Source organism: Squalius cephalus (assembly GCF_949319135.1).
Source record: "Squalius cephalus genome assembly, chromosome: 17".
NCBI classification, from domain to species: domain Eukaryota; kingdom Metazoa; phylum Chordata; class Actinopteri; order Cypriniformes; family Leuciscidae; genus Squalius; species Squalius cephalus.
Window position 1 is genome coordinate 8934151 of NC_137138.1, and position 268699 is coordinate 9202849.

Consider the following 268699-nt stretch of genomic DNA (forward strand, 5'->3'; position numbering starts at 1 on the left):
CGTTGGAGAGGTTAGTGAGCTCCATATCAACCTTTCTCTCTCGTTGTGACAACTTAGATGCCACTCCAACAACATTCACGCGTCTAAATAGCCGGAGCAACTTTTCTGTTTTTACCTATGGTTTTTACCGACGTGACGAGACACGCACGGGCGAGTGACGTATGAACGCAATTTCCTGCGAAAACCGTCCTGTCAGGTCTAAAATAGAAACCCTTATAATAGGCTTACCATGGTGAATCAGGGTAAGACAAACACACGCTTTGGAAAAAGGATTGATGATGTATTGACTCAATGTTTATTTTGTGTTAATTTAAAACAAAAAAAGTTTCATAGTGTACCTCTAAGTCAGGTGTCACCAACCCTGCTCCTGGAGGGCTACAGTCCTGCAGATTTCAGCTCCAACCCCAATCAAACACACCTGGACCAGCTAATCAAGCTGTTCAGGGTTGCTTGATAATTACAGGCAGGTGTGTTGGAACAGGGTTGGACCTAAAGTCTGCAGGACAGTAGCCCTCCAGGAGCAGGGTTGGTGACACCTGCTCTAAGTACATCCAGACGTTCAATTGAAGTTTTATTTCTTTTATGACAGTCACATGCATATGACATCAAGTATCAACCCTATATCACATATTCTAGCCTTCCGTCTGACACTTTCAGAGCTGAATATGAAATCATGTTCAAACATAAAACCTCAGAATTTTGATATTGAAATCCATTTAAATTCCCATTTTATTTGCCTGAGCATTATCAGAAGTTTCCCAACCTAATCAGACATTTCCACTATAATAATCAACATAAAAAATTCTCACGTCACCTTATATTGTACAAAGTAAAACATATCATCTCTAGAGGACAGAGAGGGTTCTGGGAGGTCTCCGTTCTCTGGAAAATATTTCAATATGGCTGCTGCTGATTTTACAACAGGGTGGACACGTATACAGTAGCTTTTGTATTTCAACTGTTAGAATTCAATACTAATTGTAAACCGTTGCGTATCCAATCTGTTGATTGCATTTCATTTAGGAATAGACGGATAGCAATGTTGTGTGGCATCTTGCATTTTATACAGGTTATTTTTCGACGAAAGGCCCTCGTATCTGTCGGGTCACTCACAGGGTTCATTTATACGACTCCATCGTCTCATTCATCCATTTTGAAACTCAACTTAAACCAGTTGTTATGAAATCAAGCTCAAAACGTTAACCTGAAATATGAACTCAAACTACAAGGCTTCCTCATGTAAGAGGTTGAAATGTGTGTAATGTCAGCCCAGGAGTGTGTGTTTCTCCCATGGTGCTTGAAATAAAAACATTGATGTCTCAGAATGGCTTCTGATCAAAGTAGGTGTCAACATTGAATGTGTGTACTTTTCAGAATGATATAATGCTGCTTCTGAAACCATTATAAGCCTGTGAGAGCAGTGATGTACTTGGGAAGCCACTACTGTTGCATTGTGGGTAAAGTATTGAGTGTTAAAGCTGAAAGAACGTGGCAGGTGTGCTGTACGTGCTGTATTGTAGAGTTTGATTTGTCTCGTAACAGTGGCGGTGCAGTGTGTGAGCACGGAGCGAAAGGTTGGAAATTATGTTACTTAACAATGTGCTATTATGATGTCATCATTTAAACTCAAACTGATTGGTCGAGATGGTGGCCTTAACAGAATTGTAAAATATTCCCTGGTTTTGTTTTAATCTGTTAATTAGTCCAATTCAAAAAACTGTTCATTATCCAGTCCTGAATGTTCATCATAATTAATGCATGTTCACTAGATGAAAGCGTTCAGCAGCTCCCAGACAACACATCTGTCATGTTATGTTTGCAATGAAGGTATATTTAATGTAATATTTTCATATGAATTACATGCTTCCATCCAAACAATCTGCACAACAATGTACCGTTGATGAATCTGTGTCACTGCAATCAAAGGAAACACTCAGAGCAATACTGACCATCCATTACCATTGACTTCATTCACTTTCTTTCTGTTCTCTTACCCTTTTTTCTTTCCTTTTTCAGTTCCCTCTTGTTTCTTTTCTTTCCTAGCTATTAGTTTTTCCTGCTTTCACTGTTCTTCTTAGTTACCTTTTGTTCCTTTCTTCCTGTTTCTGTTCCCTCCTTCCTAATTTCCTTTTATTCGTTTACTATCATCTTCATTTTGCTTCCATCCTTTCCTTTTTCCCCTTCTTCCTTCCTCAGTTCCTTATCGTTTACTTTCCTCACTTCCTTTTTTTCTCCCCCATTTTTCTTTTTTCCTTCCTTGTTGCTTTTTGTTAACTTTCAATTCCATTCTTGGTTTTTTTCTCTTCATTTTTGCCTTCCTTTCTACCTATTTACCTTCCTTCCCTTATTATTTTTCTTCCTTTCCTTTCCCTTCCTTTTCTTTCCTTCTTTTATGCATTATTTTCTCCATCTTTTCTATCTTACTTTTCTTTCTGTTTACATTCCTTTCTTTGCCTTTTTTAAATTGTCCTTTCCTTGTTTTTCCATTAATTTTCTTTCTTTCTTCCTTTTTGCCTTTCTGTCCTTCATTCCTTTCTTTTTCCGTTTTCCCTTTTTTCCTTCTTCCTTTTGTTTCTCTTCCTCCTGCTTGTTTGTTTTTTCTTTCCTTTTATTTGAATGTCTTTCTAAGGTTAATCAATGTCAGAGATCACAATTTGTGCAATAACAAAACTCTTTAAGTGTGGATGAACAATGGATTGTTTTTCATGAATTCACACTGTATTAATACGAGTAATGTTCAGAGTCTCATGGTGATGTTCAACTCAATCAAGTCTTTATGGTTTCATTTGGACTCAGATGGTATTTTAAAGCCTCTTTCTCTCTCCGTCTATCTCTTTCTGTGCTGTCAGTGAGCCATCTGTTGAGAGTTTAAGATGGAGGCTGTGGTTCTTTTTGACATCTAACGCCATTTTCACACCACCTGCTCCAGGCTTTTTATTCAATTATTCAAATGCAAGATAAAAATAGATGGTTTGGGGAAAAAAAAAAAAAATTAAAATAAAACTTAAAGATTTAAACAGCACTATGAATTGCTGTTAGCACCCGGCATTTTAAAGGTACTGTGTATGTAATATAAATATCTGTATGTGACTGAAAATAAACTCCTTTGACCTTGAAATGAATTGTCATCTGTTCTTGAATTCGCATGCCTTTATAGGCCTTTTAATTTAAGCTAGGCATAGACATGGTGAATGGTAGCTATTTATATGGGTTGTTTTTTTAGTTTTTAATTAGCTTTGTGACATTCATTTAGAATCTTCCTGAGGTGAGAAAAGGGATTTTTAAAAAGTATGAATATTCTATGTAGTTGATCAATTAATATGAGGTCATAAACACTGCTTGCATAATAACTGCATTAACAGCAATGAGCTGTCTAAATTATTATTAGATAGAGATTAGCAGATCAACACCACATGACCTGTTAATGAATTAATAGTTAAAGTGAATAACTGAACATCATTACAATCTCTTTATAACTGAAATATTTGGACATGATATAACATAATTTAACACATTATTACATTAAAGATGATTGTGGTGCAATACGTGTATGCTATCAGGCTAATTGGGTATCTGTACGCTATGCTAGTACATGAGCTAAACCAGACATTAACAGTCATTAGAACATAGTTCAAACAGCACTACCATAACATGATCTTGTAGGAATTGTAATCAGGACAGTGCCTATTAAAAAGAGTATACCTATTAAAAGTAATGGGATCGCTTGGGGTCCGAATGGAGACGCGGTTTCGAGGGAGGACCTGATTCCTCCCCACATCTGCTCGACCGGTTACTTCCTGAGAACCTGCTCAAACGAACGATTCATTCAAGAATCGGACATCACTAGGAATCACTAAGGAATGAGTGGGATTATTGAGAGAGAGAGTGTGTTCAGAATGTGGGGTTTTAAAAGAGTGAGGAATAAAGCAAGGTTTGGTTTTTCAATTCAAAGCAAGGAGGTAGAGAGAGGCTTCTCTCATCTCTTTTGTTCTTTCGGGTTTTGTTTTTCTTTTTACCGTTTTCACAGAATCCAGAGAGCCAGATTTTGAAGAAGTGCTGTCTTTCTATTAGGGTCATTTTTGAGATCTGTGCTTTCGGTCCTTCTCAAAGCCGGCCTTGAAGAGTCCTCAATTTAGGATTCCTGAATATAAATGAGTTCTTCAACACAGAGGCTTCACCATAATATCTGCTTATTTTAATACCTTACCAATGCATGCTTCTTCTCAGACCGTCTATGAGCCAACCAGGGAGTTTATAACATGGCACAAGCTCAGGTTTCCAAATAGGGTTCCTGTAGTCACGGAAAACCTGGAAATATCAGAGATGTTTTCAAAGCAGTTTCATGAGACCTTGAAATTAGTTATAGAGGTTGAAATGATGAGGAAATCAAAGTTGGGTTGTAAAAAAAAAGAGTGTGACCCACACCTGACCATGATGACTGTAATGAGAAAAAAACATAAACATAAGTTATGCTTTTTTAAATCACAATTGTTATCAGATTGTTTTCATTTGTTTTCCAGGAATGAAACTCCTGGAGTTTCTGTAATAAATCCACATTTTTTAACCACATTGAGCTCAAAAATAATTCTTCAGATAGACATGTGGAGTTAAACTTAATGTAAGCCATAGTGATGTCTAATTCATGAGGACAGGAACTCAGTTTGGAACGTTTCAAGCTAAACATTTCAAAAAATGATTTAATGTTTTGAATGATAAAATAATTGTGCTTGAACACCTGTGTGAACCTCAGCTGAACTGACTATATCTACATCCTATAAATCACCTTGACACCCAGATGATTTAAAAGTGACTGCAAAAAATGAAAAGAGAGATTCATTGTGAGAAAAACTCACAGCTTTTGTTTGCGAAAACATCTTTTTTTTTAAGACAGTTTAACCCTGACCTGAAATAATAGTATGAAAAAAAATAATTTAGAAGTTAAAAGTTTGCATGTGTTTTTTGTTGAGTATCATATTTGATACATCATGGCTCATACTGTATTGTAGCCAAAAAGATGACATTCTGATTCTTGTAATATAAATCAATAAGATCTTAATACCAGTATAGGAGACTACTTACATAAAATGAATATAAATATCAGTTGTCATTCTATATCTCCCAATAATATGTCTTAGAAATATATTTAAAGGCTTAAATCTCCATAGTTTCTTTTTTGGGGGGGTGGGGGGTGGGGGGGCATGTAATGCAATGCAATACAAGAATGATTGAGAGATGAACAAATAAACGTTCCTCAAAAGCCTGATGCATCATATTTGATACCCACATTTTAACATCATTTTTTGAAACAATTATGTATAATCAAGGACATTCCATAGACGTAATAGTTTTTATACTGTACAAACATTCTGTCCCCTACCCCTAAACCTACCTATCACTGACAACTTTCTGCATTTTTAGATTTTCAAAAAGTAGAATTCTGTCTGATTAATAAGCTTGTTTCCTCCTGGGGACCAACACATGTCCCCATAAGGTCAAAATTTACTAGTATTATACTTGTGGGGACATCTGGTACCCATAACGTAGGGAATACCAGGATCACACACACACACACACTTGACTGAAGCATATTTATCATCTCAATAGCTCTGTTACCTACAGTGGACTTCCATCTCATTTGGTTTAGTTCTATAAAATGGAACAAAACCTGACTCGCCAACAAAGGCCGATCCCTGCATGAGAAGCACTCTATTATCTGTGCTTCTCTCCAGCTTCCAGAGGTTCGTATTCTTCAGATCAAGCTTGGCGTGAAAATATTCCTGGATCCCTCTCCTCTCTGTCATCTGTAGCTCAGAATGGAATTTGCGGGCTGCGTTTACTTTGTCCGGCTGCTATAAGCCTATTATGCAGTGAAGAAAGGTGCGGAGTGTGTGAGCCAGACTCCCTCTATGTGCTGCTGGTGTGAGGATGGAGACCGCAGGCCCCCTGGTGTGTCTTCTAATAGGTTCAGGCTGAAATACATTATGGGATCTTTAAATTCAAGCAGACCCTTACTGGGGAAAAATGATGAGGATGTTAATCCCCAGAGTGCACCGGGGCAGCGTTACAGGTCTGTAGCAAAGTTAAAGGATTAGTTAATGGCCCACCGAAGTGCCTTGATTATTCAATGTGTTGACGTAATTTACACTGAAACAGGAAGACATATCAAACAGCTCCTCCCCTTTTTAAAAATAGGCAATAGCGTAATGTGAAACCAGACTTCATTCGCCCCAATGGAAAGCATATTTACTGAATAGTCTGATCGTTCCCCACTAGTTCACCATGTAGAAAATAGTAAATGTGTGAACAAGTGACCGATTTTAGCCGCAGCTTCAGCGTCTATTTATAATATAGGGGGCGGGACGCTTTAGATTCTAGAGAGCATTTGATTGGACAGAAAATCTGCTCACAGTAGCGTTGAACTGCATCTGGATGTTCGTTAAAAGTAGGCCTAAATCGCTGCAAATGTATTTCCTGCCAGTAGCGAAGACCATAACAGAACTTCACACGGGCCTTGACACGTTCAGTCTCTTGTACGTTACGTCTGCGCGAACGCGAGCAATAAGTTTCTTAATGCAGTTCACTTACCGGCCACCGGTGTCGCTATATCAAGGGTTCCTGAATTCCACACATACCTCTTGTCATTCCAACCAATGTTGTTATCATTAACTATAATTATTAAAGATATATTTTTGGTAATTAAATAAAGCTGAAATAAAAGATGTTGGTAAAGAATGACTTGGAATATAACCAAATGGAACACACTTTTGATGCTTTCGTTCATCTTTTGAGTTCTATGGGTTGAGTAAATGATGTCCGAAATTATTTTTTGCATCTTTTAGTGAGAGATTGCAACACTGTGCTGAGAAATGTTCTGCCTAATTGAACATCAACACCAGCAAATACATGATGAAAAAGATGAAAGCCCACCCAGCGTACAGTAAGAACAACAAGATCGGGTCAATATCCCCATGATTTTGTTGCATTCTGCGTCATTCTGTGTGTTTTATGTCGCATTTAAGAATTATAACAATTGGATATTTCAAAGCAAATCACAATTTTTCACTATAAGGGATATTGATTTTTCATAGTCAATGGCCAGAATTTGTTTGGGAGTATGCTGTAGTGATTCATAATGTTCATTTTGTGGTTGTACACATCAGACCACCCACGGATTTCATGTGTGGTCGGCCCCAGCGACTGATACAATAACACCAGACAATTTAAGACAGTTTAAATGAGGTCACATAATTTAATTTCATTGCATTTCACTGAATGCATCAAGCTACAGTAGAAGCATGGACAGCTGTGACAACGCAAATGACCGCAAACGCACAGACACGTGGTCCGAGAGATGAACAAACCCCATCGGGTTTGAATCGTCAAGTCTTTAGTCTTCATTTTAACAGACTTCCTCTCGTCTAGCACCGCTGAAAGCAAATGATGTGCGACAGGCACAAATGACAAAGACAGGCTGAGCGTTTGCCCTGTTTTCCCAGTATTTTGCCCAGTATTTACAGGTTTCCTTGTTTAATTGGTTTTGGTCATATCGGGATGCACTGCAAAAAAAAGCATGTTCTCCATCAGTATTTTTGTCTTTTCCCAATAAAAATACATTAAAACCCTTACAATTTATCTGAGACATTATTCAAAGTATATATATATATTATTTTCTGGCCACAAGTTGCATTTTGTACCTCTCTAAATTGTTAGATTTATGCTTCAAAAATGATTATTTTTAATACTGATGAAGAAAATGTTTCTTTGCAGTGGTAAATTTATGCAAAAAAGCACCAGGAAAGACTGAATGATATTCAAAATGTTTGCCACATCTCATATTCGTACCATACTGAAAACAACAGCAACTCGTATGCTTACGGTAAGTGCAAGGAAAAGCCTTGATATAAAATGTATACGTAACATTGAGAATTCTGTTTAAATATCAGTACTGTACGTACATTAAACATTAATTTGCATTTATACAGACATTTGTTTTTCACCGTGGAATTGTTAACATCGTTTCGCCTTTATATACACAAGAGGACACACGACAGCTCAAGGACACGTTTGGTTGGATCACAAGAGGAAATACGAGTGACATTCCTGGTTCTGTCGTCCTTCAGGAATTTCCCATCATCTAAGACTCATTGTTCATTCTCATAATTCATTCGTTTTCTCACATTCAACTGTTACAGCCAAGAGTTCATCTTACCATTCGCTTTCAGAGCAAAGGTTTCCTGTCATTATTTAGTCAGAATCCACTTCTTTCTGTTTGACACTCATTTTCTGTCATATCCCCTTCTTTAGGTTTCATCATGACATCTTTCACCTTAGCCAAGCTGCATCATCCCATCATCTGTCTTTATGAATTCAATCCAACAGCAATCCCACAACTGGTCCGCAATCAGCTCTGAAAATTTGGCTCAAAGGGCTTCGCTCAGCCGCGTCGAAACCTTTGAATCGAACGGACTGAGGAGATGCCGTGAAGGCTGATTTAGTCCCGTTCTGTCTGAGAACAGCCCACACAGTGTAATGTTAATAATAGACTGTCCTCAACACAAGCGTGGGTGAAAAGACTCACTGGATCCAGATGGTGTTGGCTCTGTCGGGCCGTCGCGGGTCTGCGGTCAGGTCTCCGAAGGTGGAGAAGAACTGCTCCATCTCTTTCTGCAACATCTCGTTTCTCTTTTCTGCATCGTCCTTGGCTCGCTCAGCGTTCCTCAGCTTGATCTCCACCATGGTGTATTTCTTCTTCTCTTGGTCCAGCTCTTCATGTAGATTCGCCATCACTGTCTCCAACTCTAGATTCCGATGCTCCAGACTACAGAGAGGATGGGAAAGGGTGGGTGAATACACTATTAGTACTGTGATAGTTTAATAGAACACCTAAAAGGTTTATTTAGGTGAAAGTTAATTCTATCATGAAGCACAGTTTTTTTGTTGTTTTTTTAACTTCAAAAAGAACAAACATCGTGAATTTAGACATTAATCCATAAATCCAAGTGAATGCAAATATGTTGCATCTAGACGCATCACATCAGGCTTGACATCAGATCAGTTATATTTCCATTCAAGAGAACTTTAAGTTATGCAAAAGACCCACCTGTGTGTTCAAGAGAACAAAACAATGACAGTGAAAAAGTCACTTTTCAAATGTATTTTCCCACTTAATAAAACAAAAGTAAATGTGTAATTAAACATGTATTTTTTATTGTTAATACAATAACATCATAATATTTTTTTATTTTATATATATTATTATTATATAAAATTATTATTGTTATTGTAATAACAATAAAAAATACATGTTTAAATACATTTACTTTTGTTTTATTAAGTGGGAAAACACATTTGAAAAGTGACTTTTTCACACACACACACACACACACACACATATATATATATATATTTTTTTTTTTCTGCTGTTGTGGTTTTTCCATCCCATTGGCAAATAGTATTTTTTTTCTTGTTTTAAGCAAAATCCTCCTTAACTTGCTTTAAAAAAATGCAAAACATTTTTTTGCAGTGATAAATTATGCAAAAAAAGCAACAGGGAAAATATTTCAAATATTTGACATCTCATATACTGTATATATATATGTGTGTGTGTGTGTGTGTGTGTGTGTGTGTGTGTGTGTATGTGTGGACATGTTTTTCTACACCGATGGGGACTTAAACCTGAATGCACACAGACTCATGGGGACTCGTGTCACCGTGGGGACCTAAATTGAGGTCCCCATGGGTACAAAAGCTTATAAATCATACAGAATTAGTTTTTTTGAAAATGTAAAAATGCAGAATGTCTCCTGTGATGGGTAGGTTTAGGGGCAGGGGCAGTGTAAGGGGATAGAATATACAGTTTGTACAGTATAAAAACCATTACGTCTATGGAGAGTCCTCACAAAGATAGTGCACCAGACATGTGTGTGTGTGTGTGTGTGTGTGTGTTTTGTTTTTTGGTGATTATTGGTGTTTTCCCATTGTTGTGGGAAAAAATGTAAAAAATGTAGTAGATGGAAACACTCATCACTGACACTGATCCACAAAAGAAAGAGAGGCATGCAGGTTGGAAACAACCAGGGTGAAAAATTAAATCAGATTTTCATTTGTTTTCTATACATTTTCAATTTCATTAAAACTATGAAAAACTTATTTGAGTACTCTCCTACCAAAGACAAGGACAAAGGCAAACAGTAGCCTGGTACCATTAGTTTTAAGTCAAAAAAAAGTTCATTTTATGGTTAAACATGGCTCTCACCTCTTGACCCTGGCTTCGTATTCATTCTTCTGCTTGAGCATTTCCTGTTTGAGGCTGGCCACCAGGCTGTGTAGTGCACTGTGGTTGGTCGGTCCATTTGTGATGGCAAACGTTTCACTGTTGTCGCTGCTGCTGGTTCCTCTGCTTCCCCGGCCTCCTCCAACACTGGTCCGCTGCTCCTTGTCGTCCGCCACCAGTCTGTTGTCCTCCTGTACTGGCCCGTCCAACAAAGGGTCCTCGAAGTTGTTACCAAAGAAGTCCTGCTCTGGGCACGTGGTCGTGGAGGAGCGGCAGGAGGTTGAGTTTTCCGGTAGGGAGATCTCGCAAGACGAGGTGGACCATGTGGCGCTGTCCACACTCTGTTTGTCCTCACAGCTGCTGCTCAGACTGGGCTGTGTCGTCTGCTGCTGATGGATGTGGACGTTGTCGTATGTGGACAGGCGGTTCTGCTGATGCTCGGCGTCTCGACTTTTAACCTCACGCATTGTAACGTGACCATTGGGCACCCAGAGTCCATTCCGCCCATTCAGAGTCCCAATCGTCACGTCAGTGCTGGATATGCCCATTCGAACGACACCATTCTGGACACCCATTTTAGTGCCCGAGCCCTTTATCGCACCCGTCCGACGGGCATGCAGGGTGCCTATAGTAGGTAGAGTCTGACTCTTTTCCTGATTGGCGTCACATGAGGATGATGACGACGAGCTGAACGATCCGTTAGTGACAATCCCGCTGCCTTTGCTGAAAGCCGGGTTCTTTTTTACCGCCAGTGGCGGACTGCGGGTCACCTCGAATCGCTGTCCGGTGAAACCGTTACGCGGGCTGCCCGAGCGGGGAGAGCCATTGTCCAGAGGAGCCCGGGTGGGTGACTCGGGTGCGTCCCAGGTGCATTGTCGCACCCCACTGGTGTTATTGTTCTCTTTGTTTTGTAGCTGACCATTTGTAGGCCGTTTCTGTGTCTCATTGTTGTTATTATTAACCAGTTCCAGGGTGCAAGTATGGTCCTCTTCGGGTGGGAAAAGAACATCATGCCGGCCAATCAGAACGGCCATCAATTGCTGGACCAGTACTGTGCCTGAACACATGACAGATTGCTCAAACACTAAAATAATCACGATTTAGAGCTGTCTGGAGTGAGAGATAAGGACAAAAAGACCTACCTTCCATTATAGTCACCGGGTCCTCAATCTTTGGCCTCAGAATATTTGGCCCAAAGACCGTAGCCAGATTTTGTACGCTCATTTTATTCACACCTGAGTAAGACTGAACTTCATCCAAAAACCTAAATCCAAAGAAAGAAGGGTCTTAACTTTACAACTGAGATTTCTGCAACTGAATGTACAAATCTAAATGTGTAACATAGGACATAAATAAAAAGAAATAAATATGTAAATACATTAAAATGTAAGAGTAACTGAAAATGAAGTGGTGAGCAGTATGACCTAAATTTTATATCATGGCATATTTAAAAAAAAAAAAATGTTTACACTATTTAAAAATAGCCATTATCACATGGTTAACTTAATATAAAATAGCCATGTAGTAATATTTACTTATTTGTTGGTTGGTTTATTGGATGGAACTTGATTGTGGCAAAAAAAAAAAAAAAAAAAAAGATTATATTTTATATTTTATACGGAACCCAGCACATGACGTGGAAAAAATATATACATTGTGTCCACAAGTTAATAATCCATTCCCTCATTTTACTAAATCGTGGCCACATTGTAATAATTTGTTCCTTTGTTTCAGGTCAGTCAAAACTGTACTGTACAACATGACCATGATTTACTAAAAAGAGGGAACAAATTCTTAATATGTGGTCAGATTTATATATGTGTATGTATGTATATATATATATATGTATGTATATATATATATATATATATATATATATATGTATGTATGTATATATATTTATTTATTTATTTATTTTTTAAGCATGTCATAGGGCTCCTTAAAATATAATATAATATATAACAAGCAAGAGTGCTGTTGCTCCTTTATTTTTTTGCTGTTGAGTGAGTTAATGTTGCCATATATAGCCATCTAAGGCATTACAGTGTAACCTGCAGAATCATGTAACCTGAGAAATTCACAACATTAATGCATAATGTGATGAGCCACAAAGGAATAAAATAAATCAAATCACTTACTTGCATATGTATTTAAGCAGATTGTAGTTCACCAGAGGTAGACCTTCTACTTGCCCTCTTAATTCCTTCATTCCCTGTATAAAGACAAAGGGAAAGGCATATATAAAAAGGAAATATATGCATTTGTCGACTTCTGTAATTCAATTTGAAATGAACTGGACTAATATACATAATTTAAAGACTTACTAAATCAAAATACATTTTAACCTATCCAATTGCTTTTAAAACTCTTCCTAATTGACTTTAAATATTCATAATGCAATTTATTTTTGTTATAACTATGCTATTCGTCTAGGCATGGGTCAATGAGTTTAACAATTGATGACTGTCTAGATTTAATGATGCGCTCCATCCCAGATCTGTTTTTATCATGGTTGATATGTCTTTTCCCTGCAGGCTCTCTCTGAGGAAAATGACTTTGTTGCACCACATGAGAAAGCTATTTCTCAAAAACAAATGGATCCAGTACAGCCTTCAGCTTCATTTGACATCGTACCAAGATTCTTTGTGTGTACCGTACTCGAGGGATTCTCACAGGTACGAATCTCGTTCAAAACCTTGGGCCAGTAAATTAAATTCAATCTTGCAAAACCCCATTGTGCACTTTGATTCTATCCTGAAAAGCCTCTGGCTGGACACACTGGTGATTTATGCAAGGTAAAAGTTGAACATTAAAGTCAGAATGAGGCTGTTTCCGTTCCTCAGGGTCGACCCGTTCTTCTTCGGGCTCAGCGAAAATAAAGAATGGATACATGCAAGATGAAAGACGACTGCAGGAGAATAATGTGATGAGTCATATGCCATTCTCTCAGCCTGCTGGTGGGAACCAAACTCAAACAGAAATGAGAAATAGCGCGAGGAATGGCACCAAAGAGGTCAACAATACCTTGAGTCTACAGTAGACGCATTATGAAAAAGATAACATCCTTTACTTTTATTCAGTCTGTTAAACCAAGTGTTGTAAAACACTAAATTACAAACAACTGCAGGATCAGTGCTAAACTCCCTTAGTTTAGGCCTCATTTTAATTTACCTAAGTTGATCGAATAGTATAACAAGTAAGCAAGACAAACAAAAAAATCCCTATTTAAACAGTAAAGAGTGAATTATACATGTCCAACATGTGGCTAAATGAAATTCATATCACAATGCATACACACATTGTATTCTTAATGTTTCCAACAATTTGATCTACACTTGCTGAGAAAGTTAAACTGTCAGTAGTTTTTAAAATGTAAACTTTTATTTAGCAAGGATACATTAAACTGATCAAAAGTGACAATATTACAAAAGATTATTTTAACTAGGCCTAAATTATGTTCTTTTGAACTTTCTTGTTTTCTTCATCTAAGAATCCTGAAAAACAGTTTCCGCAAAAATATTAAGCAGTACAACTGTATTCATGATAATAATTAAATATTATTCTTGATCAGCAAATCAGCATATCAGAATGATTTCTGAAGGATCATGTGACACTGAAGACTGGAGTAATGATGCTGACAATTCAGCTTTCCCATCACAGGAATAAATTACATAAATTATTTTAAAATGTAATAATCTTTCAATATTAAAAAAAGTAGCGTATATAGTATCTGGCAACCTGCATCATTAATGGCACTCATGACAGTCGCATGCTTGCAATGTGATGGTCAACCATTCATGCCTTCATTTTTTTTATTAAATGTGTTATGAGGCGACTCACTTCATCCTGGTCTTTGCTGAGGAGTTTGGTGCAGGCCAGAAACTCTTCATATTTACAGAACGGGATGACCGGCTCAGGCAGCTCTCTCAAGTACAGCTTCAACAAGGATGCCACGGTGTGAACGTCTGTGTTACTGCAGAGAAAAGATGGAAAGTGTAGACATATTAATGTTAAAGTGACCAATGAAAAGCTAGAAGCATCCAGTGTTTTAAACATTACAGAAGAGATAAAGCATGTAAAAGAGTACAGGACACTTTAAGGATGTGTTCACACTTCAAAACAAACTTTGGTGCAATTGCTCTAATAGTGTGGTTCATCCAGACCCATGAAAATGTGGGTCTCGGTTCGCTTAAAAATGAACTTGTTTTGTTTTGTATCTTTAGGTTCGGTGTTAAAAATGACAGTGTGAACGCCAAGCGAACCAGGACTAAATGTATCATTTTCTTTTTTTGGCCCGGACCAAAAGAACCAAGAAAACTGAACTACAAGTGTGAACACACCCTATAGAGAGATTGTGGGCCATGTGGACATCCCTGTGTCGGTATCCCAGTGTATCTAATGATGAGTAACAGGAAGCTGGTACTAAATCAAAGCAAGTACTAGCCCGTCACTGATCAGCCCTATAACAGCCCCGTAGAGGACTTGGGCTTGTGGTGACGCCGTAACATCCTGGATTTATTGTCACTTCCTGGGTGGGCTGTACAGGAATAGCTGGCACATGTATAATGTAACCGCCAAATGTATTTTCTGAGCAATGACCCTTTATAATTATCACCTTTGCTTCAGACACCAACGAGATCTAAATACGAACGGTGTTAAATATGCAGTGTGCTTTTCCTGGTGTCTCCTCCTGTGTGGAGCTCTGACAGCCATCGCTAAAATCACAGACTGTAAATCAACTGGAAAACAGCTGCTGGTGTTATCTGCAGCATTTGGTATCATGGAAGTACAGAGAAAGCTCCTCCCGAAAGAGAAAGTGTCCACGTCTACATTTTAATGTAATGTAACGAGGAGACATTCCATTAAAATGGACAAAATACTGCACTTTCAGTCTAATACTGGATAAACATCTATACTAAATGGAAAATAGGTCATTTGGGGAACGTCATAATTATAAAGGAAGAAAAAGACAAAATAAAAACCTGGTGTTGTTAAATTTTGTCTTGGTAATTCATAAATGCAAATGTGTGGATAAATATTCCAGATTTAGGTTCTGCTTAATTGTAATGGCAGACATCTTAGAAGAAAGCAAATAAATTTGATCAAGCAAAAAGATGGCACACTAATGGGTTTAGTTATGAAGTGAAAGTATGTTGAACAAGCTTCCTAGGCTCTAAACAGAGCTGTCAACTGCGTCTTTTCACTTTGATTTGTCACTGGAGCCAGAGTAAACTAAAATCTTTCGTAATGCATTTAATTAGGACTCAGTTCAGGCATTATTTAAATGCTATGGTATTTGAAAAGAGCAAGATGTTGCAGGTCACCATGTACAGTATGCATTTAGCAGATATGCTTATCCAAAGCATATCTGAATGTTTAAAAAAAAATCTTCTATGGCATTGCTGCAAAAACCCCTTTTGGGAACCTTAATTTTGCACGAAAACTTCTTCATAGTGGAGAAAGATTCTTTAGACTTTCAAAATGCTCTTCATACCAAGTAAAATAAGTCCACGTCTTTTAAGAACTGATCACTGAAAGGTTCTTTGGGGGACCAAAATTGGTTCTTTATGGCATCGCTGTGAAAACCACCTTTTGAAATAATTCCTACAGAGACTATAAGTGTATTTAGAGCAAGTACCAGTCGAAAGACGGCTTCTCTCCACAGTCGAAAGCATCCTGAAGCTCTTTGACGAGGTTGGCTTGTCCAGGCAGACGGAAGAGCCCTTCCTCTCGTAGACCCCAGCAGCGGATGAAGTCCACGCACTGCTCCACCAGCATGGGAGCCATTTTGTTGCCATAACGTCGTTCGTATCGAACTGTCTCTTCCAACTTCTGACCAAAGATTCCTGAAACACAAGCCAACATAAAGGAAAATTCGGAAACACAAGCTAACATATAGGAAACTTCTGCTGATTTTACACAATAACCTTGACACACCCCTGCTGATTTTTTTTTTCTTTGTTAATACATATACTATATATAGATTCAATATAGATTTATATTTATATAGATTCAACTTTATATAGATTCAATAATCAAATTATTTACATATGCCCATTAATCAAATGATTCTCATAAATCAATATTTAGACATCAAAATGAGCATTATTAAAAGACGTTGCAAAGTTTCAGTTAAAATAAATTTATGCTCTGCAGTTAATCTTTAAAAATTTTGAATCTTTATTTATTTTTCCTTAATAATGCTTTGAATTTACAGGCCTAAATTAAATGTGAATATTTTCAGTTAGTGTGCTATTGTAATATTATTATGGAAAATAAGTCTTGAGCTATTTGACAGATCTTTTAGAGCGCTAAAAATGAGTTTTAGCTGAAGTGGAAATATAGATTGATCCCTGTTCTCCTGTATCAGAGACAAAAAAAGCCCCATAACAGTGAGGAGAGAGCTGCTAAAGAAGCCTGATTTAAGCTATTCTTTCATGTCATGCCCTCTGAGGAGAAAATCGCACACTTCCTCTCCTGTCCTGTTCTTTTGTCTGCATCAGTCAGGCTGAAAACAAGCGTGAATCACATGTGGCATGCATATGAGCGGGATTAGGCCAGACTTCCTGGAAGCTTTGGATCGGTGGCGCTTTCCGGGTCTCCGGACTCAAACGAGGGTACAAGATGGTACAAATTCAACTAAACCTAGAAGACAGGAAGGGATTTACTGCCCTTTCCTGACTGAGCTGATTGAGGAAACAATGTTTCACATTTTCTTTGCTTTTTCACATTGAAAAGAATGTCTGACTCACCATGTTTGAAGCTGACGCAACTTTTAATTTTACGGAAGACGCTTCTGTGCATGAAACTATAGTAAAATAAAGGATGCAAGAAAGTGCATCCGAACTGTCTTCCCCCGAGCATCTTCAACAATAAGTCCGATGTGGCCTGCAGTCACACTATATCCGTACAAAAACACAACGGCACAAGAATATCATCCAAAACGTTAAGTCCCGGCTAGTACTTTTAGAGTCTCCTTCAACCGAAATCTTGGGAAAAAGCTTTGGGAACATTGTAACTCTGAGAATATCCACACTTGGACCGCAACTGGAACTCAAAATGCTGACAGAAAAAGGATTTGCTTTGTATAGTTCCTTTTACTACATAGATCCTTTCTGGATGAATAAACACCGAAATTTCCAACGATGCATCTCTTGACAAGCAATGTCTGTTATTACGGTGACCACACAGGTGTGAGATAGTGATCTGCCTAAAACACAGTAGGAACTAAAGTAAATAAACTGAATGTAGACATTCACTTGGCTTCAACTCTTAATGATTTATGCAGAAGCTCTTGCACGAGTTTCTAGTTTCCCATGAAGAGTTTGATGAATCAGACTTGTGCTTCCAGCCAAAGGTAATCTCCTGATGGATTTTCTCTCCCTTCGGTGAGTTCTCCTGGCTTTCACCTTGGTTTCTCATGACTGGATCTCCTGTAAGCACTCTGTTTGTGAATCCTCGGCTCAGCGCTTTAATATCACATTCGGGTTAAGATGTCTTTTGTCATGTTGACTTTGACTTCACAATAGCAGTAGGCAATTATCAGCGCTGTACAAACACACACACTTAACTTCATGCCATCTTCAAGCTGTCCAGGGCTTTTCTGCTGACCTCATGTATCCGCACACACAAGGCTCTTTGTGCTGCTCTGCGACTCTTATCCTACAGAAGATCAAATATGAGCAGCTGGCAGACCGGCTCTCCCTGCAAACTATCTTCTCCTCTCATTACGCTCTTGCACCTTTTAGGTCTTCATGTCTCATCTCATACCTTTGAGGATGTCTCTTCTTTTTTTTTGATGGTCTTTTCTCATCTCTTTTTATCCCTCGTTACGGTTTCACACCCTTTGAGCTCTTCCCTCGCAGTTTCTTTGGTCTCCCCTCCACTCCTCTCCTCTCATCCTCCCTCTCTTCGTCTCATCTTGTCTCCTTTTCGTCCACAGATTGGTCAGATTGCCCTAAGGCCATTCCTTGTATTTTAACGGTTCCCTTCTCCTGTATGTCTGGAAGTAGAGTGCTTTCCCTCCTTTAAGGAGGTTTGGATTCAAAGGGGAGGAGACGAACCGCTCCATCCATCCAAAGCTCAGACCTGACCTGTACTCGGGTACGACAGGGCCAAAACAACCCCCCTCCATTCCACCCCTTATAGGTTAGTGTTTAAAAAAAAAAGTTGCTAAGCTCTTAGCTGTGTAATCGTCTGTTGTGGCTGTTCCCAGCCTTCTGCCCTCATTCCTGCTGTTCACACCGCCGTGTTTTTTGGTAGACGTTTGAACAACGGTGCTCCGCACAAAGCTCCACAATGGCTGTGGGCAAATCACACTCAGCCTAGAAGGTCTTCCAGTTCATTGGCGGAAAAGATTAAACACAGACAGATTGTTTCTTTGATCTTCCTGAATGAAGAATAAAAACATTCTCTCTCTAAGCCTTTAGGGCAGGATTAACATCTCAAACACTATAACGAGTACAGTAAAATGAGCATTTAAATTTTATTTGAACTTTTAGTATTCTTATGTGCTTTTGCCTTTTGTTATAAGGTTATTTTAATATTCATACATACTGTAGCTTCTTCACATTCTAATTTTTGTAATATTTTATTTAAGCTTTATTAGTTTTAGTTCTAACCAACATTTACCAATAATGTTTTCTATTTTTATCACATCATGCTGGGTAGCTCCGCCCACAACAAAATCTCATCGTCTTAAAGTTCTGATTTACAAACCTTACTACAAAATGAAAGTCCCCTTGTGTTGAAAATCAAGTTTTTAATGTTGTGTATATGTCTATGTGGTGTTTTTAATATGCTTTAAGACAAACCATGTGTAAATTCATAAGTCAACACCATTGCTGAGTCTTTTTCTCCTTAAAACTGCAGTGTACCTAAGATAGTCTCAAAAACGCGGTATGAAATCGCTGGTGTTTCTGACGTCACAAACTACCTTGTAACCAATTACGTCAGCGAGTGGATCTCTGAGCTGGTGTGAGTGAGTGGAAGCGGGGCTAATTTGCATATTCATAGAACCGCGTACATTAAATGAGGCAAGGGTGTAGTGTTACATTCAAGCTATTTTAAAGCATGAAGAATTTTTTTTCAAGGAAAAAACTTTTAAATATGTCATTTTGGTGATCAAAGATTAGTTTTAAATGGATAACATTATTGACTACAGGGGGACTTTAACCTTTATTATGAAATGACACTGGACACTGGATGTTCTGATAAGGTGATAGTTTGGCATTTTTGTAATTTATACATCTTGCATTATGGGTCTAATAGGTCACAAGTAAGTTGGCAAAGTTCCTTGTTTAGTCAAAGTAAACTTTTAACTAACAAGTGATCCCTCTTGAACCCCACTGGAAGTGTCATCCTCAGAGAGTCAATACTCCATTAACTACAAATACACTTAAATGTCACTTCTGAAAGCCGATAAAGTCTTTGACAGAAGGGTAATCACACTGCAAAAGCCAAATAACATTTAACAAGTCAAAATCTAATTACATCTGATAATGATTATAAACAACGACTGCGATCTAATGAATTATCAACTTGTTGCAGCTGCACACACATGCTCAAATCAAATCTGAGACGGAGATGTCAAAGGTCAAGGAGAGGAGACTAGAACACACGCACTGCAACTGGGTGGTCGTGAAACCCCACAGAACCCCTACAGTGGGATATTGAACACTGTTTGACTCAGTGACCTTTGACCTATCAGGTAAATCAATGGGAGGGAATGTCACTTTCACAACTACAAATGTAAATACTAAATGCATTCCTAAGGAATCTTAATTATTTTGGCTATGAGATTTGAATGGCTCTGTACACAGAAATGCCACCAAAATCGTAACAAAGTCTCCATTTGTCAAAGTCCAGTGAACCAATTGAGTTCACACAGAAATATAGATTAAAACAAACTGAGAGATTAAAGAGATTACAAAACGGTCACAAAAACACAAAAGCACTGTGCTGGCCCCAGGTATTACAAATAACTGAACTTTTGAGTAATTAAACAAATGATGTATGAAACACTTTTTTTTTTATGCGAAAAATGTAGGATATCATGTAGGACAAGTTGTAAAATCCACAACATGCCTCTCCAAGTTCAATGCTGTCAGTATGCAGTCTGTCTGGTCAGTCTGGCTTGGTACCCTCAACCCTGAGGCCGGGTCACATTTCTGCCCACACAGAGTGGGATCATTCAGACGTATGAGCCATTCTTGCAGGCTGGTGAACAAACCTTTTAAGCCGAAATTGGAAAGTGGGCAGTCTAATGATGTTGATGCTGTATGTGAGATTGAAAAAAATAGCACACATTTAAACACACCCACACAGCAACAAACAAGATCACTCGTTACCACGCTCATAGAGAGACATGGATAACCCAACAGCAATTACACCACTCACATCGAGAGTCAATTAAACTGACAACTATCTCAAAGGCCTAATGGCAATTTTTTTTTGTATAAATGAAATCTATATTGAGTCTTTAAATATATGCAACCTGTTCCAACTTTGACCCAGAGATACAACTTGAGTAAAAACTACAGAAAATCATTAAGCTTCTAATGATATAATTGTTTCTAGTCCAAACCATTGCTAAAACGTAATCATTTAAAAAAGTTCAATAGAATTTTAGACACTGACAGAATTAAAATAGAATAAAAGTCCAAATGAATGAATGAATGAGGACATTTTAATTTAGGTTCTTTAAAAGACTGCTACATTTATGTATTAAAGCAAAAAAAAGAAAGAATCATATTTTTTAATATTTGTTTTGCATTACAATATTGAAAGTTGTCATGAAAATAGCAAAAAATGCAATGCAAAAATCCAAATGGATGTAAGGACTTCATTTTATCTAAAGCAATACTTGTATAACTTTAAACAGGCAATCAAACAAACAAATAAATGAGTAAGTCATTGATTCATTCACTCAACTGATTTGTTCATAACGCTGATTCAATCTACTTCATGTTGCTCGATTTTTTATTTATTTATTTATTTTTTTGATAGTGTAGACCTGCGTTGTACTATGTACAGCACTTTGGATCAATCTATATTGTGTTTAAATGTGCTTTATAAATAAATGTTGTTGTTGTTGGATGATTCTATTGGGGCTTCATTTGCATATTTTAGACCTTATATTATATTAGGCCTTTTTTTTTTAGCCCTTTTATTGTACTATGCCTTAGTTCAATTAGAGCATTTAAGTAGCTTTAATAAACATGCCTTAGAAAAAAAACATTACTGGTGTGAATCTTGAGACAAAACAATGGCACTGACATCTTTTAAGATATAGCCTATCAGTGCAAGTTGTTTTCAGTTAAAACAGCTCAAACTTGCATTTTAGTCTGGGACTAGCTTAAAGGTGCTCTAAGTAACTTTTTTACCTTAACTGAACAGCTTCGGAGTCATTGGAATGGTTATATTACTTATTTCGGGTTGAATGGTGGTCGTTTCGCACCCCCCTGGTGCCCGTGAGCGGAAAATCCGCACTTGCAACTTTGAGCCGGCGGGCCGGCGGCCGCCGCGTCAGGAAGTATCGCGTGATATCAGGTCTCGTGATGTAAACAATTGCTTTACGGCCAAAAGAAATCTGCTCAAATACTGTCATTATTGCGCTCCCTCACGCTGTCCGAACCCGAATGAAGAAGACGTTTTAAAGAATGTCCCATCTGCTTTGATGTCGTTGATTTACTAGCCTCTGGTGTCTGAGAATCACCAACGAGTTTTTACAACAGTGTTGTCAAATATCTATTCCGAAGCTGTGGGGGGAGCTCTAGAGAGAAACCTGCGAGCAAAAAGCGAGAATACAGCGAATAAATCCCGAAGCTACTGAGTGCTGCTTTAAGCCTTGTCTGTGAAACCAGGGGATAAAGTAGTATAATATATAGCAAAGCTGAGCTGTGTAAGTAAAGCAAAGTTAAACTGTGACCAGCCTGTTCATAGCCATTAACCAACGCTGATTTATTCAGACCAACTGGTTGCAGAAGCTCACCTCCTCCAAACGGAGCCCATATCACCCTGCGGATGGTCTTCACCCAATCCTCCATGTCATTCTGTGTGCTGGCCATAAGAAGGTACGTCTCATGGTTGGATGTCATTCGCTCCCTGTCGCCCCCTAAAGAGAGAAAATTGAAATAATGGTCAGATGTTTGTTGATTTAAGATGTTAACATTTTTTGCCCATTTAAAAATAAATAAAATACAATTTGACATGAAATTTTTAAATCATTCATATACAGTTTCAATTGCAAGAGCCAGGTAAATCTCATTCGCTTCCTTCACATTCAGCCCCCAAAAGTTTCCTTTCAACAAACCACGACAACAACCAATTAGGTCTCCGTCATGAAAGATGACATGAACATGCCTTTGTGTACTAAACCTCACTGACACTTCTGTGATCTGTCATTAACCCCTGACTCAAAGCCGTTATTTACAAATGTACAGGTGTGTTGACATCTGTGAAAGGGAGCTGAGCCAAAGACTTTTGAGCACGGGTTTGTCACGGTGGATGTGAGGTGACGTCACATGTTTAGTCTGCTGGGGAATGAAGTGTCTGTCTTGTTTTTGAGAACAGCATGCATGGGCCGTTTGATGAATTAAAATGACAACTTTGATAGAAAAAGTGTTCAAAAAATGACTTTTTACTTTAGGTTAAAACTGCTACATTTCTATATTACAGCAGCAAAAAAAAAAAAAAAAAAAAGTCTTAACAATAGACTTTTTTCTCCATTCTGCCAGCTGATGGAGGTTTGGTTCCTTGCCAGTGTCGCCTTTTTCACCTTTGTTGCCATTGGCTTGGCTTGCTAAGTTGGGGACATTAAATTTAACATTTAATTTAATATTCAACAATAATATTGATCTGCCTGCATTGACACTATTATATGAGAACTGAAACATCACGGTTTTCTCCAGAGCGACTAAATTAATAACTTTTTTACAACAAAAATGAAACATCACTGAACTAACTTACAGTAAGCTGGACTGTGACGCTATTTTGGAAACAATCTTTTTTGCATTATTTTTCCCGTTATCTCTGTAAAGCTGCTTTGAAACAATCTGTATTGTAAAAAGCGCTATAAAAATAAATGTGACTTGACTTGTATACATTTTAAATGATAGATAGATAGATAGATAGATAGATAGATAGATAGATAGATAGATAGATAGATAGATAGATAGATAGATAGATAGATAGATAGATAGATAGATAGATAGATAGATAGATAGATAGATAGATAAGATAGATAGATTTACAGAAAGAAAATGCAAGGGAAAATCTGATCAATACCGGATCCATCTTGTTTTGTCCCTCATCCATATGGAGAGAGATGATTACCAATCTTTAAAAGCATGTCTGACATGTCCGATCCATGTGCTGAGGGAGATTTTTAAGAGTTAATGGAGATATGATTTGAGTGAAAGACTAAATTATTTATTGTATACATTTGTGTAGTTCTCCGGGGAGTCGCCGCTGTCTTGATTATCGATTTTCATCTGCAACAAGATCAGTTTGGCGACCATTAAAAATGTATTTATAGACTGTCGAGAAGCAAAGCAGATGGAAATCACAGAAGGAACAATGACAGCGGTGATTCCATTGACTTCTGCACACCACCCCTGGAAACGGAGCGATTGATTCTTCGGAAATAGCTTTCGTGCTACAACCGAGTGTGTTGTGGCCTATTTTTGTGAGATTTGTTTTTGCTTGTCATATTTGCGTTAGTTTTATGTATGTAAAACGACTGCCTTAATTCATTTGGGAAACCAAACAGGGGGTTCAATTTACAAACTCTGCCTATTTTATCTTTATCTTAAAGATTTACCTAAGTGACATGGCAATGGATTATTTGACCAAAAAACATTTAAGCAAACGTTTTTCAGAAGAAACAAGAATGGTCAGGCCATTTTATAGTTTAGTCAAATTTTATTGCACCAAAACATATTACTTTTTCATGGCAATTTTGCCACATTTTGGACCTTTTGTCACTACCTTTAAAAACTTGTAAATGACTTTCATTATGACATAGTAGTTTTACCTACCATGTCACCTATTAAGATTCATTTTTGTTTACTAAAACAACACAAAACCATTCAAAGAAAAATCTTAAAAGTCAGCACAACCCATCTCATTTACATTACGTAAACTTGCTCTGGTGTTTCGGCATCCACACCTGTTTTACAAATGGAAATGAAGTAGACAAAAGCTGGAATGCTGAGCAGCAGCCCACCGCCTGAGGCCGCAGATGAATGGAGAGTAAGATAACGGCAACCTAAGCCAAGACTAAAGTGTCATGGCATATGCACCGACCCGCTCACATAGGAATGCATGCGCGCAACAAAGGGCAGACTCGACAGGGGTCCGGCTAGAACACAGTTTACACACCATCTGCTGCGGTCTCATCTTCCTACCACTTGAGCACATATAACACATGCACACTCACACAAGAGACCTGAACAGACCGTCTGAGGACCAAGAGGAGTCTAAATGAATCGTAAATGAGTATATCTAGCAGTAAACAAGGCCTCTTCCCCAATTAACACGACACCTGTTTCATCCAAGAGAGAACGAATGGATAGAAGTGCTAGCCAGCTCATTCCTCTCAGCTGCAATGCATGGCTGCTTTATCACTGAGGCCAAAGATCTAGAAATGAAAGGACAGACACTGGTGAACAGTCACTGCTATAGAGAGGGATCTGAAATTACATTTCACACTTCACAATTGGTTCATTAAAACCATTGGACATTTAAAAATAGGTCAATTTCTCCAATTCAATTGTTAGAGAATAGAGAGGGCATGATAAATAAAGACCTGAATTTTAGCTCCAATTGGTATCACAGGTTAAAAGACATACACTACCGTTAAACATTTTGGGCAAGATTTTTTAAAATGTTTTTGAAGGAAGTCTGTTATGCTCATCAAGGCCTTTGAAAGGCTAATATTTCAATTTAAAAATTACTGTTTTCCATTTTAGTATATTTTGCATCACACAATTCACAAGATGAATTTTCAGCATCATTTCTCCAGTCTACAGTGTCACATGATCCTTCAGAAATTATTCTGATATGCTCATTTGGTAAACAAGAAACATTTCTTACTATTATCAATGTTTTCCAGGATTCGTTGATGTTCAGAAAGTTCAAAATAACAGAATGTATTTGAAATAGAAGACATTATACATTTAATGCATTCTTGCTCAATAATAGTATTAGGCCTAATTTATTTAAAACAACAAATCTTACTGACCCCAAACTTGTGTACAGTATAGTGTACTGTAGTTCATAATTATATGGCTTATGAAGACTTGTATTACACCATAAAGCTAGTCTGAACTATTTTTATAGTGCTTTTGTTGATATTTTTGGAATTCATCCCCATTCACTTTCACTGCATGGATTAAAATGGATTTAATTGCTAAACAATGAAAAAAATGGTACAGGTACAATGAGCTGTACAGCAAAAAAAAAAAACACAAAAAAAAAAAAAACAAGGGATTGGGAAGGGCTGGAATCCATTCAAAAACTAAGACTCTCTAATCTAGAACAGCGTCTTAAATGGAACCAATGTACCGAACAATGGCATGAAAACAAATACCACCAGCCTAACTATACTGCATTTTCTTATAACAAACATCAACACTGCTTCAACTACCCCATGATTCATTCTTCAACCATTTTACCAGCTCTAATCAGCCCTTCAGTTCACTCCAGAGACCCATGAACCCCACACTTACTACCGACAGATACTCTAATAGATTACCTTCCTCTCCAAATGAACTCAACGATCTATGACCCATACGCTCTCTCCCCTCCCCTCAATCACCTGGCTGTACATTAACCTTAATGTGCCTCTTTAAACTAGACTTTTCCCATGAGTATAGATCCATAGAGGCGACCCATAAAGCTGTTCTAGGATCAGCACCCCTTTGTAAACAGTAGCTTTAAAGATCTGAGATCGCCGTCCATCTTTCGGCTCCTCTCTACTTCGCAGCGGGTGAGTGACAAGTTCTCAAGGGTTCATAATGAACCAGCTTTTCACAAGCCCGCTGCCATTGATCCCGGTGCCAGTTCACACACTCAGGAGGCTAACGAGAGCCCTTTGTGCCCGCTGAGCGTTCAACAATCACCCATCTTCATGACCAGGGCACGGCTGAGCCAGTTAGCAAACCATAATGTGCCAAGCACGATGTCACCGCTGACAGATCTACTCCAGCGATCTTCAATAAATAAGGCTAATATGCAAATGGGAGAGCTAATTACATTTAAAATAACATCATTATGCCTCTGAAATGCATCATTGCATACTTTTTGTTGTGCTTGTTTTTCCAGACGCATTGCTTACACATCGAAAAGCACTTATGCAGTTGAGAAATGAATTATAGAATGAGTTATACTTGCAAAGCACATCATTTTGAGGATATAGTCTAAGTTCTTTTTGGATATATAATGCCACCAACTAATATGCAAATGCCAAGGTTATGATGTTTATTGGCACCATTAACTGGGAATTCATACAAGGACATAACACTTGAGTAAGCATACACCACATAAAGCAATATATTTTTATATAGAGAGCTATTTGACAGTGTGTTTAAGAACTAGAGAGAAGGTTTACATAGTGTAATGTATAGGCATGGACCATCAGTGCATGATGTGTGTGTGTGTGTGTGTGTGTGTGTGTGTGTGTAATAAACAACATTAGAATGATCTGTAGACACACATTCCTCTTGTGCTCTGTATGTTTATCTGCATGCGCTGCTCCTATGGAATTCTCACATATGAAACAATCCATCACATGCGCAAACCCTTAAACATCCCAGAAAGACAAACAAAAATGCTTCAGTTTTAACATCTGTCAAGATAATGTCATAATACAGCTAGAGACATAACAGCGCCCTTATAATCTAAAGTCTCAGGATGCATTCTTGCATTGCATATGTGATTACTTTTAATGGTTGATGTATGTATATATGAATCAGACGAGCAGACAAGTGTTGCATTTTTAAGATAGTTTCACATTTTAACCTTCTATTGCACAGTGGATGCAATGAGTACTCACTATTAATGACCAACCATTTAATTATTTAGATAATTAGTTTTCTCAATATTTCACAGTTATTAACTGTATGTCAATGCATCATGTAATGTTAATACACAAGCCTATCTGAGCTAATAAAATCCGTTTCTTACTGTAAATTGAGCTTATAATAACACATGTGGAAAGCCAAACTTCAAGTTCACCAAATTGGTGCTTCCAGCAACTGTGGTCAATAATACTATAAAAATAGAGCACAGTGTTACCCACAAAAACACCATCACTACATGACACAACTAGGCTAAATAACACAAGTGTCATATAACTTAACATAATGCAAAATTTCAATATACAAACTAATAACAAAAAGGAACTAATGTTTTAATTAAAACCTAAACAAATGTAATTAGCCTATTGGAATGTCATTTTCGTCATAAATAATGAGGCGATTCATAAATTTCACAGTAAAATATTGTAAAACTGATACACATTTGATGTTTCATTTTAGGAACGAGGTCAAATCCATTCTCAAAAAACAAAACTATTTGTTTAACATTACTTTCGTAATGCATGCAACATGCGGTAGAGTGTTAAAAATAGTTCAACTTTTAAAACGCGTCTCGAGAGGCTTGCGTTACGTCTATTTTTTAAACGCAAGAACAAACACGTTCTATTAGATTCCCCCCTTGTGTATATTCAACATGCAAATGCCCAGAGTTGCGATTTCAGTACATAAATCCAGTCTTGTTTACACTCTCTGTAAAATCACACACGCAACATTTACAGAGTCCAGGATTTTGCGCGCTTCAAAATGAAACCACCACACAAACCAAAACTATAAAATAACGCCTCAGTATGCATACTAACCCTTAGGCTTCCAGGTGCGGGTAGTTGTTACATACGTATGGACTCAAAGCACTGCAGAAATAAATCCATTTATGTTCCAAACGGCCGCGCGCACTGCTCCACACACCAGCACCTCGCGCACCGGCAGCGCGAGACACAATAGGATTACCAGCGCTGTCAGTCCCTCCCCTCACGCGCTCGCTGCCACTACGCTGTTTGTTTGGCGTTTACAGCTGCGTGACGTCATACAAACTGATATTTGAGTTGAGCTACTTGGTTTATATTTTGTTCATCGTTTTCTTGATATCATAGTTTGCTTTCACATTTGTCATAGTTTACACTTTGCTGAAAAGCTGATATGATGTTTAATGGCACATTCCCAATGTGATAACTTACCCCATGTGTCCATGTCTGGGTTTTTTTACCTCAGAAATAATGGTGGAAATTTTCAATTGCTTTTTTATTACCATTATTTGAAGCCAAGCCTTCAAGGTATAAAGAAACCTCATTCATATTAATAGCTATATGATTGTATTATTATTACTGGGAAATGTTTTATTAATGCACTAAAATAATGAGGGAATAATAAAAGCTTACCACAATACTGTGGTTACCATAGTAATTTTTATAAGGGCAAAAAAGACCTACTGCACACTATAAATCAGTTAAATGGAGCATTCATTTCTTTTCATGATGCAAAACATATAAAACTGTCTAGTCTAGTCATCCTGACCTTCTGACACGCACACACACACCCAAGCATTATCTGTCCTGACCGACTCCCTGTTCAGTCATCTATGCAGAATTCCCTGCATTTTTCCTGTTTCCCTGATTTAGAAACGCACACCCTCCTTCCTCAGGAAGTCCTGAACAACCGCTCCAGTGTTTCTGAACTTACTCATCTTTGCATTCACCATGAGTAAACCGATTAGCAATATCTTTCCTCCTTGAACAGTGTGTACCATGTGTCCGTCCAGTAAGTCGGTTAGTAGCAGGTGACCCACAAACTCTTATTCATCTCATTAAAATAAATGAGATCTTCAAGATAGTGGTTTTATAGTACAGTAAATCTTCGAGCTAACGTCCGTCACGCATGCTTGTGGGTTTAACAGCAACTGCGCTGACATAATCAACTGAAGGTCTTTATTCAGATGTCACTGGTGTTTAGGACGCAGCTGTCCGAGGCATTCGCAGGCCGCGCTGTGTGAACGGATTGTTATGCAAACATACTTTGACTCCTGAAGGAGTTTGACTTCGACTCTTTCTGTTTCTTTCCTCAGAGCCCATATAACATTTACAGACATGAGTAACAGGAAGAAGTGACTTGCCTCCCTTTAATGCAACAAACCCAGTGACCTCCTTTTTCCTGTTTATTCCTTCATAACATCCAGGACGAACCAGCATTTTATGGTGACTGCCAGAGTGCAAATAATTAAAAAGAAAATACACTCAAACTTATGAGTCAAAAGTGAGTAAAGAGATCTTAAAGTCACCATGAAATCAAAATGGACAATTGTTTGTTATGGAATTTTGCAATATTTATTAAGTCATTATTTATTTATTTTTTAATCCATGAAATTCAAAATAACTTCCCATCCCTCTTGCAGCAACATCAATTCTCTTCTCTGATGACATGCTTACCGGTGCGAGGGCGGGGCAACCTGTCACTCACATGACATCACAGCAATAGCACACCACAACCATCCAACCAATTCCCATTGGACAAAATCAAGCCCCGCCCTACATTTTGTTCTTCTTGTCCGAGAAGCCGTTTCACTCAGATATCCGTCACAGTAGGGAAGAAAAGACTATCGCAACTTCTGTTTCATGCCGACTTTAACTAGTCCACACATTCACAGCCAATCAGAACACATTTGATGTTTAATTTACTGCTATATAAGATCAAGACTTTCAACCAATGGGATTTCACTGCGGACGGGACTACCTAGAGTAATGCTGCAAAGTTCTGTCACGATCATGGCTTCTTAGGACAACAACTTAGATTATCATGAAAGAGAAGTGATTTATTGCTTCCTGTTTGGAACATGGTGTTAGCCTCCTCTGATCTAATGACCCGGTCATGAAACAAGTATTATATAACCCATTATATTGTGTAAGATAGCCACAATGGAAAGGAAATACAAACTAAAAGCGCTTTTCACACTATGCTTAACCCTTGCATTCCTATGCACTATGTTTGCATTGTTTTTCTATGTAAATATGAGCTAAATGCATGTCTTTAACCATTGAGCTCATCTTTTGCAGAGCCTTTCGCATGACACAGCATTGTAAGAATTGTGACAGTCAAGTTCAAATAAGTTCAACTTTGAGACCTTTTTTTCAAATTCAACTTTTCAACCCAGAAATTAGTTCTGTATGAATGGCCCCTTAATTGCCACTTTAACTCTGGGTTCATCAATGTCTCACACTTGTATTTTTTCAATGCACATCAACATAAATGCAGGCAAATCACAATCACAGAAAAGCATTAATCATTTATCTTTAATGTATCCCACCACGTTCACAATTTCTACATGACTAAAATTGACTGAGAGGGTTAACAGCTTATAACATCACACTACCTCTATCAGCGATACTATGTCAATATTAGCATTGTGATATCACCAAGGCATGCTGGAATACAACAGTGAGTAATTAGCGACAGATGAAAACGACAAAAAAACTTTAGTTTTTGCATCGCAAAAATTGTAGGTTTAAATTGTAAGTGACTGTTTTCACAAATAAATCATGATTTGCCAATAACTTTTGTTATTCTAAAAGTACAACAACTGAAACCACACACACAAAAAAATCTTCTAATTGAGTTAAGATGAAATAGTTTGAGTTGTACATGTTTAGAGAGCGTCATCTTTTTGCTGAGAGTACTGAAAGGCTATGAGGGAAAAGAAGTGTGGAAAGTCCTTATATGGAGATGGTTTTGGCGTGTCTTGTGCGAGAACACTCATTTAGAACACTCCAAAATCATCAGAACGAGGTTCAGAACAAATTCTTGTGCGTACGCAGATGTGTTGAGAAATTACAAGTACAAATAATCTGTTATTATTAGTGAATGAGACCTATCAGTGGTTTACCACATAAATATGCAAATAAGAACTTTTAACTCTGAGTAAAAAGTTCTTATTTGCATGTTTACGATGTACGAGCCTTAACAATTTCAAGTAATAAAAACCCAAAACATTGACTTTTGGCCACAGAATATAGGCCTATACACTCTCAGGGGGGAAAAAAAAGGAGCAAAAGCTGTCACTGGGGCGGTACCTTTTCAAAAGATGCACCTTTGTACCTAAAGAGTGCATATTAGATCCTCAAAGGTACTTATTGGTACTACAAGTGCACATATTAGTACCTAAATGGTAAATAGTAGAACCTTTTTAAGGGTACAATCCCACTGACAGCCTTTGAACCATTTTGTTCTGAGAGTGTATGATGATTGGCTAAAATGAGCCCGAAAGCGACTGGTTCTCCCTAATTTTAAGATGCATTCAGTCATTATAGTTCTGCAGGGGGTTGCCTGATCGCTGTTTACTGTTGTCTGTTGTCAGGGAATCACCATGGTGTTGCACCTCTGTTGCCATGGCAAAGGAATGAGGTGGAATGTTTACAGTAATCTCCAGCTAGCATGTTCCATTAAATTAGCAAGCTGCAGTTCCATGACTCCTGCAAACAAAACATATTTCACCTTCTCTATTCTGTCCTTTCTTTCCAAGTCTCAGTAATACAGCCATGCTTACGAGCTCTCGGGGACGAACTCTGTCTCCTAGCGCTAATGTGGCATGAATGATTGATGTTGTTGCACGGAAAGCTGCACTCTGAGTCCAGTGACATACTGAATCAATTCTTGTAGCTGTCATACCGCTATCATAATGCTCTACTGCACATCGCAATAGATTATTCAGCATTACGTCATTTAGATTACTGCTTCTGCAATTGCATATCGTGACCCTCGTAAAACAGTCTTGATAAGGAGTGTGGCCTGAAGGATTAGACAAACTCACAAACAGTCTGTTGTGTTTGGGCCTAATAATCTTAACTTGGATTGGATTTACAACCCATGGCAAGGCTTACGCAGTAAACATGTCTCCATTAGTCTAAGTACATAAAGTAAAACAATTTCATTATGTCCAGAGTGTAGAATGTCTAATAATAACCACATTTAATTATGTAAATAAACCAGGTAGTGATCTCTAAAGCTTATCATTTGCGCACAGAGACACCATTCTCCTTCGATAGCTGACGAAACCGAATAATGTAGAGATTTGGACTCACCGTCATGATAAATATGAAACATAATTGATGAGAATTTGATGGATTGCCTGCCCAAGCAGCTGTCAGAAGATATGTTTCCATTTAGAAACTAGATCTTAGAAAGTCATGGAATAAATCCAGCACTTGATTAACATGCAATCCATTTGACTCCGTGCATTTTATTACGGATGATCGAGAGACCAAGTTGAACAGATATGTGGCATAAACATAATCAGTTTACATAAAATTAATCATAGTTTTCGAATGAGGAAACTGCTTTTCTAAAAATGCTGTCACACTAGACTTCCATTAATATGGTTATTTTAATATTTTACAATGATTAAAAATGTATATTATTTAAATAAAGTATTATGTAATAATATTTAATATCAATATAAATAAATAACATAAATATGATTACATGATTATAATAAATATAATATGTATTTTATTAATTAAATTTAATTTAAAAATTTAACAATACAAAAAAAAATTTATTTAAGTATTTATTAAAAACAAAAGCACTACAGTACATTACATCTTGTTGCCCAAGTTTGTTGTCCTAAATAATTTTGCATGCTCAATTCAAAATTAATTAATATGAATATGATTAAAAATGTTTAAAAAAAAAAAAAAAAAAAAAAAATCCCTGCAGGTTTAAAGTAAATGTGCATGCTCAAATCCTCGAGTGACTACACCTTAAAACTTAATACTTCTTGAATTGACACTATGTGACAGATGGGTAATTTAGTTTTATCATAAAAGAAAATTGATTAGCCTAATCTGAAGCTACGTATACAGATAAAGTGAATCACTAATCATAGTCCCTGCTCTCAGTCTCTACCAATCTGATAACCCAGGCCATTGTTTCCGTCGGTAAATCCAATCAAAGGCACTATGTCAATCTCACACAGACGTTGTCTGGGAAAACATTGTATGAGATAAACCAAGTACTACAGTGGAAAGTGAAAGATAACAGGGAGACTTCATGCTTGTCAGGAGATTTGACCAATAAACAGGATTATATCTCCAAAGGTGGCCGTTTTCAGCAATCCCAAGTAAATGGCGCTATTCTCTGTTGTCCATTCCTGAGACTGTGAGAAGTTGCTCCATGCCCATTCCTAATCTATTGACCTTCATGACAAATAACATTTGTGATTTGGCTGAAGCCAGTGGAATCTTCTATTGTGACATTCCTGAACTACAGAAATAAGAGTTGTTGGCAGATTCAGATGGAAGTAGTGTTGTAAAGAGTACCAAGTCGGTACTGAAATTTAAAAAATGTGACAACACCAGCATTTCCCTCTAGCATTTTGAGCGCTGTTGAATGGATTACCTCTGATTGGCCATTGCATTCATGCGCTCAACATATGTCTCTGATTGGTCACTGTGTTCACGCGCTCAACATATATGTCTGTGATTGGCTACAATGATCAACGCTTCAAAAACATGTCGCTTTCGCCGAGCGCTTACACAGATACACATGGGAGCGTTGGAAAGCACAGGCACCTATCGGCGGGTAGGCGGCTACATTCCAACACTCCCGTGTGTTCAACAGCGCTCAAAATGCTAGAGGGAAATGCTGGTATCGTCACATTTTTTAAATTTCAGTGCTGTGGACAACACTAAATGGAAGAGACAAAAGTTAGCTTCTGCTAACTGCAACACACAGAGATTCATCTGTGGTGAAAAACATATCTAGTTCATTAATGAAACTCTAGAGGGCGCAGGCTAATAGGTCCTTTACATGCAATCCGCAGGCACATCATTACCTCATGGCACATGCTGATTGGCCTTTGCTAATCTTGCACCCAATGAGATTGCTTACTCACCATTTAAATAGACTGGTTCATTGTTTGCTGTAAGCTAGTAGTAGTGGGAAGTTCGGATCATTTTACGGACTCGGATCTTTGAATCTCGTTCAGCAAAATGAATGAATTTCGAGTCATTTCGGTCATTTCAGCAGAATATAATTAAAATGTCATGTTAAATAGCCCAACACATCTAGTACTTACGAAAATGTTGATTACATTTGAAAAAACAAAAATAAACTATAGGGTAAGGCAGCCAAATCCAAATTTTTAATTAATTTGATTAGTTGGGTCTAAAGTTCAGGCTAATGCAGTCTGTTTAGTTCACCTGACCTCACCTCCTGATCCGAGACGTTCTTTCTTATAAAACTTCACATTCATCACGTCTGTTCCCCGCCTCGTGTCTTAGAGTTCAACTTCGAGACGTACTGAAGCACCAGTTCATTTTGTGTTTAATAATATTTATTGCACATATATTTTGATAATTGTATGTTAATTCCTAAATATAAAACAATATACATTCAGACACACAATCAATAATACGAATCTAATGTTGTATTTGTAGCGAGATACCAGCGGTCACATGACAAAAGAACGAAGACTCAGACCCGAAAGACTCGATGAACTAATCATTTGTCTTTCCGGTACTGACAGCATAGTCTCTATGGGACTGATAGGAAGAACGAAAGACTCGGAGAACCCGGCCGAGCCGAACCCGAACTCCCGAAGACTCGAACTAATCATTTCTGTTTCATGTACAGAACCTGTGGGATGTTGCGCGCATGCGCGGTCAACACAAAATGAACGAATCACTCTCTGAGACAACTCTGTAGTCCCGAGTCATATTAAAGATTCGTTCAAAATGAACAAATCATTCATGAACGACACATCACTATAAGCTAGTCTTTGAAACCCTCCACCTCCCCCAGCTCCACCTGCCTAGATCTGCAATAGGATTTATGTACGTTTATTTATGCAGCAGCAGCATATCTTACATGCTCACAGCAGTGTGTCTGTATCTATTAGCAGTAGCAAGTCCATACTTGTTCTGAAGCAGCAGCAATAATCATCAGCAGCAGCACAGCATGGCAGATCTAGTCCTCCAAGACCAAATACATTAACATTGCCATCAATAACATGCTAAAACTATTCAGAGAGTTGTCATATACAATATATGGGCAGCAACAGTTTGAATGCGATATTAAGAAAAAGAGATAATATATGTTTTATGTTAATATAGGATCAAAGGAAAAGGGGACTCTTTCTTGACAGTCCTCTTATTAAAGTCTTAAAGTGTCTGTAACAGCTGCAGTCAGACACTGTCTGTTCAGACTTCCAGTCTCTGGGTCAGTGTCTGTGTTTGAGGTACCCTGAGATTTTAACAACTCAAAACTCACACCATCTGCCACTGATGGCACGGGGCGATGGGCAGACGGCTCTTCTGAACCGACTAGACAACCTGTCACGCCACAGGACTTTAAAAGTAAGCAGAGTGAACTGTCATGGGAATAACAAAACCAATGAGACCCAAGGCTTTAGACTCAGGATCTGTCACACAAATCTAGTAAATGCAAGAAAAGAAGCAAGTGGAAAAATCTATCCAAGAAGGCAGAAAATGTTGATTCTAAACATAATGTAATAACATAAGATATATATATATAATGTTTTTGTGCTGTATGTCTCTTCCTGTGCATGTGTCTCATCAAATATGAGCTTGGCTGCTCTTTAATGAGTGACCTGAGCTATAAGACGGCTCAAACCAGGTGGAACCAAACAAAAGGGTTATAGTGAGCAGCAATTACTGTCACATACCTTCTCCAGGAACGCCCCCTCACCCTTAAATGCTCCATTATGTGTGTTCCCATCATTGACTTCGCTAATCCCAAAGATCAACAGCCATTTTATTAACAACACAGCCACATAAATAAGCCCATTGTTACATGGGAATCGTTTTGTGGTCGTACCAACAATGCAGAGATATAGATAATGATTTTTTCTTATGTTCCTCTCAAAACAGTGTTGTGAAACACCACAAATATTTGATTTAGATGCTCACTGTACACTAAGGAAGCACCAGGAGTTGGCAGGAAAAAGGACAATTGCAGTATAGCATTGTTTGCCCAGGATAGACATAACATAATTCATACATCCTGGTTGAGCTTGAACTCCTCTCAGCTACTGCGAAGACTGTTTTTAAAAGCCTTAAGGGAGACGCAAAGAAATATGCATGGGGATATAATGCAAATATTAATGGCTTTGTATTATTTTAACAGGGACTTAGATGAGTTGCACAACACATGCTGTACAGAGATCATCTGAGGTACTCTGAGACAGCCGAGATCCATCAACACATCTGAGAATATCATGATGAAGAAACACAGAAACTAGGACTGTTTGGAGGAAAAAGTGAGAGTGGGAAGGAAAGCAAGAGACAGTTTGTTGTTCATGAAATGGTTTAAACTCATAAATAATGTTCGACTCAGACAGACGCAAGGGCCCAAACCTGCTTATTTCTACAAATACAACTATTCTGGCATCTGTGAGTGTTGATATTAATCTTCAGTTTACCCGAATGATTTATAGAAAATGACTGGTCTAAATTATTTCTTTCCACACATAATGTGACTATAATTGAATTATGAATCATATGAATAACAATACAAGCTGAAACAACAATTAGGCACACAAACTACTCGGAAAAATCTGACAAAATCAATACAACTGAACTTATAGCAAATCTAGCCAAAAACAAAAACAATTCTGTCATCTAAAAAGCTTCTCAGCTGCAGTGCTGAACGTTTAAGAGCAGAATTACCTGCAGATGCAGACAGACACTCGGATATCCCAAATGGAGATAGCTGATGTCCAACCTGTTGCACCACCTCCATTATGAAGCAGCACTCCTGCTCTACCTATCCCAGAAAAGAGGCCTCAGAAGTGGGGAAGAGCTGGAAGGAGAGTGGGTCTGTCAGGAGACTATGGGCCTGCAGACTTGAGGAGCGCTGACATGGGCCATAGTGAGGACCGAGGAGGAGGGAAGAAAGACCTGAAGGGGAGGGGGTCGGGGCGGGTACACCCACTTCTCTCTCTGTGACTCTACTCGGTGAACAATAGAGAGTTTCAACAGTCCCAGAATCTCTTTAAAGAGAAGAAGAGAAAACGGCCCCTTCTCCAGAGAGTCTGTCAGTCAAAGCTTTAAATAAACTGTTTCAGAGGATTTTTTTTTTTTCTGTATAAAGGCTGTCAGGGGTGGCTATTTATAGCATATCTTTTAAACTAGTTCTGATATGTATGGTGTGTGTATATATATATATATATATATATATATATATATATATATATATATTTTTTTTTTTTTTTATGATACCAGGGCTGTCAAGGTTAACACATGCGATTCAATCAAAATCCTTAACGCATTAAAATAATTTAAAATAAAATAATATATATGCGTTAAAATAATCCTGATCAGGTTATTAATAATGACCTCCTGACAGGTTTTGGAGGACTCAGGGGTTCAGGAGAATGTTCCTGGTCATCCCACACTGTTTGCAAACATCTGCATTTTTATTAGGGAATGCTGAAGTTTTCCTCAGAATTCAGGAGAGTACTACACAATCTTCGCCATTCTCATCATTAACCAGAAACATCAATGGAGAACTTTCTAATCTCACAGTTTGTTTAAGATAACATGAGGTTAAAAACCGAGGGCACCGATGAGTGTGATGAAGACCTATCTTCACACAACCTGATTAAATACTCAAGCAGACTCTCAGGTTTGAACCAACTTGGTCGCCATTCCAACTGCAGATAAATGCTTTAACTCTCTTTGAACAATGAACAATCTCCAGCTCCTCCGGTGCATGTCCGAGGGTCTGGTTTCAGTGCCCCCCAGAAGGGGAAAGTGGGAGACTGGGTTTATCTGATCCACAGACTCATATCAACAGGCTCCGCCCACATCTTGCGTCCACAAGCTCCCATCAGCCATTGTAAGAGGCCGAGCTCGACTCCAAGGGTGGAAGAGCCCCATCTAGCCCATTCGATATCCATTGAGACTGAGATTGAAAAGACCAGGTCAAGCCAAAGGTGAAAGGCAACTCTAGTTGTTCAACTCTATACATATCCACCGGAATAGTTACCACCCTAAAAGACAACCACAATGAACTAGCACTGACATTACAACATGACACCACTTAGAGCACTTCAATGTGTCTAAATGACAGGGGGAGTATGCTTTGCAGTGTATGGTTACGTGGTCGCTAGGTTCATGACTGTAACTCAGTATGTATGTGAAAGTAATCTCGGCTTGCATACGAACCACACTAAAGTGCACAGGAGACCAGACATACACACTCACCTGTGAGGACAGACGCCACATCTCTATTGTAAAGGATCTGAAGTAGACGTCCTGCTCATTTAGATGAAATTCGATGCAACTGTTCATCAGCATTCAACTTCTGAGCCATACTGATAATCTGTATCTAAAGTGCTTTAAAGTGTAGGTCACTTTTGTTATCTTTAAATACTTTTATTTGAGTGCATCGACAGCCAATGTGATTTTCCGGAGTTCTCAGAAGTGGAAGTCGTCATACACTCTTAAAAATAAAGGTTCTTTATTGGCATTGATTGTTTTGTGGCTTTTCAGAATGGAATGAAACCTCGGCTCACGGCAGCAGAAGGAATTGCTGGAGAATGTCTGAATGCCAACAGTATGGAGGCAAATGTAATCTTCCCATCAGGCAAAGAAACTCATAAGATAATTCTTTCCGATTTTGCCAAATGCACACACACTAATTACAATTCAGTGTTTTTATCAAGTAATCAAACAAGTTGGAAATCCATTAAATACATCCAATATACTGATTCAACTCTTTTGTTTCGTGAATTAAATATTCTTTCGAACTGGTTCTTTGATTCAGATGATTAAATCTGATTATAAATATCATATTCTTTGCAATAACATTAATAATAATAATAAGGAAATACTATGATTTATCACATAATTCACTGGACTTTAAATACCGTACTTTGGTAGCTGAAATATCTGATTCATTAACCCAAACATTTAATCAATGTAATGTAATCAAAGACAATCATATAAACTTCAGTATTTAATAAATATAAAATGTAACAGACCTTCTGTTTAGTGTATTAAATGAAACATTAAATCGATTCAAACAAAGCAATGAACCAATAAAAATGAATCGACACTAAAATTTTCAGAATTTTACCTCTTCGTCTCAAGTTTAAAAAAAAGTAATCTTGACAAAGGTCAAACAGCCTCTGTGTCTCAGTTCAGGATCAACTGAACATTAGTCTGCCTGTGAAGTGAGTCCCATTAAAATGCATAAAATGTATTATGCTATTACTGAGTACACTGAGTACTATCAATATTACGAAGGGTTGGTAGCACATACAGTAAGTAATGCTGAATTGCTCAAAGTCTGCTGATCCGTCAGATACAGACTACTAGGAAACACATAACGAGGAAGTAAATTAATCACATTGCTTAAGCTTGGGAAAACAACAAAAGTGGCAAATTTAATAGTAAAACAACCCTATAAAGGCTTAACATATTAATTGTATTGTATATGTTCAATAGTCATATGGATGCTTGCCAGAACAATAAAACAATAATTAATGTGATAGACTGATCGGTCTGCACAGCGTCGCTCTAGGTCAGTCCTAGAGCTCTTCCTGGTTGATTTTAGGTGAAAAACCTGATCTGGAGACATTCAATAGATTATTTAGGCGGCGAGAAAACACCGCAGGCACAGTTCAATCAATATGGGAAAATCTCAAAGTAAAACAAAGCAGTTGTGAAACTCTCTGACTCTTCCAACCAGATAGGCTGCTTTCATTGTTATTTTCATTTCTTATGCATTCCATTTTTATTACTATATTCTTTATTTGTATCCTTCTATGTACAACACTTTGAATTACCATTGTATGAAATGTGCTATATAAATAAACTTGCCTTGCCTTCAAGTCAAACACACCTTTAATCTGCAGTGGTCAGGTGGTACAGCGGCCACGTTGTAGCTCTCAGAAAATTACGAGTTTACACTTTGTAATTACAAGTTCTACACGCATGTGAAGGCTTTTTACAGCTCAGAATTGTTACGTAATTACGACATGGTGAACGAAACGCACCTTCACGCTCCTAGTACTGTGACTTCTTTATTTGAAGCTATTTGCCATTAATGAATGCTAATAAACCAGATAAAAGCTAACAGGGGAACAAACAACCAAAGCAACAGTCCACTTGATCAACTCTCTCAGCCAGGGTGCTTAAAGTTTTAGTGTTTAAAAAAAAAAAAAAAAATAAGATCGGTTTCTAAACCTGTCAGTAGATACGATATGGTGAATGTCAGACAGATCTGAGGAAGATCTCATGCAATGTAAGGTGGAGATGTCCCCTTGTCTTCTCTTTCTCACCTTGCCTCTCTTTTATATCCCTGTCTTTTATCTCTTGTCAGGTTTGTGATGTGAAGAGATGTTAAGGTACAAAGTCTGTAACCTCACACTTCTAAAGTCTCACTCTAAGTCAGAGTCAAGAGTCACAAGGTCACGTGGAGCCCTTGGCTGCTTCTGGTGTCATCATTTCACCTTAGCATCTGCACAGCTGGTTGGCCTGTGGCCCAGAATGATGAATGATGTCATAAATAAGATTTTAATCCTACGGTGTTTCTCTTTTAATTATCTTTTTTAATTATCTTTTAATGATCTTTTCTGTAAAATTAGGTGTACAGAATTTCATTAGAACAAACTATAATTTTTAAATGTCCAATACTCCTTGCACAACTTCATCGCAACTACATTGCAATGCTCTGAAAACCCCTTAGCAACCACCCACAACACTCTAATTGCAACATTTTAAAAACACTTAGCAGGCATATAGCAAACACATTACGTTGCTGTGAAAAACATATTCACAAAATACCCTAAACGTAATACAACCACACAAAGCACTTCGTGAACTGCTTAGCAACCCTCTGGGAACCACCCGCAACACCCTAATAGAAGAATGGCAACATTCTATATTTAGAACACCTCAGTACCAACCTAGCAATATTCTAGCAATCACATTACATTGCTTTAAAAAACACTCAAAACACCATAGCAACCACAGCAACGCCATAGCAACCACATCAGAATTTCTACATTCTAAAAACACACAACACCTTAGGAGCCACCTAGCAACCACATTACATTGTTGTACAAACAACCACCCACAATACACTAAAAGGCTTTCAATTGCAACCACTCAAAAACCAAGCAGCTGCATTGCAATGCTCTAAAAAACACTCTTAACAGTCACCTAGCAACATCTTAGCAACCACATTGCATACTGTAGCTGTACAAACTACTGTAAAAACCCTTAGCAACTGCGTAGCAGCCATCCACAACAACCAACTGCATTGCAATGCCCTAGTAAACACCAACAACACATCTAAAAAAAAATTATAGCAACCACATAGCAACACCATAGCAACCACATAGCAACACCCTGACAAGACCCTAGCATCTGCATTGTAATGTTCAGAACACATTAGCTTCACACGTTTCTAGAAAAAACTAGTTTCCCTGGAAATTTGTTGACCCCTCCAGCAGGTACACTGATGTTTAATCTGCAAAACTGTAATTTGCATGAAGCAAAAAATACAATGTGGAACACAAAGTGTGCTGTATGTTTGTGCATGGGGTGTTTTGGGGTGCATGTGTGCTTGTTTTTGCCTGGATTTTGCTGGGAGATAATGAGGTAATGGCATTACAGGGTGTTTCCTAAAGTCCTAAAGCCTAAATCTATGATCGTCAGCATTTTCTCACCAGCTCTATCTAAGCCCTATCTTACTGGAGATCTCAATCCCACAATCCCCTCTGTTCTCTGCAGGCTCTCCGTTCTGGCAGTTTGTATTGGCCAGCAGCTTTGCCAGAGCAAACAAGCTCGATCTGCGCTGGTGAAGCAGACGGGAGCACTCGGGGCTTACAATGCAAACATTCTTATCAGCTGTCTGAACGCTTTTGGGCCGGACGCTGCATATGGACTGTCATAATAATCCGAGCAGGCCCAGCCTCCTGCCAGAGTGTGTATGTAGGCCTACATATTCAGGTATTTTGTGGACATATTTGCCAAGTAAGACACCGATTAGTTGGTTCAGGTGCAGGACAGTGGCCCTCCAGGAGACCCCTGCCATAGACTGTAAAAAAAAGACACCACAGATCCCACAATATCCAAATGTTTTTGGAGCTTGCATGGTTAAATAATAATAATTATTATTTTTATGAGGTCTTTTTATGCTATGAAATTTGCTATTTGGTACAAATATCTCTTCTATATTAACAAATCAAGAAATATTAATTTCTCATGTCATGAACCGTTTATTAAATGAAGGAGGTTTTCGTTATATAAAACCTGGAAATATAACATCAAGATTTTGTTTATGTTTTTAAAAGAAGTCTCTCTCCAAAGCTGTGTTTATTTGATCGAAAATACAGTAAAACAATAATATTGTGAAACATTTTTTCAATTTAAAATAACTGTTTTCTATTTAAGTATATTTTAAAACGTAATTTAAATGACAAATCTGAATTTTCAGCCTCATTACAACAGTCTTCAGTGTCACATGATCCTTCAGAAATAATTTTAACGTGCTGATTTGGTGCTTAAAGGCATAGCGGAGGATTTTCTTTTTCCGGGTGGATCATCAAGACTATTGGTCCTCCTAAGTGTCAATCATTCTGGTGATATGTTTATGTAAGGCCGTCGTACGTGCTCGTGCACACGATGGCGTGCGCTCAAAACACAGGTTGGGCTTCCCACTGATGCATCAGTCGCGAAGTTTCTACTTGACAGGTAAAGTTTGGCATGCTATTTGGAGAAATCCATTTAAAATCACTGCTAGTAAAAGTTAATGTAAGCTATGATTAGCTCGTGCATGCTCTCTCGTGCACACGTTTAATAGGCGTTCCCTCTCGGGAGCAGGTGGAGTGTTGCGCATGTGCATTTTTTCAAAAAGTGGAGAGGGCGGTTCTTTTCTAAAATTCGGGAAAATCCTCCGCTATACCTTTAAGAAACTTTTGAAAATAAATAAATAAATAAATATATATATATGTATAAATATATATACATTTTTTTTCAAAATTTTCTTAAGCAACAAATCAGCACGTTAAAATTATTTGTTTACTGTTCACGGTGTTATTATTATACTAATACTATTATTATAGGACTATAAAAATAATTACTTTGCAAGTGCTAACTAAATCATTACAGAAATATTATTTATGGCTTGAATAATAAAGTTTGCTGCTTTGCCTAGGAGATATTGCTCAGTTTCATATTTCACTGGTTAATGTTCAAAAGATACCGTTGGCATTGATTGATATTGATATTCACCTTAATCTGTGTCTGTTGTCCGACAGCTGGAGATATTGAGCCCTGTTGATTCGATCAGGCTGTTAGCTCAAGGGATTCACACCAACACCAGTATGTACATTAACATTCAGTTCTGCCTTCAAGTGTCATGTTGACATTGATATATCATAAATTACAGATGTGATATCCGCATGCACAATGCATGCACGGCTGTCTTGCTTTTTATATCTGAGATATTTGTCTCTCATATTGATTTGACGTTGTATTTTCAGGGCAGGGACGCGGTGGAAACTGTCTGATAGATTGATGTGTGCGGTGTCAGATTGTTGCTCGAAGCTCTACGAAGGAATTTGATCTCGGATATGCAAATGTTGGAGCGCAGTGCAGAAATGAAATGTTTTATGATTGTGTGAATAATGATCTCTGGAGCTGCGCACAGGGGTTTAGGACAGCTTGTACTTTATTCGTCTCTGCCGATGGCGAATGAACAATGATAACTGGGACTTGCAGTTCCACACACTAACTTTTGCAATCATGTGTGTTTCTTAGATTTTGATTAAGCAAGCATCACTATTTCTACTTCAGGTATTCAAACTAAATATTAAACTTTTCCAAAGTGAGTTGAGCCTTAGCATTAGCTCTCTGGTTGTGTCTTGTGAATGGCATCTCAGGGGATCCATCAGTAACTGACACAACATGTGCTGTAACAGGTGTTTAGTGCGTTAGCATGTACAACTCAGCTCTGGGTTTCCTGTAGAAAGTCCCGTCTGTTATACAGGGATTATATTCAGTCTTCCTGTCAGTGGGAAACGGGAGTCTCTTCCGATAACCTAAAACAGGATAGCGCAAGCCAAGCTATAGCAATGTTTTACGTGCTGATGCAAACAAGTCTGCATTAAAAAGTATATTACCTGTCAAATGTTTATGCTTTAATCCTTGAAATGTGTTTTTCTAGACAAAATTAAATTGTGCCAGCCAGTGTTGGGTAAGTTACTGTAAAAAAGTAATTCATTAGCATTAGCTGCTAATTACATCTTCAACAGTGTAATTAGATTACTTTAATTACTCTCTTTAAAAGTATTGCATTACTTATTACTTTCTAAATCTCATATCAACCTCAGCCAGTTGAGGATAGACATGAAACTGCTTTTTTAATTCTTTCAAATAAATAATATAAAATTGGATCCATTATTTTTGAACTGACCAAAGTATTTAAAAGGAGATTACATTAAAAACATACGTTTTAACATTAGATGTTAGATAGGGAAAAGTAATTAAATTACATTCATTAATTACTTGGTAATCCATTACACCCAACACTGGTGGCAGCTTATGATTTCTTTAAAAACTATTATTTTATTGAAAATATGAATGTTTTATTCAAACTAATTAAAATAATTATTAAAAAAAAATATATATTTAAATTCTTAATTTCAAACAGTTTATTTTTGTCTACAAAACTCATTTAATTTTCATTTTATTGATTAATTCATTTCTATATGGATAAGTGTGACAGTGAAGTTTTTTTTTTGTTTGTCCCTACATATTATCCATACTTCCATGTGTGTTAAATCATAGTTTTGAAGATACATTTAAAAGTGGAAAAAATGTCATAATAAATAATTAAAACTGTCGCAGCATACGAATTCCTTAATAAACAATTTTATTTATTGTTTACTATTTTTATCTACATATTTTTAGAATTCATTAGTTGACACAAATTATTAAATATTAATTCATTCTTTTTTAAATGGATAGGTTGGATAGTGCAGGAAGGTTGGTCTCGACACATTTTCCATATGTTAATTCATGGTTTTACTATTATTTTAAAAAGGGGGAAATAGATATAATAAAGGAGTAGTAGTTGTGTCCAAACTTTTTAGTAGAGTAGTCAAGCTGGCAGTGAAGCTAATGCTGACAAATTACCTCTGCGTTTTTCAAGTAGTAAAAACTAATTCTCAACTTTATCTGTTATTCATTTGTGAATTGTTGTGGCGTAGTGTTTTTGTATTGGTAGCACCCATTTTCCACCAGTTTCATGAGTCAAGATCCCCAATTATCTGATTCCCCATCAGCAACTAGTGTACCGTATAAATCTTTCCCACAGGTGTGTCAGACTTCAAATAACATTAACCCTTTGTCTACCCCTTCAGGCAATGAAAAAGGGACATATAGTGTGGAAGATAGTCACTGATATTAAAGTCGGGCCTGTGGCCGTCTGACAGACAGACCTGGGGGGAAGAGATCTTTTAGTAATTTAATACATCATGGTTAGAAGTGCCAAATGGAGTAAATGTATTATTTGGTCCAATTACCTTTTCTCCCTTAACTAATGTGATTTACTACAACACTTGCGGCTGTGATGATAAGTCATTCCAGTGAGCCACAGACCTCCATTGCAACCTTGCGTCCTGCTATTCCAACCAGTGCAAGTGTCATCTGTGTACCAGCCTGGAAATAAACCATGGTGTCTGACCAGGGGTGTCCAAACTCGGTCCTGGAGGGCCATTGTCCTGCAGTTTAGCTCCAACTTGCCTCAACACACTGGCCTGGAAGTTTCTAGTATGCCTAGTAAGACCTTAGGCCTTTCTCAATTTGTGTTCTTGTCTGTACTTGTGTTCTTGTGAAACGTCATCAGTCGCTGCCCAAGTACAGTTCCAATTTAAAGTTCACATCTAGCCAAAGTTTAAATCCCCAGATGTGTTCTTGCTCTACCCCTTTTATCGAGGATGCATCAGGAGGTGACTTGTGCAAACTTAAAACAGCCAGGTATCCCAGAATGCATCTCGCACCAACTAGCAAGCGTCAATGGCGGAGGAGAAAACCCGCATAATTCAATAGCATCCAGCTGCAGCCCCGCAGACTCACCTCCGGCTAGACACCACTGGCTGGACACCAGTGGATGGACAGCCTACGTCATTTCCGTTTCCTCCGTCATTTCCGTTTCGCCGCTAATTTCCGGTTTCACCGCTGGATGGACAGCAATTTTATTTCCTATTTTCACCTCTGGATTGACATATACTTATTTTATATTTTCACCTCTGGATTGACATATACTTATTTTATATTTTCACCTCTGGATTGACATATACTTATTTTATATTTTCACCTCTGGATAGACTGCATATTTAGTTCTCACCTCTGGATGGACAGTATATTTATTGTATATTTTCACCTCTGGATAGACATATTTATTTTATATTTTCACCTCTGGATTGACATATATTTATTTTATATTTTCACCTATGGATAGACAGCATATTTATTTTCTGTTTTCACCAGTGGATAGACAGCATTCTGTGCAGGCTTAATTGCACACGTCTTTTCCGTATTGTCATTTTACTTTTATGACTTAAAATATATAATATAAAAGCTGTGTGCAAATTGAAATATGATCTTTATCATATCTCTTTACATAAAACAATTCTCAATAATATACTTAATATTATAACATATCAATAATTCATGCAAACTGCATTCACAAGAACCACCTTGAAAATATATATTGTTCAGATCATATCACTATTTTTTGTGACTTAAATTCAGCCTAGATCAACGGACTATAACGTTTTGTCAATACAACAGACTTGTACATGTTAATTGACCACAGTTTTTTGCCTTGCCCATTTGGATATTCAATTCTTATTTTTTTTTTGTAAATGTAACCACTTCTGTTTTTAAAATATACGTAGATTCACATGATCAGACAATTTACCAAACAATCCAGATCAAATTAACACCTCATGGTTTTGCAACAATTTATTGGAAATTACACATGGTACAAATGGTACAATCTTCACACATCCAAGTGAAAAAAAAACGTATTTACAATATTAAATCATACCACTCAAAGAACGATTTAATTGGAAAATCTATTGTAGCAACCTAGCTCTAGAATTGAGGCACAACAGAGTTCACTAATACCTTTAAAAAAACACGACACAGTACCTTGAAAACAAGACGATTTTTTTAACTAGCTAGTTTGTGCATTTGAATTCTGACATGACCTATAAATCATCGACAGTTTATTATTTTTTCTTACCGCTGACATCTGCATGGCGCGTCAAATTTGAATGACGATACGGAAATTACGTCAATTTGAAAAGTGAATGACGATACGGAAATGACGTCTGCTGTCCATCCACTGGTGTCCAGCCACTGGTGTCTAGCAAGAAGTGAGTCTGCGGGGCTGCAGCTGGATGCCTCTCGCATAATTTAAAAACTACTGCTGTTATTATGTCACAAAATGTAGGTTTAAGAGTTTTTCAGTGCTGATTTTCCCCTTTCTAATAATCCCACGCTGAGACTGCTTAAGTAAATGTCATGGTTTCTGTCTAGTTCTGCAGTTGATGGATGAACACTGCAATTTCAGCATTGCATGTCACTGCAACCGCTAAAACTGTAACTGGATGTTTTTGTTGAAGGCCTCACAAGGGTCGTTGACAGGGGAAGTAGTTGAACCTTATCTGAACCAATCACAGCCTCCGCTCTGACATTATGACAAATCCCATTCAGTCCTATACAAATACTTTCTCTCGTTCTGTCTCTCTATCTCTGTCTAACCAACTTTGACGGTTCGAAATGTGAGTAAAATCTCTGCAGTACAACGCAAACCCTCAAAAAAGTGTTGACAGCTTTCACTAGGAGATGAGAATCATGACATCTGCTAATCTAATAAAGACTGCGCAGTCTCTTGGGGACTGGATGTATAAGACAGGTCTGTCTTCAACAACGACCATGGGAAATGCAGCAGACATGCCATTGTCTCTCGCCTCACAACACTGAAATATCATCTTACATTCTCAACTACTTGTCCTCTGGACATAATATTCACCTTTGAGCTATTAGGAGCCAGATGATTTAACATCCTTGTGTAATAAAATGAGGTGAATAATGACATTGCTAGACCAGCATTATTGATAATCCAACTTCAGAGATTTGGGGAGGATCTATTATGTGGGCTGGGAATGCACAATTGTCCAGATGCATGCCTTGGAAAGTTATTTCTACTGGACCATATTCATGATGTCCAATTGATATACAAAGATAGAGAATGCAGATATGCAGACCAAGGAAGTGTCTCCTACAAATAGAGACCTAGAACTAACACTTTGACGCTATATATAGTAAAGTGTTAGTTGTGTAGACTGCTAATGGTAGCCAATTATAACAAAGGTAATTTACATTTTACCAAGGTTAATTCTAACAATTATGTAGCTGTACCTTTTCTGATTTACATATGTGAATTACCTTTGTTATGACTGGACATGGGAAATGAGTAATAATGCCTGGCCAGAATGCCTGAATACTGGTGTTTATATCTAAATGTGACAGTCACAAGATTGTGCCATCAGAATTGTTAATGGGATAGTTCACCCAAAAATGAAAATTCTGCCATCATTTACTCTCCCTCATGTCGTTTAAAACCCGTAAGACTTTCGTTCATCTTCGGAACACAAATGAAGATTCATTCTCATGTGTTACGCAGCACGTTTGAGCTTCTGCAAGAGCCAATGAGGTTCATTCTCGTGTGTTACGCAGCACGTTTGAGCTTCTGCAAGAGCCAATGAGATTCATTCTCGTGTTACGCAGCACGTTTGAGCTTCTGCAAGAGCCAATGAGGTTCATTCTCGTGTGTTACGCAGCACGTTTGAGCTTCTGCAAGAGCCAATGAGGTTCATTCTTGTGTGTTACGCAGCGCGTTTGAGCTTCTGCAAGAGCCAATGAGGTTCATTCTTGTGTGTTACGCAGCACGTTTGAGCTTCTGCAAGAGCCAATGAGGTTCATTCTCGTGTGTTACGCAGCACGTTTGAGCTTCTGCAAGAGCCAATGAGATTCATTCTCGTGTTACGCAGCACGTTTGAGCTTCTGCAAGAGCCAATGAGGTTCATTCTTGTGTTACGCAGCACGTTTGAGCTTCTGCAAGAGCCAATGAGGTTCATTCTTGTGTGTTACGCAGCACGTTTGAGCTTCTGCAAGAGCCAATGAGATTCATTCTCGTGTTACGCAGCACGTTTGAGCTTCTGCAAGAGCCAATGAGGTTCATTCTCGTGTGTTACGCAGCACGTTTGAGCTTCTGCAAGAGCCAATGAGGTTCATTCTCGTGTGTTACGCAGCGCGTTTGAGCTTCTGCAAGAGCCAATGAGGTTCATTATTGTGTGTTACGCAGCATGTTTGAGCTTCTGCAAGAGCCAATGAGGTTCATTCTCGTGTGTTACGCAGCGCGTTTGAGCTTCTGCAAGAGCCAATGAGGTTCATTCTTGTGTGTTACGCAGCACGTTTGAGCTTCAGCAAGAACCAATGAGGTTCATTCTCATGTGTTACGCAGCACGTTTGAGCTTCTGCAAGAGCCAATGAGGTTCATTCTCATGTGTTACGCAGCACGTTTGAGCTTCCTCAAGAACCAATGAGGTTCATTCTCATGTGTTACGCAGCAAGTTAGAGCTTCTACAAGAACCGATGAGGTTCATTCTCATGTGTTACGCAGCACGTTTGAGCTTCAGCAAGAACCAATGAGGTTCATTCTCATGTGTTACGCAGCACGTTTGAGCTTCTGCAAGAGCCAATGAGGTTCATTCTCATGTTACGCAGCGTGTTTGAGCTTCCTCAAGAACCGATGAGGTTCATTCTCATGTGTTACGCAGCACGTTTGAGTTTCTGCAAGAGCCAATGAGGTTCATTCTCATGTGTTACGCAGCAAGTTAGAGCTTCTGCAAGAACCGATGAGGTTCATTCTTGTGTTACGCAGCACGTTTGAGCTTCTGCAAGAACCATTGAGGTTCATTCTTATGTGTTACGCTGTGTGTTTGAGCTTCAGCAAGAACCAATGAGGTTCATTCTCCTGTTACGCAGCGCGTTTGAGCTTCCTCAAGAACCGATGAGGTTCATTCTCGTGTGTTACGCAGTGTGTTTGAGCTTCTGCAAGAACCAATGAGAAATTTGGATTAAACCGCTCAATTCATATGGATTAGTTTTACGATCTCTTTATGAACTTTTTGAAGCGTTTAAGTGGTTCTGGAAGTTGAGTTGTCTGTCAATGGAGGGATAGAAATCTCTTAGATTTCTTTAATAATATCTTCATTTGTGTTTTGAAGATGACCGAAAGTCTTATGGGTTTGGAATGACATGAGGGTGAGTAATTAATCACAGAATTTTCATATTTGGGTGAACTATACCTTTAAGATGAGCCATTTGTGAATTTTAGTTTTCATAAATAGTCTGGCTGGATATTGGAGTATTTCAACATAGTGATCTAATACCTATTTCAAAATGGTAAGAAAATCCTATTTTCCATATATGGCCTCTTTAATCTACCACAGCTACAGCAGTGCAAGAGGAACCATCAGAAAGCACTGACACCCCAGAGTGCCACGTCAGCTCTTCAGATAGTCTTAAAGAATGGAACGCACAAAGATAAGGAGAGTGAGCAAAAAAGGCATCTGAAATCAGTCCAAGAATGAAGCACTTAACCGCAGAGCCAGAAAGACAACAGCGAGACGGGAAGAAATCTCCCTAAAGCTCTTTCTTATTCATGCAAGCAAATAATCATGCCGAGAACACAATCAAAAATGCACCTCCTAAAATACACAGCTAACAGTTGGAAAAATGTCAAGCACGAGAACATTCAAATGCAAAACTTTGTTAAAATGCTAGGGTGTTGCTATGAGATATTCTAGTCTCTAGATATGGCTTGGGATTCTCCTTTATTGTAAAACTATGCATGATTGTACACATTTTGTGTTAAATTGATTTTGAAAAAACACCAATAGTAAAAGCAGTAGTAGAAAGCACAAAAAGAGCAAGCATCACAAATAACCTGATTTATTCTCCTCCCCTTTTGGTTTTGTCCAATAAAAAGCTTTCTGAGCAACTGCACTTCCTGACAAACAGGTTCAGTTTCCATGCCACCCACCTGGGTTGTAGTTCAAGTCCATGACGGGACAGGAGCTCTATCTATCCAGCTTTTGTGATTCAACAAGAACACAAAGATCAGTCCTGCTCTTCACATCTGTGCATTTCTCAAGGTTTCTCTCCTCTCATTATCCTGTTTTTATCTCCCTCCAACATGATATTCCCTGCGCCTGATCTGATTTGAGCTGCAATCGAAATTACAGAGTCAGACCATCACTGCTCAACAGGTTGTCTTCCTTTCTACGGCTGCGTGCAGAGACGGGGCAGTTCCCGAACGCAGTGTCTTGGCTATAGGATGGTTTTCAATGATGCACTGTGACGATCTGGAAGGCGAGCAGCGGAGCCTGGCTCATAAATCACGACCGCTAAGGCTCTTGGGGGTCTCGGCCTGGCCTGTAAATTTGATGATCGAAAAGCAGGCACTCGGCCAAACAGCTCGGCCCCTTACAGTGGCTCTATAAATACAGACAGAGCTGCTACCTCACGCTACGGTGAGGAAACTGATTCCTTGAGCTCTCTTTTCCAGTTGCACTTTGATCTGTAAAAATCTCATAATCCACTAAATTTCACTTTAATCTTCCTGAAAGGAATGATGTGGATGATTTCATTTCTTCTGTGAAACACAGCTCCAAAAATGACAGAAAAGCACTGTAAAAGTATATGTTTTGTTTGCAATTATTATTTGGTGTGACATCTTCATATATAATATTTGGAAGCTGAGGCAAGGATTTTAGAGAATAACGATTTATAAGTAAATAAATCAATATTTACCACATATAGCCTATATTTACAAACAAATAAAGATCATGTATTCATAAATTAATTAATACATAATTAATCAATTAATTAATTAAATGAATAATTAAATGAAAATAACATTTAACATTTATTGAAAAATAAATATATATATTTTACCAAGTATAGGTTAATAAATCAATATTTGTGATAAAATTAATAATAATAAAAAAAATAACATGCATGTATTAATACATCAATAAATAATACAATAAATAACTACTTTTGCATGTATTTAGTGATAAATAAATATTTGACATGTTTATAGGCTATTTATTAATAAATTATTATTTTTCAATAATAATTAATAATATAAATAAATATTTAATGTATGAATTTATAAATAAGAAATACATATTTTTCAAGCATAAATAAGAATAAACAAATAAATAAAATAAACAAATAGTTTGACCTTTTTTAGCATCTGTAACCATTCATTCTACGTAAAAACTTTTTGTTTTTTTATTTTATTTTTTTACTAAAGTTACATGTTTGTGGACTATTCCTTTACGTAAACGTTACCCAAATAGCTTTAGCATCCACTGACCTGGCAGTCAATGACAGTCTATGACAGCTTTAGGCTGCTGACTCTGTGTGAAAAGCGCCCTGTGTGCAACCGCCATGTGTATTCCTGTTATATCTGCTATGCTGGATATGTCTGGAGTGCAAAACCGGTCTAGAATGTTCCCTAGAGTGTCAACACAGTGTTCACTTACACATGAACTACAGATGTTGAAAACACGTTGAATGTAAAGGCTTAACCTGATCTGTGTTGATGGAGTGTGCGTGTCTGTGAGAGGGAGAACGAGTATAGAGGGCTAGAAGTGTCCTGTGACAGCTAAACATCTTCTCTGTTACCAGGTTATGTAATAGTCTGTGTTTCCCGTTTTGTCTCTTGCATCTGTATGCCAGCTCAGACACACACAAACACAAACACACAGTGGTAATTCACTCTCCCTGAATATACACACTTCTTGACCTTTTGCCAAAAGTGAAATTCACTCATCAATTTTAGCTCTTGAGAGCTACTAAAGTCTCTTTCTGCGAGCCTGGTCTACATCTCTCAGATATAACCAGAGCTTCAGTGTCATGCAGTGACGCTCGAGCCCTGTTTAACAGTGATGCCAGAACCCTCCATCTGTGGACAGATGCCAGAAATGTGCGACGTAATTCTGACTAAGAAACACAAACACACATATTTCATTCTGTAGAAAGATTAATAAAGAGGTTTGGAAGCCAAATCCAGACATCAGACTGTTCTACAATGAGAAATTCATGGTTCTGTATTTATATACCTGTTATACAATGTAACTAACACAAATGAGCTAAGAAAACCAATGTTTTAAATGAAAATAAAAAGTGAATTATACTATATTTGATTGTATTTACCATTATGCTGCATGTAAAATGAATCTAAATATAGTTTTAAGCTGTTATTGTGACTTCAGCAGACTATTGTGAACTAAAACTAAGACCATAAAAATAGAAATAAAATATACAAAACTTACATTTGTTTTAGCCCAGTAACATTTACCATTTTTGTTTAGTTTAAGTACTAAAATAACTAAAACTAAATAAACTAAATCTAAAAACTATAGACATTAAAACAATGAAAACTAGCAGGAAATGTCACAATTAAATTCTACCCAATATAATAATAATTCTTTTTTTTTTAGCACATTTTATTGAAAATTATGCCGTTTATTTTTATGCCGACAGAAATCTTCATTTCAATATGGAATTAACAACAGTGACCAAGGGGTGGAGCTTTACGAAGGGGGAATTTGCATAAAAAATTCAAACAATTTTTTTTTTTTTTTTTTTTTTTGTAGAATAAATGTTTTAGTCATTTTTGGAGCTTAGCAGTATTTGTCTCCAATCACTTTCAATCTACATAAATAGGTAGCATGAACATGCCTAATGTCTCAAATGTGACAAATTCATTCCATCAAATAATTTTGTTTTACCGTTTTGAACACATTTTACTGAAAATCATGCTGACATTTACAGAAATCTTCCGTTCATTCTTATAAAGTAAGCAACAGTAACCAAGGGGTTGGAGCTTCATGAAGGATCAATTTGCATAAACATTTTAACAAAAAAAGTTAAAGATTATTTTATGAGGAAACACTACAGACATTAAATCTTATAGTAGTAGATTGACCTACTTATATTTGTCTATTCATGGCCACACGTCTGTAGCTATCTCAAAATTTTAAGGAAGCCAATAGAAAATGGTGGGAAAGAACTAGACCTTGAGAAAGAAATTACAAACTCATTTTCCTTTTCTCTGTCTTTTCAATCATGCTGAGCACACAAGACATATCCCACACCAAGAGCACTCTGGATATCTGCCGTTCCCTCGTGTTATTGCTGCCGGCTGTTTTCAATCTCGGGTGGCATCCATTATTTCCTTTGACGAAGAGCCCAGTCACAGCTTTAGCTATATTAGATAAAGGCCTGAAGAATCAACCAGTTTCCCTTTATAACCCCCAGTATCTTAGATTCAACAAGTTGTTTTGTGATTTTAGAGTGAAAATGCCAACTCAGCATGGATCAGGTGTCCCCAGAATGTGTCTGTGAAGTTTCAGCTCAAAATACCCCTCTCATTTATTATACCATTTTGTAAATGCCCATTTTTGAGTGAAAGGAAAAAAATGTTTTGATAGGCCTACAAAAAAATGTAGGCCTATCTGTTTTCGTGCATGTATCTTTAAATGCAAATGAGCTGCTGCTCCCGGTACAGCCTGTACAGCTCATGCCTCCGATTCTCTGCCAAAAACGAACAAAACATCTGTTTTGTTTTGATTATCATCTCTATCGTGGTCATTTTCTTGTGACATTGCAGTTCTTCATCATCATGAAAGTTTATTATCTGCATGTGTTTTAAAGCCATATCAGTTTAAACGTCTGTTATATGGTTTTCTGAGCGCACACATCCGAAACACGCGCACAGAAAGCTGTCTAAACTAAGTTCTCTTTCAAGTCTTATAGCGCTTAAACAGTCAAATACACACAAGGTTATGTCAAAACACACCAAGTTCACATAAATACAGTCGGTTATGTCTGTGAACGTAAACAGCAAGTAAAAAAATAGCATGTGTATATTAGAAAAGCAGGGTAATATACACTGCTATATATGTTAATATGAGTCAAACAGCGAAAGAAAAAAGAAAATCACTCACTGCTCTTGACTGAATAACTTTAGTATCTTTAATAAGAATACATTTCTCACTTGAATGCTGGTGTTAAATGCAGTAGCGAGGAGATAAACATGGCGGACTGTGTACAGCTCACTCAGGGGAGGAGCTAAGCTAATAGGACAGATTCCTTCAGCAGTCGTGGGCGGAGCCTGTGCAATGTGACTTAATATTGCATGAAAACTGCTAATGGCTTATTCTGAGACATTGCATATGATTTATGGGGATAAAAAAAAGGAATGGGTGGATTTTTACCATTATTACCATACTGTACACACACTGCTGACACATTTGTTTAAACACCATGTAAAAGTGAATTTTGCATAATAAATTATTTGTGCTTTTATGTGGCAATGTCCCCAAATATGTATTTTATAATAATCCTTTGTATTAGAACACAATCACCAAGAGATTCATGAATATTTATCAGTACATCATTCTAATTGGCTGATGGCACTGCCTTTGCGAGGACTGCTATTAAAAACATTCATGTCATCTCTAGAGTATACTTTGTGTATCAGTAGCAAAGCGAGTGTTTACACCCTTCCTCTGATGTACAAAAGAAGCTCCGTGCTGAGGTGTTCAAAAGATATAGCTTTCAAAATAGGACATAAACACAAACACAATATTCCTAAGGTCAAGTCCAGCCCATGCACACAGGGCGGTTCTGACATCTGGAAATCATAAAACACTCAGTAAAAATGTCTGACATGTAGATGTGAGGAAAAATAAAGCTCATTTCGCCACTTCCTCTGCCAAGATGAGTCCTGTGAACTTAAATACACATCAGAGGGGTATTTATGGCGTGCAAGAGCTTGTGATGACAGAAAGCGTTTGAGTTTCCCTTCTGCTCAGGATAAAAACCTGCCTGCGTAGGTTCTCCTCACCCCAGAAGACCTTCCTCGACCTAAATCCTAAGCTGAGTAATAAAGGGGTTCATTCAGGTTTGCACATTTTTTTATTTTATTTTTTAAAGCATTTTCAACAGACTCTTATGGCAATTCTTAACTATTTTACAATTTGGCGAATTGGTGGCAAATTAGTATGATCTCATTTGCATACATTTGTGTTAGAAAACATGCAAACAAGGTTTAGAGGTGGACCTTTTTTCAAACTTTCATATGTAAAATCGTACAAATGAATACATTGTATAAAGTTATACTTCGTCATGAGATCGGGTTGGCATTTTCAAAGTACCTAAATAGTGGCTGCCTTTTTTTTTTAATTGTGAGAATTTGATTATTTGTTTGTTTATACTGTACTTCAGTCAAGCTACTCGTTTTAAAAAGTTGATATCTATATTACAAAAAAAAAAAAAGTGAAAGTGAAAGTGACACGTGACGGCCAAGTATGGTAACCCATACATGGAAATTGACCTCTGCATTTAACCCATCCAAGTTAATGCACACACATTAGGAGCAGAGTAGTGAGTAGTTAACACACACACACACTGCAAACGTGGATACACACACCCAGAGCAGCGCTACAAGCTAACTATACCAAAATTACTTATCTTTTTAAATGTATGACAATCCAATTATTTAAATTTATCATTAAATCAGTGCCACATATATTTCAATGAATGAACAGTCTCAATTAGGGTGACATCAAACTTCAGTTGAGAAAATTTACAAAATTTACAAAACTAGAATACTGTATGCATAATGTATATTACAGTAAAGTTATCTGCAATAAAAAAGGCAATTTACATGTATCCAAATGAGCCAGTTCATTAGAACGAATCAGATTTTCCAAAGAAAAATAACTGTTAGGGTTGAACAAATTCACTAGAATGAATCAGAGTTTCCGATGCTCATATGAGAAAAATAACTATTTATGATGAATCGATTCACTAGAATGAATCACTTTTTTAATACTAAATATGAGAAAAAGAACTGGTAAAATCTAAACAATTCACTAAAATGAAAAAAACATTTATGGATGAAACGATTCACTAGAATGAATCAGACTTTTTTCTAAAGGTACCTTATATTTTTAAATATATGACTATCCAATTATATCATTTTAGCCTTTAATCAGTCACATTTATAAATGAATCTGAATAAGGTGACACCATCAAACTTGTAACTTGTACAGATCATTTTAGTACAACTAAAAAACTAAAATACTGTATAAGGTATGACTCAAAGACAGTGATTAACTAAATATTAAACAAACAAAAAAAAATAGGTTAATATATTTATTCAATCTGTTCATTTACAAAAATCTTCCAAAAAGAACTGACATAATGTATTATTTTTGTTCTTTTATAACATTGGATGTTCTCAGGGAGACTTTCCAGGAAAACATTCAAAACTCAAGCACATTTTCTAAACCTGAGAGCATACCAGTAAATTTCCAGAATCAGAAAACAGGTCTCAGATCAGAAGAGCTCCTCATACCCACACAGAGCACGCTGAGAAAGAGGTCTAACTGTGATAGAAATCCCTGCGTTTGTCGCTGAGCTACACTGTTCTCAATCAGGTCCGAGATTGTGCTATCAGCAACCCTGCAGACACTTTTGACTTGAGAAATATCAGTTCTCACACAAGACCAGAGGGTTATGAAACACCAGGACTGAGAGAGGAGAGAGACGGGCGATTAATCAGACTTGAATGAAGTGAATGATGAAACAAATTGCGTACAAACTCTTCCTTCGGTCCCCCAGGCTACGGCGTGAGAAATGAGGGGACGAGGAAAACACGCCGTGTGACAACATGATTCAATGAATGACCGCCATCAATCAAACACTTCAGAGGATGAAGGAACAGCGGGGATAACAGACTGAACGCAAGAAGGAAAACAGCAGGAGAGCTCAGAGAAATACACAAACACACACACACTCAGACGTTGGCCCACACAGCTGGACACGTAACTGTTTTTTTTATAATCAGTTTCTTAATTAGAGTGAATCCATTGATGGAAGTTTCAGCTTCAATGCACCAGGTTCTGAATGGAATAAAACCGGCTTTATCAAACGCACAGTTGTGTTCGAACTGGAATATAAGCACATACTGTCTAGTGTGTGTAGTATGTGAATCTGAAAACTGGTGCAGGATTTACTTTGAAGGAATTTTCTCTCAGGAATTGCTAGTAAATTTCACAAATAATTACAAAGAAACGGCAAATAACATTGAATTGAAAGCGAAGTTTTTAAGAAGAAAGACCGAAAAAAACAGGTTTCGTGTAAAACATCCAATATTCTGTTTTATTTACAACTTCAAAAATATTTATTTACAGTGATACAATATGCAACAATCTATCACATTTAAAACACAATGAGGCCATAATACCTTGAAAAAGTTACCATTAACAATCTCATTCATCTCAACAGCAACTGACAAATTCCCCTGATATAGGCCTAGTTCTTTTCCATTTCTTATAATGTACATTAGTTTAAATTTCGTAGAAAAGGGATGATAATGGTGATGTTACTAATGGGATATTTTCATTTCAAACACAATACCACTTTAAACACTGACAGATTTATTTGGAGAGACCAAAAGAGACATGATGGATGACAGATGATAGATTGTGGCGTTCAATTACTTTATCAAAGCAGATTCAATGTATAAAGTGAAAAGGATGAATTTTATAAGCACCTTCACCTACAAATCATAGCAGACTGCCATATACTGGGGCTGAAGATTGATCGAAATAAAGTCGGTTGACAAAACCACGAGAGACTAAACGAATCCCTCTATATGAAAAATGGAACAAACTCATATTCAAACTCACTGAATATCTTGACATGTTTATTGAGAGTTAATGAGAAAAGTAGCATTATCTAATTTGTAAAGGACTTGAAATTGGATCTTTTCAATTAACTTGGGGATATACTTTTAGGATATTTCTATGATGCATTTGCATCTTTTTTCCTCCAAGCTTGACAGCTCCAGTTCCTATTTATTTGCATTTCATGGAAAACCGTGACCTGTGTAATTCGTTAAATGATCTTTTTGTGCTCCATGGAAGAAAGAAAAACATAAGGGTGAGTGAATGATGACAGAAATTTCATTTTTGGTTGTATAATTTAATTTAATGAAATGCAAATATAACTCACATATAGCCAATATATCTACTTACTCATACAAACATGCCAGGTTATAACTCAGCCAGAGCTTTATTTATATAAGACAGAAGCACAGATAAATATGAACCATGCTGACATGAGGAGCCCATAAATAAAGCTTGAAGAACAGGGGGGAACCCATCAAATTAGACAGGACAAACAAAAGGGTCAATGCCTGCCAACAGACAAGAACGTGACATTAAAGAAACACTGATCTGATCAGACACCAGTGATGTTCTTTCATTAATAATAGTAAATGCTAAACAAGAACCTAGAACAAGACCTACCTGCATTACAGGAATACTTTTAAGACTAGCAACAGTGGTGCATGAGAGGGAACTGATACGTATTCTGTGCTAAACCGTAATTTATAATGCTTCGATTGAGCAAATTGCCAAGAGCCAAAGGGGTTCAGGAGCAGAGTGAAAGAAATCGAACTACAAAGTGCACAGTGATTCATTTTGTACGGTGCTTCTGTGAGATTAAATAAAACACAGAGCTTTTAGTTCCAAGATAAAACCAGGTATATCATTTACACACACAAGCACAAGACATTTAGTTGTCTGTGAAGATCAAATATCAATGTAACACTGTACTATGATAGCAGAAGTTCTTTTATTTTGTGTCCCAGAGCATTATCTCTCAGCAGAGGTGTAGTCTGGAGTCCTGCTTTCAGAATGCATACAGTGAAGGAAGCCGGGCTCGACAGGCTAATGTGGAGAGTCATCAGTTTTCTCTTGAAAAATCCACAGCTATAAAATGTCTCTAATTACTAAGAGTGATCTGGGAAGGCTGTATCTTCTATGAGGTCACTGTCTCTGGGGTGCTTCTGACATCACTGTCATTGGAAAGATAATTAACTCAATCTCATCATCTACTTGGGGTCTGATAAACGCTGCACTGCTGAATACTCATACATAATCTCTCTCTTCAAAATTAGATTACCCTCTATACAGGAAAACCTAACTTAAAAGATGACAATTTTGGTTTCTCCATACAACAGAACAGAAATGGAAAAGAACAAGACAAAAACCCAAACAAACATACAAAAACAGAAACATGAAACATGTTTAAACATGTTTAAACAAAACATGATGAGCCTAAACAAACATGCTAAAACAAAACAAAATAAACCTAAACAAACCTTCTAAAACAAAACATTAGAACAAAACAATGCTAAACAAAACATAATGAACCTAAACAAATATACTAAACAAAACATAATGAACCTAAACAAACCTTCTAAAACAAAACATTCTAAACAAAACATAACAAACCTAAACAAGCATACTTAAACGAAACTTGCATACTTGGTTTCTCCATACAACAGAACAGAAATGGAAAAGAACAAGACAAAAACCCAAAGAAACATACTAAAACAGAAACATGAAACATGTTTAAACATGTTTAAACAAATCATGAGCCTAAACAAACATGCTAAAACAAAACAAAATAAACCCAAACAAACCTCCTAAAACAAAACAATAGAACAAAACAAACCTAAACAAAACAAAATAAATCTAAACACACATTCTTAAACAAAACTAGATACAAATCAACAACAAAAAAAGTTTGTCAAAACAAACTTTGATGTTGGCTTGAGAAAGCCTGGCTTTCAACAGAAAGTTTGAGGTTTTAATAGTTTAAAGTTTGAGTTGGTTCTAATGCCATTGAATTTTAAATTTGAATTTTTGACAGTTAGACTTTGAAGAGTCTTAGTTCATTTGAACATTCCGTTATAAGCCTACGGGATTTTTGGCCTACAATATAGTAGACCAAAGTTAAATAGAATAGAATTAAATGAAACCTAACCGAACAGAATGGAACGGAATGGAATGAAACGGAACAGAACAACTTCACATTTCAAACCACAGAAAAGGACGGAATAGCATAGAAAAAAAACTAAACACAGCAACATTAAACAAAGCACACATACAAATAAAATAAAAATGTGAATAGATCAAAACTAATGTCGTAAAATAATATAGGCCTAGCCTTTCCAGATGCTAGTCTTCCTACATAGTCATTGAAAACTGGTCGAGCCATGATTGTGCCAGACGTTTATGCAGGTTTGTTCATTTCTATCTTCTCTGATCAGACTGAGAAAAACTCAGAACTTCACTGCATGAGGACAAACTTACAGCATCAGTTTTTAAGCTGATAGAATTCACAGGTATTGTAATGATGGATGTGTCTCATTTTCAGGAGTTTGAGTCATTTTATTATGACCTTTTGGGTGGAGAATGAAAAACGAGGTGTGACTCACTCAGTGATTGAAGATTCAATATACTGTAGGCTGCAACGTAAAGCTATTTTTCAGATAAAACCACTGCAGTGCAAATGAGGACGGAGGCGGTGTCGTTCCATTAACTGGGTTTTGGACTTATGCTGTTGCCATGGTTTCCTGTCCTGTTAGGTTAATTAACACAGTGCAGTATTCCATGCTTTTTAAAATGTACAGACACGTGTCACTGGACAATCTAAATTTAGCCTGACAAACCATTTCATGTACATCACATAAACATGCGCACACAAAAACACAAATATTGGTAGGGAGTCAATCAGGAATTTTATTCCAATTTCAGGCAAGAAAGTCTCTCACGCAGTGGCCGATAAATGCAGATTGCTTTTTTGCAACAAGCCAGATTGGTTTTATTACCTTGGTTCCCAGAGAAATAACTATAAAATTTGCCCAACAACAGCCTGTGTCAATCACTGTAATCATTCCTAGGACCCATGAGAAAACCTGCTGTAAAGTCTTGACAAGTTTTCAAACGAAATGTCAGGACGAACAAAGGAATAACCATAGAGGATAAAGAGTAAACAAAACCACAATTCAGATTCTTGCAGAATATATGAGATGTAGCAGGTCATGAAGAACACAGTCGTATTGATTCCTTCAGGCCATCAAACATTTCCCCACAGTTCATTATAGATATGCATAGTTATTGATTTGACAAGATAATTAGATGGAATTGAATGGAGTGTAATGAGTGTATGACAAGCAAAATAACGGCTCAATGAATATTTAAAAGCCAGCATAATGTCTGCAGTGATATATCATCTGTGGCAGTGTTGCTGTAAATGGCTTTGCGACCACTTGGGGGCATCAGCGTCATCTTTTTCAAGACAACAGCCCTCAAATCAGAAAATAAAAAGATCTAAAAATATTTTAAGACAGACTTAATGATAATGCAGCTGTCAGATGTAGTTTTATAGCCTGCAAGAATGTTCAAGAAGTTTTGTGAGAGAAAACCCCTGGATTGCTTCTAAGTTCGAACTGCAGTAAATAGCAAACTCTTCATTATTCACTGACTCACACTGTTCAAAAGATCTGCAAGGGCTTATTAACATGAGAGAATGAAAACACACACACACACACACACACACACACACACACACACACACACACACACACACACACACACACACACACACACACAGACACACACAGACACACAGACACACTCTCTCTCTCTCTCTCTCTCTCTCTCTCTCTCTCCTATATTAGTCTAATGACTTCACAATATGAGAATCACAAATTTGGCTATGTAGTAAAATCAGTCAATCATATTGTTTACCATCATTGTGCGCAAAAAAAAAAAAAAAAAAATTAACAGTAGTTATTGACCAAACAGAATCAAATACTTCTTAGAACTTCATAATAAAAATAAATAAATAATACACCAGATCTTGTATTGACAATGATGACTGCAAAAATGATAGACTCTTAATCATAGACTCTTAAGCATTTGCATATTTAAATTGAAACAGCGACTTTTTTTCTCTTTTTGGCCGGGAAGTGTGAATATAATGAATGTGTGCTGGGTTCTGATACAGACTAATCAGTTAAAAAAAATCTGAAAAAATCATCTCTCCAAAAGATCAAACCTTGAAGATTTGGCCTTCAGTGGCGTCTCAGACCTGACCTTCAGACCAACTCAGACCTTCAGTTGTGCAGTAGCTAACACAACGTGGTTTAACACACTTATGAAATGTTGCAGCTGTCATGCACTTACAATGGAAGATAGTTTCCAGTTTCAACATAGAAATATGGTGCTTTTATTTTTGATTAATCACTTTGGGCTGTAAAGTTGTCATATTTATCCTTTTAGCAGAAGGATGAATCAAATTAATTATTGTGTGTTGAGTTTGTCTAATACTGGATAACCAATATAAATTTTAAAAATATGTTGTTGTTTTATATATATATATAAATACATTCTACTAATCTATTCTGCTAAAATAAATAATTGAAATAAAAAAATAGCTTATGAATAGAAAAACAGTTTACCATGTGTTTTAAAGTAACACTGAACATAAGTTAAGCAGAAACAATATACACTAATTATTCAGCACTGGCTAATAAATTTTTTTTTTTTTTTTTTACATTACAGATAATGAGCCATAAATGATATGGGGCCAAAATATCGTGCACCCATATTTTTTCAGTGCAGTGTCTTGCCCCATACATACAGTAAGTGCATATATAACACACCTTTTTTAATTAAACATTATATTTTTAGCTTTTTTATGTCTTCATTGGATAGAGGATAGACAGGAAAGCACAGGGTGGAGAATGGAATGGGATCGGCAAACGCCTCCGACAGTGTTTTTACAAACGGAAAGACAAAATTACTTTCTATGTTAATCTATGTTGCATTAAGCTCAAGTTGTATTGAACCGAGAATATTGTAGTAAATTTAAACAGAACAAAAGTGCATAATATAGGGCCTTAAAATCAGATTACACTAACCCGATCCAAGCCAAGATTTGACATCTTAGTATAATTTGATTTGTACGAAAATTTGTATGACAAAACAAAGCATGAAGTTCCACCACTAACCATAACACTCAATGGGGTGTAAGCAGATCGTACAAAAATGTTAAAAATTCAAACAAATTCACTATCAATTCGGCAAAACATAAAATAGTTACAGACTGCCATGAGAGTGGTGGATTTAACTTATCTGTACATAAAAAAAAATAAAAAAAATATGAAATACCTACCATCCAATCGGTTAAAACCAACCTGTAATTAAAATCTAATCTGATTTAACGCCCTTTTGTGTGTGTATACACCCTCCAAATATCCCGACATAAAAAAGAATGTTTGCCTCGAGGGGAAACCACATGCACGATTCTGATCCACATCCTCTGCACATGTTTCAGCACGAGGCCCACATGCAAAACCATCACAGCAAACCAAAACATCTAAGTCATGGTGCACTCGCTCCATCTGGAGAGGCAGATAATGATGCCATCCATATGAATAGGACACTCCGACTGAACAACTACTCAAACAGCCTCGCAGCAAACAACAATCCTTTCAGAACACGCTGGAGGGGATCTCATTTATACGTGCCTCTGTCGGCTCCAATAACAGCTTCATGCTTTTGTGTTGGATGGAGGAGCTTAATTTCATGCATTAACTGCGGTATTATTCTCAGGTTTTCAAAAGATGATTTATAATTTTGCAAGGAATCTTTTTATGTTTGAACACAAGTAAAAACTTGAGCAAGTAGAATTTTCATTTCCTCAACTGTTTGGTTTCAAAGCAGCACAGGCCTTTAACCACCACATCATCTGCTATATTTACAAAACAGAATGATCATATGATGCATTTCCCAGAAACCCCTGCTACGGTATGTCGCACCGGTAAAAATCTAGAAAAACTAAACAGTCACGCCACATATCAAACCTACACAACCTCCCCACAAGGTTCAACCCACATAGAAGTCAGTCTGGCTCTCATGTAAGAGTCCTACAAAACAACCATGACCCTGTATCATCTGCTGAGAACAACATACAGACTACAATATCATTTGATAAATTAAAAAGAGAAATTCAAGCTCAAGAAGAAAAATATGATATTTATGTTTTCAGATTTATTTGATCTATTATTGAAATGTCAGTTGTTCAAACAAGTAAAATATATATGGTCATTGTTTGGCAAAGTGAGGTCCAATTATAGGTCATTTTTAATTGACTTTAAAGGAAACATATTTGGATTGTTGGAACCGTTATATATTATATATGCACAGTACTGTGCAAATGTCTCATTCGTATTTTTACTGGTTTTAATCCAGTTATTTATATCTTTTGCTGTAGTGTGTCAGTAGGAAGTATCAGTTTACATTTCCAAACATTCCTTTTCCCAATAATTGTAATAATCCAGTGAGACAACAGCCAGTGCTCCACACGGAGATCTGATCTCACCATCATCGAGTCCATCTGGGATTACATGAAGAAACAGAAAAAAATGAGACAGACTAAATCCAGAAAAACTCCGGCAACGTCTCCAAGACGCTTGAAGAAACCTTCCTGCAAAGCTACTGCACTGTGAAAAGCTTTAGGCACTTGTGTAAAAAGTGAGGATGCTTTCAAAAACAATGTCATAAATAGATTTTATTTATGAATTAACTTCTATTAATTAAGTCAAATAAATATTTGGTATGACCACCCTTTGCGTTGTATATACATAAATACATATAGGAACCAATGGTCCCCAAGTCATTTCTAGTGTGAAGCCCAGTAGCATGTATCTCTATACAAAGCGGACAGGAGAAAAGGTCAGCTTGTTTCACGCCTAGAATGAGCTCCTTCACGCAATCTTTAGTGGGCCACACACACCTGGACACAGGCCAGTCTGCACAGTCAGGACAATAGACATCTCTGTTCCGTCTTCTTCTATATCGCAAGTTCCCTCGCCCTTTCTCTTCTTGTAGGACAGATTTAGCTTTCGGGAATTTGTTTGTCCGATGTTCATGCCGGTTCTCTTTGGGGTCCTTCATAGCTTTGACCATAGAAGTGCTTCTACTTTCCATCTGTTTGGAACGGACGGGAATGTCACAAAAGACCAGAAACATTCTCTGGGACAGCTGTGAAACATCCAGAAGGTCATCTTTTTCTCATCAAATAAAGTTATTGAAAATATGAATGATGAAATATCATCCTCATCATTTCTGCATAGTACTCGATTGAATCATTAAAATGGATTGTTCAATTGTTTCCAAGGATGTAAACATGTTTTGGACATTTAAACCGACTAGAGACTCACAATGAAAAGGGGCTTTCGCACCAGATAGTTACAGGAACTCGGTTATTATAGGAACTAGTCACCAGGACAGCCCGCCAAGAACAAAATTTTCCTCTAGGCCATTTTCCTGGTTGCATTAGCACCACCAGTAAGAACTCTGAGGTGACATAAGCCGGCCAATTGGGACGTCATTTAAGCATGGCATTCAACAACGTGAACAACTGGTGGATGGAAGACGCCGTGATTATAGCCAGGGGTGCATAAAACTGGTGTGCACGTGCACATGCGTGGTAAAAATAAACGATGCGCAGCTCAAAACGTAGAGGGAAGCGCTTTTGAGTACCAACATTTTTGGGGACACGTTTACTTACTGGAGTAGGATTTTTCTCCATCTCTGGTAAGATAGCAATCATGATGATGATACGTGCGTTCATTAATTATGAGGGGTGCGACGGATCGCAGTTGATCCATGATCCGTACAGACCAGTCCCAGCGATTCGGCACGCATGTGATTAGCAGATTAACTGCTAAGTTTAACCATCATTGAGTGAAAGTTTATCATTTGGACATGTTTTGTCTTATCAATTTACACATTCAAACAAGTTTAAAAGCGGAGGAAGAGGCGAAAATCAGGACTCGCAGGCTGTTAAGAGAGAGAGAAAGAGAGCCGCGTTTCAGACACACAAAATTATGTTTCGAAATACCCATCTCGGCAAGTATTCTCTCGGTTATGCCATAAGTGAACAGTTGAGAAAGAAACAAGATGTGTGTCTGTGCATTCGGTCTTAGTGACAGCAGCCTAATATTCCTGCTGTTGTCTTTCAATAATATTTTTAAAAAATACAGCTTAACAAAGATGAACCTATATTTAATTTCGAACACGCCAAAAAGCAGGTATATCCGTCAATTTTATAGGAATTATGAAATCATCTCCCGGGAGCGAAAGCCCCTATTGTTCCTGAATAAACCATAGACTGCTCCAAACCCGTAAGACTTTTGTTCATCTTCAGAACACAAATGAAGATCTTTTTAATGAAATCTGAGAGATTTCTGTCCCTCCATTGACAGCCGCGCAACTACCACTTTGACTCTTCAAAAAGTTGATAAAGAGATTGTAAAACTAATCCATATGAATTGACCGGTTTAGTCCAAATATTCTGAAGAGACTTGATTGCTTCATTTGATAAACAGATTGAATTTAGGCTTTTATTCACATATAAACATTCATCAACTCCCACATCAGATGAGGTAAGCTGAAGCTCAAGCATGTTCGCTTGACATGAAAGAACCAATGAGATTCATTCTCATGTGTTACGCAGCACGTTTGAGCTTCATCAAAAACCAATGAGATTCATTCTAATGTTAAGCAGGTTCGGTTGAGCTTCTGTTTATGTGAATAAAAGCCTTTATCTAGGATCTTTATTTAGACAAAATTAAAAATGGCCAAACATCTGTGGAAATCCTTCAGTTCAAAAACCGTAAATACGTTTTGTGGCAGTAAAAAAATATTTATGTTTGGTACATTTTTGCATAAAGGGGTGCCATAAAGTACATTTTTGGATCCTGTCTGTATATTGCAAGCTCACTTCTGAAAATATGCGACAGTAGAGAGAGATTCTTGGCTATAGAATCCTCTAGATTGTTTTTCCTGACGCCATCTGTCAAATACAAATTTCTCACTAAGGTTTTACAGTGGCAGAACAGATGGAAAATGAACCCACTGTCTTGGTTGTGCCAGGATAGAGGATCCAACTAAAGTTTTCTTCAAACAAAAAACATCTGGAATAATGTCAATATTACATGACAGCTAAAATAAAATATGCATTTTATTAACTCAGGCCGTATTAAACTATCACGTCTCCACATTGTGTTGGCAACAGCTGAAGGTCTTTTTGTTAATTGAGCTGCATGTCATCAGCTGTTGCCATGGAGATGATACAGCTAGAGGTCAAAGGCAGTGACCCTAAGCTGTCACGACATGCTCTTCCTGACCTTGTGAAAGGAAAGTGAAAACCTCACTGCAGGAGGCCTGTGTACAGTGTGACAGGTGCACAAAGAAAATACGGCACACATCTAAAAAAATTATTAAATAGGAATAATGAAAATTTAGTACAGGTGTGTTTTTAGCCATAGAGAGGTTGCTTCATACTCTTCTTTTTTTTAAATGATTGTTTTAATGGTCCAATACAAACGTTCAAGGATGTTTCAAACTGAAAGTTAAATCTATTATATAATGCAAGGTTTTTTCATAAGTCTCTGATTAAGTTTCTCTCTGATTAAACATTTTGGTTGGAAAAGTGTTTCTTTTTAAAACTGATTGTAATGGGTTATGACTGTATTCCGAGCATATTTCATAAGTTTCTTTGCTAGAGAGAATGAAAACTATTTGAACAGATAGACATGAGGAAATGGACAAAATTGGGAAGATTATTATTTTTTTCTTTAACACGTTTAAAATAAAAACCTTATCCTCTGAAAGACTTATAAGCACATACGTGTATTATGTTGGTACATATAAAAAGAAATGTCTAATAAAATGTCAGTATGGTATTGGTATCCAAGAATTACACTAAGAAAACATCCACAGAAAAATGGAAAAGGTACCGGTGTATAAAATACAGGTAAAACACCTGTGAGAAATCAACATGGAAAAGTACATTGGGCCCTATTTTTATGGTCTTTTTAGAGAGTATAAACATGTATTATGTACTTTCCATCTGTATCTCTATCCGTACATTCTCCACTATCTCATAAACAACAGAAAAATCTCTGTCTGCTAGGTGACCTTTCACCTGGTCTATGATAATATATGTACAGCCTGTGGCGACGTGCCTATGACTATCACATTTCTTAAAGCATGTAAGATATGCAAGGAGGGGTCCGAGAGACATTGGATGATAACACAGCAGACATACATCTATAGCACTTTCTTTCTCACCTGCCCACGCCAAAGAATTAAGTTACAGCTAAGAGGCATGACGGATTTAGAATGAATGTTGTGAGTGGGGGAAAAAAACAATATTATAATATTTAAGTCCATAATACGCTGAGGCAAAACTCACATGTATCTGTATGATTCATTACATTAACTTATATTTTATGCTAATGTGTCAAAATGTAATTACCCTGATATATACAGTATATAAAGAAAAACTGAGTTAAAGTTAATATTTTGTTCACTTAGTATTCAATTAGTATTAACTTTTTATTAAATATACAGAACAACTCCCTAATTAATTATTAATTAATTCTGTGCAACAGAGGCCGCACACTTTTTCAGCGGTGTTGGTTCCGGAAGCATTTTTTCCATTCATTTCTCCCATAGGGATTTCAAAAAATTTTTTGTTAATTAAAGAGTTATAAGCCATGAATCAAGCCAACCAACTACAAGGTGAATCATAACCTTACAAACTTTGATTTCAAGCAAAATAGTATTTGAAAATCATACAAAAATACAAAGGTACAAGACTGTACATTACGTCTTTAGTGATAGAAAGAACTACTATCCCATGAAGCATTGCGAGCATAATCAAATAAAAAAATGAAGTGTACATATACCGGTATATATATTTTTATAAGAATTTTGAGAGCATAGTAGGGAGACCGACTTGATTACATCATTCGCAGTACTTCATGGGAGTGGGCGGAGCTAATGAGATCTTTTGGCGCTTTTTGCTTGTCTCGACTCTCTGATTGGTGGAATTTTCTGTACAGCATCATGGGTAATGTAACTTTTCACCACAAAATTCGCTTTTAAACAATTATTTTAAAACTAACATGAAATAATGCAGACTTACGTCTTCAACAGAAGCAAATACCACCGATTAACAACCTGGTAGCTCACAGACACAGTAAGGCTGTCTTTTAAAGTTTTTTAAGTTATTGTTAAAAATCTATTTCTTTATGGAAAAAAATGAATAGACTGTTGCATTCTATTGTTCAGCTTCCATTATTACACAACCAATTATTATTTTACAGGTTATTAACCAATCACAATTCAGCATACAAAAATTACTGACATCATCATTGGCAGAATAGGAATATTCTATCAATGTCAGTCAATGAGAGATTTTAAAGTGATAGTTCACTCAAAAATGGGATAGGTCACCAGACATTTGAAGGTAGCCATTGACTTCCATAGTATGAAAAAAATACTATGGAAGTCAATGGCTATCATCAACTATCTGGTTACCAACATTTTCCAAAATATCTTCTGTTTTCAAACTCATACCGGTTTGGAACAACATGAGGGTGAGTAAAATACGGGATGAACTATGCCTTTAAATTTAATCTTAGAAATGTTTAAAAAGCAAAACCACATCTTAAACGGGAAGATCTAAGCTGGTTTAAAGTGGTTTCCCTGCCCTGTCCAGCTGAAAAGTGCTTAGGCTTTTTATTTTTATTTGTTCTAGCAGAGATAACACAAGTATGCATGGCATCAACCAACTGCAAATACTTCATTAATAATAGCAACCGTAGAAAACCAGTTACAATAAAACAATGCACCTGGATTTAAACCGATGTTAGTGACTGAAATGCATTAGTCTAACTTGCCTTGTTAGTGATTCTCGCTACATTAGGACCGTCCTGGCAGGGAGTCGAAGCTAAATGTGAAATAAATTGCCATGCAAATTACCAGCGATCAAGTCAAAGAATAACGTCTGCACAGTTGGCGGTAAACGAGAGGACACGACTCGTTCTCCACTGCGAAGACACACAGACAGCAGCAAGAGCGTAAATAAACAGCAGAGAAGAGCAGCCACGACCTTCAGACAAAAGCCCCAGGATTCCTCAGTCGCCCTCGGACCCCCTGATGAGACCCGTCCGGTTAAAACACTGATTCATTCTTATACGGGTTCATGTCATCAGAGAGTATGGAAAAACAGAGGAACTTCAGAGACAAATAATGTTTTGTTCATATTATATAATAACGTTCATTAATCATATATCATCTCAATAAACAATGCTAAATTAGTTGAACTTAAATGTGCATCAAAAATGTATTGGTTAAGCATGAAGGTAGTGTTTTGTTTTATTCAAGTCAAGTCACCATTGTTGATATAGCACTTTATACAATAATAGTAAAGCAGCTCTAAAATAGACAGTGTCTTAAATTAAAAGTGTTATCTGATAGCTTGATTTGCATGCTGCACATTTTTTATTTGTCGGGAGAGATAAATACCCAAATAAATCTGCCACTGTATTAAGTTCCCCTTTGTTTTCGGTTTGATCCATTTGGCTGCCGTAGCCACTGTGATTGAACAGTAAGAAACGACCCAGGGTCCTGTGGTTTCAGTAGCTTTTTGACCCTGACTTTGACATTCATCTTCAGAATGAGATTACAGCCATCGTAAATCTCAAGAGTTCACAACCTCCATGTTTTAAACCGCACACTGTTTTCTAGAAGTCACATGGTCTTGCCAGTGCATGAGATGGAGGTGTTATGCGCTGTAATTAAGTCATTCTAAAGGTGAGAATAATAGTTCGCCGCAGGAGATTTAACAATCACTTCATTACGCTCTCATTTATGTAGGTCAGAAAGAAAGAAAGAAAGAAAGAAAGAAAGAAAGAAAGAAAGAAAGAAAGAAAGAAAGAAAGAAAGAAAGAAAGAAATTAACAAAGTAACAAATGAATTAACTGACCAATGAACAAGTAAATGAATGAATGGAGGAAAAACGGAAAGCATGAACTGACAAAAAAGAACAAAGAAAGAAAGAAAGAAAGAGAGCGAATTGATTGAAAGAAAGAAAGAAAGAAAGAAAGAAAGAAAGAAAGAAAGAAAGAAAGAAAGAAAGAAAGAAAGAAAGAAAGAAAGAAAAAGAAAGCTGACAAAATGGAGAACTGAATGAACAATCAAATTAACAAGCGAACAAACAATTGAAAGAAAGAAAGAAAGAAAGAACTGACAAAAATGGAGGACTGAACAAACAAATTAACAAGCAAACAAACAATTGAAAGAAAGAAAGAAAGAAAGAAAGAAAGAAAGAACTGACAAAAATGGAGGACTGAACAAACAAATTAACAAGCAAACAAACAATTGAAAGAAAGAACTGATAAAAATGGTTGACTGAACGAACAATCAAATTAACAAGCGAACAAACAATCGAAAGACAGAAAGAAAGAACTGACAAAAATGGAGGACTGATTGAACAATCAAATTAACAAGCAAACAAACAATTGAGAGAAAGAAAGAAAGAAAGAAAGAAAGAAAGAAAGAAAGAAAGAAAGAAAGAAAGAAAGAAAGAAAGAAAGAAAGAAAGAAAGAAAGAACTAATGAATGGAATAAATGAACAAAGTAACAAATGAATGACCGACCAATGAACAAGTAAATGAATGAATGGATGGAGGAAGGCATGACAAAAAAGAACAAACAAATAAATGAGAAAGAGAGCGAACTGATTGAAAGAAAGAAATAACTGACAAGTGAACAAACAATTAAAAGAAAGAAAGAAAGAAAGAACTGACAAAAATGGAGGACTGAACGAACAATCAAATTAACAAGCGAACAAACAATTGAAAGAAAGAACGAAAGAAAGAACGGACAAAAAATTGAGAACTGAACGAACCAACAAATGAAGCGAACAAACAATTGAATGAAAGAAAGAAAGAAAGAAAGAAAGAAAGAAAGAAAGAAAGAAAGAAAGAAAGAAAGAAAGAAAGAAAGAAAGAAAGAAAGAAAGAAAGAAAGAAAGAAAGAACGGACAAAAAATTGAGAACTGAACGAACCAACAAATGAAGCGAACAAACAATTGAAAGAAAGAAAGAAAGAAAGAAAGAAAGAAAGAAAGAAAGAACGAAAGAAAGAACGAAAGAAAGAACGAAAGAAAGAAAGAAAGAAAGAAAGAAAGAAAGAAAGAAAGAAAGAAAGAAAGAAAGAAAGAAAGAAAGAAAGAAAGAACGGACAAAAAATTGAGAACTGAACGAACCAACAAATGAAGCGAACAAACAATTGAAAGAAAGAAAGAAAGAAAGAAAGAAAGAAAGAAAGAAAGAAAGAAAGAAAGAAAGAAAGAACGAAAGAAAGAAAGAAAGAAAGAAAGAAAGAAAGAAAGAAAGAAAGAAAGAAAGAAAGAAAGAAAGAACGGACAAAAAATTGAGAACTGAACGAACCAACAAATGAAGCGAACAAACAATTGAATGAAAGAAAGAAAGAAAGAAAGAAAGAAAGAAAGAAAGAAAGAAAGAAAGAAAGAACGAAAGAAAGAACGAAAGAAAGAAAGAAAGAAAGAAAGAAAGAAAGAAAGAAAGAAAGAAAGAAAGAACGGACAAAAAATTGAGAACTGAACGAACCAACAAATGAAGCGAACAAACAATTGAATGAAAGAAAGAAAGAAAGAAAGAAAGAAAGAAAGAAAGAAAGAAAGAAAGAAAGAAAGAAAGAAAGAAAGAAAGAAAGAAAGAAAGAAAGAAAGAAAGGAATAAATGGTAGCACTTTATTTTAAGGTGACGTAGTTACACGTTACCACATGTACTCAATAATAACAGTGAATTACTACAGTAACCCTAAACCAAACCCTGACCGTAACACTATAGTAAGTGCAAGTTAATTATACTCACTACTTACTTGAGAAAGTACAATGTCACTACGTCACCTCAAAATAAAGTGTAACTGTAAAAATAAAGAGAAAAAAAGACAGGAAAGAAGAAGCAAAAGAAAGAAAGCAATGTCTGAGTTGATGATTTTGCAGGTGTTCTCTAAAAACCCAGATTCAGTTCCTCATCTGCAAGGTTTCTGTCCACTTCACCTCCGACTGACTGAATCACACTCGTGTCTGTGAAACACACACTCACTTCAGCTCCGACTGACTGAATCACACTCGTGTCTGTGAAACACACACTCACTTCAGCTTCAACTATTCCACAGCTCCTCCTGCAGAAATGCTCTTCAGTTCACAGGTGTGTCTCAGCTCCCCATTATTATCACTGGATGTCAGTGAGTTATAAATAAATCAGAAACTGATAAATAAAGGATCAGTGAGTAAACAGCGGTCTAGATGGGGAAATGATTAAAGATTATGAGCCAGGATCCATTTTCTGTCTGGTTTGGAGTTATGAAACAAAGCTGTCAGTGTGAGTGTTTGTTTTAATTTGCTTTTCCAGAAGAAAATCGGTGTGAAATGTGTCATGCTGTGGTGCGATCACCATGCTCTGCGAAACCAGCTCTGATATTTCATTCTGGTGTTCATTGGGCCGGTGAGGTAATTATTCACGTTTTTATGACAATAGATTTGTCTGCGTGATAGAGAAACGTATTATGAGCTGTTGCACTGCAGCAACAGATGGAGCAAATTTGAACCCCACATATTAAAACTTTCAAGAAAAAAAGGTTTTAATTAAAATCCTATTTGGCGTTCATGAGGTACTCGATTTTCTCTCGCTGGTCTGAAATCCAAAGCAACAGGCCTGTGAAATTGGAAAGGACTCCTATACCACACTGTGGAACATTCGAGATTAACATTTCAACCTGACTGACAGATAACGTCATTTATGTTGATAAGCGCAGCTTTTTATCGGTCAAAAATTAATCCAAGAATGTGTGCCGAATCTGCAAGTGAATCAGTCTCAAGCTCTATGAAATTATTTTGCATATCCCAAAAGCCATGGTACTACACAATGGCACAAAAACATCTCTATCTCTTCGAGTTACCAGGTAGCGACAAGTGACTGTCTTTATGAGAGAATCAATCATCCGTCCATTCAAGCGATTCATTCAAAAACGCTAATATATGAGCGAGTCACTGAATCATTTTCTAAACCGATTCATTCAAAAACGCTCATTTATAAGTGAGTCACTGAATCATTTCATTAACCGATTGATTTTAAAACCGCTAATTTATGAGTGAGTCACTGAATCATTTTCTAAACCGATTCATTCAAAAACGCTAATATATGAGTGAGTCACTGAATCATTTTCTAAACCGATTCATTCAAAAACGCTAATATATGAGGGAGTCACTGAATCATTTTCTAAACCGATTCATTCAAAAACGCTAATATATGAGGGAGTCACTGAATCATTTTCTAAACCGATTCATTCAAAAACGCTCATTTATAAGTGAGTCACTGAATCATTTCATTAACCGATTGATTTTAAAACCGCTAATTTATGAGTGAGTCACTGAATCATTTTCTAAACCGATTCATTCAAAAACGCTAATATATGAGGGAGTCACTAAATCATTTTCTAAACCGATTCATTCAAAAACGCTAATATATGAGTGAGTCACTGAATCATTTTCTAAACCGATTCATTCAAAAACGCTCATTTATAAGTGAGTCACTGAATCATTTCATTAACCGATTGATTTTAAAACCGCTAATTTATGAGTGAGTCACTGAATCATTTTCTAAACCGATTCATTCAAAAACGCTAATATATGAGGGAGTCACTAAATCATTTTCTAAACCGATTCATTCAAAAACGCTAATTTATAAGTGAGTCACTGAATCATTTCATTAACGGATTAATTCAAAAACGCTCATTTATGAGGGAGTCACTGAATCATTTTCTAAACCGATTCATTCAAAAACGCTAATATATGAGCGAGTCACTGAATCATTTTCTAAACCGATTCATTCAAAAACGCTAATATATGAGCGAGTCACTGAATCATTTTCTAAACCGATTCATTCAAAAACGCTCATTTATAAGTGAGTCACTAAATCATTTCATTAACCGATTAATTTTAAAACCGCTAATTTATGAGGGAGTCACTGAATCAATTTCTAAACCAATTCATTCAAAAACACTGTATAGTGTAGTACTACATTTGGTTTGAGTCGCTTCACCTCCATTCACAAATCCTCTCCCGTATTCGATTTTGGACGCAGCGTAATTCGTTCAGGAACAAAACAAGTGACTATTTTCATGAGGAAATCATTTAGCAAATTCATTCAAAATACTGATTTATTCAAAAATGAAAAGAGTGATTGTCATTAAATCGTTCACTAAAATGATTCATCAAAAAAATAGTGATTCATCAGCACAGCACAAAAACAGACAAAGTATTGCGATATTGTGTGTAAAACGTAAGTATTAAATTATTGATCTTTTGTATAAAAGCAAACATTGCTCTTGCAAACGTGATGTTTTCCCGCCTATTAAGATATAACATATTCAGAAATACAGTGCTCCTCATGTGATAATTCCTCATTTACTGGCAGATATTTATTAACAGACGCTCGTTTCTGTCAATTTTTAGATTTTAGGTTTCTTTTGCTGTCATCTGCTGCAAACTTAAAGGGATCGAGCTACAGATTATGACAAATATTTAACTCTTTATTTCCCCACGCATCCCTGACAAAAATCCAGCTCTGGGAAATGTTTCGAGTCAAAATGACATGATAAGGAACCAAATTAATAGACGGCAAGAATTGAAATTCAGTCCATGTTATCCCTACACAAAACACTCCCATCTGTATTTATGAAAGACGAGAGGAAATTAAATGCACTTTTAACAACCCTCTTTTATGAACTGAGCTTTACAACATTACCTCCAAAAAGCCGTTTTTTCAAGGACAAGTGATTTCATGGCCTAAAAGCTATGCTTATATTCCAAAATACTGCTGAGATGAACAGTGGAATAAAGATGATAAAACACCACTGTATGGAAAAGTGCACGTAAGCATGGAATCGCTCCTAAACGCCTTCATCTAAGACAGACACGCTGAACAATGGCTCGGGTTTTTCACAGTCCGCTGGCAGGACAGTGTGAGTCCTGAAAACATGCTATAAATCTCCGTTTCTGCTGTTTTCTGGCACAGTGCGCACACTCTCACGGCTCTCCGCCGGGGATACGCAGCACAGGCCAAAGACGCCTGTAATACCAGGAGCTATCCGTTAGCATTCCCATGCGTCTCAACTGCAGGTGCCCGGCTGGCGCGTGGGATTGTGATGATATCGCTGATAGATACAACGTGGCATTTGCCTCCTTCACTAATAAGAAGAACGTGATGACAGGGTCAGTAAGCGATGTGTCATATTAATCTGCTCCGCAAAAAGCCCTTATTCATGTAAATGCCACAGTGTCACCGTAGATTAAGGTCCAACGCTTCATTACAAAGACCTAAAACTAACTTTTTGCCTTCTACAAGGTCACAAGTCTGCGAAACAAAGACACAGTGTGCTCAGGTGCTTCCCCAAACACAGACACGGTTCATTCCACTGCAGAAGGTGATGTGAATGTCACCATAGAAATCCTTATTAAAAAAAAGTATTTTAAGATGAATCAAATTCCTGTTTTAGACTTAAAGTCACCATGTAATCAAAATTTACAGTTGTTATTTTTTATGGAATATTGCAGTATTTGTTCAAAATGATTTATTTATGCACTTATACATCTACTGAGCTATAACTAAAGAGATCACGATTCTCACATGATTATGAAGACAAATTTTTAAAAAACAACGTAATTTAAAAGAGGTTCTGACAAAAATGTTAATTGCAACAGTCTATTTAATTTGAGTGAATTAGAAAAAATCGTTTTGAATGAATGATTCAATGACTCACTCATAAAGTCTTCACTTCTTTCATTACTGGATGAATCAGCGTTTTTGAATGAATCTCTTGAATGAATGATTAAATGACGAATTTAGGCTGCATCTGAAATCGCATACTTCCCTACTACACAGTAGGTGAAAAACAGTATGCGATGTCCGAATTCACAGTATTCATAAAAGGCAAGGCACAAAGTACCCGGATGACCTGCTTCTTCCGGCGAGATTCTGAAGTGTGCATACGATGGATACTTTACTATCCCATGAGGCCACGGGAGAGGATTTGTGAATGGCAGTGAAGCGACGCAACTGATGCTGTAGGTCACATGATAGTGACGACATTGCGAATGTAGTACGTCCAGATTACATTCATACTACACACATTCATACTATACAGAACATGCTTTTTTAGCAACCATGAAGTTATTACTTATTCAAAATAAGTACCTACTCAAGACAGTATGCGATTTTGGAAGCAGCCATAATTTTTGACAGTCATTTGTCGCATCGCCAACTAGTGGCGTAACGATGTAATGATACAATATTTACTTTAAGCGCCTTACTTTCAAAAAGGTGATTTGCTCTATTTTGATCGCTACCGTAGACATCAGTGTTTATATCTTAACTAAAAACTTTTATCCCAGGACGTCTGTTATAATTTTTATATTTGTAACAGAAATAACCATATGAGGTTGAAAAGATATTTATGAAGCTGTTTTATACATATACATGACAACTGCTCTCTCTGAAGCAGCGGCAGCGCCAACCCAGATCTGACTGTTCTAGTGCGAAGGTTCAATAGACACAGGCGAATCACTGTCATTTAGGAGTAATATCACATGTGGGTGTTCGAATCGAGATCGCAATCTTTTAACGATTAATCGCGTATATATATATATATATATATATATATATATATATATATATATATATATATATATATATATACTCACCTAAAGGATTATTAGGAACACCTGTTCAATTTCTCATTAATGCAATTATCTAATCAACCAATCACATGGCAGTTGCTTCAATGCATTTAGGGGTGTGGTCCTGGTCAAGACAATCTCCTGAACTCCAAACTGAATGTCAGAATGGGAAAGAAAGGGGATTTAAGCAATTTTGAGCGTGGCATGGTTGTTGGTGCCAGCCGGGCCGGTCTGAGTATTTCACAATCTGCTCAGTTACTGGGATTTTCACACACAACCATTTCTAGGGTTTACAAAGAATGGTGTGAAAAGGGAAAAACATCCAGTATGCGGCAGTCCTGTGGGCGAAAATGCCTTGTTGATGCTTGAGGTCAGAGGAGAATGGGCCGACTGATTCAAGCTGATAGAAGAGCAACTTTGACTGAAATAACCACTCGTTACAACCGAGGTATGCAGCAAAGCATTTGTGAAGCCACAACACGCACAACCTTGAGGCGGATGGGCTACAACAGCAGAAGACCCCACCGGGTACCACTCATCTCCACTACAAATAGGAAAAAGAGGCTACAATTTGCACAAGCTCACCAAAATTGGACAGTTGAAGACTGGAAAAATGTTGCCTGGTCTGATGAGTCTCGATTTCTGTTGAGTCATTCAGATGGTAGAGTCAGAATTTGGCGTAAACAGAATGAGAACATGGATCCATCATGCCTTGTTACCACTGTGCAGGCTGGTGGTGGTGGTGTAATGGTGTGGGGGATGTTTTCTTGGCACACTTTAGGCCCCTTAGTGCCAATTGGGCATCGTTTAAATGCCACGGCCTACCTGAGCATTGTTTCTGACCATGTCCATCCCTTTATGACCACCATGTACCCATCCTCTGATGGCTACTTCCAGCAGGATAATGCACCATGTCACAAAGCTCGAATCATTTCAAATTGGTTTCTTGAACATGACAATGAGTTCACTGTACTAAAATGGCCCCCACAGTCACCAGATCTCAACCCAATAGAGCATCTTTGGGATGTGGTGGAACGGGAGCTTCGTGCCCTGGATGTGCATCCCACAAATCTCCATCAACTGCAAGATGCTATCCAATCAATATGGGCCAACATTTCTAAAGAATGCTTTCAGCACCTTGTTGAATCAATGCCACGTAGAATTAAGGCAGTTCTAAAGGCGAAAGGGGGTCAAACACAGTATTAGTATGGTGTTCCTAATAATCCTTTAGGTGAGTGTATATATATATATATATATATATATATATATATATATATATATATATATATATATATTCAGCAAACCAGTAACCGTAAGTGTTGTTGAATGTGTGTGTTACCACATTTACAGCTATTAGAAAGCAGATTTCTGTAGAAGTAATCTATTTACTTTGTATGTATGTAGGTGTGTATGTTATCAGAGCGTTCCCCAGAACTCAACAGGAAGTAGAGCTCCTCAAGCGCTCATCTGTCCTCAGTGATTCATCATCCACCGCACGAGAGGGACATCTGTGTTTTATCTGAACCCTCTCCAAACACAACCAGAGCCCGAAGAGAGAAAGAAGCACGTGATCTGTAAACTAATTACAGCAGGTGGCAGATCCAGCATCATTCATCACTAAACTGCATTTGGGAGAAAAACAAATCACACCCAAACTTTTATAAAGACGGATCTATTTGAGAACACATTGGTTGGTTTGGATGACAAGAGATTTATAAAATTGTTAACAAATGCAAGAGACTGTTGAACAGAAATGACACAGACTTCCTGTGATGTGTTGCATGAGTCCGTAGCAGGATTCAGCTGTGTTTGTCAGCGAGATGCCCAGTGCTGATCTGTTCTCATTATCTCTGATGAATGTCTTTGAAGACCTCTTCTCAGCGAGTGAGGTCATTTGGGTGCCATCATGAAAGCCAAAGAAAGAATGTATTGCAAAAACAGACATGGTAAAAAAAAAAAATGTTTCTCCTTACCTGGGATGACTTCAAATAGGAACTTTCCGCTTTCCTCCCCATTGCTGGGATGTTCGGTGACTCTGTTGCCAGGTAGGGAAATGGTGCCCTAGAGGAACCAAAAAGCCAAAAAATAAAAAAAATAGTCAGACACAAACTGCTGAAGAAAGCAAGACCTCCGAGAAAAATAAATCACAGAAAGGAAAAAGCTCCGATGCATTGGAGAAAAGAATTGTTGGACTGAGGAAAAATAAAAAGTTAAATGTGAAAACTTATTTTTCATTTACATATTTTGATTTAGATTTCAACTGAATTTGATATGATCAAAATTATACAAAAAAAAAAATCAAATATAACAAAACATAAATAAAAACTTAGGTTAACTTAGTTTACTTTTTTATAAAATAAAAATATTTGTATTATATTTTTTGTTATATTTGATTTATTATTTTTTTATATAATTATGATATATGTGAACCTGGATTACAAAACCAGACACAAGTCGCATGAGTATATTTGTGGCAATAGCCAACAATACATTGTATGGGTCAAAATGATCGATTTTTCTTTTATGCCAAAAATCATTAGGATATTAAGTAAAGATCATGTTCCATGAAGATATTTAGCAAATTACCTACCTTAAATATATACAACATTTCTTTTTGTGAGTGAATACAGCACAATCGCGAACAGAAATGGACAACTTTAAAGGTGAATTTCTCAATGTTTCGATTTTTTGCACCCTCAGATTCCAGTTTTTCAAATAGTTGTATCTCGATCAAATATTGTCAAATCCTAACAAACCATACATCAATGGGAATCTTATTTATTCAGGTTTCAGATTATGTATAAATCTCAATTTAAAAAAAATGACCCATGTGACTGGTTGTGTGGTCCAGGGTCACATATATTAAATCAAATATAAAAATATCATACATACTAGGGGTGGGAGAAAAAATCGATTCTTAGATGCATCGCGATGCGGACGTGGACGATTCTGAATCGATTCACAAATGTCAAAAAATCGATTCTCTAAAAAAAATTTTTTTTTCTTTTCTAATAACGTAATATTGACGGAACGCAAAAGGCGGAACTCTAAGCGGACGTGCAGTGCGCGTGCAGTCTGTGGCGCGCGCATAACAGAGTCGCGCACATAACAGACGCATGATGGCTGAGCGCCAAATTCGAACGGCACGGTCTTCGTTAAAAGCTAACGTATGGAAAATTGGCAATTTCATTGTTACCTATTTAGTATTTTTAGCGCAATTTTCCTACGGACAAAATTGCGATTGTTAACTCATGATTTCTGTTCTGTCTGTGCGCACCAATCTTGCACTTCTATCTCCTCCTCAACCAGACCACCTAGAGACTTCGGGTTTTCGGCATTATGTTAAGGAAGGTCTAATCTCGGGAACGCACACAAAAAAAAAAAAAAAAAAAAAACCATAAAAAGATTTACTATCTCTTAGTGTTGTGATCCCATGACGTCAGAAAATTGCGCTAAAACACTCACTGAGTTTTTATTACTTGTTTGTATGAAAGCTGCTTTCAGTATTTAGTTTTCACATCAATATACTGTAAACCGATCTGTTATACGTACGTTATACTGCCCTCCACAGTCACAGTATCAGTGCAATGCCAGTCACAAAAAGTTACATTTTAACTGTGCTCTCTGCAGATGTTCATTCACTTTTTTTGTATAAGCTGTTTTTGATTGTGGTACAGCAAACATTTCAAGTCATAACTCTTTATTATTTAGTTGTGTATAAGAGCGGCTTTGTATGTTACTAATTATTCAGAATATGCGTAAGTCCACAAGCATTATAATATGAGAGCTGCTGGGACATCGTTCTATATTTTTGAACAAAAACTGTTTGTGATTTTGCTACAGCAAAATGTTTTTTTGTCTGAAGGATTATATTGCTCATTGGAAATAACAAGAGGATGTTGGTTAGAAGTCTATTATTAAATGCAAGAGATTCAGAATATGCTGAAGTTTGTATTAATTTACTACAAGTACGCTGCTAGTACAGGCACACATTTATTTTCCTGTTGGTCCTTTGCAATGTTCAAATCACTTCCATTTGTTTTATTAATAAAATTAATATAGGAAGATGGAAGTAAGTTCGTTATGGGTCATCATAAATACTTTGCTTTAAAAGTACCAAGTAAGTAAAAAAAAAAAAAAATCGTTAATAATCGATAATCGTTACCCTCTGAATCGTAATCAAATCGAATCGTCAGGTGCCTAGAGATTCCCACCCCTAATACATACATACATACGTGTGTGTGTGTGTGTGTGTGCGTGTGTGTGTGTGTGTGCGCTGGGCATCAGAAGGCAGAAATCAGCAGCGCTGGCAGTTCAGAGGTTACAGATGGATCCCTTGGGGGTCTGTATAATAGAGCGCAGGCGGCATTAGTGTCGACAAAGCTCTTGTTATTATGTAGAAATCGGATCCTAAGCAGCACTGCGACTGCTGTGGCATTATAGATCAGTGTTTGACACGCTGGATGAACTGGTGCTTTAAATAGACCCAACATCAGCACAACACAACGGCCATGTTACCGCCACCAGAGCACTAGTAAAGCACAGCCTGATTTCCCCCATTGCTCTCATCTGTCTGTCTCTTCATCCTTCTGCTTTCTCGCCCTCCTCTAGCAATGATCTGTTTGTCATTTTCTTTCTTTTTATTACCATACTATCATGCAGTATGTGTCATGTGCACAGAATGAAAATGTTCTGGATATTGTACCTCATCATCTACAATACTATATTTCAACATGACATTATGATGTGATCGTACTTGTAGTCAAAGGTTTAACAGACAGAGCCCAACCGTTGTCATGTAGGGATAAGATCGAATGGGTGTTTGAAAAGAGATCGCAATATTTTAACGATTAATCATGCAGCTTGAATGAAGATTGCTTTAAGTTCACTTAAATTAAAAGTTGTTACACTCTTAAAGCCTATTAAATGTTACAAAGAATGACTTTCAATTATACTGTTATGTTGAATGGCTATAATTACTCCTTTCATCCCCAGAAACTGAGAAAAATCTTGAAAAATGTGATATATTTTGCAATCGATTGACAGCACTAATATACATATTTTCCAGATAATATTTACACACATTTTTTATATTTTTATTTTCTAGAGTAAAAATTAGTTTTTACAGATCAAAATAAATTGCTGTCTATATTTTAAGAAGGGGTCTTACACAAGGGGATCAGCATATTGGGGTCTACGGTATGTATATATATATATATATATATATATATATATATATATATATATATATATATATATAAAAAAAATGTATGTAATTATTATTTTGTACCTTAAATAAGGGTCTAACCGCTTGAAGGGAATTTCCCACCATTTTACCGCCAGGTGTAACTTCATCCTGCTATTTAAATTACAGAATCAAGATACAAATGACTGACAGTCACACGTGGTCCGACGGCACAACGAATGCCATTAACACAACACGTGTTGAGCAATGTTTTCATATAGATTTTAATAGTAGCATTACAGTACGCGCTAGCAAACTGGGGTTATTTACGGTATGCAGGGAAACAACTGCAGAGGTCTAAAGTAGTCACCTTTGTAGGAGAGTATTTCATATATGTGCTATAGTTGGGCTTAAAAGGCACATTTTCATTAGGAGAGAGAGAGAGCTCAGTTACTTCCTTATCAAATATCAGTGCATATGTTCCGTATCCAGTATCTCGACATGCTTGGAAACACTGAGAACATTTAGGATGCAGAGATTTAAGAAGGATACTTAACATAGTGGCTGATACATTATTTAAATCTCTCCACTAGAGCTTTGGTTACATGACATTATGAGAATTGTAATGAACTTGTGAGATTAATGCACTAAATTGATCAAAAGTAAAAAATCATATTTCCAATAAATGCTGTTCTTAGTTTTGACTTTCTATTCTGAAGAATCCTGAATAAAGTATCAAAGTTTCCAAAAAATAATAAACAGCAAATCAGCATATTAGTATGATTTCTGAAGGCTCATGTGACGCTGAAGACTGGAGTAATAATGCTGAATATTCAGCTTTGCGTCACAGAAATAAATTACATTTTAAAATATGTTCAAAAAAGAAAACAGTTATTTTAAATTGTAATAATATTTCAAAATGTTACTGTTTTTACTCTATTTTTTATCAAACATATGCAGCCTTGGTGAGCATAAGAGACTTTTGAATGGTAGTGTAAATTCCTGGCTGTAAATATAAGCGATATAGTGAGGTCTGACTTAATAACTAGTTTGGGTTTTCATAACGCAATCATAAACATGCAGCAGTGTCCATAAATGTCACAAGCCAGTTGTCGTTTTCTAGACTTCATGGAGTCTTTGAACCATTAGGATCGGTTTACTATGATATAAGACTCAGTAAACAAGTCCTTATAAAAATACTTGGTCTAGATTGTAGGGTTCCTGGATGTAAGTGGTGCCTGTCATGGTAATACGAGTAAAATAAGTAAAAAGCAGCCACATATGACGATCATTACACAATGACCTCTTCCCCCGGGGTTTTAAAGTCTCTCTGCATGTGGTGCAGAGACTTGCCTCTGTTAAAACATCATAAACCTTCACGAGATCTGAAAGCGGGATCCCGCTGACAGTGCGTTCAAGTTGAACTCGAAACTTCTTAAGCGACGGAAACTCTACCTGCCGGAACATTGGTGGGGCTCATGAAGATAGCACAAATTTCAACCCACAACGAGGCAGGTCACCAGTCTGATGTGGGCAGCAGTTCCTGTTTTAGAACCGGAGGCTTGAGGGTGGGTTACTAAAGACATGGGCCCTTCAATTAAAGGCATTTTTGTTGCCCCCAGAGGCATTCCATGTGGAAAAACATGGAAAGACACATCATCAAAAGGCCGGGAACAAAACCCCGGCCCATTCCAGAGCAGAGTAACCATGCATCTCCTTGCCACACTTCCTTGCTTACTCTACACTAAGAGATGTGAAAGAATGTGTATTTGCTTTGGTGAGCAACAACAATGATCATGATATATATGGTGGAGTATGGCCCAAAGCATGCTGGGATTACTCAAGCATGCCAACTTTCATATATAACCTACATTTTCAGTGTACTATTCTGATCCGCATTTGGCCATTTAAAAAAACTTACTACAGTAAGAACACATTTTTCCATTCCACTGTGCTACTTTTCCATTGTTTTTCCTATGTAAACCCGCGTTAGACAGACGTCTTTAACCATTGCATCCGCATCTTGTGTCTTTTGTAGCGTCTCACTCATGACACGTTGTTCTAAAAATGTGGCGCTCAAGTTACAATAAGTTGACCAGTGTCTCAGCTCGTGTATCTGCCCGCCTTTCAGACATGAAGGATCATCATCTGCAGCTCAACCTTGTGAAGACAGAGCTCCTTGTAATCCCTGCAAACCCATCAATTGACCACAACTTCACTGTGCAACTGGGGTCCACAACACTAACACCATCCAGGACAGCAAGGAACTTGGGGATAGTGTTTGACGAACAGCTGAGCTTTTCCACCCACATCTCAACAATGCCCCGGTCATGCAGATTTGCGCTCTACAATATTAGGATAATCAATCAGAATACGCAACACAGCTACTTGCTACTGCAATGCTCTACTAGTGGGACTTCCAACCAGCACGTCTAAGCCTCTGCAGACGATCCAGAATGCAGCAGCTTTGTCTAGTCTTCACTCAGCCTAAGAGAACCCAAGTCACTCCACTGGCTCCCAGTTGTGGCCAGAATCAAGTTCTAACACTGGCTTTCAGGCTTCCCTCTACCTCAACCCACTACTGCAAATGTATGCTCCCTCCCACCAGCTTAGGTCACTGAATGAGTGACGTCTTCTTGTTTTGGACTAAAGGCAAAAAGTCACTCTACAAAACCTTTACTCTCTCTGTTCCTCTCTGGTGGAATGAGTCGTCAACTTCCACCCAAACTGCTGAGAACATCACATCTTTTAAGAAACAGCTGAAGACGCACTTCTTCCTCAAGCACCTAATGATCTCACACTTTAAACCAATGCACCCCTTGGGTTCCCATGATCATTGCTTTGGGGCAGCAGTTCATCTCCCAGTAAGGTGTTGCACCTCGCTGACCTCTGGAGTCCTGGCTGTTTTATTGCGTCCTCATTAACACCTCAAACCAGACCTCAACGGTTCATACTTTGACACAACCAACCAGAAATATACTGCAAAGATAGATCAAAGAGACTTCCATGGGCCTTCTGGATGATCTGGACAACACAGGAATGGAAACTGTGGGAAGAGGAAATTAGATATTGGGTCCATCGCCCCAGAAAGCTGTCCTACGTTGAGCAGGGGCAGAGGTTAGCTTAATATCATCTCAGGAATTTCCCTCCCTGCTTGAGAAAAAATAAAATAAAGAAGCAGAACAAAGCAAAAAAAAATGATTTGTTATGTCACTAGTGTTTATCTTTAATTAGATTTCAGTCCCCTTGGTGCCAAAACGAAGTTAGCTTCTCAGAAACTTGCCTACACAGAGCCAGCGGGTATGTGGGAATCCCCCACAGAGACGCAAATATCCAGATCGAATCAGAAGAGCTGCTTCATTTGTTTATCAACCAGTGGAGATTGATGGTGGAGGACCAAAGGGAACAGGAGAATATAAAACAAGCTATAAACCAGTGCTTAGGCCCGAAGTCCTAAACGGTCCCATGGAATTAATTAAGGGAAAGCCATTTGCTGTGGAATGGTCCTATTAGGTGCACATTTGAACATTTAACCTTGACTTTTCCTCAGAGGGTTGCCCTCATGTCTAGTTCATTAGTGGCCCCTGTTTGTCCTGCAGCGCTTTTTCACACTTAGAAGCCACATTCACTCACCTTTTTTTCTTTCTGCTTTTTAATATGCAGTCTTTTGCCTGCAGCGAGTGTGAGTGCAACAAATGTGCCCGTATGCAAGTGAAATCAGCTGTTTACAATGCTAGTTATTTTCTCTTTGGGGAGAATATTGGGGGATATTATTGGGGGATATAATTTTTTTAAATACAGTACAGTAAATTAATATTTTGTTTCTAAAAAGAGAGGCCAATTTTTGTACCTTTTTAAGGAAAACAAAACATTATTATTATTTGTGTTACTTTAGCCTGAGTTTATACTTGATTTTTTTATTGTAATACAGATGCTTTTGCCTCTAACATAGTTTGCATGCAATATAATCCTATATAGATAGTCTAGACAGATTTAATGTTTATAATAACAGCAATCTAATATTTAAAGCATTTGAAGTAACTTTATATTACATGAGAAGTGTTTGTCCATCCATCAGCGCTTCTCTCAAGCATGTTTTTCTGCCAATGCTGACCGAACTCTGTACTAAAAAAGCCACTGCAACCGATGCTACAGAATCTACAGTACAGCGCTATTCGATTACAGAACAAATGACTCAGTGAGCCAGTTCTTTTAGTGAATCAAAAACACACAGCACAACAGTGTAGTATGATTCTGAACGAATTGCTCTTATGAACCAGCTCTTTTAGTGAATCAAAAACATACAACGCAACAGTGTAATACGATTTCAAATGAATGGCTCTTATGAACCGGCTCTTTTTAGTGAATTAAAAACATACAGCACAACAGTATAGTATGATTCTGAACAAATAGCTCTTATGAACCGTCTCTTTTTAGTGAATCAAATACATACAGCGCAACAGTGTAGTAGCCTATGATTCCCGAACGAATTACAAAATATGCAGCATAACAGTGTAGTACGATTCTGAATGAATGACTCTTATGAACTGGTTCTTTTAAGAGAGTAAAAACACACAGTGCCACAGTGTAGTATGATTCCCAATAAATGACCCTCATGAACCAGTTCACAAAAACATTGAGAGTGACCAGAGTAGTAGCCTATGAATGACTCCCAAAGTCAATTTGCAGATTACCATCCTGACAACTTTCAGTTCAGATATATGCCACCTAAAAAATAAAATCTACCACAGAGTAGCCGCAGGTAAACATAATTTCCCTCACAGCAGTTTGTGGTTGTCTAACAGAAAACAGGTGGGAAATTAGCTAGTTTGCCAAGAGTTTAAATCAAAAACTAATTCTGAAATGGACAGCATCCATCTAGCCATTTTGATTGGTCACAAGTGAGTTGCCAAATGTGTTTCTCTGTTTGCTGAAATTTGTTCTGTGCCACTGAGGTGGGCTGAGGAGACTAAAGCTATTACTGCCAGTAATATTATAAATGCCCACAATGGCAGACCTGATAAAATCAGGTTTGGCGTCTGGTGTACCTGTAGATGGGGGGGTCAGCCCACAACCAGACTGCTGCAGTTCAGAAATGTGATTAACCTCAACTTTCCATTACCTACATCCTGACCAATGTTCCCCGGTGAGATGCTCTATATAAAGTATCTGAAAACAGAGATATATAGGCCACAGAGTCTGTGCATGTGACTGTGTGTTTGTGTGAGAAAAGGTGTCTTCCTGTGTTCAAGCTGAAAAGAAAATTAATGTCTCTTATGCTCACCAAGGCTGCATTTATTTAATCAAAAAAAGGAATATTTCATAATATAATCGCAATATTATGAAATATTTAAAAATGAAATATTATTACAATTTGAAAATATTTAAAAATGTAATTTATTCCTGTGATGCAAAGATTAATTTTCAGTACTCCAGTCTTTAGTGTCACATGATCCTTCAGAAATCATTCTAATATGCTGATTTGCTGCTCAAGAAACATTTCTAATTATGTCTTATTTTTATAAACCATGATAAGTTTTTTTTTCAGGATTCTTCGATCAACAGAAAGCTCAAAAGAGCATTTATTTGAAATAGAAATCTTTTGTAACAATGTAAGTCTAAGTAATCATTATAAACGTCTTTACTGTCACTTTTGATCAATTTAATATATCCTTGCTGAATAAAATAAAAAAAATAAAAATAAATCTTACTGTATATATTTATATGCCACTCAACTCTGACATCATTTGCTACCTAAATATAAAATCATCCTTTAATTGGTAGATATTAATATCTAATTTTGAGTTTTGGAAAATTAAATGTTACGGTGCATTAAAATTACTCACTTTTGTTTTCAAGTGCAAAACTATTTATCATTTCCAGCATCAGTTTATAGAGTGCACATTAGTCTAGTCCACTAATAAAACCTTACTTGCTACATCTACATTTATTCATTTAGCAAACGCCTTGAAATAAATGTAAATGTAGCTAATAAGCTGTTTTGTATCTTACAATATGAATCAGCTGAAGTGTGTGATTTCTTCAGTGATAAAATACTTCATCCTATCCGAGTTTAATAAACACATAGCCTATATTACAGCCTATTATTTTTCAACAAACACAGAAACCAAGGTACCAGCCTCCAAAACAAAAGAGACTTGTTATTTATTGGATCCAAAAATGGATGTTCATTTAGGCCTAGGCTGCGGAAACAAAATGACTCATCAACCTCATTTTGTTTTATATATTTCAGAACTCTAATTTCAAACAGCAATTGCACCGAGGCAAAATGTCAAATCGCCAGCTAGCCTAGCATACCAATGACCAATCATGAATAATACGAGAGACATAAGAGGCCACATGAATCACTCTAAATTCCCTTTTTGCTGCAGGTTTGAGCTTTGGTGAGAAAAACCTGTTCACAACCTGGACTTGCATGAGTCAGAGGGAATCATGCAACACACTCCATCTCAGAGCTCAGAGGTCTTTCATCTTCATGTTCATTGTTTTGTTGTGTTCAGTTAGGAGGAACAAATTCACTCTGAGCACAAATCTTCTCTAGTTTAATATGATCTTTTCATAGCTCAGAGTCAAAAGCTGCAGTTTGTACACCATTGTACAACAATATCCCTCAGGGTTCAAACAGATTGGCTACCTTCACCTTTTCCTTTCAGATCTCTGTTCCAAACTAAGTGTTCTGCCTCGTGTCAAAACAACAAGCCAACCAAAACAACCACATATAACAGAGTTCTTCACAAGAAACTAACGCTCACCATGAGTTTCTGTCATTTATTACTCATGCTCATGTCGTTCGAAACCCATAAGAGTTTCGTTCATCTTCAAAAAAAAAATTAAGATATTTTTAATGAAATCTGATAGATTTCTCTATTTTATTTCAGCTAAAGGGGCTATATGTAAGAATTTTCATATATGAAGCGTTTTTTGTAATGGCAATGTGCGAACAACAAAACTTAAAAAAACGAGACCTTCCCGGACTTCCTAGGTTGGACGACTCAGAACACATGTGCCAGGAAAACCGGATGTGAGGTTTATGTGCGTTCCCGAGAGCTCTTCCGTTCTATAACTCATGAAATGAATGCTTATACAATGTTCAGGATAATGCCGAAAGAGCTATTCTGTAATGTAACGTCATGTGTCATGCAAAGAAAGGGGATTGATTCAAAGTATAGTCTCATATATTCTGATCTATACAGTCTATAGTCACAAGTGAATTTTGTGAACACAAGTGTTATTGAGAGGAAAGCATGCAGTATATTTAGGTATTCATCTAAACGTCGCTCTCAGCAGCGTGGACGGCGTCAGGATGTTCAATAGTATATCGCTGCAAGGGTATTTCAAACTTTTTACTTCTAAGCAAAGAAGGAAAAAGAACTTCACCGTGAGTATATCGGAGCACTGAATCATGTTCAGTCTCTTAAATAAGTTGCTGTCTGCAGTTCACTTAATGGCCACCGTCATCGCTAAAAACAAGAGTTTATGAATTCTACATGTAGCCCTTTTAACGTTTATTTTATTTAAAGTATTAGTTTACCCAAAAATGAAAATAATCCCAAAATTTACTCACCCTCAAGCCATCCTAGGTATATATGACTTTCTTCTTTCTGGATCACAAAACCAGGGTATATTTGTGGCAATAGCCAACAAAACATTGTATGGGTCAAAATTATAGATTTTTCTTTTATGCCAAAAATCATTAGGATATAAAGAAAAGATCATGTTCCATGAAGATATTTAGTAAATTTCCCACCTTAAATATATAAAACATTTATTTTTGTGAATGGATGCAACACTATCGCCAATAGAAATGGACAACTTTAAAGGCGATTTTCTCAATATTTCGATTTTTCCGTACCCTCAGATTCCAGATTTTCAAATAGTTGTATCTCAGCCAAATATTGCCCTATCCTAACAAACCATACATCAATGGAAAGATTATGTATCCAGCTTTCAGATGATGTATAAATCTAAATTTAAAAAAAAATTACCCATAAGACTGGTTTTGTGGTCCAGGGTCACAATTGGAGTTACATTAAAAAATATCCTGGCTCTTCCCAGCTTTATAATGGGAGTGAATGGTACCATAGACTTTGAAGCCCCAAAAAACAGATCCATCCATCATAAAAGTAATCCATACAGCTCTAGTGGGTCAATAAAGGCCTTCTGAAGCAAAGCAATGTGTTTTTGTAAGAAAGAAATCTATATTTATAAACCAGGCATCCTAGGTCATATACACCTATGATGGCTTGAGGGTGAGTAAATTATGGGATAATAGTTAACAACTGCAATATGTTTGTAAACTTCCATTCTTTTCCAAGGAAAGAGTCAATTTCCTGCAGTGGTTGTGCAGTGTTGTTCTTCAATTACTGACCAGCGAGCAGCATTGAGCAGCTTTAGGAAGCTGTGTGTTTGCACTCTTGCTTGACATTCTGATATGATTTGTCCTGGGAAAAGCAAACTCATTGGAGATCATTAGATTGTGATGTAGAGTAGTTTCTAATCACATTAGTCACTAAGTGCTTTCTAAGGCCAATTAGCCAGCTTAGCTTACAGATAAAATGCAAATGATCTAAGAAGGACAACAAATGCAATGGAGATAATTCCTTTGTGCAGTGCTTAATGCTGGAGCTCCGGATGCTAATTGCTTCTAATAGCGGAGTTCCACCATTGTTTGCTACCACTAATAAGAAGGAAAGTAAACTTTCTCAAAGTTTTTCAAAGCTAGAAAAGTAAAGTGAACTGCAAAGTCACATGTCTCTTAAAGTCGGCATGAAACAGAAGCTATGATTCGCTATTGTGACATATATCCGAGTGAAAAAACGGCTTCTTGAACAAACAAAAATGTAAGGCGAGACTTGTTTTTGTACATGGAGAATAGATTGAATTGATTGGATGGTTGTGTTTTGCTATTGCTATGATCTCATGTGAGTGAGATGCCCTCACGCCAGTAAATGCATCATCAGAGAAGAGAAGCTGCTGTAAGTATGGGGGGGGGGGCTATTTTAAAAATAAAAAATCAATTTTGAATCAATTTTATTGATGACTTTAAAGGGGATCAAGTAACAAGCATCTCCTTCTAAAACTTAAAAAAACACCTTAAACTTTGTAGCTGTCATGACCTTTATAGTTCATGTCTTGTTTTCTATTGGCTGTGCACAAGAATAAACACTGAAATGTGCAATTCATTCTTTTGATTATTTGAGTTCCTCTCGTTTATCATGCAAAACTACACTTCAGTTTCCTAAAAAGAACATTTTCAGATTTCAGTCCATATCGCATAATTTCAGATCAATGTTTGCACGAATTATCTTCCGAACACAACATGGGTGCATTTTTCTGCAGCTGAAATATTGCGTTTTAATAAACTTTTGCGTTTACTGTTGTTTTACGGTCTAATCAGATGAGATTCATTAAAAAGGGATATTCTTTTATGGTGATAATACACCTTGCAGTAAAGTTATAGTGCCACACATTTTGTTCGTTGGAGGATGGATGGCGACAAAAAAATTTAGGGAGAGCGAGCACAGAGGACATAAAAAAGATTACAGAACTAAGACATAAAAGTTAGAGCCAGAACCTCAGTCTGCTCAGAATACTAATTACTGTTATATCTAACGCTAGAGAGAGAGAGAGAGAGAGAGAGAGAGAGAGAGAGAGAGAGAGAGAGAGAGAGAGAGAGAGAGAGAGAGAGAGAGAGAGAGAGAGAGAGAGAGAGAGAGAGAGAGAGAGAGAGAGAGATTCAGACTGGACTCAAATGCAGGATTCAGTTCTTAACTACAGCTGATATAGTGGATAATGAGAGATCACCTGTCACAATTGCACAGCACATTACAAAGGATAATAAAAAGAAAGACAGAGAGATACTTGCATAAACCTTCTATCTGTCTGGATGTCTCCTAGACTTGGCAAAGTCTTGACACATATTCAAGGACATAGAACAAGAAAGTGTTTCAGAGTGTGTTCACACTTGGTTCGGTTCAGTTAAAGTGAATTCTGGTGCGATTGCTCTGTTAGTACGGATCATTTGAATAAGTGGTGCGCAACACGCTTTCAAATGAAATGCTTCGACTGAAATATGAACGCAAGATGGACCAAAGGCATCTAAACAAACCAAAAACAGACGTAATGTCACATTCTGCCCTAAAATGCTCAAGCACACCTGTTTTTTTCTCGTCGTAGAAGCTTTGTTGCCCATTACACACCCTTAAAAGTGCTGATCAACTGTTATTTAAAGTTGAAGCATTCTGAGCCACAATATCGATTAGCAAACATAAGATCCATAACCTTACCCATATTCACATTAAAAAAACTGTAGAGTAAATCACAAGTAGATCAGCACTATTTTTCTACGAAAGCAAATTCCCTTATGATTATGCTCAAAGTTAATGGCCTGTATCCTGTATAAATTAAAATTTCAGGTGTCTATATCCTCCTTTTATACCTGTGATTAATTTTAGCTGACACTGCCTGTTCTCTTTAAAAATCCCTTGTGAACAGATTATTGTCTCCATTGTTTTTCATCCCGCTTTGTAACTATAAGCCCTGACTTCATTTAGTGAGCACTGAAAGATGCTTCGCTCCCTAGACAACCTCTGATGTCTCTAAGTACAGTGGAACAGGAAGAACAAGAGGAAACTGAGGCTCAGCAGGTCATTTAGGACACATCGGTGAATAAGCTCATGAAGACAGATGATGCTGCTGCGCATATAATCAGGGATTTGATTACACATTGCGATCAAGGACAAATAAAATAAAATAAAATAAAATAAAATAAAATAAAATAAAATAAAATAAAATAAAAGCCAGATATGCCACAAAAAGTTTTTATGAAATATATATATATATATATATTTTTTTTTTTTTTTTTTTTGCAAGAACTGAATGATAAAAAATTAAATAAATTAATGTTTTTGCCAGATATAACATTTTTTTGTAACATTTGCCACCAAATTGTCATGACTGAGGCAAAAAAACAAGTCATGAAAAATGATTTCCTTTTTATGAAGTTGGTCTGTGTTTTATATCAGACAAAAATCCCCCCGCCCCCCAAAAAAATTGATTAAAAAATCATAAAATCATAAAATAAAATACAAATATTTTTGCCAGATTTGCCACAAAATTCACATAACTTTTTTATTAAAAGTAAATATAAAATAAAAACAAATTTCAAACATTTAAATTAATAAAATAACTTTTCATGAAATATATTTTTGCAAGAACTGAATAAAGATAAAAATGTTTTTTTTTTTTTCCATATAATATAAATATAAACATGAGTGAAGAAGACTACTGATTCAAATAAAACAGCAAGTATTAAATATTAGAATTAACCAAATATATTACCTTTTTCTCACATTTGCCACCAAATTTTTCTGATCAGGACAAAAAATAAGTTTTTTTTTTTTTTTTTTTTTCATTTTTAAGAATTCCTACTAATTTAATGATCCATGTTTTATATCAGACAAAAATAAAAGTAAAATAAAATACATTTCAGAATAAATAAAGATAGATTTGAAAATGAAAGAAGATTTCAAATTAAAATAAAAATGTATTGCATTTTTCCAGATTTATTTTAAGAGTTTCAATGATCCTAAAACAGCATTCCGACCTCAGTGTCATCACAACAAGTCCAATTATTCTACTTCCAGCTGAATTACAAAGATTATGCAATCCATACAGCTGGACAAAAACCCCTTTATGAACATCTATCTGTACTTGAGTGCGTAAAATGAACCCACATGCGTTGGTCCCCTGCCCACTACCACCCCTCTCTGCATGCCAGTAGATGACCTCTGACCCTTCCAGTGGCTGCTGTGTGCATTCCCAACGTGACAGACGCACACGACCCCAGACGGTTGCGAAGAATATGACCCTGTCAGTGTATGTGTGTGTGTGTGTGAGTGTGAGTGTGTGTCACATGACCACGTCTCCTTCGGCAACATCAGGGGGGCAGATGTTCATGCACCGGAATGAGACAGCAATTAAGCTAATGAGGCAGTTAACTAATGGAGCCATCGCTTTGAATGAAGATGCTAATTAATAGCCACTTTAATGATAGTGCTTCATCACCTCTTGTGGCTCTGTTGCATTGTGGGACGTCTTAATTACACTTCACTTCCCTCCTCATTTACAAACAGATGAATTTTGAGATTTATTCTGACAGTATAACTTTGGTATCATGACGGGTCTTATTCTTTTTTTGGTTCCGAAGGTGTAGCCGGTGCATCTTTCTGTTTGCTGCGTGACAGTTCGGGGAAATGATGGGCTCCGTGCAAATAGCGCAAACAGTCTCTGTGTGCCCTACTTACAGACAAGTTTTCCATCTCTAAAACAAACTCAGCTGGTTGTTTGTGCTGTGGAGAATGTTAAAGCAACAGAGCATGTTGTAGATGAGATAGTTAGGATTAATGCACTTGTCTTTGGTTCGCTGGTCACCATTATTTGTGGAAAAGAGAGACACACAAAGGATCTAAATTTACCATTTGTGTTTTCCTTAAAGAGGCCATATCAAGAAAAACAGCTCTTTGGAAATAAAACTATGTAGATATACTGTAACATTCATAATACTCCCTCCACAGTTGGTGTGTGCGAATTATGACTTATAGTTGGGTCAACTTATTTTCAATGAATTTTAAAAAAGTCATTTTGGGCACAATGCGCCTTGCACAAGCCAAATAATTTGTAGCCGCAAATTATATATATATATATATATATATATATATATATATATATATATATATATATATATATATATACACAAAATAAATAAAAATATAATTCTCTCTCTCTCTCTATATATATATATATAATACAAAAAATTATATATATATATACAGTATATTTGGCATATTCAACTCTACAATAATTATATATATATATATATATATATATATATATATATATATATATATATATATATATATATATATACAAAATAAATATTGTGAAATATTATTACAATTTAAAATAACTAATTAAAACTATTTTCATATATTTTAAAATATATAACTAATATTGTATACAAAACACTGACCCAAACTTTCTTTAAGGCCCACCCAATCTTGGTAAAGTAACAAACCTCTCAAACAGACTCTAAGGGTCAGGGGAAAAAACTTAAGAGGAAAACATTTTATTCTACCCTTCTCACAAATTATAGGTGGACACAAGCCCTTGAAAATATACATCTGTGTTCACTTCACTGAGAGCTCTTCCCTGGCAGGCTGCATAATATTCCACGTTTTGAAGTTCATAAGGGATCTCATTCATAAAACAGAGAGCAGAACAACAGATGCATTGTGGGCCGACGGTTGTTCTTTCCATTGCCGTCTAGCTCCCTTTTTCTAAAAGCCTAACCTTGGTGTGTAGGCTGGAGAGATTAACAAAGACAGAATAAGTTTGGAAAGGTTAGGCTAAATCTTGGCCAATGAAAACCACATGCTGTACTACTTATGAATATGTAAATGTGTTTAAACGGTATTCAAAAGTGGTTTGTTCCTGTTTTTTCTTTCAGATCACTAAATATGCTGAAATATGGCAAAATACATTTTTAGTACTCTTGCTTTCTTTGTGCAAAAATAGGTTCACCATGGAAAGACAGGCTGATTCTTAGGAACTTTCAATCTTCAAGAGTCCTTTTCTTAATATCTTAGAAATACATGCTCGAAGAAGCAAAGAACGAGCAAGGTCTTTTAAGGCAAAGCCGTTTTTTACAAACTTTTCTTACATAAACATGTTGTGCCGACTTTCACAAAATGACTGCATTTATACGATCAAAAGCAGCCCTGGCTTTAAAAGTTTGCATACTCTCAGATTATTCATAGGCTTTGAAGCCACTGATAGGATCCTTTTCCTTACTGTTTGATTTAGTCAATAAACTGCACTGAAGTACAGCTGGATCTTCTGAAAAATAGTCTAATGCAGAAGTTAGATGACAACACTGTTTCAACATTATAGGCCATTGTGGTTTCTTCTTACGTTTTAAAGAGCTATATTGGGAAACACTTTTTGCATTATAAGCATTTTCAAAGCAATATAAAACAAACTATAATCCATGTCCTTTCGGAAATAATTGAAAACACCTTTAAAGAGTAAAATGCATTATAAAACATAATAAAACCCATAAAAATTGGGTGTTGATCATGTGTTTAAACTTTAAATGTGAAAATGTCTAAGTAGGCATGATAGATAGAATGACAGAAAGAACGATAGAACGAGATAGAGCGATGGATGGATGGATGGATGGATGGATGGATGGATGGATGGATGGATGGATGGATGGATGGATGGATGGATGGATGGATGGATGGATGGATGGATGGATGGATGGATGGATGGATGGATGGATGGATGGATGGATTAAAACTGGATGCAGAAATGTAATAAAGCCTGCTATGTTAAACAGCAAACAATCATCTGTTTCTCATTAGACGAGTGAAGAATACATAGCAGATCTTCTTCTCTCTGACTAGTTCTGCGCATATGGAATAGTTCATGGCAATGATTAAACAATATGCAAAGAAAAGACAAACGCTGCTCTTTCATGGTTGAATGTCTGGTTATCGTGTCAACAACAGCCTGTCATAACAGTCACTGACTCATGTCTGCCTTTCCATTTACTCTTCAAATACTCAGCAGTGGCTCTGAGGGGGAAAGCAGATCAAAAGCATCAGTATATACTGAGTTTTGATGTTACCAGGTCATCAGAGGTCTTAAAAATCCGTTTTGCACATAGTCCACCTCTAGGCACATGGGTTTGATTTATATTGTGGTGATTCGCATTAATGCACTTACTTTGTCGTGGCAAAGCATGTCTGAGCCCACATGACCTCTTATTGCTTTCTCTTTCATACACACAGACGTAAACACTGACACACACTTCACGCCCGAAAAGCACTAGTCTAGACATAGTGAGGGATTAAAACTCATGAATGACATTCAATCACTAATTCAACTAATTTGACAGAAATATTTGTACACTTGACCCACAAACCGCTTTAGGGAGTTTGAATGGCAGCTTATTTACTATGAATTCTCGTACAAATAGATTACAGACAAACAAGTCCTTTCACACAAAACAAACGAAAATTGTTCTAAAATATATTACAGAGGGGTTTATTTATTATAATATTGATGATGTAATATTAGACAAATAAATATAATAATGAAAATATTATAATAATAAAGGAAATATGATTAGAATAATAATTAGAATAGTAATAAATAATTGATTGATTTATTAAATGTACTACATAATATCATAAAGTTATACATTAAATATTATTATAAAATAAAAGTAAATATTATGATAAATAAACCCCTTCTTAAAACTTTATACTAACAGTAAAGTGTTGTAAATGTAAAGTAAATATTACAATGCAAATATTACAATTATAAAGCAAACATGATGATTGTAACAAAGGTTATATAAGATAAGATAAATAATAATGATATATTTATTTAGTAATATATATTTTTTGAAAATATTATAAAAATGTTTACTTTAAACAATTATGTATAAATTATGATAAATGTAAATCTAAATATTATGATACATCTTTATACAAAAGCAAAATATTAATAATACCAAAGTATATTAAAGTGATGCACATAATTATAAAGTATATGATTACCATAATAAAGAGCATACTAAAAAAGAATTAAGTTACAGTTATTATATTTGCTTCATAATATTATAACATTACACATATTATTAGAACATTATAGTAAATATTAGAAAAATATTATGATAAATAAATCACTTTGTTATACCATATTATTTATTTGAATATTTACTACACTATTTGTACGAAAACATGCCATTGCAAGGTTTATTTTGAGAACAACTCAAAGTAGAACACGCTTTATTATTTTGATAAAAGACTTTCTCATATTTGTGTAAATATTTGCCAGTGGATTCGAGAAGAGCTTCACAGCGTCGATCCTTTCTTAAGTATTTTAAAAACCTCAAACATGCTCGTCTGAAGAACTTCAAAGACTCTGGATTCCTTTAAAAGGCGTATTCAGTGTCCTTTGATAGCTTTGTCAACCAAACCCTGAATGAAGATGCTGCCTACCCTTGAAATCCAATATCTGACTGCTGACGAAACCTGCGACAAGCTCCACCAGAGCGTTAAACATGAAAATTAAAGCAGAACATGGAACTTCAAAGATAGAGAGGAGATGAACCTTAAAATGCAGACGTGAAGGTATAAATCTTTAATATTCCTGTGGGCAAAGAGCCTGTCTTCCTCTCTGTGGAGGCACGAGACTGGACGGTTTTAAGGGAGATTTATGGAGCCTTCTCAAATTCCCGCCTGATTCCATAGCAAACACTTTTGTCCACCTACTCAAGACCAGCTGCATGACCTCGAGGATAAAAATCTCCATTGTTGGACGAGGAACCGTGACAAGTCATCATTCAGGGGAGGTTGATGAGAGGTAAAAAGCAGGTCACTCTTTCCTCACCTCTCGTGTTTGGGCCTTGGCATGAGATTTGAACTTGTCGTGATATTTGCGTGTGAATGAACTGGCTAAAATGTGTGGAGTGTAAACAATGTAATGTGCACATCTGCGCGTGTTTGCATGTAAAGGCGTGAAAAGAATTTTCTCACCAAAGCCTTGGTCTCGTCCTCGTCCTTGTAGTAGTGCAGCTGGTCTCCTCGGAGGACGAACCAACGCGTGTGCCAGGTCTTCACGAAACCTCCTTGCTTCCGGAGCCAACCGCATCGCAGGACGTCCTGCCTGGCCGACCCGCGCCCGTGTTGAGGGCTGTTGCCCGCGCTGCCAGCCTGCTCTTCCATCACCGATCCGGAAAACCTCCCTGTGCCCGAGACAGAAGGCGAGACGGGAATGTTTTAGCACATGAGACAAATGAAAGCGTGATAAAAGTCACACGACTAACCTCTCAAGCAGGTGTTTTGGTGTTAACACGGAGGAAGGGCGGTATCGTTGCCCTGCTATGACACCATACTGCGCACTCCATCCATGCGGCATTTGCATTTGTCAAGATAAGCAAATTCTCACAAAACATTAGTTTGGCTTCTAAGGTAGTGCTCATTTATTCCGGCCAACTAACATTTGTTCAGATATAAGGGATATCAAAACATCAGATATAAAAATGAAATGGTCTCTACTTCATTTAAAGTTACACGTCTGTATAACTGTAAAAATATATATTACAATACAGTAAAGTATTATTTAAAACTAAAGCAAATATAATAAAGTAAATATTATAATTATAAAAAAGTTTGAAATTTATTTATTATATTTACTTAATATAATATTTACTTTAGCATTTATGCATTTGGCAGACGATTTATCCAAAGCAACTTACAACATTATACATAGTAAATATTATTAAAAAGTTAAGTGAATATTATATTATGCTCAACACAGCTGCATGTATTTGATAAAAAAAAAAAATTACTGTAAAAAACAGTAAAACAGTTAATTTGAGGAATATTATTAAAATTTTACTTTTACAACTTAACTTTTATAACTATTACAACTTTCTATTTTAATATATTTTAAAATGTAACCTAATCCTGTGATGGTAAAGCTGAATTTTCACCAGCCATTACTGTGATAGTTTTCAGAATTCTTTGATGAATAGAAAGTTCAACATAAGAGCATTTATTTAAAACAGAAATCTTTAAATGTCATTATTCTCACCTAACCAATTGTATGCATCCTTGCAGAATAAAAGCAAAATAATAAAAACAAATCTTACTGTCTCGAAACGTTTGAATGTTAGTCATGTATGTGACAAACATTCCATATATCAGGCTGTAAATAATAATAATATATATATATTTTTTTTTTTTTTTTTGCTTTTTAATGTTTAAAAAAAATATCACTTATGTCACAGCCTGACCCCACTGGCTTTATGTTATGACCTACCGACATTAACTTTCACAATGACCACAAGATCTTTGCAAGTCTTTGCTTTATGAGCTCAGGTAGCGATGAATATAATCAAAAGCTCAGCAAATCTGTGGTCACCAGAGAGGTTGTGACCTCCAGTGCATTTTAACTGATCTCCTCCACCACTCGCTCCCCTTGCTCTCCCTTTCCATCTTCTCTCTCACCTTGCCAAAAGAAAACTCATATGTTGGAATAAGACTGTGTGTTTTCATGAGTCTACGAGATCACCAGACCTTCCTCAACAACATTCTGCTCAAGAGATTAAAATCGGTGCCACACACAGAGCCAGGAGACGCCGTCCAGGAACAAAGCATTAAAAATTCAACATCTAAACAGTTGCTGCTTTTGCTAGGAGCTGGAGTTATAAGTGTGTATCTGTCCACCACAAGTGCTTCAGCAAAGAGAGACAAGACTGGGAATCACATATCTGCCAAACGGGGCAGTCAGCCAAACACCTGACGTTCATTTAAGAGGCTGTTTGACAGACAGACATGAAGGCATGAAATCATAAAAGGGTGTTTTATCTGAGTGTTTATGATTTTTGATGAAATCTTTTAGAGAAGGAGGGGTGGAAGGTTCTGCCAAGCTAGAATCTTCATGCTAGTGCCCATCGAGACATCAAGATCATGTCACGCGTGTAGATTTGTCACTCACTGCCTCAGCATGTGTGTGATGTTTGCTGTTTGTGCGTGTGCTAGTGTGTGTGGGAAACCATTTCCTTTGAGTACGTTTGTATTTCTCCCATTCAAATCAAAGAGTGGCACTGGACTTTCAACTGAGGAAACATTCATCACATTTGTTTTGTTTTTTCCTCAGTACGACCTCCTTCTTGTAGAGCAGAACAGAGTCTGTCTGCAGCTTTCAAATCTCTGTGGTGTTGTTGTTGTTGTACCAGACACAAATTTTCCTATCTTCCTAGAAAGCGTTTTAAGTAGGTGCACTCTTGACTATTCAAAACATTACGCAGTAAAACTGTACTAAACAAGACAAAATATGCACACAAAACAAATCTGCAGGATTGTCTAACTTGTATACAGTAAACGTGATAAAATGTGTTGAAGTACACTGACAAAAAAATTCACCCAGTATTTACATGTATGTAAGTTTTGTGTTTTTTAGAGTACCAAAACATTAGCTTAGCAACATGCTAACTTTAGAATCAAGTATGTGTGCTACGTAGAAAATTAACATAAAAGTTTGTGTTTATATAGGAGTGTGTGTGTGTGTGTGTGTGTGTGTGTGTGTGCATACAGTATATTATATAAACACACTTTTTTCAACAAAAAAAAATCTTACTAACCCCAAACATTTGAACAGTAGCATAGTTAAGATTCAGATTCAGAATCAAGATGCTAACTATTAGAATAATATTTTTTTAACAATGAAGCTTCAAATTTGTAAGCCTAATCTTGCCATTATCCTTCATAACCCTGAGGAGATTACATCAGGATTTATTATCTGATTTTGAGATGAACATGCCGTATCTGCTGAAGAACCGCTACGCTTCATGCAGAGGAAAAAAGTGTAAAGAAGTAATCCTCTTGTTCGTGTCATATTTAGAGGTCAAGGCTTATTTTCTCTTGCGCTGGGCCTCATTAATGATTCAGACAGTGGCAGAGCCAGAACATGTTGAGCCCCAGACAGGATTTTGAAATACTGCCTCTGCATCTAATTTCCTCAAACAGCTTCGGAAGCGAACACAGATGATGGTGTTTCTCAATGCTGACGACACCGGAGACCTTAAAAAAGGTTCAAACGGGAACATGCACACACTGTTTTCCCTACTTTTCCTTCAGCAGGAAGCTGAAATGATTTAAGTATCAATACTTAACAACTCAAAACTATAAGTAAGCAAGGTCTTTATCCCTCTGTTCATTCACACTTAAAACTAAAGGTTACAAAAAGGGTTTTTCACAGCAAGGCCATAAATATATATTCTTAGTGTGAAGAACAAAAAACCTAAAGAACATGTTGTCCAGTGGAAAGGACGGATGTTAAAGATTCTTAATGGAACCTTAGATGCCAATAAAACTTTTAAGAGAATTGTGAAGTGCCCATATATTAGGCTTTTTTGAATATTACCTTTCATGACGTGTGTAATATAGCTGTTTGTGAATGTAAAAGGTCTGCAAAGTTTTAAAGATCAAAGATAAATAAAGTTATTGTCTCTTAAAAGAAAGAATTGGCCTACGTAACAATGTAACAAATGTGCATAATGCCAACCTAAAAGTCCTCATTGCCTGCCTGTGAACAATGTCTACTTTGACCTGCCCTTAAACACTAGTTGTAGCTGAGGCCTGGAAGAGTTTGGTTCGTGTCGTGGACATGTCGAGAAGATGCTGTTTTCAGATCCACTTTGCATGCATTTCAAAAGGATGAAGACTCGCGCTGGAATTGATCCGGAAAAACCGACACCATTATCCTTATCACTGAGTATCATGTGCTGAGGAAGACTCTGGAGCTTAAATTCAGATTTGGTAATGGACGTTTCATTTCCTGTTTTTGTAAGTGGTAGACCAATCACAACAGACTGGGCCAATATGACCAATCAGAGCAGAGTAGACCAATCACAACAGACTGGACTGGACCATCTGACCAATCAGATCAGAGTAGATCAATCACAACAGACTGGACCATCTGACCAATCAGATCAGAGTAGATCAATCACAACAGACTGGGTCATCTGACCAATCAGAGCAGAGTAGATCAATCACAACAGACTGGACCATCTGACCAATCAGAGCAGAGTAGATCAATCACAACAGACTGGACCATCTGACCAATCAGAGCAGAGTAGATCAATCAAAACAGACTGGGTCATCTGACCAATCAGAGCAGAGTAGAACAATCACAGCAGACTGGACTGGGTCATCTGACCAATCAGAGCAGAGTAGAACAATCACAACAGACTGGACCATCTGACCAATCAGAGCAGAGTAGATCAATCACAACAGACTGGACCATCTGACCAATCAGAGCAGAGTAGATCAATCACAACAGACTGGACCATCTGACCAATCAGAGCAGAGTAGATCAATCAAAACAGACTGGGTCATCTGACCAATCAGAGCAGAGTAGAACAATCACAGCAGACTGGACTGGGTCATCTGACCAATCAGAGCAGAGTAGAACAATCACAACAGACTGGACCATCTGACCAATCAGAGCAGAGTAGATCAATCACAACAGACTGGACCATCTGACCAATCAGATCAGAGTAGAACAATCACAACAGACTGGACCATCTGACCAATCAGAGCAGAGTAGAACAATCACAACAGACTGGACCATCTGACCAATCAGAGCAGAGTAGATCAATCACAACAGACTGGACCATCTGACCAATCAGAGCAGAGTAGATCAATCACAACAGACTGGACCATCTGACCAATCAGAGTAGAGTAGATCAATCACAACAGACTGGACCATCTGACCAATCAGAGCAGAGTAGATCAATCAAAACAGACTGGGTCATCTGACCAATCAGAGCAGAGTAGAACAATCACAGCAGACTGGACTGGGTCATCTGACCAATCAGAGCAGAGTAGAACAATCACAACAGACTGGACCATCTGACCAATCAGAGCAGAGTAGATCAATCACAACAGACTGGACCATCTGACCAATCAGAGCAGAGTAGATCAATCACAACAGACTGGACCATCTGACCAATCAGAGCAGAGTAGATCAATCAAAACAGACTGGGTCATCTGACCAATCAGAGCAGAGTAGAACAATCACAGCAGACTGGACTGGGTCATCTGACCAATCAGAGCAGAGTAGAACAATCACAACAGACTGGACCATCTGACCAATCAGAGCAGAGTAGATCAATCACAACAGACTGGACCATCTGACCAATCAGAGCAGAGTAGAACAATCACAACAGACTGGACCATCTGACCAATCAGAGCAGAGTAGATCAATCACAACAGACTGGACCATCTGACCAATCAGAGCAGAGTAGATCAATCAAAACAGACTGGGTCATCTGACCAATCAGAGCAGAGTAGAACAATCACAGCAGACTGGACTGGGTCATCTGACCAATCAGAGCAGAGTAGAACAATCACAACAGACTGGACCATCTGACCAATCAGATCAGAGTAGAACAATCACAACAGACTGGACCATCTGACCAATCAGAGCAGAGTAGGCTCGCAGAAAGGAGGGGTTTAGAAAGACCAAATCTGACATAAATTGACATAAATTTGACCGATAACAACTTTTGCTCTCTCTTTCAGATGAAGAATTTAAAAGTCTGATTTATCCTGAATTGGTTGATTGAGATGGTTCATGTACATACATGAACTGATTCAAAGAATAATTCAAATCACTCCACAGAATTATATGCGATGAATTATGAGTTGTATTTTGTGTAAATGTATCTTCTGAGAAAGTAGCTGGACTATAAAGTTATAATACTATATAGTGTTGTTTCCTGCAGTAAAAGTAATTTCACAGTGAGAAAAGAAGCACTGCCACGTTATCATATGAACAGAGGTGGCGGTGTGTGTAAGTGTGTGGGTTACGATGAACTCCAGATGTGTCTGCTCGACTACCGTCATGTGCTTAGCAAGTGCAGGGCTGCGGAGCGGAGAGAGACCCTGCTGATGGCTCTGATGTACTGCCATCACACACACTAAAGCTATGTTTGGAATCGCATACTGTCACACTACTCTTATTATTTCTGCAGCATTCAGTATGTAAACTGTGGGCAGTATGTAAATTTTCAATATTCATGGGATATCCAGATGATACTAAATTTGCCAAAGTACACAGCATACAGCTTGAGCACACATTGCATGGAAAACTGTATGCCAGATTGTAAAGTACAATTGACTTAACATTTCCAAAAGTCAACCCAAAGTAATATCAGCCACAATTTTTTTCTTGAATTATTATCTAATCTGACTGCCCAGAGTTTAGGTCAACATGAACTCAAAATTTACCCTATTTACTTCCATAATACATCTTTTTTTCCCATTTGTGTGTATTATTCCAAAAACAACACATGAACTTTAGGGAAAATGTGCCTGTGGCGACATTTCTGCAAAATAATATTATGCTGCTTTTTGCACGTTTCTTGACACTTTTGAGATGAAATGTCCTGTGAGTGGCGCTAAACGTGCTTTCAGTTTTATCCAAAATCTATCAATGTTTTATTATGTTGGTTGTTATATGCATTGCAGAATTGTAATGTCCAGTCACCACTGCTAAAAGGTTAGTGCTCTTTCGCATTTGAAAATACCTTACCACCCATACTAAGTTGTATCCTAAATCTAACCGATAAATAAAACCAAAGCAAATGTAAGATAAAAAAAAAAAAACCTTTGTTGAATCAATCATCCCATTTTAGTTTGCTTCTACAAGTCTTTGACTCTGCCGTTTCATAGGACTCATTTGGAAGTACAATGCTACCAGGTGAGCTACCGAGCAAGTTTACTACATCAGAAAAAACTTACATATGGAACTGGTTATGTGATGCAAATGTCAAAATGTATTAGAATTAGAGGTCAACCGATTTTACTGATAACGATACGTAGGTTGGCCCACGCTGGCCGATAACAGCTTAATTCGTTTTTAAACTGGATTCTGAATGGAAAAAAAAAAACATAACATAAAATAGTGCTGAACTTTATTGCAAAAATTGAAAAACAATTCTGATCCATGAAAATGTACTCTACTTTTTAAATATATATATATAAAAAATATATATTAATTATACCTTGATCATTATTTATGTTAGTTCATAGTGCATTAACTAATGTTATAAAACGGTTAGTTCCAATCCTTGATTCTGATTGGTCAATAGCTGTGCTTTATTCACGATAAAACACGGCTATGACCGCTTCACCCAACTGTTCTATGTATCACTACACAACACCCCTAGCAACCACTCTTAGTAACTTAAACACATGTTTGATCTCATCGATAATTGTTCATTGAAGCTATAGTAGAGTATTGTGAGAGATCGAGTAAGCGAGTGTACCTGCATTTACAGTAGATATAGCATTTTCCTTCAGGTCAGTCATATTCAGAATTGAAAAAAAAAAATCTGTTTGAATGTCCGCTGCGATATCTTGTCCTTTTAACAGTTAAGGGGTTTTTCCATGCCCATAGTCATCTGTCAGTTGCGTCTTCCTTCTCCGTGTTCACAAGTTTGATTCCATTCAATTTAAAAGTCTTCTCTACTGACTGACTCACTCATAAAGACGGTCTTTGCTGCCATCTATTAGCGAAATAATGTATGTAACTTTTGTTACTGTTTACAGTCAAGGACTATTTTTTCCAGCGGAAGGAAGGCTTTTAGTGATTTTACTTCATAAAAGTTGCATAGATACATGTTTTTCGGCTTTAATAGTTGTATTGTGTGGTAACCATTTTATAAAAGCAATAAGGTACTCGAGGCAAGTGCTGTACTCCGCTTCGCGTCGTGCCTAACAACGCCCTTCAGCCATTACTTATTCACGATACAGCACAGCCTCTCGTACCTTATTGCTTACTTAAAAGACACAACTTAAGAATGAACAATACTTTTGAACAATGAACAATACTTTTACAATACTTTACTTTACTCAGGACTACTATCGTCAAATACGATTGACAGTTAGCATAAAGTTTGGATTGGCGGTATGGTTCTGTTCTGGGCAAGAACTCCCTGCGCATCCATGCAGCCTAGCATGGATAAGAGCAGGGAGAACAGCAATGACCCCCCCTTAGTGTAAACAGAACAGAACCAACATGATTTTAAAGTACATGATTCGAGAATTTATTCTGATTCAAGGGGAATCAGAATGCCAAATCCTGACTGACGAGAGGCGGAGCTGGGGATGGAGGAGGGTAATTAGCTCCTGAGATACGCGATAGCTGCTGATAATACGGTACTGAAGGAGCTTATATATGTATACAGTGATAGGTGTCATATTCCTATAGGTAGACGTGGATCAGCTGAGAGTCAGCTGATGCGAGCTTGACTAATGTGACCTGCCTCTAATCAAAATAGCAAAATATGTGTCACAGTGTAGACAAAAAAGAACTGAAATCGAATGTGTTTCTGATTTGTTTACATGTTTCTGCCTCATGTCACTTGCTTTATATGCAAATTCACTGCATAATAATGCATAAAAGCCACCAGCTCGATATAAACTAATCCAAATAGGTGACAACAATCGTGACATTAAACATTTGATTTGTGTGTATTATTTTTTTTTTCAGTTTTAACCGCTTGAGGTAGGCTACTAATGTTAGCGTCATCGCCGGTTTTAATTACCTGTCTCCAATACAATAGGGCCAGTCTACATAGATGCCATTAATGTTTTGAGATTTGACTTTTCTAATGGCACCTGCTTTGAATGAGCCTATGAATACAGCGCAGCAGAGTAAACACTGTCAATATGCCAAGTCTAAGGCTCTGTGATACATTAGTGCCTGTCTGCTGTCAGTGTGGGGCGTCACTGAAGTTTCCCATCTATAAACTCATCTCTGAAGACCCAACAGCTGCGACAGGGACGCTTGGAATGCTCAAAACATCAAACACAGACTCTTTCCACAATAATCAGAGACAAAAACTCTATTACATATTACCGAATCTCTCTCTCTCTCTCTCTCTCTCTCTCTCTCTCTCTCTCTCTCTCTCTCTCTCTCTCTCTCTCTCTCTCTCTCTCTCTCTCTCTCTCTCTCTCTCTCTAATAAAAAAAACCTCCTGGATGCACTGGAGATGCCGAATATAATTTAGAAAATATTTGATTGGTGATGCTTGGTGAATAACAATCTAACAAACATTCAGAATGCCCTAGCAACCGCAAAACAACATCTCGGCAACCACTCGCAACACACTAGCCACTTTATTATCTATAAACACTTTATCATTAATAAACAGTAAAGTAAATACAAAAAAAAAAATCCCAAAAGTCCCTCACTTCCCTAAATTATTTTAATTATTTAGCAGGAATCTACAACATTTCCACCAAAATAACAGCAGCGAGTTTAGCTTGTTTAAGCACCACTCACATTTTCCACAGAAAATGTAAAATATAGTTTTCTGTTTGCTTTGTACAAAAGCAACATGAGTCTACATAACACATCCTCATGTGTGTAATCATGGAAACACAAACATTAGAGAGGTGAATGAAATCTAATGTTTCTGCTAGTCGAGCGACACTCAATTTTCCCGTTTGCATAATTTCCTTTTGTACAATTCAGTAAAGCCATGCTCTTTTCCTCAATTATCATGTCAAACAACTGATGAGGCTAATGGGATAACAAGATAATAGAGGAGGTGACAAGATGGGCGTCGAGTGGGGCGCTTGTCTACAGTATGTGTGTGTGTGTGTGTGTGTACTTATGTGGGCGGATGATTGGACTTCTGATGACGGAGACAGACGTGTCCTCCCGCACAGCCTCTCTGTCTGGCATAAAGGAGTTTATTGATGAGCTTCATGAATTAAATATCCCCTGCAGTCTGCTAAACAGAAGTGCATTATTAATACTAATCTTTATCAGATCTCCAGTTTTTTCTAGTTTAAAAATTCAGAAAGCAAAACAATGAGGAATAGATATGAATTAATAAGGGAATACATACTTACACACACATACACATACATATACATACATACATATATATCACACATATCTGCATATATCAATGGAGATATGAAATTACATGCCATTTTACATGCCATCAAGTCAAGACAATTTCATAAAAGGGTAAATGATGTACCATATATTTACCATATAGTGCTTTTTTATATATATTTTTTATCATTATCAGCCAATATATACTGTACACAATATGACCAATAGCGTTTTTTTTTTGTTTTGTTTAAAAAAAAATAATCACTAGGCCTATATATTGGCTTAATTGTACATGATTATTTCCCCTATTTTTATATTTAATGACCCCTATCCTCTAGCACTCACTTAAATGTAAAAAATATACATTTATTATATGTAAAACATGTATTTTGTTGAAAAACATTGTTACATTTTGAAATGTTTTACATACAATACATTATAATGTGATGCCTAAATTACCTTGTAGAGTTTATAACAACTGATTTTAATTTTTATTCACATTTTTGTACATTTATCTGTTAATTATCAGCATGTCATATTGTCAAATTTGATATGTCATGCATACCTACATTTCAATAATAATATATTTCAAATCAGAAATAAAATCGCACAACAATGATATCATGCTTTTTGCTTCTTTAGCTCAATTTATAGTAAAGAGCATGCAAACTATTAAAAAAAAATGGCTCTGTTAACTGAGTGTTCTTTTTATTGTAAAAATAATAATAATAATAATAATGGACAATTTTCTCCCTTACACTGACCTTATACAGCAGTCTACAGCTGTTTATTTATTTTTTTTATTCACAATTCTGGAATCCTACACTGAATATCTCACACTCTTTGACCTTGGGACTGTGTACGAGTGTTTGTCTGAGTCTGGTGTGGGAATATGAGAATAATGTCCATTAACAGGAACATGCATACAAGATAATCTCCAGAGGGAACAAAATCCCATGTTTATGGAAAGGAGAAGATGGTTAGACGGTCTCAGTCTGCGGCTCTGACCGGGACACACTGATCTAAACTGTGTTTAACTGTGTTATTTGTAGTTAAGACTGTATGGTCACCAAACAATAGACCAATGGCTCCTCATTAAAAAGATTACATTCATAAATATGGTTACTTTACAACAAACTATGGTAATTTTGTTATGAAAACAGTAGAGTAAATACAAAAATCCCTCAGTCAAAAATCCCCAAAGTCTCTCACTTCCCTAAATTATTATAATTATTTAGCAGGAATCTACAACATTTCCACCCAAATAACAGGGTGAGTGATTTGCATGCAAAATGCAAATGCCTAACATGTAAATATTCTGAAATTCTTATTCCAGGTGTTTCTTGTTCCTGGCTTTGCTTTTCTCAAAACCTGCGAACCATCTTCAAGGTCCAAGATTATCATGTGCAACCTCCAAATCACTTCCACACAACTGTAATACCAAACTTTTGAAAACCCACAAGTCTTTTCTCATTTTTAACAGCCAACAATTTAAGTTTAGCTTATTTTTTTTCTGAGTCTGAATTCTGTTAAACAACCAATGAAGAAAACCAACAGCTTCAAATAAAAGCACCAGCTAAAACATGACTTACATTCACAATGACGTTCTATGACCAGAACATCTGTGTTTTTGCTAAGAAATAAAAGCTCCTCGCTGTTCTCAGCAGAAACTGCAGCATGCCTGTGAGAGAGTAACATTAGCATGCAGATCCAGTCATTCACTGCGGTGAATCTTCAGCCAGTGACTCCACACACTTTATTAATCTCAAAGAACAAATAAACATTTTAAGCCATCCATTTGGAACAAGTAAACAATGGACTCAGAGACCACTGATTTTCATTACAATGGACAGAAAACGTCATGCGTGTATGTCTGCCAACATCGATCAATGAAGAACACAAAGATCCCATGGGATGTTGTTCCAATCTGTGGCATTATGTCTAATAGAGGGTTTTAAGTTTATGTCAATGTTTGGCTTGTGTTCCCTGGCACACGGATAAAGAAAACATCCTGTTTAGTTTTCTGTAACATACATCTCAATCAGATTTAATGGATTACTTGACAAGACTTTTCCTGCAAGAACTTGGAAACTAAAGCAGACAGGACAAGTTTTCCCTGAGGATGTCAGGTAAATTTGTGTCTCGCAAACATGGATTTTGTGATTTCAGTCCCAATTGCCAACTGTTTTGACTTGGGCATCCTGCGACAAATTTGATCCCACCTGGACAAAAATCTTTTTGATTCTCTTCATTTATTTTGACCTCGTAATTTTCGTGTGTGTGAATCTTCTGACTACATGGTACATGTTCATTGATATCTTTTCCAACGTGCTGAGTACATAAGCAAGATGTGTCGTATTTCAACTTTAATTCATTTGCTCAGCGAGATCCTCTAAAAAACATCACCACCTGTAGAAGAAAAGTTTATCCCATAGTGTATACTATGCGATGTGTGCTTGATCTGACACATTTTGGACTCATTTGAGATCTCCCTCTTGTAGCATCTGCTCACGCTTAGAACTCTTTGCTTGCTAAGCATGTTTGCTCTGCACATGGGAATGTGACAGGGCTGAGCACACAGAGCAGACCTCAGTGTTTGACACGGCTTTGTTTGGCTCTTTTATTACTGGGAACCACTTTCTCCAGCTCATGAGAGAGAGAAGAAAAGAGAGAGAGAGATCTGGCCACCTGGACTGTAATTTTAGGCATTATAAGCATATGCTCGAACACTATAATGAGATATCTGGCTAAATTCTAAGGCAGAATCTCATGTATCTTATGCAGATTTCAGAATGCACTGCAATGAGATCAATGAAAATGTTTAGCCAAGATGGTGAATGGATGCAAAATGTAATGCTAAAACGTAAAAGATCAAATGTAGTTCAAATGGCAATCAACAATTATTTGTGTTGTATCATTTCACACAGACACACACACACACACACACACACACACACACACACACACACACACACACACACTTAACCGGTCTTTGGTGTTTTATGCCCCCAATGGCGCCTTCCAGGCAGCGAGGGGATGGGTAGGTTTAAGGTTGAGGGTAGGGTTAGCTGCCTCTAAGGAGCCATTGGGGGCTTAAAACACCATCGAGCCACTTAACCCTAACCTTCTTTCAATGATAAAAAAAGACAACTTTATACTTTTATTCAGTAAGAATGCCTTAAATAGTTTGATAATTAAAAAATGCCAAATTTCAGCCTATATATCGGCCTTGGCAATATATCTGTCATAGTTTCCACAAAAATATTAACCAGCACAAATGTTTTCAAAATGGATTTTTATAAGAAATGCATATTAAAATAATTTCTAAAGGATCTTGTGACACTGAAGACTGGAGTAATGATGCTGAAAATTCAGATTTGATATTACAGGAACAAAAAAATAAAAAAATAATTCAAATCCAAAATATAATTTTAAATTGCAATAATATTTCACAATATTACATTACTATTTTTGATCAAATAAATGCAGCTTTGAGCATAAGAGACTTTCAAAAACATAAAAAATAGGCCTAGCAAGCCCAAATGTTTGAACAGTATAGGGAAGTGTATTATAGATACTTGAATATCAACTTAAAAACCACTAGCAACCTCCTAACACCCATTGGTCTTAGCGAAAAGTTCAGTGCACCTGCACCAGATTCATGAACTAGTGCTTTCAACTAACAGCCATTGCTTGTGCTAAACCAGAACCACTGACAAAAAACCCACAAAACATTGTGTATTAAAGGGGCGTTAAGATGGAAAAGATGCCATTAATCTGGCATGTTCAGTTGCCCCAAAGGGCAGTAAATCCCTTGTGTGGTCATGCATTCTTTATATCAGCCAGTTCTTTGTGTCTCTCTAAGTGAGTGGTCTAAAACAGGCACGTCGTGGGCTTTATCCCAGCCATCTGTCTGTCTGTCTGCCTGTCTGTGCTTCAGTCTGACAGCTGCTGGTCACTTCTGTCCACGGCTCCTGACAGCTAATGCTGTCTGCTAATGCTGATGGCCACATTTGACCAATTGACCGTGAAACACAAAGTCCTGGTACTTAGACCAGACTAGAGAGCATTAGAGATATTGATGTCTGAAAAGACACACAGAAAGTAGAGAGGAGAAAGAATTATGCATTTTAGCCATGCACGTTATGACCTTGCATGTAAGGTTGCATAACAAGATTTTAGCACAGAAATTAAAAGGAAAGAAATTCAATGCATGTATCCTTTATGAATCAATCCCAGAATGCATTGCAATGAGTTCAGTGGAAAAAAAACATTAATTCAATACTAAAAGACATTGAAAAAAACAATTACATTTATTAAAAGAGAATATATTTTGATATTAACTGATATTAGGATATCCGAACATAAGAATATGTGTCTGCTGAAGAATCCTCGTATTTAGAGGGTTTGCAGCACTGATGGACAAGTGTGTTGATATGGAGAGAACCTGCCAAAACCACAGAGTGCTGTGAGATACGTCTTTCTGGTCAGGGTTCGACTGTCACTGCTGTTTGACTGACACATGTGGCATATGAATCAAATGAGTATGATGTCATAAGGGCATGCTGCTTCCTTTCACCCGTTTTAGTATATTTAGCAAAAGTATGGTTCCACTTCCTGTTTCTATTTTAACTCAGACATCTACATTGTTTCAATAGTCATTTCAAGAGATTTTAGATGATGTTTTTTTTTAAATAGCCTATGTCAGGAGTTACACTACCATTCAAATGTGCAAGATCAGTTAGATTTATTATTATTTTTTAAGAAATTAGTGGTTTTATTCAGCAAGGGATCAAAAGTGACAGTAACAACTTTTTATATTTATTACAAAAGATATGCATTCCAAATAAATGCTGTTCTTTTGAACTTTCTTTTCACCATAAAATCCTGGAAAAAAGAATCCGTTTCCACAAAAATATTAAGCAGAACAAGTTACATTGCTGATAATAAAAAAATATTTCTTAAGTACCAATATTAGATTATTATTATTAGATTATTTCTGAAGGATCATGTGACACTGAAGACTGGAGTAATGATGCTGAAAATCAGCTTTGTTCATCACAGGAATAAATGTCATTTAAAACATATTGGGGGGAAAAATTTAATTATTTTAACAATATTTCCACGATTTTACAATTTTAATTGTATTTTGGATCAAATAACCTTGGTAAGCATAAGAGACTTCTTTCGAAAACATTAAAAATCCTACCAACCCCAAACTTTTGAATGGCAGTGTATATCAAAATCAAAGCAATATTTCAATTTTCAAGATTGGTGAACTTTAATGAGAAATTAAAAAAGGTCATATATGAATATCTTTCACATTGCCACAAGTTAAGTTCTAAATAGCATAATGCCATGTATGGTTATTAAAATAAACTCCGCTTGAGGAATCCTTCTTACATCTGTGCAAAACCACACATCTAGGCATATGACTGTCTGAGTCATTTGGGGAAATTTTAGCAGAAGTGGTTGGTAAGTCGATGGGTGTTGGCGAAGAAACTCACTGGCTTTTTTCATACAAACAAAGGGAAAAAAGACTTGCTAAAAACAGAAATTCTGGAAACCTATATTGTTAAGGATTGTGATGATGATACTGCAGCCACCTTCAGATTGGGATGGATTTGGCTCTGCTTTTGGCAGTTCAATGGGCCACCTGACTGCCTCTTTTTTTGAGGTTTTTAGACAATTTAGACCATATTCTTAGTCTCTAGACCTTTACTGCTTTCACAACTAGGTGAGAAACTTTTGCCAAACTAGAACTTTGCAAACCACAATTCAAGACAGTTGCCTTCAGTAGTGCCTTTCAAACTATAAAGATATCATTCAACTTGTTCTGGGAAAAATTCACAAGCTGTGTTGTTTTAGCATCTGATTCAGTAAAGAAAAAAATAGCACAGCATTGGCTCTTAAAGAGTCAGTTCACCCTAAAATGAAAATTCTGTCATCAATTATGACGTTCCAAACTCATAAGACTTTGTTCATCTTTGGAACACATATAAAGATATTCTTACTGAAATCTGAGAGATTTCTATCCCTCCATTGAAAGCCTATAAAGTCTATGAAAAAAACAAAAAAAAAAACATAAATTGAGCAGTTTAATCCAAGTCTTCTGAAGACACATGAACGCTTTAGCTAGATGATGAACAGATTTAATTTAGGCTTTTATTCACACATAAACATTGATCAGCTAACATACTTAAGCACTTAATTATGGTAAACAGAAGCTCAACTCTACTTGCTCAAAACGCAAAAACAAACCTCATTGGTTCTTGTGGGAGCGCAAACATGCAGGTGTGACACGCCAGGATGAACCTTACTGGTTCTAGCTTGTTCAAGCTTGTTCTAGCAAATTAATTTTTTTAACATTTCGAACCGTCAGAGTTAGATAGACTTTCCATAGAGGGACAGAAACCTCTCAGATTTCATTAAAAAATATCTTAATTTGTGTTCCGAAGATGAACGTCTTATACAGTAGTTCGGGATTGGGATGCATCGATATGAAAATTTTGCACGATACCGATAACCAATAATTCTGTTGTGACAACTCTTGGGAGATTGGTATGGTAATAGAGATTGGCATGGTAATGGATATGGCAATGTTAATGTATTTGGTCTTGGTGGAATAGATCTGCTATGCTGCTGCAGAGCAAGTACCGAGACTTGCTGCAGCCAATACCAGTGAGCATGTAAGACATGCGGCTGCACATGTATGAATTAGCCCTGTAGCAGATCTATACAGGTGGAGCTAGGGAAGGGGGAGGGTTCTGAAAGTGCGCTGCAGACTGTTAACAGCAAACAATGCCAAGTATTTGAATGTTTGTGCAGAAAGCTCATTGGCCACTGATGCAACAGCAACCAATCAGCTGTGCTATGTAGATAAGACATAATTGCTACCAATAAGTTAAAGACCTATCAGCCATCACCATTCAGAGTTTCATGCAGAACTATGTAATTCTTTATATTTGAAAGCAGATAACCAATATATTGGCCGATAAATTTAAAGCCAAATTTTTGGGTAAACCTATTGCTTTAATAATGGCAAATGTGTGCTACAACACTATTCTCTGTCTTTCATCACTAATCGATGAATTACTGCTGCCAGGATTGCTAGCAAATCTACACTAACATTTTTAAATAATATAGTTAGTGAATAAGACTGAAAAAGCTCAAATATAGCTGCAAAAGTGACGCAATGAATTTGCCTCTCTGGCTTTGAATGCTCCCAAACAGCAGATGAGATGGTTTACAGTCAGCGAGCTGCACGCAATGCCTGAACGAGACAGAGACAGACAAGCCCGCATCACAAACACAATCACAGCGTTGGGTCATGCAGGGTTTGATGGGGAAAATGAAAGGAGATCACTCCTCTAAATAGCTACGGTTATGTCGCTATCCCCTTACTGGCAAATAATGTTCTTCCATCAACGTTAAAGCACCATATTGTGTCGTAATAAGGATAGAAGATTGGAAGAGGGTTACGACCTCCAGTACAGTATGTTTTGTATGTGATGTCACCCATAGAAAAGAAAAATCACAAATGAGACGTCTTTAAAATCTCAGTTTCATAACGAAATTAAATAATGAAGCACACAGATCTGATCAGCATGACCAATTCTGTTTCTGAATTACTGTTGAACTGTGTGCTTCCGTCTCTTCCAGATATCATCATCTCCTACAGTGTCAGAGAGCTGACAGATTGTTGTTCATTCCTGCCTCTTCCTTTCATTAGTTTCTATCTGCATCTCCATCTACCTCTCCCCCTCTGCCGCTCTCCTCCACACCTCCTCTAACTCAACATGAACCTCAAACTGACTCCAAGCTGAATTCATTAGTACACAAAATGAGAGATTCTTCTCTGTTCATAAAAAATAAATACGACAATTGAGAGCGCTTTAATATCTCAATTGTTGTAGATAGCAATGAGAATAAATGAAGAGCAGCAAATAGCTTAAAGGGTTAGTTCACCCAAAAATGTAAATTCTGTCATTAATTACTCACCCTCATGTCGTTCCAAGACCTTCGTTCATCGACAGAATACAAATGAAGATATTTTTGATTAAATCCGAGAGTTTCTGACCCCCCATAGACTGCAACGTCATAACACTTTCAAGGCCCAGAAAGGTAGTAAAGACATCGTTTAAATAGTCCATGTGACTCCAGTGGTTCAACCTTAAAGTTATGAAGTGACAAGAATACTTTTTGTGCATAAAAACAAAACAAAAATAACAAATTTATTCAACAATTTCTTCACTTCTGTGTCAGTCTCTGATGCTGTTCACGTGAGCACCACAACGTGCGTGTGCTGCTGACGCAGGATCCGGCCAATACTGAGCCGGCGTTCTGACGTAGAACCGGATGGCTTAGTGCAGGCGCTAATGGATCCTATCATGTATCTGGTAAATTACCCCACTAAAAATGGCCAGAATGGTACCAAACTTATACAGTAGTACAAATAGGTTCTGTACTCATAAAACAAGGCATTGGAAAGTTTGTAAGGAGTTTATTTAAATAACACTTGTCTGATGGCTCATGCTACCGCTAACCCGGACGTCGACGTCACTTCAGTGATTTGGGAAAAGCACGTAAAAGTCCTGGCAGAAAGCGATGCATAAGGATGTAGTGTAACGACGCCCATTTCCAGGAATGCACTAATATTTTGTTGGTAGTTCCAGTTTGCAACAATTATTATTTAACACTAAGTTGTTAACACTTCGGAAAAAAATAATAATTCATCGTTACACTACATCCTTATGCATCGCTTTCTGCCATGACTTTTACGGGCATTTCCCAAATAACGGAAGTGACCTCGAACGTCCGGGTTAGCGGTAGCATGAGCCGTCAGGCAAGTGTTATTTAAATAAACTCTGATGTACTTACAAACTTTCCAATGCCTCGTTTTATGAGTACAGAACCTAATTGTACTTGTTTGGTACCATTCTGGGCATTATTAGTGGGGTAATTTACCAGATACATCATAGGATCCATTAGCGCCTGCACTAAGCCATCCGGCTGATATCTCTAAATAAGCTCTAACTTTAATAATGTTCAACTAAAGGAAAAAAGGCTTCTGGGGGGGTGTTTCTCTCGAGGTCATGGTGCAAATGACCCTAGGTTGATTTTACTCCGAACCATCCCTTTAAGGTCAAACCACTAGTCAAATGGACTATTTCAACAATGTCTTTACTACCTTTCTGGGCCTTGAAAGTGGCAATTTGCCTACATTGCAGTCTACAGGGGGTCAGAAAGCTCTCGGATTTCATCAAATATCATAATTTGTGTTCCGAATATGAACGGATGTCTTACAGGATTGGAACGACATGAGGGTGAGTAAAATTTTTGGGTGAACTAGCCTAACCCTTTAAATGCCCTGATTTTTCTCCTGAGAAAAACATCTCATATGTGTCTCCTCTAGTTTTAGAAAATATCTTTTCAATATGCTTAGATTTGCCAAAGTCTGCATTCAAATCTTCCAAACCGAAATTACCCACACTAATTCTTTTCACACTTTTTTTCCCCCCTCAATTGTTACTGTGTGTCAGCCATCATTAGTCTATTTTTATTTCTCCTTAAGAATTTTAGGAGAAACATCTGAGACAAAGAATGTAAAACTGGATGGATGGATGCGCAACACAAACATTTCAGACAAAACTAAAATCTAAATCATAGGCAAGGAGAACGTCTGAGCTATTTTAACACTTCTTCCCAAAACTGTCAAATCATGCAGACAACAGCTGCAGAAATTTGAATATAGCTTTGTTAAACAATGATATATGGAACTTATTAAGGCATGTTTAAACATGGGTAGTTGACAAATAACATAACATGCATGAACTTTTTTCATATCAAGATTTAAGATTAATATATAGCATGTCATTCAAGCCTATAAAAATGTAGTATTTCTTAAAAATACAAAAAATAACTTTAAAATAACAAAATATTTTAAACTTTTTGAAACTTGTTTAGTTACAGACAAAGTATACACGATGTCACACAACAAGACGCTGTTGTCACTGATTGATATGTCAAGCCAACCCATAAAGAGCAACACTAGCCTATACACACTTATTATAGTTCATTATGTGTTTCTGTGGCTATGACAGAAATAAATATAGCTGCACACCACCATACTCTGGTGCTGAATGACCTCTACATACAGCTTAGCAAAACAATAACGTTACACGCGTCTCAAGACAGCAAAATAACCACATTCACACAGCCAACTTGTCATTAGCAGCATTCAAATGACTGTAAACAGACTATTATTACCTTAAGAACTGCTATCCAGAAAACGTCCACAGAAATGAAGTGGAAATTTTTCAAAACCAATCCAGTACGTGGATTCACAGTGACCCAAGATTCAATCCCGAACGTGACTCTGTCCGATACAAGTGCATTACTGAGTCAGACAGCCTGGTAAAAAGTCTGTAGCTGCATCCGTAAAATCAAAAAGCTCCATGGGGCAGCCGAGAACCGAAAACAGCAGAGCTGTCATAAACTTTTCCCCTCACTGCTCACACACCACCTGCAATGGGGTCTCTTGGGGAAATCGACAGCCTCCCTTTGCTCTCATACAGGACGACCACTGGAGGCTTTGAGTTCAGCCCCTCAACATGTCACATACACTACACGAGCCTTGCCGATACACAGACCTCCATGAGGACTGCGACCTCAGAGCGAGAGCTTGTTTGAGGAAGTGTGAGAGGAGGAGAGATCCGAGCACCTCACACACAAACTCCCTGTTCGGTTCAAATTGCACACAGAGTGACTCACAGTGACAGTCCCCCTCACTGCCCCTAAATGCGAGATGGTTGTCTTTCTTATACTAGTATTGTGTTAAAATGTCCGCACCTGCAGTACAGAGCCGTTCACAAGCGGCTCGCGCAGGTGACTTATTTCTACATCGCTGGCAAACGATGGGATCGATTTGCAAGTTTAGTTAATGGATGTATGTAAATATCCACTCATTCCAGTGAACTTTTTGTTTTCTGTGATCTGAGTTAAGCAATTTTGTACAGACTCCCCCTCAAATGATTCAGTGCGTGAGTTTCCAAATGATTCAAACTTAATTGTTTCAGAGACCGTTTCCTTGAACCATTTGACCGATTCAGTGAAAAGAACCGACTCAAACGAGCGATTCATTCGCGAAAATACGGGACACACGACATGTTTTATCAAATATAAACATGTTTCTCATGTAAGTATACCAAACTCCCTCATCCCACAAAGAATTTTACTGGGGTTTATGACTTTATGTGTGGGTTTTTAGCATAGTGTTTTTCTTTGTTTGTTTGTTTTGCAACACAAAATTCTAGTCCAGAAAATGCAGTGTGTTTCAGAAGAATAGAGGCTGAATCTCTGGAGGAGTGTCATAATCAGTCCCTCCAGTTTTTCGCGATTCCGCGATCGCTGAATACAACGCAAAATCAACAAATTGTCGCATTTTTTTGCGATCCTGCATAATTCCTAATTTAACCGCAAAATAATCACAAAAATGAAAAATACCTCACAAAACATTAAATTATAATCACCCAATTGAAATATCTCTAGTTTAATTAAAGTTTCAATGCATTTTTACGTGGATACAGATGTTGCGGGGAAAGGGGAAACTCCTTTTCCTCGATTTACTGAAGCCTGTCCCCGTGCAACAGGGCCACACCGGGCGGCACGTCACCATGGTTACAGATGGCAAAGAGATGCATTTTTCCTTCCTTTCCAAGTACAGGGATGCAAACAGCGCGCTTTTCGGCGCCTCCCGCTTTTTTTTGGGTGACAAATTCATCTGAAGCCTATTTCATAGCTTAATGTGAGGGACAGAAGTCTATTTACATCATTAAAGTTTACGAAAACTCGTTTTCCCTCCTTTGCGGCTGTCAATCATTCTCCATTCAGTATTCAAACAGCGCGCGCGCCTCGTCCGGTTACAGCAGCATACATGCACGGTAAAACTCTCTCCAATATGATATTCACATTATAATGCTTGATCTGTAGAGAAAAGGCTGTGTATTTGCATAAAATGACTTTATTTTGTTGGAGTTTGTTGCTGTTTTTAAACGACTCGCGCTACCGTGTGCCTGTTAGATCACACACATCACAAGGACTCGGCATCACACGCACAATAACTGGAATTTAAAACTGTGAAGAAACAAATGATAAATAAACTGTTGGACAGATAGACACTAGGATTTGTGCGCTCGACATTTCTTCGCTTTGTGCCGTGAACTTATAAATGCGCACTTGTGCAGCGCTGCACACTGTGACTCCATGTTGCTTTGAGCACATCATTCTGCGCCCGCGATGCGCATACGCGCTTTGTGCGCTCTGTTTTGAAGCGTTTCATATTTTCATGGTTTTGCGCACTGAAAGATTATTAAAAGCCTATATTTTTGTATACCTAGCCTGCACAATACATTTAAAATAAGCATAATTTAATTGTATGTTATTTCTGTGTAGTGTAGTGTAGGCTATATAAATATACACACTTCTGAATTCTTGACATTCATATATAAATATAAAATTGTGAAATGTATGATTGCCTGATTGAATTTCAGTATATTTTCCTGCTTTTTTGTCCTTCGCCAATCACATGCCTGATTACTACACCTGCTGTTAATATTTACATAGGTCAGGTAAAAAAAATTGCCCATAGGTTGTTTCAAAAGTTTTTCATTTGATGAGAATTTGATTAGACCAAAATAAACAAGTTTTATGCATTTTGTTTGTGATTTGTGTCATGTATGACTATTGTGCATCTGACATAATACTATTATTGTAAATGTGATGTCCTAATTATAAAATATAAAAATCGCAAATTTTTTCGCAAATTTCTGGAAATTACCACCACAAAATCAGTCATTTTGATCGCAAAAATCACACAAAAAAATCGCGAAATCCTGGAGGGACTGCATAATATTCCTCTGTCACATCACCTCACACAATGACCTCTTAAAACTGACATTTTCCGCACAATTAAACAAAATTTGCCCTCCAACTAGGCAAATGTCTGTGAACTAAAGAAAACCACCATTATAATAATTATTTTATTATTATTTAACCATTATTTTAATCAAAGCAGTTCTTTGATTAAAATCTGTAGCTAGTATCTTGGCTCAAAACTTTTATTTTGACTAAATCAAACCTGACTCTAAATTGTTTTGGTTCCCATAAAATCCATACAGTATGACTATGAAACCCTTTAGTATTCCAGCTTAACTGTGGCTTGATCTTTGTGTCATAGTGACACTTCAAACAGATGTCTAACATCAGACAGCCACATTCCTGAGCGTTGCTTTTTCATGACTGTCTTATCAAACCATCAAACACAATGTGGCAACGGGGTGGGGATCCACAACCATTTAAACTAAAACAAAAAAGACGTTTGATAAGAAAATATAAGAGGAAGTGCCGCTGTAATCCAAGGTGGAAAAACAATGTTGCTGGAAATGAGAAAATGTCAAAGCAAGGTTAAATCAAGTGTCGGATTATCTTCAAATTAAACGTGCTGGCCAGATATTGTGTGGACAGATGTGTGCATGTAAGATTGGAGGTAACATGAGACTGAAATTGAATGTTGGTTGATTCTCTTGTCTGATTCTTTTGATCAGTTCAATGTACAATACAGGCACATAAAAGTGAATATTCTTCGATTCTACAAACAATTTTTTCTCTCCAAAAAGCTGCTTCTGTTTATCAGGACAGGATGCTTTTCTATTGTTTGAGATGGTTCTTAAATTGGTAGTGTTTTCTCAGTAGTCCTGTCGACAAGATTTCTGCACAGTTTCAAGTGGATAGAATCAGACAGGAGGAGAGATACGTGTGTGTGGGGTAGAGGGAGGACTGACGGCTGTTGCAGACTGTATTACTGCTGGTGTGAGTTATTGAGTTTTCTTTTACAGCTTTGACACTGTAAAAGTGTATAAGACTGTCTCTCAGCCCATCGTTGCATAGGCTACTGTATGTACCATTTTCATGAACATGAATATACATAGAAAAATCTGAATATGACTCATGCCAGTCTTTTGAATATACTTCAATTGAATCTAAATAACTGAATCTGGATCTAATGGGATGTGATTTGGGATCTTAATTTGAATCTAGATCTAAATATAGTTTTGGATCTGGGTCTAATTTAAATGTGGATTTGAATCTGAATGAAATCTGACTTGTACTAAGCATTTAAAATGTGATTTAATTAATTAAAGGTGCATTGCGCAAGTCTCTGAGTGTTTGCAGAACTATGCCCCCTCTGGCGACAAGCGAAACTGCAACACTGCAACTGAACATGACGTCACGCCCAGTCTCAAATTCCGTCCCGAATCCCTCTTATTTATTTTACTGTACAGGATTATAGAGGCAATCGCAGTGATCAGAGAAGGGCTCATTCAGCCCATCAGGCAATTGTTTAAGCATGTATGGGTTAGAAAAACGGGTATTTTTAACATGAAATGTTGCTTAATGCACCTTTAACAGTTTTCAATTAATTTAATAATTTAATTAAATATGATTTGTAATAAATTCATCTGGACCTAATGGGATCTCTTTTGGGACCTGAATCTGGATCTCAATCTTGACCTGAATCTGGATCTGAATATAGTTTTGGATCTGGGTCTAGATTTAAATGTGGATTTGAATCTGAATTCAGATCTGAATTTGGATCTGAATGTAGTTTTGGATCCAGGTGTAGATTTAAATATGGATTTGAATCTGAATTCGGATCTAAACATAGTTTTTGATCCGGGTCTAGAATACAATGTGGATCTGAATCTGAATTTGGATCTGAATCTGGATATGAATATAGTTTTGGATCTGGGTCTAAATTTAAATGTGGATTTAAATCTGAATTCAGATCTGAATCTAGTTTCGAACATAGTTTTGGATCCGGGTCTAGATTTAAATGTGGATTTGAACCTGAATTTGGATCTCAATATGGATCTGAACTTATTTTTGCATCTGCTTTTGGGTATGGATCTGGGTCTATAGATTAGAATGTGGATTTGTACCTGAATTTGGATCTCAATATGGATCTGAACTTATTTTTGCATCTGCTTTTGGGTATGGATCTGGGTCTATAGATTAGAATGTGGATTTGTACCTGAATTTGGATCTTGATCTGAATGAAATCTGACTCATACTAAGCATTTGATAATAAATAAAACCTGGTACAGTCTGTAATGATGCACGGTTCCTATTATTTTGTGGGTTTTTTTATACGTGTTGTTTATATAAGACTATATATTGCTGTGCTGTTTTAACAGAAAAAAAAAAACAGCATATTGAAGACTTAGGCATCTGGAAAACCTTATTTATTCAGTCAGTAAAAAGTAGCAAGTAAAAATAAAAACCTTAACTTGTGGTTGCAATTATCACTCTGACCTGCTTTTATGGCCCATTACGTTTGAACATCTAACCCTTTAAAATCTAACTTAAAAGTATTTTTGGAGCTGTTATTCTGGGCAGATGCCTCCGATTTTAATGCAATATGATACTGTGCAAACTCACACCACTGATCAGGTCGATTTAAGCTACACTGGCTTTAAAGTATAATAAAAAAAGCATTCATATCTTTATCATGATTAGAACAATTAAAAACATTAACCTTTTTCTGTATCCAGATGGAAATCAGCCTCGCTTCATTGGCGCAGTGTGCCGTCCACTCAAGAGGTTCCAGATCTCTGTGTCATAATTAATCATGGTGGTTATGTTGGGCAGCCATGCTGGATGAAGTCACCCACCGTGCAACAGCTGCTGATATTCTATTTCCTACAATGCACAAGGAGAGACAGAGGTCACAGCGCTTACTGGGATCATCAAACTGTTGCCGTGGTGACGACCACTGGAAAGTCTGACTCATCATGGAAGGTTTGAATTTTTTAACTTTTGAGGCACAAAGATTCATTATTTATTGAACACCATTTGTACTCATTAGACCCATGGCTATATTAACTTTGACATGGAGCCTTCGGGATGCCCTCTAGTGTTACTACGAATATGCTTATATAATGTGCAAACAATAAGTTGAACTTTCTTACTCTGTTAAGTAATATAACTGGAAAGTTTGGTGTGTCAAGTGACACTGAAGTGGGGATTTCTGACTCCTTGAAAGATATGTACTGTTATTGAAATCTGCAGACCCAAATAGATTAAGTGTAACAAAACAAGGTGTTTTCTTTCCACTAGTCTTCTTTCCATGTTATGGAAGCCAAAAAATTAGCTCAAAGAACTTTTCTGATTTTCTTTTAATTCATCAGTATCAATTGGCCCTATAAATGCAACCGCATGGTTCAGACCTGCAGAGGCTTCACCAGGCTCATTTCTTGTGTCCAGAACAGTTGGCCAGGTTCACAGTTTGTGGACGGATGGGGGAGAGCATGCAAACACATGGCATGTTTGTTCAGGGCATGCGTCTTTGTAATTGGACGCTAAAATAATAGATGCTTTCCTGCTACCAGTCAGGTTAAAAGACCTTTAGCAGGGCTGTGTGCCATTCAGCAATAAACTAAGAGCTGTAAGTATATATATATATACAGTATATATATATAGTTAAGTCACCTTCATTTATATAGGTCTTTTTACAATACAGATTGTTTCAAAGCAGCTTTACAGTGACAATAAACAAAGATTGTTTTGGCTGTATGCAGCTCTAGAAGAAAGTCATTGTCTAGCTTGAGTATGTGTTTAATTTATTCATTTCTGTTGTAAAAATCATTAGTTATTAACTTAGGGGTCGCTTACACGACACCATTTTCAACTGAAAACAGAAAATTTTTAATGCGTCCTGGCTGTTCATTTACATGACATTGGTGGCCTGAGAACGCAAACTTAATTAAATAATTATTTATATAATTATTTTTATATGAATATTCACATTTCAGATATGAATCTTTCATATTTTAACTCACAACAATATGGTTGACAATTTGTGGGGGTGTAGAGCAAAATTAAAATGTAATAAAATTTTAATATTTTTAAAATGTTTATTATATTTTACAGTTTATAGTACATACCAGCAAATAAATAGATCATTACATGAAACTATGTTTTGTTGTAAAACTTGTCTTAGTAAATATTTGGTGTAATGAAATCCCTCTCTTGAGAAATCAGTAAATCTCTTCTCCTTTTATTCAAATTCATTTTCATCTAACATGCTACATTTAATAATTTATTACTTGATTTCTTTAATTCAGAATTTTTGCCCGCCCAGACACATACTATTACAGAGAAAATCCCCAGGTCAGAGGTCATGATGTCCAACATGCGTGTGTGATGGTTCCCTGGACATATCTTGAAAAACTGTTTTTTCTTTTAGAATGATAAACACAAGACCTTGTTGACCTTTTGATGAACAACCATAAGCATCCGTTCCACCAGCTGTAAACATCACAAATCGTGTCGCTGTTCCCATGTGCAAATGTTTTCCTGCGTGTGCGTGTCTGTCCGAAGATTCGTCCATTTCTCACAAACTCTGAGCCCCAGGGCAGTAACCTTACTGTCTTTGCGATGGGACATTCACAGTGTTGAAGTCAGGTCAGGTCAGAGGTCAAAACAGACCCTTATAAATTGTGCCGGGGAACAGTAGGGAAAATACTGCTGAGAACGGAACTCGTGAGAGATGTTTGTCCCTTCGAGATGAACCTCCATGTTTACCCAAGCTGGGAGTAGAGAGGAATCTGCTTGTGTGGTGATAGTTTCTGTGTTGACACATTCCACAGTTTCTGAGCTCTCTCATGTCCTGACACATGAAATAGATAGACTCCATCTCTGCTGGGGGTTTTGAATGCTAATGTTTCATAAAAGTCAAAATAGAAGTGTTTTATTCATTTAACAGGAATGAGATAGCAAGGTTTAAAAAAAAGAAAGAAAGAAGGTCCTAATATAGAACCTTGAGGGACTCCAGAGGGACACCTCAACAACAGCAAAGGATATCTAAGAACTCGGATATGAATCTGGTTCTGATTTAGATCTTGCTTTGGTTTCCGTATCTGGTTTTGGATCTGGATCTAAATCTGAATTTAGTTCTGAATTAAATCCAGCAGAATAACATTTCTAAAAAATGGGCTAAAGACATTGCTGCTATGGGTGATGTGGGTGGTTGCCAGGGAGTCTGCAGTTGCTAAGTTATTCTGAAGGACTTTTGGCCTGTTTTTATGCAGTTGCAAAGGCAATATGGGTGTTCTGATTTCTAGCCAAAGTCAAAAGAGTCCCATGCTGAGTCTCTATTATATTCTTTAACTTAAAGTCCCCTTTTAGCACCTTTTTATATCTCTGACAAACCGAAAGTCAGTCGGTTCCAATAGAGTTACGGGAGATGGAGAATTTGCAAATCTGCTTTAAGCTTCAGATGCATTTGAACTTTTGCAGCTAAGAACGTATGCGACTTCTAGTTGGGAATAATTTAATCAAAATTGTGAGATTAGTCAAGAACAAAGTAAAAATATTCACCACTAAATGTCAGAGATATAGAAAGGAGGGTTAAAGGGGTTCAAATCTGTCATCATTTACCCTCTAGTTGTTCCAAACCTGTATGAATTTCTTTCTTCTGCTGAAAGAATACAAAAGAAGGTATTTTGAAGAGTCATGTGTATGTCGGTAACCAAACAGTTGTTCGACCCCATTAAATGCTATAGTTGGTTTTTTTTCTCCATACTATGGAAGTCAATGAGGCCCATCAACTATTTGATTACCCATATTCCTCAAAATATCTTCTTTTGTCTTCAACAGATTTGAAACTACTTGAGGGTGATTAAATAATGAACAAACTTTCATTTTTTGTTGAACTATACCTTTAAGTCTGTTGGATTTTTACCCATTTATTGAGTTGAGGTGAGCGACCAGTTTCTGACTCTTATTTCCACCAGACTACAAGTGTGAAAATTGGGCTTGAGTTGGCATAAAAGGCTCCAACATCAAATAGAGTTCATTTTCAATGATTAATTCAACTAATGAGGATTTACAGGGGTTTTGGGGTGTCTTAAGAAAGTATCTGAGTTAGGTCCGCTGACAGATCAGGCATGCTAGGACAAGCATGGGACTTGAGTATCAAAGCCGAGGGGTTTGCTCGCGCTGACAGGTGCTGTCAGGGGTCATCACCCTCAGTTGGTTTTATGACCGTCTTATTTTGAGTATTTTTTAAAGTGTTTCAGAAAACAATCTAGTAGCTTAGTAGCTCATTTAGTTTTTCGACAACTTTTTTTTTTTTTTGCAAAAGTCTGCATCCTCCATCTGGGAATCGTAAAATGAGACAAACTTCAAAATTAAGGAAGACAAACAAATACGTAAATTGTCCAATGATTTTACATGCATGTGGCAAGCAAAAGCAGGGCTGCATTATGAATTTATGCTTAACCAAAAATATATAAACATGACAAAATATATATAAATATCTAATTTATTAAATTAACTTTACCCCATTTTCTTTACTTCTCTCTCCAGCACACACACACACACACACACACACACACATACACGCACACAAAAAGTATTAATCATTATAAACAATATATTATGCAAGGTCATGTTGGGTGGGTTGCTATTTGTCAGAGCTCTAGAGGGAAAAAGTTATAGTGAAGAACGAGATTATGAAGAATATTTCTTGGACATTAGTGCCCTCCAGTGGCCAGAATGTCTCTGTCTGAATGCATCTGTACTGTACATACTGTACACTATGCTGGTCAAAAGTATGGGGTCAGGTTTTTTATTGTTAAATCAATCAAAAGTGACAGTAAAGACATTAGTAATGTTACAAAATATTTATTTTTCAAATAAATGTTTTTTTTTTGTTACCTTCCTATTCATCAAAGGACCATTCAATTGTTAAGGTTTCCACAAAATTATTAAGCAGCACAAATAATATTATTTGAGCTGAAAATCAGCATATTATAATGATTTCTGAAGGACCATGTGACACTGAAGACTGGAGTAATGATGCTGAAAATTCAGCTTTGCATCACGGGAATAAATTAAAATTTAAAATATATGAAAATGGAAAACAGTTAATTTAAATTGTAATAATATTTCACAATATTACTGTTTTTCTATATTTTGATCAAAAAAATGCTGAGCATACGAAACCACTTTCAAAAATATTTTAAACCGTTACAGAAACCGAACTTTTGAACAGTAGCGTTTGTTCCTGGTGTATGAACACCTCATTACATGGTTGTGTGAGAGTGAAGATAAAACATGTTTTTTAATAGATTGTAGTTTACAGTTGAGTTACTGTAATTTCCTCAGTGTTTATAATGTCAACTCACTTGTCGATTGTTTTGACACGGCTGGTATTTCCACTGATAAAAACTGACCGTTTAATTGTTTGTTTTAATTTTTTCTGAACTACCTCACTGTTTATATTAAGGCCAATGGACTTTATTTTGTCAAGATTTTACTTAGCATTTAAGGTTTATGAGATAGGTCCTGCAACTTTTCTCCATTTTTTATATGTTTTCACTGTATTTTTATCACAATTTGCCTTCAATAGTTCTTATAATTTGGTTTTGCAATGACCAATGATTTTCTTTAAAAATAAAATGCGCATTTATCTCTGAAAATTGTAGATAATTTCCTCAGACATAATGAGCTGTTTGTGTGTTTCATCATGTTTGTGAAATGATTGTTTTCTTTCCGGACAGATAACAGTCAGTGATGAGAACAACAGCACCGCTCGCACGCTCACACACCCCATGCTAAGACAGGAGGGAAAAAACACTGACATCTACATTATTCTGTGATATGATATGTTGATCTGCCCAAACAGTGATAAGAAGCCAGTGTCTCTTATAAAAACAAAGAAAATTGAAAACATCAATATTTGCTTCTATTATGTGACGGGATGTCAGAAAATAGAAAGAAAAGGTGTAGAACCATCATATAGAATAGACTGATTATTACATACTAAAAGACACACGCAGGTTAAAATAACCCAGAACATTTATCACTGAAAAACAGATGTGTTAAATTCTCTTGAATAACATTATATTCAGTTATGGGTGGGATCTGAAAGGAAAACAATTCAGTTTGACAGAAACAAATTATACAGTATTTGAATTAAATGTAATTTGTGATGTGTACAATTTTTTTATTATTATTTCTAAAAATTGCTAAAAGTAATCTCCTATCTACTTATTTAGTTATCTATTTATTCAGTTAAGAATCTTCCACTAAAGAAAATTTAACTTAAAGCGGATTAAGAAAAATGTACACTATCGTTCAGAAAGTTTTTTTACATTTTTTTTTTTAAAGAAATTAATGCTTTTATTCAGCAAGCACACATTAAGTTGGTCAGTAGTAAGAGTAAAGACATTTATATTACAAAAAAAAAGTAACACAAAACGCTGTTCTTTTGAACTTTCAGTTAAAAGAATCCTGAAAAAAAATTGTTTCCACAAAAATATTAAGCAGCGCAACTGTTATCAGCATTGATAATGATAAGAAATGTTTCTTGAGCAGCAAATCAGCATATTAGAATTATTTCTGAAGGATTATGTGACACTGAAGACTGGAGTAATGATGGATAACTCATTACAAGTAACTTGAGTTACGTAATCAGATTACTTTTTCAAGTAACTAGTAAAGTAACATTACTTTTTCAAATAAGTAACACAAGTTACTTTGTTTTCTCATTTATTGACTGACAGCTCTCCTGTCCTCATGTTGAGACAAATCGAAGTGCAGAGGTGTTGTGTGTTTGTGTGTGTGTGTGTGTGTAAAAATGATGGTTATTGTAGTTCTAGACTGAATGTGAGTGTGCATTTACTCATCTCACTTGCACAAAAAAAAAAGATTCAATATTTCTCAAAATGAATAAAATCAGTGACTATCAGTGACAGAGACAATAACTAAATAAGTTAAATAAAACATAAATTTGTATGCATTTAATCTCAATTTATTGACCAATGTACTTGCTTCTGACCTTCGATGATTCAGTTAAACCATAAGAAAAAATTACTATAATTTTTTTTATTATTATTATTATTGGTAAAGTCAGTGTTAAACTTTTTTTCTCCTTCAACCTATTCTTCTGTTATCCAGAATAACAGCAGTTGAAAGGTTTGTTTGAGCATCTACTGTACTCTACTGTACACGCGTGAATCTGCATTCCCTTCAGCCTGAGGTTTATTATTTCACCTTTGGTATGAAAGGGTCTTTACAATTGCCCAAAAATATAACTTTTTTGTTATAAAAAAAAAAAAAACAAGCCAAGTACAGGTGGAAAAAAAAGTAACGCAAAAGTAACGTAATGCATTACTTTTCTAAGAAAGTAACTAAGTAATGTATTACTCATGCATTAGGAAATGTTACAGACGAAATATGAATGTTTATAGATTATAAAGTTTTTACAGTAAATTAGACTACTGTCAAATCAAATAAGCTTTTGTTCAACAATTTCAGCTAATATGTTGAATATATAGTATAGTATGTTTGTCGAAAATAAAGTAGGTATATTGAATTATCAACTAAGATGATATTATAGTGTTTGTTCCAATTCAAACTAATGAATCCTTAACTTTTAATGATAAAATGTATGCTTTTTACAAAGAAAGATAGCACTTGAAATATTGTTAAAATTGTAATTGTTGTTGATTTACATGTGAAAACTGTTTAATAGCAAAAAAATACAAACAAAGATGTAAATAAAATCTTAATAGGTCAATATAAGCCTTCTCGTTAAATTATTTATTATTGTATTATAAGTGACAAATTTGGGGAGAGGATCAATATTCCAAAACTTTCTGTAAATACAGTATGAGAATTAACTGCACAATTACTAGAAATGTTTACCTTGGATATTATACAATTTGCATGCATACAACATTTGTGGAAAAAGATTTTTCCAACTCTAACTTTGAACCAATTCTCTAGAATGGCCCATATAGCCTATTTGAACAGGATTTGTTTCCAGGTATGACTATGTACTCAAAATGTGCTTTTGACTTTCATTTATATTTGGATTACATAAATACATATATATATTTTTATATTGTCCTCGCATTCTTTCTTGTGGTTCCCTCTCAGTCACATTCCTAACTGAAAGGCTCATTATGCAGCTCATTATGTGGGTCATTGTCTTCTCAGGTGTGAATCAGAGCATAATTCATGATCATTCACGCCACCACGCATATTGCCTTTCCAAACAAAAAGTGTCTTACAAAATTTAAATCAGTGTATTGTTTTATGTGAATGAGTAGGCAGGATGATTTTCACATCACTTTGAAGCAAAAACTAGGCGAAAACATCCATTAGTCAAAAGTCTTGTGGACACATATTTAGTATGTGTTTTGTGGCCTTATTTCAGAAACTTTATTTTTGTTTTTTTTAATAACCATGCATAAACATTATTCTCTCAAAAATACAAATGTACATACATGTTGCTCACATATTATGGAAGCCGTTTGTGCTGAATAGAGTGTAATGACACATTTTCCATTAATATGTGTGTAAGCAACTGTATGGAAATGTCAGGGCATGTCAAAAACATCTCAAGGACCCCAAGAACACCTTAGACCCTTAAGGGTTAAGTCGTGACCGGTTTGTGTGCAGAAATGTTGGCTTCAAAGCCACTTCGAGACATTATTTCAAGATGCTGTAGGCCTGTGGAATTCCAAACATCTAATCAATTTCTCGTCTGCGTATTTATTTCTAAATTTAGACATCCTATTCATTGTTGTTGAAGTGGACGACCCAGACATCGCTTCATTTCTGTGAAGGTTGTGACCTAACAGTTATTCGGGTTACCGTTATGCACTTCGCCCAGGCTAATAAACAACCTGTTGCCGTCGAAATATCAACACGGCCCGTTGGCGTAAATCAGGCGTATTTACGAGGTGCTTTGTACACCTTTGTTTCTGAAGGGCGATGTTGACGTGTTAGGAGTCAGATAAAGGGTATTTCTCACCAACTCCTTCCTGTTTTTCCGAACAAGGCCTTTGTTTGGCAGCAGGACTCCTGCTCCTCAGTTCTCAGGGGAATGATGAACCGCTACATTCGTGCCTGAGTGAAGCATAGCAGATCTGTGTTATCAGAGACCTCTCTCTCTCTCTCTCTCTCTCTCTCTCTCTCTCTCTCTCTTGTTGTCTGTCTCTCCGTCAGCATGTTTCATGTCTTGACCGGGTCATGGTCACACATTTTCCTAATGAAAAAACTAATAATATTAACCACAGTTCTCCTTCTTTTCACTTGTACATTTCCGGCCAAAAGTTTGGAATAATTACGATTTTTTATGTTTTTGAAAGAAAGAAGTCTCTCATGCTCACTAAGGCTGCATTTATTTAAAATAAATAAATAAATGTAAAATATTACAATTAAAAAAAAAATTGTTTTATTTTTTAATACATTGTCAAATGTATTTTATTCCTGTGATGCAAAGTATACACAGAAATATACACAAAAAATATCAGGCTGCAAAAACGGACAATATTAATAGGTAATTGAAAATAATTGAGAAGCAAACCAGCATATTAGAATGATTTCTGAAGGATAATGTGACACCGAAGACTGGAATAATGATGCTGAAAATTCAGCTTTGCCATCCCAGGAATAAATTACATTTTTAAATAAATTTTAAATATTTCACAATGTTACTGTTTTTACTATATGTTTGATCAAGAAAATGCAGCTTTAAGTGAGCATTCTTTCAAAAACATTAAAAAACCTTGTTGACTCTAAAGGTTTGAATGGTTAACAGATACATTTTGTTGAAATGTACTGCAATAAATTATGTATTATCATAATATTGTGTAAAAGTGCTAAAGGATGTTCACTGTCACATATGTAACATGTCAGAGAATTGAGTTTTAGATTGAGGTCCTGATTCATCTTTGTGTGTGTGTGTGTGTGTGTGTGTGTGTGTGTGTGTGCGCGCGTGTGTGTGTGTATGTGTGTGTGTATGTGTGTGTGTGTGTGTAGGGGGGGGGGGGGTCCTGATAACCCTACGTTATTGGGACAAAAAGTCCCCAGAAAGATAGTAATATCCAACGTGATCTCATGAGAATACGTGTGTATTTTTACGTAAAGTGTAGTTCTACCAAACGTACATTTACTTACGTTTTATACGCACAAAAACGTATAATACTGACGTATTTACAGCACTAAAACGTAAAAATATTTACGTATTGACAGCACAAAAACGTAAATTATTTACGTATGAACAACTCTACCGACGTACAAATTTGTACAGTATTCCTATGCATTCAAATCGTGGCATTAATGTTTTGACTCTATTGCATTCAATTGTCTTATCAATTACGTTTTCAGTCGGATTTATTAAATGGAGTTTACTCAAGAAATAATAACATTTCGCTCTGTTCGTGCCATCTGCTGCAAACTCGTTTCGGAGGATTAGCCTACATGCTGTTAAACAAGACTATACTTTAAAACCTTTAAAATACCTTCTTTAATCGTTTAACCATTTTGTAATATTTAGTTTATTTACCGTGAGACACAAATGAACCATAATACATCAACCCAACATAAATTCACAAAAGACATCAATTTTATTAGCTTGATATAATCCAAATCTTTAGAATCCATACGTTTGCAAGGAAGAGATCCAAATTCAGCCCTTTATCCAGTGATCTTCATCTCCATTCTCAGCAGCGACCGTAAATGTCAAATCCCGCGCTCGTGATTAATTCAAATTCAAAAATTGCGCCCTCAAGAAGAAGCGTTACGACATGTTTTACGGCAGTGATATCAAACGCTCATTGGCTCTCGCCAGTTCGTCACAAATTGCGACATGCCATGTTCCAGTCGGTAAACTACATTTGAAATGGAGAAGCGCGCGCGCCTTCACACAGAGCGAAGCCGGATTAACATTTTCATGGATTAATAACTTAAATTTGCTCTGTACCTCATTCAAAACTATTATATACTGACAGAGAGGACCGCGACTGCAACACATCGTCATGTGAACGACTTTTGGTACAGGTGTTGTGCCGAATTTTGACCCCCTGCCAAATTATTACCAGGGGAAGTAATATTCAATTATTCGTTGAAGTCAGTACTGATTGCCTAATCCTAACCCCACCCCTAATTTTAACCCCTCCCCCACAACTAATCCTAAACCTACCAATACTAGGGGGGTAATAATTTGGTGAGGGTCGAAATTCGGCACTACACCGGTTTTGACATTTTCGCAATAAATAAATTATTGTGATTACTTAGTATGTTGTTTTTCTTCATAATTGTAAAAGTTTTAAGAAATAGTTATGGGTAGGTTTAGGGGTAGGAGTAGGATTAGCTGCTCAAAATATCTTTTAATGCTATATTGTTATAAAATTGACGTTTTATCCTTTTTATATTCAGTATAAAATGGGTAACATTATGTTTAGGTTTGGGAGTAGGGTTAAGGGATCTTCCATTTATCTATAAAACGGTAAAAGGTAAATTATACAGATATCTTTATGATATGAAAGATTCGTAAATATTTAACGTATTTTAGCTGTAAAAACGTAATAATGTTAAGTTTAATTGTTGCAAATACGTCCATATCATACGTTTCAGCATCTATCTGTCACGGTTCATAAATCCATTGTCTTCTTCTTGTCTCGTGTTCTGTTGTCATGTGTGTGTGTGTGTTGTGCATTGATTGTGTGGGCGGGTCGTCTGATCAGCGATCATTAACAATTAAGCTCATCACTCCCGTCACCAGCTGCAGCTCATCTCATCACCCCATAAATACTCACCACCTTCTCATTTCCCCTGTCAGATCGTTGTATGTGGTTCCCGGTTGTGTTCCCAGTCTTCGTGTCGAGTTTGTGCCTGCCTTGTTCCTGTTCTGTTCGTGTTCCATTGGATTCTGGATTATTCGTCACCTGGGAGACTCACCGCACCACTTCACTGTCTGCACTGGATCATCTGACCATCGGGGTCCCTGCGTTGCCATCCTGTGTCCCAGCTGTTGTTTGTTCATTGTTCTGCCTTCTCAATAAATGAGTACACTTGCAATTGCTTCCTCATCTTTTACCGTTACAGAACGATCTGACCCTAAGCATGGAAGCAGCGAGTGGTCCTTCCAATCCTATGGAGGATTTCCTGAATCAATGCATGAAGAGGATGGACACGCAGGAGAAGAATCTCCATGAGACAGCTCGCGCTGTTCAGGCTCTGGTAACGCAGGTGTCCGGGCTCACCCAGCAGCTACAACAACCACAGGTTCCCGCTGCGCCACCCGCACCGCCGATTCCCCCACCACCACCAGCGGACCCATCCCAGTCAGAGCCCCGCCTGCCGGTTCCGGAGGCTTACGCAGGTGAACCCAATTACTGCCGATCCTTTCTGACCAGATGCTCTATGCATTTTTCTCTGCAGCCCCGGACTTTCCACGACGAGCGAACCAAGGTCGCGTTTGTTCTGGCGCTCCTGACTGGGAAAGCGGCGCTTTGGGGAACGGCGGTGTGGGAGAATCAGGAAGAATGCTGCTCCTCGTTCCAAAGGCTCTCCGAAGAAATGAAGCTGGTGTTCGACCGCTCCGTGTCCGGACGCGAGGCTGCCAGAGTACTAGCCGACCTTCAGCAAGGAGAGAGATCGGTATCTGACTTTTCGATCGAGTTTCGGACTCTGGCAGCCGAGAGCCAATGGAACGAGGAGGCGCAGTGGGACATGTTCCTGCATGGGCTGGCTGACCGCGTCCAACGAGAGATCTACGCCATGGACCTCCCGGCCAGATTGAGTGATCTCATTGCCCTGGCGATAAGAGTGGATGGTCGTCTTTCTCGAGCTGATCGACGTCTTCAGTCCCAGCGGGTCCCAGGAGGGATCGAGGGACCACGATCCAGAGAGAGGGACGCGGTCGGCCCCGTCGAAGATCACGAGCCCATGCAGGTGGGTCGAGCCCGGCTTTCCCGGGAGGAGAAGGAAAGGCGGAGATCCCAGGGCCTTTGCATGTACTGTGGAAGAGCGGGACACTTTGCTTACAACTGTCCGTTAAAAGGCCCAGCCCGGCAGTAAATATGAGGCTACTGTCGGGTGGGATCTCTGCCGAGAAGACCTCATCCACATCTACTTTCCTCCCGGTAAGGCTCCGATGGTCCTCTCACCGTCACGACTGTCGAGCACTTCTGGACTCTGGGGCTGAAGGTAATTTCATGGACTACACTTTTGCACTCAGGTTACAAATTCCTCTCAGATCCCTCACTCATCAGATTGCAGTACACGCACTCAACGGTCAAGAACTCCCCACCATTTCACTTGCCACCGAAGACATCACCCTCATCACATCAGGCAACCACACCGAAACCATCTCCTTTTACATCATGGACACTCCCCTTGCACCCGTCGTCCTTGGTCATCCCTGGCTCACCCGTCATAACCCCAAAGTGGACTGGTCATCTCAGTCTGTGTCTTCGTGGAGTAGCTTTTGTCATAAGTCTTGTCTAGTGTCTGCCTGTCCGTCTGTTTCTGTCCCTGTGTTTCAGGAGGAGACAGTGGAGTTATCTAACGTGCCCGTGGAGTACCTGGACCTGAAGGAGGTGTTCAGTAAGTCTCGGGCTGCTTCTCTTCCTCCGCATCGTCCCTATGATTGTGCTATAGAGTTATTACCAGGTACGTCTCCGCCTAAGGGCAAGTTATATTCACTCTCGGTTCCGGAGAGAGAGGCCATGGAGAAATACATTTCTGATTCTCTAGCAACGGGGTTCATCCGCCCTTCCTCTTCTCCAGCGGGGGCGGGGTTCTTTTTTGTGGGGAAGAAGGATGGGTCGCTGCGACCTTGTATTGACTACCGGGGGTTGAACAACATCACGGTAAAGAATACTTATCCTTTGCCGTTGATGTCTTCAGCTTTCGAGAGGTTGCAGGGAGCATCTATCTTTACGAAATTGGATTTACGTAACGCTTATCATTTGGTCCGCATCAGGGAGGGGGATGAGTGGAAGACCGCTTTTAACACCCCCAGGGGGCACTTTGAATACTTGGTTATGCCTTTCGGCCTTTCCAACTCCCCAGCGGTCTTCCAGGCACTTGTCAATGACGTGTTACGAGACATGGTCGATCAGTTCATTTATGTCTACCTGGATGACATATTGATTTTTTCTTCGTCTCTCCAGGAACATGTGCAACACGTCCGACAAGTGCTTCAGAGGTTGCTAGAGAATGGGCTTTTTGTCAAGGCGGAGAAATGCGTTTTTCATGCACAGTCTGTTCCTTTCTTAGGTTACATCATCTCGGTTGAGGGAATGCGCATGGATCCTGACAAGGTTAAGGCTGTGGTGGATTGGCCAAACCCAGATTCCCGTAAGGCCCTACTGAGGTTCCTGGGGTTCGCCAATTTTTACCGGCGTTTCATTCGCAACTTCAGCCAACTAGCCGCGCCTCTGACCGCCTTGACCTCCCCCAGTACTACGTTCAGGTGGTCAGACGCAGCCTCGGCTGCGTTTGCCAAACTGAAGGGTTGCTTTGTTTCAGCCCCTATTCTGATAACCCCTGATCCATCACGTCAGTTCGTGGTGGAGGTCGATGCGTCAGAGGTGGGGGTAGGTGCAGTGTTATCCCAGCGTTCTCCTTCAGACGACAAGATGCATCCTTGCGCGTTTTTGTCACATCGTTTATCCCCTGCCGAGCGTAATTATGACATTGGCAACAGGGAGTTGTTGGCAGTCAAGTTAGCATTGGAGGAGTGGCGCCACTGGTTAGAAGGGTCGGGGGTACCTTTTATCGTCTGGACCGATCACAAGAATTTGGAATACATTCGGACTGCTAAAAGATTGAACTCCAGGCAGGCTCGGTGGGCTCTTTTTTTCGGTCGTTTTGACTTTACTCTCTCGTACCGCCCGGGTTCCAAGAACATCAAACCCGATTCTTTATCGCGCATTTTTGACCGTTCCGAACGCCCGTCTACTCCCGAGTGCATTTTACCAGAGAATCTATTCATCTCTTCACTCAGATGGGAGGTCGAATCGAAGGTCAAGAAGGCCTTAGAAGGGGTAACGCCTCCGACTCGTTGTCCACCGAACCGTTTATTTGTGCCTGAGGGTCTACGGTCCAGCGTTATTCAGTGGGGTCATTGTTCCAATGTGGCTTGCCATCCAGGAGTTAATCGTACTCTATTTTTAGTCAAGCAACGATTCTGGTGGCCTGGTATGGCTCGTAACGTTCACAGTTTTGTTTTGGCTTGTTCAGTCTGCGCCATGGGTAAGACTTCAAATCGACCCCCGGATGGGTTACTTCAACCGCTGCCGGTGCCTTCGAGACCCTGGTCCCATATCGCTCTAGATTTTATCACCGCCCTCCCACCCTCCCAGGGTCACACGGTAGTTTTAACCGTGGTGGACCGGTTCTCGAAGGCGGCCCATTTCATTCCCTTGCCCAAATTACCGTCAGCCAAGGAGACAGCGTTGATCGTCATTGACCACGTCTTTCGGCTTCATGGCCTCCCGACGGACGTGGTTTCTGACAGAGGTCCCCAATTTGTGTCCAAATTTTGGAGAGAGTTTTGTAGACTTCTGGGGGCGACTGTCAGTCTGTCCTCCGGGTTCCATCCCCAGAGCAATGGTCAGACCGAACGAGCCAACCAAGATTTGGAAAGAACGTTGCGATGTGTAGTGTCCAAGAATCCTTCCTCCTGGAGTCAGCAACTGTCTATGGTGGAGTACGCCCACAACACATTGCCAGTGTCATCCACGGGTCTATCACCGTTTGAGTGTAGTGTAGGGTACCAGCCACCTATTTTTCCTAGTCTGGAATCCGAAGTCGCGGTCCCCTCCGCCCACGCCTTTGTCCAGAGGTGTCACCGCACTTGGACTAGAGCCCGTGAGACTTTACTCCAAGTGGGGGCACGCACCAAGGCCAAAGCCGATCGCCACCGGCGTAGGCCTCCCGTATATGTCGTCGGTTCCAAAGTGTGGCTTTCTACTAAGGACATTCCGCTCCGCTCCGTTTCTAATAAACTTGCACCCAAATTCATTGGCCCGTTCTCTGTCACTAAAATCATTAGTCCGGTGACAGTCCGCCTCAATCTTCCTCCAGTGTACAGGAGGATTCATCCCGTCTTTCATGTGTCTAAAATTAAGCCCGTCTTTTTTGCACGCATTAATCCGCCAGCCCCAGTTCCCCCCCCCCCGCCGCGACTCGTAGATGGGGAACCTACTTATTCGGTTAATCGTATTCTGGACTCGAGGCGAAGGGGACGCGGATTTCAGTACTTGGTGGACTGGGAAGGTTACGGTCCGGAGGAGAGAAGTTGGGTACCTGCTAGAGACATTCTGGATCACTCCCTTATCGATGATTACAATTGACAGGTAAGGGAGCCTGGGAACGCCAGGAGGCGTTCCTAGGGAAGGGGGTACTGTCACGGTTCATAAATCCATTGTCTTCTTCTTGTCTCGTGTTCTGTTGTCATGTGTGTGTGTGTGTTGTGCATTGATTGTGTGGGCGGGTCGTCTGATCAGCGATCATTAACAATTAAGCTCATCACTCCCGTCACCAGCTGCAGCTCATCTCATCACCCCATAAATACTCACCACCTTCTCATTTCCCCTGTCAGATCGTTGTATGTGGTTCCCGGTTGTGTTCCCAGTCTTCGTGTCGAGTTTGTGCCTGCCTTGTTCCTGTTCTGTTCGTGTTCCATTGGATTCTGGATTATTCGTCACCTGGGAGACTCACCGCACCACTTCACTGTCTGCACTGGATCATCTGACCATCGGGGTCCCTGCGTTGCCATCCTGTGTCCCAGCTGTTGTTTGTTCATTGTTCTGCCTTCTCAATAAATGAGTACACTTGCAATTGCTTCCTCATCTTTTACTGTTACACTATCCAAACGTACAAAAAGTACGTTTTCTATCTTTGAAAAATACGTATTAATACCTACGTATTAACAATGAGACCAGGCTGTAATATCAGTAATTTTTGACCTTGTATAGGGAAAAATGTTTGGTCCCCATGAGAAAACAGCTTATAAATCATACAAAACGATTATTTTTGAAAAAGTAAAAATGCAGAAAGTTTTCTGAGTGTTTAGAAGTAGGGTTAGGTAGGGGATATAATACACAGTTTGTACAGTATAAAATCGTTATGTACTGTATGCGGAAAGTCCCCCTGTGTGTATGTGTGTGTGCGCGTGTGTGTGTGTGTGTGTGTGTGTGTGTGTGTGTGTGTGTGTGTGTGTGTCTAAAGCAGTGCCATGAAGTCAAAGGTGTCTCATACTTAAGCTCATTGTGGCTTATAGAGGAAAGAATCGTTGTGCCTGTTGAGGAAACAATGCATGAAAAGAAGGAAAATCCTCTAGAAACTGGACTCTAAAAATAAGCTTTGGCAGGAAGGTCAGCTTTTTGGCCATTAAAAACCCTAGGTGGAAATGACTAGGTGGTATATGCTGTTCTATATCAATGTATGACCCAAATGACAGTGAATGTACACATTTCAGGCTGGGCTTAAATATGGGATGTGTTCATGTTTATGAGTTCTATTTACACTGAGACACTTTTTGTCATGTTTTTAGTCTTTTAAGGAACAAAACTAGGTTTTGATTTCACTCAGTGAGACGTCAATAAATTTGTCGTGCGGAAGATATTTTGTTAACCTGCTGCGGTGACGGAAGCGTAACATTCCTCTTTTCCCGTCCTGTCCTGTGGTGACGTGTGTCAGCTGACAAATTCCAGCCGTTTTTGAATCCTGTCCCAGAGGCAGACACAACAACAACAGGAAGTAAGGCCATTTTCACAGGTGTCAGGAAACACAGGAAATAAACAAGTGGGATGCTGGGAAACAGCCTCATATGAGAACTCTGCGAGGTGAGGGATCTTACGGTTATTAATAGTCAGCGGTGGGTATTTTCAGAGCATCTGCTGTAGTTCTGTTCAGGATGAAGACATGTCACTGGGCAGTTTTCATATAGAAACCTCTGTAAAGAGGTTAGAGCATCTGGATGAACTTTAAATACATTTTCAAAGTTTATATTTTATTTTTAAGGGTTTAGAATATTTGTATTTGGTTTTGTATTAGTTGAAATATGTTTAATTGTAAGGGGGGGGGGGAAGTCTAATTACACAATTAAATACAATCTAATACAATTGAGTATTTAATTTATTTAATTATAAATAATTGAATCATTTTTTTCTCTAGCAGTGGTTTTGGATGTTGGTTTTAAGACACTTATAGACAACTCTGTCATGGAAAAAGATTTGTTTTACCTTTTCTGTTTAAAGTTGACTAAATCTATTAATTTTCCTATATACTGTATATACAGTATGTATACACACACACACACACACACACACACACACACACATATATATATATATGAAGAGTTCAGATGCAAAAGCCTCTAAGTGCCATCTGAAATTTTCTTCTAGAATGATCATTTTTATAAAGCTTATATATTTAAGTAATTTCACTTAAATGACAATTAATAGGTAATTTGCATTGCCATTTAAGTGAAATTACTGAACTTAAATATACGAGCTTGATAAAAATTATCATTCTAGAAGAAAATTTCAGATGGCACTTAGAGGCTTTTGCATCTGAACTCTTCATATATATGTGTGTGTGTGTGTATGTGTGTGTGTGTGGGGTGTGTATATATATATATATATATATATATATATATACTGTATATACAGTATATGGGGGAAATAATTATTTGATCACCTGCTGATTTTGTAAGTTCGCCCACTTACAAAGAAATGAAGGGTCTATAATTTTGATGTTTATTTTAACGGATAGAGACAGAATATCAACCAAAAAATCCAGAAAAAAACACATTATATACAGGGTATAAATTGATTTGCATTTCAGTAAGTGAAATAAGTATTTAATCCCCAAGCAAAACATGCCTTAGTACTTGGTGGAGAAACCTTTGGTGGCAAGCACAGAGGTAAGACGTTTTTTGTTGTTAGTTGTATAGGCTAGTTGTAGTCACCAGGTCTGCACACATCTCAGGAAGGATTTTGCTTGCCAACTGAAAGTTTCAGCTCCCTCCACAGGTTTTCTATAGGATTAGGTCTGGAGACCTGCTCCAAGACCTTAATGTGCTTCTTCTTGAGCCACTACTTTGTTGCCTTGGTGGTTTGGGTCATTGTCATGCTGGAAGACCCATCCACGACCCATCTTCAGAGTTCTGGCTGAAGGAAGGAGGTTCTCGTCCAAGATTTGACGGTACATCAGCATTTCTCTTCCTCCAAACACGGCGAGTTGAGTTGATGCCAAAGAGCTCAATTTTGGTCTCATCCGACCACAGCACTTTCTCCCAAGCCTTCTCTGAATCATCAGATGTTCATTGGCAAACTTCAGACGGGCTTGAACATGTGCCTTCTTGAGCAGGGGGACCTTGCAGGCGCTACAGGATTTCAGTCCATTGCGGCGTAGTGGTGACTGTGGTCCCAACTGCCTTGAGATCAGTAACAAGCTCCTCCCGTGTAGTTCTGGGCTGATACATCACCTTTCTCGTGATCATCCGTACCTCATGAGGCCAGATCTTGCATGGAGCTCCAGACCGAGGGCAATGATTTTTAATTTTGTATTTCTTCCCTTTCTGAATAATCACACCAACAAAAGTGTCCTTCTCACGAAGCTTCTTGCTGATGGTCTTGTAGCCCATTCCAGCCTTGTGCAAGTCTATAATCTGGTCCCTGACGTTTGACAGCTCTTTGGTATTGCCCATGGTAGTGGAGAGGTCGGAATGGAAGATACAGATTCTGTGAACAGGTTTCCACTGACATTAGGAGTACTTTCTTATGGGCACATAACCAATCTGTGGGAGGCAGAATTCTTGCTGGTTGGTTGAGGATCAAATACTTATTTCACTCGATCAAATGCTAATCAATTTACAACCTTTATATAATGTGCTTTTCTGGATTTTTTGGTTGATATTCTGTCTCTATCTGTTAAAATAAACCTACCATAAAAATGATAGACCCTTCATTTCTTTGTAAGTCGAACTTACAAAATCAGCAGGGGATCAAATAATTATTTTCCCCACTGTATATATATTCTGTATGTATGTATGTATGTATGTATGTATGTATATGTGTATGTATATATACATATATATAATGTAGCCTATGTACATGTATGTGTGTATATATAAATAAACATTAGTTATCATTTTGGATTTTTTTCACACTTTTAAAATATTCTAAAAATAGATTCCACTTTAAAAACTTGACAAAAAAAGAAAAGAAAGTAATAAACCAAGATAATTTTTCTCAGAATGACATTGTTTTAATTTAAATCTCATACATAAAGCAGTAAGAATTCATTTATCTCTTTCAATGGGGGTTTAAAGCAAAGATTTACAGATAATAATTTACAAACATATTAGAAGGATATACACTCCATAAATTATAATAATCTCCTTGGCCTTAATATACCACATTAAAAACATCATTTAGCATTACAGAGACCAAGAGGTCAAATATGTGATGGCATATTAAAGTCATAACTGATGCTAATGCTGATCAGTCTTGGAACTGAGCCTGGTGTATACTCTTAGAATGTGTTTGTCATTAAATATGATTATATAAACACTGCTGCATGTTTAATACATTCATAATGTAAAAGTGTTTGTGTGTGTTCATTCAGTTCAACCGTAATTTTAACATCTCATTTGAGTGTTTCAGCATAATGAGTTGCTGAGGGAACATTATTATTGTGTTACTAAACTCTAATGGATGATTGCATATTTATGTGTGTGTGTGTATGTGTGTGTGTGTGTGTGTGTGTGTGTGTGTGTGTGTGTGTGAGCAAGTGAATTCATGGTGACATGCTTTGGAATAAATACATAACTGGCATACACATCTGTAAAATATACAGAATAAAACATATCGTTTTCTTTGACCCTTTTAAACATATTAAAATACATCCGTTTGCTCCTTGAATATATTATGCTACATGTACACTAACTAAACTGAAGAGTGTGAGTTTCTGTCAGCGAGGGGGGAGAAAATTGCGAGCCGTGGACCGATTGCTGCTGGTTTCAGTGTTCGTGTCACCCGAGCCCAGTTCATTACCTGTCATATGATTAAAAAAAATATTTAACACAAATAATATTCTACACAATTTCACATCATATCAAAGGACACATATGAAAGGTAATTTTTAAAAATGTATTATTAAAATGAATTACAAATGTGCACTTTACTAAACAATAAACTCACCTTCATTTGAATGAGATTTCAGCATGGCCATTTTAGCCAAGAATTTAAAGGAGAGACAAGCGCCCGTTTCTCTGTCACACAGTCCACCCGCTTTACAGTTGCATACTTTACGACATTCCATACCGTACGTCCCATACATGCATTCTAATAAGAGAAAAAAACACATGTGACAGCTAATTTAGCCATTACAGAATCTGGAGGTAAATATTTGCCACGACTTTTCCACTTGTCATTTGCAAATACTCTCTTTTTGAAGATGTTTGCTCATTGCTAATCCAGTATTTGTGTATAAAGTGTAAAAGGATCAGAAAGGCTCACTTACATCTAACACTGGTGGTAAGACTCAATTAAAGGGCTGAGTGTGAGGAATTGGTGTGGAGGGAGTGTGTTCCACTAATACAAAGTGTTCATTCACCAACTCACGTTGTTCTTACATAATACATTAAGTGATAATTTGAGGGGCCCTGGAAGGACTCCACAGAAAAGACACTCTGGGGTGAGTTTTTTTTAGTATGCTGAACTGGTCTTTAACCTGTAACCTGAGACCACACAAAAACCTTCAGCTAAGCATGAGGCTTTTGGTAAATATATGAATATTCTAAACAGAAAAATCTGCATTGAACAGGTGAGATGAAGCTGTGTGACACATCAGCTATTCAAAAATAAATTCTGAAATTGTGAGGACAGTTAACAGACATTATATATTATAAAGATTTTATAATCATTTTGTAATAATATTTTTTATTTCCTTGCATACGCATAGTTTATTCTACATAAATTGTTTTGAAATTCCTTTATGATTCTTCTTTTTAAAAAAGCCTTTATGAAAACTATATTGAAAATAGGAAACACAATATTAAAGGCTTGATTATATATATATATAAATTCAAATTTAAAATTGCTTTATTGGCATGACTGTAAATAATACAATATTGCCAAACCGTGGAATACATAGAGTAATACTAAAAACATCAAAATAATAGAAGAAAATATTATGACATAACTTAAATTTAAATAAACAGTGTATCATTAGAACATCTGTGAACATAATTTATATATATATATATATATATATATATATATATATATATATATAATTTTTACAGTTATTTGGCAAAGAAATATATAATATATCTCATGTAAATTGATTTATATGGTACTAGATAGATAGACAGATAGATAGATACTGTAGATAGATAGGTAGGTAGATAGATAGACTGAGAAGACTATATATATATATATATATATATATATTCAATAATTTGATTTATATAAAGAGATGATATGTGATTCATCTGTTTGGTGAGAGAAAAGTAATAATTCAATGTTTTTCTGTCTTCATGTCACAAAGTCGTTTTTAAGTGTTCCCTTGCTCTGAAATTTGCATTTGATTTTAACTTCAGCTGTGTTAATACTGAAAGCATAAGCTAACTGATTACAAAATCCTTGAATACTTTGAATAAGTGAATTCCCCACAATCTGCCTAAACAGGTGCACGCAGCAGACTGTACCTTTACAGATGCCATATTCATCTCCATAATCATCCTCATCCTTGTAGAAGTCACAGAAGAGTCCCGGTCCGCACTTGACGCCGTGCATCCCGGACACGGTGCGGTAGCAGTGCTCTCCCCGTCCCGCAGCACAGACCTGACAGCACCCGCAGTCATCCAGAACCGTGCGCCTGCAGCGCTGCGTCGAGCCGCACTGCGCGGGGTTGCATCTGTCCGGGCAGTGAACGGCGTATTTACCGCCGGGACCCCACGCGTCAGCTCCTCCAAACACCATCAACAGGAACACTGGGATCGCGTACAAACGCATGACTTGAAGTGATAGCGAAGCCCACGCTGGATGCTGTGCACTATGGAGGAGCTGTCCTCTTCTTAGATGGGACAGTGAAAGAAACAGCTCGGGCTGCATGCCTGTCAGCTTTAAACAAGTTTGTTTTGCACATAGTATGCCCTCGTCAATTTCCTCAATCCGGTGTTGTTGTCTATTTGCCAGCCTCCCCCCCCCCCCCCTTCCCTGTTTTAGAAATCCGGCGTGGAAGTGGAATTAGAGCCGTGCTGCCATCCAGGAATTGATGTCATCACTGAAGTCTGGAGTTGTTTATTTGAAGGTTTTTAAAGATGACCCCCGTGACCCTGAAGTGAACGTGCATGACAAGATGTTTTCGGTTAGAGGAGCATTAAAATGGTCCTTTCCTAGTTTGAGAAGGGAATGAAGTCTCTTCTGTCATTGTAATTATGTCACAAAAAGCTTAAACTCCTAAACACAAGCTTGAACATGAAATATTGAATGCAATTATTCTAATAAATATTAAATAGGCTATTAAATGAACCGTCTACAGCAAAACAAGCACTTATATAATTTTATTTATATCATAGAATGACATGAAGAGTGTCTTTGTGGAGATTGTGTGTGTGAATATGGATACATTCAATATAAATATAATATATCAAAGTTTCTATTTCCATTCTTTCAGTAGCCTATGATCTGAACAATTCAAAGAAGGGGACCATCGAAATATTTCATAAATTGACCCATTTTAACTGACAGTTTTTTTTTTCTTCCATAAAATAATCTGTTTATTTTTCTTTTCTCTCCTATTTTTCTTAAAGAAAACATCAAGATACAGTAGGCTAAGCCTTTTTCAATATTTACGCATTTCAATTAATAGTGAAATTCCATCAAATTGAATTGAACAATCTTTACATTTTATTAAGAATTTTAAATGAGTAAGAAAAGCTAGACCTTAATACAACATTTTGAATAAATATTAATGGAACAAGGGAATGAACCATTTAGTTCATGTGATTCGTAATAGTTTTTTTTATATATATATATATAAACTAAGCATAAAAGAGCTTTCCACTGAATATTAATGAGACATTTATAAACTTATCTTGAAAATCTGCGTCCGGTTTCATAATGTTTATATTGGAAAGGAACACGAGAAACTCATGCAGCAGCGCTGCAGTGAAGGCATCCGTCACTAGATGGCGCTGTTTCATTAAATAATGGCAGGGGATCTACGGTAGGTTGAGGGAAGGCTTTAACTTGGTGATTTAACTGATTAAACTTCAGTGTGTTCCTCACGCAAAGTCATTTTGTGGCTTCAGAATGTAATAGAGCGCAGTCGTATGGATAACTTTTATGATACTTATTGTGCTTTTTTCATTCAACCCCATCCTGACTCTCCACACTCCAGTCCAGTAGATGGCGGAAATGCTCCATTGGTTTGTCAGACGCCAGGAGTTCCAGAGCAAGTATTTCTTGTGCATGCATTGGTTGTAAACACAGACACACAACTCACTTAGTTTTTCTGTAGTTTTATATTTTTAGTCATTGCCTTCAACTTGTAGCTTTATATGATGTCGTGCGCTGCTATAAATTGTACAAATCGCCACTCACAAGGATGTAGTGTAAATTTTTTTCGGTAAGTTATATTTACTATATAAATGATTTGACTTTTATTTATGATTTCTCTCTGCCAATATGTAATAATAATACTAATAACAACAATAATAATAAAGTTATGCGCGGAGAATCTTGTCAAAAATCATCGGCACTCTGGTTGAGTTTGATTCAACAAGCTGCAATTTATATAAAAACGTTTTCCGCTGGATGACGCTCTTATAAGCAACAAGTAAACAAGTTTTTTTGTTTTTTTTACATAACGTTATACGTAACGTTACATCTTATATTTAATCACATTTTCAACAGTTGTAACGTTATTAGGGGGCATTCAGCGATGCTTCTTTTGAATCGAATCTTTGAATCTTTCAGTGAATCGGTTGATCTAGTCGGAATAAGTCTCTCTCTCTCTCTCTCTCTCTCATTATATATCCACTTGTCTATTTATCTTGATCTCTCCTTCAGTTTCCCCTTAGGTGATAAGAGCAGGCTGCAGCAGTGGCTGGTGAACATCAGGCGGGACAAGTGGAAGCCAACTCCTTCTTCTCGCCTATGTTCTGTCCACTTTGAAGACAGCTGTTTCTCTACAAGCAATCTGGGCAAAGTGCGTCTTACTACAGCTGCAGTTCCCACCATCTTTTCCTTCCCTAAACACTTGCAGAAGAAGCCACCACACACCAGGCGAAGGCTTGAGAGGCGAGGAGATGTTGTGTTGAGAAACGCTGAAGCTGTGGAGGAGATTGTGAGGGTTATTGTGGATGAAAGCAATGGGGCATCAGAGATTCATCCCGGTGGACGATGCAACATTTCATATGGCCATTTACCCTGCCATCCCTCTGTGCCATCAGACACAGTTTGTCATTCCATGGATCACACCTACATGGCCGAATCGCCAGAGACGCTGCAGAACAGTTTCAACTTGGCCAATGCCGAGCTTACAAACTACAGGAAACGGCTGAAACTGCAGAGCGCCAGGATTAGAAGACTGAAGAAGAAAGTGACTTCTCTGTCCTCCATCGTTTCAGAGTTAAGACAAGAGAGAAGACTTTGATTTGTAATAAAAACCCTTTTTGAAAAAACGCTGTGGTTTCAGTGTGCTTTTGTTGTAGGTTTGTGATGGGCACAGTAAAAGTATTTAAGAATGGGTCCAGATGACTCGTGTGCTACTGCATATTTCAAGCCTTCTCAAGCAATATGATTAAAATTTAAGTCAAAAATCTTACATGCGTAGCCAAGAGTTGCTCAAACTTGACTTGACCTCTAAGGGCTCCATGGCTGTGGCTTGGCTTGAAAGAGGAGGTATGTGATGGATGCTGTTCTGCTTTCCACCCGACTTGCACTAGATTTATATATATATATATATATATATATATATATATATATATAATATTTTTATATATTTAAGTTCAATAATTTGAATGATAGAATATTTCCAATAAAAGAAAAAAAAATGAATACAATATTAAATACATTGTTATTGTAGTGTTATTTATATACTATTGTAGTTTGTATTTTGAATTAGCTTTTGTTTTTATACACAGTTTTAATTTTAGTAAAAATTTTAGTCAATTAACTATGTGTTTTTGTCATTTTTATTTTCATTTTTTAATATTACTATTTTAGGTTTAATTTATTTTATTTCAGCGTTAGGTTTTTTTTTTAGTTTTATTTGTTAAATTTTATATCAAGTTAAACTAAATGACAATTACTGAAATAAGTCTTAATTTTTCATCATATACTATCTATCTATCTATCTATCTATCTGTATATATAGTGCCTTTCAAAAGTTTGGAAACATTGCTATTTTTAATGTTTTTGAAAGAAGTCTTATGCTCATCAAGCCAGCTTTTATTTGATAAAAAATGAATAAAAACAGTTAAGGCCCGTTCACACCAAGGACGATAACTATAAAGATAACGATAAAGATATAATTCTAAAAATCGTTCTCCATATTAAAGAATAACAGAGTTCACACCACAACTATAACGATAAAGATATGAGGAACGATATCGTTGGGATCACTTTCAGAACGATTTTTTTTCAGCTGTCAAACGATAAAACACTGACAGTCAATCAGAATCCATTCTAATTTAAAGGTCTCGCGCATTTAAAATGGGGCGCGCGCGCGCGTGCTTAGAATAAAAAGACCGTTATCGTTCGTTGGTGTGGACGCATAGTTATCTTTATCGTTATCCTTATAGTTATCGTGCTTGGTGTGAACGGGCCTTTATATTGTGAAATATTATTACAATTTAAAGAAGTGGTTTTCTATTATTTGAAAGTATTTTAAAATGTGATTTATTTCTGTGACGTGAAGCTGAATTTTCATCAGCCATTACTCCAGTCTTCAGTGTCACATGATCCTTCAGAAATCATCCTTATATGATTTATTAATATAAACGTTGGAAACAGTTGTGCTGCTTAATATTTTTTTGGTACCTTCAGGATTCATTGATGAGTAAAAAGATGAATGAAAAATTGCAGCGTTTATTTTGTATAAACAAAATGGTATAATAGTCTTATTTAACGGTAATAACCCTGATACAGTAATGGTAAATAATATCGCAAAAACAAAAGCTAGACATAACGGACCCTTACGATATAAACGTCATGACGTCACTACACTACGCCGTATGCGTAAAGTCCTCCGCTGTACGCGCATTCCCGAAACCGAACGCCGCTATTTTTCATGGCAACAGCTTGCGGAGCGGCAACCTACCCTACTATAAACACCCTCCAGCGCGAGATTAACCGGCATTTCGTCCTCGCATTGCGTAACTCCTCTTTGCCGGGTGGCGTTTAGTTGTATTTAATTCAAAAGTGTGTATTTGTGAAAGTAAATACAGGATATCATATGGTTGATAATAAAGCGGAGGATTCACGTCCTTTCTGATAGACAGCAGGTTTAAAGAGCCTTGCGGGGGGCAGGCAGTGGGTTGTTCTGCTGGGCGTGAATGACAGAAGGAAGAGAGAATATCGAATCGTTTGGTAAGCGTTATTTACACTGTCTTTTTTATATTTCATTCGACAGTATCTGATAATTGTTTGTCGTATCTGTAATTAATGTGGTTTAGCTCTTTAAACAGTTGAGCTCGCATATGTCAGCTATTTTTGTATCTATCACTGTTGTTTTTAGTCTCAGCTGATGCAACAATGTACGTTAAGTCTTGTCCAAGTGACAGTTCATACATGTTGTTGTGGTAACTGATCTAATTGTGTTCACATTTTGCATAATGTGTTGTATTTTATCAAGATTATGGGGTTTAGATGGATAGAGCATTATTTGAAAGACCATAACTGATGCATTCTGGTCCACCATGCTTAAGAAATAGCAGATTCTTTGGGGTGATGTCGTGGTGTTGGGGTTATAGATTATAGGTTCAAACCACTGTTGTAAAAGACCTGGATGTGTTCCTTTAGATGCCTGAATGCTAGTGTCCGTACCTGGATTTTAACTAGCTTAACAAAGCAAGCCTCCCTTGGTTAACCAACCTTATTAGAAAGACAATACTGGTTGACCAGCATTGTCTTTTGTTTAACAGTATAGTTTTACTGGTCCACCAGCTAGACAAGCACCAAACTATGAAATTCATGCTGGTCCAATTTGGTCTTTACAGCAGAGAACAGGTGAACCGTGAACTGTCTCCATTGTTCCTTTGAGCAATACATTTAAAGGGACAGTTCACCCAAAAATGAAAATACTGTCATTATTTACTCACCCTAACCCTAATGTTTTCCTGTCCTATGTGGAATGCAAACAAAAAATATATATTTTGCAGAATTTTGTCAAAGCTGATCTTTACCATACAATGATAGTGAATGGACATGAGGGCTTTCCAGCTCCAAAATTACAGGCACCTTGAAATATCATATAATTTATTCATGTGAATATTAATCCAACTTGAGCCAGGTTTGATGTCAGTGAAGTCAAAAATAACTGGTTCTTGCATGTCATTTGTTAAGTCTATTCATTTAAATGTAAGTGCAAAAGATATTTCGGAGCCAGAATGGAAATTTGTAGTAAATAACTTTAATAATTCTGATTTGTTCCCAAACAAATCTATCATAAGGATGCAGAAAACTTGGAATATAAGGCAGAAGTCTTATGGATTCGTTTTATGGTGTGTTTTTTTTTGTGTGTGTGTCATTTTTGGAGCTTGATAGCTCCAGTCCCCAGTTACTTTAATTGTATTTATTTATTTTACGCAAAATATATATTAGTTTGCTTTTCATAGAAGAAAGAACTCATGTCGGTTTGGAACGACGTGGGCGTGTGTAAATGATGACAGAACTTTAACATCAGGTTACTCCAGGGTTACTGTTCCCATAAGAAGTGTACTGACAATCAGTACACTTTTTTTAATACAATTAAAAAACGTACAAATAATAATCATTTTAGTTTTAATATGATAATAATTAGCTCTAATAATTAATAATCTGTTAGTTTCTCAATTCTGGGAGAGGAGAACTTTACCGTACTGCATGATAGTATTGTTGTGCGTGCGCTTCTTTGTTTACGTCTGCAAACAAGTCGATCCAAATCTCATAACGAGCCAGGCGCCTCTGATAGGAATTTTTTTTAATACAGTGTTCAGGAGACATGTGTCTTTCAGCACAAACCCCAAAGCTCAGCTTTTTTAGTTCACAGTTGTGCGTTTACCGTCTTCTCTTCTTGGCCTATATTTTGATGCCCTCTGTGTGAAATGTGATCACACCGGACAGAAGTTTTAGTTGTCGCAGTTGCCCTGGATTAGTCAGGTGTTCAGACTATCAGCCCCCCAGACCATTTTGACTGGCTGAATTGAATTCGCTCTCTCACTTCAACAGAAGGTCAGCACTTGGCAGTGGAAACTCTTGGCTGGGCAGCTTTATGTTTGTCTGACAGATTCAAGCTCAGTCCTTGACCTCCTGTGGCTGGGAATGACCCTGTGGTTCCATGCGCTTTTTGTTTCCGGTTAACATTTTTTTTTTTCCTGTTTCCATCATTTGACTGAGCTAATTTGGATCTGGGATTCCAAGAAATACCTGAAAACATTTCATGAATTATTTCCATTAAGTCAAATGAGACACCAGATTGATATTTATGATTATACAGATTTTTACTGGCTCATTTCTGTTATGCAGCATTCTTTTGAAACGCTCGTGTTGTCTTTTAAAGGGATAGTTCACCCAAAAATGAAAATTATTCACCCTCAAGTTGTTCCAAACCTGTATGTTTTTGTTTCTTCTAGTTGATGGGCCCCATTGACTTCCATAGTATATATTTTTTCATATGGAGGTCGATGGGGCCCATCAACTAGTTTTGGTTACCGACTGACATTCTCCAAAATATCTTCTTTTGTAAAGACAAAGGAAATTTACAGGATGGTAAAATTTTGGCTGGCATGAGGGTGTCAATGTTAATATCTAATGTGGATATTTTTAACCATCTTTTGAGTTTCTTTTATAATATCATAATGATTTCTGTAATTTTATCAAACAGAATTGAATTTTTTTAAGTTACACAAAAAGTCGCTTTGGATAAAAGCGTCTGCTAAATTTAAAAAGTATCTCATAAAAATCATAAAATCCATTGCTGGTGCATACTTGTAATTTTTTAGCTGTGTTTTCCCACTAAAATGATGTCACTTCCTGGAAGATAATGTTATTAAGGAACTGGCTTTTACAAAACACTAACAGGATGGACAGTGATATTGAGGACACAGAAAAGCCTGATTGATTGCCAATTAAAACGATATTCCCAAAGAAAGATCAGAAGATGTTTGTATTTTTCTCAAACCAAAGTAATTCATCACATTTCCAAATGAGTTTTTAGCATCACAACTGTTTTTAACATTGATAATGATAATATATCTTTCTTGAGCAGAAAATCAGCATATTTGAATGATTTCTGAAATATCATGTGACACTGAAGACTGGAGTAATGATACTGAAAATTCAGCTTTGCATCACATGAATAAATTACATTTTAAAATACATTAAAAAGAAAACGGGTATTTTAAATTGTAATAATATTTCACATTATTACTGTTTTTACTGCTTTCATCAAATAAGCATTAAAAAGTGTAAGAAAACTAACCAATATGATTTAATATATCCAACACATGTAGACATGTGAACATGATTCTGAACGTCGTCGCAGGAATGACCCAACAGTTATTTTGTCCTCCATTTTTAATTTGGAAAGCACACCCATGAGCTATCAGATCAACATTGGTTTAAAACTGCATGTTCTCTGCCTCTATTTTTAAACATGATCTAAAATTACTATTTGGGTGCTTAACTACCTCTTTCTCATTATTAATAGTAACGTGTAACCTAAGATTGTCTATATTTACACCCATAGCATTGTACTCGCGTCAATATGTCAGTGGTAAACACCTCAGAGTATAAGCTCAGCGTCTCTTTACGTAGTCCGCCACAATAAGGACTTGTTGTTGTCATGATTTTTGCAGGATTAGTCAGAGTTCCTGGGGAATGTGACACTCGGTCCCACACCATCTCCCACATAACTGTGAAGCAGCTTTGAGAAGCATCCTTTTTATTTTTATACATCGTGTAACTGTAGAGGTTGCCAGGTGTAATACATTCTGGGCTGTAAGACCGTGGGCAGACGTGGAAGTGCTGGGTCATGTTGCTCATGGACACTAACCAGCGGGCAGTGGTGGTAACTTGCTCAAAGTGACAAGAAGGTCACTGGGTTCATTGACGTGAGAGTTTTCAAGCAGAGATGGAGGCAGACGTCCAGGTTGCTCAATTCCCAGGCTGATGGTGTCTGGTTCATTCAGGTTTTTATAGACCTGTATTTTCATCTTAAATCTGAGTCATACTTCCGTCCAAGTGTTGGATTAATCATGTCAGTCAATACTGATTGAACAGCTCCTGAGGTTTCATATTCATATGATTGTTTTCCGAGAAATAAAATATCATGAGTACATCTCTCATCCTAACCGCCGGAGTTTCCTCATTTCCTCTTTGTATTCTCAAAAACGCAAGTAATCCCTCTTCACAGCTTTGGTAAAGTTGTGCAAGTTAATATGGTGTGTGGTTAATAAAAGATAATGTATAGTCAGGCTGCCGTTCAAAAGTATGGGGTCAGTGAGATTTTTTAAAATGTTTTTAAAGGAAGTCTCACATGCTTGATCACCAAGGTTGAATTTATATGCTCGCGTAATACAACGTGATTTATTTATACGTTTTTGTACGTTCCTGACGTAAAATTAAAAGGATAGCAATAAAAAGTGAAGGCTGGAATAAAAAAAGGCCTCCATCTTATCTAGAGTTTACAGGTATAGTTTGAGCTAATACATCACATGCTAGTTTTTAAGTGGATACATTCATTGTTATCTTCAAATGAATGCTAACTGTCTCTCAGGTTGGAAAGAGACCCAGAGAGGAGAAACCCGGGTGCTTTTAGGCTGTTTTCATGTTGACTTCACCTCTCATTAGGTTATTCGTTGGCTACTTACAGCCGCTGGAGTCTGTAATCAGTTTTACACATTAGGGTGAAGTCTAAACCTTCTGATTGAGTCACAAATATGGTGGGGGGTAGGGGTCAGTGATTTGTTAATTAGGCTAATCTGTAATGCATGACTATTGTTGTCTTCGGCAAGTAAGCTGATGTGTTCCTCATGTTCTATCAAACCGTGCCTCAGGAAAATGACCTTGATTCCCTTCTACATATGCTATCTCATACATTTCTTACATCACGACAGGAAAACAAGTGCAGTCTGTCAAGAAATTTCCTTCAGAGAGGCTCTAGAGGAAAGACATGTACATCTTTTTTTTGGGGAAGAGCGGTTTGTAGTCTGTTTCTGACAAGGATATAACCACATGTTCTAGATTGTGGGAGGCCAAATATAATAATTTAGAAAGCAACCATTGTATTACACATATTGGTTGACTAATAATCTGAATATTATGGGTGAGATGCCCCTCAAATGCCTACAGTGGTAGGTTATGTCCTGGTTTCCATTATGAATTGAAATGCTAGTTCAGACACAAACTCTAATTAGATTATTTATTTAAATGTATTAATTTGATTATTTATTAGAATTTATTCAAATCTATTAGGCCCTGGAATTTATTTAAATTACATTTATTGCTTACATTAAAATCACATTAAAATGTGAACACAGGAATTGTTAAACGGAATCAAAATACATGTGTCTTATCGAATCCCCGGTTCTTGGAAATTTGGAACCGGTTCTCAATACACAATCCTAATTAAAACTCTTTGTTGTACACTATTTTTAAATGTCTCTTACTTTTGTTTTTTCTTTCTCTTTTCCAGCTATGTGCCTCTTGTGTGTGAATAATGTACAGTGATGGTGCCTTCTCAGACACACGTGATGCTCAAGTGGCAGGAGCACCTGAACAGCTCCTGGGCAGCGGAGGACAGCGTTCAGACAGCCACACGGCACGGAGCGTCTGCTCTCTATGCAAAGCTGCTCTACAACAAGGAGGTCGTGGGCTTGGCCCAGCCGGTGCAGGACCTAATGGGTCCACGCTTGCCTGACTTCCAGTACGAATCCAGTGCTGAGGAGGAGAAGGAGGAATATCTTTCCGCGCTGCTACATAGTCAACGATGCCTGGCCCACCGCATGCTGGCAAGGACCCCCTTTGCCCTATCCCTGCACCACAGGCTGGTGATCCTCCAGAGGGTGTTCTACGCCCTCCATAGCAAGTATCATGACCGATTCCGAGCACCGCTCCCCCCACAGCCCTCATCCTCCAGTGCAGAAGGGGGCACTCTGGAGTCAGTGTCTGAGCCATGGCCAACAGGCAGTTCCCGTTCAAAGTCGGGCACGGACGTTCTTATTGAAATGGGTGTCCGGACTGGGTTGAGTCTCCTTTTTGCTCTACTGAGGCAGAGTTGGCAGCGGGGGCGTCTTGAGAACCCACCAGATGTCGCTTTGTGCAATGAGGTATTGGCCACTGCGTCTTCAGTCCTGGCCGCCCTGCCTCCTCTATCCTTGGCCAACGAGAACAAGATCCCAACAGTGGGGCTCGACTGTCTTGCGCAAGTTGGAGACTTCCTGAAGAAGACGGCTGTCAGCGGGTCCGGGGCGGATCGGGCGGGTCGCAGGCTAGCCCTGGAGCTCCTTCTCTCGCTAGCCTTACAAAGAGGGTCCTTGCGCTTCCTTCTGGAGTGGGTGGAGGTGGCGTTGGCCGCCTCTGCTTCTTCCACCACCTCTGAAACAGTTGGAGTGGGCTACGAGCTGATCCATCAAACACTGCAACAAATGCGCCAGCACACGGTGTGTTCCTACACAATGCGGTTGACCTAGCGGTCATGCTAATAGCATAAGTGAAGTAATATACACAGTAATACTAATGGGTAATGGGCACTAGTATAGAAAGCTGTGCCTCTTTTGCACACAGAGAGAGTATAGAGTTACAGAACTGAGGCTAGGCTAACACCTTCCTCCATTTGTTCATCCCTCCCTCGGCACTTAAACAAAATCATTGTTGCTAATTGTTACTGTACTTCTAATACATTAGCACCATAGAGTAGTATACCATTATTCTGTATTCCTCTCATGGAGGGCAGGAATGGCTCAAACGTTTTTCCTTGCTCTAAATAAGATTGCGGCTTTCATTTGACTGGGAGCTCTTGGCCGACTTCCCAGCACTGAAAGCCGCACGAGCCACACCAGACCTGCCATGCTCTTATTTATTCATGTCTTAATTAATGGGAAATATGTCTACTTCAAGGCTTTTGTGCTTGAAGTTCAGCAGAACTTGTTCCCCATATTGAAGCAACTGTTTGTTTATAGATTCCCCTACTCCAGAGTGCAAAGTTGATTTGTTCTGTGAAAATCTAGCTGGTTAAGCACATTGGTGCCAGTATTGAGACTTGAGACTATCTTCGTAATCTTCAGTCAAAACATAATGAACCAATTTTCTTTTCATGATAATGTCACCTAGGCTTGGCTACTGGATAACACTAACCAATAGCCAATCGGTTATTTAGATGTTGCGTTTTAGCAAACCTTAGCATTTAGGCCACTTTTTAATTCAAAAGTCCTACTCTACATGTTGTTTTCTCAATTCATATTTTATTTTAATCAGTTAAGTGGGTTGCTAGAAGTGGAACATGGGTTGCTAATTCGGTTTCATCTTGCCTTCAAATCCTTTAAATGGTAATCTTAATGCAAAATTCGAAAACATAAATACATGCTGTTAATTTGATCTTCCTGTGAAGTGACAGACTTCTATTTGGTGATATATGTTGTACTTCCAAACATTTATTCCGCTTTAACCAACCGTTTCTTGCTATTGACTGCAAGCTCGCATTCAGCCTCCATTCAATCAATAGCCAATTGATAGAAGTCCTCGCCCATTTTTATTTCACTCTGATGCATGTCATAATATGGAAGAAAAGATCTGTCACAACTTCTGTTTCATTTTGACTTCAAGCAATAAGGCAGCATTTTATTTTGTCAGAGTTAAAAAATAGAGTGTTATCAGTTTTTTTTTTTTTGGTTCTACAGTACCTTTTATTTTTTGAACGATCCACTGCAGCATTTCATTTGTTGTTTGTTCTTACAGGCTTTTCGTGGTGAATCCGTCAATACTCAGGTGCTGAAGAAAGATGCTGACGGACTCTGTAGCCTCTCGCATGTTGCTCTTTGCCTTTTTGAAGAGGTGTGTTTGTGCGAATAAATCTATAAGTGTTCACAGACTGTAATATAGGGTGTTTATATTAGGCTGTTAAGATTTCTTATGCCAAGTTGGAGAGACTTTGGCCTCTATGAGTCTTTATTCTCATAAATAAATCTTTAATCTGTGTGTGTGTTGTAGATCTGCACCCTGGCCTCTAACTGCTTGTGCTCATGTAACACGGGCTCTTCCTCTTCCTCCGGCTCGGAGAACGACGCCGTCATGGTGTACGTGTGGGGTAGCAACAGCAGCCATCAGCTCGCCGAGGGAACGCTGGAGAAGATTTTACAGCCCAAACTGGCTCAGGGCTTCAGCGATGCACAAATGGTGTGTGTGGGTTTGTGTTACTCAAGTGTGATGAAAACCCAAATAACTGGAAGCTGTCATGAAGCTTACATTAGTTCCAACAGAGACAGCATGAGAAGGAAAAGAAAGACCACTCGGAGAAAAATTTTATGAGAGAGATCCCAACGCTCAATTTGACGGCTGTACAAAATAGCTTTTAATTAAAAGAGCCAATTGTTTTGTTGGTAAAGGCACTGTCTGGGCTCTTAGCTCATTTATATTAGATTGACAGTTTTGCAGTCTAATATGAGCTTTATAAGCATTTTTGGCAGATTTTATGGATGGCAGATATGCTATTGAAATGTTAGCTTGGTAAACTGTTTATAAGAAATATTAAACTGTTCAAGTTTGCACTTTGGTTCCTCTTTTCAGTATGACAGAAAAAAGTTAGAAAAAGTTAATTAATTTAATTATTAGTTGCATGACAAGAAATGCATCATATGGGGCCAATGACTGTCTTTTTGTTTTTGTAAAATTATATGTATATTTTTAAAGAGCATCATTTTTAATTTTATATTTATTTATTTTTAAGTTTTTAATTACAACTTTTAGAGGCAACAAGAAGTGATAATTTTTTTATTTTTTTAGTATATGTTATAATGCAGTCAGGCTTATTTACTATATTATAAATAATAGCAAACCATCTGTACCGATCTAAATTTCTTAGTTTCCTCTCTGACAGAATATGTGTTTTGGAAAGTTCTGTTATCTAATCTGGAGTGGCATTCAGGCCCAGCAGTCTCTGCTTTTTTAACACAGACATGTCTATTCATTATTATTGAGAAATACAATTTAGAAAACAGCAGCCGCATCTTAATAAACTGTGCCTTTTCACTAATACAGTTTAAACATCCTTGATCACAGTTGATTCAATTCACTCAGCTCTAAACGGTGCTCTTGTTTTTCCACCTGCAGATTGAGGCTGGCCAGTACTGCACATTCTCTGTATCTGCTGATGGTGCAGTGAAGGCTTGTGGGAAGGGTAGTTATGGGCGTCTGGGATTGGGAGACTCTAATAACCAGTCTATGCCTAAGAAGCTGGTTCTGGAACCGCCTCGCACCATGAGGAAGGTGTCATCGTCCAAGGGATCAGACGGACACACGCTGGCCGTCACGGCCGAGGGAGAGGTGTTCAGCTGGGGAGACGGAGATTACGGCAAACTGGGCCACGGGAACAGCGCCACGCAGAAATATCCTAAGATTATACAGGGCCCTCTTTTAGGAAAGGTGAGAGGAAATAATGTTTTCTACATGCAGAATGTAGCTTTTTTTTTCTTCAGTCATGTCTTATCCAGAGTATTTGCCTGGGCTCTTTTGACTTGGGCGAGTAAGCAGCTCCCCAAATACTCTGGTAATTACTTCCAATTCCATAGCTACCACATGACCTGAAACTGCATATAAACACCCTGGCAACCACTAATATTTCTTCAGAAAATGTAAGAAACTAGTTTGTGTGTTATCATTGCATTTGTAAAAGTGTGCGTGTTTCCTGTGTGTGTATTGCAGGTGGTGGTGTGTGTGTCTGCTGGATACAGACACAGTGCTGCGGTGACTAATGACGGAGAGCTGTACACCTGGGGGGAAGGCGACTTCGGTCGACTCGGTACATCACTCTCCTCTTACAGACCCTCAACATCACTGAACACACACGCACACGCACACACTTGAGACCTGAGTATATGTTCTCAGATGTAGTGTTGTCAGTGAAATACAATTCACTATTGATTTCTGTGAGGTGGTTTTAATGGTTTGAAAGACTGCTGTGCACAGAGGTTGTTGTTTTTTTAATCCTCAGAGAAATAATTGGTCAGGCAGTCAACAAGACTGAGTCAGGCTGTTGTGTCAGAAGTTCTGCCTGTCTGTCTCTGTCTTATTTTTACTCTGTCTGTCTGTCTGTCATGTAGGTCACAGCGACAGTCACAGTCGTAATGTGCCCACTCTGGTCAAGGACATCAGTGGGGTCGGGCAAGTGGCCTGTGGCAGCTCTCACACCATCGCTGTGGCTCAAGATGGCCGAATCGTCTGGTCCTTTGGAGGAGGGGACAATGGTAATATTTCATAACCACCTTATTTTGCAATGTGTTTTTCTTTTCTGTGAAAGTGCGAGACTTCTGATTAGGTTTATAATTATGTAAGTACATTAAAATAATATAAGAAATGCCAGTTTGCAATATCAAGCAGCATAATGTGCTTTTTTGTACAGCTAAAATAACTGGAAGCAAATGACAGTGAAAGCCTGTAATGAAGTGGCCATATTATATGCTTCTGTAGCATTTACATTTTTCAGTCATAATTTAATTTCTCATGAACATTTTCCGTCATCTCGCTGAAGTCTTAGAGACATTACCAGACAAATGTAAGATAGTCATCCTTTAGCAAAGCGCCTTTTTCAAGGCTGTTAGTAACGTGTACAGACTCTCTTTGTAAGTCAATTTGCTATTTAGTGATTAAAAATCCTCAAATCTTCATGAAGACTGAAGTCATTTTATTTTAATAATGTTTTGCCTGGGATTTCAAATAGAGAGAGACTGGTATTCAACCATTTTTTTTAAATCTTATTTTTTCTTTATTTACTTTATTTCTTTCTTTGTTTGTTTGTTTGATTTTTTTTTATTTATTGTATTTATTATTTTATTTTTATTTTTTTACAGATATTCACACTGATATTCTACAAATATTTAGGTCTTCACAGGCAAAGTAACATTTTTAGCTTAACATATATAGATACAAATTTATTCAAAATATGAATGAATGAATTATTTAATTATCTAGTTAATTTAGTAGTCCATCCATCCATCCATCCACCCACTGGTCTCTTATTTCAAAATTCAATTGCTCCTGAATATCTGTGATAATAGATTTTTGTGTTCTTTTTTCCCCACATGAATTGAACAATTTGAATTGAATGGCATGCAAAGAGGGAATATTTGACTCAAGTTTTATTTGCCACAGCAATTTTAACAGCTATACACAGTTTACAGCAGTTGTTCAGGTAACATTCTGGATCAAAATCAATGTGCACACATACACATTCTTCTGTCTTCTGCCCTCCGGAGTGAGTAGGACATAGTGACTCTTACTTTTCATAAGTAGAGCAAGAAAAATTCTGCAGTGCAGCACTATCAGATATAATATCCACAGACAAGCTTAAACATGTTTGAAATAAAGGCGAAATATAGAGACCGTTGTTGATGCAAGTACTGGCGCGTCCTCTGAATTTGACACACCTTAAATTACTGTTGTCCATGTCAGAGGGTTTTCTTTCTGTGTGTGTGTGTGAATGGTGTGTTTGTGTTACAGGTAAACTGGGACATGGGGACACAAACCGTGTATACAGGCCTAAAGTGATAGAAGCCCTGCATGGTTTTATTATCAGAAAAGTGTGTGCTGGGAGTCAGTCATCACTGGCTTTGACATCTGCTGGCCAGGTATATACAACCACTCATTTATCCCACAGACTTGAACTGAGTAAACATGTACCGTTATATCCACCCTTATAAATTCTTGTGTCTCTATGCTCTCCTGTGTGTGCGATGCAGGTGTTTGCGTGGGGCTGCGGCTCGTGTCTCGGCTGCGGCTCGTCTGAGACCACCTCTCTCAGACCTCGGTTGATAGAGGAACTCAGCATCACTAAAGTCATCGACATTTCCTGTGGAGACAGCCACTGTCTCGCTCTGTCTCACGGTGAGAGAGATGGAGAAACAAATGAAAAAACATGAAATATTATGTAATTTCTGCTCCACAAGGCAAATTTTGTTGTCTACAATATTATTAGACAAAAAGTTTTTTTTCTAAAGTAAGGCTACAGAGTTGTGTGTTGTCCACAGTATTTATAATTAAATTAAATGATTTAATGAGTAATTTATTTTATAGAAATTATTTGTAGATCAATGATATTTTATTATTATTATTATTATTTTATACTATATAATTTTTTTATTATTATTATTTTAATTTTAGTTTGTTTTAATATTTTTTTATGTGCCTTTGTCATTTTTATTATATTTTGTAGCAATTTCTATATAGCTTATAGCTTTACTTAAATTTAAACTTATTTATGTTAGTTGCAAAGGCTACATTTTGTTTAATTTTTTTTTAACATTTTCTACATTTTGTTTTAATTAAAAAAAAAATTGTATCTAATATTTGTATTTTTGTGGGACACAAAAAGAGGGTTTTGAAGAGCTGTACTAGTTACTATTTTCAAGCCTCAAAACGGACTCTATAAAAGTCCATACAACTTATGTACTACATTCCAAATCTTTTGAAACCCTATGATACCTATGTGAGGAAAAGACTAAATCTAAGTCGTTATTCACTTAAATTAAATTCTCAGATTCACGAAAATGCTTATGCAATTTGATTGTTTTTTGTTACAGAAAACGAAGTGTTTGCTTGGGGCAACAATGCCATGGGCCAGTGTGGGCAGGGCCACACCTCAACGCCAGTCACCAAACCCAAGAAGGTGATTGGTCTAGAAGGGGTTTCAATACAGCAGATCACTGCAGGCACGTCCCACAGCCTGGCCTGGACAGCAGTTCCTACAGACAGGTGAGGAGAGAGAGACAAAGACCTATTTCAGTAGCTGTAATGCGTGATATTAAGGGTCTTCCACAATGCATGTACAGTATTTCATTATTTATGTGCCTCATTGTCTGTGGATAATGGAAATAAAAAGCCCTCACTTCCTCATCTAAACCCAAACCAAAAGCAGTTTGTCCTGAAATGAGTTTGAGCCCACAGGAAACGACAACATTCTCATATTCGTCATGCAAATCAAAACCCGTATCGCTCCATCTGGAGTGAGTTTCACCACTAATGCATTAATGCAATCGCGTTTCCATTTTCCATTATTCAAATATGTTCACTTAACATTGTTTTTCTGGCATGACTGAATGTGAATTATCTATGTGTCTTTTGTGTGTGGCAGGCAGCTGGTGGCTTGGCACAGGCCATTTTGTGTGGATCTTGAGGAGAGCACGTTTACATACCTGCGCAGTTTCCTGGAGCGTTACTGCGATAGTATCAGTGGAGACACACCTCCTCCACCTTTCCCCTCTAAGAGGTAAATAAACACACTTGGACCAGCACCAAACCACATAGATTTACAGATGATGTCCTATGAATTGTGATTTGAACCACTTACGATTAAACAATAATATGGACTGTGTAATGTATATAGAGGCATGGAATATCTGATATTGCTGTTTTAGAAACATAAAATATGCAACAAATCTTGTAGATAGATAGGTTGGTGGATGGATGGATAGATGGATAGATGGATGGTGTGAAATTATAACCAGCTACCATCCAGGGGTCTTTTTGCACAGTGGCGGGTGACCTGAGACACCTGTCATTTGACGAGAAACGCTTGGAAACAACACACATGCTTAAATTCACATTTGATTTATTTGTGGAAAATAAACAACAAAAAGAAAGCATTAAGGCATTAATAACAAATTTATTTATTTGTTTTATTTATTTATTTATTTATTTAAATGTATTTATTTATTTATTAATCAGTTTATTTTTATTTTAATAATAATTGTAAAAAATTTAATTAACAGATTTTACTTTTTAAAATTATTTAGTTTTTTATATTTTTAGTTTGTTGAATTTTATTTTATGTTGAAATGTTTAAAAGTGCATTTTATACTACTTTCTAAAATGAATGAAGATATATGGATCAGTGTTATTTTAGTATCATTGAGATACTATTATAGTTTTTATTCATATTTTAAATTAGACTTAGTTTATATTTCCATTTTCATTTAAATTTCAGTTAAATTTCAGTTTAGTTTTGTTGTATTGTTTTAGTTTTTTTGGTACATCAAAATGTTTTTTTATTTTTTTTATATATTTTATTTCATTTACCGTTTATTTTATTTCAAGTAATGATTTTTTTTTAATGGTTTTAGTTTTAGTTTCAGTTATAATAATAACCCTGATATGGATTGATGGATGGATGTTTAAACCATTCCAGTCTGATGCATTGACATTTGCAATGTCAGATGTCAGTAGTCTACAGCTGTAGACCGCAAGATTTAAGATTACATAAGAGCTGTCATAGAGATTATATAATATCGCTGATATTTCCCTGCTGAGGCCACAAGATGGTAAGTGATTTATGTTGACCTTGAGGTCAGAACATTTATTTCTGCAGCAGTATCTCTTAAGAAAGAGAGAGAGAGAGAGAGAGAGAGAGAGAGAGAGAGAGAGAGAGAGAGAGAGTGTCAAATGTCTTAATGATCCCATTATGTGGAAGCTCCCAGAATACCCTATCACTTTATATGCTGCTTTAGGCATCTTTATTTTTTTTGTGGCGCTTGCAAAGGTAAGCATCATGGTTACTATTGCTCATTTTGATACAAATGAACGCTTTGTATTTTTGATTTTTCACTACATAGCAACAAAACAACTGCATAGCAATGCCTTATCATCCACCTAACACACCTTAGCATTGTGGCAGAGAGTTTTGCATGGGCAAGCAAGAAATCTGGTTTATCTGTGTCAACGTCAGCTGCTGGAAGACATTCATATAACAGGAATGTGACACACACACAGCCACAGGGGTAACTGGCACAAGCCCATACCCTTCTTCATACCCACAGGGATGGGGTCAGAGCAGCATATGGCCTGGCACTCGGTAAAGGTCACTTTAGACTTCTCATCTTTAAACTTGTCACTCTCTCTCCCTCTCGGTTTCTTTCCCAGGGAACATCACCAGTTTGTGTTGTTGTGTATGAAACTGTTGTCCATCCACCTGTCGCTGGCCCACGCAGGGGGAACAGGGGCCACAGTGCTTGGTGCTCAGGGTCGGCCCCTCAGGAACCTGCTCTTCAGACTCATTGACTCTAATGTACCAGACTCCATACAACAGGTCTGCCATCAAACACTGAGCTTTTATATTTATAATTCACGTATATATTCATGTAATCCATTTGATGAAGACTACTGTTCAAAGGTTTGGGATTTTTAAAGAAATGAACACTTTTATTCAGCAAGGAAACATTAAACTGATCAAAAGTGGCTGTAAAGAAATTACATAAAGTACAATTTAAAATAACTGCAGTTTCTTTGACCTTTCTATTCATCAAATAATCCCACATTCAGATGTGCCATCACAGAAATATTATTATATTAATATGTATTTTAAAATGGAAAAGAGTTATTTTAAATTTTAATAATACTTCACAATATTACTTTTGCTGTATTTTTAATCAAATAATTGCAGCCTTAGTGAGCAAAAGAGACTTTAAATAGAGAATTAAAACATTAAAAAATATACCGGCCCCAAACTTTTGAACAGTATTGTACGGTTGTAATTAAATTCATATTACAAGAAATTAGTAAAGCTCACAGAAAGTTCTGAATAGATGTGAATATCTATTTCTTTGTGTGATTTATTGTGCCCTTTGGAAAATATTACTTGGCAAGGCATATGTTAGTTGTCAGTAGCAATGTTTTCATCCACATTTATGCATGATAGAAAGATTGTGAATAAAGAGCATTTCCATACCTTGCAATCAAGAGAACAAAACTTTATCTTCAGTGGAAATTGGTGCTAAAATACTAATAGAAATGGAAGTTGTATTCATTGTAAAATCTAGTCTGACTCTTTTACTACACATATTAAATTATATATTTTCTAATTATTATACTTTAAACAAACATATCTGCTTCAAGTAAACTTTTTTTTTTAATTATATTATATTAAAATATGGTTGTTTTCATCTAGAATTTTTTAAATGCAGAATCTCAAAAGACATATTTTATGTTCATGTTTTTTTTAAAACACACACTCCCAACAGTACAAGCTATATTTTCTGGCTTACACAACAGTAAACAACTTCAGCCAATCAGAATGCTCACATATGCTGCTGGAGTTCTGCCCACATGTTAAAAACACTAAGATGATGGAATCGGTGGCTCTGTTTTCTCTTCGAGGGAGTTTGCAGAGGACACGACTTTTCACAACCTTCAAGAGTTCAGTGGAACCGCTTCGACTGAGTCATCTGTCAGAATGCCAGTATATGAGTCATTCCCTTCACCGTGGTAATTAATTGTTGTTTGTGTGTGTGTGTGTGTTTAGGCTGTAATGAGCACGCTGTCCATCGGAGCGTCTCTGTTGCTGCCTCCTCTCAGGGAGAGAACCGAGCTGCTGCACTCTCTGTTACCTCAGGGCCCGGAGAGCTGGGAAAGCCTTTCTAAAGGACAGGTACTCATACTCAAACACTATCAAAGTTTCGGCTGTTACGCGCATATATCCACATTTGCTGAGGAAAGCCCTCAAATGAACTCAGCTCAAGTTAAAACTATGTCTCTCAACCCCTGCCGTTCCATTGCGCTCCAGTTGTTTTTACCGTATCATGTAAGTATTGTAGTAAATGTTTGCTAATTACTCAGTGATATTACTGTTTCCCGTTCTACAGCGCCTACAGCTGGATATGGTGCTGAACAGCCTGCAGGAACAGAGTCATGTGGCGTCCCTGCTGGGATACAGCTCGCCTGGGGAGCTGAGTGCAGGTCTGGCACTGCCACCCACCCCTGACCGCCCCACAGGAAGTGTTAGCTCAAGTTCAGAAGCTCCAGACCACCTTCACCTGGCCGAGGTCCTCCTGAAGACCTTGCTGCTCAGCATCGGGTTCTATACGGTCAGTTCAGATTGACAGACACAAAAGATTCTTTCTATTTCCAAGCCTTGGTTTAATTTTAATTTAATTTTAAAGTATTAAAAAAAAAAAGCATTAAGTAAGCATATTCATTTGCGACACTCCCTCTTTCCCAAAGATATTTTGGAAATGGACTCCATGATTTTAAGTTTTTCCTGTACTCGTTTAGGAGAGGAAATATGCTTTAAAAACTGACATTCAGTTGAACAATCTACATTAGAACAATTTGACTTTTGGAGAACCACTTTTTTATCCTATAATTTTGCTGATTATCATTATTACATATACATAAATAATTAATATAGAGAAAAATATAATTGATAATATATATTTAATTTAATAATTTATAATATATACTACTGTTCAAAAGTTTGGAGTCGGTGGGATTTTAAAACAAATAGTTTTGAAAGAAGTCGCTCACCAAGACTGCATTTATTTGAGATAAAAAATAAAAAAATACAGTGAAAACAGTAATATTGTGAAATATTATTACCATTTAAAATGACTGTTTTCTATTTTGATATATTTGAATATGTAATGTATTCCTGTGATGCAAAGCTGAATTTTCAGCATCATTACTCCAGTCTTCAGTGTCATATGATCCTTCAGAAATCATTCTAATATGCTGATTTAGTGCGCAAGAAACGTTTTTTCTTATTATCAATGTTGAAAATGGAAACAGTGATATGATTTTTAGGATTCTTTGATGAAATGAAAGTTCAAAAGAACATTTATTGGAACTTGAAAACTTTTGTGACATTATAAATGGTTTCACTGTCACTTTCGATCGATTTAATGCATCCTAGCTGAATAAGACTTTTGAGCAGTAGTGTATTATAATAGTAATTTAATTTGATTAATTTACACTCCTCTTTGGCTGCCTTTAACACCTGTGTAGTAAATGGACAATCAACTCGGGTGTTTTGGGATATATATGAAATTAAAAATTGTGGTTTAATATATAATGAGGAAACTTTTAGCAATCATAACATGTTCTCCTTTCCATTAACTCTGTTGTACACACAGGAGCGTGCATTTGGTGAGCTGGAAAAGAACAGTGATAAACAGCGGTCCAGTCAGTCCCAGAAACAGACGGAGGCTCCATCACACTTCCACCACCTGCTGTCAGCCCTTCACAGACACCTGCTGGCCCACTGCTACATTCACACAGGCACTGAGGTACAACAACACATTTACTGTGAAAACCTGCTCCATATCATACCTACCTCCCTCCCTCAGGCTGCCAGTTGCAGTGGTTACGGATTGTAGTTTTAAGAAAAAAAATTCCGTTGTGTGAGCCTGTTTAGTCAAAGATGCTTAAAGGTGACATATTATGCCCCCTTTCACAAAATGTAATATAAATCTATGGTGTCCCCAGAATGTGTTTGTAAAATTTCAATTCAAAATGCCCCCCAGATTATTTATTATAGCTTGTCAAAGTTGCCCCTTTTTGGGTGTAAGCAAAAACGCGGCGTTTTTGTGTCCTTTTAAATGCAAATGAGCTGCTGCTCCCCGCCCCCGTTCAGAAGACGGCCGATCCTTTACACAAGCTTCGTATACAATAACAAAACACGCGAATAATCTCACTCATCCAAAAACTCAGAAATAACCAGTAGCGGAGTGCAGCCTTTCGGAGAGTCTCAGGAAGAGGTTGCAACTTTTAGACTTCACCTGGATGTTTCTAAATGGTTAGTGAATACATTTACGTAGTTGTTGTGGAGTTACATTGATTCGTCTGTTTCTGGGGGATTTCCGTTGAAATTCCTTTTGTCACTTTTTTTCTCTTGTCTCATCTGAGTCTGGGACTCTAAATAGTGTTCTGTGCTCGTCTGTGGAGCCAACGACATAATAGTTTGCATGCTTTGCTCAAACTTTTGCCATTGCGTTAGAACTGGTTACACTGTTGTCGCTTGCGAAACCAAATTGTGGGGTCCGTGGGTGGAAACTTGCAGATTAAGGGGTGGTAATTTTATAATAAGATCCCCTTCCGAAATCCCGGAGCGAAATCTGATCGGCTTATTTTTTTGACATGCTTGCAAAGAAAGGCTTACCAAAAAGTTACTGTCCTGTCACTTTTCACATTTTCTGGGTTGGAAGATGCACCGGGGACCCAATTATAGCACTTAAACATGGGAAAAAGTCAGATTTTCATGATATGTCCCCTTTATTTCTTGTTCCAGAACCCTGAATTGGAGACAGCCTGCATAATAAGTGTTTAAAGAACATTCTTTTGTTTTGCTTGTGTGTTGTGTAGGATGACAGCAGCGTAGTGCTGCTACATAAGCACCTGTGCCTGCTGCTGCCATACGCTGCCGAGACCTTCAGAAGATCCACCATTCTGCTAGAGGAGAGCACACTGGACAAACACGTCATCAAGAAACTACACAGTAAGAACACACATCACATTCATCACACAGCCATCCATTCGTCCATCTAACCATCCATCCATTAGGGGTGTAACGGTACACAAAAATTACAGTTCGGTATGGCAGGGGGGAAAACAAACCATGTTTTTATTTAATGGGGGTCCATCCATCCATCCATCCATCCATCCATCCATCCATCCATCCATCCATCCATCCATCCATCCATCCATCCATCCATCCATCCATCCATCCATCCATCCATCCATCCATCCATCCATCCATCCATCCATCCATCCATCCATCCATCCATCCATCCATCCATCCATCCATCCATCCATCCATCCATCGCCAGTGTATTGAGTTGTTTGTCTGTTTCTCTGTAGCTGTGCTGTTTGGTTCGGTGGCGGGCAGTCTGCTGTGTCAGGTGATGTACTCTCTGCTCCTGCTGCCATTAGCTGTTGTCAAACCCCTCCTCCCTCACCTGCTCTCTCTGCTTGAACATCTCAACGAGCTCAACTGTTACCTGCCCAACACTTCACACCTGGAGAACATGGAGCTGGAAGGAACCTCACAGGGTAAGCACTGTCATTCTCTGAGAACATTTCAGATACCTTAATGAATTGTTTTGCATTCAAACGATTCAAAAAGAACGTATTCAATAACAAATGACAGATCATCACAGTGATACACTGTGAAGAAATTTACTGAGATGCGCACATTACTGCTAATTACACACCCTTACTTCCTGTTACAGAAGCATCAGAAACCTCTGAGGCAATTCTGCCACCAGAATCAGATGACTGGGCATGGCTTCTTGACCTGGAGAGGTCTGTAGCTCTTGCCATTGGCCGTTGCCTGGGAGGTATGTTGCAGGGCCAGCCCCCTTCCATCCAGGAGAAGACGGCAGAGTTCTGGCTGTGTAACCCACTCTTGAGAAACGGGCTGGAGATTGACTTTGAGCAGCTGGGTAATGACCTACCACCAGAGGGCAGCAGCCCTTGTTTGTATTGTAAGGCATAGACACATGCATAAATATAGAGAAATAAATAAATAAATACTCATCTATGTTCCTGTAGACTGGGCAATGGGTTGGCTGACTGAGGCCGTGTTCGTGGGTTGTGGGGATGTGAGAATAGCTGAGTTGTGTCTGTCAGAAGAGAACACAACGCTAGTGGAACTCGCCCTCGGCTCCCCGCGAGAACCAGCCAGCGCCCTCTGGAGGAAAATGAAGGAGTTTGCAGCGAATCGAGGTAAGAGAGGCAGGATTTTTTGAGGTTTATAGAATATGAATATTCATTTACTGCCTTTTTTTACGTTTCTGCGCCACTTGTGGCATTTGCCCTGACTGCAGAATGCTGCAATTGGCTTTATGCCCAGCTGCACTACTTCCTGAACTTCAGCCAGCTCCTTTGTTTCCTGTCTGCCATTATTGGACAAACTGATTAATCCAGGTGTGGCCTCAGTAACAATAATCAGACACACCTGGATTAATCAGTTTGTCCAATAATGGCAGACAGGAAACAAAGGAGCTGGCTGAAGTTCAGGAAGTAGTGCAGCTGGGCATAAAGCCAATTGACCAATAAGAGACAGTAATTTCAACTTACATTAAGCTCTGTCATCATGTGCATGTCCACATATTGACCTTGACGTGTGTGTTTTTCTATAGACTGGGACAGTAGTGGATCAGTGGGAGACTCTCTGTTAGAGATGGCATGTCGCTGTAGTTTGGCCGCTCTGCTCAAACACGCTGGCCTTCATGAAGCCTATTGGCAGGATAAGTGAGTGAGATCCACACCTCGCCCTCCATCTCTCTCTTTACCTAGATCTCTTTTTTACACCTTTACCTCCCACGTCTCACTTATGCTATAGTGTAATGAACTCTGTAATTAGTTGACCCAGATTTAATGAATATATGCTCTATTTAAAGAATGGCTCTATATGTGAATATTAAAGTGTCAGTCCCTGTCGCTCTCTGTGCTGTATGAAATCTCACATGATAAATGCCTTAGCCATAATGACTCATTTGTGAGAGTGAGAGTTTGGTAAATATGAATTGACAGTCCAGAATCCAGATAAACCTTTCTCAGTGTTTGGACAACAGCAGGAATAATTTAAACAGTCCATTAATGTGTGCGTGTTTGACTGCAGATATGAGCCTTGTGAGGTGCTGACTGAAATATATCAAGTGGTGTATAAAATCCGCAGCACTCTGCTGTCCTATAAAGAGAGCATCGGAAACACAAGCAGCGTCCAAACAACGACTACCAACAAACAGGTAAAACACATAAAAAAAAACAATCACATTTCATTTAAATATATATATATAATAGGGTTTAAATGTCTCAGTTAAAATTAACATAAATGATGAAATATCACATGATTAATGTCACAAATTATATTTCATTATTGACTTACAAATAGTGCAAAATTATAAATATTTATATAAAATACATTTTTTGTTATAACATGTCTTTGTTTTATATACATATCCAATTTATTTCCCAATTTAATTGATATCTTAAATCCCAGACATCCTGTTTTTTTTTGTTTTTTTTTAAAGAAATTTCATTAGCAAGGACACATTAAACTGATTACAATTATCAGTAAAGTCGAACTCTTTTCAGCATTGATAATAAGAAATGTTTCTTGTGCAGCAAATCAGCACATTAGAATGATTTCTGAAGGATCATGTGACACTGAAGACTGGAGTAATGATGCTGAATATTCACCTTTTCATGACAGGAAAAAAATTGCATTTCAAAATATATTAAAATAGAAAACAGTTATTTTAAATGGTAATAATATTTCAGAATATTACTGTTTTAACATATTTTAATCAAATAAATGCAGTCTTGGTTGAGCATAAGTGATTTCTTTCAAAAACATTAAAAAATCTTTTGAACATTAGTGCATATATTTGTCTTTTATATTTATATTTAATGCACTTATTCTTTAGAAACATTTTTTTTGGTCACAAACTCGTAATGTAATAATTTTCCCTACCTATAAAACAAATTCATACAACCAGGAACAAAATAACATTAACCAATATTATCACTGTTCCTCCTTGTGTTTGGTCCTTTCCAGGCTTCATTGGGCTCCCAGAGCCCCAGTGAGGAGAGGCAGGAGGCAGGGAGCTCAGGAGATCAGACGGGAAGAGACGCAGATCCCAGCAGCCAGACGCCCCATGCAGCTGAACACAACCAGGAAGATCCCCTAGAGGAGGAGACGCCCAGCATCAGCAGTATGTACCTGCCGGGTAAACTCGCTGCTTTCTGTGCTCTTCCCTCTGTGCTTCTGTTCGACCATATACCAAAGGTTTCTTTGTCTCAGAAAAAGGCATGGTCTACAATCTCAGTGTTGTGGTGCACTCCTACTTTTATTGGCCATTGTTCTGGGATTAAATGCCTAAAATCAATTTAGTAATAATAATATATCGTTTTTTTTATTATATACAGGTGAAGAGTAAGTATTGACTATAATGACTAGGGGGACATTCACACAGGATATTTAGATGGTTTTTAGTTCGCTTAGTTTTTCACATCTTGAGACCTATTTTCTTTTGTTTCTTTCATTTTATATTTAACATTTAAGGTTGTGTTGTCATTACACTGAAACAAATTGTCACAGAATTTATTTTGAAACAATTTTCACTCAATAATTGCAAGTAAACTTGCAAACTAACAAGCAAACTTGCTAGTAACACATTGAATTAAAGGGATAGTTCACCCAAAAATGAAAATTTGCTGTTCATTTACTCACCCTCAGGCCATCCAAGATGTAGGTGTCTTTTTTTCTTCAGTAGAAATGTAAATACGATTTTTAGCTAAAACCGTGGTCCTTGGTGTTTCATATCATGCAAGTCAATGGCTACTGTCACTTTGAGAGTAAGAAAAAAAAAATTCCAGGCAAAACAAAATTAACTCTTTCCCCACCATTGACGGAAATTTCAGGTATATATGTTTATATATATTTTTTTTGATCATCGTTCTGAATCCGATCTGTATGTAGCCTTTGACAACACCTATTTTTTCTCAGCTTTTTGCTCAAAATGTTGCTTTTTTATGAAACTTACATTCAAGTGTTGATTAAAAAAAATGCATTCAGCTAGAAAAGCAGAGGGTCTGTTCTTTCTTTTGATATATTGCATGTTCAGATATTTATACAACAAAATATGGCAACTTAGAAAAAAAAACGCTAATACCTGTCAAAGAGTTAATACCCGTAGCTCCTGACGATACACTGAGGTCTTGTGAAGCCAAACGATCGGCATATGCAAGAAACAACATAATTTACAGCATTATTACCTGTAATCCAACGCCTATCATTTTTTTTACAGTGTCAATGTGTCATGGTTGTGATTGATGTGTGGCATTATTTGCACTAAAATACTTACTCTGGTGTTGTATTGTGTAATTGCAAACTGTTTGCATGTTCCCTGCAGAGGTGCTGCAGTGTTTCCTGGCCACCCGTGAGGCCATGCAGCTCCAACAGAACGAGACTGTGTACGAGTCGTCTGGCACTAGCACGTTACCCAGCAGCACTGAGAGCCCGGGAACGCCAGACAGGGAGCCTCCCCAGCGGCCCTGGGACCACCACAGCACCAGTGACCAAGGCCTGTCCTTCCCGGCGGCGTGCCACTTGCTGGTCTCCCGCTGCCTCTTCCTTCTGCTGGGGGTCCGAGCTGCTTGGCAGGAGGAGATTGTGTCGTCACAGACGCCCACTGAGAGCACTTTGGCAAGGTCTGCATTTGAGTACAATTACAGAACATTTGCTTGCACATGCGGATGGGATAAACCTACTGTAAGTGATAAATATCTCACTCCACAGATCTCCACCCTACTATGAGGCGTTAGGAACAAAGATGGAGTTACAGTCCTCCTCTGAGAGAAGATTCAGTGAGAGAGAGGTATTTATGCATCCCATGTTTCCCCCTAGTTTAATACTGATGAATTGATATCTCGTTTGGGTCTTTTTGTTTGTTTGTTTTTTCATCTGTGGTCTGTTTCGTCTCTCTTTTAAAGATACTAGATCAGTCTAAAAGCTCCTCAGGGTCATTCAAGAATAAAATCGGTGAGTGTATATTGTAGCATATTAAGTTATGTATCTGATCTCACATGTCTGATCTCACACATATTGGGTCTGTTGCAGATTTGATTTTTAACATGTATGATCTCACGTTTTTATGTGTTTCTAATTTCTTGTCTTATATCATGTCTCATCTAACATATCTGATCTCTCACATATATGTCTGATATTTTGCATCTTGCATATCTGATCTCATTTGTTTCTTCTGTCCGATATCACCTCAGATTTTTGACATCTGTTCTCATGGGTCTGATCTCGCGTTTCTAATTTCTCATGTTTCATCTTATGTCATCTAATATAACTGATCTCTAACATATCTGATCTCACATGTATGGTTTCTCACATCTGACCTCACATATTTTACATATCTGATATTACACAGTGCATTTGTTGCATGCGTGATCTTTCACCTATCTGATATCACATCAGACCATTGACATATCAGATTTTTCACATGTCTGATATCTGATCTCATGTTTCTAATTTCTCATGTCTCATCTAACATAACTGATCTCACCTGTCTTCTCTCATTTCTAATTTCTCACGTGTCTCATCTATTTTCTTATTTCTAATTTCTCACATCTGATTTCACATATCTTGCATGTCTGATCTCACATATTTCACTTAATTGATCTCTTAAATGCTTGATCTTTAATATCTGATTTGTAAAATGTCATATTTTCACCTGCCTAATCTTACATCTTATCTCTAATTTTTATTTAAGTTTCATCTCGCATAAATAATCTCTCATTTCTGTTTTCACATGTCTGATCTCACATATCTTACATGTCTGATCTGAGTCATCTTACTCATATTCCACATAATTGATCTCTTAAAAGAATAATCTCTCATATCTGATTTCTCCCATTTTAATTTTCACCTGTCTGATCTCTCCCTCTCGCTTGCCTGATCTCACGCTTGATCTGATTTCTGAAGAATTCAGAAGTATGTCACAAATCTGATATCAAACATCTAATCTGTACATATTCAATCGCTCACATGTCTGATATCTCACATTACATCTCTCTCTTTCTCTCCTTTCATATATACTGGAGTATACATTTGAGTGATCTTAAATATCACACCTCTGAGCTAATCAGTGCTGTTCATTGCTAGGCCTTCCGCTCTGTTCTTTGGGCATCATGAAAGACGCCTGGGAACGACTGCGGCAGTGCATCAGTCCCACTACCACGCTGTGCCCGGGCGGAGGTGGCACTACCATCCTGAGCCAGGTCTTCCATTTCCTGTGTGGGAGCCTCCTCCGGACCTCTTCTCTGATGGACAAAGATGGAGGTACACAGGCGGACCCCAAAGCTATCACTGTAGCCATGGCACAGCAACACCAAAGAGCTCAGGTGGGAAAGCCATGGCAGATCATTTTTATGTTCAATAACTGGCTAAAGTTCAGAAGAAATAAGTGTATTAACAGTTATGTAATATCCTCACACAGTAATAAAGATGTAGACACTACAGTTGTTTTCATACCCTCTGTCCAGGTGCGTTTGGAGGCCTTGTGTCAGATTTCCTCCTTCCTGTCAGAGATGGAAGAAAAGAGTGTCAGCTCGCTTGCGCCCCCACGTTTCCCAGGCCTCCTGCAGTCAGTGCAGCTGCAGTTCCTCTCTGGCTGCTTTGGCCTTGGCGCCCCGATCACCGGCAGTCCAGTGGCACCTAACAACAAGATTCACCATTATACCGTAAGGCATGCTGTTAATGACATCAGCCTAAACACAAAATTATTTTAGATCATGCTTATTTTGAGCTTTATTAAATGAATGCAAGAAATGTTGAGGAAATAACATTTATATAGATAATTTGTTTTGCGACCTGATTGGTTTTTAAAATGGTTTAAAAATGAGCTCCCACCCATTTTTTTGGGGTAAATGGTCTTTTGTTTGCAAAAGCACTTTTATCACAAACATCTATCTTACATTAGATGCACAATCACTGTGATCTTAAACACCTATTACAATATGATTGCAGGTGTCTAGGTGATGTTGTTTGTGTTTTTGTGTGTAGGCTGGGACTCAGTCGGCTCCTATCAGTGTTCAGAGGGAGTTACAGTCTGCAGCTCACACTCTCTATCAGCAGCTGGTGCGTGTGCTCAGACAGAAGGTGGCGCTAGAGAGAGAGCAAGCAGGTGGGTAATGCTTCTTAAGGCCCCGATATACTCACGGCGCAGTTCTTTTTCGTTCTCCGGTTATATGTGAGCAGATATATACTGTTATCGAACATCTGACACCGCCCACACTGCTGAAAACGGCGTTTAGATGAATGTGAAAAAATGTGCTGCACACTTTCCTCTCAATAACAAAATAAACACAACACAATTGAGAAAACAGCAAGCACTTTTTTTTTTATAAAACATTAGAAAAGCATCTGATCATAGCAATGTGGATATGTTTGCATGAGCTCTGAGATTCGGCACTCTTGTAAAGTCCTGGCACATTTATTTATATAGCAGTTCATACTAGAGATTGCACAAAAACAAGCGCCTATACCATATTAAACATGAAAAACAGTGTCAGTGTCTCGTTTCATCAGAAGTTCATCTTCATTTTCTGTTATAAAGCGGCTCTCCAGTGTGTTCACGTCTTCACTTGTGGACGTCTGAACTCAACGGACAGAGCAGGAGAAATTAAAAGAATTCCATGTGAAAGAAGGCGGTCCATAATCGCCATGGACCAATGGTAGTCCAAAGGTGTTTACCAGCCGTAGCTAACATTTCTGGAAAGTTCACTTTGGCAAGCTGTTTCGAACTCCCAAAATGAACTCCAAACGAAGTTCATTTTGGCCTGATTTTGTTCTAAATGACGACACATCAGTTCGTTATTCGATTTCACTTGAAGAATATCGGGGCCTTTATTCACGCATGCAGACTTTATCTAAAGTAAAAAAAATAAAAATAAAAAAAATACATTTGTATTTCTTAAGCCTGCTAAAACTCATAGATTTTTTTATTTTTATACAAATACTTCATTTTTAAAATTACTTTTCAAATGAACAATATAAATAAATAGTATAAAAATAATGTAAATAATATTGGTTACATTCAAACTAAATGTTTTGTATTTGCAATTTTCTTTTTTTTACTAATTTAGTTTTACTTAATTGTATTTGTTTTATATTTTATTCTTGTTATTAGTGATTAGATCATATACAGTGTAAATAATATTAACTCAATTTAAATGAACTATCTTTTACTTTACACTGTATCTTGATGATATTAATACAAATTATAAATAATAAACTAAAAATAATAGTATTAGTGATTACTAATAGTAATTTAGTTTATTTTCTTATTTAAAATGTTTACAATTTAAACTGTTTTTATTGTTATCATTGCCCATTGATTCAACAGTGGGCAATGATATTAATTTGTGGTTAAAATTGAGCTTGACTGCATTTTGTAGTTTGGCACAGTATTACTCTAGTAATACACCAGTTTAATTAAGTAGTGATTTAACATAGATTTGTCTCATTTCAGGCTCTTATCAGCACCTGCTGTTAGCTACAGTCTTTGCTCTGAACTTCCACTATCAGCCGGTGGATCTGGTAGTGATTATTAAATGTGGCGTGCTGGAGATCTTGTCCACACTGACTGATAACACCTGTGTGCTGGTGAACCAGCGCTGGCTGGCTGCCTCCATGTCGGGTCACATGCAGCTCGGTGGGGCGGTGAAGCTGGCCGCTGCCAGACTCCTGCAGATATTCGCCATAGCGGCCAGGTGAGATTATAAACTGATAATTAAATACAAAACGAGAAAACACCTCACATAATATGCCCTCACACTTTGAAAACTGCTGCCTTAAATAATCACGTTCAAAGCATTCTTCATGTTAACATCATAATATTGCTTTTATGCAACAGTTTTGCATAGTAAAGAAATTAGAAATTAAAAATTTCAAAACATAATTTCATCTAAAAGCTTTAGTATCAGCAAACATTACTTCTGCCATAATGAGTGGCCACATGCTACAGTACGTGGCTACAGATAATCCAGGTTGTACAGTTGCAGTTAACGTGTGTGTGTTTCTGCAGTTCCTGTGAAGAGACCTTGCCGTTGGACGTGTCCCAGGCTCTCATGGATGTAATGAGCCAGCAGCTTCAGGGATTGTTACATGCAGTCCACCAGCAGGAGGTGCTAGAGAGTGACTCTACAGAACACATCCAAGAAGAAACATCCAAAGGAGACAGTGAGTCATAACAACACAAGATTACCTGTTCTTTAGTGTAGTATTACTGTAGTTGTTACTGTTTCAACAGAGTTGTTTATTCATATAACATTTATTTTATATATTTATATATATACGCTGGCGTTCAAAAGTTTGGGATGAGTATGAATGTTTAATGTTTTTAAAAGAAGTCTCTTCTGCTCAACAAGGCTGCATTTATTTGATCCTAAAACCTGTAATATTTTGAAATTGTTACAATTTAAAATAACTGTTTTCTATTTTAATATATTTTAAAATGTATTTGGTTCCTGTGATGCAAGGCTGATTTTCTCCAGTCTTCAGTATCACATGATCCTTCAGAAATCATTATAATATGCTGATTTGCTGCTCTAGAAACATTTCTGAGTATTATCAATGTTGAAAACAGTTGTGTACAATTTTTTAATAGAAAAGAAAGAATAGAAAAAATAGAATAGAAAGATGAATAGAAAAAATAGAATAGATAGATGAATAGAAAGTTCAAAAGAACAGCATTTATCCGAAATAGAAAGCTTTTGCTACATTATAAATGTCTTTACTGTCACCTTTGATAGATTTAATGCATCTTTGCTGAAAAAAGTATTAATTTCTTTAAAAATCTTACTGACCCCAAACTTTTGAATGGTAGTGTATATTGTTACAAAAGCTTTCCATTGCAGATAAATGCTGTTCTTTTGAACTTTCTATTTATCATATAATCCTGAAAAAAAAAATTACACAACTGTTTTCAACACTGATAATAATAAGAAATGTTCTTTAAGCTCCAAATCAGCATATTAGAATGATTTCTGAAGGATCATGTGACACTAAAGACTGGAGAAATAATACTGAAAATTCAACTTTGCATCACATGAATAAATAGCATTTTAAAATATTTTAAAGTAGAAAATTAAGTATTTCAATTATAATATTATTTCACAATATGACAATATGTATTTTTAAACAAGCAAAATTTACTTGCTTCAAAAACATTTTAAAAATCCAAACTTTTAATGGTATGGTATATGTTGTATTGGATTATATATAAACTTTGTTTCGTTTTAGGTGCAGATATAGTTCGCAGCAGCAGGGTTGTGGAGTCCCAGCTCTCTGACTTTCTAGTCTTCCTAAGGCGCATTTTGTCACTAAGGGTCGCCAAAAGAGTGTCAGCATTTGTCAAGTGGATCGATCCATTGATGACAATTATCTCATACAAATGCAACTCGGGAAATCCACATCTCCACAACCTGCGGACGAAGCTGCTGGCGTTCCATATTCTAGAAGCTCTTCTCCCTGCCTGTTCAGACCCTGTCGTCATGAAACAGGTGAGAAAGGAAGTGCTTTTTTTATATTATTCGTTCACTTCACTGTTCATTTGACACTGGATGATTGGTTCTTGATTGATTCCGACTAATAAGCATTCACCATGTCATTTTTGTTTCGTTTCAGATTGTGGATCAGTTATTTAGCCTTTTGTCCAAGTACATGTGGGAGGAACCTGTGGCCCTGAGAAAAAAATTAGAAAAAGAGAGAACTTCCGATAATATAAATAGGGTATTTAATCTCTATGTGTCCATTTTACACACTTGTATTTGTGTTCATTGATTTTAGATTGTTTTATATGTGCTTATGTGTCTTCCAGGACAGCAGAAGTGAAGATGAATGTATTCCTATTGGTGATTTCTCTTTTGACCCACATAAACTGATCTGTTGTTCTCTGGAGAGTGGGAATGTACTATCGCATGGATCGGGGGGGAAAGGGTACGGTTTGGCCACCACTGCCATCACATCTGGATGCTTCATCTGGAAGGTACCAATGCAAAAGACAGTCACTGGTGTCCTTTACAGAGTCCATGTACTAATGTGTTTTTTTTGTCTCCATATCTTAGTTTTTTATCACAAAGGAGAACAGGGGAAATGAAGGGACTTGTATCGGAGTGTCCCGATGGCCCATCCGGGACTACAACCATCGCACTACCACAGACATGTGGCTGTACCGGGCCTACAGCGGTAGCCTGTACCATGGAGGAGAACTGGGCCGAGCCCTGCCCTCCTTCACCCAGGGCGACACAATAACCTGCATCCTAGACATGGAGGCTAGAACTATCTCCTTCGCCAAAAACAACAGGGTCAGTGCGTGTTTATGAGATAAGAACACTTTCCTACTTAGCTCAACAATGTGAGGTACAATTCGCAATAGCATATGGATTATAATTGCCATCACTCAAAGTGTTGCTTGATTTAGAAGCTACAGTAGTTATACTTAAAGATGACATGAAATAAAAATGAATATTGATTCAAAAGTCAAAAATACTTTAGTTTTTCAATTGCAAATTGTAATTTTGTTTTATAGTTTTTTGACAAATTTTAAGGAATATTATAGGTTAAGCTGTATTACTACAGAAAATAATTTTGCACGCATAAATAAAATAATAATATATAAAGACTAATAAACTTGAAATGTAAATTTAAGGGCCAACTGAGTTACGAAGTATTATAACTGTTTTTATGTGTGTGTAGGAGCCCAAGCTGGCCTTTGAAGGAGTGGATGCCACAGAACTCTACCCCTGTGTTCTGTTCTACAGCAGTAACCCAGGAGAAAAGGTCAGTCTCTTAAACATATACACTAAAGAGCCCATTTTAAGCAATTCATACCGGAAAAGAAACACCATAATAAGCTTGCTAAAAATAAATGAGCAAATCTCTACAAATCAACTCTAAACTTACAAAAGTCTCTTGTTCCTCCACTGGCCTTTAGGTGGCGCTGTGTGACCTGCAGATGCGTGGCATGCCTAGCGATCTTTTACCAGGAGAGCCACTGTGCAGCCCGCGGGCCACGGTTCTGCTGGAGTCCACAATTCAGCTGCTAAGACGGCTGTACGTGAACGATGACTGGGTTCCACATATCAACCAGCACATGCTGAACAAACTACAGCTCATTAACCCTCTCATGAGGGAGGGACATGGCAAGATAGGTGAGTTAACTGCTTAAGCGCTTACTTCGTTTACAAGAATATACATGTCATATATAGTCTTGTATAGAATGTTTGGGAATTCTAGTTGGGATCATTGCAAATGATAATTTTGGAAATGTTTAAACCATGTTTGTTCGCTTTACCATGCTGTATCAAGCCTGTTGTATATCAATTCTAGAAATAAACTATATATTTCAAATACAAAATGTATATATGTATACAAAATATATTATAATATAATATATTTTATATTTAAAATGTATTTTTCTGGGCCTAAAATGCTGATTACGTATCTTGTTTGCAGAAGTGTATATAATCTTTAATTATTTCATCTATCTATCTATCTATCTATCTATCTATCTATCTATCTATCTATCTATCTATCTATTGAGTTTGTACACTAATTATGTAATTGTAAAACAATAAGTGCAGGTATACAGTAATATATCCTGTTATGTATTCTGTATTCTGTCCTCTGCCAGCAGGTCGTGCCAGTAATGAGTCTGAAGAGAAATGTAGGGTGAACAGAGAGAGGGGCTCTGCTTGGATAGATGTCGGGATGTCGACAGACCACCTCTCTGGCCCTGCGGGGCTCTCTGATGCCCAGCTCAGCATGTTGTGCACTGAGGTCTGGCCTGTCATGGCTCTCATCGGAGGGGTGGACAGCGGTCTCCGTGCCGGGGGGACCTGCCTGCACAAACCCAGCGGTCGACGGGCCACCCTACTCGGGGTCTTGAAAGACGGAAGCCCCCTGGCTAAGCTTCAGTGGGAGGAGACCGATTTTACTGTGAGGTAAGCACACATATACAGCACTCTTACAGACATGCAAATAATTTAAAGGTTGTATTTTAATATGCTGTAATATCAAATTAGGGAGTAAGAGCCTATCACACCAAGAGCTATGTGATAATATTCTTAAATGCTGACCAAAAAAAAAAAAAAAACTTTTTTTCCTTTGCCCTATTTTTAATTCAGTTGGCAGTGAAAATGCTCGGTGTAAATCTAGTTTCAAGCTGGGCTCTGGGGGTGTTTGGGGGTCTGCAAAATTTTTTAGAGAAACAAGACTATGAAATTACTATTTACGTGTTACCGTAACTGAATATATCAAGTATCTTATTCTTAACACAATATATTTTCAATACCTTTACCAAGTTCAGTATAATTATTTACTCCAAATATTTTTATTGGTTTTCAATGACAATACAGAATAAAACATCATAAACAGTATACAGTAAGATATTGTCCATTATTAACCCCTTACATGATCCCCCCCCCCCCCCCCCACCATCCAATAGCTCAAAAAAAAAAAAAAAAACGTAACAAAAAAATAAATAAATAGATAAATAAATCCCCTACAAAGATCCTCCTAATAAGCGAAAATGATGTACCATTGCCAGTTACAGGCGCACAAGGTAAACCCTTAATGTAATTTGAAAAGGGATCCCAAGTCTTGTAAAAGGATGTAAGTGAACCAGAGAGTGAATATCTTAACTTTTCAAGTCCAATACAGTGAAAAATGTCCTGTATCCACCTGTCATGTGTTGGAGGGGAAGCATGCCTCCACTTAAGAAGGATGGCCCGTCTGGCCTAAATTGTAGTAAAAGCAATGACTTTATGATATCGGGCAACCAAATCAGGCATAGGGGAAACCCCAAATAGGGATATAATTGGATCAGGGCCAATATTAGTGTTGATAGCTTTTTTAAGCGTCTGAAATACATTAGACCAAAAGGTCACCAGCTGCGGACAAGTCCAAAACATGTGTAGATGAGAGTTTACAACGGTTGCAGGCAGCACTCTTGTCTGGAAAGATTTTTGCCAATTTGGCATTGGTTAAGTGCTCTCGGAATAGTATTTTACATTGAATTAAGCCATGCCTCGCACAAATGGAAGAGGTATGTACCTGGTTCAAGATGTTATGCCATAGATCCTCTGTAATAGTAACACAGAGGTCTTGCTCCCAGGTATCTTTAAGAGTGGCATTAGTGTCAGAATTAATAGCAGTATACTTATTGTGCTATTTTATTTTATTTTATTTTATTTATTTCTTCTTCTTATTATTATTATTATTTATTTTAGTTTTTGGCGTCAAAATGTTTTAAAACCCTTGTTTTAGAGTAAAATATAATGTTCTCCAGCACTGTCATTGGCTTCTGCCATTGTAATTTATGTATATTTTGTATGTTATATCTGTCCTGTTCTTTTTGCCAGTTGCATGCATTTTTTCCTTTTCGATTTCTTCACTTCCCTTTTCTTGTATTGTCTTTTGTCCTCTTCATTTTTTTCTAATCATGGTATCCTTTCCTTTCCACTCTTTTATTTCTGTCTTGCCCCCTTCCTCTCACTCCTCTCCTCATCTTCATTCTGCTTGTGACCTGCTGTGGTCCCACTAACCCAAAGCTTCCTGAATTCTTGGTCACCTAGCGACACGCCTCTTTCCTCCCTGGAGCCGTGTGACATCCCCCAGCTGGACGTGTCCCGCTGCCGTGGCCTCAAAGCATCGGTGTTGTTCGACCTCATCCTGATGACCGGCATCTTGGATGAGCAGGAGCTTCCTTCCGGATCATCCGCATTGCCAAGGAACCGAATCAGCTCAGAGGGCGGTCCGCGTAATGAGCTGGAGAGACGTTTGGATGAGGACATCGCTCGCATCATGATGGACGAAGAGGGAATGATGAGCTGTCCCGTGGATGAGGGTGAAAATAACCCAGAGGAGAGGAGAGAGGAGAACCAAGATGACATGTTCAGAACCCTCACACAGTCGAACGAGGACCGTGCTGGCGCCCCCTGTCCACCAATACTCGCACTCCAACCCAGGGTGGACTTCTTTGCTTTGGAACTTCGCGCAGTCCGCATTTCCTACCTCCTCTTGGGGGCGCTAAAATCTCTGGCTGTCATTCTGAGCTGCGGGAAGTTCACGGATCTTCTCCTGGTTCCCAAATCAGATGCAGGGGTCAGCGTAACTAGCCCTGACCCAGCGAGGACCTCTGCCGGTGGGGAGGAGAACGCCGAAACGCGCTCTGTGCTGCAGTTTGTGGTGCGGAGCATGGTGAAGTGGGCCGTCAGACCCTGTCCCATTAAACAGGCCATGGCTTTATCAGACCTCGAGAGAGCCCAGATCATCATCTTTAAAGGAGCATTGAACAGACTGCATGAGGATGGAAGCAAGGAACACAAAGGTTTGTTGCTTTTGCATTAACATGTGAACAAGCTGAAATGCTGAATGTGCTTTATTCAGTTGTTTACCACCTTTACTGTTCAAAAATAACTATATACTATACATACTGTATATAACTACTATACCAAGACAATTTAATAGAATTAATATAATATTTCATTTATTAATATTATTAATAGTAGCAGTAGTTGTATTATTTCATTTAGCTTAGAAAAGTAAAAGTCTGTAATAATAATACCTGATGATAATGATAATAATTATAACAGGTATATTTTTAATTTCTTTGTTTTCTTGTGTATTAATTAATTAATTTGTGTTTGTGTACGTAGATTCAGGGGGTCACTCTTCCTCTCAGCCAGTGTCCAAATCCTCCAGTTCAGTCTCGCTTTACAGCAACGGCTCTGAGGGCACCGCCATCTTCGGCCAGTCAGCTTCACCCTCCACCAATGACCTCACAGCCTCCCTCCTCACCGCCCTGCAGGCTGACGGCCTGGACAACTTTAACCCTTTCCTGCCCATCAACCTGCTCCAGTGAGTTTCTCTTTCATCCCGTTGCAATTTATTCTCTATATGATCTCATTGCTAGCCTGGCTAACGTCAGACCTCGTCTCATTGAGACGTGGTCTGGGAACCACATGTTCATTTTCTCGTATTTGAGGCGTGGTTTACGAATGCCCAGAGCCGTTTATTGGGCGCTATACGAATGTCTATCAAATGCGCCTGTACGTAGCTCATAGCCAATCGTTTCAATTAGACCAGATGACGTATGTAGAGCGACATAAATTCGACGAGGAAGAAGACGAAATAAACTTGCGTTCTAAACTACTTAGAACACTATCTAAGGCTGCATCGAAAGGTAACTTCGCGTCTGATGCCATGTTGGATCCATAGATATAAACAAACTGCTTCGGTGTGTCGCATAGACGTCGTCATCGTCTTGCTGCTCCCTCCCCGTTCTGTGATTGGTTCCCTTTTTGAGGGGAAAATCTGGTCCATGGTGTCCAGGCTGCCTAGCAGCGTGAATGAAATCGTGCTGCGCGCAAGGCAGGATGGGGAAACCCAGGCTATCTCATTGCAGTGAGCTCTCAAATGTGAAGTGAACAATATCTGCACCATTATTGTCACCATATTATGTAATAAAATAGAATAGAATAGAATAGAATAGAATAGAATAGAATAGAATAGAAAATATTAAGCAATAATATAATATATTCCACAAACGTAGACCATCACCAGATTCCACCACTTCTCAGACCGACAAGTGCCGATTCAACATGTTTAATCAGTGAAAACAAGCTCCAACAGCCAAAACCCGATGAACGTGTCTGTCGGTGCAGTTTGAGTTGGCCTTAAAGGAACCTATGAATTAGTGAAATAATTATGAAGTACTATGAAGTAATGCCAGTTTAATGATGACATCTCCTGTAACATCTCCTTAATGGCGATTGTTCTGGCACTTAAAATGTGTACAGTTTGTAATTACTCTGCCATTTACTGTCAGTTTGAAGACAAAACCAAAGGGACATGAAAAGAGTTTCAGTCTAACACACACACTGTAAACTCTCTGACGTGTCTGGATGTTCTTACTCCAGATCGCTGTCGTCTGAGACACTCACACAGGTTACTGAGAGTGTGAATGAGAATACAGGTAAGTGTGTGAGTGTAAAGCTGTGGCTGTGTGCGTTATAACCCCACAAACACATGCTCCTCTCTTAACCTCAAGTGTCTGAGCATGGCTTAATGACACAAGGGTGATTTAACACCTCAACATAACACGTGCTCAACTGAATGTTTGTTCTAGAGCTGGTGCTAGCGGTTCTCCTGTGTCTGTGTGTGCATGTGTGTGTGGCTGGGCTCCTCTAGGCGGATGGTGCTGGCCCGTTTTCCCACATTGGCAGGTCTTGTCCACAGTCCGGTTCTGCCCCCCGGGCTCAGCCTGACGAGCTCAGCGTCCTGTGAGGGCTTCACTGAGCAGCAGACCAGCTTCCTGGAGCCCTGTGGTCAGACCAGGACCCCCGTGGGTAAGACTGACAGCGCAGGTTTCATAACGTCCAGACAAACTCTTGGAATATAAGGGACTAGTAAAAGCGGATGTCTAGCATATGGTGTCCATGGACATGGTTTATCTGGTCAGATGATGTTCCTGTGATTATTTAATTGTTTTTTTTAACAAACTAACATCAAGATTGGTTTTTGTAGCACCGGAATTTGAGAAGTTTCCTTTAAGTTGAGAACTTAACCCTGATGGCCCGTGCATGTTTAAGTTTTTTTTTTTTTTTTTACTCACTGATTGCAAGAAATGTGTTTGCCTTTTTTGTGCAATTTCACACCCAGTTAAATGGCACCTTGAATCTCACAATGCATTACAAGACCAATTGCTTCTATACATATATTTATATTTTTATGCAATTTTTTTTTTATGAAAATAAAAAAAGTAAATAAATAAATATATTTGTACTAATTAAAAGAATATATTACAAAATATTTGTATATGATACTTAATATATTTAATTATATTGTCAGCATAATCTGAGTGAAAACTAAATTGACAAATAAATAAATAAAACTTCAAATAAAATTAGGCATTATGAAATTATTTTTTATATATATATATCACACATTTGATTTGTGACTAAGAAAAATGATATTGGGCATTGTTTTACTTCAAATATAACCTTTATAAAATAAAATAAAATATATAAGATAAGATAAAATAAAATATAATATAATATATAAAATGGTAAAAATAAATGAATAATTTAATAATAATTGAATTTGTAGTCCAAGTCCTCAGCCTGCTTTAGCACATTTACTTTATTTTTTAAATGGATATATTTCATAAATAATTAATTAATCATATTTTCCTGACTGGATCAGTCAGCCCAGTCCAGACATATTCTGATTCATCACTTAATCATTTTTATTTCTGTCCTTCAGAACAGCCCCAAATGTTTGTCCCAGTTCGCTTGCTTGAAATGGGCTTCTCAATGAGACACATCTACAGGGCCATGGAGGCAGCAGGTACCAACAAGTGCTTGCAACATCTAGACTCATTCTTACCTGTTTAAGGAGACAATCATGTTATTAGATTACTGTTAAACTCCTCTTATATGGTTACAGTAGTCAGTTTTACTGAATTTTCAAAGCAGTGCAGTTATTCAGAAATAGAAATATTGGATAACAATGTCGAGTTTTGTATTGCATTTGATTGTTTTTGTAACTGAATAATTATTTACTGGTGATTCACTCATTACACTTCCCCTGTGAGATCCTGCTTCAATTCACCCCTCACTGTTCTTCCCCACTGGAACACTCGGCTGAATCACGGGAAATATTAGTGGAGCACCGCATGAAGTCTTATTAAGTGTTAACAAATGTTCGCAATTTTACTAAATTCTTCATAATGTTTTGCATATTTTTTTTCATACTTATTGCTATCAAAATCAAAACAAAAAGTGTGTGTGTGTGTGTGTACTGTATGCTTTGTATCATTTTTATTGCATACTTACATTTTCTTGAGCAGTACAGGTTTACAAAAATAAAATTGTATATATATTTTATTTATTTTTGTCCGCAAAGCCAACTTTAAAAATTAGTCAGTTCCAAAAAAAAAAAAATCAAGTAAATGCAAACATTTTTTTTACATTTTGGCTGCTTTTCCTTCGCTATCTGGTTCAAAAGGTCAGTTTCCATTGTTTTTGTTTTTAAATTAAATAAAAAAAAATTCTTAAGAAATTTATTCTCAGACATAATTGGTCCTAATTTCAAGCTCATTTCAAGCTTTTTAAGTTTATGAGAAATCATAAATTCAGTCAAGTGTGTCCAAACGTTTTTGGGGGTATTCTCCCTGACCCTTTTTGTGACATCTCTTAGGGGTCACTGGAGAGGTGGACTCGCGCACCATCGAGGTGCTGGCCAGCTGGATGCTGGAACACCCCATCACAGAGGAGCAGCAGGCGGGAGAGGGCTCGTCTGTAGGGGGCGCCACTGATACACCCTCATCTGAAGGGCCTGAGACGGTCCAGTGCCCCGAGTCTCCTGCTCCTCTGACCCTACAGGAGAGCAGAGAACCCAACGAGAGGTGAATTCACACATCCAGGCACAACACAAAGTGACAAGCAATAAATCACATCTCTTGCATATTAATCAGTCCTAATCAACCGCAACTGATAGTAAGATATTTTGATGGCCACTTGGTTTCAATAGCTATGTTTCCATCCACCTATTTTTATGCAAACAAATTGGGGTACGCAACAGAGCACACTGCATGGAATATCGTATTTATTCATGTGTGTATTCCGATGTGTTTTCCAGTCTGTTAGCAGGTTTGGACCTGGTGGAGAGAGAGAACTTCTTAGATGTTCACCTCACGAGGAACAGACCTCCTCCTGCACGGAGACAGCGGTCTGGAGTGGGTCAGAGAACATCCTTCAGGAGAGCAGGTCAGATTTCACACAGTGCACACTACCGTTCAGAAGTTTGGGGTCAGCATGATAAAAAAAAAAAAAAAAAAATACTTTTATTCAGCTAGGATGCATCAAATTAATCAAAATTGTATGTAAAGACATTTATGATGTTACAAAAAAGTTATTTAAAAAACATTAAAAATCTTACAGAATACCAACCTTAAACTTTTAAACAGTAGTGTTCATGGATATGTAAATGTATGTGGATGTGAACTGCTTACCCAGAGTGTATCGTACATTAAGAAGGACACATTTCAGTGACTCTGCCCTGAAGTTTGCTCCCCTATCTTGTCTGTTTCAGACTCCCCGTCTCCCAGTCCTGTCCCATCGCTGTACAGGCAGGACGTGGGAGTGGCAGAGTGGCCGGAGCGGGCTGAAACGCACCCGTTTGCTGCTGAAGAAGACTCAGAGCTGGGCTATATGGATGACCCATACCACGAAGAGCCCTATGAGGAGCTGCTCACCCCAGAGTTCATCACCTCTGAGAGGGACACGCTGTGGATGGTAGAGGTGCTGGAGACTGACTATCATACTATCTATCATACTTTTCACATTTACCATTTTATTTTTCCATCCATATATCCATTGATTTATATTTCAATCAAATATAATTTATTATTTTCCATTCTGTCATTTTTTATTTATCACTTTATCGTTCTGTGTATCATTTATCGGTCTGTTTTTTCATCGTTCTATCTTTCGTGTATTATTTCTGTTGTTTGTTTTGTTCTGTCGGTCTGTTGTTCTGTTGAGTGCATATTATTTGTCCGTGTATGAATGTATTTTTCATTTCTCCTTCACTGTACCAACATATGTGTGTTTTGTCTCAGGGAAGAGAAGAGCACCCAGATCCCCATGAGATGGTGGAGTGTGAGTTGTGTAACACTCTCACCCTGCAGTTCAACAACCACATGAAGCGTCACCACCCAGGTTGCGGTCAGAGCGCCGGTCGCCGTGGTTACCGCAGCAACGGGGCCTATGTGGACGGCTGGTTCGGAGGCGAATGCGGATCAGGAAGCCCATACTACCTCCTGTGCAGTTCATGCAGGGAAAAGTATCTGGCTTCCAACCTGGGCGTTATGAACTCCAAACAGGATAGGTGATGATGAGGAAATTATGAGCGTGTTGTAGGCATTTACCTTTTATATATTGCAACCTAGATGATGTTTTTTTTCTTCTTCAGGGCAAGAGGTTTGGCGTCTGATCTGATTGGTCAGTTGGATGGTACATCAGAAGGTATTTGTCCAGTTATTTTTCTGTTAAAACAAACCTGTGCTGTTTTATTAAGGCAAAACACTACAGGCAAAAACGTTGTTTTTTTAATGCAGTCGTCAATTTTGAGTTTTTGGGCTATTTGGCTCTTTATGACTTTTCATTCTTGTGGAAAGAAAATATCAGTTTATTTTATTGCTGGTATATATGAAGGTTTTATTCATAAATAGTTTGTCTGGCTTTATACAATGTTTTATTCCTTGAAACATGGTAAATGTTTTTGTTTTTTATTTGGCTGTTGACAATATTTTCAGATATATGGAGCGATTTAAAAAGAGATATACAAAATCCCCAATGGGGATATGTCAACAAAATAAAACAATAATTTTGAACCTGGCTTGATTCAATGTTCAGATTTCTGTTCTGGAAATGTATAGAAAGTAGTGCATATTTAATTAGAAAATGCCTGATTTGCATTTTTAAACATAACATTTCAGAAAACTGGTAATGCAAAAAAGGTTAACAATTCGTAATTTAATGTGGAATTATGGTGATATCTATTAGGTAATTGTTTAAACTACTGTATTCACCAGGGGTGTCTTGCCATGAATTCATGTGTAATGATTTGAATTTGTGTGTTAGATGAGTGGGATCCAGGTAACCAGGAAGACTCCGACTCGGACCGGCTTACAGGTTTGGAGGACTTTGGGATTCTTCTGAGACCTTTGGGTCTGAGTGAGAAGAAGCCCGTGCCCGACCCCATCCCCTTCATGGAACACGACCCTCTTGGAGCTCTGGTCAGTGGCCTAGCCACTGGTGACAACAACCTGCTTTACAAAGGTAATATTCTCATATTCAACAACTATGTTTACAGTTGTCCGATACATATTGCATGTAAGAGCTTCCCAAAATCACAGTGAAATGCATCACATTGTTGTTTATTCAATGTGTGTAGGTGTTGTTAGCACTGAGCTGAAGAGCTCCTCGGTTCCTCTGAGTCTAGGGGAGCAGGCAGCATCCCTTCGGGAACCCCAGGAGAGACTGTTGGCTCTGAGGAGAGTCACCTCCACCACTCAGATCCTGCTAGCCTACAGTATGGTGATGAGAGCTCTCTCACAGACCTACTCCAGGTAACAACCACTCGCACACCTCCGCCTTACTGCCCTGCAGAATATCTGACATGTCACACTGTGATTGATCCATCAATGTCTGACTGACCTGAGCCTTGCAGAATTCCATCATTCAGCCATCATTCAAAAATGTTTTACCCTTCCCTTGGCCCTTTAATTTAATTTGACCGATTTGTTCATTCTTTCAAATACTAATACAGGTATATTACTCTCAGTTCTTTTTAAAACTGTTTACTATTTACTTCATTTAAATCCATTCTGCACAATGCATTCTCACACTCATAAACCCCTTCAGACATATCCAGAATCTTCTTACTGTGATGATCCATCAGATTCTGACTGATTTTTACAAGATCACCAACTCACCAGCAATTCAACCCCTTCCTTACAATCAACCACATGCTCTCTTTTAAATCTGCCATCCAGTCAACATCATATGGATAGAACCAAGTCCCTGTCCTTCATTTTTTTTTTTTTTTTTTCTGTAATCTGTTTTAGATGTGCATAACAATACGAAACAAATAATCTGTTGCTACTTCCGTTAGATCGCAACATTCTGTTTTTATATACATATGTATATACACAATGTGTATATGTTATTGTAAATTACGATGTACATTATGAACTGTCTCTCAAAGCTCTCTCTGTCCCTGTTTGTTACAGTAGTTCAGTGTGTAATCAGTCCAGTGGTCTGGAAGCTCTGGGTCTGGCTGACATCCGTATCCTGGTGCGACTGATGTGTCTGGCAGCAGGGGGGCGTGTCCAGACTGTCCACACAGGTGTGGACCAGCAGGGGGTGGGGCGTGGCTCTGTGAACGATCGCACAGGCTCCGCCTTTCTGTCGTTCCTCAGCTCAGCTATCGGCAGTTTAGTGTCCCACAGTCCTGCTGCCTACAGAGAGTTAGTGGATATCTGCACTCAGGTACACACACTCACTCTCACTCTCTCTCTCTCTCTCTCTCACTCTCTCTCTCTCTATCCTCCCGACTACTCTGCTAATGTTTCTCACCTCATTATCCTTGTTGCGCTCTTCATCATTCTCTCCTTTGAGCTCATTTAATCATCCTGTCTTCCTCCTAATCATGCTGTCTCACCTGCATGTCCTTCCTCTCAGGATCTCATGGCAGCAGCCACAGGGATGAACATCAGTGCTATCACCGATCCGCAGCAGAGAATGAGGCAAAGCTCCGCCCTGAAGGGAGCGATGCAGGAGCCGAGAGAACTGACTCCGCCCACCTTCCTGGTCACACAGAGTCTGGTGTCCCTCCTTACTGAGAAAGGCATCCGATTCCGTTACAAGGTGGAAAGAAGCGAATCCACTGAATCAAAGGGTAAAAAATTACATTTTCTTGACTCAAACAGGTACATATATATTATATGGTTATAATTATTTTTTATATAATAAAAAAAAATTGTATTTCATGCTCCATAAAAGTTTCATTTAGACCAGGAATTCCCAAAATGTATTGTCAGCCAAACCCATTGGACCTCAAATGATTAATTAAACAATTAACATTTTAAGTTAATATTTAAATAATTTAACAACACATTTGCATATTTATGGTGCTTTGACGGTGGCTAAATAGTAATATTTCTTTTAATAAATTAATAAAATAAAATATTTATTTTCTTAGTATGTGATTATATTTGATTATTTGATCTATTTTTAGTTTATTTATTTGTTTTGTTTTTACTTTTCATAAGTCCCACTGTCACGGAAATCCTGCAAGTATATTTTACATTTTTATTATTTAAATATTTATATTTGTTATCTTTTCATTCTTTTTTTTTATTTTTTTTATTTTTTTTTTATTAGCTTTTCATAAGTCCTGCTGAATTAGGATTTTTATTTAAAAAAAATTGCCTAAACTGTCTATTAAAGTATCAGTGAATTTTAACATCATGATTACCAGGACTGAAAAGTCATAATAAGGAATGTTCTATAGTGAATTTAAATATTTTATCTCTAAAATATGTAATTGGTTAGAAAGTGTTCCTTGAGAATGCAGTCACTACAAAAAATGACTACTTAATTAATAACTAACTAACTAACCAGTGATCATGAATGACTGGAAAAGTCATGGACAGTGGTTTTGGGAACCCTGCTGGTTTTGGTTCTAGTGACTCACTTGTCTACCCATATATCAACTTTAAATGCCAATAAAAGATTTGCTATTAATTTATCCTAATTAACGGCACATGTCATTGGACAGAAGGTGGAACCCCTCCACCCTCAGGTCCGCCTCTCTCTCAAGCAGGGGTACGGGTCGGACCACTGGAGCTGACTAATGCGCTCGCTGCCTGTGCCCTGTCGGCCAGGCTGACCAGCAGACACCGTCAATGGGCGACACAACAGCTGGTCCAGGCCCTGGCGGTTTTTGAGAAAGACAACACCGCCAGACCCCAGACATACAGTGACATGGCCGGAGATCTGCGCAAGTGCCCCGTAAGGAAGCTGGAAGGACATCAGAACAGGGTAAAGAGGACATTGATACAACACTTATAGAAACATGCTAGATGTCTCGCAAATTAATTCATTGTAACACAACTGCTAATAGACACAATCAGAAGCTCAGTTTGATGCTTAACCTGCTTAAGCTTTGCATTCAAATTTAAATATATTTAAATAAAGATAATATCTTATATATATATATATATATATATATATATATATATATATATATATATATACAAAAATGATAAAAAAATCTTATATATATATATATATTCGATTTTTGTAAAAGAAAATAATACTTTTATTCAGCAAGGATGCATTACATTGATCAAAAGTGCCAGTAAATACTTGTAAATAACAGTAAATAATGTTACAAAAGATTTCTATTTCATATTAAAACTATCTTTTGAACTTTCTATTTTTCAAGTCCTGAAAACATAGTATCACGCTACAATGTTTTCAACATTGATAATTGTCTGTCTGTCTATCTGAGCTATTGTTATATATTCTAAATATAAACAGAGCTATTCTTACTGTGAACTTTGTCCAGGGCATCACAGAATGTCTTGACTTGTTTGTAATTGGCTGTTGTGTTTGTAGGTGAGCAGCTGCAGCTGGAATACAGAACAAGGTCTGTTGGCCACCGGCTCACAGGACGGAACGGTTCGACTGTGGGCCATAACACCAAACACAACAGAGCTGCAGCACACACACACCTGCACTGTCAGGTGAGACTCCTTGCTTTTCGTCTCTTTGATTAGGATAGGGAGAAATCCAAATGTTTCATAGGTCTGATGGGAAATAACATTTTCTGTAGAATGAGATGGAAATGGATGCTTTGGGCTCTGACAGCTCTGTGTTTGTGTGTGTCTTCTCTGTAGCGAGGACGCTCAGAGCTCAGATGGTTCGATGGGATCTCATCTGCTGTCCGCTGTCTTGTGGAGCGCAGGGGGAACTCTACTGGCTGCGTTCCAGAACAAACTCATCAACATCTGGACCATCAACGGTCAGACCAGCATTACACTGTCACATATCCACACACACAGTTACAGCTCTTCTGCTGCCAAGTCTTGTGTAATCGAACATGTATAATGTACTTTATAGTTGATTGTAAGAGTAACGCCAGCACTCTTCTGAAAACGCCTTGCTGCTGTCGCTTGAGAGCCCAGCGTTCTTTTCCATTGAGATACGTAATATCCGTGGAACTGTTAGTAGTGTCTGATTTCGCAAATCGTTTGTTTCTAAATAAATTAAATTGAAACTGGAAATATAAAAATATAAACTAGCAAAATATTAGTGTACATTTTTCATCTAATATTTATTTTTATTTTATTTCAACTTTATTTCAATTACTGTAAAATTTAAATATCAACCAAAAAGAGTTTGGGTCATTTTTGCCAAAAATGCTTGAGTGATGGGGCTAGTTGTTATGCAGTTCTATGGTGTTCTATGCAATGTTTTTCACAAATTCTATCATCTTTTAGTGGTGCTTGTCTTGACTAATAATTTCATAGTCTAACATTCCAAATCCCAATAGAAACGTCCTGCAGTGTATTTACGTGCATCTGAAAATGTCCTGGACATATTGGATATAGTACAAGCAATTTATTTGTGTTTGTCTTCTTTCCTGTAGGTACTCAGGCACACATAGAGGCTCAGTCGTCCTGGGTCACTGCACTCTCGTGGGTTCAGACCTCCTCTCCATTCTTCAGTCAGGAAGCCTGTAGTCAGGTCAGTCCTCCTGAGAGTCTGCTGGTTGGACGGCTGGACGGCTCCCTCTGCTGGCTGGAGGTCACAGAGGACTTGAGGGTGGAGAGAACAGAGCTCACTCACTGCCACAGAAAAGAAGGTTGGTGGCAAAAAAAAGTGCTAAAGATCTCTCTGTTTTAATCTGCTTGGAGAAATTCTGTAGCGAATGAACTTTGTGTGTGTTTTTCCTCCTGTTCAGCACCTCAGTGTCTGGCCTGGTACAGTGTTGATAAACCCTTTGCTGTGGGCTATCCTGATGGCAAAATTCTCCTCGCAACAGCAGAGAGCTATGAAACCGAACCACCCATTCTGCTAACAGCATTTCCTGTGAGTAAGAAGTCATCAAAACACTCACACGCTGCATGCTAAATCGCATACTTTCTGAGTAGGTACCAGGTAGATATCAACTCATTTTAATGATTCAGTTTACATTTACATTTAGTCATTTAGCAGACGCTTTTGTCCAAAGCGACTTACAAATTAGGACTAAATTAAGCGAGTCATCGTGAAGAGGCAAAAACAACGCAAGAAGTGCTCAAAATACGAAGTTCAGGCATTGTTCAGAGTAGCATAAGCCCGATAAGCGAGGATTAAAGGAAAAGGAAAGAATTATTTTTTTTTGTTCAACTTCAGTTGGTTCAACTTCAGTGGAACCGAAGTTTGTAAGCATTTATAAATCACTAGACTGTAAGTGATAAGTGACGTGGATTTAGAAAATATTTTCTTAGTTTTTTATATATATTTTTTTTTTTACATATTTTTTAAGATCTGATTTGTGTGACATCATTAAAGGAGTAAAAACACTCTCATTTATATAATTTAATCAATACTGGTGTTAGTTCCTAGTAGTTAGGAATAGTAGCTTTTAAATATTTACAGTAGCTTTTAAATACTAACATTCAAAAGTTTGGGGTCAATGCGATTTATGTAATGATACTGAAAATTTAGCTTTGCATCACAGGAATAAATTACATTTTAAAATATATTAAATCCGAAAATATTTATTTTTAATTGAAGTAATATTTCACAATATTACTGTTTTTACTGTATTTTCGATCATATAAATGCAGCCTTGATGAACATAAGAGAGCTTTCAAAAACATTAAAGATTCATTATTTAATCACAAAAATAAATGTTATTCTTAAATAAAATGCTACATGGGGACTGGAACACTTTTAAATGATGAAATTTTGTATATATATATATATATATATATATATATATATATATATATATATATATATATATATATATATATATATATATATAAACCATACAAATAAACTGATTTAATAAAATAAAATGTCTTAACTCTGCACAGCCTAGACAGTTTGGGATTTTGTGTGAAACCCAGGCCATTATTGTACACAAATAAACCTATATTTTTTGAGAGTGACGGTTTTTTTTTTTTTTTTTTTTCAGGAGAGTGTGAGTGCACTCAGGTGGGACCCTACAGGACATCTACTGCTGTCTGTTGGCCGCTCTGAGGTGGTGAAGATATGGGGTCGTGCCAGCGGCGCGTGGGTCACCCTCCACTCTCTGTTCCACACGGGCACCGTCAACACGGCCGAGTGGTGCCCTCTGCCCGGGAGAGGGGCGGAGCCTCGTCTTATGATGGCAGTGTGAGTGTGGCATATGTTTAATAATCATTAAAGCAAACATATATGTTCAGAACTAGTGCAAATTAACATATTCCCAACCACTTCAGTATTTAGCAATTTGCTGGTGGTGTTACTACTCATTTCACGTGTGAAAAAGTGAAGCAATACTAACAGAATCCATTTACATATAGAATTAAGCAAGAGGAGATGTGGTTGAGGCAGAAGGCAGAAAGTCCTGCATACGCCAATAGATACGAAATTCTGTCGTTTTCACTTGAAGATAAAGATATTACAAAACAGATAGGGTGTATTTTCATTTCATGCCGACTTTAAGGTCTTAGAGGGGGGTGAAAATAGAGGAAAATGTGTTAAATTATATTACGACAGCTTTGGTGGATGAAACCTTGACTAACTTTATAAGTGGCTTTAAAAGGTGCTACAAAAGTGTATAATATGGCACTTTTATTATTTCTTCACACCATTTACTTGAATAATGGGTAACAGATATCTCAGAGGAGCTTTTGAGAGCTTTAAACCAGTACTTCATGAAGTATTTTTAGGATATATAGACATTTAGCTGTCATGTTGGTACTCAAGGATGCACAGGTGTATAATCCGTCATCCAAGTGTTTTGATTTTCCTTTCTTCATTTCCTCAGTGGATGTCAAAATGGCCTCCTGTATGTGTGGACTCTTCCTCAAGGGGGCACTAATGTCTCAGTGCCCAATTTCCTCACCCCATCTACCAGCCAAGACAAGAGCAGTGCCATCAAGGTCAGGATAATATATGTATCTTTTTTTTGGGAGATAATTTGCTCGGGATAAATTAAGCTTTCTTATTTATTACCTGTTTAACCTTACCTTTAATTCACTTTTGCTCTGTTAGATTAAATGTGTCACTAAAGGAGTTTTTTTGGTGTGTGTGTATTTCAGCGAGGTAATGCTAAATGTGTGTTCCGACTGAGTGGACACATTACCGCGGTAAAGACGCTGTCATTTTGCCCCAGTGGGCTTGCTCTGGTGTCTGGAGGAATCGGAGGGGTGCTCAACATCTGGTCTCTCAGGGTGAGTCAAACACTTCTTTTTGGCGTTTCTTTTATTAGCTTTACAAAACTCCTGTTTTTGATTGTAAACACTCCTCTCATCTGTTCTAGGATGGTTCAGTCCTGCAGACTGTGGTTACAGGAATGGGCTCTGTAGTTTGTACCACCTGGATACAACACATAGGGGTGACTGCTTGTTCTGGAAGGTCAAAGGTACTAAATACTTCCTGAAAATGTGTTTAATTTAATAAATATTTTATTCAAAAATGGTTTAAGCAATGCTTAATGCATGTACCTATCTGTTTCTCCAATCTCAGGATGTTTTGCTAATTCGCTGTACCCCAGACTGGATCTCTCAGAATCACATTCTGGCCTCCTGCCGTTCTGTTCTACGCAGTCAGGGCATTCTGGGATTGAATCGTGCTCCCTGCATGGCTGTCTTTCTTGAGCGCCTTCCCACACTGCTTCAAGAGCAGTACAGCTATGAGAAGGTACATACACTTTCTCATCAAAACTGAAAATTCAAAATTCACTACATATATTGTCCTTTTAATGAGCTATATTTTGCTCTCTTCATGTTATGGCCTATAACTATGAAGGTAAAAGAGTAGTAAAACTCGAGAGCATGTCGATGTGAATTTGAGGACTTGTACAATAAATATTCGTACTTGTACGCTAAAATTCACACTCACAGCTCCGATGTGAAAACTTGTAAAATACAAATCTGAAGTTGACTTTTGAGATTTGCACTCGCAGACAATAGTCACAAATGTGTAAATTGCCATTCACAAAAATACGACAGACAAACTTGTAGTACATAGTTGCACTTATTCTTTCATTCACGTTCGCAGTACAACCACAATTAGGCACTTGCAACTTCTCAAATCTGTCACTGCAATTTCAAATGTCGCGCGTTGACTTTTGCTACTCTTTTTGCGATATATTAGATGCAAAACTAACTTGTGCACTTGCAACTCAGTGGCGGCGAGAGAGAAAGGCGGGGGAGGGGGCAAAGGAGTCGTTTTATTGGTTGGCTCCTAGCCAATGAAATGTGACCTATTTTGTACGCAATGATGTCACGAAACCCGTGTCCTCCTCTGAGACGTTCTGAACGGTGCTTAATGCATTAGACAGTGATATTAAAAGAAATACATGATATTATCAAACTCAGTAAACACCATACTAATAATGCATACTATGTACAGAAAAGCAGATGAGCCGAGAATATAAACGCAACACGTTTAATTACATGTTAAGCGTTTCCCTCCCATAGAAAACCAAGAAAACGCTTAATGAGGCTTAATGGACCAACGGTTATTTTATTACCTAAATATATGAAATACCTAATATATGTTCATAAAACAGGGAAATCTGTAATTATATGTGTCCTTTGTGTTAAAATGAGTTCTTATGACATAGCAACACTAAACTCCTAGAACACTATAGAAATGACAAAACTGTATTGCATACATTATAATAACTGACACATATTTGCCTCAATTCTGACCCAGTCTGAATCTGAGTTTCTGTGGTTCTGTTGGAACATTGACTCTTTGCCCAGTTCTGCTGCAGATTTTCACTTAACAGTCTCTCTGTATTAACAGCTGATTATGTCCTCGGTTAAACTGCAGTCCTGTGAGAGAGTTCACACTGCAGCGTCTGCTCTGATAAATGAACTGCAGCTCTCTGGGTCAACGGCACCTCAGAACCACCTATTTTTACTTCATTGGAGCTTTTTAAACAGCCCAAGTACTTTAAATATTAAAATGTTCCTGTTTATGTCAGTAAAGTTATTGATCACACATCAGATATTCCAAAACGGCTCTGTAAAAACAATCAAAGAAACTTTAGCTTGTACACTTTCAGTCAAACATTAGGAATGTTAATATTTTTTTATATGTTTTTTATTATGTTCAATTCATGTTATGTTATTTGATCTAAAATACAATAAAAACAGTAATATTGTGAAATATTATTGCAATTTGAAATAAATGTTATTTATTTATTTATTTATTATATATATTTTTTAAGAAATTAATATTTTTATTTAACAAGAACATTAAATGGATCGAATGTGACCGTAAAGACAGTTATAAAGTTACAGAAGATTTCTATTTCAAATAAATGCTGTTCTTTAAACTTTATATTCATCAAAGAATCCTGAAAAAAATGTATTACATTTTGTAAAAAAAAATATTTAGCACCAAAAATATTTAGCACCATTATTGTTTTCAATAATGATAATTATAAGAACCATTATTAATAATGGGGCACCAATAAAAACTTAGCACAAAATCAGCATATTGGAATGATTTCTAAAGGTGGCACCGAGGACTGTAGAAATGATGCTGAAAATTCAGCTTTGCTATAAGAGGAATCAATTATATTTTAAAATATATTCAAAATAGAAAACTTAATAATATTTCACAATTCTATTCTATTTTTGATCAAATAAATGCAGCCTTGATGAGCATAAGAGACTTCTTTCAAAAACATAAAAAACTGAATTATTCCAAACTTTTAACAGGTAGTGTATGTAATTACAAAGGTATTCTCTGTGCATTTTAGGTATTATATCACTTCATATTCCATATTCATGTCTTGCTCCTCAGAGTCATGTGATGGCGGGTGATCAGTTGACCCACAGTGCCTTTCTTCAGAGTCTGGCCACACTGGCCGTGGGTCTCTTCTTGGATCAGTTACTGTGCCGTCAGCCCAGACCTCCTCATCACAGCGGGACGGGGCCTGATCGGGACGGGGCCCCTGGATCCTTCTGCCCCTCAGAGTGGAACTGGCTTTCCACATATTCAACCACAGTGAAGAGCGCAGAGGCGTTTGCTCGCGGCACGCCCTTCCCAGAAGCCTTCATCGCACCTGAGTTCCATCATTCTGGAGCCACAGAGTTCACCAAACCTCTGGTAAGAAGCTATGGAAGCTGAAGTTAATCCTTGTCAAATCTGTAATTTAGCTAATTGGATATTTAAAGGAACAACATTCTACACTGTTTTTAGCATGCTAGTGAAGTTTTTTTGCACCAAAAACAGTTATAAATTACTTATTCATGACAGTCATATACTGTATATTTGACTGTTCCACTGACCCTTTGGAATTTTAAAGGTATACTATGTAACTTTTTTTGTTCAAAATTTACAAAATGTATGCAATGAGCATGTACATCATGAATCTATCTTCCAAACTGTGTTTTTGTCTTATCCTGAATCACTACAGTACTCCTGTAATAAGTGTACTTATGTACATATTTCCAAATTCAAATAACTTTTTTTCTTGGTATTAAATCTTGCAGTGTTACGATTCATTGTTTCAACAGAGCACAGAAAATCCTGTTTTCCATAATATGCCTCTTAAAGGTTATTTTGAAATGAGAATTTATGCAGAGTTTCTTTTGTTCTCTTTATAGGACAACAGTAAATGGAGTTTCATGATGGATGAACAACTCATGTCCTGGGCGACCAGCAGACCTGAAGTAAGTCTGTGTGTTCCTGGACGTGTGTGAGGTTTAGCAGATATGTGAAAGTGTGCGTTAAGGCATCCGGATCTTCCTTGATCTTCCTCATTCGTCTCTGTCTGTAGTCTTTGTGTTCAGCATTGTTCTTTCAGGCAGTTTTTTATCGCTCTTCACATGTTTTTATTCATTCATCTTTTATAAATTACCTCACACAAACTCTACCAGCTAGCTGCACTCACAACCTGGCTGTCTCTACATAAAACTCTTTTCGTCCTCATATAAAGCATATCTCGGTGCAGTTTTTTATCTTTACAGCTTGCTGAATTGGCTATTTAATGGACATGGCCTTATTTCTCATCAGTACACTGAGATTGCATTAAAGAAAAATGCTTTTGTAATTTGTTGTGTATAAAGGAAATAATGTTGTTATTTTAAAGTGTTCCAATTAGGCTTTTGCAGATATTACCATATATTTAGTGTGTAATATCTGTTTGTGAATGTAAAAGGTCTGCAAAGTTTCAAAGATCAAAGTGCACAACAAAGTTATGGTAACACTTCAGTTTAGGGTCCAATTCTCACTATTAACTAGTTATTAGCATGCATATTACTATATTGGCTGTTTATTAGTACATATAAAACGCATATTAATGCCTTATTCTGCATGATCTTATTCTACATCTCTTAATCCTACCCAATACCTAAACTTAACAACCACTGTACTTTACTAACTATGAATAAGCAGCAATTAAGCGTTTATTGAGGCAAAAGTCATAGTTAATAGTTAGTTAATAGTGAGAATTGGACCCAATTCTAAAGTGTGATTTCCTCCCAAAAGAAATAACCATTTCTGAACTGCCTTTAACGAGTCATCTGTAGTTCCAGTCTTTCTTCCTGTACTAACCTACATAGGTTTGGAACAAATTTGCATAATACCAGCCTATGGTCTTCATTGGCTGCCCGTGAACCGCATCAATCGTGTCGTCGAAATGTAGAAAAGACGTTTTTTTTCCCGCGGTGAAACCGACTCCATCGTTATAGTTCGTATCATTGTGTATCAAGTGCTGACCTTGGATGCATGTAAACCTATTGTACTGTAGGAGACCTCCAAAACAAAATTATAAACCTTAAAAATAGCATAATAGGGGCAGTTTAAACATCTTATTTGAATCTAATAAAATTGTGTTTGTGTGTTTTACAGGACTGGCAGCAGGGTGGTAAAAGTGAGGTGTACCTGTGGGGTAACGGACGTCACGGGCAGCTGGCGGATGCTGGAACCAGCGCATCTGTGCCCAGCCTTGCTCCCTCCCTATCTCAGACTCAACAGGTGGAGTGCCAACACAAAATGCATGCAAAACTACCACAACACATGTTCATTCATTTAATGAAAGAGTTATTCTCTCCGTTTATGCCTGATGTGTGTTTCTCTTAGGTGGTGTGCGGTCAGAACTGCACATTCCTGGTTCAGGCTAATGGGTCAGTTCTGGCTGTAGGGGAGGGCAGTTATGGGCGACTCGGACAGGGTAACTCAGACGACCTCTACACCCCAACTATCATCTCAGCTTTACAAGGTAATACAAATAACTTGAATTCAATGTAATGTCCTTGTGCAGGAAATATATATGGCATGTATTGCATGTAATATATATATTTTTTTTTCTGTAATAGGTTATGTGGTGACGCAGCTAGTGACATCATACGGGTCAGATGGACACTCACTGGCTCTCACCGAGACTGGAGAGGTGTTCAGCTGGGGTGATGGGGATTATGGCAAGCTCGGCCACGGGAACAGCGAACGGCAAAGGCGACCCAAACAGATCGAGGCTCTGCAGGGAGAGGAAGTTGTGCAGGTATAGGAAATCACTGTCCAAGATAATCGCCAAAACCATCACATGATCGGCTTTCATTTGAACAACCTTTCCGCTTCTCAGCTGGCCTGTGGGTTCAAACACTCAGCTGTCGTCACAGCAGACGGAAAACTCTTCACCTTTGGCAGTGGAGATTCTGGACGCTTGGGGCAAAGGTCAACTTCGAACAAGATGATCCCGGAGAGGGTTACAGCATTAGATGGATGCCACATTGGACAGGTGCTACTTTGCCTTGTTTTGACTTTCATGCTACTGTGTGCGTATATGACCTTTGACCAATGCGTGGTGAGTGTAGATGACCTTTCCTCTCATGTTTAGGTGTCATGTGGCATCAATCATACTTTGGTCCTCTCATCAGACGGCCTGACCGTTTGGGCCTTCGGAGATGGTGATTATGGTAAACTGGGTATCGGGCCATGCACAGTGAAGTGCTACCCACAGGTACCGTCGTACTGATCTTCTCACTGGCTGATCATTAGCTAAAATACTGTTCAAAAGTTTGGGTTTGGTAAAATTTGGTCAGATATTTTTTAAAGAAATCTCTTATGCTCATCAAAGCTGCATTTATTTGATCAAAAATATAGTAAAACAGTAACTTTGTGAAATATTTCTACAATTTAAAATAACTGTTTTCTATTTTATTATATTTTTTATGCAATTTATTCCTGTGATGGCAAAGCTGAATTTTCAGCATCATTACTCCAGTCTTCAGTGTCACATGATCCTTCAGAAATCATTCTGATATGCTGATTTGGTGCTCAAGATACATTTTTTATTATTATTATTATCAGTGTTGAATGATAAATGCCCTTACTGTCACTTTTGATAAATTTAAAGTATCCTTACCAAATAAAAGTATTGAAATCTTAAAAGAAAATCCTACTTACCCCAAACATTCAAACAGAAGTGTACTGTATGTGTTTTGTCCATTGACTGATTGACCTGCGTTTCTATTGGTTGGCAGAAAGTGGAGGCTCTTTGCAATAAAGGCATCAAAAAAGTTGGATGCGGAACGCATTTCTCAGTGGTTCTGGCAAAAGATGGGCACGTCTACACATTTGGCCAAGGTAGTCCCTCAAAGAATCTTCATCCAAATGTGTTTGTGTGTAAATGTGGCATCATTTACATTTTTGAAATGAGATGTCTGAACGTAAAGCTGACTGTGTGTTTTTCAAAAGCACCTTTGTGATGTTAAGACAGCCCTGATGTGTGTGCATGTTTTCACAGAGCGTCTGATAGGTCTGCCGGACGCCATGCTAAAGAATCACAACCGGCCACAGATTATTCCTGCTTTGGAGGGAGTGTTTATTGAGGACATCGCTGTGGGCTGCGAGCACATTCTTGCTTTGTCCAACACCGGAGACGTGTACGCATGGGGCTGCAACTGCGAGGCCCAGGTAAAGTCAGCTGAAATACTGCACTGACCCTTTACCATCATGTGTGATTGGGTGAATATTTAGTTGAGCTTATGTCCTCTATGTGTACATTGCAGCTGGGTCTGGGCCATTCCAATCCCGTCAAAGAGCCCGCTCTAGTTACTGTTCTACAGGGCAAGAACATCAAGCAGATCTCTGCTGGACGCTGTCATACCTCGGCCTGGACCACACCGGCTCTGTCAACCAGAGCATCAGGTACACACCACAGGCTTGGAAACAAATCCTTGTGAGCTGGGTTGGAACCTCATAAGTAAACTTTTTGGAACGCCCCTCATGGGCAGACGTTCACTCATATGCACCACACAACTAGCACCTTTTGGTAAATGTCAATCATTTTTAAAATAAAAAGAAAACATCATGCAAATCAACAAAATCCTAAAAAAAGGTCATGGAAATTTCAATATACTGTATACAATATACAGTAAATATACAAATGTTTTGGGTCAGTAATTGTATTTATTTATATACAAATACAGTGCGTAACAAATTTATTAGACCACCTGTCATAATAAAGAGAAATCACAAATATTTGAGGAATCTGTCAAAAACTTGTTTAAAACTAAAAATTGTATAACAAACTGAAACAACTAAATAGTCTTTATTCACAGTCACACACAATAACCTAAAAACTTATTTTATATGGCATCCTTTTGTCTTGATAACAGCCTGCATTGTTGCTGGCATTGTTTTTATGTACAGTACTTTTCCACAGTCTCTGTTGTTATTGACTTCAAAGTAGTTTCTAGTTGTTCCCAAAGACTTGCTTTTGCTAAAACGTTTGTGCGATATATCTTTGAATCCACTAAATCCCAAATTTGTTCACTTTGACTTGGCCAATTGTGACTAAAGAGCTTACACACACTGGTGGATTAACCATTACAGAAACATAAAACAATATTTTGGTTATCACCAATACTGTTAGTTTAGGGCAGCTGTGGCACAAACCTTACATTTAGTTCTGAAAAACTTCCTGCTCATTTAAAGTATCTTTTAAAAAAATACTATCACAAATAATTTCACATTTTCCTCAAAAACAGTTTTCAGCATTGATAATAAAAATGTTTCTTAAGCACCAAATCAGCACATTAGAATGATTTCTGAAGGATCATGTGACTCTGAAGACTAGATTTTAACATATATTCAAATAATAAAACAGTTATTTTAAATTGTCAATTTACTCAAATCATAAACTTTAAAAATCTTACTGACCTCAAACTTTATATATATGCTTGCCTCTGCTCTGACATATTAAATTGACTAGAATTTTATTGACTAAATTGACTTTTTTTTTAGTAATCTCTAAAAAATGATTTTTTTAAAATCCTTATCTAGGATTCACAAACAACTGGACAACTCATGATGGGAAAAAAATCCTTTATTTAGTGGTCAAAATGTATGGAAATCCAGTAATATATACAATTCAGATATGCAATATTTTTCTGCTGAATCCTGGCATAATTCATCTTGTTTAACATCTCCATAGTTTCTGACCTTCTCAGTGAACCGTACTGTTCTAGGATCAGTTCCTCTGCAGTTGGATGTGAGATTTGTTTTTGCATCTCATGTCAACAACTCTGACTCTGTATTTTGCAGGTTGTTCAGGGATTCAGCTGGGTTTGCCTCAGTCCGTGCCCCCGCAGTATAACGCCCTTAAAGACTGCAGCTCTGAAGTGCTAAACACCCGCCTCAGAGTTCTGTACCACTTCTCTGATCTTATGTACAAGTCCTGGAGGCTTCTGAACCTCGACCCTCGCAGTCAAGTATGCATAATCAATAATAAAACATAAACACACTCACATATTCATATTAATCACAGCATTGCCTGCTGTTTCACTGGAAAGAAACTGTACTCTGATTTCCTGCCAAGAACCTTTCATCATTTTCTAAGCTCAGCTGAATTTGTGTCCAGTGTGAAAGTGTTGTTACGATAGCTGTTTTTTACCTCCAGACTAATAGGTCTCTGTCGCTCGATATCCGAGCAAGGGTTTTGTCTGACCATGTAACTCTCTGGCTGGTTTCCAGGTGAATGCTTCTCGCTACAGCTCAGGTACCGCTGCCATCGTACAAGGCCAACTCCGAGGCCTCCTGTCCCCGAAAGTCAACACTCTTCCTCTCGTTCGCACTATCGGCAGAACCATGACACAAGGAAAGACCTACGGTCCACAGATCACAGTCAAACGGATCTCCACCAGGTGCAAGAATAATTTAACCAAGGCTGTACAATTAATCGAAATAAAACCGAAATTGTGAAAAACCTGGATATATGAATTATCCTACTTTTAAAAGTGTGATTTCTAGACCTGGAAAAGTCTTGTAAATTTAAATCTTAGAGCTCCATGGAAATTTTTATAATGAATATTAATTTTTCTAGTTTTGCCAAGCTCAGAAATATTGTTTCGGATAGAAATTAGAAAATTAAATCATATCCTTAATTCTTATCCAATAAATCACAAAAAAATGGAAAATTCATGGGGCCACAATATTATTGTGGAAAAAAGGAGGCCTTGGAGTCAAACGTAAAAGTTTGAGAACCACTGGATTAGAGAAAAAACAAGAAGTGTACAGAATAGTGTTGTCAAAAGTACCGACTTCGGTACCAAGTTGAAATTTAAAAAATGTGACAATACTGAGCGTTTACACAGATACACAGGGAAAGCACAGGCGTCTATCAGCGGATCCCTAATATATCTGCTAATAGACGGATCTGCTGATAGATGACTGCTTTCAAATGCTCCCATGTGTATCTGTGTAAGCTCTCTGTGAAAACGTCTTTGAAGCGTTGGATCATTGTAGCCAATCACAGACATAGATGTTGAGCGCATGAACACAATTACCAATCAGAGACATAATGTTGAGCGCGTGAACGCAATGGCCAATCAGAAACATAATGTTGAGCGCGTGAATGTAATGGCCAATCAGAAACATAATGTTGAGCTTGTGAATGCAATGGCCAACAAGAGGTGTTGAAGTTCAACAGTGCTCAAAATGCCAGAGGAAAATGCTGGTATCGTCACATTTTTTAAATTTCAGTATCCAATTTGTACCGAAGTCGGTACTTTTGACAACACTATTAGAGAATGTATAGACAGATAGTTGATAATGTTTGTGTTTTTAGCTAAAGATTTGTTTTTGCCAAATTCACAGGGGGCGCTCTAGCAAGCCCATTTTCGTGCAGATCGCCAAGCAGGTGGTGAACCTGAACCCTACTGAGCTGCGTCTGCCCTCCAGAGCATGGAAGGTGAAGTTGGTTGGAGAGGGGGCGGATGACGCCGGGGGCGTGTTTGATGACACCATCACTGAGATGTGCCAGGTAACTCCAACTCCAACATCCAGGGGGTCGCTTTTTACTGTATTCATGCATTCAAAACCAAATTCTCTTTTCCCAGGAGTTGCAGTCTGGTGTGGTCGACCTTCTTATTCACACTCCTAACAGCACTGCAGATGTTGGTAGTAACACGGACCGGTACGTTGTAGACACCTGAGATGTGTAAGCAGAATGTAATGGAGTGCTGCAGTGATGATGGGTTTTTGTAGACCGACCCAGAAGTTCGCATCACCCTGATTCCCTCGACAAAAACCCAATTGTTGTTGTTTTCTTCATTTGCTTTTTGACTAATGTAGAAAATAAGCTCTGTGACCGACAAAAGTTTATGATTCTTACATGTTTTGTTCATTATGATAATCTTCACAAATGAACACAACTAGCCTGAATACAATCGACGGAAGTAAAAAGTTAAATGCAAGCTATAAACAAACTACATCACGGTCAAATAACTTAACATAACATAACGTTACTAACACAACCACCATTAAAGAGATGTAAACTTTGTCATTTACTCCCCCTTAAGTTGTTCTAAACCTATATGAATTTCTTTGGTAACCAAACAGTTGATGGGCCATTGAAAACCCAGGACGCTGAAACCGGAAGTGCTAACTTGTTTCTGGGTTTTGGCCTACAAAAATACGTCATCCCTGCAGCACTGTATTGGTAAAAAAAAAAAACTGGGCCTTTTTCTGCCAACCTCCATTGTCTGGACAGGTTCTTGCTGAGCCCAGCTGCAGTCTCGGATGATCACATGGTGCAGTTTCGCTTCTTGGGGATCCTAATGGCGGTGGCCATTCGAACCAAAAAGCCCTTGGATCTGCACCTGGCGCCGTGGGTGTGGAAACAAATGTGCTGCATTCCTCTGGGGGCCGGCGACCTGGAGGAGGTGGACCTGCTCACGTACCGCTCACTTCAGGGCATCTTACACCTGGACAACAGCGCGATCAATGAAGAGAACTTCACAGTGGTGAGCCATACAGTCCTGAGAGACTAATAGAGATCACCCATCCAGACATCAAACACATCACTTGCTCACTGTCTGGTCTTTTTTCTGGATTTGTAGATGATCCCTCTGGACTCGTTTGTGGCTCACAGTGCTGATGGCACATTGGTTCCAGTGATTCCTGGTGGGCATAACTTCCCCCTGACATTCTCCAACAGGAACGATTATGTGGAGAGAGCCCTGCACTACAGACTTCATGAGATGGACAGACAGGTATCTGCCTCTCTTTTGGACACTTTGTAATTACAGAATGGGATTATATTCACTAAATACTCAATTAAAGCCACAAGTCAACCGAAAATGGAAATTCTGCCATTATTGTTCCAAACCCATATGGGTTTCTTTTTCCATTAAGCACCATAGGAGGTTTTAGAAGAATTGTACTGCATGATTTGCATACTGCCATCTTGAGACGCCCCATGATGATAATTAAATAATATGTCAAATCATAATGTTGAAAAAGTGACATGATTAAAATAATCAGATAATCGAATGTTGGGAATTCACTAGGGGTGAACGATTTGTGTGTGGGGGGAAATATGTGATTTTTCTTTGAAAAAATGTAAAATGTTTAGGGCTGGACAATTTGGCCAAAAAAAATAATATTGTGATAATTAAATCAATATAACTGAAAATTATGATAATAATTATAATAATGTGATTTTATTATGATCTGTTATTATTTAAAAATAATAATAATTAGAAATATATTACTATTGTAATACTATTTCACTGTAAAATACCATCTAGTAATTAATACAAATGAATAACATACTAATATAAATTAATACTTAATATAATTAACATTAATTAATTATTAATAACATAAATATTAGTATTACCATTTTACAGTTGTTATTTTATGTCTTTATTCAAATATTAAACCATTTTATTTTGTAACAAAACTGCAGGGTGCTATTAAACGCTTCTCATTACAAATATTATGAAATAATATAATATGACGTCGTATTTAGTCAGATTCAGTCATTTAGTCAGATTCAGTCATTGTATCAATGCACAATAGCTTTGCAATGGCTGCCGATGGAGGAACTTTATTAGTCCTTTCATAATGGTGTAGTATTTTTATGTACAAAAGTGTGCATACACCTGTGAAATCATCAGTATTTTAGTCTGTTTTCCTGGAAATGTCTAAATGTTCAATGAACTTTTCTGCTAAAAGGGAATTTGTCAACATTTGGAGCATATTAGCATATAGATGATCTCCAAGCTAACAGACATGAACTAAAATCCACAATAACTGAATGAATGAATGAATGGCTTTATTTTGATCATGTAAAAGAATCAATAATAATAATGCAATAAAAGCTAATAGACAAAAAACAAACAAATACTCATCAAAACAGAAAGCAAAACAATATTAACTTGTACATGTCCAAAAAGGAGTAAGAAGAAGCATAAGCTTATTTAATCCTACCTCTTCTCCACTACTCGTTAAAAATCATCCGGCTGGCTGAGCATCTTTATCTGTTTATCTCCACACACCAAGAAATACAAAAATAACATACATAAATATATCAGTTTATATCCACCATAAATAATAAATTGTGTAAAAAATAAATATATAAATAAACTGTGAGAACACCTAGTCAATGACCTTCTTCAAAATGAAAACCATATTTTTGTACCGCTTTTTGAACTGAGTCATGCTTGGACATTGTTTGAGCACTAAACTTAATCTGTTCCACAGCTTCACTCCACATATAGAAATGCAAAAACTTTTTAATGTTGTACGGACAGACACAGAAATGTTTAAAGTTGCACTCACCCCTAAAATTATACCTCCCTTCTCTATTAAAAAACAGTTTTTGAATATTGCCAGGAAGTAGGTTGTTTTTTGCTTTATACATTATTTGTGCTGTTTGAACATGAACCACATCAATGAATTTCAATGTCTTTGATTTAAAAAAATTTGTGTGATCTCTATAACTGGTATTATGAATTATCCTAATAGCTCTTTTTTGCAACATGGATACAGATGATAGTCTGCATTTACAGTGCTATGCATAAGTTTAGACACCCATGCTAAAGTTGACTAAAAAGAGGAATAAAAAATCATCTTTTGGAAACTGAACTTAATGCCTTAATTTAAAAAATTAGGAAAAATCCAACCTTTAAGGACACCAATTTTCTTTGTGAATGAATAATGTATCGTAAATAAATAAATGTTCTTCCTTAAAATACAGGGTGCATAAGTTTGGACACCCCTATGTTAAATTCCCATAGATTAGAGGCAGGCAGATTTTTATTTTTAAGTATTTTTTTTAATTTTTTTTTTAGGATACTATGCATCCTGATAAAGTTCCCTTGGCCTTTGGAATTAAAATAGCCCCACAACATCAAATAGCCTTCACCATACCTAGAGATTGGCATGGAGTACTTTCCATAAGATCATCTCTCAATGCAAATCAAACTAGCTATTAGGCTAACTGAAATAAAACCATGCCAATCTCTAGGTATGGTGAAGGCTATGTGATGATGTGGGGCTATTTTAATTCCAAAGGCCAAGGGAACTTTATCAGGATGCATAGTATCCTGGATCCATGAAGTAACTGGCCTTTAAAAATTAAAATCTGCCTGCCTCTATGGGAATTTAACATAGGGGTGTCCAAACTTATGCACCCTGTATTTTAAGGAAGAACATTTATTTATTTACGATACATAATTCATTCACAAAGAAAATTGGTGTCCTTAAAGGTTGGATTTTTCCTATTTTTTTTAAATTAAGGCATTAAGTTCAGTTTCCAAAAGATGATTTTTTATTCCTCTTTTTAGTCAACTTTAGTATGGGTGTCTAAACTTATGCATAGCACTGTATAAGTATTACCCCAAACCTCCGCACAGATTGACTCAAAGACTCAAAGATTGACTCTCTCTATGTGTAGAGGTAAATGAAAACGACTAATGCCACATCAAGCAGTGTTAGTGGCTCTGCAGTGTGTAATAATGCCAATAAACTGATCTTGCATGCCAACAGAACATGAGCAGTGTTACCGCAGCAAGTGTGCATCTGTGTTTATGTAGGTGGCAGCAGTGAGGGAGGGCATGTCTTCCATCATCCCAGTCCCGTTGCTCTCTCTGCTCACGGCTCGGCAGCTGGAACAGCTGGTTTGTGGCCTGCCCGAGGTCTCTGTGGAGATGCTGAAGAAGGTGGTACGATACCGTGATGTTACCGACAGCCACCAACTCATTGGCTGGCTGTGGCAGAGCCTCGAGGAATTCACCAATGAGGAGAGAGTCCTGTTCCTGCGCTTTGTGTCCGGACGCTCCAGACTGCCATCCAATCCGGCAGACATCACACAGAAGTTTCAGATCATCAAAGTTGATCGGGTAAGACCACCGTCACATGATTAAATATTACAGTTAAATATTATTTTACTTAAATATTTCATTAAAATATGTAAAGTTTGGGGTCAGTAAGATTTTTTTATGTTTTTGAAATAAGTGTATGCATGCATTTATTTGATAAAATTTTGATTTTGAACTACTTTAACATAATTTAAAATAGAATTTATTCCTGTGATGGTGAAGTTGAATTTTCAGCATCATTACTCCAGTTTTCAGTGTCACATGATCCGATCAGTTTTATGTATATACATATATATTATTTATATATATATATATATATATATATATATATAGATATATACAGCTATAGATGTATATATAAAATCATATAAATAATAGATATGTATATAATACATAAAAACTGTGGGTAATTTAATATATAATATTCAATAATATAATATTAATTTAATAATAATTTAATGACTGCAAATGAGATGTAGACCAGATTTATTCAATGAAATTAACTTTTGAATATACAATCTAGAATTATTTATGTAAAATTCACCCAAAAATGAATTTGGAATTTACTTTTTATTTATATTATTATTAATGTTTTTGTTTTGTTTTTTTATGAAAAGGTTGTCAGTAGATTTGGTTATCGAGTTATCGGCCTATGATTAATCAGCCTGGCTGATTAAAGGTGTCTGGAAGGCATAGTCAGCATACTGTAGTATGTACTTTCCATGCCTGATAGCAGTATGTGCATTGTGTCTTTACTTTCTCTTTATGTTCTCTCAACAGCCTATGAACGGCCTTCCTACGGCCCAGACGTGCTTCTTTCAGCTCCGCCTTCCTCCCTACACAAGCCAGGCCATATTAGCTGAGCGCCTACGCTATTCCATCCACAACTGCCCCTCCATAGACATGGACAACTACATGCTGTCCCGCAACACCGACCCAGCGGACGGCTCTGACACGGAGTACTGATGCGGTGCTCGCAAAAACAAAGCACAAAAACAACACAATAACAACCCTATAAATGTCTCCGGCTGCACTTCTTCCTCATACATGCAATACAATTCTCAGTCATAAAGCCTCACGTACGTACTCTCTGCAGCACCCAGAATGCACTGCAGACGCCAGTTCTTCCACCTGGTCAAAGGGAGGATATTTAAGCAATTCATTTGTCTATATCGTTGTCAATATCATTCGTGTCTCTGAATGTTGCTTCCTAAAAACGAATTTCTAAAAAATATTACGACACCATTACAAGCTCTTGTGCCTGGATTGGTCGCGAGGTTTCTCTTGGCGCTAGCGACAGAAACTGGGGTCGGTTTGTCGGTGAGCACTTGGCAGCTAGCTTCCTGTCCCAGTTTATGCCAAAGGCTTTTAAACTACTGTACTGTACTATACGCGATACCTTCTGACTCAGTGGTGGAGGGAAAGTACTGGGAAACGAGCCTCAGAGCAAACGTCGTTGGGGCGTTTGTATGGAGCTAGCTTGTATCTTAAATGAATGTATACTTGCAAATGCCATGCACGTGTGCACTCAACTTTTATTTGCCAAATACTGTACTGATGCTGTACGTTATATAGGGTTTAATGAATTTTAGCCTTTTTTTGCAACTGTGAAACAGCGTGTGGAGACGTTTGGTGACTTTCGTGTACGTCTGTGCATTCTCACAGAGCGAGAGTGCAGGTTTGTTACGCTATGCTGATTGATCATCAGTGTTATGTGTTTCGGGGCTTCGATGCCTCAGTGCTGGATGTAAAACATATTTTGACTGTTTTTACTGATGTGGTGAACATGCGTTTGACAGGACTTCTGTATGCGGTGGTTTACAGTATTGCTAAATTTATTGTTTGTTTGTTTTTTTCCCCAAAAAAAGATTTATCTGAGTGAGCTTTTTGTGTTGGAAGAGAGAAGAATGAGGACTAATGCGGCTGTTGCGCTGTTTTGCACTTTAGACCTGTATGCATTGCGCTTTAGCATTAGAGGAAAATCTTATTCACTACAATATTTACAGATTCCAGACTCCTTTATCTAGATATTCTCTCATCCTGAGCCTCTACTGATATAAGTATCCAGAACTAACTTGAACAAGGAAAGATTTCTTTAAGGCTGATTCATTAGGCTACGATATGGTGGCATTTTGCGATGCTTAAATTTTAGATTAAGCCATAAAACAAGAATGATTCAAAAAAGTCTACTTAAACTGTATGATATCTTCTGACGATGGCCTCTCAGATGGAAAATGCACTGTACTGTAAATTAAATTTTGTGTACAGATTTTTGTGTCAGCTTGGTAAGTCATTTTAATTTGATTGTAAATGTTTTTCTTTCTGATAATGCACAGGCTAGTTTTTGTTTATGTCTGCCATGTTTTTTCTGTTTATATTCCAGATATTCTAGTGCAATCAGAGTCTCTCATTTCCAAAGACAAGACAAAGGGAAAAAACCTTGCATTTCCTCTCTGAAGCAGTCTACTCATCCAAAAGATTGGAAGTTGCATGCTATACATATACAGTATGTATATATGATATACACACAGAAAAGATGTGTTTGAAACACAACACAAGTTCAAAAACAAATGGGTTGAACTGTGTTGTCTGATTCACAAACAATTTTGATCATGCAGCGTGACCAGTGTAAACCAATTTTGATTCTTGAAACAAATGATTCTTATGAATCATATTTATATTAATGAATAGACTACCATTCAGAAGTTTGGAGTCAATTGTTTTGAATGAAATTAATATTTTTAGTCAGCATGGATGCATTAAATTGATAAAAAAGTAACAGTATATTCTTGAATATTTGGTTGTATCTGTAGAATTGTATACTGTTAGTATCGTTCAAAAGTCTGGGGTCAGTAAGATTAAAAAAAAATAATTAAAATCCAGCAAGGACATTCAAGCAAATGACGTTAAAGACTTTTGTAATGATTCAAAAGATTTCTATTTCAAATAAATGCTGTTGTTTTGAAGTTTATTCATCAAATAATATCATGAACAAAATATCATGGTTTCCACTAAATATTAAACAGCACAGCTGATTTCAACTTTGATAAAAATAAGAAATGTTACTTGAGCTTCAAATCAGCATATTAGAATGATTTCTGAAAGATCATGCGTAAATTACATTTTAAAAATATTTTTTAGTATTATATTCATTTGAAAAGAAAAAGCAGATCTTTTAAATTGGAACAACATTTCACAATATTACCGTTTTACTGTATGTACATATAAATGAAGCCATGGTGAGCATAAGAGACAAAACTTTAAAAAAAAAGCTTTCTGACCCCAAACTTTTGAATGGTAGTGTACTGCCCTGATAATATCATAATATTAATAACATTACAGAATAAGCAAAGAGAGAATGTATTTTATATGTAAGCAAAATGTACATTATAACTGACATACATAAGTGAATCTGAATCAAAACGAAATAAAATCAAAAGCTTGTGAATTGGAATCAAACTAAATCATGTACTTGCGTATTGTATGTTTTAGCTAGCTGTAGACATACAGTATACACAAAAAAACCCTTCAAAGTGTAAAACAGAACATTTTCTTCACTCATAAGTTTAACTTTTTTCAAAGAACTTGTAATGAAGCTACATCTTTCTTCCGTTGTTTCACAATAGATAATTAAGTAATGCATATGAGATTTCTGCAAATTCCATCCTCCCATGTTTTTTTTGGACAGATGGGGTTGTAAAAATGCCCCCTGCCACTGACTGTACGCTATATTCAATTAGCAGCAGGGTCTATCGGATGACCTCACGGAATCAAGCTGAGCTCTGTCTTATCATGCTGCGATAATTCAGTTGAGCACAAGCTTATTTTTAGTTTCTTTACTCAATTACAATCCTGTTTTCAGACAAACAAATCATTTATCTCCATCTTTCTTTGTATGCATCCCATAACAAAACCTAATCAGATTACCCTAAGTATTGAAGTGGTACAATCAAGCTAAATGTGGTGGAAAACGCGGGCAGAAAGGGCCAAACGGATCTAAAGTTGCAGACCACCGTTAGCAGAAAGAGGTGCATTTCGTTCCCCTCTGGAGATGCTATCATTTTGATAAATTGTGCATGCCACCCATCCTCTGAGACAAGAGGAAAGCGATTGTGATAATGAGCATCCTTGACTTGCTCCAATGAATTATGGGAGGAAGTGAAACCCGCCACTGATGACTGAGAGGATCAAAGGGAGTGAGAAAAGAGGAGGGGGAGACACTGATCTCAACTGCTTTGATGTGTTAGAGTGCTTGTGTTCATGCCATCCTGAAGAGTCGCAATCATCATCTCTTCTGCTGATGACATGGACTTGAGATCTTGACTTGCTGTTATGTGAAGCTCTTCAGTGTTCAAATCAACAAATTTGGAGGTAGCCAGACTTTTGACTAATAACATACAATCTGGTCCATACAAGGCTAGTTCCAGCAATGTTCCAGCAATCACCAACAGCCTAACCACCATTGGTGTTTGTTGAGGCAAACCAGTCTTTATTTATATTAAACCAAGCAATGATTAAACTTTCCGAAAAACAAAGTACATGGAACTGGACCTTGGAGCAGTGGAAGAAGGTCGCCTGGTTCGATGAGATGATCTGTGCAATGTTCTGCTGGTAAACCTTGGGTCCAGCCATTCAGGATAATGCACACTGCACACGTTGTTCAGGAATGGTTTGAGGAACATGATAAAGAGTTCAAGGTGTTACCCTGGCCTCCAGATTCCAGATCTCAATCCAATTGAGTATCTGTAGGATGTGCTGGACCAACAAGTTCAATCCACGGCGGCTTCACCTCGCAACCTACAGGACTTGAAGGATCTGCTGCTAAAGTCTTGGTTCCAGAAACCACAGGACACCTTCAAGGCCCCCTAAAATGTAAGTTTAGCTTTTAGTATGAATAAGTTAGCCTTTAGGTTATGAATAAGCTGGTGTGTTCCAAATCAATAACAAAATTCGCATTTAGGAGATATAAGCATTCAGAACTTACAGTCTCTCACTTCCGCTAAAATGGATCACGGATTTTTATGACATCACCACGGACTCACATCTTCTGTAAACACTATTGGCTATTTAAAAAGGGGGAGGAGCCATTCAATATGTCCCGCCTTAGCTTCCTGTTTCAGTGGAAATTACGTCAACACATCATACAAAGCTGCGCGTTCCAAGGCACTTCAGTGGGCCTTTTCTCGGTGAAATCTAATTCCAACTACATTCCATAATTCCATTATGCTTAGGGTTTCGTGGGTGCTTGTCAAATAGGGGTTTCGGACAGTTTAGTTATAACTTTAAAACATTGGTCTGTTGTGTACCAACTTTAATAAGTGAAGGCTATAACGGTGTGCTGACTTTTTTTAAAAAACCTGGGAAGAGTTTAATTCAGTCCAAGCCAGTAGGGGAAAGTCTATCAGTTCTTTAAAGGAATCATACGATGGTTCTAAAAAGAACATTATTTTGTGTATTTGGTTTAATGCAATGTGTTTTTAGGTTAAAAAAAAATCAATATTTTACACATACCACATTATTGTTGCTCCTCTATGCCCCGCCTTTCTGAAGGCTCATCGTTCTGAAAAACGCGGTGTGCTCTGATTGGCCGGCGATTCAGTGCATTGTGATTGGCCCGAAAACATTAAGCGTGTGATGGAAATGTCACGCCCCTTACCATATTTTGAACATCAGCTTCCAAAGCAATGATGACAGGTGATAATGTCAGTACTATCTCAATTCGAGCCCGAATCTGATCCGGAAAATGCAGATGACCATGCTGATCATTCAACTTTGGAGGAGGAGAACACTATGTAAACATAAAACCATGTCTGCATTTGTGGACGTACTATAGGAACGACAAACAAGCGCTACTCTATACTGCTCAATACTCGCGTTTAAACAGTCGGTAGCAAATTCTTAAAATAAGAAAGCATACTTACAGGCTGTGTCTGTGAGTCAGAAGTGCCAGACTGTAACGTTACTTGCAAAGTTTACTTTTTAGAATCAGCCTTTGTGCACAGCCGGCCTTGTACTCTCGCAGGTTCTGGAAACAGTCCTCCGAAAAATGCGCAGCACACAGTCGAATGTTTTAGTGGTACTGTCCTGGAACAGTGTTGTAAATAAAGCTTAAGCACTGTTTTATAATTGTCCTCTTTTAGAAGGCCAAACAAAGTAGATTGGCTTTCGCAACAAAAAACACAGCGTCTCCACGACATGGCGGCGCCGGCAGCAACAATAATACAGAGAGAGTAAAAGTTCTACCTTCTTTCTTTGCGTATACATTTGTTATGAAACTCGTCCCCACAAATATACGTCAGTGTTTTGGGGCAGTGTTTGAATGAAGCGTTTTAGGAAGGCGTGGCTGAGCCTTAACTTTTACAAAGAATATCTCTTTAGGTTTGAGACTTTGAGCTTTATAACTCTGCAGATCTTATACTTGCACAAACAGCTACATAACACACTAAAGAAAAAGGAAAACAAGAAATCGCATCATATGACCCCTTTATACTTACAATTATTTTGCAGTTAAAAAGAAAACCTTTGTTTTTATCTGTAAATATAATTGCAATTTACTTTAGTGCAATTTTTGCCAAAGAAGGTAAAGGATTTATGCATGAGACATTCTGGAATCTGAGCCTGACACTACTTGGGAAGTACCTGAATGTTTCAGATAAGGGGGTTGAAATAGCGGGCCAGCTCTGTCGTTAACCCATCTTTAGTGTTTTTACTCAGTTCATTTAATCTTATTGGTTAATTGATGACCCTGCACAACTCCTAATTGTACCGCTATCTCTGTGACTTAGTGTATGCCCTGATTGCTGAATCAGCATCCATGAAGCTCATTCCTCAGGAATGTTTGTTTGCAGAGGGAAAGCGTTCTGTTGGCTGACCTTATTAGGCATCTGTTTTCTGCATGTACCTGTGAGAGATTCCCGCCGCAGTCAGCAGCCTTGCAGCTGGTCCAGGGACGGTGGAGTCGTCAGCCCAGGGCTGTTTTTATAGGGTCATTCATCTATCATGGGCAGAGCGCACAAATTTAGAAAGGGCATTGGAGAATGTCAAACCAAAATATTCCTGCTGAGCAAGAACTGCACGGAAAGAAAGACCGGGAATGTGAACGAAAGAAAGAAAAAGAAGTTTCATTAGGGTGTCTGAATCAAATCTGTGATGTAACCCAATCGGCAGTCAGCCCCACATGTTTGCCTGAGAGAGGCCATGTAATGTAAAGCAGCGGAATGGGGAAACAGAAGTGTGTGAGTTCCCATTTATGTAGATGAGAGAAATGAGTTCACTCTAGCATATCAGAGTCATTTATAACCCATACAAACTACAGGATCCGAGTTAGTGTTTAGCATAGAGTAAAAAATGAATGCAAATACAGTATTTACACAGGGGAGAGCGGGGTAAAATGTGTTAGTGGTAAGTTGAATCAACGGTAATATTTGTCATGTGACCATATACTGTATTTTGAAGGAGCTCATCGCAGCTGTCTGTGATTTGATAGATGCAAATGATCTATATCTATCTATCTATCTATCTATCTATCTATCTATCTATCTATCTATCTATCTATCTATCTATCTATCTATCTATCTATCTATCTATCTATCTATCTATCTATCTGTCTATCTATCTTTCTATCTGTCTTGTCTGTCTGTCTGTCTGTCTTTTTATCGTTCTATCTGTCATTCATTGTGTCTGTCTGTCTGTCCTTTTATCGTTTATCATTCTATCTGTCATTCATTGTGTCTGTCTGTCTGTCCTTTTATCGTTTATCATTCTATCATTCTATCTGTCGTTCATTGTGTCTGTCTGTCCTATCGTTTATTGTTCTATCCATTTATCTGTCGTTCATTGTCTATTCTCTATCTGTCTGTCTGTCTGTCTGTCTGTCTGTCCTTCTATCATTTATCATTCTATCTGTCGAACATTGTCTATTTATCTGTCTGTCTGTCGTTCAATCTGTCTGTCTGTCTGTCTGTCGTTCAATCTATCTGTCTGTCTGAACGTTTATCGCTCTATCTGTCGAACATTGTCTATTTATCTCTGTCTGTCGTTCAATCTATCTGTCTGTCTGAACGTTTATCGTTCTATCTGTTGTTCATTCTGTCTTTTTATTATTACCGTTTGATCTGTCTGTCTATCTATATATCTATCCGTCCATCCATTCTGTCTATTACTGTATCTATCGGTCTGTCCGTCCGTTCGTCCCCACTACATAAAAAGTATAATATTCATGTACAGTACCATATAGAATTTAGGTGGATCTACAAGGGACTGCAAAGAATGCTGCTACCATAATCTTTGTATCCGAAATGAAATGAAATTACATTTTTGGTAATCATACAGTACCACTGTATTCCCATCTGATACCATGGTACCGCCACTGTACTTTTTGTAAAGGTGGTATTGAATCTTGGAAGGAAAAATAAGTTGCGGCTAAATAAGTAAATTTGAGTACAGAAGAACTGCAGAAGAGCTGTTGGTCAGGTTTACCGTGCTTTCTGCATTGCTGAACATTTACCGTGTGGTTCCCTCTCCACCAAACTAGTTGCATTTGCATTGTATTTTATTTGCACAGATGAAGAGGATTATGTGGTTGGTTGGTTATAACAAATGCCTTTGTCGTTTGTTCTGTGCGTCCTGAAGTTGTGATTAAAAAAACAGGCCACAACTGGATGGTGCTACGAGCGGTCACTATGTGAATTGTGATGTCTTTGTGACATCATCATTCCCATTGTTTCCAAGGCAACACAACCGGCTGTGACGCAGGTGATTTGATACTCTCTGCGGTCACATAAGCTAATGTTTGCTTGCTGCAGATGATGCTGTGAAATATTGGATGCATCATCATCTCTGCCACACGCAGTCACAAACATGCCCACCACTGCAGCATGTACAAGAGCACTCAGATAACATGCATTTACATAATAAACAATGGATCTTGTGCATGCTACAGAAGTGAAGTCTTGCATCTGTTCTGCTTCACGCACTGTAAGAAACTGAATTCAGCCTTTACAGTGGATGCATCATAACTGACCCGTACACTGAGAGTCAACTGCATGTGTGCGTGCATGTCACTCTTGATCTGTGGGAATGTGATGATGGCTGCTCTTGGTGTTGTGCACCAGTGGATCATGCGGTTGTGTGAGCACACCAGAAATTGCTACATAAATTAACTAATAATGTATCGGATAAAAAGGCAGTTGCTCTCGACTGGTCCGATCTGAAGGTTGTAAATGGAAAAAAACTAAAATGCAAATAACAAAATGCCATTTAATTGTTCATAATTAGGATTGCAAAATAAATAGATTTAAATTGCTTCAAAAAGTGTTTAGTTATGGCTTGTTACAATACACTTATATACAAGTTATTAAGAGTGGTTGTCTTGCCTAAGTTGATCCTGATTGCTGCCACACCAATTGTTTGGGTCTACTACATATTCTTTTCTTAATATTTTTTTTTTCTTTTTGTAAAATTTTCCTTGTCTCTGTTTGCATACATAGATACTGTTTGTCGTGTGTGTGTGTCTGAGATCTGACCGTGCAGATTTATGACTCCTGTCACCTCTCCTGGTGAGAACTGTTAAGATATTCCCACAGAATGCATAATGAACTCCTTATTTTATTCATAGATCCGCGGCGGCTAGAATGCACAGAGGGCCAGAAATAGACACTGTGTGTATATATTAATTTGGTGGTTGATGATTTATTTGTTTAGAATATATCAGCATCATATTTCATCCTGCTTATCAGAACATCACCCACTACAGTGCTATGGATCTGTACAATATATTATCTTATAGTTAACTTTCTGAATATGCAATATATATAAGCGTCAATATGACTTATGTTTATTTTTCTGCATGACCCTGATATGTCACATAGCAATAAAGCTGCCCACTGTTCTTGAAAAAAAAAAAGAGGTGGCAAACAGTCATCATAATAATTATTAAATATTATATGTGATTACTGTTTGCCACCTCTTATATATAATGCCACTATTAGTGTGTCTTAGTTCTTGATTTGAACATCATAGCATGAATAATGAAAGTGTAGAGCAATTAACACTTCAGTACCTCTCCTGTCCAGTAGGGGCCAGTGTGTTGATTGAGATAGGGCTGCAGTTCTGCATGTCTCTCTTTCTCTCTCTCTCTCTCTCTCTCTCTCTCTCTCTCTCTCTCTCTCTCTCTCTCTCTCTCTCTCTCTCTCTCTCTCTCTCTCTCTCTCTCTCTCTCTCTCTCTCTCGGTTCACCTAATCCCCGCTGGATCTTCTGTACCCAGAGAATGAAAAGAGGTGGATTAGCAAACATGAGGTGATGTTACAAAGCTTTATGAGCAAGAAAAAGAGAGGAATACGAGAAATCTCCCACAGTATGTTCAGCCCCACCCCCTGACTGTAGGATCATTTGTGTAGTGATTGACAGGTGCTCTGACCTCTCCCGGCTCTCGGTCTCCATTCGTCACTCTTTCTGAAGTTGACAAATGACTCTTCCATCTTCTGTTCCCTCATGACAGCTGTCAGCAATCCACATGTGGGCAAAACCTCATTTGCTCGGCATTGAGTTTACATGCACACCTGCTCTCTTGGGGTTCACAGCAAAGTGACGGACAATAATCTTGGCACTTATCTTGTTAGTAATGAAATTTGGATTGTGATTATTTCTAAAGCAGGTAGTGAGTGTAGCTTGAAAAGTTCATTTTGTAATGTGCCGCTGAGGTATTTCTTAAAGCTGCAGTCCGTAACTTTTTTGGGTTAAAAATTATCCCCAAAAAAATTGAGCAAGTACATAACCAGCCAGTGTTCAAAACTCTCTGCTTGCCGTAGCTCAGTTCAAAACGATAAGCTTGTAATAATGTTTTTAATTCCAGTGGTACTGGTGGATGTCCACGGGAAATTCGAGCATGTCTTTGCGTCATGTCACATCTGTACACATAAAGAAGGTGTCCTGGCTAGTTGGCTATATTGCGTGTGAGGATGTTAGTTGGAGGTGGAGATTTATAGCCTTTTCTCACAAACGACAATCACCAGTGACAACTGGAGATTCCCCCGTTGCGAAAGACCGTGCCAATGCGAAAACAAGGACAAATATCGGAAGGGCATTAAAGGAGTAGTTCACTTTTAAATAAAAAATTCCTGATAATTTACTCACCCCCATGTCATCCAATATGTCCATGTCTTTCTTTCTTCACTCGAAAATAAATAAAGGTTTGTGAGGAAAACATTAAATTTTTCTCCATATAATGAACTTCAATGGCAACCAACGGTTTGAAGGTTCAAATGTCAGTCTCAATGCAGCTTCAAAGGCTCGACACGATCCCAGCCGAGAAATAAGGGTCTTTTCTAGTGAAACGATCGGTCATTTTCTTTAAAAAAAGTAAAATTATATACTTTTTAACCACAAATATCCGTTTTGTACTATCTCTGAGATGCGCCTCACATTACGTCATCACGTTGGAAAGGTCCTCCTCAAAATAATGGATTCATATGCGCTGTGCCGTGCCGAGGCACAACCCACATGAAGTTGATAATTCCGCGAATAACTGCAATTGCTGATTTCGAACAGAGATGGCGACAAAGAGGGAAAACTACGGACTGCAGCTTTAAACTAGAACAGTTTAGTCATCTATGTTAGCTTACCATTGTTTGGGGTTTCAAGTGTGAATATGTGAATATGAAATGTAAAAAAAAAAAAAAAAACTAGCAAAACTAAATACTACTGTATAGCAAAATGACGTTTTGTGGATTTATATGAAATTATTATATTTAAAACTATATCTTAAATATAGTAATAGTTGTTTACAGTAGCTATGTTTTATACTGTAAATTATTGCTAATACACTGTTATTTTAAATATAATAATAATTATAAATTAAATATTTCACAAGGCAAGGGTTATGTTTTGTTATATTAGAGTATATTATATTCCATTCAATTATATATAAAGCCATGTGAATTTTTTTTTATCAAATATACAATATTATTATTATTATTATTATTATATAAATACATTTATTTTTAGTATTATAATACATTTCAAACAATATCTAATAATAGTATTAATTATAATTATTTTAAATGTATGTAATTTCATATTATTTATTATTATACATTTTCTGTTCATTTAAATATAAAAAGAATATGCAATATATAATATATATATATTATATAAATTCACATGAATGCTATGTCATTATAGTATATTAAATTAAATTCTATTATTATTATACAACGATGTGAATTGGTTTATAAATGATTTGATTTTATTTTATACAATGACAAAATCTGACAATGAAATTTCAATCATCATATCAAAATATGGAAAATAATAAACAATATTCTACGAAAGTCCCTGTTGAACTTTCCCGGTGAACTTCCGGCTCAAGTTGACTCTAGCAGATTTGTATAGTGGCTATTTATCCAGTAACTCCTTGTTTGTATTTTGTGAATTAAAATTGGACTTGATTTCAGTCCAAGTTTAATGTAAACAGAAATGCTCAATCTAAACTGAACAGACTGTGTGTTCATAAATCAGCATTTGATTAACTCATTAGCTTGTAGCCTGATCCGTTTTTCCTTGCGTTCCTCCCTCTGCTTTGATTTTTTTGTGATTAAGTCAGTTTTTTTTCCAGTAGAAGAAGGTTGTAAAGAGTGTTTTATTTGGGTTTCCTGAATCTCTGATGTGATACTTTTAGACTAATTAATTCCCAAAGCCATATACGTGCCTGAATTTCCCAGTGGAGCAAGTGGAGAAAGTTTTAGATCACTAAAACTATTTGCTACATTAAGAGGAACAACATAACAGCTTTTTTTCTCTGATATTAAGAGATTATTTTTATTTTATAATTATTTTATAATAAATAAATAGATGGAATAAAATTATTATTATATACATGGTCTGAGCCAATGCCACTTCCTGTGATGTCATTAGAAGTCCTTCCGAGTTTCCGAGTTTCCTGTCCCATATGTCTGACCTCAGCAAACCCCAGCAGCGTCAGGCCACGATCACACCGCTGGGTTTGAAGGTGTAGTCACACACTTTATTTCCAGTGCTAGTTGAATTGGCATGTCTTTGACCCACAGCATTATTTTCTGTTTGAGTGTGGAAAAGAGAGGGCTGTGTGGTACGAACACTGAATTGAGTGAAGAAAGGTCAGTGAATTACAATGACGTGTGTGTGTGAGAGTCAGCGTGTAGTTTGAGGCCGTGTGTGTTATCTGGGGTGGTTATTGGCATATGCAGGCGTCCAGCTCACGCATTGAGGCCGCAAGCCTTGCTGTTTTAAAGGTGAACTTGATTTCTCTCCTGCTGGGTCAAAATAAAAGAGGAGTGAGAGATCTCCCCTTCCCAGTTCTCTCTCACTCTGTCCCGATCACCCTAAATCTTGAAGAAAAAAAAACATTGCCAAAACATAGCCATGTTTTGTCTGTCAGTGTCTGGTACACATTGCAGGCTAATCTGGGCAAAAACCTCCTACAAAGCAAAAGACTGTCGACATCTAACGTGACCAACCAGTTTGCTTTGCTTCTATGTGCCATTAATCAATTTGCAACAATAATTAATAGGAGAAAATAAATAGACTTTAGAATTTGTGATACGAATGTCTGTTTTATCAAAAATAAATTTGCACAGAAAAAATCTAATATATCAACAAAAAAAAATTGCTGTACTTATTTATTTTGTGATGCTCAGAATTAAATGTATCATCTTATTTATTCTCTATTTTATTCAAAGTAAAAAATATTTAAATTAAATATTCATGTATTTTAATATATCTTAAATCATTGTATTGTAAGAATATAATGTATATATAAATATAATATATGTACATGTTAGATAATTTTTTCATTTAGATAATATTATATACTCAATGACTATAAGTGAGCATAAAATATTAATGTATTTTAATGCATCTAGATTATATTGTAATAATATATAATGTGTGGGTATATATATATATATATATATATATATATATATATATATATATATATATATATATATATATATATATATATAGTATATGTATCTATCTTTGCATGAGAACTGGAGATTTCAGCTGAGTTTTGCAGTATATGCATCGGATGGTCAGTGAATATACTGTATGTATCAGTCTGTGTGCTTGTTGCCATATGAGCTTGAAACCCCCCCTAAATCTGCTCTGCTGTGGTTCTGGAGTTTGATTCCGTGCTAAAGTTCCATCCATCATCATATGGCACAGTCATAGACGGAGTGTGAGTTGTGAGGCTTTGTTGTCTAGAACTTTTTGGAGTGTGACGGTGCTGTCGGTATGAGGGTGACACTTCTGATCCCTGTGGGTCTGATCCAGCACCGCTGATGATCGTCGCTCTTTGCCTTTGCTCTGACCGACTGGAAATTGGACACATCAATCCTGCTCAAACGCATGAGTGTTCCTGTCTCTGACTCTCCATCTGATATACAGCTTCCTGAAGAGCTCATTTGATCTCCAAATAAAAAAAATCCCATTCAAAATTGATTTTATTGAGAACACTGGGTTTATGATGGTAAACACTTCTATAGACGACATACGTCAATGTGATTTTAACTTAAACATTAAACATAAATTTCCTTAAAGTATAACCCAAAATATTATTTTTTATATATCATTTATTGGTGTATATGAAGATACACAATATACAAAATTTTGCTTCTAATAGGTGAGATCCACATGGAAACAATGGTGAGTTACCATTGCGATTCTATATATTAATGTTAGTTTATATTTGTGGCTGATTGATATGAGTTTCCAATATTCTTAGCTTAGTTCTTGCCCATTCTTAAACATTTGGTTACAAATATGCTTTGGTTTAAGTACACTACTATTTAAAAAGTTTGAGGTCAGTAATGTTTTTTATATGAAAATAATTTAATTCTATAATATATCATATTATTTAATAATAATTCATATTTAATTATCATAACTAAGCACAACATTGTACCCTTTTTTTTATTATTGTGTTTTTAATTTGAGTTTTATCGCAGCCCTTGTTTGGTTCACGTCTCGACCACCTCGATCTTTGACCTCAGAATAACCCCTCTTTTTGGCTCAAACTAATTCAAGATTCACCCACAACCCTCAGCTTTTAGAAAGTAAAAATGGCTGCTTGATCGCAGTCAGCACTTTCCACAGTTCAGTCTTCTGTCATTGTACCTGCAGACTGATTGGAAAGGCTTTGAATATTTCTCTCTCAGCATGATGAAATTACCGGACGCAGTGTTCATGTTCCCCTCCGTGTGATATTTCTTCTTTTGATGTGCGTTGTGTGGAGGCAGGTCTCTGCTGTAGATATGCTTCATTCCAAATGGTTTTTCAGTGTGTGTTCTTAAACGTGGCGAGGTGGCTTCCTACAGCTGCTATTTCTTGCTTTACTGTTTAAGTGTGAGGGCTGAGATTGCTCCTTAATTCCTTCCACTGTCTGGCTTTATTTGAATGTCTGCCACAAAAGCTTTACTGATTTGAATTTCTTTATTTTCCTTTTGCACATTTTGTCTTTGTTGTACTTTGTGGTTGTGGTTTTTGCTCCACACATCCCCAGTCACCCTGTCTCTCTCTTGCTCTGTCTGTCTATCCCTCTGCCTGTTTACAAGTACTGTATATTGGATGAACTCTGGCGTTCTTGTGCTTTATCAAATCCATCTGCTTGAAAAGTGCTCTGAGTCAGCGTTATACGAGACTGTGTGTTCTTATTTATAAAGGTTTGTGTGGAGGTGTATAAGTTGTGTGTGTTAGAGGAACAAACAAATTGATGGAAAGAGAAGAGTTTGAACTTATTACAGTCCCAGTGTCTGAAACACAAACTCTTCACAGCTCTGAACGCCCTGAAGCTCATTATGTTCATTGTTTTCTGTCACACACTCACACTCTCACTCTCACACTCTCACTCTCACTCTCTCTCTCTCTCTCTCTCTCTCTCTCTCTCTCTCTCTCTCTCTCTCTCTCTCTAAGGAGCTGAACCATTTAGAGTCTTGTAAGTCAGTAGCAAAAATAAATAAATAAGATAATCGATATGATCTTATTAGGTAACTAGTGTATATGATAAAATTGGTGTTATATGATCATATTTTCTTGACCTGGTAATCTTAATTTTGGACTAACAGCTTGTTTATTGAGGAAGCAGGACAACCACATTACAGTAATCTAGTCTAGAGGTCATGAATGCATGAACTAGCTTTTCTGCATCAGAAACACATAACATATTCTGTAGCTCAGCGATGTTTCTGAGGTGAAAGAAGGCTGTATTTGGTCCAATAAGTAATACCTCAGTCTTATCTGAATTTAATAGAAGAAAAGTACTGGTCATCCAATATTTTATATCTTTAACACACTTTTCTAATAATATACCAAGGGGCAATATGTATAATAGCAGAGGGCCTAACACAGACCCTTGAGGCACTCCACAATTTACTAATGTTAACTTGGATAAATCCCTGTTAAAATAAACATAATGGTAATGTCTGATAGGTACAATCTAAACCCCTTAAAGCCTGTCCCTGAATACCAGTGTAAATTTGTGGTCTATCTGAGGGTATGTCATGATCTAACATCAAACGCAGCACTAAAATCGAGTAAAAGATGCAGCCATGGTCAGAAGCTAGAAGTAAGTCATTTGTAATTTTATCAAGCACAGTTTCTGTACTATGATGGGGCCTTGCAGGAAGGGAATCCTGGAAATCCTGGAAATCCTTAGTTCTTGCTAGAGCAAAATTTGAATTTGCTCAGAGAGTCACTCTGACATTGAGTAATGATGCTCATTAACTATGCCCTTGCAGCCGAGCTGCACCAATCACATTGGTGTATCTGATATAGGCGGGCCAGAGGCGAGCTAAACAGATGGTGGGGAGCAGCAGCTCATTTGCATTTAAAGGGGCACACACAAAAACTGTGTTTTTGTTCATACCCAAAAAGGGTATATATAACTAATGGTTTTGTGAAATTGTGCCATTATATGAATCATGCTGCTCCAATGACATTGTCTCTGTAATGTTCTCTGCGAAAGGAAGTGGTTCATAGAGCTGAAAATCTCTTTGGAACATGAAGCAAAGGAATAGAATTTAGATCAAACAAGAGAGAGGATGTGAAGATAGAAAACAGAAAAAAATGCGTATGTGCCTTTATAAGACAGTATAATGAAACATGTACCTGCCCCCACAATGTACTGGGATTACTTATGTACCTAGGTAATACTAACAGTACAAAAGAAATGACATTTTCATCATACTGTATAAGTAAATTTCAACAAATAACCTCTGAATCAGAAGCACAACAACACAGATTTGATTAGAAGAAAATAACAAACTGCAAAACCCAGAGAAACATGGGAATTCACACCTTCATATTGCTTTATTTTTACGCGTGCACGGCATTGTATTAAAGCACCCTATGGAGTGATCATATGTTCCCTACCATGGGGTTTCATGAGGGATTGAGAGAGTGAGAGACAGAAGGAGGAAAAACTGGCCTTCATTTTGATGAAAGATTAAGTTTTTCTTTAGAAATAACATATTTTGTTTATAACAGTTTTTCTTTCGATATAACTGATGAATTGTTTACAATAAGGCCAGAAACTTATATATATAAGTATGATGATTAGTATGATAAAGGAATATTGACTGCAAATTAAGCTCAATTGAAAGCACTTTGTTGTTTAGCACAAAAAGATTATTTTGACTCATCTGTCCTTTTTTTTTTTAATAAGCAAAAATCTGAGTTACAGTGAAATGCTTACCTTTGAACGCATTAAAATACTCTCTGTTTCAATATGCTTTTCGAATCGACTCCAATTCCTGGTTCTGGAAACGATGGAGTCGATTTCAAGAATCGAATCCTCAGGGTTTTTTGGGGTTTTTTTTTTTACACAAAAGATTGAAGGATCCTAAATCTTGCCATGACCACAAGGTATAAAGTTCGTAGAAAGTAGCCTTCTCATAATATGAAGCTGTATTTGTAATATGAAGATACATTTCTATAGCTCTGATTAATTTTAAATTGTAATTTTGGCTGCTCCTGAAATGGCTCATAGCCCAGCAGAAAATAAATATGCACAGAATGTACAAAGCTAAACTGTACACTGAAATAACCACGACATTTAACAACAACACTGAAATAAGAGCTGTCAGATGTGCGTGAAAGTTGCGTTTGTTAGCACCAGCAGGCTCTCGGCGCACTGATCTGTGCTCGACGCCTTTTTTTCCAGAATTATCATTGGCTGATAGAAAGAAAGTGTAAAAAAATAAAATAAATAAAATTCAAAATATATTGAAAATAAAATAAAGACCCTCACTGCGTACAGCAAGCCACCCTTTAAGCAAAATCATGGAGTTTATAAGACTATTTTTTATAGACTTTAGATGCATAAAACATCCATGTTTGTGCGTCAATGTCTGTATTGTATGTTTTGGGTGCAAAATGCAATAAACTTGTCTAAGATGTAGGCTACTCAATATTTGTTATTAGTGACATCATTACTCGATTATGTAAAAGAACTGATGAATAATTTTTTTGAACTGGTTCATTGAAACGAACCGTCAGAAAGAACCTGTTCGCGGAAATGAATCGGCCTTCCAATTCATTTAGCAAGCGAAAGTCGAATTAAGGATTAACTCTGCTCTGTAGTACTAAACAAGGTTTGTAAAGACGATGTCGATGCCCCTTGATGGAACTGATTCAAACCTTCGACTCTCAATTCCAAAGGTCTTCTAATCATATTACCAAGGGGCAGCATGTATTTTGAAAATAGCAGAGGGCCTAACGCAGACCCTTGTGGCACTCCATAATTTAGTGATGTTAACTTGGATAATTCCCTGTTTAAATAAACAAAATGTTAATGGTCTGATACAATCTAAACCACCTTAATGCCTGTCTCTGAATACCAGTGTAATTTTGTTGTCTATGTAAGAGTTTGTCATGACCTATATCGAATGCAGCACTAAGATCAAGTAAAAGTAGTATTAATATGTAGCCTTTGGTCAGAAGCCAGAAGGTAAAAATGGCTATAAAATATATGAAATAAGTAGGGCTGTCAAACGATTAATCACGATTAATCGCATCCAAAATAAAAGTTTGTGTTTACATAATTTATGTCTGTGTACGGAGTATAATTATTTTCTATATATAAATACACACACATGCATATATATATTTAAGAAAATGTGTTATTTATATATAAAATATTTATATATAATATAAATATATATACACAGTATATACATGCAAATATTTCTTAAATATATACATGCATGTGTGTGTATTTATATATAGAAAATAATTATACACCGTACACACACATGTATTATGTAAAAACAAACTTTTATTTTGGATGCGATTAATCGCGATTAATCGTTTGACAGCCCTAGAAATAAGCAAAAGTGTTGTTGTAAGTTTTTATTATAAATAAGCTTGGATTCTCCAAAAGTGCCCATTTTTGGCAAGAAAACAAGGTTTATGAGGGATGAGTCGAAATATTTTACAATTTTGCTCAACAAATGCTCTTGATTGAGTTAAACTTGCACTGAACATACTGTAGAACATAACTTCATTTCGATTTTGCAAAAATAAAATCCATGAAATTATTAAACGCATGCTTTAAGTAACCTTGTGGAATTTTGAAAAACACTCAGATTTAATCAAAGCTGAAGTAATAAAGTGAATCCTTTGATGTTAGGAGGTGGTTGGAGAGAGAGGTGAAGCTTCGAGCCGCTGGGCTTCCACTCTTTCCTCTCTTTCTCTCTCTCTCTTACTCTTATTATATAATGCTGACGTTTTTGCCAAACCCCATGCTATCATTTTTTCATGCGTCTCTCTGAGGTTAATCTGTAACAACTTCACACCACACTCTGACATGTCTCTAAATTTACCGCAGAAAGGCCAGACAGCCCTGAATGCATATTACATCTGTAATCATTATAAATGAGAGAGAGCATGCTTCAGTGTGTGAAAAATACTTTTAGTGTTGATGTTTGTGAATACCTTCACTCGTGTACTCCAGGGCATTGACTACTTTATTAAAATGACTTCATGTTGAGGCTGCAGTGTGTTTCAGTACAACAAGAGGCAGCAAAATAAATTGAAAAAAGTAACTTTTTTTAAAGAAAATTTGAGGGGAACTGATATTCTAGTCTCTAGATATGACTTGGTTTGCTATGGGTTAAGACCAAACTCTTGTAATAGTAATTATTTTCCATAATGTGAATAATACTGGCATGCATTTGCATTTGGTTAGTAAATGTTTGATGATGTAAAAATGGCACTGAGTCTGACTGAAGCTGTTGGATAACAGTTCAGTCTTTCAAGGAAAGTTACAATCCATACAATTATGAACAAGAATGGATGTAACATGCATCACAAAATGAGAAACTAGGGGGCAAAAATGAAGAAGAATAGAGCAGAGATTAGATTTGGTTTTCTTCCTTTCCTCCTGCGGGGGAATGTGTCATCCTTTCTGTACAAGATGCAGTTGCTGTCAATGTTTAATGTGATCTCTTAGTTCATTCACTCTCTTTCAGATTTATGATCATTTTTATTTTTCATGAAAATGGTGTGCACAAGCTTTGTCTTTACCAATAAAATTAGCTAGGCATGATAGTGAATGAAAAATCCATCTGAGCTATTCAGTGATTCAGTCTGAACTCAAATGAAACGTAACAGCTCTATTGTGTTGACAGCATTGAATTGGTTTTATTAAATTAATATTTTATCATCATTATTTACTCCCATGTCATTCTTGCATGTCATGAACCACATGCCAAGTTTGAATGCTCCAGGAAATGAGATTTGAGAGCTATTCAAGAAGTGTTTTTTTTGTGTGTGCAAAATTATTAAGATTTCTGTCTTTTCTTTTCTTTTGTCAACTTAGATACCCTGATGTTCAGATAACAATATTTTGAGTTTCTGTTGATTAAATCAATCTCTTTCTTTGTATCTACTCCATTTTGAGGCAACTAGGTTACTTACGTTTTTAAGTTAAACCAACAATATATATATTTCTTCAGTATACTTTCCTTTTGGAAAATAAGAAAAATAATGTTTGGAATGTCATGGGGGTGACTAAATTATGACAAAATATTTATTTTTTTATGTGAAATATTCTTTTAACAAAATATAAAGAAGATAGACTGACATACATCAACTAATAGACAGACATAACTTTCAGATTGATATGAGTGATTTAGTGACAGGCTTTGTTCGGATGTCCCTGCGAGTTGATTGGCTGATTATCCTCTCACCTGACCAATCAGATCAAATCCATTAATGATTGTGAGCAGCTGTGTTGAATTGGCGGCAGGTTATAATATAAAGCTGTGGGTTGAGGTGCAGAGAGACTGACATTTAGTCACAGTGAACACACAAAACCCAGCTGTTAGCTGACAGGAGGACAGTGCACTCCCAGAGACTTTTGAAATATTTGTCCTTTATGACACCATTTTTTTTCTTTGAATTAATTAGCAAACATTGTTTAGTTACAAAATGGGCTGAAGTTGTGTGAAGGACTTTTGCATCCGCAGACATTAATTTGGAGTGATGCAAAAATTTCACTTACTTGTTTGTGTACCAGTCAATCAGCTTTGTAAAATCTTGCATAAACTAGACTCTGCTTAAGTTGGATGTGGAGATGGGAATGATGTGAATTCAACAATCTCTTGGCAGCTTAGAATAATTTGTAAAAGATGGCAAATCGTGTGACTTCCATTGTACAAAAACATACATAGTGTAGATGTTTTACAACTTTTTAAAATTTTGCCAGTTCGTACAAATTCTTACACTTTCGCCATCTCATTTGAATTTGTCCGATCTCACCATCTTGTACAAACTTGTTAGATCTCGCCATCTTGTAGACAAATTCTTCAAAATGTCATAAACATTCCAACACTTTATTTGTCATCTCATACGAATTGAGATTTTGCCGTCCCATGAATTCGTTCTATCTTGCTGTCTCATATGACTCCTTACAATATATTGCCATCTTGACATTTTTAAGAATTTACCTTTTCATATGAATGTTTTCGCCATTTCATGCTAATTTTAGCGATTTCGCCATTTTTCTTACAAATCACACTTTCGCCATCTCATGAATTTTTCCAACCTTGGTATCTTGAACAAATTCTTCAACTCACACAAATTCACATTTGTTTTTGCTCTCTCATAAGAATTTTGAAGACTTTGCCATTGTTGTCACGCCTGCCAGCCGGAGTGCCCATGATAGCCACCAGAGGTTCATATTCTATTGATCTTGCCATCTTTACAAGTTATTACAATATTGCCATCTTGTACAAATTCTTACTCTTTCACCCTCTAATATGAGTTTGTCTAATCTTGCCAGCTTGTAAAAAAACTCTTTAGATGTCTTCATCTCACACAATTTTTAACACTCTTTTGCTATCTCATATGAAGGTTTACAATTTTACCCTCTTGTGTAATTTTTTTCAATCTTGCCATTTTACAATCTCAAACATATTCTTACAATCACGATCTGATTTTGTATAATATTCACTGCAAAGGCGGCAGCCATCCATCATAAAACAGTGATGGCAGTTATTTTTTACAACTAACAGAATGCTATAGAAACCACAGAGTCTTTTGCATTCAAGTTTGGTTGCTTGGGGTCAAATAATTAAGTCAGCTGAACTGGACTGCTTTAGTTACTCAATAGTCTTTGGTATTGGTGGCCAGCTCACTATATTGGAAATCAATGAGCAGAAATGTCTTAAATGAAGAAGGATATACACAGCCTTTTGCCAGAGGCATCAGTGGGAGGGTGGTGATTTACTTTAGGAGAACACACAAAATCCCATTTGTTATCAGACTTACATTTGAAACAAACTCAGCAAAGCTGAGAGAATACCTTGCTGAGCAAGTCAAACAGCAGGGCTATAAATACAATAGAAAATGACTCATCCCATCCATCCCAAAGGGAAAACATAAACTGGAACACCCAAGTGACAAACTACCAGAGTCAGTGCCAGCATGAATCTCAAATATCGGCTTTCGCTCTCAGTCATCTTGTTTCTCCGCTTGCAGTTATCATCAACGCATTGATTTGTTTTCGTCCTGAAAAATGTTTGTCAGCTGCGAGTTTGTGATGTTTGAATAGAGAAGCCCTGTCTCACCCCTCCTTCAAATGCTGTTGACCAATTGAAAATAATTAAACCATAACCAAGTATTTTTAAACCATAGACCAGTATAATAAATATATTTTATTTTATTTATTTATTTCTTTGTTTTCTAATTTGATTTAAGTTTATTATTTATTTTCATATATAGTTTAAAATTATGTATAGTATAAATGAATGTTTAACTGATTATAAAGTTAATGATTATTATTATTATCATCATCATTATTATTTTTTATTTTCATAGTATAAAGTAATAGATTATTTACAGTAAGTTATTGTTTAACATAGTTCAAGAATTATTAATAATAATAATAATAATGTTCTTATTATTGTTTTATTTAACTTGGTTTAAGTTATTGCATTTAAGCCAGGCAATAAAGTAGGATAATCTGAATTCACTTTTCAGCACTGACTTGAAGTCAGATTAATTTGTGATCAGTTGTAAATTATTCACCCAAAGTAAAGTCATTCCTATCAGACAAAAATTACTGAAAACATTATTTTGTTTTCTTTCATTTTTAGAATGAATTTAATGGCTTACAGTAAGTTACTGTAAATAATTGCGATAGCGCAAATAAAATTAAACATGTTTTACATAGATTAGGCCTTTTTTGGCTGAAGTGCTTCCATGTCGGTTTTCCATTTATTTATTTTACAAAGCCAAATGTTGCAATTTTGACTGAAATGTCCCAATCGGCTCTATCTCTTGCAGTTTATTTGGGGGTCCTCAGCTGACTCATCCGTTTAACCAGCTGCTGTATCAAACCACATGAGTATGATGATGCTGATGGTTGACAGAGCATGTGAAGGCAGGGTCAGTTCCTGAGAACATTACTCATTTCTGTTCCCTGGGAATAAAAAGCATTGCGGATCTTCCTCAGGTCTGGCTTTGAATACATCAGTCCAATGAGAAGTGATGAATTCATGCATTAGTCAGAAAAGTGTCCGTGTTGTCCTCGGCCGAGCTCTCATCTCTAATGTCTTATCTGAACAGGCAGCTGCCTGCTCACAACTATTTGAACAATGAACCTCCTGCAAGGGCTGCATAAATCAGTGCAGCGTCACATGAATACATGCATGCAAACGAACCGGTGAGCACCTGCAGGTTTACTGTGGAGTGCTGACTCTGAGCCTGGACTTGATCAGAGGGCTTTTGAACGTGCTTGGACTGGAAATGAACGCCCATGGCTTTGCTGACCAGCTCAGGACGATTTTCCACTCTCTGTTAGAATGCATGCTTTCTTCATAAACAGAACTCATTGTGGTTCTTTCTTTTAACTTTCAACCCTATCAAAACCACGTTTGCTGGGATTTCCCACCTGCACTCAACTGGGCTTTCATAAACTGTTATAGATAGGTGCCATTACTGAACCCAAGAGCCCAAAACGATTGACCCAGATTGCCTCTAGTCTCTCAGGTTCACACAAACCATTTGGAGACAAATGAAAGGCAATTGCAATTGGAACTAGATACAATTTTGGGGAAAGATGGGAAAAGATACATTTTTTCTGATACTTTCTTGTTTCGCAAATGATTGTAACACTTTGGGCCCTATCATAGACCTGGTGCAATGAGGCGCCAGGTGCGACGCAAGTGTTTTTTGCTAGTTTCAGCCCGACGCAGTTATCATTTTCACATCCTGCGCCACGTTGTTTAAATAGCAAATGCATTTTCGCCCATCTGTGCACCCATGGGCATGCTGGTATGAAAATGAGGTGTGTTCAGGCGCATTGTTGGCGCGTTGCTATTTTGAGGCAATTGAAATAGACTGTGCCATTGACCAAACTGAAACCTGGTCTAAAGTCAATGGCGCAATATTTTTATTATTATTTAAATGGCACATTAGTAATGTGCGCCTATAGGCGGGTCCACAACACATGTACACTCTGCTTATTACACACACAGGGGCAGCAGCACACACAAACATGCCAAATATTAAAAATAAAAGGATTACAATGTAAAAGATAATTATTGTGTACATAAAGATATGGTGGAATCCGGCTTGTCCCGTAAATGGTCTGCTCGCGCACTTTAACCTTGCGCAAGAGCAGATCCGTTTGCGCTCTGGAGAAACATTCAGTCTTTCCGCTTTCAAATTCTGCCATGTAAATAGCGAAACCGTCATGGGGTGAAGACAACTTGCTTTTAAAGGGAATGGGAGATGAGACTCTGATTGGTTTATTGCACGTAAAGCCCAAAACACACCCATTACTCGTTAAGAGAATAGGGACAACCCTTTTAGACCATGCGTTGGGCACGCCGACCATTTTTCCAGTCGTTAAACTAGCAAAAGTGGATTTGGACAAGACCTAAGTGAACTTGCGCCCTGCGCTTTAGACCATACGCTTAGATCAGGGTTCACCAATCTCGGTCCTGGAGGGCCGCTGTCCTGCAGAGTTTAGCTCCAACCAGCTCCAACACACCTGTTTGAAAGTTTCTAGTATGCCTAGTGAGACCTTGATTAGCTGGTTCAGGTGTGTTTAATTGGGGTTGGAGCTAAACTCTGCAGGACATCGGCCCTCCAGGACCGAGATTGGTGAACCCTGGCTTAGATTGTTACAATAGTGCCCTTTATTTCAACATTCCACTTTAGACATTGTACAAACTATATGTAACTTTGCAACTACATGTCAACTTGCAGTCATTAGTGTAGTAGACTGCCTGCTTAAAATCTGCTAACATTATTTTGATGCTCCTCCAGTAGACATTCTACTATAAGTATGTCAACTTATTCCACTAACCCTAACAGTCTACTAAAGCGCTAATGAGAGTTAGTTGACATGTAGTTGCAAAGTTACTTATTGTTAGTAGAATGTCTAAAGTGGACTGTCGGATTACAATGTAACCTAAAAAGATACCTCAGTAATTTAGTTTAGACATTTCTTTGACATCATGTGATTTACTTGCTTTTATTGCTACTATTGTTTAATGCAAGCATGCACCTCTCTGTTTGTACAGACAGCGATTTATACAGCGATCAATTTTCAATGAGATTCCAGAAATATTAGCAACCCTTGGCACGGTGACAAGGTGTACACAGTTCAACTTTATGCAAATGAGCAGTGATACAGTTGGACACTGCAGCCAACAGCACAGAAACTCTGTGACCTTTAAAGGGGTGGTATAGTGCCCTTTTCACAAGATGTAAAATAAGTCTCTGATGTCCCCAGAGTGTGTATGTGAAGTTTTAGCTCAAAATACCCCACAGATATTTTTATGTAGCATGTTAAAATTGGTACTTTTTGAGGGTGAGCAAAAACACACCGTTTTTGTGTCTGTCCCTTTAAAAGCAAATGAGCTGCTGCTCCAAGCACAGGGGGCGGAGCTACAACAGCTTATGTCCTGAAAATTTCAAAAACTTTTAGCCTTTTATGTTCAAACTGGAGTCAGAAAGATGGAGAGACTCAAGAAGAAGTGACATCATGTAGGCAACATTTCTGAACTGTTAGTTGATGAATTTATGTTGCTTATGTGTAGATATCTTCTAGTCATTGATTAGCATATTCTGTCATGATAATCTATACTGCCCTACAAAGCAAAAAGGCAGTAACTGCATTTTTGGTCAAAAATGAGTTATCATTTTCATGACATTCAAGGCATCCTTTGTTATGTGACAAAACATCTTCTCTCAAATGTGTGTCGTTTTGGAGAAAAATGGTAATAGTTTTTGGAGAATCTGTAGTTACTGCCTTTTTCCTTGGTATTGTGCCACGTTTTTGGTAAGTAATACAAAGCAAATTTACAAAGCAAGAATACAGTAACTGCAAAATAGGGGTAAAATATCAAATTAAATATGAGGATTGATATATACAAAGAATAAGCTAATATAAAGTAACAAAACAGCCACATGTCCAATAATCTACCTACAACTACTTAGGCTGGATGACAGAATAACTTTAAAGTCATTTTTCTCAGTTCTGCACTCTGCGTAGTTACTGCCTTTTTGCTTTGTAGGGCAGTATAAATCACGTTCCAGGGGGCGGGGTTTATGTAAATTTTAGGGTTTGTGATGTCACTAATCCTGGAGGAATGTCTTGTAGTCCCTACCAGCCGTTTGTTGTAGTCCTTAAAAAGTGATTTCTTTAAAATAAAATATCTCCCTTTGCTTTGAACTTTGAGCGTCGTGACTTTGCAGATGTTGTTTATGCTCAAACAGCAACATTACACACTAACTAAAGTTAGAAAAGTGAAATCATAATCAACCACCCTTTAATTGATGTCAGTGTGTGAACGCACTGTCTCTTAACTCTCTAAGTATGGATATAGTACAATATTGAAGGGCTAAGATTGGGCCACAGTAACAGTAATTGTTTGCCAATCTTCTGAGTAAATAAAATGGCTGTGGATTACGCCGTGCGCATTTATTTCCACAATTAACAGCATCTATTTGGTCAACATTGTTTTGTGTTTAAAAAGCATTGCACTGTGGTGAAGGTGAAAACTTAGGTGATTGGTTTTCAATACAGAAGTTCTTCTGTTTCATTGTATAGACATCAAATTTAACAGTTTACTGTAGAATCTATAAAAAAAAAAACTTCAGCCGCGTATTTTAAAAATGATGCGTTTATGTGTATATTAGTGGGCAAACTAAGGTTGTGTTACAGAATGTAGACTCAGACAAGATGATAACATTAATAGAATAGTTAATTGACAGCAATGAGCAAACAAGAGGAATCAGGATTCAGTTCAATATTTAAGGGGAGACACGCTGGAGATAGTAGAAAATAGTCCACTTCGTATGAACGAGACTGGACGATCAGAGGAGACGAGGTGTGTGTTTTTATGTGGTCCTGCCGATGAGGGTGATACCTGAAAGAGTGCAGGTGAGAGTCAGGGAGGATTATGGGAAATGTAGTGCAGAGGTGACAGCTGATGGTGAAGTGACTAGGGATCGTGACGGACTGTTTTACCATGCTTTAATCCTCTAATCTGCATGGTATATATTTGAACCATGTGACATTCAAACCACCATGGATTACATATAGGCCCGGTTTCACAGACAGGGCTTAGACTAAGCCAGGATTAGACCATAGATCAATTAGGACATTTAAGTAATTTTTATAAACATGCTTAGAAAAAAACATTACCGATGTGCATCTTAAAACTAAAAAGGCACTGATATATTTTTAAGATCAGTCAGTGCAAGTTTATTTCAGTGGAAACAGCTCAGACTTACATTTTAGTCTAGGACTAGTCTTAAGCCCTGTCTGTGAAACCAGGGGATAATATTTTAATAATTTTTTTATTTATAATACATACTTCTAAATTCATATATTTATGACATCATATATTCAAAATGGTAAATAACAGTAACAGGCAATATGTTTTTATTTAATCATTTATACTTGCCATTATTATGCTTGGTATATGAAGTATTAGGATTTATTTATTTCTTCCTGATGTGACTTATTTCTTATATATATATACTGTATATATATATATGAAGTCAGATCAGGAATAAATATCAAAAAAGGTTGGATAGTTTTCTTCTCATTATGAAGACAAAGGAAAATATGTTTTTTTTTGTTTGTTTTTTTAATGTAATAATTCATACATTAAAAAAAAAAAAAAAATTGGGATTGATTATTCTTGTTAAATAACCAAAACATTTTCTTATTGAATGAATTATATGAATCATTCATTAATCACTGGGTTAATGTATGTCATCATAATCAGGAGTGAGGAGTCATGAAGCGGCTTAAGTGGACACGAAAACATTACAGCTCACTTACATGATTAATATTTCTAAATGCTGCGCAAGTGCGGAGCATCCTGGCAATTATGCAAGGTATCATATTGCATCAGAGTGACGTCTGCCATTGGCTGATTAAAATGGCAGATTTTCAGCCATTCCTTAACAAGGATTTCATCATGATGTAATAGTTCTCTGCGAGAGGAATCCATTTAATAAACACTTTATGTGAATTTGCTGCATTCTGAGCAGCACCGGCTGCAAAAGACAGTACAGGCTAATTTACGGGTTTTTATGCTCGGGTAATCTTTTTAATCTTCTTCAAATGCATTTATTCACCCCCACCCATCAGTTTTTTTATTATTATTCCAGCCCATGTTAACGTTAGCCTTTAATCCTTGTCAAAACAAGAGCCAGACTCACCGGCTTCCAGCTCAATCCTCCTGATCTAAACTGTAATCAAACCACTACAGATCATCTCAATGAATGCATGACGGACGAAAGAGTGCCCAATTCCATAATACTCTTAGGTCACTAAAAAAGTCTTAAACGTTTAGCTCATGTTGAATAACATGGTGCAAATTTAGTCACAACAGAAATATTAATATTATAATAAGTGTTGTTATAGCTTTCATTCTAAAACATTATAGGTGCATTTAGTAATTTTGTTGCTGCTACATCAGTATGGCAGCCATCTTGGACTAAGCACAAAAGCAGAAGTTTTTGGTTACCAATGGCATAGAATAAATATGCTCTTTGCAGTCAGCCATGATTAATTTATTCCCTGAGCACAAATGTCCAATAATATAGAGTGCAACAGTCGGGTTGCGGATTATTTTCTCTATAGGGAAATAGATTTTTAATGAAAACTTATAAACCTTTAAAGACAGCCTTACTGTGAGCTACAAGGTTGTTGGTCGATGGTATTTGCTTCTGTTGAAGACGTTAGCCCACATTATTTCAACTTAGTTTTACAATAATAATGTTGAACAGTGGAATTTGTGGTGGAAAAACTAAATTACCCATGATGCTGTACAGAAAATTCCACCAATCAGAGAGTCGAAAGAAAAAAGTGTGTTAAAAGATCTTGTTAGCTCCGCCCACTCCCATCTCCCTATGCTCTCAAGATACTTCATTACTTAAATAAATATGCATATTTTGCAATAAACTTCAAATATATTGTTTTTATAGGCCTATATACTCAACATTTGTAAATAAGTAGTTCTTATATTTCTCCAACTTTTTTAATTCGATTATGCTGTTTGCAGTACTTCATGATCGTTCTATCATTAAAAGCTATTAAGGACACAGTCTTGTACCTTTGTATTTTTGTCCAATTTTCAAATAATTCCAAATCAAAGTTTGTATTGTTAGAATAACCCTGGTTCCCTCGACAAAATCCCAACAGGATTTTTCCATTGGCTTTTGGATTATTGCAGAAAATGAGCTCTGTGATCAACAATAGTTTAGGATTGTTACACATTTCGTTCATCGTGATAATCTTCACAAATGAACTACTTAGCATTTTGAAACCTAAATACAATCGGTAGAGACTCTGACTTTGACTGCACCATTAAGCCTCCAGCAACTCTTTTAGTCTTTATTTTAAAAACATTTTCCCTGAAAGTTTGAATAGCTGGCAAGAGTGCAATTACGAACACAATGAGGCTGTGAAAGCGACTATAGTGAATAGATGAGTTTTTCTGTTCGACGTGATGACATTTAATTTCCTGACAACCTATGTAGATCCCACTTGTTAGCAATAAAGTAAAAAGAAGAGTAAAAGCGGAAAAAAAATAAAATCCCAAGATAATGATTTCATAGAATATATCATGAATATATCTTGAGCTTATGTTAACCACAGACCTTATTTCAGACATTTAATCAGAAACCTTTTTTTTTTTTTTTTTTTTTTTTTAAAACATTGACTTCAGGAAGATGGAACTGGAAGTTCTAAAATGGTAACTTGTTACATCTTCAATGCAGCACTCTATTAAGTTGGTCATGTGATCTCAATATGGCGGACCCCTTATTGTCTCCTTACTTTTTAATTCCTATACTTGCATTATACAGAAACTTTGGGACCTTTGTAGCCATTTTAGCCCATTTTAGCCCTCCAGGGGAGCAGGATTGCGGATGTTGGCATGTCATTGAGGTTGGCTTGGCACAGACCTGGAAACCCTGAACGTGTATTTAATGGTGCAGTTAAGGTCACACTGAACAAGCAGTGCCTTTAGCTTTGTACTAATGCCAGCTAAATCCAGACAGATGCTGCATCTGAAGTCCTCAACACGCAACACACAATCCATTACTGAGTCACCATTTAATTCAAACCTACAGGTCTTTAATTGCTATAATTATTATGCACAAGCATCTAATTGTTATTTAATTTGTAGTGTTCCTCCTTTGTCGTTTTCATTACATTTAAATTTCAAAATAAGAAACTGAATTTAGCCGAGAAGGACTTGTTCCTGCTGTCTGGCCGAGTTTGTAAATAAACACTCGCTGCATTTGTTCAATATGCAATTGTCAGTGCTGTCAGCATGAATTATTCAAGAAATGTGTTTTCTGGAGGTCACATTGTAAAATAGAAAAAAAAAATATTTCTGCTTTTATATTTTACTTCTATTTTGCATTTTTTGTTCTAAATTATAATGAGTTATATAATCAAAATTTGATGTCTCAGACCCCACTATATTTAGTAACCTAATTTGTCAATGCGAATATATTTGTGACATTGCCTTGAATACTCATGGGTTGAGATATCTGAAATATTTTGTATTTCTTTAATATAATTTAAAAGTCATCTTGTGGACAATAAGCTGAAAGGCCCTTATCGGAGTGTATAAAGCTTTAAATTTGACTCGTGTTTTTTTTTAGATTAGGCCCCTGGGGATTGACTCGCGGTCTTGAGCAGATGTGTAATCCTCTGTATAGCCCAGACACATGCAGGAGGGAAATTAATAATCATTATCATCATTTTACAAAAAAAATAAAACCGCCAGCTGTGGGGAAGTTCTGGGCAACCAAATTATAGGATCACCGATGTGGTCAAAGAAACCAAAACAAACCCCATGAAGCCCATGTGTTTATAAAGCTATAATCTCAGGGCACTTAAAACTCTGGATTATTTACCATTATGCAGCTGGCGTTCAATGTCACGAAAGTGACCTATGAAATGGAATGGACAGCAATTGAGAATTAACTAATGACAATTAGATTTTAGATAGTGACATTGTGATTTGTCTCCATCATTGGTTTGTCGTTTTATTTTATAATATTATTAATATATAATTATAAATAATTATTTTTTATCATACTCATCATATTACATTAACAAACATCCAGGCCGTCCCAAGCATGGGGGGTGGGGGGGGTTGTCTCCCTTCGGTATGTTCGGCGCGGGACCCCCTCAAGCACGGGCCCGCACCACCCTAAGGACGGCCCTGACAAACAGTATTCAAGCATGATGTTCTTTAATGTGCCATGGACTACCATGAATATTAATGTCAGTCATTTGTACTATGCTAATGCCATTTATACCATCTTTGTACCATGGTACATTCCCAGTTTATTTATTGTTTGTTTGTTCGTGAAGGCATTTAAGTTTAATGTCAGTGTGGTGCATTTATGTCAAGATTGTAAAAAGTACCCTGTGGAAAATATATTACAGTGATTTACTAGGTTAGACTCAAGTTTTACTTTTGATTTGTTGTGAAGGAAGCGAAACTGGCTTGATATTTCATGTACTGAAAAAGATGAGCCACAGATCCTGGTGTATATTTTCCCACGTGTGTGAAAAAATGCTTCTATGAAACTCGTTGTTTTCCTGAGCATCCATCACTGCCACTAGCAGGAGTCGTGCTGTTATGCAGCCTTTCTAGTTGCATTTGGCTCTGAATGGACTGGAAAATAAATCAATACCAGGCAAAATGGCCCAGCCAGCCCTGAGGGTATTCAGCACAGTTAGCACTGCACCTCAACGCTGGTCCGCTGGCTGTTTCCAACTGTCATGTTTTGCTCTGCAGCTGCACATGATGCTGCATATACATACAGCCGTATTGAATGCTAAGAATTATTGCTTTTGGCATATCCACATGGCAGAGTAATTAAATATATACATGTCAAAAATGGCCAAAATCAAGTGGAAATGTGCAGATGGTACTGAAAAGACTGCAAGGGAAAAGAAAATGAACTTCTTATGCCGAACTTTTTGAAGGTATAACTACTCACTCGAAAATGCTAATTTAGTCGTATTTTTAGTAATTGGCCACTCTTTTCAATATAATGAAAGTGGAGGGGCAATGAAGCTATTTACATTTTTTTCTGAAGCTTTGTGTTGAAAACAGACAGCAGTTTAGTTGATAATTTACTTCAAATCTTGATGCGGTGCAACGGTGTGCTTTTTCTCAGACATAAGGGCTTGAGTTTATACAACATGCTCTGATTGCCACACAATTTTGATACAAACATAATTACTGAGAACGAGGAGATAATGGCTACAACTGATTAAAATGATAAGTCCCTGAACCCCGTGAATCAGAGAAACGGGGTGTGTTTTGAATGAAAGATGCTAGTAATATATTTGCGTGTATTTTAGGCAACAAGCTAGCATGACGTCTCAAACAGAGACTCTGTGTTCTCCTGCCTCCAGGTGACTGGATATATTTTCCCTGATTACTCTTTCTTTAAATATCTACCTCCTGCCTGCCTCAGTTGAACATCTTAATCCAACCTCTTTTACATTAGTCGAGGTGATTTCAATAGCCTGACAAGCTTTTTAATGTTAGAGTCCTTTATTTTTGGTGGTTGCTATTTTTACACATTAATGCGAGACAGGAAAATAGCATTAGGATGAATGGGATCGGGTCTTTGTGTCAGCATCTGTAAGAATTTGTTCAGGAAGGCTGATGGCATAATAATTAAGTGAAAGTGAATACTTTACTGAAAATATAATGTGACTTTTTCATCTGATTTTTCATCTAGGAATCCCAAAATTAGAAGTAAATATGACTGACAAATGTAAATATTATTCTTGGTTACATTAAAGTCCCGCAGTAGTCAATCATTTATCCCTAACAACTCATCTTTGATCACCAAAATGACATATTTAAAAGTTTTATCCTTGAAAAAAAAAAAATAGCTTGAATGTAACTCTACACCCTTGCCTCATTTAGCAGTTCTATGAATATGCAAATTAGCCCCGCCTCCACTCACTCACACCCTCTCAGAGATCCACTGATTAACGATCACTCGCTGACGTGATTGGTTACAAGGTAGTTTGTGACGTCAGAAACACCAGCGATTTCAAACCACGTCTTTGGTTCACTGCAGTTTTAAGGAGAAAATACTCAGCAATGGTGTTGACTTATGAAATTTGACATGGTTTGTCTTAAAGCATATTAAAAACACCACATAGACATATAAACAACATTAAAAACTTGATTTTCACCACTAAGGGACTTTAAGAGAACATTCCATTTTATCATTTTGCAAACATTATGGGATTGTTACTTTGAATGTTCTCCTTATATTCCTCTACCCTGGAAATCAGTGATTGGTCCTAGTGTTATCCAATTGCGTGCAGTGAGATTTTCAAATGCATGCTTGGTGCCGCCCCTCGAATTGTTATTTTTTATTAATTATCTTTCGGATTTGGGTCTGGATTTCCAGGCTAACATTCGTCTAAAACAATAAGTAACATTTAAAAAACGTTAAACGAATGTTCAATTAAACCATTTCAGGAAAAAAGTTCCATGAACAATGTATAAATAACATTTTCGTGCAAACGTTTTGAGAACTTTAAACAAACTTTCTATTTACGTTACTGAAAGAACATTTGTTTGAGAGAACTTGACCAGAAAGTTAGCCAAAGATTTGAGAACATTCCCTGTTAGCTGTGTAACCGCCTCCGGCCTATTATTTTCACCTTTCAAACTGGAGTAAATGTGTCTGGGTTAAACAGGCAGAAATGTTCAATCTAATGGAGTAAGTGCTTCTTCGTATGCTGTTAGAGCTTCCTGTGAGGTGAATCAGGTCAATTCAGTAAAGGTGACACAAACACTATCCACTATAGAAGAGAAAATAATTATCACACTTGTAATATAATCGAAGAATCTCTCTAAACCGTTACACCTTTAGTTAACCTTGCAGCACGTTACCCATTTATCATGTGAATAAAAGAGGTTTACTCTACAAAGATGAAAACGCTCTCCGCTCTTTGAAGCTAATTGCAACCTCATTAGAGCTTTAAAGTGTTTTTTTAAAGCACATAAGGTAAAAGGTTGATTTTTTTCTCATTTACACTACCAGTCAAATGTTTGAATACACTTGACTAAATCTATATTTCTCTTGGTCTTAGAAACCTTTTGATCTATAGGCTTCTGCTTGTATGTATTTATGTATGTAGCCTATGTGTCACGATTGTGTTTAATTTTCAAGGACTTTTAGTTTATCTTCATTTTCTGTTTCCTTTCTGTTTTTCCCCGGTGTCATAAGCTGCTTTCCGATTCAGAGTCTGCACCCTTCGAATGCTGCATTTGAAGGCTGATTGAGTCACAAAGGCTGATCCAATTCAAAGGCTCCTTCAAATGCGGCCTCAAAATGCGTTCTTCGTTTTCTGGGAAATGATACATTAGATGGATCCTTCGCGGCCTTGCCTACCCCAGAATTCAATGCGCACTGGAGACGACGGGATTTATTTTAAGAGAAATTGCTGGATTACACTTTTAAATGTAAGTATTGGGTTACTTACTCGGAATATCTCATTATACAATGAAAAAAAAAAAAAACTTAAAAGCAATTCAAAAGTTGACTTATAACTTACTAAAATGCAAGGTTGTGAACTCTGTTTTGTTTTCAGACAGTTAAATATAACTTTCAATAAAATACAGGATTTCAATCCCACAATGCACTGCAATAACGAGTGTACAACAGATGTACGCTCAACCATATACTGTATATACATATCTTTGCGCTCGATGGCTAGAGTATATCTATAGTGCACTATGACGGTCGTGGCGCATGAACTCCCGCATCTGACCTGAAGATGGCGTCCGCAGCTAAATCATCCATTTTCCAAACCGCTGGTCCAATGTGGGTATAGCGTAATATCATACGGGTGTATATTCCTTTTTACTTGATTATTAAGGTTTATACATGCTAGTTTCCATGACCGAGTTCAAGATAAATATTTTCATCTTACTACTGGAGCTGCCAGTTTGCTAAGTATCAAATGATTATTAAACAGCAAGCACAAACTATGCAAAAGCGGCAGCCCTTCAGTGTCCGAATTCACTCACTCATTTTCATTCACTCCTTCAAGTAGACTATATTAGTAGAGTAATGTAGGGAAAAGTGAATTAGGGTATAGGGGGCGATTTCAAACACAGACCAGTACAAATGTTACTGCCGTTTTTCGACAACAGCAGACATAGTTGCTAGGCGACATGAACAATCCTCCGTAGTCTAGACATCGTCTGGCTCGGTTCGCCCAATGCAGACTTCGAAGGCATCCGCCTCTGAATTGGGACACAGCCATAGTTACGCATTGTTTCATTAATTATTTACACCTGTTCCTCATTTGATCATTTGCTTGTGTGTGTGTGTGTGTGTGTGTGTGTGTGTGATCCTGGTAAACCTATACGTATAATGGAAAACTTATTTCTTTGCATTTATTTCAGTTTTGTACTTTATATGATTCGTGTCTCTGTATGCAGTCTGCTTATGCTGAGTGGAAATTTACTGGCAGGCTCTGATAAGAAATAAGTTACAACCACTTTTTACTGTGTCTGCGAACACAGCTGCACATCCTTGAAACTATATTTTCCAGAAGCTAGACTTGACAGCAACTGTAGGAACAAAAGTGAAACTTTGAACATTTTGAGTACTTTACCATTCTTAATATGGTAATGTATATAAAAACACCCGGCACTAGTCAAGGTTGCCCTTCGCTGCAGAAAACTCTGATGTCTGTATGTGAATGGCCTTCTTACAAGAATAAAACTTAAGAAAGACACGGTTTGGTTTACCAAAAAATCACCACAAATAACTGAATATTACAATTTCCATAACATACGTTATGCCACAAAGATGGAAAATATCCGAAATCCTTGGAAAACAGCTTATAAATCATACTAAGTGGTGTTTTGAAAATCAGAAAGTTTTCTGTGATGGGTAGGTTTAGGGGTAGGGTTCAGGTTAGGGGATATAATATACAGTTTGTACAATAGAAAAATCATTATGTCTATGCCAAGTCCCCATAAAACATGAAAACTCAACATGTGTGTGTGTCTGTGTCTGTGTGTATATGTGATGACTTTACTATATTTGCTATTTATTCAAAAATTTGACAATTTCAAAATAATAAAGAAAATCATAAAATATAATAAAAAGTAAAAAATGTTTCTAAACTTCTGACTCAAAAACAATCTCTTTGTACCTTGATAAATATAAAATTGTCTTGTTTCTCATTAGCTTGTGCATGATGAGTCACTTCACTAGAAAAACCCTGAGGGAATCACAAACAAACCTCTCGGTTCTTCTGTGCTCTTTGCCCTGAGACTTGCTCTTGGCTGGAGGCGCTGAGAGTCTCACAGTGCTAATCTTGATTGACTTATCTCTCTCCACAGACTTCATTATCAGACGGAGATCAGGGGACCGGGGCTCTCTCCACGTGACCTGCAAAGAAGCCTTTGAATCTGATGCCTCTACCGCCCAAAGAGCTGCATTTTACTGCTGAAGTCAGTGAATCAAATAACTGCTGAGTTGGTTTTACCTCGGTAGGACGCTTGTTATATTCTTGATTCCAACACGCTCGTGAATGCTCCCTGTTTTCTTGCATCCAGGTTGCAGGATCTGTGTCATAGCTGAGAACTTGTTTGTTTTTCAGGTATAACCTAAAAAAAAAAAACATTTCATCTAATTTAAATGATTTTAGGTTACACTTTATGTTCGATGGTCCACTTTAGACATTCTACTAACTATAAGTTACTTTGCAACTACTGTACATGTCAACTAACTATCATCAGAGTCTGACTGTAGTAGACTGTTAGGTTAGGATTGAGTAGGGTTAGTAGAATAAGTTGACATGTAGTTGCAAAGTCTCTTTGGGGAGCATCAAAATAAAGTGTTAGCAGATATTATAATCAGACAGTCTACTAATACTCTAGTCGACATTTAGTTGCAAAGTTACTTATAGTTAGTAGAATGTCTAAAGTGGACCATCAAAATAAAGTGTTACCTGATTTTATTCTAGTTAAAAATATTATTTACTCAAATCAACATCAACATTTGAATGATAGTCAGTTTTTATAGGGGAGTTTTTTATAGGTAGAAATAGCATCTATTGCAACCATTACTCCTCAATTGCTCCCAAACGGCCCATTTTCACTTTATATACTGTATGCAGTGTGCTTTTATGCTTTTTATGACTTTGGCAGACAAGTATAACATAATACTACTACTAATATAAATTTATAGAGTCTAAATTAATAGAAATGTTTAGAATTGTATTAAAATCTTGGGTCACACTAGCATGGGGAACACGTTCACTATTAACTATGACACTTGCCTCAATAAACTGCTAATGTATTGCTTATCAATAGTTAGTAAGGTAATTGTTAAGGTATTGGGTATAGGATTAAGGGATGTAGAACATGGATATGCAGAATAAGGCATTAATATGTGCTTTATAAGTAATAAACAGCCAATATGCTAGTAACATGCATGCTAATAAGTTAACTAGTTAATTGGTCCCCAAACTAAAGTGACCAAATCTTTGATTCATTTTTCTTATTTTATTTATATCAATATATTAATATATGTGTAGTTTGAAAAGGAGCATGCTATATACAATAATGCTATTGTAGTATATATTCACAAAATCATTTTGACCCTCAACTTGTGCATGTGCGATTTTTATGAATTTCACAACCAAAGATTGTTTCTCTGTTTTCACAGATCCCGTCTAAAGAGCTTCAATCTTTCCTCAGAGCAAGGAAATGCAATTCAGTTTAAATAAACAGTTTTGCTAGAAATGTGTTTTCACTCCTTATAGTGCACACTCACAGTTGTCATTCTTTTGGAGAACAGGCTATTTTATTTTTCCTGCTTTGAGTTGCATATCAAATCTTTAAATCTCATAAGACAGACCAGATTTCTTGGGCTTTATTGTGCTACTTTGAAGTGCCTTTGGTCAGAACTTTTAATAACAGAAGATGTTTGCTCCAGGTCTCCAAGATTCTACAATGACTCCGCAGAGAATTGTGAGATAAATTCAAAATTCGGTGAAGTGAGAAAAGGATGAGATGGAGGAGGAACACCACACTGCGCTCTGGGGATAGACATGTTCTTTTGTTTACAGGAAATCAGTTTTTGCGATAATAGAACTAAAAATCACAGACCTGAAAAATTGTTAAGGACTCCATTTCGAGATCAGGAAACAGATTCACGTGGAGTAACCTTGTGTCACATTTTCGAGTGAGAGAGGAGGTTGAGCTTTTAAATACTCACTGGAGCAAATATAGCAGAAAATGAAGCGCAATCAATAAATAATGTCTAATGCAAGTCTTTTAGGAAATTAAATTTAAAAAATGTAAAATATTTTTTTTAATATTTAAAAAAGAAAATTAAAATATAATTTGTTTTTAATATTTTATTAAATTAATATTTGTAAAATAATTTATTAAAGAGCCACAGTCTCTCTCTCTCTCTCTCTCTCTCTCCTATGTATATCTTCTCTTCCCTCTCTCTCTCTTTGGTTACAACATCCATTTACCATTTATATTTTGCACCAATTTCCTCCAGAAGTGACGATTTTGTTCTCTTTTGAATGTGAATGCATGAGATGAAATCGCTGCTTTTTTTGAAAATTGCTTTTGTGATATTCTCATTTTTGGCATTAATTAAATGCATAACTTGGATGGAATCATATAGTCAGTGTGCCACACTAATTTCCATTATGTTTAAATGGAAATGTTGTACCCAACTAGTCTAAGAAACCTGGTGAAGAAAAAAGTCTATATAAGCAATCAATTTGAAATAGCCCACTAAATTTATGAACCAAACAGTCAAATCCCATACTGAATGCTGCTGAATATACACTCTCTCAGTTTATTACACCTTTTCAACTGCTCGTTATATCTAATCAGCCAATCACATGGAAGCAACTCAATCCATTTATGCATGCAGACATGGTCAAGACGATCTGCTGAAGTTCAAACTGAGCATCAGAATGGGAAAGAAAGTTGATTTAAGTGATTTTGAATGTGGCATGGTTGTTGGTGCCAGACGGGCTGGTCTTTCAGAGTATAGTGTTTCAGAAACTGAGTAATGTTGCTGACCCTTTATGAACACAGTGTTCCCATCTTCTGTTGGCTACTTTCAGCAGGATAACATGCATGTCACAATCATCAAGCTCAAATCATCTCAAACTGGTTTCTTGAACAAGACAGTGAGTTCACTAAACTCAAATGGCCCCCACTGTCACCAGATCTCAATCCAGTAGAGCACCTTTGAGATGTGGAGGAACTGGAGATTCACAACATTGATGTGCAAATCTGCAGCCACTTCTTAATGCTACCAATATGGACCAAAATCTCTGAGGAATGTCTCCAGCATCTTGTTGATTCTATGCCACAAAGAATTAAGGCAGTTCTGAAGGCAAAAGGGGATCCAACCTAGCAAGGTACACCTAATAAAATGGCTAGTGAGTGTACATGAGCAGTGTTTGCCTTGCATTATGATCTTAAACTTAAGCATTCACTTAATCAGTGTTAACCAAGACATGTTTAATAGAATTAATGGTCTCACTTTAGGGTCCAATTTTCACTATTAACTATAACTTTTGCCTCAATAAACTCCTAATTACTGCTTCTTAATAGTTAGTTATAGTTGTTAAAGTTCCCCTGTGGTAAAAATCAAGCATTTAATGTTGTTTATATGTCTATGTGGTGTTTTTAATATGCTTGAAGACAAAGCATTCATAAGTCAACACCATTGCTGAGTATTTTCTCCTTAAAACTGCCGTTTTCAAACCGTTTAGACGGTTTGAAATGGCTGGTGTTTCTGGCATCACAAACTACCTTGTAACCAATCACGTTCTTGGATCTCTGAGCTGCTGTGAATGAGTGGAGGCGGGGCTAATTTGCATATTAATAGAATGCTATGTAGAGTTACATTCAAGCTATTTTAAGGCATGACGAAAAAAAAAATTCAAGGAAAAACCAAGCGGCAACCTCCCCGTCTCTCTCTTGAAACCAACACGGAAGTGAGTTAAACTGCAATTCATCGACTGGCCGCTTGAGGCTGTTGTCAGAAGTGAGTCAAATCTGTATCTCCCCCATGTTAAAATGACCAACTTTACAGCAGAAAAAAACATGTTTACAGCCTGGTGTCTGTATGTGGCTTTGGTCTATACAGCTAATTTTGCCCTTCATGACAACTGTGAGGGGGGTGAATTTTTTTATAACTCTTCCGTTTAGTTGATTAATATTTAAAGTTCTGCAAGGGTGTGGCCACTTGAGTGACAGGTGGATTGCCGCTGATGTCAATGCTAGCCGTTTGTCTGCTGTTGGCTGTTATAGCCGTCAGTTCACCTCAGCAAATTTTAGCTGCTGAACTTGCCATCTCTGCAGTGTTTTGTGCTTTTTTTCGGGATTATTTCATACAATTTAAAACACCCATTACTTCGCCCACGACTTTGGGTTCCGTCGTTGTCGTCGAGTATCATTCGAGAGAACAACCAGCGCTGTATTTCAGTTGTTTTCCTCTGTGAACATGCACTAATGGATGTCTGACAATTTCGTTGCTTTTTGGAGTTATCAGATTTAAAAACGTCAATAAAGGCTCGTTCGTTCTGCTCTCACGGAACAGATAGATTATAATATGCTTATGTACCGTCAGATGAAATCCTGCAGGCGTCGGCGCTTTCTCCGTCCATGCAATAACGTTAAATGTACATCCTTGAATGAGCGCGGATTTTCTAGCTCATTTACTTGAACTGCATAGGCAATATATCTATGGAGAGGTGGCCAAAATCAGAATTTAAAATGGACCGAATAAGCTCTCTACGAACTTGACGAGCGATGCCGCGCTGACGGACCATAGACTATAAAAAAAGAGTGACTGACATGTATGCACATAAATCACTGTCTCACACACACACTCTCAGAGTAATATTAAGTTACTGCATAATGCATTTTCAACTAGCAGAATAGTACAGAATCACGATACACAGTCTCCCTTGTAGCCATGTCTTTTAACTATTATAATATTTCGAAGGGCAAAAATAGGAACTTTTAATTGAGCTCCTCAGCTCCACTCACGCCCCGCCTCTTTGCCCATTTTCTGTTATCCGGGAGTGACGCAAGGCCAAGATGGCGACGGCCGGCTCCGCCCACTTTAGGCTTCAAAAATGCTCTTCAGAAACCTACGGGTGACGTCACGGACACTACGTCCATATTTTTTTACAGTCTATGGGAAAAACATTTAAGTATGTCATTTTGGTGATCAAAGAGGGTAGGATTAAGAGATGTAGAATATGTTCTTGCAGAATAAAGGCCCTTGCACACTGAGTCCGAAATTTGCATCCGAAATTTTCGCACGATAAAAAATAAATACGACCTCACGTTATGTCAATCACGCTTGCACACTGCCTCCGAAACTTGCGTCCGTCAAAAAAAAAAAAAAAAAATCGAATCAGGTTCGATTTTCTGCGTTTTTCGCGTCCGTAGCAAGCATTTTGAATGGTGTTTTGACAATTTAGAGCCACCGAATCACGAATACGAAAAAACGCATGCGAAAATTTCGGACTTAAGTGTGCAAGGACCTTAAGGCATTTATGTGTTTTATAAGTACTATACAGACAATATCCTAGTAATGTGCATGTTATTAAGCAACTAGTTAATAGTGAGAATTGGACCCTAAACTAAAGTGTTACTGAGTTAAAAGAATCAATAGGCAGTGCAGGACCAATACAGTACTAACTTAATATAAAAAAAATTTGTTAACAATGTAGTTAACATTAATTTAGCTGTTCGCTCCTTGCATGGCAGTTATAATATACAAATATGAAGCAAAACAAATGTGCAAAAAAACTCATTTCTAAAAGCAACAACAGTATTGTTTAGTCGACTAGTCTCACACATCCCCATTGAACTGGAGGTTGAAATATCTCTGCTAATTTCGTTTTCTGGTTTCGCAATAAAATACAGAGATATGAAAAGTGTAACCATGCATTTCACAAGCAGAACAAATCTCCAGGCAGAAACTAATGAGTCTGACATATAAAGCAGTGATCACAGAAACATCTTTCCAGCTAATTAAGAAAGCCAGTTTGGAGGGAACGTCTCACAGAGAGCCATGCAGAAAGAAAAGTATGCTTATGAGAGAAATCTCAGTATGTGAGATCAGAACAGGCTTTTCTTTTTGAAGAAGCTTTCAGAGAATGTCTGATGTTCGGTTGGTGCCGAGTAAAAAAAAATCCGTTAAAATCAATGCTGTCTATATCCTTTTAACCTCTCACAGCTCCTCCAAACTGAGATTGCAACATAATGCAAGAAAAGTTCCCATTACAATCAACGTGCCTTTTGATGCACAGCTTTGTTGATGGCAGCTCTCTAGTTACATTGCATTGTTCTCTTGCAGTGCAGACATGCTGTTGAATGAGAACATCTTTTCAGACACTGAACCGCAGCCCTGGCATAGAACAGGTTATGGCAGGTATTTCTGATGCATCTATAATGCTATGTTTGCTCTAATGCTATATAATGCTCATTTCATTTTCACAGAGCCAAAGCTTCACATCTCTTGCATAACCTTATTTTTTGCTATGGAAGTACAGGTTTTTCCTTAGCAGTGAAAATGAAAATCAAAGCTTTCCTGTGTTTAGGTGGTCAACAATTGACCTCGTCTGTTCTACAGATGCCCTTCATTGGCGTCAGAGCCATTAATTTCCCTCATACACCCTCTGTGTATCAAGACCCAGCTGCCCAACCAAAGCCTCCCAGTGGGGCGCTGGACAGAACTACAGTACCTCTGTCAGTGAACAAACTGGTGTTCACAGCCAGAATGTCACCTTGAGAGCTGTACGCACGAGTTCTGCTTTCATACTGTACTAGGATCCGGCTTAAGCTGAGATATCAGGTATCTGATATCTATTTATCTTGTTTTTTTTTTTTTTGGTTTTCTTTCTTTCTTTTGTGCCTCATTTGAAAACCTAATTCATGTGTTCACTGTGCTTTCATGAAAAAGAAAAAAATCTTCAAAAATAGAAGTAGATCTGGAATTTTGTGAAAAAGAATAATGTGTATTTTTATCCAACATGCATTTAAAAAGAAAGAAAGAAATTATGTTTCCCTAGTATGTCTCCAGTGTTATAGCCCATCATATATATTTTTAAGCAAATTTAAAAAAGCATCTGGCATTAAACTTTATCTAAAATTAATTTAAAAAAAAAGTCTCCTTGAATAAAATACCCACAAATCATGATTTTAGACAGGCAATTATTAGAGCACACCAACTGAATTTGACTGGGGACCAAAGCAAAAGAAAAGTCCTGGGACAACAGCTGTATCTTAATTTGAACATGCATAGGTTTAATTTTTAACTAAAGGTATCAGTCTTGCACTGTGATGCTCTTATTTTGTTGAATCTAATCGTTGTTTCCATTTATTGTTTTGAATGTATGTATATAATGCAACTGCTAATTGTTAGCTTAAAACTCCATCTAAAACTCCTCTAAAGAGAATTTTCACGTTTTTATTTCAAAAATATCGTATTATTTTCGAGCATGCAGTTGTCATTGAGAACATGCATGGAATAGTGTTTTATGTTTTCTACTTAATATATTTAATATATTAATACTGTTTTAATTTTGTCTATTGATAGTTGTATTTGTTCTTTATTTTGTCATGAAGCATTTGTGCTACTTCTAACTTATGTAACTTCTCTGAGCACTGTAAAGAAATCGGCTATAAATTAAATTCTATTTCAAAATTGCAATTAAATAAATAAATATATTTAAAATTTACCTCGAGCAACCACAATAAAAATGGAGGTGTTGTGTTTAGGCTAATTTTTTTTAAAAAATTTATCATGCTTAATATTTTAACCCCAAACAATTTCCCCAGCGACCTTTGTTATTCAATATACTTTAATAATGTGATTGGCTGGATGGAACTGCATAAATTGATCTCAAGGTCTTGACAGTGCCAAAATGAAATTCCGATAAATAAGCCCATACATCTGGAGATATGAATCTTTTTTTAATTCACTTCAGTTATCAAAGCCTGTTATCTACGATACAAAGCCATTATGAAATAATGCAATTACAGAAGTCACCTGACACAAGATTACAGAGCGGCATCCTCCATTACACAAAGTAACCTTCAGCTGCGCTGGAAACCAATAAATCAAGGGCTTGTGTTTATCTGGGGTGAGGGGGGGCTAATGCTAATTCACTTTCTGCCAACGGTTATTTACACAAATTCAGATGAGATAGGCCCTATACGTTAGCATTCCTATAAATATTAATATTCTAAATATAATTAATCTATCTGTGTGTATGCGTGTGAAACTTTCGCAAACCATTTTACCTGTTTAGTGGAACGCTTTGAGTAGCTAAATGACAAACATGTTGATTTTGCTTGTGAGGAATAACAACTTGAAAAAATATATATTTTAAGGTAGGCCTACACTTTTTAATATTTAAAGTTTTAATAGGCTTATTCCTACAAAATGTAAATAATGAGTCAAGCATAATCAATTCTTCTTTTAAAATGTGTTTTGTCTTACCCTGAATCACCGGTAGCCTAAGCCACACATAATTCAGTATTTATCTGTATAGTTTGATATCCAATCATCCCTCATCCAATCATCCTTCTTTTATGGATCAATATCATGATAGAAGAGGGCTGCACAGTTTTGCAATAAATAAATAAATAAATAAAATCATAAAATATTGTAATTGCAATTGAATTATATTTATATTCTCAAATCAGCTCAAAATCACATTTTAAATGGTTTATTGCATGAAAAACAGGCTATATTTCATAAAATTAAAAAATAAATATATAATTAACTAGCCTACTCAAACCTGAAAAGTGTGGCTCCCAGCTGTTTTCATTTCATTATCGTTGTACACTTGACGGCCTAACCTAACACTGAGCTACAACTAACCCCGCTGTGTAAAAAATATTTTAAGCCTAGCTAACATTTGCAAGGAGCTGCTGATATTTTTCAAAATGGTGCTATGTTTTAGCCAACAAGTGATTAAGGTAATATAGGCTAAAGTTAGATTTGGTGACGTACACACCGAACTCAGACACCGAAAAAAAAAAAACGTATGATAAAAAAAAATGTACTTGCATTGTGACAAAACACTCTTTGTCCAGAATCTTCATGAAATCTTATCAAAACTTTCCACAAATCAGCGGGAGACTGTCTTCTGGCAGCGAGCGAAAATAAGCGGAAACACAACCTGCTTGACCCTGCAACTATTTAAAAGTTCCGTGTTACATTTAACCCCGCGCTCTCCTACAAATCCGTAAATCTCCAACCTCCGGGGAATCACCAATAAAAATAAATAATAAAACGCTCAACAGAGGAGAGATTGTTGGCAATAAAAAGAGAGAATGTGACATGCTATCTTGTAATGAAACGAGAATGATCACTGGCTTGGTTTTTCGGAGATGGCGAGAACTGAGGGATTTGAAATGTAAAAGCGATATGGAGATGGTGTTTTTATTACTTTTCAGGTGAGTAAAGTATTTTATTGAACAGATAAATTGCCATATCTATGTAACTCTTAACAGAGCTCATTGTAAAGCATTATCTATTGTGTCATATTCTTCCATACTGTCACCCAGAGACGAAACACTAATCTTCTAGGCCTACCTTTAATATAAATAAATGCATTTATTTTAGCCTTTGTAACATCATGAACCATTGAATTGTTCACAGTAATGGATGTTTGTTAAAGTAAACTTTATTTCATGTTTTTATTCATAAAAATACATATAATATGCAGGCTATAATAATACTTAGGAATTGTTGAACTGACTTGGTATATAGGCCTACTTATAAAGAGATGCCCAGTTATTTTGACCTTTACCAAACCCACAGCTTGTTTTCTTAAATTACTTTTGGAATATAAAAAAATCTGCTGGATTGGCACAATTGAAAGAAATTCTATCTGAATGGTGTCATGTGAAACCTTCCTGTTTTTGCTGATGTTTTGAAGGTTGGGTTGCCTGAACGGATGAGATTCAGATGAATGGATACAGGTTTTAACAACAGCATTAAGTCACGTTTAAAAATAAATAAAATTGAAGTAGTATTATAATATGTGCTACTGTTAATTTGTCACAGTTTATAGGGTTAGTTCACCCTAAAAATGAAGATTCTGACATAATTGACCCACGCTCATGTTGTTCCAATTCCTCCGTTATCGACATAGATGGGACGCAGTACAGCTAATGCTGCTAAAGATAAAGACCTATATGTTCAGATTTAATGTGTTATTCTGGGAAATCACGTTTATGGATTTATAAAAGCTGTCATCTTTACCCTTATCCTTAAAACATCTTTTGCTCTGACCATAATCTGAACTTTAAAACTGCTCTGTGTGTGTGTGTGCTTTTGTAAGCATGTGAATGCACTTCATTATCCTGCTCATCTCCATGTCATGGTCCTCTTTAATGGATTCATCTGTATTCAGCTTTGCATGAATTCCATTAAGAGCCATTTGGAATTCTGAATGGACGGATTTGGCTTATGTCAAGGGTCTTTCGCCTCGGCTGGTTTTGTGTTGCCGTTTCATCTCCTCTGTGAAGTAATATGTGAATTAGATTTTGAATAAAACTTCTGGCTCCTGTCAGCCATTGGATTTGGAAATCTTGCTTGGTAAATGAAAATATTTGGTGTGTAGAGATGTGTTACCTTCAGTCTGATTCATTATATTCATTGAAAGGATTAGTGATAATACTTCTGGGAAGTCACGTTATGGTGTTTTTGATTTGACATGAAATGTCGTCACTGCTTTGCTGATCTCAGTGTTTCAGTTTGCCTGTCAGCTTTACTTTTATTCCTGTGTGTGTGTATGTGTGTGTGTGTGTGTAAATTCACATTCATACACATCCATTGAGTTTGTTTGAAATCATTTGTGAACCGTTATCATGATGAGGTGTACTCATTAGCGTGGTGTGGATTGATTAGTTACATTTAGATGTTAATTAGTGATGCTAATGGCTTGTTTCAAACCTTAACGCAGAATATGACATGCATAACTTTCCTGCTCTGTTGCTAACTTGCTATAAACACGAATGATACACCTGTGAAAGCTAGTACTAGCATGTTATGTGTCTGAAATACAACTAAATATTTCCACACATTTTGCATAATTAGACAAAATTACAGCTCGATCGGAAATAGTCACAATAAAAAAATATATACATTACTACATCACTACATCATATTGTGTTTTTTTTTCTTTTCTTATTTTTTATTACTACTGTACATCGTCACATGTGTTGTTTTTGTGGACTTGATAAAAAAGTAGCCTACACTGTCACTTTTAAACTTTTGAAAACGTTATTGTGGCAAAATTATTGATTGTGATTGAAATGAAGCCACAATTGCAGAACCATTAAAATTGGAAATAAAACAGTACATAAATATTTAAATAAAATAAATTAAAAGTAAAATTTAAAATGAACTGGTTTACTTTTGTTTCACTCTTTGTACATATGTTAATTGGAATTATATGTTAAATGGAATTATCATAATAACCATTTATATTAATAATAATTTTAATATATTTCATATTTAAAGATTGAATGTGGGACATGGGTAAAATAAATACCTTTCAATGCTTTATACTCTAAAATAAGCACTGTGTCTGAAATCGAATACTTCCCTATTGCGAAAAACAGTAACCCATCATTGTCTGAATACATAGTAATAAAAAAACGCGAATTAAAAAGACGAAAAGTACCCAGATGATCTACTACTTCCGGCGAGATTATGAAACGTGCATTCAATGGACACTTTAGTATCCCATGAGGCCACGGGAGAGGATTTATGAATGGAAGTGAAGCGACGCAACTGACACCGTAGGTCACATGACAATAACAACATGGCGGATATAGTTTGTTTAAGAGGATTAAGTAGGATTTAGTTTAAACAGTCGTGAAGTAAGTTTCAAACCAAATACCTACAGTATGCAATTTCATGTGATGAATATACTTTTACATGTTTGTATTATGAATTCCTGATTAATAACCCAGTTTGGGTTATTAAATCAAACTCTAAAGAGGATTTGCATATGAAGAGATGCAAATGTTTCATTCTATCTCAGACTTATTAAGCATTTAGAAGTATTATAATCCCTATTGTTAAGTGTGAATTATGAATCCAAACTGTGCGTAAGGTGTCCTGTTAATCAGAACCAACTGTGGGAGAGTTCTGTCAGAATGTATGAATACATCATGACTGATAACTGCAGGTAATGAATGGAAATGCTGACCATCCCAAAGAGATGATTTTTCATATTACCACAGGAGTCACTGACATTCCCTCTCTGTTCCTCCCTCCAAATTTATATTTCACACACTCGCTTTTTATCTCTACAGCCTACTTCTACTGAAAGAGAAGGCCAAAGCAAGATGACCTTTACACTAAGAAACTGTCAGTCAAAGAGTTCATCTATATGTCTGATACATATTCAAATCGTTTCATTTGACATTTAGTTTAATGTCAATAAAATTACTTCTTTTTTTAGGCTATTTTAAAACAACATACAAAAAAAGACAACAGGAAGTGCAGGGGACTTTTAACTAGGCTTCCTCTAGGCATTCTTTCACCTGTATTTCCTCCTTTCCTCCTGTTAAGACATTATGTTTTTTTTTTCTCTCAAAATAGAGAAAATGGATGTGTCTTTTTCTCATGTGACCTGAAATTTACAATGATTTTTTGCGGAATAATCATGTATGGATTTATTTAACTTTTGGACACAAAATGGAGGATTCTAGTACATGGGAAGAAAAAGAATTCAGTAATATATATATATATATATATATATATATATATATATAATTTTATATAATGGATTTCTTCTGTGTTGTTGTCAATTGTTTGTAAAGCAGCAACCATCTGATTGGTTCAGTGATGAACATCTAATAACAATGTCTGAATTTCTTCATCTTTTTATGTGTTATGAGAAGGGTTTCAAGAGCATTGCAATATAGTTCTGAGTGATTGTTTGTTGCTAGGTGTTTGCTAGGCTTTGGTGGCTCAATTCAAAACAGCCCACCCTTAAGTCGCAAGGCTTTTTTCTCCTTCAATCTGATTTTTTGATCAAGTCGGCCTGTCACTATATTGGTTTTAACCATAGCAGAGTCTTTAGCAATGAATATTTTGCCATTGGTTATTCGTTTTCATGAGGTCAGTATTAAAATCTGAACCCATTCATAACAGAGTAAACAACTGTAAAGTGTCTTGTTGTGAAACGTAATTGCACAGCTCAGTAATTTCATGTCTGTAGATGGTACCACTAATAATAATTAAAAAGAAGTAGCAAAAGTTAAACATTAACAAATGGCAACATCACAAAAACACACAGAAGCCTGGTGGTAAATGGCAATAGTTCTTTTATTTTCTCTCTATATTTTAAAGGTTTATTATTTACAAAGAAAAAAAAAGGAAAATCAAAATAATTTTTTGACAAACACCGTTTGTCTGCATATAGGTGTAAGAAAGTATACATTTACCTTTCTCTTATTCAGGATCAAGTAACTAATTGTTCATGTTTTGTTATTTATTGAATGATTTTTGTACCTGCTTTTATTTTTTTTATTATTTTTTTTTTTTTTTAAACCAAGCATTGGTGTGCATGAACGAGCATAATGGAAAAACAAAATCAGCTGAGATTAAGAGTTTGAGGCCTGTTCTAGAATCTTCCATCATTTGCATCACATCATTGAACATATCAAACAAAATGATTTCACCTGAATCGTAGAGGCTGCAAACCAAACATTTAGTTGTTTTTCCCTTTATTAAAACATCACTCCTTCCCTCTTGTTCTTTTGCATTGTTCATTTCCAATCACATAAACACAAATATATGATAAAAATAAATAAAAAACAAACAAACATACAAAGACGTGCTGGTTTTCTTAAACACCTCATCAGAAAGTGACAGGATTCTCTCTCTCTCTCTTTTTTTTTTTTTTTTTTTTTTCAAGTGTATTGTTGTATGAGCGTCTCTCCTTCATATTCCACTCCAGAATTCTAACAGTATTTAAAGCTGAGAGGAAAAAGCACACTAACACAGGAAGCGTTCCCCTCCAAAGGCAAGTACAGTATCAAAAAGTAGCAGATACTCAGAGTACCGCTGACCATCCTATCTGTACACTAGTTTCTATACACTATGGCATAGCAGGAGTTAAGCACTTTTTGTTGCATTTAACCCCTTTAGTTAACCAACTAATGTACAGTATATGTTTCTGCTTCTAGATATCTCTCTCTCTTTAAACAGAAAGTGCAATTCACAATGAAAGTTTGTATTGAAATGATTCACTTTGGCCAGTTTCATTCCACACAACATCAGTGGCTATAAAGTTAAGTTCCACACACATTTAACCATTCCCAGGATCTATCGTGATTCCAGTCGATACTGATTAGTCTTTTAAATGCAAATAGATATACTTGGTATTTTCACATATCCCAAGCAAAGACCGCTGCGATCCCATTTTTTTTTTTTTTGCTCCGATACTTTTGGCTATTCCCATTGCTTTTTGTTCTCATTGGAAAACATTGAACACACACACATATACACTTGTTTACATACGCGTGTGCGAGCGCACGCACACACACGAGTCACACTCATGAAAGGAACAGGATGAAACATGGCTATAGTTTAGGCACAAATACTTAAGAATGTCCTTTTCGTGAAAATTCAATGTTTCTGATACGCACAGAGAACGTCTAGGCAGACAATAAACAAAAAACATAATCTCACAATACATTTAAACGTCAACATTTTTTAAATAGTTTCTCTTTTTGAAGTATTCGTGACAATGCATGCGTTTATGGTCGCTGAATGGGATTTGCACTGGTACAGTACTGACACAAGTGGGGGTTTTTTTCTGAGTATTGTCCTCTTTTAAACATTGTGCAAGGGGGCTTGGAGACTTTGCACAGGTCAGATGAGTTTTTGCTTTATTCCACCGAATTTCGAATAAATTCATAAATGGTCATAGAAGTCACAGCTGCTTGTTACCCCTTGTTAAATTTGTTACTCCCAAATACGGGCGACTGACATGCCATTTCAAAGTCTTGAGCCCCAGACTGGATGATTCGACGAACGGGAGAGATAAAAACCTTAATGCAAAGCAGCTTCTGTTTTTCTTTCTTAGAACATCTATATTTATCCATCTATTCTCTCTGATACTTTGTTGGATTCACATAATTACTCCTGAATAGTTTCTGCTGCTCACTTGAATCATTGTGTTGTGTCTGCTGTGCCATTGGTTTACAGATTTTTATGTTGCATAAAGGTTAGACTTAAAGGTTGATGGTTTTGTAAAAACTAGCCGAGCGTTAGTAACATTACATACAGTGAAAATAAATACATAACTAAATGCGCTAGAATGTTTTTCACAGTCGTTAAATATGAAAAAAATGGAAAATGCATAACCAGAACATCTAGTTCTATGACGGAGTAGTGTGTACATAATACTGATCCATGAGAAGAACACTATAAATGTGAAACTATTAATAAAATAAAGCGTCTATTGATGTACACAGGCAGCTTGAGGAAATGATCAAATACATTTTGATGGATTTTAAAACATAAATGATGATGTAACATCATTTGCATTAAGCTTAGCTGCTGATGATGAATGCCCCCCCCCCCCCCCCCATCCCCACTCCCACTCGTATACCTTTATATTTGACCAGCAAGATATTTTGGAATACATATATTGTCTTTAGTGCTACCTACAGTATAGTGCTACTATTTGCATTAAGGTTTTCTTATCTCTAATGATTGTTTCTGATGTTTGTTGTCACATATTACCATTTGAATATATATTTATATAT

The 268699-nt window shown here is 37.2% G+C and overlaps 3 protein-coding genes across 11 annotated transcripts; 1 reads left to right on the plus strand and 2 right to left on the minus strand.

The window, feature by feature from the left end:
* Nucleotides 1–7224: 7224 nt before the first annotated feature.
* On the minus strand, nucleotides 7225–126362 carry arhgap24 (Rho GTPase activating protein 24). Of its 6 annotated transcripts, none has more exons than XM_079898407.1 (10): nucleotides 126341–126362; nucleotides 100857–101065; nucleotides 81017–81104; nucleotides 22266–22388; nucleotides 15912–16119; nucleotides 14114–14246; nucleotides 12412–12485; nucleotides 11416–11537; nucleotides 10256–11330; nucleotides 7225–8818 (listed from the first exon to the last, which is right to left on the minus strand). In XM_079898407.1, exons 2-10 carry the CDS (start codon nucleotides 101043–101045, stop codon nucleotides 8575–8577), a joined length of 2256 nt encoding a protein of 751 aa, XP_079754533.1. In that variant the 5' UTR covers nucleotides 101046–101065; nucleotides 126341–126362; the 3' UTR covers nucleotides 7225–8574. The 6 variants fall into 6 exon arrangements, with proteins under 6 accessions (XP_079754533.1, XP_079754532.1, XP_079754534.1 ...); XM_079898406.1 differs by lacking the exon at nucleotides 126341–126362 and adding an exon at nucleotides 121015–121542; XM_079898408.1 differs by lacking the exon at nucleotides 126341–126362 and adding an exon at nucleotides 112338–112358.
* A 19511-nt stretch (nucleotides 126363–145873) lies between these two features.
* esm1 (endothelial cell-specific molecule 1) lies at nucleotides 145874–148831 on the minus strand. The gene is made up of 3 exons (XM_079898412.1): nucleotides 148337–148831; nucleotides 146826–146969; nucleotides 145874–146678 (listed from the first exon to the last, which is right to left on the minus strand). Exons 1-3 carry the CDS (start codon nucleotides 148740–148742, stop codon nucleotides 146596–146598), a joined length of 633 nt encoding a protein of 210 aa, XP_079754538.1. The 5' UTR covers nucleotides 148743–148831; the 3' UTR covers nucleotides 145874–146595.
* A 4102-nt stretch (nucleotides 148832–152933) lies between these two features.
* On the plus strand, nucleotides 152934–218067 carry LOC307144522 (putative E3 ubiquitin-protein ligase HERC1). Of its 4 annotated transcripts, none has more exons than XM_079846924.1 (78): nucleotides 152934–153227; nucleotides 158533–159499; nucleotides 160794–160889; nucleotides 161046–161231; nucleotides 162165–162476; nucleotides 162756–162852; nucleotides 163154–163297; nucleotides 164550–164677; nucleotides 164789–164933; nucleotides 165629–165800; nucleotides 166180–166314; nucleotides 167964–168129; nucleotides 169342–169467; nucleotides 169682–169903; nucleotides 170948–171100; nucleotides 172176–172308; nucleotides 172671–172862; nucleotides 173042–173254; nucleotides 173364–173537; nucleotides 173954–174065; nucleotides 174436–174562; nucleotides 175375–175546; nucleotides 176732–177029; nucleotides 177118–177196; nucleotides 177312–177360; nucleotides 178492–178730; nucleotides 178872–179069; nucleotides 179392–179512; nucleotides 180860–181100; nucleotides 181415–181569; nucleotides 182632–182891; nucleotides 183016–183120; nucleotides 183209–183376; nucleotides 183456–183695; nucleotides 184087–184170; nucleotides 184325–184541; nucleotides 185024–185333; nucleotides 186942–187720; nucleotides 188049–188250; nucleotides 189583–189740; nucleotides 190657–190740; nucleotides 191593–191800; nucleotides 192034–192161; nucleotides 192487–192695; nucleotides 193016–193284; nucleotides 193369–193421; nucleotides 194040–194237; nucleotides 194353–194527; nucleotides 195191–195449; nucleotides 195642–195858; nucleotides 196741–197003; nucleotides 197583–197710; nucleotides 197864–197988; nucleotides 198616–198831; nucleotides 198931–199058; nucleotides 200155–200354; nucleotides 200992–201106; nucleotides 201266–201397; nucleotides 201487–201588; nucleotides 201693–201866; nucleotides 203988–204293; nucleotides 204794–204859; nucleotides 206040–206165; nucleotides 206271–206409; nucleotides 206507–206688; nucleotides 206770–206925; nucleotides 207025–207147; nucleotides 207671–207773; nucleotides 207934–208103; nucleotides 208199–208337; nucleotides 209736–209902; nucleotides 210165–210334; nucleotides 211287–211452; nucleotides 211529–211605; nucleotides 212182–212434; nucleotides 212531–212683; nucleotides 215513–215818; nucleotides 216578–218067. In XM_079846924.1, the coding sequence occupies exons 2-78, from the start codon at nucleotides 158567–158569 to the stop codon at nucleotides 216761–216763; spliced, it is 14412 nt and encodes a 4803-aa protein (XP_079703050.1). In that variant the 5' UTR covers nucleotides 152934–153227; nucleotides 158533–158566; the 3' UTR covers nucleotides 216764–218067. The 4 variants fall into 4 exon arrangements, with proteins under 4 accessions (XP_079703050.1, XP_079703052.1, XP_079703051.1 ...); XM_079846926.1 differs by having other exon boundaries at nucleotides 186966–187720; XM_079846925.1 differs by having other exon boundaries at nucleotides 185027–185333.
* Nucleotides 218068–268699: the final 50632 nt, after the last annotated feature.

Coding starts and splice junctions, on each gene's coding strand:
- esm1 (XM_079898412.1), bottom strand. CDS start 148,742: ATGCAGCCCGAGCTGTTTCTTTCACTGTCCCATCTAAGAAGAGGACAG. Junction 146,970..148,336: donor TGAATATGGCATCTGTAAAG/GTACAGTCTGCT, acceptor TTCTCTTATTAG/AATGCATGTATGGGACGTAC. Junction 146,679..146,825: donor GAAATCTCATTCAAATGAAG/GTGAGTTTATTG, acceptor ATCATATGACAG/GTAATGAACTGGGCTCGGGT.
- arhgap24 (XM_079898405.1), bottom strand. CDS start 108,203: ATGACTGACCTGAAGGAAAATGCTATATCTACTGTAAATGCAG. Junction 101,066..108,160: donor TATATCTACTGTAAATGCAG/GTACACTCGCTT, acceptor TCTCGGGCACAG/GGAGGTTTTCCGGATCGGTG. Junction 11,538..12,411: donor CTGCTTAAATACATATGCAA/GTAAGTGATTTG, acceptor CTTTGGATTTAG/GTTTTTGGATGAAGTTCAGT.
- LOC307144522 (XM_079846924.1), top strand. CDS start 158,567: ATGGTGCCTTCTCAGACACACGTGATGCTCAAGTGGCAGGAGCACCTG. Junction 184,542..185,023: donor GGAGGGACATGGCAAGATAG/GTGAGTTAACTG, acceptor GTCCTCTGCCAG/CAGGTCGTGCCAGTAATGAG. Junction 201,589..201,692: donor CTTGTTCTGGAAGGTCAAAG/GTACTAAATACT, acceptor CTCCAATCTCAG/GATGTTTTGCTAATTCGCTG.